General features: G+C 47.2%; 4 protein-coding genes and 1 non-coding gene across 6 annotated transcripts; 3 read left to right on the forward strand and 2 right to left on the reverse strand.

Moving 5' to 3' along the window:
* The first annotated feature begins 7,903 nt into the window (after nucleotides 1-7,903).
* Nucleotides 7,904-54,922, forward strand: LOC134983211 (oocyte zinc finger protein XlCOF6-like). The gene is made up of 6 exons (XM_063948949.1): nucleotides 7,904-8,048; nucleotides 33,930-34,121; nucleotides 43,454-43,551; nucleotides 43,698-44,097; nucleotides 50,868-51,617; nucleotides 51,700-54,922. Exons 4-6 carry the CDS (start codon nucleotides 43,749-43,751, stop codon nucleotides 52,686-52,688), a joined length of 2,088 nt encoding a protein of 695 aa, XP_063805019.1. The 5' UTR covers nucleotides 7,904-8,048; nucleotides 33,930-34,121; nucleotides 43,454-43,551; nucleotides 43,698-43,748; the 3' UTR covers nucleotides 52,689-54,922.
* Nucleotides 54,923-86,855: 31,933 nt separating this feature from the next.
* On the reverse strand, nucleotides 86,856-213,379 carry LOC134983214 (oocyte zinc finger protein XlCOF6-like). Of its 2 annotated transcripts, XM_063948953.1 has the most exons (7): nucleotides 213,280-213,379; nucleotides 203,960-204,024; nucleotides 195,704-195,852; nucleotides 193,793-193,984; nucleotides 191,367-191,721; nucleotides 182,117-183,163; nucleotides 86,856-88,682 (listed from the first exon to the last, which is right to left on the reverse strand). In XM_063948953.1, exons 3-7 carry the CDS (start codon nucleotides 195,809-195,811, stop codon nucleotides 87,811-87,813), a joined length of 2,574 nt encoding a protein of 857 aa, XP_063805023.1. In that variant the 5' UTR covers nucleotides 195,812-195,852; nucleotides 203,960-204,024; nucleotides 213,280-213,379; the 3' UTR covers nucleotides 86,856-87,810. The 2 variants fall into 2 exon arrangements, with proteins under 2 accessions (XP_063805023.1, XP_063805022.1); XM_063948952.1 differs by lacking the exons at nucleotides 182,117-183,163; nucleotides 191,367-191,721; nucleotides 193,793-193,984; ... (1 more) ...; nucleotides 203,960-204,024; nucleotides 213,280-213,379 and adding exons at nucleotides 104,906-105,449; nucleotides 105,579-105,676; nucleotides 105,800-105,878; nucleotides 106,783-106,966; nucleotides 123,235-123,276 and having other exon boundaries at nucleotides 86,856-89,057.
* Nucleotides 123,477-144,656, forward strand: LOC134983213 (zinc finger protein 568-like). The gene is made up of 7 exons (XM_063948951.1): nucleotides 123,477-123,621; nucleotides 132,212-132,360; nucleotides 134,124-134,315; nucleotides 135,100-135,178; nucleotides 135,297-135,394; nucleotides 135,535-136,561; nucleotides 143,062-144,656. Exons 2-7 carry the CDS (start codon nucleotides 132,283-132,285, stop codon nucleotides 144,363-144,365), a joined length of 2,778 nt encoding a protein of 925 aa, XP_063805021.1. The 5' UTR covers nucleotides 123,477-123,621; nucleotides 132,212-132,282; the 3' UTR covers nucleotides 144,366-144,656.
* LOC134983237 (5S ribosomal RNA) lies at nucleotides 174,831-174,949 on the reverse strand. The gene has a single exon (XR_010191614.1). It is a non-coding gene; the product is annotated as a 5S ribosomal RNA (ribosomal RNA).
* A 39,363-nt stretch (nucleotides 213,380-252,742) lies between the features above and the next one.
* On the forward strand, nucleotides 252,743-255,727 carry LOC134983216 (gastrula zinc finger protein XlCGF26.1-like). The gene has a single exon (XM_063948954.1). The coding sequence runs from the start codon at nucleotides 252,778-252,780 to the stop codon at nucleotides 254,386-254,388; it is 1,611 nt and encodes a 536-aa protein (XP_063805024.1). The 5' UTR covers nucleotides 252,743-252,777; the 3' UTR covers nucleotides 254,389-255,727.
* Nucleotides 255,728-288,358: the final 32,631 nt, after the last annotated feature.

The raw sequence follows: 288,358 nt of genomic DNA on the forward strand, positions 1-288,358 counted from the left end.
ATATGTTACACTGAAAAACGTATGTGTATGAATAGTGGCAGCATCATGTACATCTATGCAACGCATAATTGTTTAAAAAGAAACTTTTTTGTTTTTAAAAAAAAACTTTTTTAATACCTTTTTTATGTATTGACAACAATGTTGTCGGTTTTTGTTAGCACTATTTATTATGCACACTTCCATCTGCAACGCAGTTGATGCAGCAGTCTTCCAAATATACACGTGCTTCTATATTTTTTGTTTTGTTTTCAGCATCTCCATGGCCACACAGGAGGGAGCCGCGACGTCACTTCCGGTGCCGCTGAAGCGCGCAGTGACGCCGAACGGAAACCCGAGTGGCGTGGCCAGGGGAGGACGAGAGTGTGGGGAATCATGCAAGGGGGGTAAGTTTATCACTATATAAGTTTGAAATGTACACTGTTATTGTTATCCTGACGAAGGGGAGGTGGTCCCCGAAACGTTGACACACAAAATACACGTTTGATTTTTCTGCAAGACTCTGAGTGCCGCCTCGTTATTCTCCTTTATATATATATATATATATATATATATATATATATATACACATATATACATATATACATATACATACCAGTGTAAGTATATATGCAATAACTACTGACCAGTGTTGCCAACTATTAAATGAAAAACAAGCAACTGATGACTAAAAAATAAGCTCAATCCGTTACTAAAAAGCTGCCAAAAAAGCCCAACTTAAGTTTTTGGTTTCCTAATTAAAAATAAGAATTTACTCACCGATAATTCTATTTCTCGTAGTCCGTAGTGGATGCTGGGGACTCCGTAAGGATCATGGGGAATAGATGGCTCCGCAGGAGACTGGGCACATCTAAAGAAAGATTTAGGACTATCTGGTGTGCACTGGCTCCTCCCCCTATGACCCTCCTCCAAGCCTCAGTTAGGACACTGTGCCCGGAAGAGCTGACACAATAAGGAAGGATTTTGAATCCCGGGTAAGACTCATACCAGCCACACCAATCACACCGTATAACTCGTGATAGGAACCCCGGTTAACAGTATGATAACAACGGAGCCTCTGAACAGATGGCTCACAACAAAACCCGATTTGTGTAACAATAACTATTTACAAGTATTGCAGACAATCCACACTTGGGATGGGCGCCCAGCATCCACTACGGACAACGAGAAATAGAATTACCGGTGAGTAAATTCTTATTTTCTCCGACGTCCTAGTGGATGCTGGGGACTCCGTAAGGACCATGGGGATTATACCAAAGCTCCCAAACGGGCGGGAGAGTGCGGATGACTCTGCAGCACCGAATGAGAGAACTCCAGGTCCTCCTCAGCCAGGGTATCAAATTTGTAAAATTTTGCAAACGTGTTTGCCCCTGACCAAGTAGCAGCTTGGCAAAGTTGTAAAGCCAAAACCCCTCGGGCAGCCGCCCAAGATGAGCCCACCTTCCTTGTGGAATGGGCTTTTACAGATTTAGGCTGCGGTAGTCCCACCGCAGAATGCGCAAGCTGAATAGTGCTACAAATCCAGCGCGCGATAGTCTGCTTAGAAGCAGGAGCACCCAGCTTGTTGGGTGCATACAGGATAAACAGCGAGTCAGTTTTCCTGACTCCAGCCGTCCTGGAAACATACATTTTCAGGGCCCTGACTACGTCCAGTAACTTGGAATCCACCAAGTCCCTAGTAGCCGCAGGCACCACAATAGGTTGGTTCAAGTGAAAAGCTGATACCACCTTCGGGAGAAACTGAGGACGAGTCCTCAACTCTGCCCTATCCATATGGAAAATCAGATAAGGGCTTTTACAGGACAAAGCCGCCAATTCTGACACACGCCTGGCCGAAGCCAGGGCCAACAGCATGACCACTTTCCACGTGAGATATTTCAAATCCACAGTCTTAAGTGGCTCAAACCAATGTGATTTCAGGAACTCCAAAACCACATTGAGATCCCAAGGTGCCACTGGGGGCACAAAAGGAGGCTAAATATGCAGAACTCCTTTGACAAATGTCTGAACTTCAGGCAGTGAAGCCAGTTCTTTCTGGAAGAAAATCGACAGAGCTGAAATCTGGACCTTAATGGACCCCAATTTGAGGCCCAACGTCACCCCTGCTTGCAGGAAATGCAGGAATCGACCCAGTTGAAATTCCTCCGTTGGGGCCTTCCTGGCCTCACACCAAGCAACATATTTCCGCCAAATGCGGTGATAATGTTTTGCGGTGACATCCTTCCTGGCTTTGATCAGGTTAGGGATGACTTCCTCTGGAATTCGGTGTTCAACCGCCATGCCGTCAAATGCAGCCGCGGTAAGTCTTGGAACAGGCAGGGCCCCTGCTGCAGGCCAAGGGTCCTCTGAAAGCATCTCTTGAAGTTCCGGGTACCAAGCTCTTCTTGGCCAATCCGGAACCACGAGTATAGTTTTCACTCCTCGCCGTCGTATTATTCTCAGTACCTTGGGAATGAGAGGCAGAGGAGGAAACACATAAACCGACTGGTACACCCACGGTGTTACTAGAGCGTCCACAGCGATCGCCTGAGGGTCCCTTGACCTGGCGCAATATCTTTTTAGCTTTTTGTTGAGGCGGGACGCCATCATGTCCACCTGTGGTCTTTCCCAACGGTTTACCAGCATTTGAAAGACTTCTGGATGAAGTCTCCATTCTCCCGGGTGGAGGTCGTGCCTGCTGAGGAAGTCTGCTTCCCAGTTGTCCACTCCCGGAATGAACACTGCTGTCAGTGCTAACACGTGATTTTCCGCCCATCGGAGAATCCTTGTGGCTTCTGCCATTGCCCTCCTGCTTCTTGTGCCGCCCTGTCTGTTTACATGGGCGACCGCCGTGATGTTGTCTGATTGGATCAGTACCGGCTGGTTCTGAAGCAGGGGCCCTGCTTGGTTTAGGGCATTGTAAATGGCCCTTAGCTCCAGAATATTTATGTGCAGTGAAATCTCCCGATTTGACCACAGTCCTTGGAAATTTCTTCCCTGTGTGACTGCACCCCAGCCCCGAAGGCTGGCATCCGTGGTCACCAGGACCCAGTCCTGTATTCCGAATCTGCGGCCCTCTAGTAGATGAGCCCTCTGCAGCCACCACAGCAGCGACCCCCTGGTCCTTGCCGACAGGGTTATCCGCTGCTGCATCTGGAGATGGGACCCGGACCATTTGTCCAACAGGTCCCACTGGAAAATCCTTGCGTGGAACCTTCCGAATGGAATTGCTTCGTACGAAGCTACCATTTTTCCCAGGACTCGTGTGCATTGATGTACCGACACCTGTCCTGGTTTTAGGAGGTTTCTGACTAGAGATGACAACTCCTCAGCTTTTTCCACTGGAAGAAACACTTTTTTCTGGTCTGTGTCCAGAATCATTCCCAGGAACAGAAGACGTGTCGTCGGGACCAGCTGAGACTTTGGAATATTGAGAATCCAGCCGTGCTGTTGCAGCACTTCCTGAGAAAGTGCTACCCCCACTACCAACTGTTCCTTGGACCTCACCTTTATCAGGAGATCGTCCAAGTACGGGATAATTAAAACTCCCTTCTTGCGAAGGAGTATCATCATTTCGGCCATTACCTTGGTAAAGACCCTCGGTGCCGTGGATAACCCAAACGGCAGCGTCTGGAACTGATAGTGACAGTCCTGTACCACAAATCTGAGGTACTCCTGGTGAGGAGGGTGAATGGGGACATGCAGGTAAGCATCCTTGATGTCCAGGGAGACCATGTAATTCCCCTTGTCCAGCCTCGCAAATAACCGCCCTGAGCGATTCCATCTTGAACTTTAATCTTTTGATATATGTGTTCAAGGATTTTAAATTTAAGATGGGTCTCACCGAACCGTCCGGTTTCGGTACTACAAACATTGTGGAATAGTAACCCTTTCCTTGCTGAAGGAGGGGTACCGGTAAGGCATATTTTAGGAAACGGCCGGGGGGGAGACGTCTCGAATTCCAGCCTGTACCCCTGAGATACTACTTGAAGGACCCAGAGATCCACCTGTGAGAGAGCCCACTGTGCGCTGAAATTTCTGAGACGTGCCCCCACCGTACCCGGGTCCGCCTGAGCAGCCCCAGCGTCATGCTGTGGACTTACCGGACACAGGGGAGGACTTCTGCTCTTGGGAACTAGCTGTGTGCTGCAGCTTTTTCCCTCTACCTTTGCCTCTCAGCAGAAAGGATGAGCCTCTAGCCCTCTTGCTTTTCTGGGGCCGAAAGGACTGTACCTGATAATACGGTGCTTTCTTTTGCTGTGGGGTAGCCTGTGGCAAAAAAGTCGATTTCCCAGCAGCAGCTGTGGAAACGAGGTCTGAAAGACCATCCCCAAAAAGTTCCACCCCTTTATAGGGCAAAACTTCCATGTGCCGTTTCGAATCGGCATCACCTGACCATTGGCGGGTCCATAACCCCCGCCTGGCGGCAATGGACATAGCTCTAATTTTTGATGCCAGCCGGCAAATATCCCTCTGTGCATCACGCATGTATAAGACGGCGTCTTTTATATGCTCTATCGTCAGCAAAATATTGTCCCTATCCATAGTATCAATATTATCCGACAGGGAATCAGACCACGCAGCTGCAGCACTGCACATCCATGCCAATGCAATAGCTGGTTTCAATATAATGCCCGTGTGTGTGTATATAGCTTTTAGGGTAGTTTCCTGCTTTCTATCAGCAGGTTCCTTAAGGGCGGCCGTATCCGGAGACGGTAGTGCCACTTTCTTTGATAAACGTGTCAGCGCTTTATCTACCCTAGGGGGTGTTTCCCAACGTGACCTATCCTCTGGCGGGAAAGGGTACGCTGCCAATAACCGTTTAGAAATTATCAGTTTTTATCGGGGGAAGTCCACGCTTCCTCACACACCTCATTTAATTCCTCAGATGCAGGAAAAACTACTGGTAGTTTTTTCTCACCAAACATAATACCCTTTTTTGTGGTACCTGGGGTATTATCAGAAATGTGTAATACATTTTTCATTGCCTCAATCATGTAACGGGTGGACCTACTGGAAGGTACACTAGTCTCATCGTCGTCGACACTGGAGTCGGTATCCGTGTCAACATCTGTGTCTGTCATCTGAGGTAGCGGGCGTTTCAAAGCCCCTGATGACATTTCAGACGCTGGAACAGGCACAAGCTGAGTAGCCGGCTGTCCTATGTCGTCAAACCTTTTATGTAAGGAGTTGACACTGTCACGTAATTCCTTCCATTAGTCCATCCACACAGGTGTCGACCCCGCAGGGGGTGACATCACATTCACAGGCATTTGCTCCGCCTCCACATCATTTTCCTTATCATACATGTCGACACAGCAGTACCGACACACAGCAGACACACAGGGAATGCTCTGACAGAGGACAGGACCCCACAAAGCCCTTTGGGGAGACAGAGGGAGAGTATGCCAGCACACACCAGAGCGCTATATGTCACAGGGATATCACCTATAAAGAGTGTTTTCCCTTATAGCTGCCTTCTATTAATATACTGCGCCTAAATTTAGTGCCCCCCCTCTCTTTTTTACCCTTTCTGTAGTGCAGGACTGCAGGGGAGAGCCAGGGAGCGATCCTTCCAGCGGAGCTGTGAGGGAAAATGGCGCCAGTGTGCTGAGGGAGATGGCTCCGCCCCTTTCTCGGCGGGCTTTCTCCCATTTTTTTTGTAATTCTGGCAGGGGTATTTTTACACCTATATAGCCCCTGGGGCTATATATGGTGTCTGTTTTGCCAGCCAAGGTGTAAATATTGCTGCTCAGGGCGCCCCCCCCCCTGCGCCCTGCACCCATCAGTGACCGCAGTGTGTGGTGTGCATGAGGAGCAATGGCGCACAGCTGCAGTGCTGTGCGCTACCTTGGAGAAGACAGACGTCTTCAGCCGCCGATTTTCCGGACCTTCTTGCTTCTGGCTCTGTAAGGGGGACGGCGGCGCGGCTCCGGGAACGGATGACGAGGTCGGGTCCTGTGTTCGATCCCTCTGGATCTAATGGTGTCCAGTAGCCTAAGAAGCCCAAGCTACCACCAGTTAGGTAGGTTCGCTTCTTCTCCCCTTAGTCCCTCGTTGCAGTGAGCCTGTTGCCAGAAGGTCTCACTGTAAAATAAAAAACCTAAACTATACTTTCTTTCTAGGTGCTCAGGAGAGCCCCTAGTGTGCATCCAGCTCAGCCGGGCACAGAAATCTAACTGAGGCTTGGAGGAGGGTCATAGGGGGAGGAGCCAGTGCACACCAGCTAGTCCTAAATCTTTCTTTAGATGTGCCCAGTCTCCTGCAGAGCCCGTCTATTCCCCATGGTCCTTACGGAGTTCCCAGCATCCACTAGGACGTCAGAGAAATATATATAGTGTAATTATTAGTGCTATGTCTGGCTGCTGGATGGACTGAAGATAAGTTCTGGATCTTGAAGTCAAGTGGATAGTTTCAGTTTCTTGAACTTTTTCTTCTGGTATCTGGTTCTCCAGTCGGGATGGTAATGATATCCCGGCAGACGGGGTGCCAGGGGTCAATATACCAACAGCGGCATCCTGGCCGCAAGAATACTGGCAGCGGGGCAAGCGCAAAGAGTGCGGTCGCCACGGCGGCTCACTGCACTCACCACAGGTTTTATTGTCACTCTATGGGTGTTGTAGACACACGAGTGGGAAAACCCGTGGCGAGCGCTGACGGCATTCCCGTCTGTCAGGATTTCGGCTTCAGGATCTTTAATGCCGGGATCGCGACAGCTGGGTAACTACATCCCGTCCAGTCGGTGGTAAGGGGGATACTGACGGGGGCGATCTTAACACAGACCGGTCAGCACACATCTCTCCCCCTGCTCAGCACAGTGCGATGCGAGGGGGAATGACGACGGGGGGCCGCTCACTTCACACAGCGGCCCACTAGATTGAGTCTGCATGCAGGTGGTGCATCGCTTTCGCTGTGGGGGAACACACGGCAGATCCCTGCTTACACACTGATCTCTCCCTGTGTACCCCCTGTAGACATTATGGGCCTTATTCAGACCCTGACACAGACTGATTCTCAGCAATCTGCGCAGGCTATGATGATGCGATGGCGTGCTGGAAGGATGCATTCCTATCATAATGGACAGGCGACGGGTGTCAGTGGGCAGTGTTGTGACATTGGCGGGGAGTGTCACAGCAAGACGTGTCATGGCATTTCCTGCGATTGGAAACATGGCGGCGGCGGTGCTTATGCATAGGCCGGGGTCAGTCACTATGTGAATTGCGATGGCATGGCGGGGCAGCACCACACTGTTCTGGGTGCCCCTAGCGCGCCATTCTGGTGGTCGCAGATTTTGATAAAACTCTGAATAATCTCCATAGCGTGCAGAGAGGCGCCGGTCACTATCATTATGTCACGTGACAGCCATGTGACACAATGTAACCCCCCCATCTATTCATCCGCAGCGTCTCCCCTGTGTCTGTGTGAGGAGTGACTGTATGAAAGACACCTCTGATGGGCGGTGCCAGTAATAACATTCATAAAATAAAATATATAAAAAAAGCCCAAACACAAGCAACAAGCAACCACCAAAGAGAAATAATATTAATGTATATATATAGATATATAGATATATAGATATATATAAATATAAATACAGCAACTTGGGGGAAAAACTATGCTACTGACCTGTATATACTGGAGGGGAGCGCATGGGATTATGGGTAGGCACAGCCGCAGTCACTAAGCAACCAGTAGCTCTCCCGCTCATAGGCCGTAGTAACCCGTCACTCATCTAATGGCCCCGCCCACTCCTTATTTCATACACCAAGGAGTCCATCATACAGCCCCGCCCACTCTACTCGCCATTGGTCGGACTGTCCCGTCACTCGTCGTGACATGTGTAGGAGGGAGAGGGGGCGGGGCTGCGGCCTATGGGCGGGAGAAAGGTGACTGAGTGACTGGACCCTGCGACCAATAGCTAGAGACAGGGGCGGGGCTGGCTGAGTGACGGGTTGCTACAGCCTATGAGAGAGTGGGCGGGGCTGGTGGCTGATCCCATGCTCTATACGGTGACCCGGAAACAGTGCCCCTTCCCTTCCTGTACACAGAGCTCCGCCCCCGGTCTCCTCCAGGTAATGGCCGCCGCCCCCTCTGCTGCCGGGCAGGGTGTATGTGCTGCAGTGTGTGGTGCATGGAGAGTATATTACCCGTGTCATACACACACACACAGCACTGTACACACTGCTCATACAGGGTGTTACACATAGGGGGGTGCGGTATATACACATGGTAAATGTTAGATCCAAGGGGCATAAGGGACCTTTTCCGTTAGAAGGAGGAGCCACGACTCAAGGGGGAGGAGCTAGGCCAGCGGGATAGTTGCTCTACTGTCCACGCCACCAACTATTACCTTTAGTAATCAGGTTGTGAGCGAAGCGAGCCACCGAGCCCGAAGCGTGGCGAGGATTCTTTTCGGGCACCCTGTTCGGCCGTTGCTCCTCCCCCTGATGACGTAGCCCCTCCCCTTGAAACGTCAGAAGGTCCCTTCTCACACTCCGAAATAGAACCAACCATACACACATTGGGGCAGTATACACACATAAAGGCAGTATACACACATAGGGGGCGCTATATACACATGGGGGGGCGGTATACACACATAGGGGCAGTATACACATAGGGGGCGGTATACACACATAGGGGGCGGTATACACACATAGGGGGCAGTATACATACATAGGGGGCGCTATACACACATGGGGGGTGCTGTACACACATAGGGGTGGTATACACACAGGGGGCGCTATACACACATAGGGGGCGCTATACACACATAGGGGTTGGTATACACACATGGGGGGGCGGTATACACACATAGGGGGTGAATAGGGTTGCCCCTTGTCTCCTGTCCCTTCCCATTTGCCCCCTACCTGCCTCCCATACCCCCCTCTCCTCCTGCCTGCCTCCCATATCCCCCTCCCCTGCCTGTCCCCTTCTATCCCCATCACCTGATGTGACACCGCAACCCTGGCACTCCACATGCATTCCTACTGACCACTTTCCGTCAAGAACCTCATCTCCCAGTCCTCAAACCCCGGCACCCCTTTTCCACTGTCAACTCGCTCCTCTGCCCCCCCCCCCCCCCCCCCCACACCCCGCCTCCTCGTCTCCCCCCCCCCCTCCCCGCCCCCTCACTCTCTGCTCTTGACTTTGCCACCTACTTCCCATGCAAAATTGGCTCCCTATGGCAGGATATCACATCCCACCAGACCCTGAGCAACCCCCTCCTCCATCCCCCCCCCCCCCCCTTACCTCCTACCAACTCTGACATCTCTCTTCTTTGTATCTAGTGTGGAAGTCATGGCCCTCAGCCGTTCCTCACCCTCTCCACCTCCCCATTTGACCCTATCACCTCCTCCGCTACCTCTCTTCTTCTGCCTGTTCCCATCTTGCCCATCTCATCTCTCCCTCTCATCAGACACTGTCCCCTCTGCCTTCCATCATGCTCTTGTCTCCCCTATTCTTAACCAACCTACCCTTCATCCAACCAATCTCTCCAACTATCGACCATCTCTCTCCTCCTAACTCCTTGAGCGTATAGTCTACATCCGCCTGTCTTTCCTCAAACTCACTGCTTGACCCATTCCAGCCTGGCTTCCGTCCTCTCCACTCCACTGATACTGCCCTCGCTGAAGTCTACAAAGACCTCCATGCTGCCAGATCCAATGGTCACTACACTCTGCTTATTCTCCTTCACCTCTCTGCTGCATTGGACACTGTGGACCACCCTCTCCTGCAATTACTTTTCTCTAGCATCCATAAGGGATATTGTAGACAGAATTAGTACCATGGGGTATAGACGGGTCCAAAGGAGCACGTGCACTTTAAACATTCTACCACTGGGTGTGCTGGCTCCTCCCCTCTATGCCCCTCCTACAGCTCAGTTTAGATAAAGAGCCCTCGGGAGAGGATGCACACTCTGCAGCTCCAGAGTTTTCCTTCATTTTTATTTCTAACTTTTAATGATTTCGGTATGCTGTTTGGGCAACAGTATACCTGCACCGTGGGAGTTTTTTTTTTTGGGGGGGGGAAGGTCACCGGCCTCCTGAGGTGAGAGCCGCTTCCCGTTGCATGACCACCGTCCTGAAGGGCTGTTTGTTCAGCGGGACATGGCGCCTTGTCTGTCGCAGCCGCAGCATTGCGCACACCCCTGACACTGCCTGAAGGTGATCGTCGGTGGTGAGTACCAACCGGGGGGACCCGCTAGGGGAGGTCCCCCGGACAAATGTGCGGCTGATTCTCCTGGGGGGGACCCGCTATAGCCCCTGCGTGAGACTGGCTAAACACAGGTGAACCAAGCATTTATGTGAGGTTGTACATACATATGGAGACATGGCCAGTATAAATATACAGCAGTAGCTCCGGCACCATGGCGGGGGGCGGAGCTACATTAGAGCGGGCTCAGCGGCATATTGGCGTCTTCCTCTGCATGAGCTGCAGCAGCCTCCACAGCTCCTCCAGAACTGCCCCTGTATACACTGGTACCGGGTATAGGGGGGGAGAGCCGCTATCATTGTGCACAATAATCCCCTGTGGGGTTTTATAAAGAATCTCACTGTGGTTACACAGATGTAACAACCACTGACAGCCTCACTGGGGCCGGTCACCATTGTGTGCGCTGGAGTCCTCTCTTCTCTGTCTCCTCACATGCAATAGGGCAGGCTTGTCATATATCATATCAGGCTGTATTGTGTGTGTATATTGTACTGTTTTCTACTACACTATGGTAAAACAGAAGTCTTGCAGTGTGTGTAATGCCAGGTTCTCTCCTAGTACATCCAGCTCAGTATCATGTGAGCAGTGTAGTCAGTCATCTCATGCTGATACTAATGTGGGGGAGAATGCGGAGCCCCCTTGGTTGGGGGCTATAAAAACTATAATGTCTGATATGTCATCTCAGCTCACTGCAACTGCAAACAAGACACAAGAACTGCAACAAGCAGTGGCTAGCCTTACTGCTAAGCGTCGCTCCCTGCCTGCTTCACAGAAACCTGCTCTACCAGCACTCCTATCATATGATACTGATGATGATGATGTACAGGATGATGGGGATCCCACCCCAATCCAGGGTATTGAACCCCTCATATTGGCTATTAGGGAGATGTTAAAGCTCCCCCTGGGGGATGCAAGTACTCAGCAGTCATTTTTCCTCCCTCAACAGGAACCAAAAGTCACATTCCCTGATTCCACGGAATTGGATGACTTATTTAAACTAGCCTGGAAGAATCCAGATAAAAGATATCATGGTGACGAACAGGTTTCTGAATACCTTCCCCTTTGCCCCTGAAGGCAGAAAATTCTGGGAAGAATCCCCAGCCGTAGACGTCTCAGTGTCTCGCCTTTCTAAAAAGGCGGTGCTCCCTGCTCCGGGCTCCCTTACGGTGAAGGACCCGGCGGATAGGAAAATAGAGACCACTCTAAAATCTATTTTCTCCTACGTCCTAGAGGATGCTGGGGATGCTTCAAGAACCATGGGGTATAGACGGCATCCGCAAGAGACATGGGCACACTACAAGACTTTGAATGGTTGTGAACTGGCTCCTCCCTCTATGCCCCTGCTCCAGACTTCAGTTTAGATTCTGTGCCCAGTGAGACTGGATGCACACTGAGGAGCTCTCCTGAGTTTCTCTGAAAATACTTTTTGTTAGGTTAATTATTTTCAGGGAGACCTGCTGGCTACAGGCTCCCTGCATCGTGGGACTGAGGGGAGAGAAGCAGACCTACTTCTTAAGAGTTCAAGAGCTCTGCTTCTTAGGCTACTGGACACCATTAGCTCCAGAGGGTTCGATCACTACGGTACACCTAGCTGCTCGTTCCCGGAGCCGCGCCGTCACCCCCTCACAAAGCCAGAAGATAGAAGCCAGGTGAGTATGAGAAGATCAGAAGACTTCAGTGACGGCAGAAGAGGTTCCGCGCTGCGCGCCATGCTCCCACACATAACACAGCACTGCAGGGTGCAGGAGGGGCGCCCTGGGCAGCATGAACACCTCAAATCAGACTGCCTTGAGTTATAACAGTGCCCCAGGCACTAGATAAGGGTCCCCCGCCAGTATAAACATTTTTAAGCGGGACTGAAGCGCGATATGTAGTGGGCGGGGCTTAGCCCACATACCTCTGACCAGCGCCATTTTCTCTCCTCAGAAGCTGCAGAGACGCTGGCCCTGTCCTCCACACGGCTGTACAAGTAACAGGGTGCAAAATGGGGGGGGGGGCACAAATAAATTGGTGCAGATTTGTATATATATAAAGCGCTAACAGGTCTGGGCAGTCATGTCACTGGCCTCAGTACCGGGATAGGCGCTGGGTGTGAGCTGGCAGAACGCTCTCTGTGTCTCTCTTACAGGCTTTATTGTGGGTCTGTCTCCTATAGTCACAGTGTGGTTGTGGCTGTCGGTACGTGTGTGTCGACATGTCTGAGGCTGAATGCTTTTCCCAGGAGGAGGCTGGAGTGGGGACAGAAAATACTGTGAGAGTGACCGTGTCGGCACCGCCGACGGATGATTGGATGAATATATGGAGAGCGTTTTAAACACAAACGTGACTAAGTTGACTAAGAGATTTGATAAATCTGAGTCTAAGAACCAGACATTGAGGAAATCCATGGAAGATGCTTTGTCACAGGCCCAGTCCCCTTCGGGGTCACAGAAACGGGTGGCATTCTGTATGCCGGCGGTCGGGCTCCCGGCGCTCAGTATACCGGCGCCGGGAGCCCGACCGCCGGCATACCGACACTTATTTTCCCTCGTGGGGGTCCACGACCCCCATAGAGGGAGAATAAAATAGTGTGGCGCGGCGAGCGCAGCGAGCCCGCAAGGGGCTCATTTGCGCTCGCCACACTGTCGGTCAGCCGGCGGTCGGGCTCCCGGCGCCGGTATGCTGGGCGCCGGGAGCCCGACCGCCGGCCAGCCGTAGTGAACCCACAGAAACATGCAGTTACCCAGATAGCAGAGACAGATACCGACACGGACTCTGATTCCAGTGTCGACTATAGTGATGCCAGATTACATCCAAAGCTGGCTAAGAGCATTCAGTACATGATTGTGGCGATAAAAGACGTGTTACATATCACTGAGGACCCTGCTGTCCCTGATACTAGGGTCTGTATGTATAAAGGAAAGAAACCTGAGGTGACGTTTCCTCCCTCTCATGAACTGAACGCTCTTTTTGAAAAGGCTTGGGAAAATCCTGACAAAAAGATACAGGTTCCCAAAAGAATTCCAGTGACATATCCGTTCCCCTCTGGGGACAGGGAAAGGTGGATGTCAATCCCCACTGTAGACAAAGCTTTATCGCGTGTATCCAAAAAGGTGGCGCTTCCGTCCCCTGACACGGCAGCCCTAAAGGATCATGCGGATCGTAAGCAGGAAAATACCCTGAAATCCATTTATGTCACTACAGGGTCACTGCTCAGGTCTGCCGTTGCTGTGGCATGGGTGAGTAGCCCTATTGAAAGGTGGGCAGAGAACTTGTCATCTGAGGTAGATACCCAGGACAGGTATAGCGTGCTTTTGACTTTGGGTCACATCAGGGATGCTGCAGCGTATTTAAAGGAAGCTGTGAGGGATATTGGCTTTTTGGGATCAAGGGCCAATGCCATGGCAGTCTCAGCTAGGAGAGCGTTGTGGATTCATCAATGGAAAGCTGATGCTGACTCTAAGAAGGCGATAGAGTCTCTACCATTTAACGGTAGGGTCTTGTTTGGCGACGGCCTCACTGACCTGGTATCTACGGCTACCGCGGATAAGTCATGGTTCCTGCACAGCAAAAGAAAACGCCTCACTATCAAATGCAGTCCTTTCGGCCCAATAAATACAAGAAAGGACGAGGATCTTCTTTCCTTGCTACGAGAGGAAGGGGAAAAAGGTCACAAGCTGTGGTAAGTTCCCAAGAGCAGAAGTCCTCCCCTGCTTCTGCCAAATCCACCGCATGACGCTGGGGCTCCTCTGAGGGAGTCCGCACTGGTGGGGGCACGTCTCGAACTTTTCAGTCAGGTCTGGGTGCGCTCGGACCTGGACCCTTGGATAGTCGAAATAGTAACCCAAGGGTACAAATTGGAGTTTTAAGACGTGCCCCCTCACCGATTTTTCAAGTCGGCCTTACCAGCATCTCTTCTAGAAAGGGAAATAGTAAGCGCTGCAATACTAAAGTTGTGACACAGTCAAGTGATTGTCACGGCGGGGGGAAGGGTTTTATACGAGCCTTTTCGTGGTCCCGAAGCCGGATGGCTCAGTCAGACCGATTCTGAACCTAAAATCCCTCAATTTCTTTCTAAAGAAATTCAAATTCAAGATGGAATCTCTACGTGCAGTGATCTCCACGCTGGAAGAGGGGGATTTTATGGTATCGGTCGACTTAAAGGATGCATACTTGCATGTCCCCATATTTCCTCCGCATCAGGCTTACCTAAGATTTGCGGTACAGGATTGTCATTACCAATTTCAGACGTTGTCATTTTGTCTGTCCATGTTAGGGTCTCCTGCCCTGTGCTGCCACGTCGTCATGGCAACCGGGAGACAAGTGCTAGTGGAGTAACCTGAGCGCAGCTGATACTCCGGTTCGGGTCTTTTGCTGTGCAGTGGTTATAGGCTCTGTGCACGGCAGGGGATCCGGTGCTGGTTTTTGTGCTCACAGTCTGTGAGGTCTGAGTGGGGCGTGGACAGCACCTGCTTTATAAGGCCTCTTTTCAGGGTAAGCAGATGCTGCTGAATCTTTGTTGGTTAGTCAGTTCATGAAAGTTAGCCAGTACTGTGTAGCTTTGTATTTGTTTGTTGCTTACTGCAAATAGGCCTGGGGATTTGGTATTACACTCTGCCAATCCAGACCTAGCAGTAAGACTGGAGTCAGTCGTTTAGCTTGCGGGGGTTCTGTTACTACTCTGTGAACTTAGCAAGTTTGCGGCTGTATTCTAAGACTTGCCTGTCTAATCCTGTCTCACTGTGCTAGGTGTCAGGGGTCAGTTTAGTGGCAGTAAGCTAAAACCTGTGCACTGCAAGTGAGAATTAGGATTGTGGAGACTCTCCTTGTGTCTATCATTCCATCTCTGACCAAGGAGTTTACTGCCACACCCGTTGGTAACCCTTTAGGGTTTTGCTGTTGCCCTTAGCAACATCATTTCGGGTTCTCTACGTATTAAAACACAACATCTTGCTTTTTCCATCTGAGCAGTTCTAATACAAGGGATATACCCAGTTCCTTAGCCTCTGGGCTTCTCTGTTCACTTTGTGTGTATTTTGTTACCCTATCACCTTCTGTGTACGTTATGTCATATTCCCCAGTTTGTCTGTGAGTCCATTTGTTTTGCATAACAGTTCAAACACCAGTACATTCCTGCAGACACTGGAGTGTATAACAATTCTGACACCAGTACTTTCCTGCAGGCACTGGTGTGCATAACATATTCAGCAGCCTAATACTCCTGTTGAAATTTTGTGGGAATATGGAGCATACCCCTCAAAATACGTTGCAACAGGTGGTCGATCAGGTGCAGGTCCTGACTCGACAATGTAATGATTTGTCCATTAAAATGCACACCTCCCAGGCTGCTGGCGGAGCTCCCGCAGCAGCAGCACCTGCAGGGGTTAAGGAGCCGAAAGTAAATCTCCCGGATCGTTTTTCTGGAGATCGCTCGCAGTTCTTTTGTTTCAAGGAGAGCTGCAAGCTATACTTCCGGCTTAGGCCTCAGTCTTCTGGGTCGGAGATTCAGCGGGTGGGCATAGTGATTTCCTTGCTACAAGGAGACCCACAGGTCTGGGCATATGGGTTGCAGCCTGACTGTCCGTCGCTTAAAAGTGTTGATGTTTTTTTTACGGCACTGGGCATGTTGTATGATGACCCTGACAAGACGGCCTCAGCCGAGGCTCAGATTTCGATCCTTAAGCAAGGGCGAAGGCCAGTTGAGGTTTACTGTACGGAGTTTCGGAGGTTGGCCCATGATACCCAGTGGAATGACCCAGCCCTGAGACACCAGTACCGAAGAGGTCTTTCTAACCAGATAAAGGACCAACTAGTACAATATCCCTTGCCTGATAGCTTGGATCAGCTCATGCAGTTATCCATCCGGGTGGATAGACGGCTGAGAGAGCGTAGGCTTGAAAGGGAGACTGAGATTTCCTTCCTTCCCAAGGGAACCTCAGACTCTGAGGAATTTTCTGAGGAGCCTATGCAGATTGGGGCTACCCGCCTCTCCTCGCGTGAGAAGACGCGGAGGAGACAGCAGGGGTTGTGTTTGTACTGTGGGAATAAAGGTCATGTGGTAGTATCATGCCCAGAAAAGCTGGAAAACTTCAGGGCCTGAGGGTGATGGGAAATATCCTGTCAGGCCAGAAGTCAGAATTTCCCAAGAAGACTTTTATCATTCCTGTGACCTTGAAGATCCTCGGTCAAACTGTCAAGACTGAGGCCTTTGTGGACAGTGGGGCCGACGGGGTTTTTATGGACCGCCAATTCGCCCTAAAACACTCTGTTCCCTTAGTACCCTTGGCATCGGAAATTGAGATTTGTGGGTTAAACGGGGAACCATTATCCCAAGGTAAAATTACCTCTAGCACTAGCCAGATTTCTTTGTTTATTGGAGCCACACACTCTGAAAAATTGTCCTTTTATGTGACTGTCTGTACTTTTGCCCCATTGGTGTTGGGGTTACCCTGGTTAAGGGCCCACAATCCTCAATTTGACTGGGTCTCTGGGGAGATTCTTAGTTGGGGTACTGATTGTTTCAGGAGTTGCTTGAGCCTTCCAGTCAGGCTCTCGCAGCTAAGTTTGCCAGGATTGCCAGGGTGTTATGCAGATTTTGCGGACGTGTTCTCCAAAAAAGTTGCAGAGGTACTACCTCCCCATCGCCCCTATGACTGTGCCATTGATTTGTTGCCAAATGCTAAGCTTCCCAAGAGCAGGTTGTACTCCCTGTCACGTCCTGAGACTCAGGCTATGGCAGAGTACATTCAGGAAAACTTGGCTAAGGGATTTATCAGACCTTTACAGTCTCCAGTTGGGTCGGGGTTCTTCTTCGTGGGTAAAAAGGACGGTTCGTTGCGACCCTGCATCGACTTCAGGGAATTGAACCGTATCACGATTAAAAACTCATACCCACTGCCTCTCATTTCGGTCTTGTTTGACCAGCTTCGTACTGCCACCATTTTTTCTAAGATTGACCTACGCGGTGCGTACAATCTAATCCGAATAAAAGAGGGGGATTAATGGAAGACTGCCTTTAATACCCACTCAGGGCATTATGAATATTTGGTGATGCCTTTTGGGCTCTGTAATGCCCCGGCAGTCTTCTAGGATTTCATGAATGATGTGCTCAGGGAATATTTGGATAGATTCTTAGTTGTATACTTAGATGACATCCTAATCTTCTCCCATTCCCTGGAGGAACATCGGAAGCATGTACGCTTAGTCCTCCAGAAACTCAGAGACCACCGGCTTGGGGCGAAGCTGGAGAAGTGCGAATTTGAAGTTCAGCAAATCGCATTTCTAGGATATATTATCTCCCCAGAAGGTTTCCAAATGGAGGGTTCCAAGGTACAGGCAGTCCTGGATTGGGTGCAGCCCACTAGTTTGAAGGCGCTTCAGCGTTTCCTGGGCTTTGCAAATTTTTATAGACGATTTATCGCTGGATTTTCGTCTATAGTGGCGTCCTTGGTGGCACTCACTAAGAAAGGGGCGGATGTTGCTCACTGGTCTTGTGAGGCTAAAGCGGCTTTTGCCCGTCTCAAAAGGGCATTTGTTTCGGCCAAGGTGCTGCGACACCCAGATCCAGAGCGTCCTTTTGTGGTGGAGGTGGATGCCTCTGAGATGGGTATTGGGGCAGTGCTTTCTCAGATGGGAGTGTCTGATAATCGCCTTCATCCCTGTGCTTACTTTTCCCGTAAATTTTCGCCTGCCGAGATTAATTATGACGTGGGTAACCGGGAATTCTTGGCTATTAAGGATGCACTCGAGGAGTGGAGACACTGGCTTGAGGGGGCTAAGTTTGTGGTCTCAATTCTCACTGACCATAAGAATCTGGCATATTTAGAGTCAGCGAAGCGTCTCAATGCCAGGCAGGCACGATGGGCTTTGTTTTTTGCTCGCTTTAATTTTTTGATAACATATCGCCCTGGGTCAAAAAACATCAAGGCTGATGCGCTCTCGCAGAGTTTTGCTCCAATCCAGGAGACCACCGAGGAGCCGTTGCCCATTGTTTCCCCATCATGTATTAAAGTGGGCATTACCCAGGACCTCTTATCATTAGTCCTTAGAGCACAGGAGCAGGCTCCTCCAGACCTTCCGGTAGGTCTTTTGTTTGTGCCTCCTAGGTTAAGACAGCGAGTGTTCCTGGAATTCCATGCCAAGAAGTCGGCAGGTCACCCGGGTATTGCCAGAACTCGGGAGTTGCTATCTAGGGCGGTGTGGTGGCCCTCGGTGGCTAAGGATGTGGATCAGTGGGTTCGGGCATGTGACATCTGTGCCCGAAATAAGACTCCTAGAGGGGTTCCTGTTGGCCCATTACATCCACTCTCTATCCCATCTAAGCCATGGACCCACATTTCAATGGATTTTGTGGTGGACTTGCCCAAATCCTCGGGGATGACAGCCATCTGGGTTGTCGTTGACAGGTTTTCGAAGATGGCGCACTTCGTTCCACTGGTTGGGCTGCCATCAGCCAGACGCCTGTCTGAATTATTTATGCTGCATGTTGTGCGTCTCCACGGGTTGCCACTTGATGTGGTCTCTGACCGCGGATCCCAGTTTGTGGCCAAATTCTGGAGGGCATTTTGTTCCGATCTCCAGATTTCTGTCAGCTTGTCGTCAGGCTACCATCCGCAGTCTAATGGGCAGACTGAAAGGGTGAACCAGTCCTTGGAACAGTTCCTCAGGTGTTATGTCTCCAAGTGTCAGACTGACTGGGTTGCTCATCTGTCCATGGCGGAGTTTGCCTATAACAACGCGGCTCACTCTGCTACAGGGATCTCTCCCTTCCTTTGTGTGTATGGGCATCATCCTAAGGCCAATTCTTTTGACCCCCTGGACTCCACGCCTGGTGGTTCCTCTGTGGTTTCGGTCCTTAGAGGTATTTGGCGGAAAGTGAAGAAAGCCCTTGTGTCTGTGTCATTAGTGACCAAAAGGGTTTTTGATAAGCGGAAAAGACCCTGCAGCTTCAAATTAGGAGACTTCGTCTGGTTGTCTACCAAGAATTTGAAGTTGAGACAGCCGTCTCATAAGTTAGGCCCCCGGTTCATCGGCCCTTATAAGATCACCAGGGTTATCAATCCGGTGGCATTTCAGTTAGATCTGCCCCGTTCTTTGGGTATCAATAAAACATTTCATTGTTCCCTTTTAAAACGGGCGATTAGTAATCCTTCTTCCAGTGGAAGACCTTCCCCTCTTCTGATACGTGGCCAGAGGGAGTTTGTTGTTGAAAGGATTCTTGACTCCAAGGTGGTTTGGGGTCGGCTGTCATTTTTGGTGCACTGGAAGGGGTATGGCCCGGAGGAGCGGTCGTGGGTGCGCAGTTGTGATCTTCATGCCCCCAGACTGATACGCTCTTTCTTCTCGCAGTTCCCTGATAAACCCGGTGGTAGGGGTTCTTTGACCCCTCGTCAGAGGGGGGGTACTGTTAGGGTCTCCTGCCCTGTGCTGCCACGTCGTCATGGCAACCGGGAGACAAGTGCTAGTGGAGTAACCTGAGCGCAGCTGATACTCCGGTTCGGGTCTTTTGCTGTGCAGTGGTTATAGGCTCTGTGCACGGCAGGGGATCCGGTGCTGGTTTTTGTGCTCACAGTCTGTGAGGTCTGAGTGGGGCGTGGACAGCACCTGCTTTATAAGGCCTCTTTTCAGGGTAAGCAGATGCTGCTGAATCTTTGTTGGTTAGTCAGTTCATGAAAGTTAGCCAGTACTGTGTAGCTTTGTATTTGTTTGTTGCTTACTGCAAATAGGCCTGGGGATTTGGTATTACACTCTGCCAATCCAGACCTAGCAGTAAGACTGGAGTCAGTCGTTTAGCTTGCTGGGGTTCTGTTACTACTCTGTGAACTTAGCAAGTTTGCGGCTGTATTCTAAGACTTGCCTGTCTAATCCTGTCTCACTGTGCTAGGTGTCAGGGGTCAGTTTAGTGGCAGTAAGCTAAAACCTGTGCGCTGCAAGTGAGAATTAGGATTGTGGAGACTCTCCTTGTGTCTATCATTCCATCTCTGACCAAGGAGTTTACTGCCACACCCGTTGGTAACCCTTTAGGGTTTTGCTGTTGCCCTTAGCAACATCATTTCGGGTTCTCTACGTATTAAAACACAACATCTTGCTTTTTCCATCTGAGCAGTTCTAATACAAGGGAGATACCCAGTTCCTTAGCCTCTGGGCTTCTCTGTTCACTTTGTGTGTATTTTGTTACCCTATCACCTTCTGTGTACGTTATGTCATATTCCCCAGTTTGTCTGTGAGTCCATTTGTTTTGCATAACAGTTCAAACACCAGTACATTCCTGCAGACACTGGAGTGTATAACAATTCTGACACCAGTACTTTCCTGCAGGCACTGGTGTGCATAACAGTCCACAGCTCCGAGGATTTTCACCAAAGTAATGGCGGAAATTATGCTTCTCCTGCGCAAGCAGGCAATCACAATTATCCTGTACTTGGACGATCTCCTCATAAAGGCGAGGTCCAAGGAGCAACTGTTGAAGAATGTGTCTCTTTCACTGACGATTCTGCAACAACACGGGTGGCTCCTAAATTTGCCAAAATAACAGTTGGATCCAACGACACGACTTTCATTTCTGGGTATGATTCTGGACAGAATTGCAGACAGTTTTTCTTCCAATGGAAAAAGCTCTCGAATTACAGAACATGGTAAAACAGTTTCTGAAACTAACAAAAGTGTCAGTTCTTCAATGCACTTGGTTGCTGGGGAAGATGGTGGCGGCCTATGAGGCCATTCCGTATATGGCAGGTTCCATGCAAGGGTGTTTCAGTGGAACCTGTTGGACCGGGTGGTCTTCAGTATGCCGACTGACGGGATCCCGGCGCACAGTATACCGACGCCGGAATCCCGACAGCCTGTATACCAACACTTATTCTCCCTCGTGGGGTCCACGACCCCCCTGGACGGAGAATAAAAAAGCGTGGCGCTCATTTGCGCTCGCCACACTGTCGGTAAGCCGGCAGTCGGGCTCCCGGTGCTGGTATGCTGGTTGCCGGCATACCATACTGAACCCTGTTGGACCAATGGTCCTGGTCTCACCTGGACATGCTTCAGAAGATAATTCTATCTCCCAGGACCAGAATCTCCCTTCTGTGGTGGCTGCACAGTCCTCACCTTCTGGAGGGGCGCAGGTTCAGGATTGGATCCTAGTGACCACAGATGCAAGCCTCTGAGGCTGGGGAGCAGTCACACAGGGAAGAAACTTTCAGGGAATGTGGTCGAGCCAAGAAGTTTTGTCTACACATAAACATTCTGGAATTAAGAGCCATTTACAACGTCATACTGCAAGCAGAACATCTTCGAGGTCTGCCTGTCTTGATTCAGTCAGACAACATGACAGCAGTGGCGTACATAAACTGCCAAGGCGGTACAAGGAGCAGAGCAGCGATGGCCGAGGCCACGAAGATTCTTCGCTTGGCGGAAAGACATGCCAGCGCTCTGTCAGCAGTCTTCATTCCGGGTGTGCACAACTGGGAAGCAGACTTCCTCAGCAGACACGATCTCCAGCCAGGAGAGTGGGGTCTTCATCGAAAGGTCTTTGCAGAAGTGACAAGTCATTGGGGAGTTCCTCAAGTAGACATGATGGTGTCACGCCTCAACAAGAAACTTCAGAGATATTGTTCCAGGTCAAGGGACCCTTAAGCTATAGCGGTGGACGCCCTAGTGACACAGTGGGTGTTTCCGTCAGTATATGTGTTCCCTCCACTTCCTCTCATTCCAAAGGTGATAAAGATTATAAGAAGAACAAGGGTTCAGGCGATACTCATTGTTCCGGATTTGCCAAGAAGGGCCTGGTATCCAGAGCTTCAGGAGTTGCTCATAGAAGATCCCTGGCCTCTTCCTGTTCATGAGGACCTGTTGCAACAGGAGACGTGCGTGTATCAAGACTTACCACAGCTGCGTTTGACGGCGTGGTGGTTGAACGCCAAATCCTAGCCCGAAAGTGTATTCCCAGTGAAGTCATTCCCACACTTCTTCAGGCTAGAAAAGAAGTAACGGCAAAGCATTACCAGCGTATTTGAAGAAAATATGTGTCTTGGTGTGAATCCAATAAGGCTCCTACGGAGGAATTTCAGCTGGGGCGGTTGCTCCATTTTTTGCAAGCAGGTGTGGATGAGGGCATAAAGCTAGGCTCCATTAAAGTACAAATTTTGGCCTTATCTATTTTCTTTCAGAAGGAGTTGGCCTCCCTTCCAGAAGTTCAGACCTTTGTGAAAGGCGTACTGCACATACAACCTCCCTTTGTACCCCCAGTGGCACCATGGGATCTTAACATGGTGTTGCAATTCCTGCAATCTCATTGGTTTGAACCTTTGCGTAAGGTTGAGTTCAAATTCCTTACTTGGAAAGTAGCCATGCTGTTGGCCTTGGCATCTGCAAGGCGGGTATCTGAATTGGCTGCTTTGTCGCACAAAAGTCCCTATTTAATCTTCCATTCTGATAGGGCGGAGTTGAGAACTCGTCAGCAATTTTTGCCAAAGGTGGTTTCTTCGTTTCACGTGAACCAGCCTGTTGTGGTTCCAGTGGCTACTGATGCCTTGGTCAGAGCTTTGCAAATCTATGTCGCCAGAACAGCTCAAGTTAGGAAAACAGAGGCTCTGTTTGTCCTGTATGCTCCCAACAAGATTGGGGCTCCTGTTTCCAAGCAGACTATTGCACGCTGGATCTGTAATATGATTCAGCAGTCTCATTATACGGCAGGATTGCCGTTACCGAAGTCGGTGAAAGCCCATTCTACCAGGAAGGTGGGCTCATCCTGGGCGGCTGCCTGAGGGGTCTCGGCATTACAGCTGAAATGCTACTTGGTCAGGATCAAACACCTTTGTGAAGTTCTACAAGTTTGATACCCTGGCTGGGGGGGACCTGTTGTTTGGTCAATTGGTGCTGCAGAGTCATCCGCACTCTCCCGCCCATTCTAGAGCTTTGGTATAAACCCCATGGATCTTGAAGCATCCCCAGCATCCTCTAGGACGTATGAGAAAATAGGATTTTAATACCTACCGGTAAATCCTTGTCTCTTAGTCCGTAGAGGATGCTGGGCACCCGTCCCAGTGCAGAGGGTATCTGCAGTTATTGGTTGTAGTTACGCACATGTTGTGCCGAGTTCAGTCAGTCTGTGACTGTTGTTAATCATGCCGTTGCATGCGTTGATGTTGAATGCCATGTTGTACGGCGTGTTGGTGGTGTGAGCTGGTATGTATCTCACCTTAGTTTAAAACGTTAAATAAATCCTTTTCCTCGAAATGTCCGTCTCCCTGGGCACAGTTCCTATAACTGGAGTCTGGAGGAGGGGCATAGAGGGAGGAGACAGTTCACACCCAATCAAAGTGTTATAGTGTGTCCATGTCTCCTACCCCATGGTTCTTGAAGCATCCCCAGCATCCTCTATGGACTAAGAGAAAAGGATTCACCGGTAGGTATTAAAATCCTATTTACGTTGCTGCAGGCGTAGCACAATTGCCAGTCATTGCAGGTTGCTGGATGACACATGCAATCCATTCCTGGGTTAGTCAAATAAGGGAAGGTCTCTCGGGTAATATGACCTTAGTCAACACTGTTGCCTTACTGACTCTCATTCAGGAGACGGCAAGAGTCCTCTGTGACTCCTTAAAAGAGATTGGCACTGTTAGTGCTAGAACCACGGCTATGGCTGTGTCTGCGCGCAGAGCCATATGGTTACGTTAGTGGATCGCTGATGCTGACTCAAACCGTAATGTGTAATCTCTTTCCTTCACAGGTGAATGGCTCTTTGGAGGTGACCTGGACACCTGGATTTCGAAGGCTACGGCCGGAAAATCCACATTTCTCCCTTCGGGTGCCCCTCCTGCTAGACGTTCCTAAACGGGACCATCTACTCAGTCCTTTCGGTCCTCCAGATTTCGATCCAGAACCAGAGGAGCCTCCAATGCAGCGAGAGGCTCTAGGGCAAAACCTATAAAACCAGCAGTTGCTGGGTCTCAGAACCAGAATACCAGTTCTGCTCCCGCAAACACTTCAGCATGACGGTGCACACCCACCCCAGGGGGATCTCGTGGTGGGAGCTCGGTTACGTCACTTCAGCCACATCTGGGACGGTTCTTGCCAAGATGCTTGGGTAAGGGACCTTATCTCTCAGGGCTACAAGCTGGAGTTCGACGGTTCTCCTCCCCAACGATTTTTCAAATCAGGCTTACCAGTTTTGGAAAGTATGCGTGGTACTCTACTACTGGCCAAAGAGAAGTTGGTACAGTCCCAGGTCATTGTCCCAGTACCACTGTTGCAACAAGGACAGGGTTACTACAGTCTGTAGTACCGAAAACAGATGGGTCTGTGAGATCCATTCTGAATCTGAAGTCCTTGAATCCTTACCTGAAGGTTTTCAGATTCAAGACTGAATCTCTGAGGGCAGTGATCGCAGGCCTGGAACCACAGGAGTTCCTAGTATCCCTGGAAATCAAGGATGCTTATCTACATGTCCCAATTTGGTCATCTCATCAGGCCTTTCTGAGGTTTGCCCTGCTGAACGATCATTACCAATTTTAGGCATTACCCTTCGGCCTGTCTACAGCTCCAAGGGTGTTCACGAAGGTGATGGTGGAAATGATGTTTCAGCTCAGGGTCCATGGGGTCAATGTGATCCCATACCTGGACGATCTCCTGATAAAAGCAAGATCAAGGGAGCTTCTATTACTCCACATAGATCGCACTATCCAATGCCTGTCTCACCACGGGTGGATCCTTAATCTACAGAAGTCCCACCTGGAACCGTCTCCGCGGCTCCTGTTTCTGGGCATGCTACTGGATACTGTAGCATAGAAAGTATTCCTCCCAGTTGACAAGTCGAGAGCACTCCAAGAAATGGTATGCATGGTCTTCAGACCTGCTCGAGTGTCCGTTGATCTTTGCATAAAATTGTTGGTAAAGATGGTGGCCTCCTACGAGGCGATACAGTACGGAAGGTTCCATGCAAGACCCTTCCAATTGGACATCCTGAATAAATGGTCCGGTTCCCATCTTCAGGTGCACCGGATGATTCGGCTGTCACCCCAGGCCAGGATTTCACTCCTGTGGTGGACACAGTCTTCCAACCTCTTGGAAGGCTGGAACTTTGGGATTCAGGACTGGATCCTCCTCACAACAGATGCAAGTCTATGAGGATGGGGAGCTGTCACCCAAGGGGCACAGTTCCAGGGCAGGTGGTCTGCCCAGGAGGCCCTGCTTCCAATCAACATTCTGGAACTTCGGGCTATCCAGAACGTCTCTGCTTCAGGCGTCTCCTCTACTAAGGCAACAGGCAATCCAGGTGCAGTCGGACAACGCTTTGGCAGTGGCGTACATCAATCGACAAGGAGGGACAAAAAGCAGGGCAGGCATGCGAGAAGTGTCAAGAATACTCCTCTGGGCAGAAAACATGCAAGAGCGCTGTCCGCAATCTTCATTCCGGGAGTGGAGAACTGGGAGGCGGACCTCCTAAGCCGCCACGACCTCCACCTGAGGGAGTGGGGACTACACCCGCAGGTGTTCCAACTGAACATCCACAGGTGGGGTTGCCCACAGATCGACTTGATGGCCTCTCATCTCAACAAGAAGGTTTGCTGCTATTGCTCACGGACCATGGACCCTCAGGCGAATGCAGTGTATGCGCTGACTTCGCTTTGGCCTTACCAGCTGGTCTACCTGTTTCCTCAAGCGGATCAGACATCAAAGAGCTGAAGCAATCTTGATTGCCCTGGATTGGTCCTGAAGAGCATGGAACACGGCTCTTCTGGACATGTCTGTTCAGGACCCTTGTGTCACAACTGAGGGCCTGAGCTGACGGGAGGCAGCCTCAGTTGTAGGGGCTGAGATGTAACGGAACCTGGGAGGTTGTATCAGACCCCTAGACATGTAAGTAACATGTAGAATAACTGCCCGAAGGCGTGACCGCGACAACCAGGATAAAAGTCAATTATGTTTATTATGACAAACTCCGTAACACAGCAGCAGTAAAAGGAAACATAAAAGTCAACAGAGGATAAATACAATTCCTGGGTACTACAGGGTGGCAAGGGCCACAGGCACTGGTAGTGTGAGACAGTTCTTATAATCTTCAAGTTGGAAAGTCCTTACCAGGCCTGACTGTAGCAATGGAGAGAACCCAGGATCGTACCAGCCGGTGCTCCAGGAAAGGCTGGGCTGCTGAAGATAAAACGGCTGCTGTGGATACTGGCTGGAACCAGACTGTTGTTGATACGGAGTGGATACTGGCTGGGACCAGTTAAATAATAAACGAACTTGAGAGCGATGAAATAATAATGAAGTTTGGAGTTTGAGAGCGGTGAAATAATAATACCGGTGGAGAGTGGTAAACTGCAGAAAAGGACACCGGCCCTTTAAGAGAAGCTGTACACTGCTGGAAGCTGGGCTGGAAGCAGGTGATTGTTTGAGAGCGGTGAAATAATAATACAGGTGCAGAGTGGTAAACTGCAGAAAAGGACACCGGCCCTTTAAGAGAAGCTGTACACTGCTGGAAGCTGGGCTGGAAGCAGGTGATTGTTTTATCTGGAAACAGGTGAGTCCAGAATGGATCGGAGAGTCAGGCTACACCGCAGATGGAATGCTGGTGCGGGTCTCTATAGCAGAAGTCTGGAGACAGGAGCTGGAACCTGGAAGACAACCACAGGAGAGAGACAAACTGGAACTAGGTTAGACAAGCAAAGCACTGACGCCTTCCTTGCTCAGGCACAGCTTATTTATACCTGCAGCAAGGAAGGGGTTGGCTAGGCAATTATGCAAATCAACAATACAGACAGCAGATTGGTGGAAATGATCAGATGACAAAATCCAAGATGGCTGCGCCCATGCAGACACTTGGAGGGAAGTTTGGTTTGTAATCCATGTGAGAATTGAAACAGTAATGGCGACGCCGGCCACAGGAGACAGGAGACGCCAGACTGACAAGCGCACATTTAACCACGCGGGCACAGCGGAGGCCGCGGCTGATGAAATCACCACTCTGACATTCTGCATGTGGAAACTCAGGAACAGCGGAATCCGGTCCTGGAACGCTGAGCCAGCCTTAGGAGGCATCTGAAGGGTAAGTAATGGTGTCCAGATACCCGGATCGTGACAGCACCCCCCCCCCCCTTTAGGAGTGGCCCCAGGACACTTCCTAGGCTTTAAAGGAAACTTTGCGTGGAAATTTCGGACCAAGGCAGGAGCATGGACGTCTGAGGCATTGGTCCAAGAGCGTTCTTCAGGACCATAGCCCTTCCAGTCAATGAGGTATTGTAACTGACCGTAACGGAAACGTGAGTCCAAAATCTTGGCCACCTTGTACTCGACTCCCCGTTGAGTCTGAACTTTGGGAGCTGGAGGAAGTGCGGAATGAAACCGATTCAGGATCAGCGGTTTCAACAAAGAAACATGAAATGTCCTGGGTATTTTCAAGAAGGATGGTAACTGTAACCTGTAGGCAACAGGATTGATGACTTGTTCAATCTTGAAGGGTCCGATGTAGCGAGGTGCAAATTTCATGCTGGGAACTCTCAACCTCAAATTCTTCGTGGACAACCACACACGATCACCCACCTTGAGAGCAGGAACCGCTCTACGCTTCCTATCGGCAAACTTCTTATACCTGAATGAGGCTTTAAGCAGGGCTGCGCGGACGTTCCTCCAGTTATTTGAAAACTGACGCAAGGTGACATCCACTGCTGGAACAGAAGTTGCGGGAAGCGGTTGGAATTCTGGGACTTTAGGGTGGAATCCATAATTAATGAAGAATGGTGTAGAAGAAGATGAGGAATGGTATTGATTGTTGTGGCTGAATTCGGCCCAAGGAAGGAGTTGAACCCAGTCATCTTGAGAGGAAGACACATATATACGGAGGAAGGCCTCCAAGTCCTGATTCACCCTCTCGGTTTGACCATTGGTCTGAGGATGGTAAGCCGTGGAAAACTTTAACTTGACTTGGAGGGCTTGACACAAACTTCGCCAAAATTTGGCTACAAATTGTACTCCGCGATCCGAGATGATCTCTTCAGGAAGACCGTGAAGTCGGAAGATCTCTTGTATAAACACTTGAGCCAACTTGGAAGCTGACGGAAGACCAGTGAGAGGGATGAAATGTGCCATCTTGGTGAACCGGTCAACTACCACCCAGATGGTATTAAACTTGTTGCAGATAGGTAGATCGGAAACAAAGTCCATCGACAAATGGGTCCATGGTCGACGGGGAACAGATAATGGAACCAGTTGCCCCGCAGGCGACTGGCGGGAGACTTTGTGTTGGGCACACTTTGGGCAGGAGGCAATAAATTCCATAACGTCCTTCTTCAGAGTTGGCCACCAGTAGGACCTAGAAATAAATTCAAGGGTTTTCTGAATGCCTGTATGTCCAGCAAAACGGGAAGCATGGGCCCAATGCATGAGCTTCTTCCTTAGAACTGGCTTAACAAAACTTTTCCCTGGTGGAGGCGTAGAGTCCATCCCTACCGTGGAGAATGCCAACGGATTAATAATAGGATGCTTGTCTGCAGACTCGGACTCATTTTCTTGCTCCCATGAGCGGGAAAGGGCATCGGCCTTACGATTCTGAGAACCCGGACAGAACTGGAGTTTAAAGTCAAACCTAGAGAAGAAAAGTGCCCATCTGGCCTGACGAGGATTCAGACATTGTGCGCCTTTGAGATATAAAAGATTTTTGTGGTCGGTAAGTATGGTGATTGAGTGGGAAGCTCCCTCCAACAGGTATTTCCACTCCTCCAGAGAGAGCTTGATGGCTAGCAACTCCTGATCGCCAATGGCATAGTTGCGCTCAGCTGGGGAGAACTTCCGGGAGAAGAAACTGCAAGGATGTAGATGTCCATCTTTGGCCCTCTGGGATAACACTGCTCCTACTCCAACGGAGGAGGCATCTACCTCTAAGATAAAAGGAGAGTCGGTGTCGGGCTGTTTCAGAACTGGTGCAGAGATGAACCGTTGCTTCAGAAGGTGAAAGGCCTGTGTAGCTTCCTCGGACCACTTGGACGGATTAGCACCTTTCTTGGTTAATGCAGTGATAGGCGCCACAATGGTGGAAAAGTCTCGTATAAATTTTCTATAATAATTGGCGAACCCTAAGAACCTCTGGACCCCTTTTGAGGCTTAAGGGTATATGCCAATTCTGGATTGCTTGGAGTTTCTCAGGATCCATCTCTAGTCCGGAACTGGACACAATGTAACCTAGAAACGGAATGGTTTTAACTTCAAACACACACTTCTCCAATTTACAATAGAGGTGATTGACACGGAGACGGGAAAGAACCTCTTTTTTCGAGATTATTAGCAAAGATGAGGATGTCATCTAGATAAACCACGACATGGCGGTACAAGATGTCCCTGAAGATCTCATTCACGAAGTGCTGGAAGACTGCTGGAGCGTTGCTCAATCCGAAGGGCATGACGAGGTACTCATAATGTCCGTCACGGGTGTTAAAGGCGGTCTTCCACTCGTCACCCTCATGGATTCGGATGAGATTGTAGGCACCCCTCAAGTCCAGCTTTGTGAAAATGGTTGCACCACTAACTCTATCAAAGAGCTCGGTAATCAGGGGTAAAGGATATCGGTTCTTGACGGTAATGTCGTTCAGACCTCTGTAGTCGATGCACGGACGCAGACCACTGTCTTTCTTCTTAACGAAGAAGAAGCCTGCGCCGGCTGGAGAAGAAGATGGTCGGATGAAACCCTTCGCCAGGTTCTCTTTGATGTACTCTTCCATGGAGTGTGTCTCAGGCAGAGACAACGGATAAGTTCGGCCTCGCGGTGGAACCTTCCCTGGAATGAGGTCGATTGGGCAGTCCCATTCTCTATGAGGAGGAAGGATATCAGCAGAGGCTTTACTGAACACATCCGTGAAGTCTTGATATGGAGGAGGCGGAACATCAGATGACCTGGGGAAGGAAGAACAAACAGGAAGAACTTTGGCTAAACAAGTCTCAGCACAGGAGGGACCCCATGCCAGTATTTGCGTAGTCGTCCAGTCAATTGATGGGTTGTGGAGACGGAGCCATGGAAGGCCTAAAACCACTGGATGTGTGGCTCTTGGAATCACTAAAAAAGAAATATACTCAGAATGAAGAACTCCCACTCTCAGACGAACTGGAAGAGTCCTTAAGGAAATGACTGCGTCAAAAATCTTGCTGCCATCCACGGCAGTCAAAGAGATGGACGAGGACAGTCTCTCGGTGGGTAGGGACCACCGTTTAACATAAGCTTCGGTTATGAAATTCCCAGCTGCTCCGGAATCAAGGAGGGCAATGACGTTCCTGTAACGTTGAGCAATTTGGAGCGACACTGGGAGGTTACAGTCATGAGGAGATGGAGAGGAGATCATTACTCCTAGCCGGCCCTCTCCTTGGCGAGCTAGGATCTGGAGTTTCCCGGACGTTTGGGACAGGCATTGATAGTGTGCGACGGAGCTGCACAGTAGAGACAGAGAGACTCAGAGAGACGTCTTCGGCGCTCAGCGGGAGATAGACGGGAACGACTAATTTGCATAGGCTCATCCTTGGATGGAGATGGTTGACGAGGAGGAGGAGCAGAAGATTTAGGAGTAGATGATCTTCCTCGCTCGGTTGCTCTCTCTCTGAAACGTAGATCAACCTTCGTGCAAAGAGAAATTAGCTCATCCAACTTAGAGGGCAAGTCTCTGGTAGCTAACTCATCCTTGATGCGTTCAGATAAGCCATGCCAGAATGCAGCATACAGGGCCTCGTCGTTCCATGCCAGTTCGGATGCCAGGATTTTAAACTGTATAAGATACTGTCCCACAGTACGTGTTTCCTGGCGTAAACGGAGAATCTCAGATGAAGCAGATGTTACCCGGCCTGGCTCGTTGAAGATGCGCCTGAATGTAGCTACAAAGTCAGTATAGGAGGATAGCAGGGGATCAGACTTCTCCCATAAAGGTGATGCCCAGTCAAGGGCTGAGCCACTGAGAAGGGAGATGATATAGGCAATTTTGGTACGGTCACTGAAGAAATTGCCAGGTAGAAGCTCAAAGTGGATTTCACATTGATTGAGAAATCCCCTGCAGAACCTTGGAGATCCATCAAATTTTGCTGGCGTTGGAAGATGAAGATGTGGACTGGAAATGGGTAAGGTGGGTGGGGTTACAGCTGGTGTCACTGTAGTGGACGCACCGGACGTGCCAGGTCCACGGAGGGTCGTTTGAATCCCATCCAGCCGTGTAGAGAGATCCTGGAGACAGCGGATGATGTGGCCCTGTGCAGCCTCCTGATGTTCAAGTCGGGCTGCCAGTTCTTGCATCGGCCTGGCCGCTTGATCCTGGTCTCCGGCTGGATTCATTTGGTCAGTGCTTACTGTCACAACTGAGGGCCTGAGCTGACGGGAGGCAGCCTCAGTTGTAGGGGCTGAGATGTAACGGAAACTGGGAGGTTGTATCAGGCCCCTAGACATGTAAGTAACATGTAGAATAACTGCCCGAAGGCGTGACCACGACAACCAGGATAAAAGTCAATGATGTTTATTATGACAAACTCCGTAACACAGCAGCAGTAAAAGGAAACAAAAGTCAACAGAGGATAAATACAATTCCTGGGTACTACAGGGTGGCAAGGGCCACAGGCACTGGTAGTGTGAGACAGTTCTTATAATCTTCTAGTTGGAAAGTCCTTTCCAGGCCTGACTGTAGCAATGGAGAGAACCCAGGATCGTACCAGCCGGTGTTCCAGGAAAGGCTGGGCTGCTGAAGATAAAACGGCTGCTGTGGATACTGGCTGGAACCAGACTGTTGTTGATACGGAGTGGATACTGGCTGGGACCAGTTAAATAATAAACGAACTTGAGAGCGATGAAATAATAATGAAGTTTGGAGTTTGAGAGCGGTGAAATAATAATACCGGTGGAGAGTGGTAAACTGCAGAAAAGGACACCGGCCCTTTAAGAGAAGCTGTACACTGCTGGAAGCTGGGCTGGAAGCAGGTGATTGTTTGAGAGCTGTGAAATAATAATACCGGTGGAGAGTGGTAAACTGCAGAAAGGACACCGGCCCTTTAAGAGAAGCTGTACACTGCTGGTAGCTGGGCTGGAAGCAGGTGATTGATAATGAAGTTTGGAGTTTGAGAGCGGTGAAATAATAATACCGGTGGAGAGTGGTAAACTGCAGAAAGGACACCGGCCCTTTAAGAGAAGCTGTACACTGCTGGAAGCTGGGCTGGAAGCAGGTGATTGTTTTAGCTGGAAACAGGTGAGTCCAGAATGGATCGGAGAGTCAGGCTACACCGCAGATGGAATGCTGGTGCGGGTCTCTATAGCAGAAGTCTGGAGACAGGAGCTGGAACCTGGAAGACAACCACAGGAGAGAGACAAACTGGAACTAGGTTAGACAACCAAAGCACTGACGCCTTCCTTGCTCAGGCACAGCTTATTTATACCTGCAGCAAGGAAGGGGTTGGCTAGGCAATTATGCAAATCAACAATACAGACAGCAGATTGGTGGAAATGATCAGATGACAAAATCCAAGATGGCTGCGCCCATGCAGACACTTGGAGGGAAGTTTGGTTTGTAATCCATGTGAGAATTGAAACAGTAATGGCGACGCCGGCCACAGGAGACAGGAGACGCCAGACTGACAAGCGCACATTTAACCACGCGGGCACAGCGGAGGCCGCGGCTGATGAAATCACCACTCTGACATTCTGCATGTGGAAACTCAGGAACAGCGTAATCCGGTCCTGGAACGCTGAGCCAGCCTTAGGAGGCATCTGAAGGGTAAGTAATGGCGTCCAGATACCCGGATCGTGACACCTTGGCCTCTACCACTAAGAAGGGATCTTCTTCTTCAACACGGACCGTTCGTCTACCCGGCAGCTTAGTTTGATGGCATGGAAGTTGAGCGGAACATCCTAGCTCACAAAGGGCTTTCCAAAAAGGTAATTGCCACTATGGTACAAACCAGAAAACCTGTGATGTCAAAACACTATCATCATATCTTGCAGAGATATGTCTCTTGGTGCGAAGAACGCACATATCCCTCTTCGGAATTCCACTTAGGAAGGTTCCTGTGTTTCCTGCAGGCTGGAGTGGATAAGGGCTTATGTCTGGGATCCATTAAGGTCCATATTTCAGTTCTTTCCATCTTCTTCAAGAAGAAGTTGTCTCTCTTGCCAGAAATTCAGACCTTCTTGCAAGGGGTGCTTCATATACAACCTCCATTTGTGCCCCCTATGGCACCTTGGGATCTAGATGTTATGTTACGTTTTCTACAGTCCTCCTGGTTTGAACCTCTGGTGATGGTAGAAGACAAGTACCTCACGTGGAAGACGGTGATGTTACTGGCCCTGGCTTCTGCTAGGTGTGTCTCAGAATTGGGGGCCTTATCCTGTCAACTGATTACCTCCTCCCAGTCCTACCTATTTTTGCACGTGCTCTCCCCATCTCACTCTCCACCTCTCTACAAAACTTCAAATGGGCTCTCAAGGCCCACTTCTTCGCAAACCCCAGCCAATTGTCCTCCTAACCCTCTTATCCGCACTCAGTCTTCCGCTTCTATGTCACCCTGGTCTGTTAGCCCTATCTACAGTAATAATACAGGGACATGACTGGGGAGTTGAGGGGATCTGGGAGCATCACAGTGACATCACTTATATCTATAGTAATAATACAGGGACATGACTGGGGAGGTGAGGGGATCTGGGAGTGTCACAGTGACGTCACTTATATCTATAGTTATAATACAGGGACATGACCGGGTAGGTGAGGGGATCTGTCAGTATTTACAGTGATATTGATGTCTCCCCCATTTTGCAGGGTTGCACAGTAGTAAAGAAGACATCTGGTGAGTGTGAGACACCCAGCAGCCATAGCCGTGTGTCACGTGGACTGAGCAGAACTAAGAGCCCCATCACGGTGCCTCCACCTCACTCACTGATACATGAGAGGCACAGTGACCAGAAGATCCTGGAACTCACCAACAAGATCATTCAGCTGCTGACTGGAGAGGTGACTGCTGGGAATGGGACATTATACAGTAACACCGGGGGATGTGTCTGGGTGATGACTGGAGAGGTGACTGCTGGGAATGGGACATTATACAGTAACACCAGGGGATGTGTCTGGGTGATGACTGGAGAGGTGACTGCTGGGAATGGGACATTATACAGTAACACCAGGGGATGTGTCTGGGTGATGACTGGACAGGTGACTGCTGGAAATGGAACATTATACAGTAACACCAGGGGATGTGTCTGGGTGATGACTGGAGAGGTGACTGCTGGGAATGGGACATTATATAGTAACACCGGGGGTCGTGTCTGGGTGATGACTGGAGAGGTGACTGCTGGGAATGGGGCATTATACAGTAACACCAGGGGACGTGTCTGGGTGATGACTGGAGAGGTGACTGCTGGGAATGGGACATTGTACAGTAACACCAGGGGATGTGTCTGGGTGATGACTGGAGAGGTGACTGCTGGGAATGGGACATTATACAGTAACACCAGGGGATGTGTCTGTGTGATGACTGGAGAGGTGACTGCTGGGAATGGGACATTATACAGTAACACCAGGGGATGTGTCTGGGTGATGACTGGACAGGTGACTGCTGGGAATGGAACATTATACAGTAACACCAGGGGACGTGTCTGGGTGATTACTGGAGAGGTGACTGCTGGGAATGGGACATTGTACAGTAACACCAGGGGATGTGTCTGGGTGATGAATGTATCACTGTGTGTGTCCGGTTCCTATAATGTGTCAGGTAGTCACTGTCTATGGGGTATATGCAATTCACAGCGAATCGCTGCAATTTTTCGCCGTTTTTTAATTCGACTTAATTCGACAGGTGAATTCCGGAAGGTGGCTGCCGGAATTCACCATATTCAATGAAAAACGGATTCGCCAGAACCGCGGGCGAAAATCGGCCGATTTGGCGGATTTTGCAGCGATTTGAAAAACCCGGAAAAAAAATGGCGTGGGGTCCCCCCTCCAAAGCATAACCAGCCTCGGGCTCATCGAGCTGGTCCTGGTTCTAAAAATCCGGGGAAAAATTGGCCAGGGATCCCCCGTATTTTTAAAACCAGCACCGTGCTCTGCGCCTAGTGCTGGTGCCAAAAATACGGGGGACAAAACGAGCAGGGGTCCCCCGTATTTTTAACACCAGCATCGGGCTCCACTAGCTGGACAGATAATGCCACAGCCGGGGGTCACTTTTATGCCGTGCCCTGCGGCCGTGGCATTAAATATCCAACTAGTCACCCCTGGCCGGGGTACCCTGGGGGAGTGGGGACCCCTTCAATCAAGGGGTCCCCCCCCCCCCAGCCACCCAAGGGCCAGGGGTGAAGCCCGAGGCTGTCCCCCCCCATTCAATGGGCTGCGGATGGGGGGGCTGATAGCCTTTTGTGATAATGAAAAGAATATTGTTTTTTCCAGCAGTACTACAAGTCCCAGCAAGCCTCCCCCGCAAGCTGGTACTTGGAGAACCACAAGTACCAGCATGCGGGAGAAAAACGGGCCCGCTGGTACCTGTAGTACTACTGGAAAAAAAATACTCAAATAAAAACAGGACACACACACCGTCGACAGTAAAACTTTATTACACACTGCCGACAGACACATACTTACCTATGTTGACACGCCGACTGCCACGGTCTCCTACGATCCGAGGGTACCTGTGAAAAAATTATACTCACCTTCCAGCGTCCAGAGATAAATCCACGTCCAGAGATAATCCACGTACTTGGCAAAAAAACAAACCGCAAATACCCGATCCATACCGGACTGAAAGGGGTCCCATGCTTTCACATCAGACCCCTTTCTCCCGAATGCCGGGATATCACGTGACTCCTGTCACTGAAGTCCCTTCAGCCAATCAGGAAGCGCTACTTCCGTGGCGCTCACCTGATTGGCTGTGCGCTGTCTGTGCTGTGACAGCTCATCGCAAAGCCGCTACATTACTTTCAATGGTGGGAACTTTGCGGGTAGCGGTGGGGTTAACCCGCGGTCAGCAGCTGACCGGCGGGTGACCTCACCGCTAGCCGCTAAGTTCCCACCATTGAATATAATGGACGGGGCTGTGCGATGCGCTGTCTGCTCAGACGCGCAGAGCCAATCAGATGAGCGCAACGAAGTTGCGCTTCCTGATTGGCTTTAGAGACCTTTCTGTGACAGCTGTCACTGACAGGTCTCTCTGCATTCGGGGTAAGGGGTCTCATGTGTCAACATGGGACCCCTTTCAGTCCGTTTGGTCGGGTATTTGCGGTTTGTTTTTTTCTACAAGTACATGGATGTATCTCTGGACCATGGCTGAGGTGAGTATATTGATCTTTTATTTTCAGGTACCCCTGGATTCTACATGGAGAAGAGGACCGATGTCGGCGTGAGAACATAGGTAAGTATGTGTGTGTCGACGTATGAAATAAAGTTTTACTTTCACGGTGTGTGTGTCCTGTTTTTATTTGGGTATTTTTTTTTCAGTAGTACTACAGGTACCAGCGGGCCCGTTTTTCTCCCGCATGCTGGTACTTGTGGTTCTCCAAGTACCAGCTTGCGGGGGAGGCTTGCTGGGACTTGTAGTACTGCTGGAAAAAACAATATTCTTTTCATTATCACAAAAGGCTATCAGCCCCCCCATCCGCAGCCCATTGGATGGGGGGGGACAGCTTCAGGCTTCACCCCTGGCCGTTGGGTGGCTGGGGGGGGGGACCCCTTGATTGAAGGGGTCCCCACTCCCCCAGGGTACCCCGGCCAGGGGTGACTAGTTGGATATTTAATGCCACGGCCGCAGGGCACGGCATAAAACTGACCCCGGCTGTGGCATTATCTGTCCAGCTAGTGGAGCCCGATGCTGGTGTTAAAAATACGGGGGACCCCTGCTCGTTTTGTCCCCCGTATTTTTGGCACCAGCACCAGGCGCAGAGCCCGGTGCTGGTTTTAAAAATACGGGGGATCCCCTGTCAATTTTTTCCCCGCATTTTTAGAACCAGGACCAGCTCGAAGAGCCCGAGGCTGATTATGCTTTGGAGGGGGGACCCCACGCCATTTTTCTTTAGGATTTTACCGTTCCAGCAATAAAAAATAAAAAAATAAATAATATTTTAAAAAATATATAAATAATATTTGTGCCTCCAAAAAAAAAAAAAAGTAACTAATCCCTTCTAATATAAATAGATATGCTATTCCTAAAAAAAAAACACCCAAAAAAACATGTTTAAATTTTTTTTTATTGTTTTCACCCTCCAAAGTGTGGCGGATTGAAAATGACGAATTTGCTGTCTAAAAGCACTGCTGTCGAATTTCCAAACTTGAATTGAATATGCTTTGGTCGAATTGCAGCACTTGTATCATTGCAGAAAAGTCGAATTTGCAAAAATTCGAATTTCAAAAAGTCGAATTTTGAAAGTCCGTTTTTTGGTCGGAAAGCGCTGAATTGCATAGGCAAATTTTTTTATGGGGCGAAAATGACCCGAAATTCGACAATTTCGGGAATTCGACCGCAATTGCATATACCCCTATGTCTCCATGCAGGAAGGGGAGTATATAGAGGAACACAGGGGTCTGTACAAGGACGTGATGATGGAGAATCACCGACCCCTCACATCACTGGGTAAGAGGAGACTGTCATGTATTGTACAGGGGAGAGCAGGTATGGGGGCCCCTATATACACACATCCTCTGATAATCACATTTCTCTAACGTCCTAAGTGGATGCTGGGACTCCGTAAGGACCATGGGGAATAGCGGCTCCGCAGGAGACTGGGCACAACTAAAGAAAGCTTTAGGACTACCTGGTGTGCACTGGCTCCTCCCACTATGACCCTCCTCCAGACCTCAGTTAGAATTTTGTGCCCGGCTGAGCTGGATGCACACTAGGGGCTCTCCTGAGCTCCTAGAAAAGAAAGTATATTTTAGTTTTTTTTTTTTTTTTCAGTGAGATCTGCTGGCAACAGACTCACTGGTACGAGGGACTAAGGGGAGAGAAGCGAACCTACCTGCTGGCATCTAGCTTGGGCTTCTAGGCTACTGGACACCATTAGCTCCAGAGGGATCGAACACAGGCCCAGCCTCGGTCGTCCGGTCCCGGAGCCGCGCCGCCGTCCCCCTTACAGAGCCAGAAGCAAGAAGACGTTCCTGGAAATCGGCGGCAGAAGACTTCGGTCTTCATCAAGGTAGCGCACAGCACTGCAGCTGTGCGCCATTGCTCCCCATGCACACCTCACACTCCGGTCACTGATGGGTGCAGGGCACTGGGGGGGGGGGCGCCCTGGGCTGCAATATAGAGTACCTTGCTGGCAAATAACACATAATATAGTCATAGAGACTATATATGTGTAAAATACCCCTGCCAGATATACATATAAATAAGCGGGAGAAGTCTTCCAAAAAAGGGGCGGGGCTATCTCCCTCAGCACACTGGCGCCATTTTCCCTCACAGCTCCGCTGGAAGGATCGCTCCCAGGCTCTCCCCTGCAGTTTCAAGACTACATAGGGTAAAAAAGAGAGGGGGGGCACTAAATTTAGGCGCAATATATATATATATATATATATATATATATAAGCAGCTATTGGGAAAAATCACTCAGTTATAGTGTTAATCCCTGTGTTATATAGCGCTTTTGGTGTGTGCTGGCATACTCTCTCTCTGTCTCCCCAAAGGGCTCTTGTGGGGTCCTGTCCTCAGTCAGAGCATTCCCTGTGTGTGTGCGGTGTGTCGGTACGGCTGTGTCGACATGTTTGATGAGGAGGCTTATGTGGAGGCGGAGCAGGTACCGATAAATGTGATGTCACCCCCTGCGGGGCCGACACCTGAATGGATGGTAATGTGGAAGGATTTACGTGATAGTGTCGACTCTTTACATAAAAGGTTTGACGACATAACAGATGTGGGACAGCCGGCTTCTCAGCTCGTGCCTGCCCAGGCGTCTCAAAAGCCATCAGGGGCTCTAAAACGCCCGCTACATCAGATGGCAGATACAGATGCAGGCACGGATACCGACTCCAGTGTCGACGACGAGGAGACTACTGTACATTCCAATAGAGCCACCCGTTCAATGATTGCGGCAATGAAAAATGTCTTGCACATTGCTGATGTTACCCCAGGTACCACAAAAAAGGGTATAATGTTTGGGGAGAAAAAACTACCAGTGGTTTTTCCTCCATCTGATGAATTAAATGAAGTATGTGAAGAAGCGTGGGCTTCCCCCCGATAAGAAACTGGTAATTTCTAAAAAGTTACTAATGGCGTACCCTTTCCCGCCAGAGGACAGGTTACGTTGGGAGACATCCCCTAGGGTGGATAAAGCGCTCACACGTCTATCAAAGAAGGTAGCACTGCCGTCTCCGGACACGGCCGCCCTCAAGGAACCTGCTGATAGAAAGCAGGAGGCTATCCTGCAGTCTGTTTATACACACTCAGGCATTATACTGAGACCAGCTATTGCTTCGGCATGGATGTGCAGTGCTGCAGCTGCGTGGTCAGATTCCCTGTCAGAAAATATTGATACCTTAGACAGGGACACTATATTGCTAACCATAGAGCATATATAAGACGCTGTCTTATACATGAGAGATGCACAGAGGGATATTTGCCGGCTGGCATCTAGAATAAATGCAATGTCCATTTCTGCCAGGAGGGGGTTATGAACTTGGCAGTGGACAGGGGATGCAGATTCTAAAAGGCACATGGAAGTTTTGCCTTACAAGGATGAGGAGTTGTTTGGGGATGGTCTCTCGGACCTAGTTTCCACAGCGACAGCTGGGAAATCAGCATTTTTACCCCATGTTCCCTCACAGCAAAAGAAAGCACCGTATTATCAGGTACAGTCCTTTCGGCCCCAGAAAGGCAAGCGGGTTAAAGGCGCGGCAGAGTTAGAGGGAAAAAGCTGCAAAATACAGCCAGTTCCCGGGAACAAAAGTCCTCCCCCGCTTCCTCTAAGTCCACAGCATGACGCTGGGGCTCCACTAGCGGAGCCGGTGCGGTGGGGGCCCGTCTCAAGTACTTCAGCGATCAGTGGGCTTGCTCACGGGTGGATCCCTGGATTCTACAAGTGGTGTCTCAGGGATACAAGCTGGAATTGGAGACGTCTCCCCCTCGCCGTTTCCTAAAATCTGCCTTGCCAACGACTCCCTTGGACAGGGAGGCAGCGATAGAGGCAATTCACAAGCTGTATTCGCAGCAGGTGATAGTCAAGGTACCCCTCCTTCAACAAGGAAGGGGTTACTATTCCACAATGTTTGTGGTACCGAAACCGGACGGTTCGGTCAGACCCATTTTAAATTTGAAATCCTTGAACACGTATATAAAAAGATGCAAGTTCAAGATGGAATCGCTCAGGGCGGTTATTTCAAGCCTGGAGGAAGGGGATTACATGGTATCACTGGACATCAAGGATGCTTACCGGCATGTCCCCATTTACCCTCCTCACCAGGAGTACCTCATATTTGTGGTACAGGACTGTCATTACCAATTCCAGACGTTGCCGTTTGGTCTGTCCACGGCACCGAGGGTATTTACCAAGGTAATGGCCGAAATGATGATACTCCGAAAAAAAAAGGAGTTATAATTATCCCGTACTTGGACGATCTCCTTATAAAGGCGAGGTCCAGGGAACAGTTGCTGATTGGAGTAGCACTAGCTCGGGAAGTGCTACAACAGCACGGCCGGATCCTGAATATTTCAAAGTCGCAGCTGGTTCCTGCAACGCGTCTATTGTTCCTGGGGATGGTTCTGGACACAGAACAGAAAAGGGTGTTTCTCCCGGAGGAGAAGGCCAAGGAGTTGTCATCGCTAGTCAGAGACCTCCTCAAACCAAAACAGGTGTCGGTGCACCACTGCACGCGAGTCCTGGGAAAGATGGTAGCTTCTTACGAAGCAATTTCGTTCGGAAGGTTCCATGCACGGATCTTTCTGTGGGATCTGTTGGACAAGTGGTCCGGATCGCATCTTCAGATGCATCTTCAGATAACCCTGTCTGCAAGGACCAGGGTGTCTCTACTGTGGTGGCTGCAGAGTGCTCATCTTCTGGAGGGCCGCAGATTCGGCATACAGGACTGGGTCCTGGTAACCACGGACGCCAGCCTTCGAGGCTGGGGAGCAGTCACACAGGGAAGACATTTCCAAGGACTATGGTCAAGCCAGGAGATGTCCCTACACATAAATATTCTGGAACTAAGAGCCATTTACAATGCCGTAAGTTAGGCAAGACCCCTGCTTCAAAGTCAGCCGGTACTGATTCAGTCAGACAACATCACGGCGGTCGCCCATGTAAACCGACAGAAGCAGGATGGCAATGGCAGAAGCCACAAGGATTCTCCGATGGGCGGAAAATCACGTGTTTGCACTGTCAGCAGTGTTCATTCCGGGAGTGGACAACTGGGAAGCAGACTTCCTCAGCAGGCACGACCTCCACCCGGGAGAGTGGGGACTTCATCCAGAAGTCTTCCGGCTGATTACAAACCATTGGGAAAGGCCACAGGTGGACATGATGGCGTCCCGCCTCAACAAAAAGCTAGAAAAATATTGCGCCAGGTCAAGGGACCCTCAGGCGATAGCGGTGGACGCTCTAGTGACACCGTGGGTGTACCGGTCGGTTTATGTGTTCCCTCCTCTTCCTCTCATACCAAAGGTGCTGAGGATAATAAGAAGGAGAAGAGTAAGAACTATACTCATTGTTCCGGATTGGCCAAGAAGAGCTTGGTACCCAGAACTTCAAGAAATTATCTCAGAGGACCCATGGTCTCTGCCTCTCAGACAAGACCTGCTGCAGCAGGGGCCTTGTCTGTTCCAAGACTTACCGCGGCTGTGTTTGACGGCATGGCGGTTAAACACCGGATCCTGAAGGAAAAGGGCATTCCGGAGGAAGTCATTCCTACGCTGATCAAAGCCAGGAAGGATGTGACCGCAAAACATTATCACCGCATATGGCGAAAATATGTTGCTTGGTGTGAGGCCAGGAAGGCCCCAACGGAGGAATTTCAACTGGGTCGATTCCTGCACTTCCTACAGTCAGGGGTGACGTTGGGCCTCAAATTGGGGTCCATTAAGGTCCAGATTTCGGCTCTGTCGATTTTCTTCCAGAAAGAACTGGCTTCACTGCCTGAAGTTCAGACTTTTGTTAAAGGAGTGCTGCATATTCAGCCCCCTTTTGTGCCTCCAGTGGCACCTTGGGATCTCAACGTGGTGTTGGATTTCCTTAAGTCGCATTGGTTTGAGCCACTTAAAACCGTGGAGCTAAAATATCTCACGTGGAAAGTGGTCATGCTGTTGGCTCTGGCTTCGGCCAGGCGTGTGTCAGAATTGGCGGCTTTGTCATGTAAAAGCCCTTATCTGATTTTCCATATGGATAGGGCGGAATTGAGGACTCGTCCCCAATTTCTTCCTAAGGTGGTTTCAGCGTTTCATTTGAACTAACCTATTGTGGTGCCTGCGGCTACTCGGGACTTGGAGGATTCCAAGTTGCTGGATGTAGTCAGGGCCCTGAAAATCTATGTTTCCAGGACGGCTAGAGTCAGGAAAACTGACTCGCTATTTATCCTGTACGCACCCAACAAGCTGGGTGCTCCTGCTTCAAAGCAGACTATTGCTCGCTGGATCTGTAGCACAAAGCCCATTCCACAAGGAAGGTGGGCTGTTCTTGGGCGGCTGCCCGAGGGGTCTCGGCTTTGCAACTTTGCCGAGCAGCTACTTGGTCGGGGTCAAACACATTTGCAAGATTCTACAAGTTTGATACCCTGGCTGAAGAGGACCTAGAGTTCGCTCATTCGGTGCTACAGAGTCATCCGCACTCTCCCGCCCGTTTGGGAGCTTTGGTATAATCCCCATGGTCCTTACGGAGTCCCAGCATCCACTTAGGATGTTAGAGAAAATAAGATATTTCTCGTAGTCCGTAGTGGATGCTGGGCGCCCATCCCAAGTGCGGATTGTCTGCAATACTTGTATATAGTTATTGTTTAACTAAAGGGTTATTGTTGAGAGCCATCTGTTGAGAGGCTCCGTTGTATTTCATACTGTTAACTGGGTATAGTATTACGAGTTGTACGGTGTGATTGCTGTCGCTGGTATGAGTCTTACCCGGGATTCAGAATCCTTTCCTTATTGTGTCAGCTCTTCCGGGCACAGTATCCTAACTGAGGTCTGGAGGAGGGTCATAGAGGGAGGAGCCAGTGCACACCAGGTAGTCCTAAAGCTTTCTTTAGTTGTGCCCAGTCTCCTGTGGAGCCGCTATTCCCCATGGTCCTTACAGAGTCCCAGCATCCACTACGGACTACGAGAAATAGATTTACCGGTGAGTAAAATCTTATTATATACTCTGTACTCAGTCACTGTGTGTCTCCTACAGATGGGTTCAGTAACAGAGATACCCCAGAGAGATGTCCCCGTCCTCTGTATTCCCAGGATTGTACAGAGTAGTATCACAGGACCCCACAGGAGGATCAGGTAGGTGGGATTTAGGGTCTCACCCAATATATTACAGTGACTGTCACTATATGATCTGTAGAGAAGCTGTGTGTCTTATACACTGATATTATACTGTTTTCTCCAAATGTCATTATAGTGTTGTGTTTTGTTTTTGTTTTTTTTAGGTAGAACGTCTGTCTGATATTAAAACAGATGAAATAGAGGGAGAAGAGGAAATGTATGTGACTGATATAAAGGCAGAATATATAGAGGGAGAAGAAGAGACGTATGTGACTGATATAAAGGCAGAAGATATAGAGGGAGAAGAAGAGACGTATGTGACTGATATAAAGGCAGAAGATATAGAGGGAGAAGAAGAGACGCATGTGACTGATATAAAGGCAGACGATATAGAGGGAGAAGAAGAGACGTATGTGACTGATATAAAGGCAGAAGATATAGAGGGAGAAGAAGAGACGTATGTGACTGATATAAAGGCAGAAGATATAGAGGGAGAAGAAGAGACGTATGTGAGGGGTGATCAGCAGTGTAAGGAGGAGGAGATCCCTACAGATATCAGCACAGGTGAGTAATAAACAATTATTACAGAAAAGAGTCACATATTCTCCTTGCTCAGTCACTACAGCAATCTCTTATCCTACACCCTCCTTTGTCAGTACAAACTAATGAGGAATATTTATTTTCCCAGTGGGGAAGTCAGGAGCCATCAACCCCTATTATACTCCTGCTCTCCCCTCACATCATGTCACTTTCTGTTACCAGCCCAGAGATCTGACCAGTCTCCTCTCCACACTCTCTGGTGTATCTCATACATCAGGAGACATCAGCCCTTATTATACTCCTGCTCTCCCACTCACATCATGTCACTGTGTGTTACCAGCCCAGAGATCTGACCAGTCTCCTCCCCACACTCTCTGGTGTATCTCATACATCAGGAGCCATCATCCCCTATTATACTCCTGCTCTCCTCCTCACATCATGTTACCAGCCCAGAGATCTGACCAGTCTCCTCCCCACAGTCTCTGGTGTATCTCATACATCAGGAGCCATCAGCCCCTATTATACGCCTGCTCTCCTCTCACATCATGTCACTGTGTGTTACCAGCCCAGAGATCTGACCAGTCTCCTCCCCACACTGTCTGGTGTGTCTCATACATCAGGAGCCATCATCTCCTATTATACTCCTGCTCCCCCCTCACATCATGTCACTGTGTGTTACCAGCCCAGAGATCTGACCAGTCTCCTCCCCACACTCTCTGTTGTATCTAATACATCAGGAGCCTTCAGCCCCTATTATACTCCTGCTCTCCACCTCACATAATGTCACTGTGTGTTACCAGCCCAGAGATCTGACCAGTCTCTTCCCCACACTCTCTGGTGTATCTCATACATCAGGAGCCATCAGCCCCTATTATACTTCTGCTCTCCCCTCACATCATGTCACTGTGTGTTACCAGCCCAGAGATCTGACCAGTCTCCTCCCCACACTCTCTGGTGTATCTCATACATCAGTAGCCATCAGCCCCTATTATTCTAGGCTGGGGATACTGGGATGGTCTTAGTACTATGGGGTATAGATTGGGTCTATTGGAGCCTGGCACTTTAAGAAATCATTAGTGTGTGCTGGCTCCTCCCCTCTATGCCCCTCCTATCAGACTACATTTAGAAAAATGTGCCCAAGGAGCCGGGTGCATTCTCTGGAGCTCCAGAGAGTTTTTTTCAGAATGTATTTTAGTTTTTGTTTTCAGGAAGGACGGGTTGGCACCAGTCTGCCTGCGTCGTGAGACTTAGGGGGGGGACCGGTACCAACCTCTTGAACGGTTAATAGTCCAGATCCCCGCTGACAGGACATAGCTCCTGAAAGGGGTTGTTTCGCTCACCCACAGCGGTGTGCACTCTTCCCCACAGCATGCCGCCACCCCTAATTGAGTGGTGAGTGCTAAACCGGTTCAGATGGCTGCATTAGGGCAGCGGGCACAGTGCTGCTGTTGTCCCTCTATGCAAGCATGATGACACCCAGATGTGACTGAAATCTTTTAGTCTCGCTCCCACCTGCCTGATCTCCAGGCTGAGAGGTCCACCATCATGCTGAATATTTGGAGGAAGCAGAACCTGGATTCTGTCCCTGGGAACCTGTTGGTGCAGGTTTTTTTGATCTTCCCCGACCTCCTGTAAAGAAGGTGGGAGGGGGTTTGGATTTTTTAAATGTTGCGGTCCAAAAGGACTACAGTGTAGGTGTATGATTTCCTAGCTGGGGCTGCTGCGGTGGGAAGAAATGTCTTACCCGCAGTCGCCGTGGAAATCAACGAATCCAATGCGTCCCCAAATAGTGCCTGACCTGTGAATGGCAGGTTCTCCACACTTTTCTTTGATACTGCATCCACAGTCCATTGGCGTAGCCAGAGTCCTCTGCGTGCCGAGACAGCCATGGAAGAAGCAGGCCAATGTCCTTCATTGCCTCCACCATGAAACCTGCAGAATCCTGTATGTGACGTAAAAACAAGTCAATGTCACTCCTATCCATAGAATCTAAGTCCTCTAGTAAGGTGTCTGACCATTTTACTATGGCTTTAGAAATCCACGCACAAGCAATAGTGGGCCTTAAAGCTACGCTTGTAGCAGTGTATAGTGATTTGAGCATAGTCTTAATCTTCCGGTCAGCCGGCTCCTTTATGGCGGTTGAAACAGGGACGGGTAAAATCACCTTTTTAGACAGCCTAGATACAGAAGCATCTACTATAGGTGGATTTTCCCACTTCTTCCTATCCTCTTCAGGGAAAGGGAAAGCAATGAGAATTCTTTTAGGGATCTGGAATTTTTTCTCTGGGTTTTCCCAGGATTTCTCATACGTCCTAGAGGATGCTGGGGACTCCGTAAGGACCATGGGGTATAGACGGGATCCGCAGGAGACATGGGCACACTATAAGACTTTGAATGGGTGTGAACTGGCTCCTCCCCTTATGTCTGGCATGACATGTATACAGTGCACGGACACTGTATACGAACCCCCGCCAGCATGAACCGTTAAAATAACAGCGGGGCTGAAGCGCGCCGAAACGGGGGCGTGGCTTAGCCCTCACAGCACGATACAGCGCCATTCTCTCCAACAGTCCCCGCCAAAAGCTCTGTGTACATAGCAGTGTAAAGGAAGTGGGGCACAGTGATTAGTGCAATATAGAAGTATAGCACTATGTTAGATCATGGCCGTGTAGTCAGTGTGTTGTAGATAAGTGTCTGTGTTTTCCCTGTCAGATACCCACTATAGCTTTTAGTACACGTGTCGACATGTGTGAGGGCTCTGTCGCAGACAGTTATGGGAATATCTCTGTCGGCATTGCCGACTCCTGTGGTACTTGATTGAGTAAATGAAGTGTCAGCAGGTCGGTAGTGGTATTCTTTCACAGAGTAAACACGCTATGGGAGACACAGTAGTATGTGGGTGACCCTGTCGGCACCAACTGTCAATACTGGATGTAAATTAACATGCTGTAACTGCCTTATACCTGTATATATATTTATATGTATATGTATGGTACGGTTTCATGGGCCTGTAGCTCGAGCACAGACATGGTAGTATTGTGGGGGTGTGATATTAAAATTATATATGTATATTTCCCTTGGACCCCTTGGGGTCGCAAGAATGTTATTTTGCCTGGTACTACTCCCTGCTGTCGACGATTACTATGTTTTATGTCGACCATAAGGTTTCCTGGTTAGATCCACAACTGGGGCATTCAGTACATGGACATACACATTCAGAACACATTAATGTCACTAGGGACCCGATGGTTGCGGACAATCCGCTTATATGTATGGTGTATATATATATATATATATATATATATATATATATACAGAACACAGAGAGATATATATATATATGTAGGATATGTGTATTACAATATGTATATTCATATTATGATTTATAATGAATGCTGAAGTAATAGTAATCCTTCTCATGTGCTGGTCGCTCTGTTGATAAAGCTCTAGGTCGGCCGTGGCGAGTTGGTCTCAGATCCTCACAAGGTTTATTCTTTTCCTGCCGCGGATAGAATACTGTAAAAGTCAACTCCTGGTCTGCACGGGGCCCTGTCACAAAGGATCGTATACAGGAAGCTAAGTGATATTTTATTCTATGCTTTGGAGTTATTTGCATTTCATGCGCATGGAGGAGTGTTTGTATTCGGAAAGGCATCCAATAGAATTACCCTATAGAGAGAGAGGGTGTGTCTTATGTTGATTCTTCTCTATAACATGGCGGCAGGCTGCCGTGCGACTGCAGGAGGTGTGGCCGGGGGAATGCTGAGGCAGACTCCGAGAGATACTGGAGTGTTTCCCTGGGACGGTGTACCGCTGTTAGGGGAGGCCTCAGTCAATCTCGGCGGATACCACTGGTAAGTCTAACTTCGTGAGTTAGATTCCCTCACAACGGTTGGTGACGCATTCTGCTTTGGGATGCAGTCATTTTAACCGGTTCGATACCCTTCTTTTTTCCCTTTCTGTGCAGATTGTGGAAGGTGAAAAGGTAAGAGTTCTGCAGCCTTGTTAGGTTCGCAGAAGCGGATGTCGTTTTCTGTTTCTACCACATCCACCGCATGTCACTGGGTCTATCTGGCTGGAGCCCACTCTGGTGGGAACTCGTCTACTACTCTTCAGTCAGTCTGGGAATGGACTTGGACCTGTGAGTTAATAATGGAATCCAAAGGGGGACATCCTGGAGTTTACAGATGATTCCCCTCACTGATTTTTAAAGTAGATCTTACCGATTCCCCTCTGAAAGGGGAGGTAGTACGCGACGCCATACCAGAGTTGCGTCAGGTTCAGGGCATTGTCCTGCTGTCCCTGTTAAAAAAAAAGAAAGAAAACTAAGATTTCTACTTACGAAGTTGAACTACAGGATAGAATCTCTCAGGCCAGGGATCTCCAGCACGTAAAGGTAGAAAAGGGTTTAGATTAATTTTTCTCCGCATTCAGCTTACCTGGGTTGATGTCCAGGATTGTCTTTGCCATTTCACCGGAGTGATGGCAGTATGATGGGTTTCTTTCAGTAGTAGGAGCCATTGTTATTCTGTACTCAGACGCTCTCCGGATTAAGGCGAGGTCAAGAAACAAGTGGTGCAAATCGTTGTTTCTCTCTGACTGTTCTTCAACACAGGGGAAGGCTGTTGTTCCCAATGACGGAGATGTCGGAGGTGGGTATCAGAGTAGATACTGAACGGTTGAAGTTCTGTGTGTTCCTGTGGAAAGAGGTCTGAGGATCCGGAGTCGGATCAGATTTGCAGTGACAAACCATCAATATGTTCCATTGATGAAGAAGATGGGTGCGGCCTAAGAGGCCTTTTTCGGTGAGCAGGTCAAATGCCAGAGTGGTTTTCACGGGGCCAGTTGGAAATGTGGTCCGGATCTCACCTGCACAGGCGTCGGAATATAATCCTAATGGCCAGGATATCGCTCCTGTGGTGTCTGCTCAGTTCTCACCTCCTAGAGGGAGGAAGGTTCAGAATCCAGGATGAGATCCTGGTGTCCATGCATGCAGATCTCCGAGACTGGGGAGCAGCCCTTGCAAGGGAAGTATTTCCAGAGGAAAAGGTCAAGCTGGGAAGTTTGTCTGCAATAAGCTTTCTTGAATTAAGAGCTATTTTCAATGAACATATGCTTCGTGATCTGCCCGTGTTAATTCTGTCGGACGACTTGACAGCAGTGGTGTAAGTAAGCCGCTAGGGCGGAACAAGGAGCAAAGCGGCCCATTCCACTAGGAAGGTGGGCTCTTCTTGGGCGGCTGCCCGAGGCATCTCTGCATTACAGTTGTGCCGAGCTGCTACTTGGTCGGGTTCATACACTTTTGCAAAATTCTACAAGTTTGATACCCTGGCTGATGAGGACCTCGCGTTTGCTCAATCGGTGCTGCAGAGTCATCCGCACTCTCCAGCCCGTTTGGGAGCTTTGGTATAAACCCCATGATCCTTACGGAGTCCCCAGCATCCTTTAGAACGTAAGAGAAAATAAGATTTTAAACCTACCGGTAAATCTATTTCTCCTAGACCGTAGAGGATGCTGGGCGCCCGTCCCAGTGCGGACTATTTCTGCAAGGCTTGTATATAGTTGTTGCTTACATAAGGGTTATGTTACAGTTGGAATCGGTCTTTGACTGATACTGTTTTGTTCATACTGTTAACTGGTTGCGTACATTCCAGGTTATATGGTATGATTGGTGTGGGCTGGTATGAATCTTGCCCTTAGATTAACAAAATCCTTTCCTCATATTGTCCATCTCCCCTGGGCAGTTTCTCTAACTGAGGTCTGGAGGAGGGGCATAGAGGGAGGAGCCAGTGCACACCCATACTAAAACTTCTTTAGAGTGCCCATATCTCCTGCAGAGCCCGTCTATACCCCATGGTCCTTACGGAGTCCCCAGCATCCTCTACGGACTAGGAGAAAAAGATTTACCGGTAGGTTTAAAATCTTATTTTTATATAGTAACAGGGGTGACAGGTGTGGTACATCCCTGCAAAGGCAGATCCAATCTCTTTCTCATCAGACTCTGCTGTCTTCCCTGCACTCTCACTCAGATGTTCACTGCTGCCAGTAGCACACGTATGAGAAGCAGAAGTATGGCGGCAGCTGTATAGATCCTGATATGTAATTCTCTGTATCATACTTACTGTACACACACCATCCTTATTACTATTGAGAGAATAGAGGTAAGACACTGATGATGGGGGTGTAACAGTGGATTATAACCTAGCAGATGATGATGATGATTGCAGGGTATTATATGGTGTATTGCATGTAAAATACCTTGTACCACACCTACTCTACTGTAGCAATATACCTTATATAAAAGGTGAGTAACACTTGTACAGGCTTACCAGCGTATGAGCGCACACATAAAGGAATGCTACCTTACCAATGCTTCCAGGAGTAACGTTAGGAGACATTTCTCTGATCCATCAGCTCATATGACTGATATTATTGTTCATTTAGAATCTCCAATTCATACGATATGTTCCCTATCCATAGTTTTACATTGGTGCTGACATAGGACTTGGCGAGTGACTACATCTCCATTTATACTTCATGGTTAGTTACTAGTACAAGAGAGAGAGATATCTAAGTCTTGTTATCATATTGCATTTGTTATTGTGAGTGTTCTCAGGAGGGTGGACACAATGATACTCTGAGACACAATATTATAAAGCCTTCATTAAAAGTTATGTTTTATTATACACACACATTTACAATTAAGTGCCCCAGAGAGTCGTCTTCTCCTATTGTTTACAAGATTAATATTGTTACAGAAAATGTCACATTTCCATAATGTATTTTATTTCCAGCAGATGGACACACAAGCAGGAATATCTCAGAAGGACATCTAATGTTATCCCCGGATTGTGACATAAAAGATAATGACCGAAGACAGGATTCTCCAGGAGATAACCCCATTACCCCAATTATACATCCAGCTCTATCAGCTGATCCCTCTGATCCTGGGAAATGTTCTCCTGATCACTCTGATATTGGTGTATCTGTTACAGCACTGCCAGTAGATACAGTGTTTCCGTGTTCTATAGATGCCAAATGTTTTACACAGAACACAAAGCTTATTACCCAACAGCCAGCTAAGGCAGGGGAGAGGCCATTTCAATGTTCTGAGTGTGGGAAATGTTTTACATACAAATCAGCTTTTGTTACACATCAGAGAACACACACAGGTGAGAAGCCATTTCCATGTTCTGACTGTGGAAAATGTTTTGCATGGAAATCACAACTTGTTACACATCAGCAAAGTCACACAGGTGAGAAACCATTTCCATGTTCTGAGTGTGGGAAATGTTTTACATGGAAATCACAACTTGTTACACATCAGCAAAGTCACACAGGTGAGAAACCATTTCCATGTTCTGAGTGTGGGAAATGTTTTACATGGAAATCACAACTTGTTACACATCAGCAAAGTCACACAGGTGAGAAGCCATTTCCATGCTCTGAGTGTGGGAAGGGTTTTGTACAGAAATCAGATCTTGTTAAACATCAGAGAAGTCACACAGGTGAGAAGCCTTTTTCTTGCTCTGAGTGTGGGAAATGTTTTACACGGAAATCACAACTTGTTACACATCAGCAAAGTCACACAGGTGAGAATCCATTTCCATGCTCAGTGTGGGAAAGGTTTTGCACAGAAATCAGATCTTGTTAAACATCAGCGAAGTCACACAGGTGAGAATCCATTTCCATGCTCTGAGTGTGATAAAGGTTTTGCACACACATCAGCTCTGCTTATACATCACAGAAGTCACACTGGTGAGAAGCCATTTCCATGTTCTGAGTGTGGGAAATGCTTTGCACAAAAATCAGATCTTGTTAAACATCAGAGAAGTCACACAGGTGAGAAGCCTTTTTCTTGCTCTGAGTGTGGGAAATGTTTTACACGGAAATCACAACTTGTTATACATCAGAGAAGTCACACAGATGAGAATCCATTTACATTCCCTGAATGTGGGAAATGTTTTGTACACAAATCAGATCTTATTAGTCACAACAGAAGTCACACAGGTGAGAGTCCAATTACTTGCTCTGAGTGTGGGAAATGTTTTACATGGAAATCACAACTTGTTATACATCAGAGAAGTCACACAGGTGAGAAGCCATTTCCATGTTCTGAGTGTGGGAAATGTTTTGCATACAAATCAGATCTTGTTAAACATCAGAGAAGTCACACAGGTGCAAAGCCATTTTCTTGCTCTGAGTGTGGGAAATGTTTTACACAGAAATTACATCTTGTTAGACATCAGAGAAGTCACACAGGTGAGAATCCATTTCCATGCTCTGAGTGTGGGAAATGTTTTTCACACAAATCAGCTCTTGTTACACATCACAGAAGTCACACAGGTGAGAAGCCTTTTTCTTGCTCAGAGTGTGGGAAATGTTTTACACGGAAATCACAACTTGTTATACATCACAGAAGTCACACAGGTGAGAAGCCATTTCCATGTTCTGAGTGTGGGAAATGTTTTGCACAAAAATCAGATCTTGTTAAACATCAGAGAATTCACACAGGTGAGAAGCCATTTCCATGTTCTGAGTGTGGGAAATGTTTTACACGGAAATCACAACTTGTTACACATCAGAGAAGTCACACAGGTGAGGAACCATTTTAATCTTCTGGAGTATACTTATCACTGCCATGCGTTGTTCTTCAAGGTTCTTATCCTATCTCCTATGCTTTTTGCAATAATAGATGCTACCCTCATCTACCACTGCTATGCAGATCTGTCTTTTGCTCCGGGTACTGAGAACCTAGTACCAATCCTAAATGTCTAGCTGATCCCCAAGTGTGGGTGATGCTAGTTGGCTGTGACTCAGTCCTGGTGAAACAGGTCCTTATGATAGAAGCTCACCAACAAAGGGCAGGGCTACAGCTCAATTTGCGAACCAACCAGGCTTGCGCTTGGGGGTTCAGAGTTACAAAATACTGATATGGGAGTCATTCCGATTTCATTTGTTGCCAATTTTCGCTATGCTGCGATTAGTTGCAAATTGCGCATGCGGAAGGCACGCAGGGCGCATGCGCTTAGTTATTTAACACAGAACTTAGCAGTTTTGCTGTGGCTTCTGCAGCGCTTTTCAGTCGCACTGGTGTTCGGTAAATGATTGACAGGAAAGGGGCGTTTATGGGCGCAAGTCTGCGTTTTTCCGGCGCTTGCAAAAAAACGCAGACGTTTCAGGGAAAAACGCGGGCCGAACGCAGGGCGTGTTTGTGACATCAAACCAGGAACTAAACAGACTGAGCTGATCGCAATTCGTGAGTAGGTCCGCAGCTACTCAGAAACTGCAAAGAATTATTTAGTAGCAATTCTGCTACTCTTTTGTTTGCAATTCTGCTAAGCTAAGATACACTCCCAGAGGGCGGCGGCCTAGCGTGTGCAATGCTGCTAAAAGCAGCTAGCGAGCGAACAACTCGGAATGAGAGCCCATGTGCGGAATCTTGATGTCCTGGGTGGTGGAGTGACACTTAGACATCAGGTATCAGCTACAATCAGTTCCTCATGTGTGGACCATAGCCAAACTCCAGCACTTATTTCCCCTCAGAAGATCTACCTAGTCATACATGTACTTGTATTATCCCACTTTGGGGGTCATTCCGACCTGATCGCTCACTGCAGTTTGTCGCAGCGATCGGGTCGGAACTGCGCTGGCGCATGCCAGTCATCGTTGCCTAGCAATCGGCTCTGAGACAGGGAGGGGGCTGGACGGTGGCCAACGCAGGCGTGGCTGGACCGTTGGGGGTGCGGGCCATGGCGGCAGTGAAGAACAACTCCCGGCCAGCCGCAGGAGCTGCACTGGTTGGGAGTTACTCCAGAAATATAAAAGCATCGCCGCTGTGTAATGCTTTTGTATTTGGTGGGGGAGGCACTGACCTGCAGGGCGGACTAGCCCTGTGCTGGGTGTTTCCCCCGCATGTCAGGGAAGATGATTGTAGCTACGATCAACTCAGATAGCTCATATGTATCGCTCATCTTAAGAGAACTGTCAGATATTAGTGTGCACATATTTATAACACACATTATTCTGCTGAAGGGATCTGTATAGGCAAACGATCTACACTTGGTGATCATATGGTTACTTTATCAGACCCTAATTAAAGGACCACTGATAATTACGGCACCTCTATTAATGTGGAAAGTAATGTCACTCTGAGCTACATATTCGGGTGGAAAGTGAAGAACCTGTTCAGTTATAACAGACCACAGCAGCCAATCTAGCTGCAGAGTGCCGGTCATATACCTGACCCTGAGCGATACATATGGGTGAAAAGTGAACAAATTGATCAGTCATAAAAGATCACAGTAACCGGCTGAATATAACTTAGCCGCAGAGTACCTATTGTATGTCTGACCACAGCCCAACATTTATCTATACACACCCTATACACATATCTATGTGTGACTGATTTTTGGAAATCTAAGTGATTCATAACAAATCAAAGAACATAGAAACAATATATCAGATCCTTCAAGATTGCAACATATGTTCTAGTTATAGAATCCGGGCTCTGTGCCAGAAACACATTTTTTCAAACATTGAAGTGCTAGAAATATTCCTCTAAACATTGAGGCTATTATTTGAACACAATTGTATCCATGTGGAATACAAACGTGGAAGAATATTGATAGATAAAAACAGGGACTTAACAGAACAGACACCAAACAGACGCTCAGTTTTTTTAAATCTATGTTTATTGTCTTTCTCTATAATTCACAGTGTTGTTATACTTTCACATATTTGTTATTTGTGGTTTTAATATTTCGCATATTAGCTACTCAGTAGAATATGCTACAATATAGTGTCAAATCCAAATTTTAACGGAAACAATTAAAAGTTATATTTTAAACTTTGTGAACCCAAGACAGATCCTTTTTCCTTTCCCTTTACTGTGCATTTACAATATGATCTGTGGTAGCACCCCCTTGGAAATATGAGCAATTAATGAGATACGTGAAATAGGGGCCTTTCTCATAATTTCTTTTCCTGTGCAACTGACTTCCCCTCTCCCTCCCACCATTTCCTTCGCTTCCTTCCCCTTTTTTTGTGACAGTGATGTACCCTGCAGACAGTGATGTACCCAGCAGACAGTGATGTACCCTGCAGACAGTGATGTACCCTGCGGACAGTGATGTACCCTGCAGACAGTGATGTACCCTGCAGACAGCGATGTGCCCTGCGGACAGTGATGTACCCTGCGGACAGTGGTGTACCCTGCGGACAGTGATGTACCCTGCAGACAGTGATGTACCCTGCGGACAGTGATGGACCCTGCAGACAGTGATGTACCCTGCAGACAGCGATGTACCCTGCAGACAGCGATGTACCCTGCAGACAGTGATGCACCCTGCAGACAGTGATGTCAGGGTCACTGGCTTTAATCCCTGGCTTGACATCATAGTATTTGTTATTTTCCAGCTGATATTGGTAACAGTCTAAGACAGTGATGGCTAACCTTGACACTCCAGCTGTTGTTGAACTACACATCCCAGCATGCCCTGTATCAGTTTTAGCATGGCAAAATAACAAAACTGTAGCAGGGCATGCTGGGATGTGTAGTTCATCAACAGCTGGAGTGTCAAGGTTAGCCATCACTGGTCTAAAAACATTCTTGGCCATGTGGTGGCTCAGTGAGTTACTTGGAAATGCTTCTACATGGCTAAAGACCCTACACATTCGTCGCTATGCCGCCGAGCTGGCTGCCGAGGAGGAGGTGATTGAGGGAGTGAAGTTTCTTCCCTCCCCCCATCACCCAGCTCCATAGCAGTACATGCTAATATGGACAATCTCATCCATATTGTCCTGCATGCATAAGCAACGGGGCACCAACGATGGACGAGCGTGGGTCCAGGCACTGTTCATCGTTGGTGCCTACACACTAAAAGATATGAACGAGTTCTAGTTCTATTAGTGTGTAGGGCCCTTTAGAGTACCCTAGGCTTGTGGATGATGGTTGTATCCTCAGATGGATGTTGCACTGTGTTTATTATTATTACTGATTTTATTACATTTCAACATCAACATTAACTACACAGAATACACCTTGAGAAAAGTCTCTCTGCTGTGTTAATACATGTGCAGGCTACGTAGCCTAATGGTTAAGTGTCCTGCCTACAGTGATGTTCAAATCCTGGGTTCAACCTGGTAGTATTGGTCATTTTCCACCTTATATTGATATTGGTAACAGTCTCAGAACACACCTTGAGAAAAATCTCTCTGCTGTGTAAAAACATGGACAGGCTCCATAGCCTAATGGTTAAGTGTGCTGCCCACAGTGGCATACCCTCCAGACAGTAATGTCAGGATGACTTATTCCAATCCAGTGATTCGATTTGACAGTATTGGTCATTTTCCAAATGATATTGATATTGGTAATATTCTCAGAATACACCTTGAGAAAAGTCTCTCTGCTGTGCAAATTCTTGTGTAGGCTCCATAGCCTAATGGTTAAGTGGCCTTCCCTCAGTGATGTACACCACCATCAGTGATCTCAGAATCACTGGTTTGACCTGTTTATAGTTTTGGTAATTTTCCACCTGATAGTGGTAACAGTCTCAGAATACACCTTGAGAAAAGTCTCCCTGCTGTACAAACACATTGGCAGCCTAATGGTTAAGTGTCCTGTTTGTAGAGATATACCTTGCGGACAGTGATGTCAAGTTCACTGTGTTGAAGTGAAATCAAATATCCTGTATTGTCTCATTAATTGTGCTATGATTCTTGATATTCTAATGTTCCCTTAAACAGTGTCTACTTTTAGTATAGAGTTAATGTGCACAGAGTAATATCCTCCCTCAACCCTTGAGCATCATTTGATTAGGTGTTTTACGTGGCTAGTAGCAAGGCCTTTGTATAGATAATGAGTGCTCAATGACAGTGTATGAGTCTTTGTGGCAGTACAAGAAGGACATATCATGGAATATCTGATGGACCTACACTTTGGACAACAACACGTTATTATGAACAAGAATGACCTTTATGACAACGAAGCCTATTAGAGAACCTAATTGTTATGTATAGGAGATTCAAGATTTATGAACAAGTCTGCCATCTTCTGGATAAGACCACTCTCTTTAATTAGCTAATCTGACCATATTTGGCATTTCATCAACCAATGTATCTCCATGATTTAATCTATATGTACGCCTTGTTTGTAAATAAGCTATGAATAATTGTATAATGTTATGGTATAAATAATGTAAAGTCAGTGTTCTAAAGACACAGGCTCATGGTGAATTTTGTCTTGGTCCACGCTTCTCTGAACAGAATATTGGCCGTGGTTCCCTCTTTGATAATAAATTCTATATGCTGAATATCATCACAATGGAGAACTCTCAATTATTATTATTTATTATAATTCAGCTTTAACATATGGGGGCTCATCTCCGGTTACCTACGACCACCCATGGTTCAGAAAATGCTGCTTTTCAAGACGCAACAGAAAGTGGGGACATCAGCCAGCTGCACACAGAGGTAAATATACCTTTTATTTAAATATTCTGTGTACTCTTAATCTGCTCTGCACCTGCAAAAATCTTCTGTGGTTGCTGGGAAGCTAGCTATAGTGAACTCGGCTGGTTGGTGAGTTCTTGTGATCTATATTCATGCATAATTAAATATTAAATAACAAATTATTATACTTTTAAGTACCACAGTTACTTTCTATTCTCTGTCTAGCATGGCACTGTATGTATTTATATTATAAACAAAGAATTGAGAGAAAGAGAAACTAAGAAGTACCTCTATCCAAACTGATGCAAGTGTGTTATCTGAAAGTAGAAGTACATTGATAAGAAGTTGTGTAAACTTTGTGAATGCTTGAAGGACGGATTCAAGTAATATAGGAGTATACTATCCCCCGAAAGGTGGGGGCGGATAAAGGGGTCACTTGCTAAATATATAACTTATGGTCTTGTCATTCTAAATTATACAGAAGACACTCTAAGAAGTCTCATTGAGATTCTTTGTGGCCACAGAGAACAGTCCAGGCTATACATTGTAACCCTCGGCAACAGACATTGGGGGTCATTCCGAGTTGTTCGCTCGTTGCCGATTTTCGCTATGCTGCGATTTGTTGCTAATTGCACATGCGCAAGGCACGCAGGGCGCATGTGCTTAGTTATTTAACTAAAAACTTAGCAGATTTGCTGTGGATTCTGCGGCGCTTTTCAGTCGCTCTGCTGATCGGTACATGATTGACAGGAAAGGGGCGTTTCTGGTTGGTAACTGAGCGTTTTCCAGGAGTGTGTTAAAAATGCAGGCGTGTCAGGGAAAAACGCAGGAGTGTCTGGAGAAACGGGGGAGTGGCTGGCCGAACGCTGGGCGTGTTTGTGACGTCAAACCAGGAACTAAACGGACTGATCTACTCAGAAACTGCAAAGAATTATTTAGTAGCAGTTCTGCTAATCTTTCATTCGCTATTCTGCTAAGCTAAGATACACTCCTAGAGGACGGCGGCCTAGCGTGTGCAATGCTGCTAAAAGCAGCTAGCGAGCGAACAACTCGGAATGACCCCCATTGTTGTGTAAAGAGAATATATTGTTTTGTTATTGTTGAAAATGGGAAGTGACTCATCTAAGATTATTATGGGAACCACGATTAGTTGTATGATTGATTTTTATGGACAAGTGTGTGTGAAATATGTGACGAAGTTGAATGACATCACCAGGGAAGAGGAAATAAAGGCCCTCATTCCGAGTTGATCGCTCGCAAGGCGAATTTAGCAGAGTTGCTCACGCTAAGCCGCCGCCTACTGGGAGTGTATCTTAGCTTCTTAAAATTGCGAACGATGTATTCGCAATATTGCGATTACAAACTACTTAGCAGTTTCAGAGTAGCTTCTGACTTACTCGGCATCTGCGATCAGTTCAGTGCTTGTCGTTCCTGGTTTGACGTCACAAACACACCAAGCGTTCGCCCAGACACTCCCCCGTTTCTCCGGCCACACCTGCGTTTTTTCCGGAAACGGTAGCGTTTTTATCCACACGCCCCTAAAACGCCGTGTTTCCGCCCAGTAACACCCATTTCCTGTCAATCACACTACGATCGCCGGAGCGAAGAAAAAGCCGTGAGTAAAAATACTATCTTCATAGTAAATTACTTGGCGCAGTCGCAGTGCGAATATTGCGCATGCGTACTAAGCGGAATTTCACTGCGATGCAATGAAAATTACAGAGCAAACGACTCGGAATGACCTCCAAAGTTTCCTGAGATGGGTAGTTTTGAACCCATGATGCTGAAGTGCCTTGAGAGACAGATAAAGAAAATAAATAAAACCAAATGATAGAATAAAGCATTTACAGATTTTAGACTTGTGGAAAAGAAATGTATAACTGGAAAATAAAGACTCAATGATTATAGTAACACTGTAATGGAAATAATAAAACATGTGTTAATGTTACTAATACTCCAGGAAATATTGCTAGGTCAATAAGATCCCTACGAGAACGTCCCAGGTTTGATTATACGATCTTAAATAACACGGGAAAGCAAATAATGTAAATAATTGTGGTAATAATGTAATAAAAAATCCTCCACCATATAATTCCAATTGTGCAAATTCAATGTTAGATCCACCTAATGACATCTCCCATACTGAGGAGAATGTGCTATTCTGCCAGCACATAATCACCCATAACATGACCCCACATGCTATAGAGCGGGCAACCCCGCCGACACATATTAGAGATAATAATGCCATATACATACATTAATGCATCAGTAGTATACTGTAGTACTATGCTTATATTATGCGTCTAGAAATTCCTCAGATGTTACTCATTACTACTGTACTGTGTTATTATCTGAGATATTAGAAGTTTCTGTAACACCGTTACGCAGCAATGGAGAGGTATCTCTAAGACTAGTATTTTCTCTCTCTCACGCTGTAAGTCACGGATGACCTAGTGAAGCTCCTGAGGTGCTGTATGTAGAGGATACAAAGGTCATATTACTTACAGACATCTTGCCTTCAATCAGTGACTGGGAGTTATTTGACTCTTTGAACATATACTTAAAAATGTTTTATTTCAGAAACATATATGTCATAACTTTATATACAAGTTAAATGTTTTATTTTGTTTGTGCAGCATTTTACAGTACAGTATTAAATTACTTACTCTTTTTTAGATTATTTTTACTTTTTTTTTTTAAGATTATTTTTCCTACAAGCATTTGTATGGGTATGTATGTGTATTTATGTAGATGTATATATGTGAATGGAGTTTTCTTTGATTTTTTAAACGTGATCAAAAGCCGTTTCCTGTTATTATATATTTCAAGCATGATATTAACATTACGATTTATTTCCACAGTGTGTAAGACACAAGTAACAGGATGGAAATGTACCAAGATAGATTGTCATAACTGTAATGTTCCTTGGTCTGATAAATGCAGAACTAATAAGTCTGGGGAACCGTCCACAGCACGTAGTACCAGACGCTGTGATAAGGAAAGGTTAAGGGTTACTCCCTATACGCAAGGTTCCTGGAAATGTGAATGTTCTCAGACCAAGTAACGCATGACAATACGTCGTCTAGATTGTAATAGCAAAAAGAAAGAAAGCGACAGGCAAAGTAATCCTACAGAACCACAGCTACAGCCCGTTTATATTGTAAATCCCACAGGAAAGTCACAAAAGTTGGTTCCGTATGGACAAAGTACTAGTATGAAAATCCAGAATATTGCAAAATCAGAATAACAGATAATTGATATATCAAAGTTTATTGTGATAGAATAACAGATTATAATTGATAAAATTACTATGTACTTTGTAAATATACAGGTCGGGGATGCCAGGATATCGGATACTAAGTGATGGAGCCAGTGACTATATTTTCATGCACACATTGCACTGCATATGTTGTAATTCCACATACTAGTCACATATATGATATTGGAAATATCATTGTGGAAGGGAAAATGGATGTGTCTTTGTGATACCCCAGCCGCTGTGTAAATAGATTGTAGCGTAGTTTCTATTTTCCTATCCCCAGGGTCCTTGAGCAGAAAAGACCATGGCACCGATAACACTGCCTTCTTAGAGAGGCAGGAGACAGAAACATCAACAGCTGGGGGTTCTTCCCAATATTTTCTACCCTCTGGTGGGAATGGGAAAGAACGTAAAATCTTTCTAGTAACCTGATATCTTTTATCAGGATTTTTCCAGGCTTGTTTAAAAACCTCATCTAATTCTGGAGAATCGGGGAAGGTGATGCGTTGAAGCAGCCTCTTCTAAAGGGGCTTTTTATTACATCACAGATAGCAAGAATTAGGGGTTCAATACCCTCTGCAGGAGTGGAATCTTCTATATCAGGTTCCAATTCCTCCACCAGAATATCTTCATCATCTGCTAGAACAGCAGGCAGCCCACGCTTAAGTGGCCCTGAACTATGGAGGGAAGGATATCTGTCATCAGCCTTTGCTGCAAGGTCTGCAACAGCCTGTTGCAGTTGTAGTGTTGTTTGCTTATTAGCCTCAAGCTGGGATGACATATCAGCCATCATAGTCTTAATGGCACGAGCCAAGAAGGCTCCTGACCCTCCCCCCTAGTCTCCACACTGACCTGAGAAGACTGACTGCAATGATCACACAATAGGGACCCAGTGGTAGAAGGGGAGAATCTGGTATAACAAACTTTGCATACAGCGTGTTTAACCATACTGACAGAGAACAACACTCACACACAAAACTCACAGACAAGTATAACCAGCATGCCTCACTGCGTGTGTGATGGAGACTCAGATTGAGAGGAGAACAGCACCCCCCCCCCCCCCGCTTGTAGTAACAACTACAAGCTGAAATATATCTATATACCAGTAATCCGGATTGTGTGTCTTTTTAAAGACACTATATTGTGTGCAATAGCGGCTCTCCCCCTGCTAGTACACCCCTGTACCAGTTTCCAGTGTCTCCCGGATCTCTGGAGGAGCTGTGTGTCCTTGAAGCTGCTGCTTATGCAGAGGAAGGTGCCAAAATGCCTCTGGTACCGCTCTGAACATTCGCCCCCTATAATGGTGCTGAAGCCGCTGACAATGTTTATACTGGCCAAGTCTCCCACAGTGTGCAAACCTCACAAATTAGCTAGTTTGTACAATCGCTGCCAGTTCTGCACAGGGGGCTGAAGCGGGTAACCCCGTGGAGGGTCCTGTCCACCGCCGTTTTACTCACCACTTTTCTTACCTTCAGTCAGTGTTAGGGGTGTGTGGTGTGCTGCGGTTGTGTCCGCCATGAGCTGGATGCACACTAGGGACTCTCCTGAGCACCTAGAAAAAGAAAGTTTATTTTAGGTTTTTTTTTTCCAGTGAGATCTGCTGGCAACAGACTCACTGCTACGAGGGACTAAGGGGAGAAGAAGCGAACCTACTTGCTTGCAGCTAGCTTGGGCTTCTTAGGCTACTGGACACCATTAGCTCCAGAGGGATCGAACACAGGGCCCGACCTCGATCGTCCGGTCCCGGAGCCGCGCCGCCGTCCCCCTTACAGAGCCAGAAGCAAGAAGACGGTCCTGGAAATCGGCGGCAGAAGACTTCGGTCTTCACCAAGGTAGCGCACAGCATTGCAGCTGTGCGCCATTGCTCCTCATGCACACCTCACACTCCGGTCACTGATGGGTGCAGGGCGCTGGGGGGAGGGGGGGGGGCGCCCTGGGCTGCAATATTGAGACCTTGGCTGGCAAAACTACACATAATATAGTCATAGAGACTATATATGTGTAAAATCCCCTGCCAGATATACCTACAAAAAAGCGGGAGAAGTCAGCTGAAAAAGGGGTGGGGCTATCTTCCCTCAGCACACTGGCGCCATTTTCCCTCACAGCTCCGCTGGAAGGATCGCTCCCAGGCTCTCCCCTGCAGTTATCTCTCTCTGTCTCCCCAAAGGGCTGTGTGGGGTCCTGTCATCAGTCAGAGCATTTCCTGTGTGTGTGCGGTGTGTCGGTACGGCTGTGTCGACATGTTTGATGAGGAGGCTTATGTGGAGGCGGAGCAGATGCCGATAAATGTGATGTCACCCCCTGCGGGGCCGACACCTGAGTGGATGGACTTGTGGAAGGAATTACGTGAAAGTGTCAACTCCTTACATAAAAGGTTTGACGACATAGTAGATGTGGGACAGCCGGCTTCTCAGCTCGTGCCTGCCCAGCTGTCTCAAAAGCCATCAGGGGCTCTAAAACGCCCGCTACCTCAGATGGCACAGATGTCGACACGGATACTGAATCCAGTGTCGACGACGATGAGACTAATGTAACTTCCCACAGGGCCACACGTTACATGATTGAGGCAGTGAAAAATGTATTACACATTGCTGATGTTACCCCAGGTACCACAAAAAAGGGTATTATGTTTGGGGAGAAAAAACTACCAGTAGTTTTTCCCCCTTCTGAGGAATTAAATGAAGTGTGTGAAGAAGCGTGGGCTTCCCCGATAAGAAACTGGTAATTTCTAAAATGTTACTAATGGCGTACCCTTTCCCGCCAGAGGATAGGTCACGTTGGGAAACATCCCCTAGGGTGGATAAAGCGCTCACACGCCTGTCAAAGAAGGTGGCACTACTGTCTCCGGATACGGCCGCCCTAAAGGAGCCTGCTGATAGGAAGCAGGAGGCTATCCTGAAGTCTGTATATACACACTCAGGCATTATACTGAGACCAGCTATCGCTTCAGCATGGATGTGCAGTGCTGCAGCTGCGTGGTCAGATTCCCTGTCAGAAAATATAGATACCCTTGACAGGGACACTGTATTGCTAACCATGGAGCATATAAAAGACTCAGTCTTATACATGAGGGATGCACAGAGGGATATTTGCCAGCTGGCATCTAAAATAAGTGCAATGTTCATTTCTGCCAGGAGAGGATTATGGACTCGGCAGTGGACAGGTGGTGCAGATTCTAAAAGGCACATGGAAGTTTTTCCTTGTAAGGGTGAGGAGCTGTTTGATGATGGTCTCTTGGACCTCGTTTCCACAGCGACAGCTGGGAAGTCAGCATTTTTACCCCATGTTCCCTCACAGCCAAAGAAAGCACCGTATTATCCGGTACAGTCCTTTCGGCCCCAGAAAGGCAAGCGGGTTAAAGGCGCGTCCTTTCTGCCCAGAGGCAGAGGTAGAGGGAAAAAGCTGCAGCATACAGCCAGTTCCCAGGAACAAAAGTCCTCCCCCGCTTTCTCTAAGTCCACAGCATGACGCTGGGGCTCCACAGGCGGAGCCAGGTGCGGTGGGGGCCCGTCTCAAGAACTTCAGCGACCAGTGGGCTCGCTCACTGGTGGATCCCTGGATTCTTCAAGTGGTATCTCAGGGGTACAAGCTGGAATTCGAGATGTCTCCCCCTCGCCGTTTCCTCAAATCTGCCTTGCCAACAGCTCCCTCAGGCAGGGAGGCAGTGCTAGAGGCAATTCACAAGCTGTATTTCCAGCAGGTGATAGTCAAGGTGCCCCTCCTTCAACAAGGACGGGGTTACTATTCCACAATGTTTGTGGTACCGAAACCGGACGGTTCGGTGAGACCCATTTTAAATTTGAAATCCTTGAACACATATATAAAAAAATTAAAGTTCAAGATGGAATCGCTCAGGGCGGTTATTTCCAGCCTGAACGAGGGGGATTACATGGTATCACTGGACATCAAGGATGCTTACCTGCATGTCCCCATTTACCATCCTCACCAGGAGTACCTCAGATTTGTGGTACGGGATTGTCATTACCAGTTCCAGACGTTGCCGTTTGGTCTATCCACGGCACCAAGGGTATTTACCAAGGTAATGGCCGAAATTATGATACTCCTTCGAAAAAAGAGAGTTTTAATTATCCCGTACTTGGATGATCTCCTGATAAAGGCGAGGTCCAGGGAGCAGTTGTTGGTCGGGGTAGCACTATCTCGGGAGGTGCTTCAACAGCACGGTTGGATTCTAAATATTCCAAAGTCACAGCTGGTCCCTACGACACGTCTACTGTTCCTGGGAATGGTTCTGGACACAACAGAAAAAAGGGTTTCTCCCGGAGGAGAAAGTCAAGGAGCTGTCATCTCTAGTCAGAGGCCTCCTGAAACCAAAACAGGTGTAAGGACTTTTCAGTGGGACCTGTTGGACAAGTGGTCCGGATCGCATCTTCAGATGCATCGGCTGATAACCCTGTCTCCAAGGACCAGGGTGTCTCTGCTGTGGTGGCTGCAGAGTGCTCATCTTCAAGAGGGCCGCAGATTCGGCATACAGGACTGGGTCCTGGTGACCACGGATGCCAGCCTTCTAGGCTGGGGGGCAGTCACACAGGGAAGAAACTTCCAAGGGCTATGGTCAAGTCAGGAGGCTTCCCTACACATAAATATTCTGGAACTGAGGGCCATTTACAATGCCCTAAGTCAGGCAAGACCCCTGCTTCAAAACCAGCCGGTACTGATCCAGTCAGTCAACATCACGGCAGTCGCCCAGTCGCTTTACAACTTTGCCGAGCAGCTACTTGGTCAGGGGCAAACACGTTTGCAAAATTCTACAAATTTGATACCCTGGCTGAGGAGGACCTGGAGTTCTCTCATTCGGTGCTGCAGAGTCATCCGCACTCTCCCGCCCGTTTGGGAGCTTTGGTATAATCCCCATGGTCCTTACGGAGTCCCAGCATCCACTTAGGACGTCAGAGAAAATAAGAATTTACTTACCGATAATTCTATTTCTCGTAGTCCGTAGTGGATGCTGGGCGCCCATCCCAAGTGCGGATTGTCTGCAATACTTGTACATAGTTATTGTTACAAAAATCGGGTTTTTATTGTTGAGAGCCATCTTTGCAGAGGCTCCTCTGTTATCATGCTGTTAACTGGGTTCAGATCACAGGTTGTACAGTGTGATTGGTGTGGCTGGTATGAGTCTTACCCGGGATTCAAAATCCTTCCTTATTGTGTACGCTCGTCCGGGCACAGTATCCTAACTGAGGCTTGGAGGAGGGTCATAGGGGGAGGAGCCAGTGCACACCAGCTAGTCCTAAAGCTTTTACTTTTTGTGCCCTGTCTCCTGCGGAGCCGCTAATCCCCATGGTCCTTATGGAGTCCCAGCATCCACTACGGACTACGAGAAATAGAATTATCGGTAAGTAAATTCTTATTTTCTCTGACGTCCTAAGTGGATGCTGGGACTCCGTAAGGACCATGGGGATTATACCAAAGCTCCCAAACGGGCGGGAGAGTGCCGCATGAGCGAACTCTAGGTCCTCCTCAGCCAGGGTATCAAACTTGTAGAATTTTTGTTTGACCCCAACCAAGTAGCTGCTCGGCAAAGTTGTAAAGCCGAGACCCCTCGGGCAGCCGCCCAAGAAGAGCCCACCTTCCTCGTGGAATGGGCCTACACTGATTTTGAATGCGGCAGTCCAGCCGCAGAATGTGCAAGCTGAATCATGCTACAGATCCAGCGAGCAGTAGTCTGCTTTGAAGCAGGAGCACCCAGCTTGTTGGGTGCATACAGGATAAATAGCGAGTCAGTTTTCCTGACACTAGCTGTCCTGGAAATATAAATTTTCAGGGGCCTGACTACGTCCAACAACTTGGAATCCTCCAAGTCCTTAGTAGCCGCAGGCACTACAATAGGTTGGTTCAAATGAAAAGCTGATACCACCTTAGGGAGAAACTGGGGACAAGTCCTCAATTCTGCCCTATCCATATGGAAAATCAGATAAGGGCTTTTACATGACAAAGCCGCTAATTCTGACACACGCCTGGCCGAAGCCAAGGCCAACAGCATGACCACTTTCTACGTGAGATATTTCAAATCCACGGTTTTCAGTGGCTCAAACCAATGTGACTTTAGGAAATTCAACACCACGTTGAGATCCCAAGGTGCCACTGGAGGCACAAAAGGGGGCTGAATATGCAGCACTCCCTTAACAAATGTCTGAACTTCAGGCAGTGAAGCCAGTTCTTTTTGGAAGAAAATCGACAGAGCCGAAATCTGGACCTTAATGGAACCCAATTTAAGGCCCGTAGTCACCCCTGACTGTAGGAAGTGCAGAAAACGGCCCATCTGAGATTCCTCCGTTGGGGCCTTCCTGGCCTCACACCACGCAACATATTTTCGCCATATGCGGTGATAATGGTTTGCGGTCACTTTCCTAGCTTTAATCAGCGTAGGGATGACTTCCTCCGGAATGCCCTTTTCCTTCAGGATCCGGCATTCAACCGCCATGCCGTCAAACGCAGCCGCGGTAAGTCTTGGAACAGACAGGGCCCCTGCTGCAGCAGCTCCTGTCTGAGCGGCAGAGGCCATGGGTCCTCTGAGATCATTTCTTGAAGTTCCGGGTACCAAGCTCTTCTTGGCCAATCCGGAACAATGAGTATAGTTTTTACTCCTATTTTTCTTATTATCCTCAGTACCTTGGGTATGAGAGGAAGAGGAGGGAACACATAAACCGACTGGTACACCCACAGTGTCACTAGAGCGTCCACAGCTATTGCCTGAGGGTCTCTCGACCTGGCGCAATATCTTTCTAGCTTTTTGTTTAGGCGTGACGCTATCATGTCCACCTGTGGCCATTCGCAACGGTTTACAATCAGCTGGAAGACTTCTGCATGAAGTCCCCACTCTCCCGGGTGGAGGTCGTGCCTGCTGAGGAAGTCTGCTTCCCAGTTGTCCACTCCCGGAATGAACACTGCTGACAGTGCTATCACATGATTTTCCGCCCAGCGAAGAATCCTTGCAGCTTCCGCCATTGCCCTCCTGCTTCTTGTGTCGCCCTGCCTGTTTATGTGGGCGACTGCTGTGATGTTGTCCGACTGGATCAACACCGGCTGCCCTTGAAGCAGAGGTCTTGCTAGGCTTAGAGCATTGTAAATTGCACTTAGCTCCAGTATATTTATGTGAAGTGAAGTCTCCAGGCTTGACCACACTCCCTGGAAATTTCTTCCCTGTGTGACTGCTCCCCAGCCTCGAAGGCTGGCATCCGTGGTCACCAGGACCCAGTCCTGAATGCCGAATCTGCGGCCCTCTAGAAGATGAGCACTCTGCAACCACCACAGAAGAGACACCCTTGTCCTCGGAGACAGGGTTATCCGCTGATGCATCTGAAGATGCGATCCAGACCATTTGTCCAGCAGATCCCACTGAAAAGTTCTTGCGTGGAATCTGCCGAATGGAATCGCTTCGTAAGAAGCCACCATTTTCCCTAGGACCCTTGTGCATTGATGCACTGACACTTGGCCTGGTTTTAGGAGGTTCCTGACTAGCTCGGATAACTCCCTGGCTTTTCTCCTCCGGGAGAAACACTTTTTTCTGGACTGTGTCCAGAATCATCCCTAGGAACAGCAGACGTGTCGTCGGATTCAGCTGCGATTTTGGAATATTTAGAATCCATCCGTGCTGTTGTAGTACTACTTGAGATAGTGCTACTCCAAACTCTAACTGTTCTCTGGACCTTGCCCTTATCAGGAGATCGTCCAAGTAAGGGATAATTAAGACGCCTTTTCTTCGAAGAAGAATCATCATTTCGGCCATTACCTTGGTAAAGACCCGGGGTGCCGTGGACAATCCAAACGGCAGCGTTTGAAACTGATAGTGACAGTTCTGTACCACGAACCTGAGGTACCCTTGGTGAGAAGGGCAAATTGGGACATGGAGGTAAGCATCCTTGATGTCCAGAGACACCATATAGTCCCCTTCTTCCAGGTTCGCTATCACTGCTCTGAGTGACTCCATTTTGAATTTGAACCTTTGTATGTAAGTGTTCAAGGACTTCAGATTTAGAATAGGTCTCACCGAGCCATCCGGCTTCGGTACCACAAACAGTGTGGAATAATACCCCTTTCCCTGTTGTAGGAGGGGTACTTTTATTATCACCTGCTGGGAATACAGCTTGTGAATGGCTTCCAATACCGCCTCCCTGTCGGAGGGAGATGTTGGTAAAGCAGACTTCAGGAACCGGCGAGGAGGAGACGTCTCGAATTCCAATCTGTACCCCTGAGATACTACCTGCAGGATCCAGGGGTCCACTTGCGAGTGAGCCCACTGCGCGCTGAAACTCTTGAGACGACCCCCTACCGTACCTGAATCCGCTTGTAAGGCCCCAGCGTCATGCTGAGGACTTGGCAGAAGCGGGGGAAGGCTTCTGTTCCTGGGAAGGGGCTGCCTGCTGCAGTCTTTTCCCCCTTCCTCTACCCCGGGGCAGATATGAGTGGCCTTTTGCCCGCTTGCCCTTATGGGGACGAAAGGACTGAGGCTGAAAAGACGGTGTCTTTTTCTGCTGAGAGGTGACTTGGGGTAGAAAGGTGGATTTTCCAGCTGTTGCCGTGGCCACCAGGTCCGATAGACCGACCCCAAATAACTCCTCCCCTTTATACGGCAATACTTCCATGTGCCGTTTGGAATCCGCATCACCTGACCACTGTCGTGTCCATAAACTTCTTCTGGCAGAAATGGACAGCGCACTTACTCTTGATGCCAGAGTGCAAATATCCCTCTGTGCATCTCGCATATATAGAAATGCATCTTTTAAATGCTCTATAGTCAATAATATATTGTCCCTGTCCAGGGTATCAATATTTTCAGTCAGGGACTCCGACCAAGCCACCCCAGCACTGCACATCCAGGCTGAAGCGATTGCTGGTCGTAGTATAACACCAGTATGTGTGTATATACTTTTTAGGATATTTTCCAGCTTCCTATCAGCTGCCTCCTTGAGGGTGGCCGTATCAGGAGACGGTAACGCCACTTGTTTTGATAAGCCTGTGAGCGCCTTATCTACCCTAGGGGGTGTTTCCCAACGCGCCCTAACCTCTGGCGGGAAAGGGTACAATGCCAATAATTTTTTAGAAATTAGCCGTTTTTTATCGGGGGAAACCCACGCATCATCACACACTTCATTTAATTCATCTGATTCAGGAAAAACTACGGGTAGTTTTTTCACACCCCACCTAATACCCCTTTTTGTGGTACTTGTAGTATCAGAAATATGCAAAACCTCCTTCATTGCCGTGATCATGTAACGTGTGACCCTACTGGAAAATACGTTTGTTTCTTCACCGTCGACACTGGAGTCAGTGTCCGTGTCTGTGTCGACCGACTGAGGTAATGGGCGCTTTAGAGCCCCTGACGGTGTTTGAGACGCTTGGACAGGCACTAATTGATTTGCCGGCTGTCTCATGTCGTCAACAGTCTTTTGTAAAGTGCTGACGCTATCACGTAATTCCTTAAATAAGACCATCCAATCAGGTGTCGACTCCCTAGGGGGTGACATCACTAATACAGGCAATTGCTCCGCCTCCACACCATTTTCCTCCTCATACATGTCGACACACACGTACCGACACACAGCACACACACAGGGAATGCTCTGATAGAGGACAGGACCCCACTAGCCCTTTGGGGAGACAGAGGGAGAGTTTGCCAGCACACACCAAAGCGCTATAATATGTATAGGGACAACCTTATAATAAGTGTTTCTCCCTTATAGCTGCTATGTAGTTTTATCTAGCCAAATTAGTGCCCCCCCTCTCTTTTTTACCCTGTTTCTGTAGTGCAGGACTGCAGGGGAGAGTCAAGGAGACGTCCTTCCAGCGGAGCTGTGAGGGAAAATGGCGCTTGTGTGCTGAGGAGATAGGCTCCGCCCCCTTCTCGGCGGCCTTTTCTCCCGCTTTTTTAGGAAAAACTAGCAGGAGTTAAATACATCCATATAGCCCAGGAGCTATATGTGATGTATTTTTAGCCAAAAAATAAGAATTTACTTACCGATAATTCTATTTCTCGTAGTCCGTAGTGGATGCTGGGACTTCCGTAAGGACCATGGGGAATAGCGGCTCCGTAGGAGACTGGGCACATCTAAAGAAAGCTTTAGGACTAGCTGGTGTGCACTGGCTCCTCCCCCTATGACCCTCCTCCAAGCCTCAGTTAGGATACTGTGCCCGGACGAGCGTACATAATAAGAAAGGATTTTGAATCCCGGGTAAGACCCATACCAGCCACACCAATCACACCGTACAACCTGTGATCTGAACCCAGTTAACAATATGATAAACTTAGAAGCCTCTGAAAAGATGGCTCACAACAATAAACAACCCGATTTTTTTGTAACAATAACTATATACAGGTATTGCAGACAATCCGCACTTGGGATGGGCGCCCAGCATCCACTACGGACTACGAGAAATAGAATTATCGGTAAGTAAATTCTTATTTTCTCTGACGTCCTAGTGGATGCTGGGACTTCCGTAAGGACCATGGGGATTATACCAAAGCTCCCAAACGGGCGGGAGGGTGCGGATGACTCTGCAGCACCGAATGAGAGAATTCCAGGTCCTCCTCAGCCAGGGTATCGAATTTGTAAAATTTTGCAAACGTGTTTGCCCCTGACCAAGTAGCTGCTCGGCAAAGTTGTAAAGCCTAGACCCCTCGGGCAGCCGCCCAAGATGAGCCCACTTCCCTTGTGGAATGGGCTTTAACAGATTTTGGCTGTGGCAGTCCTGCCACAGAATGTGCAAGCTGAATTGTACTACAAATCCAACGAGCCATCGTCTGCTTAGAAGCAGGAGCACCCAGCTTGTTGGGTGCATACAGGATAAACAGCGAGTCAGATTTTCTGACTCCAGCCGTCCTGGAAACATATATTTTCAGGGCCCTGACTACGTCCAGTAACTTGGAGTCCTCCAAGTCCCTAGTAGCCGCAGGTACCACAATAGGTTGGTTCATGTGAAAACCTGAAACCACCTTAGGGAGAAATTGAGGACGAGTCCTCAATTCTGCCCTGTCTGAATTAAAAATTAGGTAAGGGCTTTTATATGATAAAGCCGCCCATTCTGAGACACGCCTGGCTGAAGCCAGGGCTAACAGCATTACCACTTTCCATGTGAGATATTTTAAGTCCACAGTGGTGAGTGGTTCAAACCAATGTGATTTTAGGAACCCTAAAACTACATTGAGATCCAAGGTGCCACTGGTGGCACAAAAGGAGGCTGCATATGCAGTACCCCCTTGACAAACATCTGAACTTCAGGCACTGAAGCCAGTTCTTTCTGGAAGAAGATCGACAGGGCCGAAATTTGAACCTTAATGGATCCTAATTTTAGGCCCATAGACAGTCCTGCTTGCAGGAAATGTAAGAAACGACCCAGTTGAAATACCTCTGTGGGGGCCTTCTTGGCCTCACACCACGCAACATTTTTTCGCCAAATGCAGTGATAATGTTTCGCGGTTACATCCTTCCTGGCTTTGATCAGGGTAAGGATGACTTCATCTGGAATGCCTTTTTCCATCAGGATCCGGCGTTCAACCGCCATGCCGTCAAACGCTGCCGCGGTAACTCTTGGAACAGACAAGGTCCCTGCTGGAGCAGGTCCTTTCTTAGAGGTAGAGGCCACGGATCCTCCGTGAGCATCTCTTGCAGTTCCGGGTACCAAGTTCTTCTTGGCCAATCCGGAGCCCCGAGTATAGTTCTTTACTCCTCTCTTTCTTATGATTCTCAGTACTTTTGGTATGAGAGGCAGAGGAGGGAACCCATACACCGACTGGTACACCCACGGTGTTACCAGAGCGTCCACCGCTATTGCCTGAGGGTCCCTTGACCTCGAGCAATATCTGTCCAGTTTCTTGTTGAGACGGGACGCCATCATGTCCACCTTTGGTTTTTCCCAACGGTTTACAATCAGTTGGAAGACTTCTGGGTGAAGTCCCCACTCCCCCGGGTGGAGGTCGTGTCTGCTGAGGAAGTCTGCTTCCCAGTTGTCCACTCCCGGAATGAACACTGCTGACAGTGCTATCACATGATTTTCCGCCCAGCGGAGAATCCTTGCAGCTTCTGCCATTGCCCTCCTGCTTCTTGTGCCGCCCTGTCTGTTTACGTGGGCGACATCCGTGATGTTGTCCGACTGGATCAATACCGGTTGACGCAGAGGCTTTGCTTGACTTAGGGCATTGTAAATGGCCCTTAGTTCCAGGATATTTATGTGAAGTGATGTCTCCAGGCTTGACCATAAGCCCTGGATATTCCTTCCCTGTGTGACTGCTCCCCAGCCTCGCAGGCTGGCATCCGTGGTCACCAGGACCCAGTCCTGAATGCCGAATCTGCGGCCCTCTAGAAGATGAGCACTCTGCAACCACCACAGGAGGGACACCCTTGTCCTTGGTGACAGGGTTATCCGCTGATGCATCTGAAGATGCGACCCAGACCATTTGTCCAGTAGGTTCCACTGGAAATTTCTTGCGTGGAATCTGCCGCATGGGATTGCTTCGTAGGAAGCCACCATTTTTACCCAGAACCCTTGTGCATTGATGCACTGAGACTTGGTTCGGTTTTAGGAGGTTCCTGACTAGCTCGGATAACTCCCTGGCTTTCTCCTCCGGGAGAAACACCTTCTTTCTGGACTGTGTCCAGGATCATCCCTAGGAACAGAAGACAAGTCGTCGGAACCAGCTGCGATTTTGGAATATTGAGAATCCAATCGTGCTGCCGCAACACTACCTGATATAGTGCTACACCGACCTCCAACTGTTCCCTGGATCTTACCCTATATCAGGGAATTGTCCAAGTAAAGGATAACTAATATTCCCTTCCTTTGAAGGAATATCATCATTTCGGTCATTACTTCAGTAAAGACCCGGGGTGCCGTGGACCATCCCTACGGCAGCGTCTGAACTGATAGTGACAGTTCTGTCCCATAACCTGATATACCCTAGGTGAGAAGGGTAAATTTTGACATGAAGGTAAGCATCCTTGATGTCCCGAGACATCATGTAATCCCCTTCTTCCAGGTTCGCAATCACCGCTCTGAGTGACTCAGTCTTGAATTTGAACCTCTGTATGTAAGTGTTCAAAGATTTTAGATTTTAGAATCGGTCTCACCGAGCCGTCTGGCTTCGGTACCACAATAGTGTGGAATAATACCCCGTTCCCTGTTGCAGGAGGGGTACCTTGATTTTCACCTGCTGGGAATACAGCTTGCGAATGGCTTCCAAAACTGCCTCCCTGTCAGCGGGAGACGTCGGTAAAACAGACTTTTGGAAACGGCGAGGGGAATACGTCTCGAATTCCAATTTGTACCCCTGAAATATTACCTGAAGGATCCAGGGGTCTACTTGCGAGTGAGCCCACTGCGCACTGAAATTCATTGAGAACGGACCCCCACCGTGCCTGAGCTTGTAAAGCCCTAGCGTTTGAGAGCTTGGCAGAGGCGGGAAAGGGTTTCTGTTCCTGGGAACTGGCTGATCTCCGCAGCCTTTTTCCTCTCCCTCTGTCACGAACAGAAAAGAGGAACCCTTTTGTCCGCTTGCCAACAAGGACTGCGCCTGATAATACGGCGTCTTATTTTGAGAGGCGACCTGGGGTACACACGTGGATATCCCAGCTGTTGCCGTGGCCACCCGGTCTGAAAGACCGACCCCAAATGTCCCCTTTTTTAAGGCAATACTTCCAAATGCCGTTTGGAATCCGCATCACCTGACCACCTTACTGGTAGAATTGGACAACACACTTATACTTGATGCCAGTCGGCAAATATTCCGCTGTGCATCATGCATATATAGAAATGCATCTTTTAATTGCTCTATAGGCAATAATATACTGTCCTTATCTAGGATATCAATATTTCCAGTCAGGGAATCCGACCACGCCAACCCAGCACTGCACATCCAGGCTGAGGCGATTGCTGGTCGCAGTATAACACCAGTATGTGTGTAAATACATTTTAGGATACCCTCCTGCTTTCTATCAGCAGGATCCTTAAGGGCGGCCATCTCAGGAGAGGGTAGAGCCCTTGTTCTTGCAAGCGTGTGAGCGCCTTATCCCCCCTAGGGGGTGTTTCCCAACGCACCCTAACCTCTGGCGGGAAAAGGTATACTGCCAATAACTTTTTAGAAATTATCAATTGTTATCGGGGGGAAACCCACGCATCATCACACACCTCATTTTATTTCTCAGATTCAGGAAAACTACAAGTAGTTTTTCCTCACCAACATAATACCCCTTTTTGGTGGTATTCATATTATCAGAAATGTGTAACCATTTTCCTTTGCCTCAATCATGTAACGTGTGGCCCTATTGGAAAACACGGTTGTCTCTTCACCGTCGACACAGGAGTCAGTATCCGTGTCGGCGTCTGTATCTGCCATCTGAGGTAACGGGCGCTTTAGAGCCCCTGACGGCCTATGAGACGTCTGGACATACACAAGCTGAGTAGCCGGCTGTCTCATGTCAACAACTGTCTTTTACACAGAGCTGACACGGTCACGTAATTTTCAACAGTACATCCACTCAGGTGTCGACCCCCTAGGGGGTGACATCACTATTACAGACACTCTGCTCCGTCTCCACATCATTTTTCTCCTCATACATGTCGACACAAATGTACCGACACACAGCACACACACAGGGAATGCTCTGATAGAGGACAGGACCCCACTAGCCCTTTGGGGAGACAGAGGGAGAGTTTGCCAGCACACACCAGAGCGCTATATATATACAGGGATAACCTTGTATAAGTGTTTTTCCCCTTATAGCTGCTGTATTGTTTTATACTGCGCCTAATTTGTGCCCCCCTCTCTTTTTTTTAACCCTTTCTGTAGTGTAGTGACTGCAGGGGAGAGACAGGGAGCTTCCCTCCAACGGAGCTGTGAGGGAAAATGGCGCCAGTGTGCTGAGGATATAGGCTCCGCCCCCTTATCGGCGGCCTTATCTCCCGTTTTTCTGTACATTTTTGGCATGGGTAAATGCATCCATATAGCCCAGGAGCTATATGTGATGCATCTTTTGCCATCTAAGGTGTTTTCATTGCGTCTCAGGGCGCCCCCCCCCCAGCGCCCTGCACCCTCAGTGACCAGAGTGTGAAGTGTGCTGAGAGCAATGGCGCACAGCTGCAGTGCTGTGCGCTACCTTATTGAAGACAGGACGTCTTCTGCCGCCGATTTTTCCGGATCTCTTCAGGCTTCTGGCTCTGTAAGGGGGCCGGCGGCGCGGCTCTGGGACCCATCCAGGCTGAACCTGTGATCGTCCCTCTGGAGCTAATGTCCAGTAGCCTAAGAAGCCCAATCCACTCTGCACGCAGGTGAGTTCGCTTCTTCTCCCCTTAGTCCCTCGATGCAGTGAGCCTGTTGCCAGAAGGACTCACTGAAAATAAAAAACCTAAAACTAACTTTTCACTAAGCAGCTCAGGAGAGCCACCTAGTTTGCACCCTTCTCGTTCGGGCACAAAAATCTAACTGAGGCTTGGAGGAGGGTCATAGGGGGAGGAGCCAGTGCACACCAGCTAGTCCTAAAGCTTTCTTTAGATGTGCCCAGTCTCCTGCGGAGCCGCTATTCCCCATGGTCCTTACGGAAGTCCCAGCATCCACTAGGACGTCAGAGAAATAGTGTTTATATTGCGTCTCAGGGCGCCCCCCCAGCGCCCTGCACCCTCAGTGACCGAAGTGTGAAGTGTGCTGAGAGCAATGGCGCACAGCTGCAGTGCTGTGCGCTACCTTTACTGAAGACAGCTGTCTTCTGCCGCCGATTTCCGGACCTCTTCTGTCTTCTGGCTCTGTAAGGGGGCCGGCGGCGCGGCTCCGGGACCCATCCATGGCTGGGCCTGTGATCGTCCCTCTGGAGCTAATGTCCAGTAGCCAAGAAGCCCAATCCACTCTGCACGCAGGTGAGTTTGCTTCTTCTCCCCTTAGTCCCTCGATGCAGTGAGCCTGTTGCCAGCAGGACTCACTGAAAATAAAAAAACCTAAGTCTAAACTTTTACTCTAAGCAGCTCAGGAGAGCCACCTAGATTGCACCCTTCTCGGCAGGGCACAAAAATCTAACTGAGGCTTGGAGGAGGGGCATAGGGGGAGGAGCCAGTGCACACCAGGTAGTCCTAAAGCTTTCTTTAGTTGTGCCCAGTCTCCTGCGGAGCCGCTATTCCCCATGGTCCTTACGGAATCCCAGCATCCATTACGGACTACGAGAAATAGATTTACCGGTGAGTAAAATCTTATTATATATATATATACACACACACACACACACACACACACACACACACACACACACACACACACACACACACACACACACACACACACCCCCCCCCTGATAAAAATGTCTGCCACTATTTAGTTACACAGATAGAGACCCCCCTGTAATGTCACCCACTATTCACATGATATGTCACAATCACACATAGCCACAATCACAGGTACATACAGTCACTATTGGTGGTTCTGGGCTCCGGCCAGTTCAAGGGAAATCGCACAGTCACAATGGCAGCGTGTGTACCCACCTTTATACACCAGACGGGATATTTATACACAGCAACAAGCAACACTGATATTATGTGGACACAAAAGTAACAACACAAGTGACACAGTAACAGGAAATTGTTTCTGTCACCATAGCGACAATTATCTGGAAATAAGATAATACACAGACACATAAAAAGACCCAACAGAAATCTTTTGTTTTTAAACAACTTTATTTCATATGTTTAATACACAGATTGTTCTACATATTTTAAATTTAAATACTTTACTCTGGACAACATGGATAAAAATAGCATTTTAATTACCTACCGGTAAATCCTTTTCTCATAGTCCGTAGAGGATACTGGGGTTCCATTTAGTACCATGAGGTATAGACGGGTCCACTAGGAGCCATGGCACTTTAAGAGTTTAATAGTGTGGGCTGGCTCCTCCCTCTATGCCCCTCCTACCAGACTCAGTCTAGAAACTGTGCCCAAGGAGACGGACATACTTCGAGAAGGATATACACGGACAGTGGTGAGATTTGAACCAGCACACACATAACCAAAGGAAAACCATGGCAACAAATCATGAAACATGAACAGCAACAGCTGAACCAATACTTACCCATGTAACTATGCAGGAATGCGAAGCACTGGGCGGGCACCCAGTATCCTCTATGGACTACGAGAAAAGGATTTACCGGTAGGTAATTAAAATCCTATTTTTTTTTATGTCCTAGAGGATACTGGGGTTCCATTTAGTACCATGGGGATGTACCAAAGCTCCCAGTATGAGGGGGAGAGTGCTGAGGATCCTGCAGAACTGATTGACCAAACTTTAGGTCCTCAGAGGCCAAAGTATCGAACTTGTAGAATTTAGCAAACGTGTTTGAACCTGACCAAGTAGCTGCTCGGCAAAGCTGTAGAGCCGAGACACCCCGGGCCGTCACCAAGGAAGAACCCACTGAACGAGTAGCGTGGGCCTGTACAGATCTTGGAACTGGCAATCCTGCCATGGAATAAGCATGCTGGATAGTAAGCCTGATCCAGCGAGCAATTGTCTGCTTAGAAGCAGGACACCCAATCTTATTGGGATCATAAAGGACAAACAGCGCGTCCGATTTCCTGTGACTAGCTGTCCGCTTCACATATATCTTCAAAGCTCTCACAACGTACAAGGACTTTGAAGAAGCCGAGGAGTCAGTAGCCACTGGCATCACAATAGATTGGTTGATATGAAATGCAGACACAACCTTAGGAAGAAACTGATGATGCGTTCTGAGCTCAGCTCTATCCTCATGAAAAACCAAGCAGGGGCTCTTGTGCGACAATGTCCCCAATTCTGATACGTCTTGCTGATGCCAAGACCAACAGTGTGACAGCCTTTCACGTAAAAAACTTTACGTCTACCTCCTGTAAGTCTCAAACCAATCCGATTGCAGGAACTGTAACACCACATTAAGATCCCAAGGTGCCGTAGGAGACACAAAGGAAGGTTGGATGTGCAGAACCCCTATCAAGAATGTCTGAACCTCAGGGAGAGCAGTCAGTTGTTTCTGGATGAAAATGGACAAGGCCGAAATCTGGACCTTTATGGAGCCTAGGCCCACATTCACACCAGCTTGCAGAAAGAGGAGGAAATGCCCCAGTTGAAACGCCAGCGCAGGAAACTTCTTGGATTCATATCAAGATACATGTTTTTTCCAAATCCGATGGTAATGCTTACATGTTACTCCGTTCCTAGCTTGGATCAGTGTAGGAATCACCCTGTTCGGAATCCCATTCCAAGCTAAAATCTGGCGCTCAACTTCCATGCCATCAAACGTAGATGTGGTAAGTCTTGATCAATGAACAGCCCCTGTTGCAGCAGGTCCTCGTGAAGAGGAAGAGGCCTCAGATCCTCTATGAGTAATTCCAAAAGATCTGCATACCAAGCCCTTCTTGGCTAGTCCGGAGCAATGAGGATCGCCTGAAGCCTTGTTCTTTTGAGAATCCTTGGGATGAGTGGAAGTGGAGGGAACACATATACTGACTGGAACACCCACGGCGTTACCAGTGCATCCATGGCCACTGCTAACGGGTCTCTCGACCTGGAACAGTACTGCCTGAGCTTCTTGTTGAGACGAGAGGCCAGCATGTCCATCTGAGTTACTCCCCACCGGCCTGTCACCTCCGGGTGGAGGCCCCACTCTCCTGGATGGAGATCGTGTCTGCTGAGGAAGTCTGCTTCCCAGTAGTCCACTCCCGGAATGAAGATTGCCGACAGTGCCAATGCATGTCTTTCTGCCGAGAGAATAATTCTTCTTACCTCTGACATTGCAGCTCTGCTCTTCGTTCCACCCTGTCGGTTTACGTAGGACACCGCCGTTACATTGTCCGACTGAACCTGAATGGCTTGATCTCGCAGAAGATGTGCCGCTTGTAGAAGGGCATTGTATACGGCCCTTAGTTCCAGAATGTTTATTGGAAGGATGGCTTCCTGACTTGACCACTTTCCTTAGAAGTTTTCCCCCTGGGTGACTGCTCCCCAACCTCTAAGACTTGCATCTGTGGTTAGAAGAATCCAATTCTGAATCCCGAAACTGCGGCCTTCGATCAGGTGAGAAGTCTGCAGCCACCAGATGAGTGAAATTCTGTCTTTCAGCGACAGGCGTATCCGCTGGTGTATGTGAAGATTTGATCTGGACCACTTGTCCAGGAGATCCAGCTGGAAGAATCTTGCATGGAATCTTCCGTACTGCAGTGCCTCGTAGGAGGCTATCATCTTCCCCAGAAGGCGAATGCACTGATGAACTGGCTTCAGGACATCCCGGACCACCGATTGGATCACCAACGCTTTTTCCAATGGAAGAAACACCCTCTGACCTTCCGTGTCGAGTATCATCCCCAAGAAGGGAAGTCTCCTTGTCGGCTCCAAATGTGATTGTGGAAGGTTCAGAATCCATCCATGATCGTGAAGTAGATGAGTTGAGAGAGCAATACTCTGCAACAACCTCTCCATGGAAGATGCCTCTATCAGTAAATCATCCAGATATGGAATTATGGCGCTCATTCCGAGTCGTTCGCTCTGTAAATTTCTTTGCATCGCAGTGAATTTCCAGCTTAGTGCGCATGCGCAATATCCGCACTGCGACTGCGCTAAGTAAATTTGCTATGAAGATAGTATTTTTACTTCGCTCCGGCGATCGTAGTGTGATTGACAGGAAATGGGTGTTACTGGGCGGAAACTGGCCGTTTTAAGGGCGTGTGGGAAAAAACGCTACCGTTTCCGGAAAAAACGCAGGAGTGGCTGGAGAAACGGGGGAGTGTCTGGGCGAACGCTGGGTGTGTTTATGACGTCAAACCAGGAACGACAAGCACTGAACTGATCGCAGATGCCGAGTAAGTCTGAAGCTACTCTGAAACTGCTAAGAAGTTTGTAATCGCAATATTGCTAATACATCGTTCGCAAGTTTAAGAAGCTAAGATTCACTCCCAGTAGGCGGCGGCTTAGTGTGTGTAACTCTGCAAAAATTGCCTTGCGTGCGAACAACTCGGAATGAGGGCCTATGTTCACTCCGCTTGCGGAGGAGCATCATCTCTGCCATGACCTTGGTAAACACCCTCGGCCCTGTGGAGAGGCCAAATGGCAGAGCCTGGAACGGATAGGGACAGCCCTGTAGTGCAAACCTTAGATAACAGAACTCAAAAAATCACAATTCAGGCGCTATATGGTTTTAAATTGTATAAATTCAATTAGTTTTTCTACTATGAGCTGCAGAAAACCAGTCCAGCTGTGTCTGTGTGCACACAGCTATTTTAATTAGTGATGATGAAGAGCCACAGATCTCCACCTCAGAAATTAAAGCAAACCAAAGAACCAAAAAATTACTGTTTTGCGCTAAAATACTAAATGGTGCATATATGAATGAAAACTCCTGTATAATATATAACCATCTGATTTATTTAATCAATAAAAATATATATATATATATAAAAAGATTGGGTAACGTTCTGCTTTTACTATATAGAATTCATGTGTACAAGTCATCAAATACTTTTCCTAATTGCTATAACAATATATAATACCTGATATATATTACCACATGTCGTATGAACACTTATGCACACTCTAGATAGTATCCAATCTTAAGTACACATCTTTCATAAAAAAAAGTGCAATTTAACTTTAAAATGTTATCCATATAGATATTGTAGAAACAACTGTGTTTAAAGATGCTGTCCCAAATTGTGGTTACCACTCATATGATGTATGCACACAGCTTATTGTTCCATGATATATACTGTATGCACACAGCTTATTGTTCCATGATATATACTGTATGCACACAGCTTATTGTTCCATGATATATACTGTATGCACACAGCTTATTGTTCCATGATATATACTGTATGCACACAGCTTATTGTTCCATGATATATACTCTATGCACACAGCTTATTGTTCTATGATATATACTGTATGCACACAGCTTATTGTTCCATGATATATATGTTTCTTAAAATGGCATGAAAACTTTTGCACACTCGTATGCTTTTCAGTTTTAAGGTGCAGTCTCTTGTATATACAAGCAGTGGCACTAAGTGTGGTATCCCACGTTATGTGCAAACGATCCTGAGAGCACTTGTCCCGTAATGTGATTGCTGCTTATGTGGCATGTATGGCAACTTACCACTGCAGCCCAATTGGCTGCTTTGCGGGATCTTGTTCTGCGCTCAGCGGTATGTGGTGCTTTCTCTCACCTGTCTACGTCCGCTCAACAGAGCACGGGAAGCTGGAGCCGCCTTTACACGGATGGCTGTGCAGGTCTGACTCTCCCTGTCAGATGGTTTGCCGCGCCCTTGTTGCAGAAGACCCAGCCGGAGGTTTCTGATTTAAGGAGTCACGTTTGGCCGTCCTTGGTTCCCAGCTTATGGACCAGATCACCATCAGTTGTAGAAATTTGTAGAATGATCAGCAAATTCTCCCTCTAACTAGTTTCGCACCTGGGTGCTTCCTCAAAGAGTATTTTTTATTGAATAAATGAATCAGATGGTTATATATTATACAGGAGTTTTCATTCATATATGCACCATTTAGTATTTTAGCGCAAACCTTAGATAAGTCTGGTGAGGAGGCCAGATCGGAATGTGAAGGTACGCATCCTTGATATCAAGGGATACTAGGAATTCCCTCTCCTCCAGACCTGAGATTACCGCTTTCAGAGACTCCATCTTGAATTTGAATACCCTCAAGTAAGGGTTCAAGGATTTTAAGTTCAATATCGGTCTTACTGAACCGTCCGGTTTCGGCATCACAAACAAATTGGAGTAATAACCACTGTTCTGTAGTTGAGGTGGAACTGGAACAATGACCTGTGTTTGTAACAATTTTTGAATAGCCTCCTGCAGGATTGTACTGTCTTCCTGAGAAGCTGGTAAGCCTGATTTGAAGAATCTGTGAGGTGGGAGTTCTTGAAACTCCAGTCTGTACCCCTGGTCAATAATATCTTTTACCCAGGGCTCTAGGCATGATGTCGCCCAGATTTGACTGAAATCTTTTAACCTTATTTCCACCTGCCTGGTCTCCAGGCAGTGAGGTCCACCGACATGCCAAAGGTTTTGAGGAAGCAGAACCTGAGGTCTGTTCCTGGGAACCTGTCGCTGAAGGTTTTCTGGATTTTCCTCAACCTCCACTAAAGGAAGTGGAGGAACACTTGGACTTCTTTTTAAACTTTGCAGCCCGAAAGGACTGCAGTGTAGGTGTAGGATATGATTTCCTAGCCGGTGTAGTTGCAGAAGGAAGATATGTTGACTTACCCACAGCTGCCTTGGATATCCACATATCCAGTGTGTCCCCAAACAGGGCCTTACCAGTGAAGGGCATGATCACACTTTTCTTGGATTCTGTGTCCGCAGTCCATTGGCGAAGCCACAGTCCCCTGCATGCCGAAACTGCCATAGTTGTGGCCCTTGCATTAAGCAGGCCAATTTCCTTCATGGCCTCCACCATGAAGCTTGCAGAATCCTGTATGTGATGTAAAAACATGTCAATGTCACTCCTATTCATGGAATCTAAATCATCTAGTAAGGTGCCTGACCACTTTACTATGGCCCTAGAAATCCACGCACAAGCAATAGTGAGTCTCTGAGCCATTCCTGTAGCAGTGCATAGTGATTTGAGCGTAGTCTCAAACATGCGGGCAGCCGGATCCTTTAAGGAGGCTGTACCAGGGACAGGTAAAACAACCTTTTTTGACAATCTAGACACAGAGGCATCCACAATAGATGGGTTTTCCCACTTCTTCCTATACTCCTGAGGGAAAGAAATGAGCAGCCTTTTAGGGATTTGGAATTTTTTCTCTGGGTTTTCCCAGGTTCCTTCAAATAGGGAGTTTAACTCCTTTTGATGCAGGGAAGGTAACCGAGGATTTCTTTTTTACATTAAAATAAGATTCCTCTTCCTGAACAGGAATCTTCTCAGTTATCTGCAAAATATCCCTAATGGCCGCAATCATAGCTTGAACCCCTTGGGTAGGAGCTGCATCATCCACCCAGATCCACCTCACCGTCCCCTGTATCTGAGGCGTCGGTATCAGTGTCAGCATGCATTATCTGGGCCAGTGTATACTTTTGTGGATACGTGGGTGGGGTGAGAGGCGCAGTTGTGGGGGCTGAATCCCTATTCTTCAGATCCTCCACAGACTCTCAAAAACTGCGTCTCTTTCTCAGTATGGGATAATTTGGAAGAGATAGTTGATAGCACACCCAAGGGGGTTCGGACCCAGAAGCCTGAGACTTTGTACAGTGTTGAGTACATGGTAGAGACTCCCCTGGAGAAGATAAACACTCTGCAGTACAAGACACACAGGGGGTCATTCCAAGTTGATTGCTCGCTGCCGATTTTCGCAGCGCAGCGATCAGGTGAAAAACTGCATTCCTGCGCATACGTATGCCCTGCATTGCGCACACACGACGTACGGGTACAAAGCCCTTTGTGGTTGTGCTCAGGTTTTTCAAAGTTTTGCAAAGTTTTTCTTCGCACAGGCGGCCGCTAGAAGATCGACAGAAAGGGGGCGTTACTGGGTGTCAACTGACCATTTTCAGGGAGTGTTTGCAAAAATGCAGGCGTGTCTGAAAAAACGCAGGCATGGCTGGGCGTGTGTATGACGTCAAATCGAGACACGAATAGGCTGAAGTGATCGCAAGCGCTGAGTAGGTTCAGAGCTACTCAGAAACTGCATAAACTGTTTTTGCAGAGCTCGGCTGCACGTGTTCACACTTCTGCTAAAATACACTCCCCAGTGGGCGGTATAGTGTTTGCACGGCTGCTAAAACTAGCTAGCGAGCGAGCGATCAACTCGGAATGACCCCCACAGTCCCTTGCCATGGTAATGTGAGATATATGCGCACACACACACACAGGAAAATGTTAGTTTCCCTCACAGCACCTTCAGAGAGCCACAGAGTATGAGGAACCATCCACACAGCACCCTATCTGCCTAATATTATGATAAAAGCCCGGCGCTGACCAGCTACCTTTAATAGGGCAGCCAGTACCATTTAATTACACTCCCCCCTCTATAACCCCCTGGTACCGCAGAGGTATGCTGGAGTTGTCTGGAGGGGAAGCGCTTCCCTGTCAGCATCCTGTAATGAGATCTGCTGGGAGAAAATGGCGCTGGTGAGCTGCTGGGTCTGCCCTGAGTGAAAGCCCCGTCCCCCTGTAATGGCGCGGCTTCCCGCCCTTTTGTTTATACTGGCCTTGTGGAATTATGTCTGAGAGTGGAATACAGCCCCAGTCAGACCAGTGTGACCAGTGTAGGGTAGTCTTATTGGCTCCGAACGCCCCTCATAGCGCTGAGTTAAAATATTTTGCTGAGCCTTGCAGGAGCGCAGCCTGCAACCAGAGCTACGCTCCAACCCTTGTGCCGCCATACCCGCCGGTGACCCGCTAACTGGGACGCCAGCGCTGTACTCACCACTCTTCATGTCTTTTGGCTGTTAAGGGTGGCGGCGTGCTGCGGGAGTGTGCGGTCGCCATAGTGGGGCTTGCGGACATTTCCCTCAGGAGCTCAGTGTCCTGTCAGCGGAGTAATGGAGCCATTAACTCTGTATTAAGTTGGTCCATTCTCCCCCCTAAGTCCCACGAAGCCGGCAGACTGTAGCCAAACAGCCTCCTGTAAAAAGACAAACTCTAGAAAACAATAAAACTAAGAAAACTCCTAGGAGCTCCCCTAGCTGTGACCGGCTCCTCCGGGCACATTAACTAAACGGAGTCTGGTAGGAGGGGCATAGAGGGAGGAACCAGCCCACACTATTAAACGCTTAAAGTGCCCATGGCTCCTAGTGGACCCATCTATACCCCATGGTACTAAATGGAACCCCAGCATCCTCTAGGACGTAAGAGAAATATCCTTTAAAGCACAGAAACAATTCAGGTTATGTTTCAGTTTTGTAGGTAACTAAAACAGATACATATCAGGAGCCAAAACCCTATGGGGGTTATTCAGACCCAGCCGCAATAGCGGCCCGCAGCAGTTTACTGGTGGTGGCAAAATGCACATGCGCAGCGGCCACGCACACACACACATTGCAGCCGCATCTCTGAGGGGTGAACGCGGGTGGGCCGGGACCATTTTCCAGGGGGTTGCGTGATGTCTCATCTGCGTTCATCTCTGATTAACCCCCTATAAGCTTCCAGAGTGCACCTCATATCTCATCTTTTCCAAGTTACTACAAATGATATGAGATCGGTAGCAGCACTACTTTCAGGATTATTACACAGAACACACATAAAGGCTGACACAGCAAATAACAGTAACACATACAAGGGATTAATTGGAAATAAGAAAGCATAATAATCATTAAGTCTAATTATCAACTGACTGTGCAGGACCCATACACCTCTTTACTGCCTCCAGTAGCCCCTGGTACTGTGGCCATCCGCCCTGTCTCCCCCCTACTGCCTCCCACCCCGTCTCCCCCCACTACTGCCACCCGCCCTGTCTCCCCCCACTACTGCCACCCGCCCTGTTTCTCCCCACTACTGCCACCCACCTTATCTCCCCCCACTACTGCCACCTGCCCTGTCTCCCCCACTACTGCCACCGATCCTGTCTCCCCCCACTACTGTCACCACCCTGTCTCCCCCCACTACTGCCAGTCCTGTCTCCCCCCACTACTGCCAGTCACGTCTCACCCCACTACTACCACCTCCGTCTCCCCCCACTACTGCCACCACCCTGTCTCCTCCCACTACTACCACCGCCCAGTCTACCCCCACTACTGTCACCCCTCCACTACTGCCACCCACCCAGTCTCCCTGACACCTTAGCGCTGCTTGGGGACAAGATTCTCAGACACTGCCTTCTGCAGTCCCTACTGCTACCACCCTATTTCCCCTCCACTACTGCCAGTCCTGTCTCCCCCCACTACTGTCACCCCTCCACTACTGCCACCCACCCAGTCTCCCTGACACCTTAGCGCTGCTTGGGGACAAGATTCTCAGACACTGCCTTCTGCAGTCCCTACTGCCACCCACCCTGTCTCCCCCCACTACTGCCACCCACCGTCTCCCACTATTGCCACCCACATTGTCTCCCCCCGACTACTGTCACCCGCACTATCTCCCCCCACTACTGCCAGCCACCCTGTGTCTCCCCCCCTGACACCTCAGCACTGCTTGGGGACAATATTACCCACTGACAGTGCCTTCGGCAGGCCCCACTACAGCACCAGTGCAACCACCCTGTCTTCCTCCTGACCTCTCAGCACTGCTTGGGGATTCTTGGTACTGCTGGTAACAGTCCTTCATCTGCAGATGCAAGTAAGAAAGCAGGGCAGTAAGGAGGCAGAAGCTGCTTCTGGTACCACGGACACTGGTCATGTAGTGCTGGGAGAGTCAGTAAGATTATGTAATAGTCACCATCTTACAGGCAGCCGGTGAAGGGAGCAGAGAATAGGTGTTATGTGGCAGGAACGGGATGGTTAGGTAACAGCCTGGCTGCTGCATTCTGGACAAGCTACAAACGGTGTAATTCTTTTGCTGGGAGACCCAGGTAGAGGACATTGCAGTAGTCTATGCGTGATGATACAAGTGTATGTATGGCTGTAGGTAGATCTTCTGAGGGAAATAAGTGCTGGAGTCTGGCTCTGTACTCAGAGGAGGATCTGATTGTGGCTGATACGTGATGTCTAAGTGTCACTCCACCATCCAGGACACCAAGATTCCGCACAGGATCAGCATTTTGTAACTCTAAACCTCCAAGCGCAAGTCTGGTTGGTTTGCAAAGCTGAGCTGTAGCCCTGCCCTTTGTCGGTGAGCTTCTATCTTATGACAGACCTGTTTCACCAGGACGGAGTCACAGCCAACTGCCATCACCCATACCTGGAGCTCAACTAGACAACCATTTTGGATTGGCATAACATCTGTATAACAGTAGATGAGGGCATGACATCTGATTACTTCACCCTGCGGTAGCATGTATATTGCAAAAAGCATAGGAGATAGGATAAGAACCTTGAAGAACAACGCATGGCAATGATAAGTATACCCCAGAAGATTAAAATGGTTTCTCACCTGAGTGATGTCTACAAGAGCTGATTTACTTCTCAGAACATGGAAATGGATTCTCACCTGTGTGACTTCTCTGATGTTTAACAAGATTTGATTTCTGTGTAAAACATTTCCCGCACTCAGAGCAAGAAAATGGCTTCTCACCTGTGTGAGTTCTCTGATGTTTAACAAGATCTGTTTTGTGTGCAAAACATTTCCCACACTCAGAACATGGAAATGGCTTCTCACCTGTGTGACTTCTCTGATGTTTAATAAGATCTGATTTCTGTGTAAAATATTTCCCACACTCAGAACATGGAAATGTATTCTCACCTGTGTGACTTCGCTGATGATTAACAAGATGTGATTTCTGTGTAAAACATTTCCCGCACTCGGAGCAAGAAAATGGTTTCTCACCTGTGTGACTTCGCTGATGATTAACAAGATGTGATTTCTGTGTAAAACATTTCCCACACTCGGAGCAAGAAAATGGTTTCTCACCTGTGTGACTTCTCTGATGTTTAACAAGATGTGATTTCCGTGCAAAACATTTCTCACACTCAGAACATGGAAATGGCTTCTCACCTGTGTGACTTCTCTGATGTATAACAAGATACGATTTGTATGTAAAACATTTCCCACACTCAGAACATGGAAATGGCCTCTCACCTGTGTGACTTCTCTGATGTATAACAAGATACGATTTGTGTGTAAAACATTTCCCACACTCAGAACATGAAAATGGATTCTCACCTGTGTGACTTCGCTGATGTTTAACAAGATGTGATTTGTGTGTAAAAGATTTCCCACACTCAGAACATGGGAATGGCCTCTCACCTGTGTGACTTCGCTGATGTGTAACAAGTTGTGATTTCCGTCTAACACATTTCCCACACTCAGAGCAAGAAAATGGCTTCTCACCTGTGTGACTTCTCTGATGTGTAACAAGATCTGATTTCCATGTAAAACATTTCTCACACTCAGAATATGAAAATGGCCTCTCACCTGCCTTAGCTGACTGATGGGTAATACGCTTTGTGTTCTGTATAAAACATTTGGCATCTATAGAACAGGGAAACTCTATATCTACTGTCAGAGCTGTAACAGATGCACCAATATCAGAGTGATCAGGAGAACATTTCCCAGGATCAGAGGGATCAGCTGATAGAGCTGGATGTATAATTGGGGTAATGGGGTTATCTCCTGGAGAATCCTGTCTACTGTCATTATCTTTTATGTCACAATCCGGGGATAACATTAGATGTCCTTCTGAGATATTCATGCTTGTGTGTCCATCTGTTGGAAATAAAATACATTATGGAAATGTGACATTTTCTGTAACAATATTAATCTTGTAAACAATAGGAGAAGACGACTCTCTGGGTCACTTAATTATAAATGTGTGTGTATAATAAAACATAACTTTTAATGAAGGCTTTATAATATTGTCTCAGATTATCATTGTGTCCACCCTCCTGAGAACACTCACAATAACAAATGTAATATTATAATAAGACTTAGATATATCTCTCTCTTGTACTGGTAACTAACCATGAAGTATAAATGGAGATGGAGTCACTCGCCAAGTCCTATGTCAGCACCAATGTAAAACAATGGATGGGGAACATATCGTATGAATTGGAGATTCTAGATGAACAATAGCATCAGTCGTATGAGCTGATGGATCAGAGAAATGTCTCATAACGTTACTCCCGGAAGCATTGGTAAGACAGTATTCCTTTATGTGTGTGCTCATACGATTGTAAGCCTGTACATGTGTTACTCACCCTTATATAAGGTATATTGCTACAGCAGAGTACGTGTAGAACAAGGTACTTTACATGCAATACACCATATAATACCCTGCAATCATCATCATTTGGTAGGTTATAATCCACTCTTACACCCCCATCATCAGTGTCTTACCTCTATACTCTCGCATGCAGCAATATAAACCTCTTAATAAGTCACTGGCAAGTATATATACTGCATAGGCAGTGTATACAGATCCCCACCAGTATAAAAAAAAGCAGGACCGAAGCGCGCCATGTAGGGGGCGGGGCTCCTTCCCTCAGCTCTAACCAGCACCATTTTCTCCACAGCTTGCTGCAAAGATGCTGCTCCTGGCCCTTCACTGCTGTACACAAGTCACAGGGTGCAAAACGAGGGGGGGGCACAGTAATTTGGTGCTGTTTATTAATATATAAAAGCGCTTACAGGTCTGGGGCATTGTTTAATCCTTCAGACCGGTGAGGCGCTGGGTGTGAGCTGGCAAACTCCCTTTCTGTCTCTAAAGGACCTCACTGTGGGTCTGTCCCCTATAACCCAGTGTGTTTGGGGGTGTCAGTACGTGTGTGTCGACATGTCTGAGGGGGAAGGCTCTATTCCCGGGAGGAAGTGGAGCAGAATGTGGGAATGACTCAGTTGGCACCGCCGACTGCTGATTGGGTAGATATGTGGAGTGTTTTGAATGCAAGTGTGGCTTTATTACATAAAAGGTTAGACAAATCTAAGTCTCAGAACCAAGCATGGAGACAATCCATGGATGATGCTTTGTCACAGACCCCCTCAGGGTCACAGAAATGTCCCTTTACCCAGATAATAGACACTGATACCGACACGGATTCCGACTCCAGTGTCGACTATGATGATGCAAGATTACATCCTAAGGTAGCCAAGAGTATTCAGTACATGATTGTGGCAATAAAAGATGTATTACATATCACAGAGGACCCCACTGTCCCTGACACAAGGGTCTGTATGTTTAAGGGAAAGAAACCTGAGGTAATGTTTCCTCCCTCTCATGAACTGAACGCTCTGTTTGAAAAAGCTTGGGATTCTCCAGACAAGAGACTGCAGATTCCCAGGAGAATTGCTATGGCGTATCCTTTCCCCTCACAGGACAGGTCACGGTGGGACCCACGGTGGACAAGGCTTTGGCACGGTTGTCCAAGAAAGTGGCCCTACCGTCCTCTGACACGGCGGCCCTCAAGAATCTACCTTAAAATCTATTTATGTGACTAAGGGTGCGCTGCTCAGGCCGGCCGTAGCTTCGTCATGGGTGAGTAGCGCAATTGAAAGATGGGCAGATAACTTGTCATCTGACATAGACACCCTTGATAGGGATAATGTGTTTTTGACGTTGGGTCACATCAAGGACGCAGCGATATACCTAAGGGAGGCTGCGAGAGATATTGGCCTCTTGGGATCAAGGCCAATGCCATGGCAATCTCAGCTAGGAGGGCGTTGTGGACTCATTAATGGAATGGTGATGCTGACTCCAAAAAGGCTATGGAGGCTTCTGCCCTAGAAAGGTGAAGTTTTGTTTGGGGAATGCCTCGCGGACCTGGTTTCCACAGCTACCGCGGTAAGTCTTCTTTTTTGCCTTTTGTCCCTCCACAGCAAAAGAAAACACCTCAATACCAGATGCAGTCCTTTCGGTCTCATAAATTCAGAAAGGGACGTGGATCCTCCTTCCTCGCAACCAGAGGTAAAGGAAGAGGGAAAATATCGCCGGCTGCAGCTAGCTCCCAGGAGCAAAAGTCCTCTCCGGCCTCTACCAGATCCGCTGCATGTTGCTGGGGCTCCGCTGTGGGAGTCCGCACCGGTGGGGGCACGTCTTCAACTCTTCGGTCAGGTCTGGGTTCGTTCGGGCCTGGATCCTTGGGTGCTAAGAATTGTGACCCAAGGATACAAACTGGAGTTCCAAGACGTGCCTCCGCACCGATTTTTCAAGTCGGCCTTACCAGCTTCTCTACCAAAGAGAGAGGTAGTTTGCGTTGCAATACAAAAGCTGTGTCAGCAGCAAGTCATTGCCACGGTTCCCCCATTGCAACAGGGAAAAGGTTTTTATTCAACCCTATTTGTGGTCCCGAAACTGGATGGCTCGGTCAGAACTTAAAATCCCTCAACCTGTATTTAAAAAGATTTAAATTCAAGATGGAATCTATCTGAGCTGTGATCTCCAGTCTGGAGGGGAGGGATTTTATGGTGTCTCTCGACATAAAGGATGCATACCTGCATGTCCCCATATATCCTCCTCATCAGGCGTTCCTGAGATTCGCTGTACAGGATTGTCACTACCAATTTCAGACGTTGCCGTTTGGTCTTTCCACGGCCCCGAGGATTTTCACCAAAGTAATGGCGGAAATGATGGTGCTCCTGCGCAAGCATGGAGTCACAATTATCCCGTACTTGGACGATCTCCTGATAAAAGCGAGATCAAGGGAGCAGTTACTAAAAAGCCTGGCGTTCTCCCTGAGGGTGCTACAACAACACGGCTGGCTCCTAAATTTTCCAAAGTCGCAGTTGGTTCCGACAACTCAGCTGACGTTTTTGGGCATGATTCTGGACACGGAACTGCAGAGGATTTTTCTCCCTATGGAAAAAGCTCAGGAACTCCAGAACATGGTCAAGGATCTGCTAAAACCACAACGAGTGTCTATTCATCACTGCACTTGGGTGCTGGGAAAGAGGGTGGCGGCCTACGAGGCTATTCCATTTGGCAGGTTCCATGCAAGAACGTTTCAGTGGGACCTACTGGACAAGTGGTCAGGGTCCCATCTCCAGATGCATCAAAAGATAAGCCTGTCCCCCAGGGCCAGGATTTCTCTTCTGTGGTGGCTCCAAAGTGCTCACCTTCTAGAGGGTCGCGGGTTCGGATACAAAATTGGGTTCTGGTGACCACGGACGCGAGTCTCTGAGGTTGGGGAGCAGTCACACAAAAATTCCAGGGAAAATGGTCAAGCCAGGAAGCTTGTCTGCACATAAACGTGCTGGAGTTAAGGGCCATATACAACGGCCTACGGCAGGCAGAACATCTGCTTCGCGACCTACCCGTCCTGATTCAGTCGGACAACATTACAGCCGTGGAGCACGTAAACCGCCAGGGCGGGACAAAGAGCAGAGTGGCCATGGCGGAGGCCACCAAGATTCTTCGCTGGGTGGAAAATCATGTGAGCGCTCTGTCAGCAGTCTTCATTCCAGGAGTGGACAACTGGGAAGAAGACTTCCTCAGCAGACATGATCTCCATCCAGGAGAGTGGGGCCTTCATCAAGAGGTCTTTGCAGAAGTGACAAGTCGCTGGGGACTTCCTCAAATAGACATGATGGCGTCTCGCCTCAACAAGAAGCTTCGGACATATTGTTCCAGGTCGGGGGACCCTCAAGCAATAGCAGTGGACGCACTAGTGAAACCGTGGGTGTTTCAGTCGGTCTATGTGTTCCCTCCACTTCCACTTATCTCAAAAATTTAGAGGATCATAAGAAGAACAAGGGTTCGGACGATACTCGTTGTTCCAGATTGGCCTCGAAGGGCCTGTTTATCCAGATCTTCAGGAATTGCTCATGGAAGATCCTTGGCCTCTTCTTCTCAGAGAGGATCTATTACAGCAGGGGCCGTGCGTGTTCCAGGACTTACCGCGGTTACGTTTGACGGCATGGCGGTTGAACACCACATCCTAGCTAGAAAATGTATTCCTGGGGAGGTCATCCCCACCCTACTCAAGGCTAGGAAAGAGGTAACGGCGAAGCACTATCACCGTATTTGGAGAAAGTATGTGTCTTGGTGTGAATCCAAGAAAGCTCCTACGGAAGATTTTCAGCTGGGTCGTTTTCTCCATTTTCTGCAGGCAGGTGTGGATGCGGGCCTAAAGTTAGGCTCCATTAAAGTGCAGATTTTGGCCTTATCAATATTCTTTCAAAGGGAATTGGCCTCAATTCCAGAAGTGCAGACTTTTGTGAAGGGTGTGCTGCACATCCAACCTCCTTTTGTGACCTCAGTTGCACCGTGGGACCTTAACGTGGTGTTACAGTTCCTTACGTCACATTGGTTTGAACATCTACAAAAGGTTGAGTTGAAATTTCTCACTTGGAAAGTGGTCATGTTATTGGCCTTGGCGTCGGCACGGCGGGTGTCCGAATTGGCAGCTTTGTCTCACAAAAGCCCCTATCTGATTTTCCATGTGGATAGAGTGGAATTGAGAACTCGTCAACAATTTCTGCCTAAGGTAGTTTCGTTGTTTCACATGAACCAACCTATTGTGGTGCCTGTGGCTACGGATGCCTTGGAGGATTCCAAGTCCCTTGATGTGGTCAGGGCTTTAAAAATGTATGTAGCCAGAACGGCTCGTGTTAGGAAAACAGAGGCACTGTTTGTCCTGTATGCGGCCAACAAGGTTGGCGCTCCTGCTTCTAAGCAGACTATTGCACGCTGAATCTGTAACACGATTCAGCAGGCTCATTCTACGGCTGGATTGCCGTTACCAAAATCGGTAAAGGCCCATTCCACTAGGAAGGTGGGCTCTTCTTGGGCGGCTGCCCGAGGCGTCTCGGCTTTACAGCTTTGCTGAGCAGCTACTTGGTCGGGTTCAAACACTTTTGCAAAATTCTACAAGTTTGTTACCCTGGCTGATGAGGACCTCATGTTTGCTCAATCGGTGCTGCAGAGTCATCCGCACTCTCCTGCCCGGTCTGGAGCTTTGGTATAATCCCCATGGTCCTTACGGAGTCCACAGCATCCTCTAGGACATATGAGAAAATAGGATTTTAATACCTACCGGTAAATCCTTTTCTCTTAGTCCGTAGAGGATGCTGGGCGGACTCTATCTGCAGTACTTTTACATAGTTATTGCTAAGGTTACACAATGGTTGTGTTTTCAGTTGAGTCTGTTGCTGATCTCTTTTGGTTCATGCTGTTAACTGGTTTAGTTATATACAATGTTATACGGTGTGTTGTGGTGTGAGCTGGTATGTATCTCACCCTTAATTAACAAAATCCTTTTCCTCAAAATGTTTGTCTCCTCTGGGCACAGTTCCTATAACTAAGGTCTGGAGGAGGAGCATAGAGGGAGGAGCCAGTTCATGCCCATTAAAGTCTTAGAGTGCCCATGTCTCCTGCGGAGCCTGTCTATACCCCATGGTCCTTATGGAGTCCCCAGCATCCTCTACGGACTAAGAGAAAAGGATTTACCGGTAGGTATTAAAATCCTATTTTAAGGACTAAAATAACCTCAGAATTTAACTCTAATATTCAAGCTTTGAGGTCCGATATCAGTGAGACTGGCACTCATACAGACTAAGATGAAAGAGATTGGGGTGTGGCTTGGCAGCGGATCCAGGCAGTTGGGCAGTGTTTGAGCTCCTGCCTGAGGCACACTTACCTCGCTCAAATTATGCTGCTACCTGCATGAGAGGACTCGTTTTGGACCCCCTCAATTGCTCCTGTGTCGGGAGAGGTGGTCTGCGGAGCCGGCGGGTGCCTCCTGCACCTGTGCGAGTTGCGGCCTGCTTCCCTGACTGGAGCAGGGGCCTCGATTTCTCCTCTGCCCCGGACTGGAAGTGAGGCGCTCGCGGTCTGCGACAGAACGCACTCCTTTCCTCTGCTATCCCTGCGTCCATCACCCGCCTGACTGACTGACCCGGCTGGGAAGCCCCCCTCAACTGCGGCACCTGGAGCGGGGACAGGCTGTTTGGCGCGGATGAGCCACCGGCGCGTCTGGGACCAGAGACGCTGCTCACCTGTTCTCACTCTCTCCCCTCCTGCCGCAGGCCGTCTCCACCAATGTGGAGACACTCACCGCTTCCACCAACGTATCAGCCCGTATCCTGTGGGCTCCAGGTGCTCAGGCTGCTGTAGCCTTGTGTTTTAGACTGACGGCGCCATCTTGACTAGGGGCAGCACGCCCATACTGTATGCTATTGAGACAGAAGGTGGTGCAACCCGGGGACCTGGGACACCGGCGGACGGAGCCTGGTGTTTTACTGCAGCCGCTGATTGACCCCTCCTCTATAGCCGCGTGCTCCAGCTGGCGTGACACCCGCTGCGGATTCCGGAGACGTGGCGCATAGTCTGGCTGCCTGTGCCGCGGCTGGCTGGGGTCACACTGCATCATCGCTCCCCTCCGCGGCCCGCTGACTCCACGCTTATCTCCCCTTCTCTCTTCATGCACCACAGAGCCTGCTCCACTGCTCCTGTGATGCCCCTGCTCCCGGTGGACACAGCACTAAAATCCCCAGCTGACGCCAGTGTTCTCCCTGTGGTTCCCCTCCCTGGATGCAGGTGGGCACCCCTGCCCCTTTTCTCGTCCTTTAGCCTAGCTCACAACGTGGCACAAAGGGCACCTGGAGATGTTCTCTACGTCTTCTCCCCCCTGCGCTGCCGTTCCCACTCGGCGGCGCGTTGGCGTGGCGCACCCAGGAATATTGGGGATGGCTATCTCTACCTCCTCTAGTGAGCTTTGAGAAGCGAACACCCAGGAGGGTTACAAATTATTATTGCTCGAGGCCCCCAGCGTTGCTACTGGCTACTGGCTGGTCCGTGCCTGTGTGCCCGTGGTTGTCTCTACCAGCAGATTTCTAAGGCCATTTTATTATCGTCAACTACCCTGACCCCGGGTCAGCTCGGCAACCCACTCCACTTTACCGTGGATTCCATTTCACTGTTGCCCAATCTCTAAGAGGCGCTCCATGGCGCACTTGATGCCTGTCCTAGGCTGGATCATCCTGCGGTCAACCAGCGTTAGAGGGCAGCTGCTCTCCTAGCCGAGGTCTCTCAGGATTATTTTCCATATTAATTTATGATCTCCTAAGCGGAGCTGATATTCTTGGTACTTATCACCTTGCCTTTCCCGTTCTACTATGTTGCAAAAAAATCCCCTGCTGTTAATTATCCCAGCATTCTTCGTGCATGGGAGAAAGCAGGTTCTACTTCTCGTAACTCTTCAACTACAGATCGAATGTCGGATTTGGAGGACGCTCCGTCGCCGAAAGCTCACCTCACCACCCAAGACATCATCTCTATTGTCACTAAAACTATTCAAACTGAGATGAGGTCGACGCTCACGGAATTTAGAAATGAACTGACTGACTTGGGCACACGTACTGATTCCCTGGAATGTAAGATGGATGAGGTTTTCCAGTACCAAGCCGTGATTGAGCAGGAGCTAACGGACCTCCGCGGAGATGTCGATCTTCATGGAGACCACTTGGAGGACTTGGACAATCGGAACCGCAGAAATAATATTAGGGTCCGCAAAATTCCAGCGAGTGTTACCATGGAGACCCTCCCAGGTTTTCTAGAAGGCCTATTCCTGAATCTGATCCCCGGTACTCCGAAAGACCTGCTCCTTCTAGACAGGGCGCATAGGGCGCTCCGCCCTCGGCCTCCCCCAACTCAACCACCGCGGGATGTCATCCTCCGGTTCCACTATTACAAGACAAAGGAAAAACTCATGTCTGCGGCACGGGAACACCAATCCGTTGATTATTCCGGCACTCAACTTCAAATATACCAAGACTTAGCGCCTTCTACACTTAGAAAGCGTTGGGACCTAGCTGCTGTTACCAGAGTCCTCCGCACTCATTCTATTAAGTATAAATGGGGGTTTCCATTTCAGCTTCAAGTTACCAAAACTCAGTTAAAACCCCTGCTCAAGACTATGACCTTCTCAAGACTCTTGGTATCCTTGACACTCTACCTGACGAGCTTAGGAATCAACTCACTTCTGCATCCCCAATGAGGCCTATGGCACCTACTCCTGATTGGTCTATTAAATGACATGGCTTTCTTATAACCAGGGACATGTAACTATGCTTTGTTTTATTATTGTAAAATGTATTCCCTCCCCCCCCCCCCCCTCTCCCCAACATTCCGAACATACTGCTCTAGTTGTTCTAAGGACTGTTAGGTCTCTGGGACTCATGTACGATAGCCCTGCCTGGTCCCATCCAGACAATGATTGTTGTGCCTTGAATTGGTAAGGCTAATACTTTGCTTACTATAGCGGGACAGCCTTAGGCTATGGGCACGATATCGCAATTACTGTTGTTCCATTTCTTGTTGTAATGTTCATCAGTCGTTGACTACATGTTTTCATATAAGCCTGTTTGTTCTTCAGTTTTCTTTTCTTTAATATAGTATAGTTACTGTCAACGTAATTGTTCTATTATATACTTGTCTGGTCATGTCACGATTTGGAATTTCTTTTCTCATGTCTTCACCTGTTACATCTCCACCCTTGCGCTTGACCGCAGGACGTCTTTGTTCTTGTTTTCCATGTTCTGGTTCTTACTTACTGTTTTCTTTTATTGTCGCTACCCCCCACAATGAAGGGACTGCCTTGTTGGCACTACCCCTTTCTCTTTTGGACCCTACCCGCATTTAGGAATGGGTTCATTCTTTGAGTCCACTCTCACACTTACTCTATTCTGTTTCTCTCTATTTTTCCTAGTCTTCTCTGTTTGGCCACGAGAATGGTTGTTCACTGCAGTGTACTCTGATGACTATTACCCCCCCCCCATGACCTTGAAACTGTTATCCATTAATGTCAATGGTCTTAATTCCCCATTTAAAAGATCCATGGCATTTAATTTCTTTGCTCGGCACAAGCCGGATGTAATCTTTCTACAAGAAACTAATTTTAAAGTACCTCACCCCTCTTGAAACTGTAAAAAGTACCCTCACACCTCTTACTCTACTATGTCAGCCAAGCGTAGAGGCACTGCTATAATGATCCACTGTGATCTCCCCATAGTCATTCAAGATCTGTCCTTGCTGATAGTGGTAGATTTGTAATTCTCTCCCGTACCCTCAATCAAATTCCTATCACCTTGGCGTCCGTGTATGCCCCAAACATGCAGCAGGGTTCATTCTTTGGGATATTCTCTGACCAGCTCTCTAAATTCTTGAATTCTAAAATCATAGTAGCTGGGGATTGAAACGTTACCCTTGACCCCCTTTTTGATAGATCTCACCCTAGCACGGAGACGTCTGCTCACACAAAACTTTTACAAACATGTATCTCCTCTCATAACCTGTATGATAGCTGGAGAACTCTGTATCCGTCCGCTAGAGGTTACACGCACTATTCACCTCCACACAACCTTTACACTCGCATTGACTATATTTTTGTAGATCGCGACTCCACTCAAACCCTCCTAGGAGCGCAAATAATTCCTACTACTTGGTCAGACCACTATGCGATCATACTGGATATTGCTATCCCTCATAAGCTCTCGACCCCACGTGCATGACGTTTAAATGAGTCTCTTCTTCTTTAACCCTCCAACATAGATGAAATTAACGACATGGGGGGTAATTCTGAGTTGATCGCAGCAGCAATTTTGTTAGCAATTGGGCAAAACCATTTGCACTGCAGGGGGGGGGGGCAGATATAACATTTGTAGAGAGAGTTAGATTTGGGTGGGTTATTTTGTTTCTGTGCAAGGTAAATACTGGCTGCTTTATTTTTACATTGCAATTTAGATTTCAGTTTGAATACACCCCACCCAAATCTAACTCTCTCTGCACATGTTATATCTGCTCCTCCTGCAGTGCACATGGTTTTGCCCAACTGCTAACAAATTTGCTGCTGCGATCAACTCAGAATTAGGCCCATGATTCACACTTACCTCACTGATAATATTTCTCCTGATATTTCCCCTGCAGTGTTATGGGAAGCTCATAAAGCCACGTTACGTGGCCTTCTCATTAACCTTGCCTCGACTCACAGAAAGATTGAAGCTAAACGTATTCTTGACTTGGAAACCGAATTTACTTCTTTAACCCTTCTCCACCAGCGCTTCCCGAAAAAACAGCTATACACTAAGATTCTCTCACTTAAAGGACAAAAAAACAATCAGCTCACTCTTATGGATCCGCCAGAGGTTTTATGAAAAATCGAATAGAGCGGACACTTTGTTGGCTCGTCGTCTTCGGGCAATACGTACGCAGAATCATATACTTGCCCTAAAATGCTCTGACGGATCCGTGACTTGTGACCCTAAGGTTATGGCCTCACAGTTTCATGATTATTATGAATCCCTCTACAATCTATCTTCACCTACTCCTACTGACCCACTTCATATCACCACCATCCAACATTACTTATTCTCCTGTCGCTTACCGAAACTCACTGCTTCGGATCTAGAAAGACTTAATGCCCCTGTTTCCAACGAGGAAATTCTCGCCACGATCGCTCAGCTACGCCGATCGTCCGCCCCGGGGCCTGATGGCTATACAGCTATCTATTATAAAAAAAATTCACAGTCCCTGCTTCCCTCATTATTTAACTCTTTATTGGAACAAGGCTCACTGGATGCAGCCACCACCAGGGCCAACATCATCGTCATACCCAAGCCTGATCGCGACCCACTGGAAATGAAAAATTATAGGCCCACCTCACTTTTAAATACAGACCTCAAGTTGTTCGCCAAAATCCTAGCGAACAGATTGGCCCCATTTCTACCGGTTTTAATACATCCGGACCAGGTCGGTTTTGTCCCTAACTGGCAGGCTGCGGATAATACTCGCCGACTTATTAATCTTATCCACCTCTCCCAACGGGAATCCCTTCCGACCCTGGTGGTGGCTCTGGATGCAGAAAAAGCCTTTGATAGAGTAGCATGGCCCTTTATTCAACAAGCACTGAGAAATATGGGTCTACATGGTGCTTTTTATAATTCTGTTACCTCACTTTATCATAATCCTTCTGCCTCCGTTCTCGTTAATGGTCTTTCCTCCCCATCTCTTTCTATCAGGAATGGCATCTGACAAGGCTGCCCGCTCTCCCCGTTGCTGTTCGCTTTGGTGATGGAGCCATTGGCGGCCAAAATCAGACTGAATGCCAACATCTTGGGCATTGTAATGGGAAACCACAAATACAAAATAGCGCTGTACGCTGACGATGTCATATTAACTTTAACTGACCCGAGCATATCCCTGCAACACTTATTTGAGGAGATTTAAACTTATAGTTACCTGTCTAATTACAATCTCAATGCTGACAAAACAGAGATTTTAGATATAAATATGTCTTCCCAAGATCTGCGCCTCCTACAATCTTATCCGTTTAAATGGCAACACACTAAGCTTAAATATCTAGGCATCTACCTAACTAAATCTCACTTGACGCTGTACACAGCTAATTTCCCACGGTTATTTTCGTCGATACGCACTGACCTAGTCGGTTGGAACAAACTCTATATCTCTTGGTTCGGGTGCATCGCTGATGTCAAAATGAACATATTGCCGCGATTACTGTATCTTTGGCAGACTCTCCCAATCCACATACCAACTAAAATATTGAAAAATCTTCAGCGGGACATATCTAGTTTTGTTTGGGCTGAGAAGAAACCCAGAGTTAAGATGCGACTGCTCCAACAACATCGTACTTCGGGGGGCCTCGGCATGCCAGACCTGATTAAGTACTACCGTGCTACGCACTTAGCCTCCTGTGTTCTCTGGCACTCGCCTCCCGAGCAGAGACTGTGGACGCTTTTAGAAGCAGTAAATATGTATTCACCCTCAACTCTGTTATGGTGCACACCTCGCTCCCGCCTGACTTTGTTTCTCTTATTACCAGCAATACATTTTTCGTCATCGATCTGGGATCACTGCACTCGCTTTTATTGCTCTTATAATCCTTCATTGACCCCCTTATGGAACAATGTAGAGTTTCCTACAGGAACTGACCACCTTGCATTTAAATATTGGACCTCACACAATGTCCTTTTCTTAGTGGATTTAGCCCCACTCTATTCCTTTCCCTCATTTGCGGACCTACAATCGCGCTTCTCACTTCCTCACTCGGTTTTCTATAAATTTTTGCAAATCCGTCACTTTTATACTACCCTCTGTAAAACTGCTCACCCTACAATCAAAACTCCCTTAGAATCTTTGTGTTGTGGTCAACACTCCACAAAGGGTTTGTTATCTGCTATTTACCAAATCTTACTTTCGCATGATACCCCCGCGAAAGAGGCTCACGAATTGGCTTGGGAACAAGATATAGGGGAAACTTTAACCATCGAGGAATGGGCTGACATCAGACAGGAAATTGCTAACAATTTCTTGTCCATTCGTATCAAGGAAAACTCTTATAAAATCTATTACAGATGGTATTTAGTGCCATCTAGACTACAAACTATTTATCCTTCCTGCTCTGATAAATGTTGGAGACTTTGTGGGCAACGGGGAACCATGCTGCATGTTTGGTGGTCCTGTACATTCATCCATCGCTACTGGCGTCAGATTCATAAACTCATTTTTGCTGTCACCGATGTAGTCGTCCCCGACTCGCCCTTCCATTCTTTACTTTTGCGTCCTATCCCTGACACCTTGAGCCATCAACTAAAACTAATTAAACACATTTTAAACACAGCCAAATGCCAAATTGTGGCAAATTGGAAGTCCGTCTCTCATCCTACTCTCTCCGCTACTGTTAATGCTATATGGTCCACATACAAATTAGAACGCATTACCGCTGCCGTTCATGATACGCCAAATAACTTTATTCGCACTTGGACGCCATGGACATTGCACTTTAATGCAGAACCACCATTGACGACCATCTGACCCATCGCCTATATATATGTCTGAACTCTGTAATGCGAACAACCTCATCTGGCCGACACTCACCCCCTCCCCTTCTTTCATTACACTTACCTCTTTTTCTTTCTTTTTTCTCTTCTTTACTTTCCTCTATTTTTCTTTTCGCTCTTTGTATAATTGTATTGCTGTTTTTGGTATTTAATTGATAGGATCACTATGGGCCTTGATATTATTGTGTCTTGTTAACGCCCCACTTCTGTGTAACTCCTATATTGATCCACATTCTTTTTACTGTTCTTGTTTTTGTTCTTATTATGACAAAAATCAATAAAACTTATTAAAAAAAAAAAAAAAAAAGATGAAAGAGATTGTTGCGTCTCAGAAAGATCTGATTTCAGCACATGACACCCTTCAGGAAGACCTGGTCTCTATTCGTGATAAAGTCATTGATTTAGAAGACAGGTCTCGGAGAAATAATATCAGAATAATGGGCGTTCTGGATTCTGTTACAAATGCTGAGCTTTATGATTATGCCACGGTCCTCTTTTCAGAAGCTTCCACCTTAGGCTCCTGCCAAGGACCTTCTTATTGATAGGATCCATAGACTCCCAAAGTCCAAACAGGCCCCTATCCAAGCACGAGGGACACTCTGCTCAGGGTCCACTTTTTCACATTAAAGAACGCATTCTACGAGCCGCTTTGTCTTCCTCCCCATAGCTTAGTGCCTGGATAATCTGCGCTATTTCCGGATATTTCTCCTGCGACGCTGACCAAAAGGCATCTATTCCACCCAAGGGAATGTGCAATACAAATGGGGCTTCCCTACTAACCTTATTGAAATGCGAAACGGTGCCTTCACAGTGATACCTTCACCCGAGGATGGCCCTGCTATTCTGAAAAAGTGGGACATTCCTGTTGACAGTCCTTCCTGACACTTTACCTAAACCAATCCCGGAGGAGTTGTCTTCCGTATCGAAGTAATATGCTAAAGGAGTAAGACTCTTAGAGACACTCAGAGTTTGTTTCCTACTGTAACATGTGCCAACTGGGACTAAGTTACTGGGCATGGATCTATTTTTGGAACAAATTTATTTGCTCTTGGTATAGGTATAAAACGTATATTTTTATCTTCATTTCCTGTGCTATATAATTGCTATATGGTATATGGTCTGACATTCTTTCCAGTGTTACGTTTCATAATACCTTTTTAGAATGTTTGGGTGTTCAGGCAAAGCATGGCTGATTTGTCTAACATCCTGTTGGCCTTATAATGGTGTTGGTAGTACCTACATTGGATATCAGGCCATGATCTTGGCCTTTACCTCCTTTGGATACATTGAGATTTGATATTTCTTTGTACAATTGTTACTATGATGACTAGATTTTGCCTCTCGTATGGCTACTTGGGGTAGTCTGTGAGTTTCCCTTTTAGGCCCGACCGCCACCTTTTTCCACCTTTCTGTTACGGTACCCTAGTGACGGAATCTCTAGCTCCTTTATGGACGCTATTTCTGTTAGTCTCCCATTTTTGTTCCCTATTTTATTTTTTCTGATATTTGATAGTTTGAAATATGCACACGCCCTACAGACTCTATTGGACTTTACACAGATGATCCTAGATGTTTCATACCATGATCTGATCTCTCTCTATCACGGTGAAGTTTTAAGTCTTAATGTAAAAGGTTCTCCCCGTAAGAGATGTCTTGCATTAACATATTTCGCTGACCAGAAGGTGGCAGTGGTAGCCATTCAGGAATCACATGTTCCATTGCACTCTCCCCCTGAGTTTACCAATAACTACCCAACATGCTATATCTCCTGTGGTGTAGCCATCCTTTCTAAAAGATCCTGCCCCTTTCACCTGGAAAGCAAGTGGGTGGAATGCAATGGTAGATATTGGATTCTAGTTGGGAAAATTCATTATAAATATGTCACCCTCACTTCTCTCTATGCCCCTAATGCCAGACAGCCCCGATTACTTAGAGAGAGAAGGCCATCATCCAAGTGCCAGGGGACAGGTAATCAGCAGGGAATGTGCAGGATTCTGAATATGAGGGGAGAGCAGGAGTATAATAGGGGTTGATGGCTCCTGATGTATGAGATACACCAGAGAGTGTGGGGAGGAGGCTGGCCAGATCTCTGGGCTGGTAACACACAGTGACATAATGTGAGGGGGAGAGCAGGAGTATAATATGGGCTGAAGGCTCCTGATGTATGAGATACACCAGAGAATATGGGGAGAAGACTGGTCAGATCTCTGGGCTGGTAACACACAGTGACATAATGAGACTGGAGAGCAGGAGTAAAATAGGGGCTTATGCCTCCTGATTTATGAGATACACCAGAGAGTGTGGGGAAGAGACTGGTCAGATCTCTGGGCTGGTAACACACAGTGACATGATGTGATGGGGAGAGCAGGAGTCTAATAGGGGCTGATTGCTCCTGATGTATGAGATACACCAGAGAGTGTGGGGAGGAGACTGGTCAGATCTCTGGGCTGGTAACACACAGTGACATGATGTGAGGGGGAGAGCAGGAGTATAATAGGGGCTGATGGCTCCTGATGTATGAGATACACCAGAGAGTGTGGGGAGGAGACTGGTCAGATCTCTGGGCTGGTAACACACAGTGACATGATGTGAGGTGGGAGCAGGAGTATAATAGGAGCTGATGGCTACTGACTCCCTCACTGGGAAAATATATATTCCTCTTTTTTTTTTGTACCGACAGAGGAGGGTGTAGTATAAGAGATTGCTGTAGTGACTGAGCAAGGAGTAAATGTGACTCTTTTCTGTAATTAGTGTTTATTACTTACCTGTGGTGATATCTGTAGGGATTTCCTCCTCCTTACACTGCTGATCTCCACTCATATACGTCTCTTCTTCTCCCTCTATATCTTCTGCCTTTATATCAGTCACATATGTCTCTTCTTCTCCCTCTATATCTTCTGCCTTTATATCAGTCACATACGTCTCTTCTTCTCCCTCTGTATCTTCTGTTTTTATATCAGTCACATACATCTCTTCTTCTCCCTCTATATCTTCTGCCTTTATATCAGTCACATATGTCTCTTCTTCTCCCTCTATATCTTCTGCCTTTATATCAGTCACATACGTCTCTTCTTCTCCCTCTATATCTTCTGCCTTCATATCAGTCACATACGTCTCTTCTTCTCCCTCTATATCTTCTGCCTTTATATCAGTCACATACGTCTCTTCTTCTCCCTCTATATCTTCTGCCTTTATATCAGTCACATACGTCTCTTCTTCTCCCTCTATATCTTCTGCCTTAATCTCAGTCACATACGTCTCTTCTTCTCCCTCTGTATCTTCTATCTTAATGTCAGCGAGATATTCATCCTAAATAGCCCATAAAACAATATACATTAAAAATAGTATATTAATAGTATAATAGTATACACAGCTCCTCTACAGATCATATAGTGATGGTCACTTTGGTATATTGGGGAGACCCTAAATCCCTCCTACCTGATCCTTCTGTGGGATCCTGTGATTCTCCTCTGCACAATCCTGGGAATACAGAGGACGGGGACATCTCTCTGGGGTATCTCTGTTACTGGGTCCATCTGTAGGAGACACACAGTGACTGTGTAAATACACTGTATTTATGTGATTATCAGATGATGTGTGTATATAGGGGCCCCCCATACCTGCTCTCCCCTGTACAATACATGACCATCTCCTCTTACCCAGTGCTGTGTGGGGCCGGTGATTCTCCATCATCATATCCTTGTACAGACCCCTGTGTTCCTCTATATTCTCCGTCTCCTGCATGGAGACATAGACAGTGACATCATGACACATTATAGGAACCAGACACAAACAGTGATACAGTCATCACCCAGACACATCCCCTGGTGTTACTGTATAATGTCCCATTCCCAGCAGTCACCTCTCCAGTCATCACACAGACACATCCCCTGGTGTTACTGTATAATGTCCCATTCCCAGCAGTCACCACCCAGACACGTTCCCTGGTGTTACTGTATAATGTCCCATTCCCGGCAGTCATCTCTCCAGTCAACACTCAGACACATCCCTTGGTGTTACTGTATAATGCCCCATTCCCGGCAGTCACCTCTCCAGTCATCACCCAGACACGTCCCCTGGTGTTACTGTATAATGTCCCATTCCCGGCAGTCACCTCTCCAGTTATAACCCGGACACATCCCCTGGTGTTACTGTATAATGTCCCATTCCCAGCAGTCAACCGTCCAGTCATCACCCAGACATGTCCACTGGTGTTACTGTGTAATGTCCCATTTCCAGCAGTCAGCTCTCTAGTAATCACCTAGACACATCCCCCGGTGTTACTGTATAATGCCCCATTCCCGGCATTCACCTCTCCAGTCATCACCCTGACACGTCCCCTGGTGTTACTGTATAATGCCCTATTCCCAACAGTCACCTCTCCAGTCATCACCCAAACACATCCCCCGGTGTTACTGTATAATGTCCCATTCCAAGCAGTCACCTCTCCAGTCATCACCCAGACATATCTCCTGGTGTTACTGTATAATGTCACATTCCCAGCAGTCACCTCTCCAGTCATCACCCAGACCCATCCCCTGGTGTTAATGTATAATGTCCCATTCCCATTAGTCACCTCTCCAGTCATTACCTAGACATGTCCCCTGGTGTTACTGTATAATGCCCCATTCCCAGCAGTCACCTCTCCAGTCAGCAGCTGAATGATCTTGTTGGTGAGTTCCTGGATCTTCTGGTCACGGTGTCTCTCATGTATCAGTGAGTGAGGTGGAGGCACCGTGATGGGCCTCTGGGACCTTCTCAGTCCTCCTGTCACACGACGATGGCTGCTGGGTGTCTCACGCTCACCAGATGTCTTCTTCACACCTCTGTGAAATGGGGGAGACATAAATATCTCTGTAAATGCGCCCAGATCCCCTCACCTCCACAGTCATGTCCCTGTATTATTACTATAGATAATAGGCTTTTGGTACTTACCAGATAAATCCTTTTCTTTGAATCCACAGGGGGCACTGGAGTACTCTTGGGATATGGACGGTGCCATAGCAGGGATAGGCACATTTAAACATTTAAATGTATAACCCTCCTTCTCCCTCCATACTCCCAAGATGCCTTAGTTTTTTTTGCTGAGCCAAATAGGAGCGACAGAGAGGATGAACAATGGAGAATTATATATAACATTATAACATAACAGACAACTAGAAAGGTGACACATAACATAATGATCAACTAGAAAGGTGACACAACAATAGATAACTATCACCTTACATTTGAACAAGTCAGTGAAATTGTGTTACCATAAGAACTATTGAACTTACCACCAGCCAGGTGAAACTGCTCTGGGTGGGCGTCCAGTGCCCCCTGTGGGTGCAAAGAAAAGGATTTATCTGGTAAGTATCAAAATCCTGTTTTCTTTCTAATCCACTAGGGGTCACTGGAGTACTCTTGGGACCTACCAAAGTTTCCCCCTTGGGCGGAAGAGCTGTTTGGCACCAGTAACACTAGACGGCCAAAGCTAGAAGCTGATGCCGCAGAATTATCAAACTTGTAAAAGCACACAAACGTGTGCACTGATGGCCATGTAATTGCATGGCAAGGTTGCGTCGTAGAAGCTCTAAAGCCTGCTGCCCATGACGTTCCCATCGACTAGCATGAAAGTGTACCTGACGAATGGTCAGGTTAATCTATCTGGCCAAGGTCTGTTTGGAAGCTGGCCAACCTATTTTGACTGCATCATAGAGAACAAACAAAGTATCCGTTTTACGTATTGTTGATGTTCGGGCTACATAAACGCGGAGTGTGCGTACCACGTCCAAAGTAGCTAGAGTATCTGAATCTTCTGAAAAACAGGAACTACGATTGATTGGTTGATTGACGTGAAAGAAGATACTACCTGTGGTAGAAAAGCGGGATTTGTCCAAAGATCCGCTCTGTCAGTATGAAATACCAGAGACGGTGGCTTGCATGACAAGGCACCCAATTGTGCAACATGCCTTGCCGAAGCTAAGGCTAGGAGAAAATAGGATTTTAATTATATACCGGTAAATCCTTTCCTCGCAGTCCATAGAGGATGCTGGGGTCCAAATTAGTACCATGGAGTATAGACGGGTCCACTAGGAGCCATTGGCACTTTAAGAGTTTAATAGTGTGGGCTGGCTCCTCCCTCTATGCCCCTCCTACCAGACTCAGTCTAGAAACTGTGCCCGAGGAGACGGACAACTTCGAGAGAAGGATTTTACACAGATAGTGGCGAGATTTATACCAGCTCACACAAACAAGGCAAACCAGGCTAACTAGCCTGAAAACTCAGCTGAAGCAGTACTGAAACAGCAAAGAAACGCAGAACTTACCTAGGAACCAGGTTGTACTGAACCAAAGAACCAATGCAGGAAAACGCAGCACTGGACGGGCGCCGAGCATCCTCTATGGACTACAAGAAAAGGATTTACTGGTAGGTAATTAAAATCCTATTTTCTCTTACGTCCTAGAGGATGCTGGGGTCCACATTAGTACCATGGGGATGTACCAAAGCTCCCAGAATGGGAGGGAGAGCGTGCAGGCTCTTGCAGAACTGCTTGAACAAACTTGAGGTCCTCAGAGGCCAAAGTATCGAACATGTAGAACTTAGCAAACGTGTTCGACCCAGACCAAGTAACCGCTCGGCAAAGCTGAGACACCCCAGGCAGCCGCACAAGAAGAACCCACCTTACGAGTAGAGTGGGCTTTAACAGATTTTGGACACGGCAATCCTGCAATAGAATAAGCATGCTGGATAGTGAACCTGATCCAGCGAGAAATCATCTACTTAGAAGCAGGACACCCAATTTTCTTGGGATCATACAGGACAAACAGAGTCCGATTTTCTGTGATGAGCAGTCCCCTTCACATAGATCTTCAAAGCCCTCACAACATCCAAGGACTTTGAAGCAATTGAGGAGTAAGTAGCCACTGGCAGCACAATAGGTTGGTTGATATGAAATGCCAACACAACTTTGGGAAGGAACTGTTGACACATCCTGAGTTCTGCCCTATCTTCATGGAAGACTAAATAGGGGCTTTTACAGGACAAAGCCCCCAGTTCTGACATACGTTGCACAGAAGCCAAGGCCAACAACGTGACAGCCTTCCACGTGAGAAACTTGACCTCAACCTCCTGTAAAGGCTCAAACTAATCCGATTGCAGGAAATGCAACACCATGTCAAGATCCCAGGGTGCCGTCAGCACCACAAAGGGAGGCTGGATGTGCAGAAACCCCTTTCAAAAAGGTCTGAACTTCAGGGAGGACAGACAATTGTTTCTGGAAGAAAATGGATAAAGCCGAAATCTGGACCTTTAGGGATCCCAACCTCAGGCCCTTATCCACACCTGCTTGCAGGAAAAGGAGAAACCGTCCAAGTTGAAACTCCACCGCAGGAAATTTCTTGGATTCACACCAAGACACAAACTTTTTCCAAATTTGATGGTAATGTTTAGACGTTACTCCCTTCCTAGCCTGTATCAAGGTAGGAATAACCACGCTCGGAATACCCTTCTGAGCTAAGATCTGGCGTTCAACCTCCATGCCGTCAAACGTAGCTGTGGTAAGTCTTGATAAGCGAACGGCCCCTGTTGCAGAAGATCCCCCCGAAGAGGAAGAGGCCTTGTATCTTCCAGTAGAAGATCCAGCAGATCCTCGTACCAAGCCCTCCCTGGCCAATCCGAAGCAATGAGGATCGCCTGAACCCTTGTTCTTTTTACAAGCTTTAGAATTCTTGGAATGAGTGGAAGTGGAGGGAACACATACACTGACTTGAACACCCACGGCGTTACCAAGGCATCTGCCACTGCTTGTTGGTCTCTCGACCTGGAACAGTACCTCCAAAGCTTCTTGTTGAGGCGGAAGGCCATCATGTCTATTTGAGGTACACCCCAACGACTTGTTATCTCCTCGAACACCTCCGGGTGGATGCCCCACTCTCCTGGATGGAGATCGTGTCTGCTGAGTTAGTCCGCTTCCCAGTTGTCCACTCCCGGAATGAAGATTGCTGACAGCGCCACTGCATGCCTTTCTGCCCAGAAGAGGATTTTTGTCACCTCTGACATTGCAGCTCTGCTCTTCGTTCCACCCTGTCGGTTTAAGTAGGCCACCGTCGTTACATTGTCCGACTGCACTTGAATGGCCTGATCTTGCAGAAGCTGTGCTGCTTGTAGAAGACCGTTATACACGGCTCTTAGCTCCAGGATGTTTATTGGTAGAAGGGATTCCTGACTTGACCACCTTCCTTGGAAGGTTTCCCCTTGGGTGACTGCTCCCCAACCTCTGAGACTTGCATCCGTGGTTAGAAGATCCAGTTCTGAACCCCAAACCTGCGGCCCTCCAGAAGGTGAGGCAGTTGCAGCCACCAGAGGAGTGAAATCCTTGCTTTCGACGACAGACGTATCCTCTGGTGCATGTGTAGGCGAGATCCCGATCACTGGTCTAGGAGATCAAGTTGGAATGACGGGCATGAAATCTTCCGTACTGTAGAGCCTCGTAAGAGGCAACCATCTTTCCCGGAAGGCGAATGCACTGATGGACCGATATCCGGGCAGGCTTCAAGACATCCCGGACCATGGATTGTATCACCAACGCCTTCTCCACCAAGAAACACCCTCTGCACCTCTGTGTCGAGGATCATGCCCAGGAAAGACAATCTCCTTGTCGGCTCCAAATGGGACTTTGGAAGGTTCAGGATCCAACCGTGCTCCCTGAGCAGATGAGTCGTAAGAGCAATGGACTGTAACAACTTCTCCCTGGACGATGCCTTTATCAGCAGATCATCCAGATATGGAATTATGTTCACTCTATGTCTCTCGGAGAACCATCATCTCTGCCATCACCTTGGCGAAGACCCTCGGTGCCGTGGACCGAATGGCAGTGCCTGGAACTGATAGTGATTGTCTAACAGTGCAAACCTCATGCGGCGGCCAAATGGGAATGTGGAGGTACGAATCCTTGATATCTAGGGACACCAGAAACTCCCCCTCCTCCAGACCTGAGGTGACTGCCCTCAGAGACTCCATTTTGAAGTTCAAGTTCAAAATTGGCCTGACCGAACCATCCGGTTTCGGTACCACGAAACGGTTTGAACAGTAACCCTTACTTTGCTGATGAGGTGGAACTGGAACAAAGAACTCTGACTTTTCCAAGTTTTGGATGGCTTCCTGCAGGTTAGCCCTGTCTGCCAATAAAGCTGGTAAGCCTGATTTGAAGAATCGGTGAGGTGGGAGATCTTGAAACTCCAGCCTGTACCCCTGGGACACAATATCCTGCACCCTGGGATCCAGGCCGGACGACACCCAGACGTGGCTGAAACGCCTGAGTCTCGCTCCCACCCATCCATCCTCCAGGCTCCGCAGTCCACCGTCATGCTGAAGATTTTAATGTACCAGAAGCCGGCTTCTGGTCCTGAAAACCTGCAGGTGCAGGTTTTTTTGATTTTGTACGACCTCCTCTAAAGAAGGTGGTAGGAGGCTTGGACTTTTTAGTCTTAGCGGCCCGAAATGACTGCAGTGCAGATGAAGAAAATAAGATTTTACTTACCGATAAATCTATTTCTCGTAGTCCGTAGTGGATGCTGGGACTCCGTAAGGACCATGGGGAATAGCGGCTCCGCAGGAGACAGGGCACAATAATAAAAGCTTTAGGATCAGGTGGTGTGCACTGGCTCCTCCCCCTATGACCCTCCTCCAAGCCTCAGTTAGGATACTGTGCCCGGACGAGCGTACATAATAAGGAAGGATATTGAATCCCGGGTAAGACTCATACCAGCCACACCAATCACACCGTATAACTCGTGATCTGAACCCAGTTAACAGTATGATAACAACGAAGGAGCCTCTGAAAAGATGGCTCACAACAAGAATAACCCGAATTTTGTAACAATAACTATATACAAGTATTGCAGACAATCCGCACTTGGGATGGGCGCCCAGCATCCACTACGGACTACGAGAAATAGATTTATCGGTAAGTAAAATCTTATTTTCTCTGACGTCCTAGTGGATGCTGGGACTCCGTAAGGACCATGGGGATTATACCAAAGCTCCCAAACGGGCGGGAGAGTGCGGATGACTCTGCAGCACCGAATGAGAGAACTCCAGGTCCTCCTCAGCCAGGGTATCAAATTTGTAGAATTTAGCAAACGTGTTTGCCCCTGACCAAGTAGCTGCTCGGCAAAGTTGTAAAGCCGAGACCCCTCGGGCAGCCGCCCAAGATGAGCCCACTTTCCTTGTGGAATGGGCTTTTACAGATTTTGGCTGTGGCAGTCCTGCCACAGAATGTGCAAGCTGAATTGTATTACAAATCCAACGAGCAATCGTCTGCTTAGAAGCAGGAGCACCCAGCTTGTTGGGTGCATACAGGATAACAGCGAGTCAGATTTTCTGACTCCAGCCGTCCTGGAAACATATATTTTCAGGGCCCTGACTACGTCCAGTAACTTGGAGTCCTCCAAGTCCCTAGTAGCCGCAGGTACCACAATAGGTTGGTTCATGTGAAAAGCAGAAACCACCTTAGGGAGAAATTGAGGACGAGTCCTCAATTCTGCCCTGTCAGAATGAAAAATTAAGTAAGGGCTTTTATATGATAAAGCCGCCAATTCTGACACACACCTGGCTGAAGCCAGGGCTAACAGCATCGTCACCTTCCATGTGAGATATTTTAAGTCCACAGTGGTGAGTGGTTCAAACCAATGTGACTTTAGGAAACTCAACACAACATTGAGATCCAAAGGTGCCACTGGAGGCACAAAAGGAGGCTGTATATGCAGTACCCCTTTTACAAATGTCTGAACTTCAGGCACTGAAGCCAGTTCTTTCTGGAAGAAAATCGACAGGGCCGAAATTTGAACCTTAATGGACCCTAATTTTAGGCCCATAGACAGTCCTGTTTGCAGGAAATGGAGGAAACGACCCAGTTGAAATTCCTCTGTAGGGGCCTTCTTGGCCTCACACCACGCAACATATTTTCTCCAAATGCGGTGATAATGTTTTGCGGTTACATCCTTCCTGGCTTTGACCAGGGTAGGGATGACTTCATCTGGAATGCCTTTTTCCCTCAGGATCCGGCGTTCAACCGCCATGCCGTCAAACGCAGCCGCGGTAAGTCTTGGAACAGACAAGGTCCCTGCTGGAGCAGGTCCTTTCTTAGAGGTAGAGGCCACGGGTCTTCCGTGAGCATCTCTTGAAGTTCCAGGTACCAAGTCCTTCTTGGCCAGTCCGGAACCACGAGTATCGTTCTTACTCCTCTCCTTCTTATGATTCTCAGTACTTTTGGTATGAGAGGCAGAGGAGGGAACACATACACTGACTGGTACACCCACGGTGTTACCAGAGCGTCCACCGCTATTGCCTGAGGGTCCCTTGACCTGGCGCAATATCTGTCTAGTTTTTTGTTTAGACGGGACGCCATCATGTCCACCTTTGGTTTTTCCCAACGGTTTACAATCAGGTGGAAGACTTCTGGGTGAAGTCCCCACTCTCCCGGGTGAAGGTCGTGTCTGCTGAGGAAGTCTGCTTCCCAGTTGTCCACTCCCGGAATGAACACTGCTGACAGTGCTATCACATGATTTTCCGCCCAGCGAAAAATCCTTGCAGCTTCTGCCATTGCCCTCCTGCTTCTCGTGCCGCCCTGTCTGTTTACGTGGGCGACTGACGTGATGTTGTCCGATTGGATCAATACCGCCTGACCCTGAAGCAGGGGTTTTGCTTGACTTAGGGCATTGTAAATGGCCCTTAGTTCCAGAATGTTTATATGAAGAGATGTTTCCATGCTTGACCACAAGCCCTGGAAATTTCTTCCCTGTGTGACTGCTCCCCAGCCTCTCAGGCTGGCATCCGTGGTCACCAGGATCCAATCCTGAATGCCAAATCTGCGGCCCTCTAGTAGATGAGCACTCTGCAGCCACCACAGAAGAGACACCCTTGTCCTTGGTGACAGGGTTATCCGCTGATGCATCTGAAGATGCGATCCGGACCATTTGTCCAGTAGATCCCACTGAAACGTTCTTGCATGGAATCTTCCGAATGGAATCGCTTCGTAAGAAGCCACCATTTTTCCCAGGACCCTCGTGCACTGATGCACTGACACCTGGGCTGGTTTTAGGAGGTTCCTGACTAGCTCGGATAACTCCCTGGCCTTCTCCTCCGGGAGAAACACCTTCTTCTGGACTGTGTCCAGAATCATTCCTAGGAACAGTAGACGTGTCGTTGGAATCAGCTGCGATTTTGGAATATTTAGGATCCACCCGTGCTGACGTAACACTACCTGAGATAGTGCTACTCCGACTTCTAACTGTTCCCTGGATCTTGCCCTTATCAGGAGATCGTCCAAGTAAGGGATAATTAAGATGCCTTTTCTTTGAAGAAGAATCATCATTTCGGCCATTACCTTGGTAAAGACCCGAGGAGCCGTGGATAACCCAAACGGCAGCGTCTGAAACTGATAATGACAGTTTTGTACTACAAACCTGAGGTACCCTTGGTGAGAAGGGTATATTGGGACGTGGAGATAAGCATCCTTAGACACCATATAGTCCCCTTCTTCCAGGCTCGCTATCACCGCTCTGAGTGACTCCATCTTGAATTTGAACCTTTTTATGTAAGTGTTCAAGGATTTCAGATTTAAAATTGGTCTCACCGAGCCGTCCGGCTTCGGTACCACAAACAGCGTGGAATAATACCCCTTTCCCTGTTGTAGGAGGGGTACCTTGATTATCACCTGCTGGAAATACAGCTTGTGAATGGCTTCCAAAACTGCCTCCCTGTCGGAGGGAGACTTTGGTAAAGCAGACTTCAGGAACCAGCGAGGGGGAAACGCCTCGAATTCCAGTTTGTACCCCTGCGATACTACCTGTAGAATCCAGGGGTCCACTTGCGAGTGAGCCCACTGCGCGTTGAAATTCTTGAGATGGGCCCCCGCCATGTCTGAGTCTGCTTGTAAAGCCCCAGCGTCATGCTGAAGACTTGGCAGAAGCAGGGGAGGGCTTCTGCTCCTGGGAAGCGGCTGCATGGTGCAGTCTTTTTCCTCTTCCTCTGCCCCGAGGCAGAAAGGAGTGGCCTTTCGCTCGCTTGTACTTATGGGAACGAAAGGACTGAGTTTGAAAAGACGGTGTCTTTTTCTGCTGATGTGAAGTGACCTGGGGTAAAAAGGTGGACTTTCCAGCCGTTGCCGTGGCCACCAGGTCCGATAGACCAGCCCCAAATAACTCCTCCCCTTTATACGGCAATACTTCCATATGTCATTTGGAATCCGCATCCCCTGACCACTGTCGCGTCCATAACGCTCTTCTGGCAGAGATGGACATAGCACTTACTCTTGATGCCAGGGTGCAAACATCCCTCTGTGCATCACGCATATATAGTAATGCATCCTTTAAATGTTCTATAGTTAACAAAATATTGTCCCTATCCAGGGTATCAATATTTTCAGTCAGGGAATCCGACCATGCGACTCCAGCACTGCACATCCAGGCTGAGGCGATTGCTGGTCCCAGTATAACACCAGTATGTGTGTATATACTTTTTAGGATATTTTCCAGCCTTCTATCAGCTGGTTCTTTTAGGGTGGCCGTATCAGGAGACGGTAACGCTACTTGTTTAGATAAACGTGTGAGCGCCTTATCTACCCTAGGGGGTGTTTCCCAACGCGCCCTAACCTCTGGCGGGAAAGGATACAGTGCTAATAATTTATTAGAAATTAGCAGTTTTTTGTCGGGAGAAACCCACGCTTTATCACACACCTCATTTAATTCATCTGACTCAGGAAAAACTATTGGTAATTTTTTCACACCCCACATAATACCCTTCTTTGTGGTACTTGTAGTGTCAGAAATGTTCAATGCCTCCTTCATTGCCGTGATCATGTAACGTGTGGCCCTACTGGACATTACGTTTGTCTCGTCACCGTCGACACTAGACTCAGTATCTGTGTCTGGGTCTGTGTCGACCCACTGAGGTAACGGGCGTTTTAGGGCCCCTGACGGTGTCTGAGACGCCTGGACAGGCACTAATTGATTTGCCGGCTGTCTCATGTCGTCAACAGTTTTTTGCAAAGTGCTGACATTATCACGTAATTCTTTAAATACGATCATCCAGTCAGGTGTCGACTCCCTAGGGGGTGACATCACTAACACAGGCAATTGCTCCGCCTCCACATCATTTTCCTCCTCATACATGTCGACACACACGTACCGACACACAGCACACACACCGGGAATGCTCTGATAGAGGACAGGACCCCACTAGCCCTTTGGAGAGACAGAGGGAGAGTCTGCCAGCACACACCCAGCGCTATATATATATACAGAGATAACCTTATATAAGTGTTATTGCCTTATAGCTGCTGTTTATATTGTTATTTGCTGCCAATAGTGCCCCCCCTTCTCTTTTTTACCCTGATTCGGTAGCAGGTCTGCAGGGGAGAGTCAGGGAGCCGTCCTTCCAGCGGAGCTGTGAGGGAAAATGGCGCTTGTGTGCTGAGGAGATAGGCTCCGCCCCTTCACGACGTCCTTATCTCCCGCTCTTTTGTGTAAAAATGGCAGGGGTTAAAATACATCCATATAGCCCAGGAGCTATATGTGATGTATTCTTTTGCCAACCTAAGGTTTATCTTTAATATTGCGTCTCACGGCGCTCCCCCCCCAGCGCCCTGCACCCTCAGTGACCGGAGTGTGAAGTGTGCTGAGAGCAATGGCGCACAGCTGCGGTGCTGTGCGCTACCTTAGTCTGAAGACAGGATCGTCTTCTGCCGCCGATTTCACTGGACCTCTTCGTCTCTTCTGGCTCTGTAAGGGGGACGGCGGCGCGGCTCCGGTGACCCATCCAGGCTGTACCTGTGATCGTCCCTCTGGAGCTAATGTCCAGTAGCCTAAGAAGCCCAATCCACTCTGCACGCAGGTGAGTTTGCTTCTTCTCCCCTTAGTCCCTCGATGCAGTGAGCCTGTTGCCAGCAGGACTTACTGAAAATAAAAAAAAACCTAAAACTAAACTTTTATTCTAAGCAGCTCAGGAGAGCCACCTAGATTGCACCCTTCTCGGCCGGGCACAAAAATCTAACTGAGGCTTGGAGGAGGGTCATAGGGGGAGGAGCCAGTGCACACCACCTGATCCTAAAGCTTTTATTATTGTGCCCTGTCTCCTGCGGAGCCGCTATTCCCCATGGTCCTTACTGAGTCCCAGCATCCACTAGGACGTCAGAGAAAAGGGTTTCTTTGTAGAAGGTGGAGCTGAGAGAAGAAAAGGTGACTTACCAACGCTTCCCCAAATAGAGCCTGACCTGTGTAGAGTAGGTTCTCCACACTTTTCCTGGAGTCCACGTCTGCAGACCATTGGCATAGCCAGAGTCCCCTGTGAGCTGAGATGTACATGGAATATATTCTTGCATTCAGCGTACCCAGATCCTTCATGGATTTGATAATGCTAAAATATCCTTAGGAAAGAAAGCTATACCGTAAACACACCTTAAATACACTTTACCATGGAGCTGCTGCGGCCGCTGTACTTATCACACACTCTACGCTCTTTGTACGCTATTAGCGTACAAAGTCCCGTACTGCGTACGGACTTCGCGTACAAACGCCACACTGACGGTACAAAGTACTCACAGCGCGTACACACCCTGAGTTACACCGCAAACCCTTAACAGTTATGCTATGCAATGATATTACGCTTTAAACCTTAGCAGGGCAATGAAGACACGACACCAATTGTGATTTTACCGCTGGGTAACGACACCACAGTGGATTATTGCTAAAAGGGGGTTACAATACAAACAATACAATATAATATAATATAACAGAGTAAATGGCTACATTCAATGGTACATACGTGAGTGGATTCGCTTGCGCTACCCGTTCCGGTCCTCCGTCATCAGATAGATGACCAGGCCTGCAGCAGGCTCTCTTTATACAATTCTTCCAAAAACCAATACAATAGATACTGTAATCTCTGTCCATTGGACACAGGGATGCACATTTACAGTACAGGAGAGGTCGGTTTGAATAGGTGGGCGATGTCTGTTCCAACTGCTCTTGTGGGTGGTCTCCTCTGGATTCCCGCCGCATACATAATGTACAGTAAATACAGTTTATGTCTATATTCTGCTTCTGCACATAACTATCCGCAGGAACATGCGATTTTCCTCAAACCAACACCGGAATGTTACCCTTAAAATACCCTACAGCTGGATACCAAACACCACCTTATAACCTTGGTCTGTCCCCTAGCCTTCCATGCATTCACAAACTCTACCGTAAATACTCATACCACGCACTAATGGACAGCGGGAGAGACCATAAGCAAATTGCGGATGTGCACACGCACGACAGAACAAGTGCACGCAGGGAGGCCATCTGTGTGTAGTTTACACGTGGTGTGTGTACTGCAATATTTTTCGACTTTGACTGATTCCACCATGAACCCTGCAGAATCCTGAATGTTGCGTAAAAACAATTCAATGTCACTCCTATCCATTGTATCTAAGCCCTCTAGTACCGAGCCTGACCACTTTACTATAGCTTTAGAGATCCACACACAGGCAATAGTAGGCCTTAACACCACCCTTGACGCAGTGTATATGGATTTGAGCGTTGTGTCAATCTTACGATCAGCCGGTTCTTTCAACGCGGCAGAACACGGGACAGGTAAAACCACTTTTTTTGATAGCCTGGAGACAGATGTGTCAACTATGGGCGGGTTTCCCAACTTTTCTTATCCTCTTCAGGGAAGGGAAAATCAACCAGAATCTTTCTGGAGATCTGGAATTTTTTCTCCGGGTCTTCCCAGGAATTAACAAATATAGCGTTTAATTCTCTGGATGTCGAGAAGGTTAGCGAGGCTTTCTTATTGTCTGTGAAGTAAGCCTCCTCAACCTGCACAGGTGGTGTCTCAGTAATGTGTAACACATCTCTAATGGCTTCAATCATCAGCTGCACACCCTTTGCAAGGGATGCCGCCCTGCTCAGCACATCCCCATCACCGTCCGCCGTGTCTGAGTCGGTATCCGTGTCATCCTGCGTAATCTGGGCAAGTGCACGTTTCTGAGGGTACACGCTAGGGGTTTTCTAAGGGATAGGAATGGAACCAGACCACCCTGCCATCTGCTTTAAAGCCTAAGTTTCAGTCTCAGTATGGGCTACCCTGGTAGAGATCTCAGAGAGCAGTACCTTAATAGAAGCTAGCCATTCTGGCTCAGTAACAGGAATCTGAGACAAAACATTATATTCCTGGGTACAGGAAATGGACTCTTCTGGAGAAGAAGCGTCCTCTGTAGCATAAGACACAGAATCCCTGGACATGGTTATGTGAGAAACATAAACCCACACTCACACAGGAAAATGCCAGACACCGTTTTCCCCCCCAAATAATTCAGAGAAGCACTGAGCTTGGAGTCAGCGCACACGCAGCGCTTCCCTAGGTAGAGACAATGGGGGTCATTCCGAGTTGATCACAGCCAGCAATTTTTTGCTGCTGGTGCGATCAACTAATCCACGCCTATGGGGGAGTGTATTTTAGCTTAGCAGGGCTGCGTTCACTTGTGCACTCCTGCTAAGCTAAAAAAGTTTCCAGCAACCTAGGAGTAAGACTGGATCTACTTATCCTGTGCTACGGATCCAGCGATGTTCCTCCCGGCTTTGACGTCAGACATTCGCCTTCCGTTTGCTGGAAACACCTGCGTTCGGACGACCACTCCCCGAAAACGGCATCCAACGGTGAGTATCCGCCCCGGAACCGCCTCTCCGCTGTCAATCTTCCTGCGTTAAGTGCTGCGTCTTTTTTCATTGTGAGCATTGTTGCCCGGCGACTGTAGTCGCCTGGCAATGACGCACGTGCGCTTTGCGAACGCCACGCATGCGCAATTCCGACCCGTTCGCACCACAGCAAAGAACTGCTGCGTGCGAATGGGTCGGAATGACCCCCATATCACTACCTAGCGCTGACTGTGTACCTTAATAGCTACACAGTAATTACACAGCCTCCCTCCCTTCTACAACCCCCTGGTACCACACAGGATAGCTGGAGTTGCGTGGAGGGACAGCTCTCCCTGTCAGCGTCACTGTAGTGGATCTGCAGGCAGGAAAATGGCGCTGGTGAGCTGCTGGGTCCGCTCTGAGGAGAAGCTCCGCCCCTTGATCATGGCGCTGCTTCCCGCTCTTCACTTCTTTATACTGGCCTGAGGAATGGTGCTGGCAGCGTTACCGAGGTCCCTGACAGTGTGAGTGACCAGTGTAGGGTATAGGCGCTGGCTCAGGGCGCCCCTCACAGCGCCGCACAATGTACCGCTGAGCCTTCGGAGCGCGGTCCATACCGCGCTCCGACCCTGTTGCGGCCATCTTCACACCTGCTCCCCGCTTGTCACGGGGGGCCAGTGACTCACTCGCCACCGGAATTCTTCTGGCTCTGTTAGGGGGTGGCGGCATGCTGCGGGAGTGAGCGGTCACCTGGGGCGGCTAACGATTATCACCCTCAGGAGCTCAGTGTCCTGTCAGCGGAGATAGTGGCTCAGACCCTGCAGGGCGGACACTACTCCTCCCCTAAGTCCCACGAAGCAGGGAGGCTGTTGCCAGCAGCCTCTCTGTGTCTAAATTATTCTCAGAAAACAGTAAAACTAAAGAAGCTCCCCTAGCTGTGACCAGCTCCTCCGGGCACATTTTCTAAACTGAGTCTGGTAGGAGGGGCATAGAGGGAGGAGCACACTATTAAACTCTTAAAGTGCCAATGGCTCCTAGTGGACTCGTCTATACCCCATGGTACTAATGTGGACCCCAGCATCGTCTATGACGTAAGAGAAATAATAATAACAATAACAACAACAACAACAACAGGACACCACAGGCCGTTCCGTTTTGTATAATAATAATAATAATAATAACAACAACAACAGGACACCACAGGCCGCTCCCTTTTGTATAATAATAATAATAATAGAATGTCCTATCATTATTATTATTATACAGGGAAAGCAGCCTGTGGTGTCCTGTTATTGTTAGTATACAGGGGTAGCAGTCTGTGATGTCCTGTTAATAATAATAATAATAATAATAACAGGACATCACATGCTGCCCTGTATACTAACAATAACAGGACACCACAGCCTGCTTCCCCTGTATAATAATAATGACAGGACATTATAATAATAATACTAATAATAAGTGGATACCACAGGCTACTCCCCCTGTATAATAATAATAATAATAATAATAATAATACTGCTTCCCTTGTATAATAATAACAGGACACCACAGGCTGCTCATCCTGAATAAAAAAAGGACACCACAGGCTGCTCCTACTGTACAATAATAATAACAGGACACCACAGGCTGCTCCCCCTGTATAATAATAATAATAATAATAATAATAATAATAATAATAATAAGACACCAATGGCTACTCCACCCTGTATAATAATAATAATAATAATAATAATAATTGTACACCACAGGCTGCTCCTTCTGTATAACAATAATAACAACAGGACACCACAGGCTGCTCCCCCTGTAGAGTAGGATACCACAGGCATTATGACAACACAGGATGCTACCACTGTATATTATGACAACACAGGCCACTCCCTCTGTATACTATGACAGCACAGGATGCTCCCCCTGTATATTATGACAACACAGGATACTACCCCTGTATATTATGACAACACAGGCCGCTTCTCCTGTATACTATGACAGCACAGGATGCTACCACCAGTGGCGGTTCTTGCCACGGGCAAGCAGGACTTTTGCCCGGGGCGCCGCCTTCCGGAGGGCGCTGGCGCCATCCGGAGGGCGCCGCACCGTGGCAAGATCCGCCACTGCCGCCCGCTGTGTCCCCCGTCCGCTGCCGTCCCCGTCGTCCCGTCGTCTCCTGTGAAGGGAACTAGACGCTATGCGTCTAGTTTCCCTTCGTGGAGAGTAACTGCTGAGCGGTGCGCGATGACGTCATCGCGCACCGCACAGCAAAGGTCCTCTCCACGAAGGGAACTAGACGCATAGCGTCTAGTTTCTCTTCGTGGAGAGGACCTTTTGCTGTGCGGTACGCGATGACGTCATCGCGCACCGCTCAGCAGTCAAGCGGCGCTTTCAATGTACAGGGGGCGTGACTCACCACGCCCCCTGTATTATTAGGCCACGCCCCTTTCTCGCCCGGGGCGCTCTGCGCCCTGGAACCGGCCCTGGCTACCACTGTATATTATGACAACACAGGCCACTCCCCCTGTATACTATTGACAGCACAGGATGCTACCCCTGTATATTATGACAGCACAGGATGCTACCCCTGTATATTATGACAACACAGGCTGCTTCTCCTGTATACTATGACAGCACAGGATGCTACCACTGTATATTATGACAACACAGGCCACTCCCCCTGTATACTATTGACAGCACAGGATGCTACCCCTGTATACTATGACAACACAGGCTGCTCCTCCTGTATACTATGACAACACAGGATGCTACCCCTGTATACTATGACAACACAGGCCACTCCCCCTGTATACTATTGACAGCACAGGATGCTACCCCTGTATACTATGACAACACAGGCTGCTCCTCCTGTATACTATGACAACACAGGATGTTACCCCTGTATACTATGACAACACAGGCTGCTCCTCCTGTATACTATGACAACACAGGATGCTACCCCTGTATACTATGACAACACAGGCTGCTCCTCCTGTATACTATGACATCACAGGCCGCTCCCCCTGTACAGCACAATGCCACAGGACACAACACCTGTAATGTCCCGTGTATAGAATTACGGTAACAGTGTGGTCTTGTGCCACCTGTATTACGGTAACGGCGGGGTCTGCGCCACCTGTATTACGGTAACGGCGAGGTCTGCGCCCCCTGTATTACGGTAACGGCGGGGTCTGCGACACCTGTATTACGGTAACGGCGGGGTCTGCGCCACCTGTATTACAGTAACGGCGGGGTCTGCTCCACTTGTATTACAGTAATAGGACACTAGAGTGTCAGCCACCTGTACAGGGATAATGCAGCACCAGAGGCTGCTCCAGCTGCACTATAACAAGGCACCAGAGGCTGCTCCCCCTGTAGTACAGAACCTGACACCAGAGCTGCTCAGCCTATAGAATAATAATAATAATATCATTACCTGCTGCCAGACACAGCAATGGCTGCTCTCTGCTCCTGCTGCCTTGTGGGAATGATAGAAGGAAGGCGGAGCTCAGACCAGGGGAAAATGGCCGCCGCTCCTGACGTCACTACACGGCCAGGGAACCTATTGCTGCTGCCGGACTAGTCTACAAGAAAATGGCCGCCGGCCTCCTGCACTGAGGACATATATGGTAATAGTATTTGCAGAGGGCGGGGCTGTGGCCGGGGTGTCGGAGAGGAGCGGCCAGTAACCAGGAAGCAGTCTTTGCCAATCATGCCCTTCTTCCTGCCTGTGCGTTCCACCTTACTTCCGTATTGTGCGTTCCAAATGCAGATAGTCTGTGTTCATCGACTGCTGCAGCCTCCCAGTGTCCGTGGAGATCAGGTAATGGCGTCTTACTATACAGGGGGAGCAGCCTGTGGTGTCCTGTTAGTATTATTATACAGGGGGAGCAGCCTGTGGTGTCCTGTTATTATTTTACAGGGGGAGCAGCCTCTGGTGCCATTTTATTATTATTATACAGGGGGAGCAGCCTGTGGTGTCCTGTTATTATTATTATACAGGGGGAGCAGCCTTTGGTGTCCTGTTATTATTATTATACAGGGGGAGCAGCCTGTAGTGTCATGTTGTTGTTATTATTATTATTATTATTATTATTATTATTACTATACAGGAGGAGCAGCCAGTGTCCTGTTATAATAATAATTATTATTATTTTTATTATTATTATTATTATTATTATTATTATTATACAGGGGAAGCAGCCTGTAGTGTCCTATTATTATTATTATTATTATTATTATTATTATACAGGAGGAGCAGCCTGTGGTGTCCTATTATTATTATTATTATTATTATTATAGAGAGGGAGCAGCCTGTGGTGTCTTGTTGTTGTTGTTTTTGTTGTTGTTATTATTATTATTATTATTATTATTATTATAATAATACAGGGGGAGCGGACTGTGGTGTCCTGTTATTATTATTAGTATTATTTTTTAGAGGGAGCAACCTGTGGTGTCGTGTTGTTGTTATTATTTTTATTATACAGGGGGAGCAGCCTGTAGTGTATTGTTGTTGTTTTTTGTTTTTTTATTATTATTATTATTATTATACAGGAGGAGCAGCCTGTGGTGTCCTGTTGTTATTATTATAATACAGGAGGAGCAACCAGTGGAATCCAGTCATTATTATTATTATACAGGAGGAGCAGCCTGTGGAATACAGTTGTTATTATTATACAGAGGGAGCAGCAGCCTGTGGTGTCCTGTAAGTATTATTATTATTATTTTCTCTGACGTCCTAGTGGATGCTGGGAACTCCGTAAGGACCATGGGGAATAGCGGCTCCGCAGGAGACTGGGCACAAAAGTAAAGCTTTAGGACTACCTGGTGTGCACTGGCTCCTCCCGCTATGACCCCCCTCCAAGCCTCAGTTAGATTTTTGTGCCCGCCAGAGAAGGGTGCACACTAGGGGCTCTACTGAGCTTCTTAGTGAAAGTTTAGTTTTAGGTTTTTTATTTTCAGTGAGACCTGCTGACAACAGGCTCACTGCATCGAGGGACTAAGGGGAGAAGAAGCGAACCTGCCTGCTTGCAGCCAGCTTGGGCTTCTTGGCTACTGGACACCATTAGCTCCAGAGGGACCGAACACAGGCCCAGCCTCGGAGTCCGGTCCCAGAGCCGCGCCGCCGCCCCCCTTACAGAGCCAGAAGCAAGAAGAGGTCCGGAAAACCGGCGGCAGAAGACATCAGTCTTCACCAAGGTAGCGCACAGCATTGCAACTGTGCGCCATTGCTCCTCATACACACCTCACACTGCGGTCACTGAGGGTGCAGGGCGCTGGGGGGGGGGGGCGCCCTGAGCAGCAATAAAAACACCTTGGCTGGCAAACATACATCACATATAACCCCCAGGGCTATATGGATATATTTTAACCCCTGCCAGAATCCATAAAAATGCGGGAGAAAAGTCTGCGAAAAGGGGCGGAGCCTATCTCCTCAGCACACTGGCGCCATTTTCTCTCACAGCTCCGTTGGAGGGAAGCTCCCTGGCTCTCCCCTGCAGTTACATACACTACAGAAAGGGGTTAAAAAAGAGAAGGGGGCACTAATTAGGCGCAGTATTAATAAAACAGCAGCTATAAGGGGAAAACACTTCTATAAGGTTATCCCTGTATATATATATAGCGCTCTGGTGTGTGCTGGCATACTCTCCCTCTGTCTCCCCAAAGGGCTAGTGGGGTCCTGTCCTCTATCACAGCATTCCCTGTGTGTGTGCTGTGTGTCGGTACGATTGTGTCGACATGTATGAGGAGGAAAATGGTGTGGAGGCGGAGCAATTGCCTGTAATGGAGATGTCACCCCCTAGGGAGTCGACACCCGAGTGGCTGAGCTTATGGAAGGAATTACGTGACAGTGTCAGCTCTTTACAAAAGATAGATGACATGAGACAGCCGGCTACTCAGCCTGTGCCTGTCCAGGCGTCTCAAAAGCCATCAGGGGCTCTAAAACGCCCGTTACCTCAGATGGCAGATACAGACGCCGACACGGATACTGACTCCAGTGTCGACGATGAAGAGAGGAATGTGACTTCTAGTAGGGCCACACGTTACATGATTGAGGCTATGAAAAATGTTTTACATATTTCTGATAATACAAGTACCACTAAAAAGGGTATTATGTTTGGTGAGAAAAAACTGCCTGTAGTTTTTCCTGCATCTGAGGAATTAAATGAAGTGTGTGATGAAGCGTGGGTTTCCCCGGATAAAAAACTGTTAATTCCTAAAAAGTTATTAGCATCATACCCCTTCGCGCCAGAGGATAGGGCACATTGGGAAACACCCCCTAGGGTGGATAAAGCGCTCACACGCTTGTCTAAACAGGTGGCACTACCGTCCCCGGATACGGCCGCCCTTAAGGAACCTGCTGACAGAAAGCAGGAAAATATCCTAAAATGTATATACACTCACACGGGTGTGATACTGCGACCAGCAATCGCCTCAGCCTGTATGTGCAGTGCTGGGGTGGCTTGGTCGGATTCCCTGACTGACAATATTGATACCCTAGATAGGGACAGTATATTACTGACTATAGAGCATTTAAAAGATGCATTTCTATATATGCGTGATGCACAGAGGGATATTTGCCGACTGGCATCAAGAGTAAGTGCGCTGTCCATTTCTGCCAGAAGAGTGTTATGGACAAGACAGCGGTCAGGTCATGCTGATTCCAAAAGGCATATGGAAGTATTGCCTTATAAAAGAGAGGAGTTATTTGGGGTAGGTCTAACAGACCTGGTGGCCACGGCAACGGCTGGGAAATCCACATTTTTACCCCAGGTAGCCTCTCAACATAAGAAGACGCCGTATTATCAGGCGCAGTCCTTTCGGCCCCATAAGGGCAAGCGGGCAAAAGGCTCCTCATTTATGCCCCGTGGCAGAGGGAGAGGAAAAAGGCTGCAGCAAACAGCCAGTTCCCAGGAACAGAAGCCCTCTCCCGTTTCTGCCAAGTCCTCAGCATGACGCTGGGGCTTTACAAGCGGACTCAGGCACGGTGGGGGCCCGTCTCAAAAATTTCAGCGTGCAGTGGGCTCACTCACAGGTGGACCCCTGGATCCTTCAGGTGGTATCTCAGGGTACAAATTGGAATTCGAGACGTCTCCCCCTCGCCGTTTCCTAAAGTCTGCTTTACCGACGTCTCCCTCCGACAGGGAGGCGGTATTGGAAGCCATTCACAAGCTGTATTCCCAGCAGGTGATAATCAAGGTACCCCTCCTACAACAGGGAAAGGGGTATTATTCCACGCTGTTTGTGGTACCGAAGCCGGACGGCTCGGTGAGACCTATTTTAAATCTGAAATCCTTGAACACTTACATACAAAGGTTCAAATTCAAGATGGAGTCACTCAGAGCGGTGATTGGCGAACCTGGAAGAAGGGGATTATATGCTGTCTCTGGACATCAAGAATGCTTATCTCCATGTCCCAATTTACCCTTCTCACCAAGGGTACCTCAGGTTTGTGGTAGAGAACTGTCACTATCAGTTTCAGACGCTGCCGTTTGGTTTGTCCACGGCACCCCGGGTCTTTACCAAAGTAATGGCCGAAATGATGATACTCCTTCGAAGGAAGGGAGTTTTAGTTATCCCTTACTTGGACGATCTCCTGATAAGGGCAAGATCCAGGGAACAGTTGGTAGTCGGGGTAGCACTATCTCAAGTAGTGTTGCGGCAGCACGGTTGGATTCTCAATATTCCAAAATCGCAGCTGATCCCGACGACACGTCTTCTATTCCTAGGGATGATCCTGGACACAGTCCAGAAAAAGGTGTTTCTCCCGGAGTAGAAAGCCAGGGAGTTATCCGAACTAGTCAGAAACCTCCTAAAACCAGGCCAAGTGTCAGTGCATCAGTGCACAAGGGTCCTGGGAAAAATGGTGGCTTCCTACGAAGCAATTCCATTCGGCAGATTCCACGCAAGAACTTTCCAGTGGGACCTGCTGGACAAATGGTCCGGATCGCATCTTCAGATGCATCAGCGGATAACCCTGTCACCAAAGACAAGGGTGTCTCTCCTGTGGTGGTTGCAGAGTGCTCATCTTCTAGAGGGCCGCAGATTCGGCATTCAGGACTGGGTCCTGGTGACCACGGATGCCAGCCTGCGAGGCTGGGGAGCAGTCACACAGGGAAGAAATTTCCAGGGCTTGTGGTCAAGCCTGGAGACATCACTTCGCATAAATATCTTGGAGCTAAGGGCCATTTACAATGCCCTAAGCCAAACAAGACCTCTGCTTCAAGGTCAGCCGGTGCTGATCCAGTCGGACAACATCACGGCAGTCGCCCACGTACACAGACAGGGCGGCACAAGAAGCAGGAGGGAAATGGCAGAAGCTGCAAGGATTTTTCGCTGGGCGGAAAATCATGTGATAGCATTGTCAGCAGTGTTCATTCCGGGAGTGGACAACTGGGAAGCAGACTTCCTCAGCAGGCACGACCTTCACCCGGGAGAGTGGGGACTTCACCCAGAAGTCTTCCACATGATTGTAAACCGTTGGGAAAAACCAAAGGTGGACATGATGGCGTCCCGCCTAAACAAAAAATTGGACAGGTATTGCGCCAGGTCAAGGGACCCTCAGGCAATAGCTGTGGACGCTCTGGTAACACCGTGGGTGTACCAGTCAGTATATGTGTTCCCTCCTCTTCCTCTCATACCAAAAGTACTGCGAATTATAAGACGGAGAGGAGTAAGAATTATACTCGTGGCTCCGGATTGGCCAAGAAGGACTTGGTACCCGGAACTTCAAGAGATGCTCACGGACGACCCGTGGCCTCTACCTCTAAGAAGGGACCTGCTCCAGCAAGGACCCTGTCTATTCCAAGACTTACCGCGGCTGCGTTTGACGGCATGGCGATTGAACGCCGGATCCTGAAGGAAAAAGGCATTCCGGATGAAGTCATCCCTACCCTGATCAAAGCCAGGAAGGATGTAACCGCAAAGCATTATCACCGCATTTGGCGAAAATATGTTGCGTGGTGCGAGGTCAGTAAGGCCCCGACCGAGGAATTTCAACTAGGTCGATTCCTGCATTTCCTGCAAACAGGAGTGTCTATGGGCCTAAAATTGGGGTCCATTAAGGTTCAAATTTCGGCCCTGTCGATTTTCTTCCAGAAAGAACTGGCTTCAGTTCCTGAAGTTCAGACGTTTGTCAAGGGGGTGCTGCATATACAGCCTCCTTTTGTGCCTCCAGTGGCACCTTGGGATCTCAATGTAGTTTGGGGTTCCTAAAGTTACATTGGTTTGAACCACTTAAATCTGTGGAGTTAAAATATCTCACATGGAAAGTGGTCATGCTGTTGGCCCTGGCCTCGGCCAGGCGCGTGTCAGAATTGGCGGCTTTATCCTGTAAAAGCCCTTATCTGATCTTCCATTCAGACAGGGCGGAATTGAGGACTCGTCCTCATTTTCTCCCTAAGGTGGTTTCAGCGTTTCATCTGAACCAACCTATTGTGGTACCTGCGGCTACTAGTGACTTGGAGGACTCCAAGTTGTTGGACGTAGTCAGGGCCCTGAAAATATATGTTTCCAGGACGGCTGGATTCAGAAAATCTGACTCGCTGTTTATCCTGTATGCACCCAACAAGCTGGGTGCTCCTGCTTCTAAGCAGACTATTGCTCGTTGGATTTGTAATACAATTCAGCTTGCACATTCTGTGGCAGGCCTGCCACAGCCAAAATCTGTAAAAGCCCATTCCACAAGGAAGGTGGGCTCATCTTGGGCGGCTACCCGAGGGGTCTCGGCTTTACAACTTTGCCGAGCAGCTACTTGGTCAGGGGCAAACACGTTTGCTAAATTCTACAAATTTGATACCCTGACTGAGGAGGACCTGGAGTTCTCTCATTCGGTGCTGCAGAGTCATCCGCACTCTCCCGCCTGTTTGGGAGCTTTGGTATAATCCCCATGGTCCTTACGGAGTACCCAGCATCCACTAGGACGTCAGAGAAAATAAGAATTTACTTACCGATAATTCTATTTCTCGTAGTCCGTAGTGGATGCTGGGCGCCCATCCCAAGTGCGGATTGTCTGCAATACTTGTACATAGTTATTGTTAACTAAATCGGGTTATTGTTGTTGTGAGCCATCTATCCAGAGGCTCCTCTGTTATCATGCTGTTAACTGGGTTCAGATCACAAGTTGTACGGTGTGATTGGTGTGGCTGGTATGAGTCTTACCCGGGATTCAAAAATCCTTCCTTATTGTGTACGTTCGTCCGGGCACAGTATCCTAACTGAGGCTTGGAGGGGGGTCATAGGGGGAGGAGCCAGTGCACACCAGGTAGTCCTAAAGCTTTACTTTTGTGCCCTGTCTCCTGCGGAGCCGCTATTCCCCATGGTCCTTACGGAGTTCCCAGCATCCACTACGGACTACGAGAAATAGAATTATTGGTAAGTAAATTCTTATTATTATATAGGAGGTGTAGCCTGTGGTGTCCTGTTATTATAATACAGGGGGAATAGCCTGTGGTGTCCTTTTATTATTATTCAGGAGGAGCAACCTGTGGTGTCATCTTAATAAAGACATATGTTAATATTTTTATACTGGGGTGCAGCCTTTCGTGTCGTTGTTGTTATTATTATTAATTTTATTATATGTAATTGTGGGAATTGAAAATATTGCTCAAATTCTAGGATATATTAAGGCAGAGACCATAATATCCCTGGCATGTGTAACAAATGATAATTGGAGCAGTATGAAGCAAATGAATATCACACTCCTGGGAGTGTCACTGTGACATCACTTATAATCTACAGTAATAATACAGGGACATGACTGGGGAGGTGAGGGGATCTGGGAGCATCACAGTGACATCACTTATATCTATAGTAATAATACAGGGACATGACTGGGGAGGTGAGGGGGTTTGGGATAGTCACTCTGTCACTTATATCTATATAAATAATACAGGGACATGACTGAGGAGGTGAGGGGATCTGGGAGTGTCACAGTGACATCACTTATATCTATAGAAATAATACAGGGACATGACTGGGGAGGTGAGGGGATCTGGGATAGTCACTCTGACGTCATATATATATATATATATATATATATATATATATAAAATACAGGGACATGACTGGGGGGTGAGGGGATCTGGGAGCGTCACTGTGACATCACTTATATCTATAGTAATAATACAGGGACATGACTGGGGAGGTGAGGGGATCTGGGAGAGTCACAGTGAAATCACTTATATCTATAGTAATAATACAGGGACATGACTGGGGTGATGAGGGGGATCTGGGAGTGTCACAGTGACATCACTAATATCTATAGTAATAATACAGGGACATGACTGGGGAGATGAGGGGGATCTGGGAATGTCACAGTGACATCACTTATATCTATAGTAATAATACAGGGACATGATTGGGGAGGTGAGGGGTCCTAGGAGTGTCACAGTGACAAGAGAAAGAAAGTAGACTTCTTTGTGGGCACACTCTTGTGAAGAAATAATGAGATATTCTCAAAGAATAAAACTTCAACTTTTATTACAAATCATTAAGAAATTATTAAATCTCCTGAGAACAACTAATGTCTCCTGCCGCCTTTCCCCTGCCTGTCTCCTGCCGCCTTTCCCCTGCCTGTCTCCTGTCGCCTTTCCCCAGCCTGTCTCCTGTCGTCTTTCCCCTGCCTGTCTCTTGCCGCCTTTCCCCTGCCTGTCTCCAGCCGCCTTTCTCCTGCCTGTCTCTTGCCGCCTTTCCCTTGCCTGTCTCCTGTCGCCTTTCCCCTGCCTGTCTCCTGTCGCCTTTCCCCTGCCTGTCTCCTGTCGCCTTTCCCCTGCCTGTCTCTTGCCGCCTTTTACTTGCCTGTCTCCAGCCGCCTTTCTCCTGCCTGTCTCTTGCCGCCTTTCCACTGCCTGTCTCCTGCCGCCTTTCCACTGCCTGTCTCCTGCCGCCTTTCCCTTGCCTGTCTCCTGCCACCCCATGCCTGTCTCCTGCCACCTTTCTCCTGCCTGTCTCCTGCCACCCCCTTGCCTGTCTCCTGCCACCTTTGCTACACCATCGGCTGGATGTGTGAAACCTGAGGTCACGGAGACTGTACGCCGCAGCTCCATGAATGAGTCCATGAAATTTCCCTCAGGATACCCTTTCACTTCACAACCAATTCTCACCCGTACACCACTTCATGGCTGCAGCCATACTCGTCTGACAACTCGGGACACATAGAGCACATGCTCCATACAGGTCGTGCACATGAGCGGTGTACCGTACATCGGCTCACTGTGACTCCACCTACAATAGGGCTACACTCTAGATCAGGCCCACTATGCAGAACAGCCTTATGGGGCTGGGTCACAGGAACCTCGGAGACAATGACCAGGACTCTATGGCTGTGGGGAAGTAGGAGACTTAATGACCACTCTATTCCACATTTACTATGTTACATGTGCAATATGTTTTATGTATTATATTTATTCCAGGAACTCCAGCTGTGGGGATCGGAGTCTTTACTACACATCACACGTTCTGTATTCTCTCTGATTCACTGAGGATGGACAAGGACAGGAGTCACAGGACTGAGAGGATAATAAATATTACCCTGGAGATCATCTACCTGCTGACTGGGGAGGTGAGTGGATCTGGGAGCGTCACAGTGACTTTATATCTAAAGTAACAATACAGGAACATGACTGGGAAGGTGAGGGGATCTGGGAGTGTCACAGTGACATCACTTATATCTACAGTAATAATACATGGACATGACTGGGGAGGTGAGGGAATCGGAGCGTCACCATGAGGTCACATATCTATAGTAATAATACAGGGGTGTCACTGGGGAGGTTAGGGGGTCTTAGAGCATCACAGTGACATCACTTATATCTATAGTAATAATACAGGGACTTGACTGTGGAGGTGGGGGGCTCTGGTAGCGTCACAGTCATGTCACATAGCTATATTAATAATACAGGGACATGGCTGGGGAGGTGAGGAGATCTGGAAGCGTCACAGGGACATCACTTATATCTGTAGTCATTATACAGGGACATAACTGGGGAGGTGAGGGGATCTGGGAGTGTCACAGTGACATCACTAATATCTATAGTAATAATACAGGGACATGACTGGGGAGGTAATGGGATCTGGGAGCATCACTTTGACGTCACATATATCTCTAGCAATAATACAGGGACATGACTGGGGAGGTGAGGGCATTTGGGAGCATCACAGTGATGTCACTTTTGTCTATAGTAATAACTGGAAACAAGGAAGAGAGAAGTTATTACATGATCTGTGGTAGCACCCCCTATCTATGTATTCACATATTATAGAACTGACATTAGGGTTTTTTCGACAAATAACCAACATTTGTAATTAATAGTAGAATCTACTTAAATTTAGTCTACTGTGCAACAATATCCCTTTTCCCCTTCCCCCTTCAAATGCAGTTTATAGTAATAATGCAGGGACATGACTGGGAATGTGAGTGAATTTGGGAGTGTCACAGTGACATCACTTATATCTATAGTAATAATTCAGGGACATGACTGGGGATGTGAGGTGATCTGGGAGTGTCACTATAACATCACATATCTATAGTAATAATAAAGGGCCGTGACTGGGGAGGTGAGGGGGTCTGGGAGCGTCACAGCGACGTCACTTATATCTAAAGTAATTATACAAGGACTTGACTGTGGAGGTGAGGTGATCTGGGAGTGCCACTATAACATCACATATATATAGTAATAATACAGGGCCATGACTGGGGAGGTGAGGGGGTCTGGGAGCGTCACAGTGACGTCACTTATATCTTAAGTAATTATACAAGGACATGACTGGGGAGGATCTGGGAGTGTCACAGTGACGTCACTTTTATCTATAGTAATAATGCAGGGACATGACTTTGGAGATGAGGCAATCGGAGCATCATAGTGAGGTCACTTATATCTACGGTAATAATACAGGGACATGACTGGGGAGTTTGGGGGATCTGGGAGCGTCACAGTAAAATCACATATCTATAGTAATAATACAGGGACATGACTGAGGAGGTAAGGGGATCTGGGAGTGACACAGTGATGTCACATATCTATAGTATTAATACAGCCACCTGATTGGGGAGGTGAGAGGATCTGGGAATGTCACAGTGATATCACTTACATCTATAGTAATAATATAGGGACATGACTGGTGAGGTGAGGGGATCTGGGAGTGTCACAGTGACATCACATATCAATAGTAATAATACAGGGACATAACTGTGGAGGTGAGGGAATCTGGGAGTGTCACAGTGACGTCACTTATTTCTATAGTAATAATATAGGGACATGACTTGGGAGGTGAGGGGATCTGGGAGTGTATATATTGATATATGATGTCTCCACCATTACACAGGATTACACAATAGTGAAGAAGACATCCAATGAGTTTGAGACACCGAGCAGCCATCCCCATGTATCAGGAGGACTGAGTAAAATCCAGAGCCCCATCACGGTGCCTCCACCTCACTCACTGACACATGAGAGACACAATGACCAGAAGATCCTGGAACTCACCAACAAGATCATTCAGTTGCTGACTGGAGAGGTGACTGCTGGGAATGGAGCATTATACAGTAACACCAGGGGATGTGTCTGGGTGATGACTGGAGAGGTGGCTGCTGGGAATGGGGCATTATACAGTAACACGAGGGATGTGTCTGGGTGATGACTGGAGAGGTGACTGCTGGAAAGGGGACATTATACAGTAACACCAGGGGATGTGTCTGGGTGATGACTGGAGAGGTAACTGCTGGGAATGGGACATTATGCAGTAACACCAGGGGATGTGTCTGGGTGATGATTGGAGAGGTGACTGCTGGGAATGGGACATTATACAGTAACACTGGGGGATGTGTCTGGACGATAACTGGAGATATGACTGCTGGGAATGGGGCATTATACAGTAACACCAGTGGACATGTCTGGCTGATGACTGGAGAGGTGACTGCTGGGAATGGGGAATTATACAGTAACACCAGGGGACGTGTATGAGTGATGACTGGAGAGGTGACTGCTGGGAATGGGACATTATACAGTAACACCGGGGGATGTGTCTGGGTGATGACTGGAGAGGTGACTGCTGGGAATGGGACATTATACAGTAACACCGGGGGATGTGTCTGGGTGATGACTGGAGAGGTGACTACTGGGAATGGGGCATTATACAGTAACACCAGGGGACGTGTCTGGGTGATGACTGGAGAGGTGACTGCTGGGAATGGGGCATTATACAGTAACACCAGGGGACGTGTCTGGTGGGATGACTTTATCACTCTTTGTGTCAGGTTCCTATAAGGTGTCAGGATGTCACTGTCTATGTCTCCATGCAGGAGGTTGAGTATATAGAGGAACACAGGGGTCTGTACAAGGACGTGATGATGGAGAATCACCGGCCCCTCACATCACTGGGTAAGAGGAGACTGTCATGTATTGTACAGGGGAGAGCAGGTATGGGGGCCCCTATATACACACATCATCTGATAATCACATATATACACTGTACTCAGTCACTGTGTGTCTCCTACAGATGGGCCCAGTAACAGAGATACCCCAGAGAGATGTCCCCGTCCTCTGTATTCCCAGGATTGTACAGAGGAGAATCACAGGATCCCACAGGAGGATCAGGTAGGTGGGATTTAGGGTCTCACCCAAAGTGACTGTCACTATATGATCTGTAAAGCAGCTGTGTGTGTCATTATATTTGTATTGTTTAATCTATTACTGAAATCAACAATTTTACAATCTTTTATTAATGGTTTACATAGGGTGAAGCCCAATTAAATAATATTAAAGTCAAAGGTACAGAGGGAGAAGAAGAGACGTATGTGACTGTTATAAAGGCAGAAGATATAGAGGGAGAAGAAGAGACGTATGTGACTGATATAAAGGCAGAAGATATAGAGGGAGAAGAAGAGACGTATGTGACTGATATGAAGGCAGAAGATATAGAGGAAGAAGAAGAGACGTATGTGACTGATATGAAGGCAGAAGATATAGAGGGTGAAGAAGAGACGTATGTGACTGATATGAAGGCAGAAGATATAGAGGGAGAAGAAGAGACGTATGTGACTGATATAAAGGCAGAAGATATAGGGGGAGAAGAAGAGACGTATGTGACTGATATAAAGGAAGAAGATATAGGGGGAGAAGAAGAGACGTATGTGACTGATATGAAGGCAGAAGATATAGAGGAAGAAGAAGAGACGTATGTGACTGATATGAAGGCAGAAGATATAGAGGGAGAAGAAGAGACGTATGTGACTGATATGAAGGCAGAAGATATAGAGGGAGAAGAAGAGACGTATGTGACTGATATAAAGGCAGAAGATATAGGGGGAGAAGAAGAGACGTATGTGACTGATATGAAGGCAGAAGATATAGAGGAAGAAGAAGAGACGTATGTGACTGATATAAAGACAGAAGATATAGAGGGAGAAGAAGAGACGTATGTGACTGATATAAAGGCAGAAGATCTAGAGGGAGAAGAAGAGACGTATGTGACTGATATAAAGGCAGAAGATATAGAGAGAGAAGAAGAGACGTATTTGACTGATATAAAGGCAGAAGATATAGAGGGAGAAGAAGAGACGTATGTGACTGATATAAAGGAAGAAGATATAGGGGGAGAAGAAGAGACGTATGTGACTGATATGAAGGCAGAAGATATAGAGGGAGAAGAAGAGACGTATGTGACTGATATAAAGGCAGAAGATCTAGAGGGAGAAGAAGAGACGTATGTGTGGGGTGATCAGAATTGTAAGGAGGAGGAAATCCCTACAGATATCGGCACAGGTGAGTAATAAACACTTATTACAGAAGTCACATATTCTCGTTGCTCAGTCACTACCGCAATCTCTTATCCTACACCCTCCTCTGTCAGTACAAACTAATGTGGAATATGTATTTTCCCAGTGGGAGAGTCAGGAGACATCAGCCCCTATTATACTCCTGCTCTCCCCTCACATCATGTCACTGTGTATTACCAGCCCAGAGATCTGACCAGTCTCCTCCCCACACTCTCTGGTGTATCTCATACATCAGGAGACATCAGCCCCTATTATACTCCTGCTCTCCCCCTCACATCATGTCACTGTGTGTTACCAGACCTGATATCTGACCAGTCTCCTCCCCACACTCTCTGTTGTATCTCATACATCAGGAGCCATCAGCCCCTATTATATTCCTGCTCTCCCCCTCACATCATGTCACTGTGTGTTACCAGCCCAGATATCTGACCAGTCTCCTCCCCACACTCTCTGGTGTATCTCATACATCAGGAGCCATCAGTCCCTATTATACTCCTGCTCTCCTCCTCACATCATGTCACTGTGTGTTACCAGCCCAGAGATCTGACCAGTCTCCTCCCCACACTCTCTGGTGTATCTCATACATCAGGAGTCATCAGCCTCTATTATACTCCTGCTCTTCCCTCACATCATGTCACTGTGTGTTACCAGCCCAGAGATCTGACCAGTCACCTCCCCACACTCTCTGGTGTATCTCATACATCAGGAGACATCAGCCCCTATTATACTCCTGCTCTCCCCTTCACATCATGTCACTGTGTGCTAGCAGCCCAGAGATCTGACCAGTCTCCTCCTCACACTCTCTGGTGTATCTCATACATCAGGAGACATCAGCCCCTATTATACTCCTGCTCTCCCCTTCACATCATGTCACTGTGTGCTAGCAGCCCAGAGATCTGACCAGTCTCCTCCTCACACTCTCTGGTGTATCTCATATATCAGGAGACATCAGCCCCTATTATACTCCTGCTCTCCCCTTCACATCATGTCACTGTGTGCTAGCAGCCCAGAGATCTGACCAGTCTCCTCCTCACACTCTCTGGTGTATCTCATACATCAGGAGACATCAGCCCCTATTATACTCCTGCTCTCCCCTTCACATCATGTCACTGTGTGCTAGCAGCCCAGAGATCTGACCAGTCTCCTCCTCACACTCTCTGGTGTATCTCATATATCAGGAGACATCAGCCCCTATTATACTCCTGCTCTCCCCTTCACATCATGTCACTGTGTGCTAGCAGCCCAGAGATCTGACCAGTCTCCTCCTCACACTCTCTGGTGTATCTCATACATCAGGAGACATCAGCCCCTATTATTCTCCTGCTTTCCCCTTCACATCATGTCACTGTGTGCTAGCAGTACCTCCACCTATGGTATTACATGCCCTGAGAGTATCCCTGTTAGCACACGCCAGTCTATATATAAACCACTTATTTCCTGTATGGTGCGGCTGCTTGTTGGGGCACAGGCTCGGGGTTCCTCATGCCACGTGACACAATGCTTAGGAAATATCTGGTTCAGCCCCTGTCATGTATCCACATGCTCCTGTAACAGCCAGCCTCAGGGAATTGGCTAATGAGCGGCTCCTGTTACTGAGTTGGCAGCATCCGGGTCTTGCTTCCGTCGCCTTAGGTATATAATACATTTATTGAGCTTGTGTATGGGAACCAGCATTGAGGATCCTGCACATTCCCTGCTGATTACCTGTCCCCTGGCACTAGGATGACGGCCTTCTCTGGCTTCTGATCCATGGCCTTAAGGGCACACCAGTGGTTCATAATGGAAGTATCTTCAGGAGTGTTCACGTCTAAGTAGGAGGACAGGGCCTCTTGCAAACTTCTGGTGCCTTCAGCATCCATTAATATATAATTCTGCAATCTCCAAGGTGGTAATTGAGGAGTAGTGGGAAAAGGCGACCAGGACCCTATCAGAGGGGTGTGATCAGACCATGAAATTGTTGTCTTATGAAAAACTCAAGTGACCAGGTTCTGGGATACAATGTGATAAATATGGAGACTGACACAGGACATTTCATAAAAGATAAACATTTATTTCTCTAAGTTACAACAATGAGAACCTGCAAATAACAAGTTATACTCAGTTACAGTAATAGCAAGAACAAATTATTATACTCCGCTCCTATCTCAGATATTTCATGATCTGTCCCAGATGATGGTCATCGATTACGTAGTTTAAACAATATAGTTCAGTCGCCCTCAGGGTCCCTCTTTAATAACTCTGTCTGAATTTAATAAACTGAGGTGGGTTAATAGAAGTCTATATCCGCTGCAGACAGAACCAGCTTCAATCAGAACTAACCTGCTATGTGTAAGTCTCTAGGCTTTCTCTCTGCAAGGATACACTGACATTGTCTTACCAGATATTACACTCAGGGTCTGTGATGCTGGGTGCAGTAGTCATTCAGTATAACATCATTTATCTTATCCTGGACGACTGTCCCCTTTCACCTACTTATGTATACAATACCCCAAACATCTTACTAGACAGTTTCCATCTGAGATACTGATAACAGGAACATATATCTATTATAATCAGCCAGCCTAAAAGCTATGTATATTCTTCCCACTCACTATGTCCTTCACACTCGGTCAAAGGTCAAATTCAGCTAATAAAGGGAGCATGAAGAAGCTGAGGTACGGGCGACATTACTGGTCTGTTCATCAGTAGTGGAGGATCTATCAAGATGAGGGTCTGGAGCAAGAGTAACATCTCCCATAAGGAGAAGTGCAATTTCTTGTAGCTTTTGAAAAACAATATATAAGAATTTGGGGCTGTCTTGCTATAGGGGTATAGAGAGAAGTAAGGGTGACATATTTATAGTGGATTTTCCCAACTAGAATCAAAGATCAACCATTGCAATCCACCTACTTGCTGTACAGGTGAAAGGGGCAGGATCTATTAGAAAGGATGGCTACACCACAGGAGATAGAGCATGTTGGGTAGTTATTGGTAAACTGAGGGGGAGAGTCCAATGGAACATGGCTACCACCGCCGCCTTCTGGTCAGCAAAATATTTTATTGCAAGACGTCTCTTATGAGGAGAATTAAGACCTTTTACATTAAGAATTAAAAACGTCACCATGATAGAGATCAGATCATGGTATGAACCATCTAGGCTCATCTGTGTAAAGTCCAATAGAGTCTGTAGGGTGTGTGCATACTTCAAACTATCAAATAACAGAAAAAAAAAAATAGGGAACAAAAATGGGAGACAAACAGAAATAGCGTCCATAAAGGAGCTAGAGATTCCGTCACTAGGGAACCGTGACAGAAAGGTAGAAAAAGGTGGCGGTCGGGCCTAAAAGGGAAACCCACCGACTACCCCAAGTAGCCATACGAGAGGGCAAAATCTAGTCATCATAGTAACAATTGTACAAAGAAATATCAAATCTCAATGTATCCAAAGGAGGTAAAGGCCAAGAACCTGGTCTGTTATCCAATGTACGTTCCACCAACACAGTTATAAGGGCAACAGGATGTTACATAAATCAGTCATGCTTTACCTGAACACCCAAACATTCTAGAAAGGTATTATGAAATGTAACAGTGGAAAGAATATCAGACCATATACCATGTAGCAATTATATAGCACAGGAAATAAAGATAAAAATATACGTTTTATATCCATAACAAGAGCAAATAAATCTGGTCCAAAAATAGATCCATTCCCAGTAACTTAGTCCCAGTTGTCACATGTTACAGTAGGAAACAAACTCTGAGTGTCTCTAACAGTCTTACTCCTTTAGCATATTACTTGAAGACGGAAAACAACGCCTCCGGGATTGGTTTAGGTAAAGTGTCATGAAGTACTGTCAACAGGAATGTCCCAATTTTTCAGAATAGCAGGGCCATCCTCAGGTGAAGGTATCTCTGTGAAGGCACCATTTCTCATTACAATAACCTTAGTAGGAAAGCCCCATTTGTATTTGCACATTTCCTTGGGTGGAACAGATGCCTTTTGCCCAGCGTCGCAGGAGAAGTTTCTGGAAATAGCGCAGATTATCCAGGCACTCAGCTGTGGATCAGGAAGACAGTGGCTCATAGAATGCTTTCTTTAAGGTGAAAAAGTGCACCCTGAGCAGAGTGTCCCTCGGTGCTTGGATAGGGGTCTGTTTGGACTTTGGGAGTCTATGGATCCTGTCAGTAATAAGAAAGTCCGAGGCAGAAGTCTTCGGTGGAAGTTTCTGAAAAGAGGACCATGGCATAAACTTAAAGCTCAGCATTTGTAAAAGAATCCAGAATGCCCATTATTGATATTATTTCTCTGAGACCTGTCTTCTAAATCAATGACTTTATCATGAATAGAGACCGGGTCTTCCTGAAGGGTGTCGTGCTGAAATCAGATCTTTGTGAGACGCAACAATCTCATCTTAGTCTGTACGAGTGCCAATCTCACTGATATCTGACCTCAAAGCTTGAATATTAGAGTTCAGTTTTGAGGTTATTTCAGTCCTTAAATGCAGATAACATAGAATGTATAGATCGTAGAGTAACAGGATCATCTAGAGAGTCTTAAGACGTCTTCAGCCGTTACAGCTGGGCTGTGCATCTGACAAGAAGAAGCAGATGATGTTGTAGCAGTCTGAGAAGTACCACCTGAATTCGAGGTACTAAAGAGATGGACAGGCGGGGCCGATTTGGTACCTTTTAACCTTTTTTGGAGGCATGGTAAGCCGGTTACAAAGAGACTGACCTCTCAGAGATAGGAAAATACAAATGATCTATAAATGGTACGCTGTCAGGAGGTTACATCAAGATGACTCTGTTCAAAATGACATTCTTAGTCGGGGTGACAGGGGTATCTGAGCCAAAATTTCAAGTAAACATGATGTAATGCAACTCAAATAACACAGTAATGACCGAGAAATTCCACTAGAGGTCAGCGTGATCACAGACGTGAAGTACTCAGCACAGAGAGACACAAATGGCAAAATATATTCAGTGAATAAATCCACAAAATAACATACTGTGAGGTTGTATTCAGAGTGTAATGAGCTGTACTCAGACGATACTTGATACTGGGCTCTGCATGTAGACTGAGAGGAAGTAGATTATACTGGTACCATATAAATAGAATGTGGTTTCACCTCAAGGCAAATGCTTCAATTTAGTGCAGTGACCCCAATCCAGCCATCAGGACACTTATTTAGCAGCTTATATCAATTTTACACCTTATTGAAGGCAGAAGGCAAAGCATGTGATGGCCGGGTACCAGGATCCAAAATGGCAGCTATCTTACTTCCCAATACCACCGCTGGGCTCCGGTAACTGTGGGCAGCCCGTTCTGTCCCCATCAGTAGCGGAAGCTGTGCACCCATGTGAATGGGAGAGCAAGTGATCCCGACTGAGCCAAAAGCGCCTCCAAGTCAGGTGTCCGGAGAATACAGCCCATGGCTTCCGCGGCGTCACTAGGCTGCAGCAGTGAACAGTGCCCGGAGTGAGCAGAGCGAGTAGCTATAGGGCAGGAGGAGTGGGGGACTTAATAGATTGCGTCTTGGTCCCAGTGGCAGCTGAGGGCTATCAGGTAGGGTAGATAAGAAGCCTCTTTTTGAGGAGAGCTCCAGAAAGCACGTCTGGATGGACCACGCTCCTCTTTTTTATTATTTTATATACTAACAGGGGTGACAGGTGTGGTACATCCCTGCAAAGGCAGATCCAATCTCTTTCTCATCAGACTCTGCTGTCTTCCCTGCACTCTCACTCAGATGTTCACTGCTGCCAGTAGCACACGTATGAGAAGCAGAAGTATGGCGGCAGCTGTATAGATTCTGATACGTAATTCTCTATATCATACTTTCCGTACACACATCATTCTTATTACTATTGAGAGAATAGAGGTAAGACACTGATGATGGGGATGTAAAAGTGGATTATAACCTAGAAGATGATGATGATGATTGCAGGGTATCATATGGTGTATTGCATGTAAAATACCTTGTTCCACACCTACTCTGCTGTAGCAATATACCTTATATAAGGGTGAGTAACACATGTACAGGCTTACCAGCGTATGAGCACTCAAATAAATTAATGCTACCTTACCAATGCTTCCAGTAGTAACGTTAGGAGACATTTCTCTGATCCATCAGCTCATATGACTGATGTTATTGTTCATCTAGAATCTCCAATTCATACGATATGTTCCCCATTCATTGTTTTACATTGGTGCTGACATAGGACTTGGCGAGTGACTACATCTCCATTTATACTTCATGGTTAGTTACCAGTACAAGAGAGAGATATATCTAAGTCTTATTATAATATTACATTTGTTATTGTGTGTTCTCAGGAGGGTGGACACAATGATAGTCTGAGACACAATATTATAAAGCATTCATTAAAAGTTATGTTTTAATATACACACAAATTTATAATTGTGTCCCAGAGAGTTGTCTTCTCCTATTGTTTGCAAGATTAATATTGTTACAGAAAATGTCACATTTCCGTAATGTATTTTATTTCCAGCAGATGGACACACAAGCAGGAATATCTCAGAAGGACATCTAATGTTATCCCCGGATTGTGACATAAAAGATAATGACAGTAGACAGGATTCTCCAGGAGCTAACCCCATTACCCCAATTATACATCCAGCTCTATCAGCTAGTCCCTCTGATCCTGGGAAATGTTCTCCTGATCACTCTGATATTGGTGCATCTGTTACAGCTCTGAGAGTAGATACAGTGTTTCCGTGTTCTATAGATGCCAAATGTTTTACACAGAACACAAAGCTTATTAACCCACACACAGGTAAAATAGGTGAACGGCCACTGATATGTTCTGAGTGTGGGAAATGTTTTACATACAAATCGCATCTTGTTAGACATCAGAAAAGTCACACAGGTGAGAGGCCATTTCCATGTTCTGAGTGTGGGAAATGTTTTGCACACACATCAGATCTTGTTAGACATAACAGAAGTCACACAGGTGAGAAGCCATTTTCTTGCTCTGAGTGTGGGAAATGTTTTATCCAGAAATCACATCTTGTTCTACATCACAGAAGTCACACAGGTGAGAAGCCATTTCTATGTTCTGAGTGTGGGAAATGTTTTGCGCACACATCAGATCTTGTTATACATCAGAGAAGTCACACAGGTGAGAAGCCATTTTCTTGCTCTGAGTGTGGGAAATGTTTTATCCAGAAATCACATCTTGTTATACATCAAAGAAGTCACACAGATAAGAAGGCATTTCCATGTTCTGAGTGTGGGAAATGTTTTACACACAAATCAGGTCTCGTTAGACATAACAGACATCACACAGGTGAGAAGCCATATCCATGTTCTGAGTGTGGGAAATGTTTTGCGCACGCATCAGATCTTGTTATACATAAGAGAAGTCACACAGGTGAGAGGCCGTTTTCTTGCTCTGAGTGTGGGAAATGTTTTATACAGAAATCACATCTTGTTATACATCAAAGAAGTCACACAGGTGAGAAGCCATTTCCATGTTATGAGTGTGGGAAATGTTTTATATACAAATCACATCTTGTTATACATCAGAAAATTCATACAGGTGAGAAACCATTTCCATGTTCTGAGTGTGGGAAAGGTTTTACAAACAAATCGCATCTTGTTAGACATCAGAGAAGTCATACAGGTGAGAAGCCATTTCCATGTTCTGAGTGTGGGAAATGTTTTGCATTGAAATCAAATCTTGTTACACATCAGCAAAGTCACACAGGTGAGAAGCCATTTCCATGTTCTGAGTGTGGGAAATGTTTTGCACAAAAATCAGATCTTGTTATACATAAGCGAAGTCACAGGTGAGAAGCCATTTCCATGTTTTGAGTGTGGGAAATGTATTGCACACAAATCAGATCTCATTAAACATGAGAGAAGTCACAGGTGAGAAGCCGTTTTCTTGCTCTGAGTGTGGAAAATATTTTACATGGAAATTAAAGCTTTTTACATATCGGAGAACTCACACAGGTGAGAGGTCATTTTATTGCTATGAGTGCAAAATGTTTTACACGGAAATCACAACGTGTTACACATCAGCGAAGTCACACAGGTGAGAAGCCATTTACACTCTGAGAAATAAATCAGCACAATAGACAACACTCGAACCATTTTAATGTTCTGGAGTATAATCATCATTGCCATGCGTTCTTCATGGTTCTTATCCTATCTCCTATGCTTTTTACATGCTACCGCAGGGTGAAATAATCAGGTGTCATGCCCTCATCTACTGCTAATCAGATGACCTGTCTGTTGCTCTGGGTACTGAGAACCCAGTACCAATCCTAAATGGTTGTCTAGCTGAGCTCCAGGTGTGGGTGATGCCAGTTGGCTGTTACTCAGTCCTGGTGAAACAGGTCCTTATGATAGCAGCTCACCAACAAATGGCAGGGCTACAGCTCAGCTTTAAACAACATACATCAAACGAGTTAGCAGCGCTTAACAATCAATAAATTGGATATGAGTAATTTAAACAATATAATTAATTGAAACACATGGAGATGAATGGACTGAAGGTGGAAAAAAAGGTTATTTAATAAAAAATACAAACAAGTATTAATTCAAGGAAATGGTTAAATTAGAATTAAATTATACAACAACCAGAATCACCAGGAGCGGCTACTGAGATATTGTGTCCGTTCCTTATTTCATGTGGATTACAGATGAGTATGGTGGAAATAGGAGATAGGGCTGATGGCACAGTCCTGATGGTGATAGTTACCACAATGGTTACCACTGGAGAATAGGTATCCTCAGGATAGCATCCCTTTAAATGGGTGAAATCTCTGGGATCCTAAGTCCTCACCAGGTTGTGGAATACTCAATGCTGAGTGGAAGTAAACAAATATCACATGCGGGCAGGTGCTGTGTGTCCCGTCATCTGCTGATTTTCTCCAAGGTCCACTAAAGGTCCATATGTAGCCCGTGCAACAATGCCTGATAAGCTGCAGCAGCAGCCCTCAGAGAAGCAGACAGCCCATGCAGAAATGGTGACATCCATTAAACAGGCTATCAGCCCCTTGTTTAAAGAACAAACGACTGACAATAATCAGCTAGCGCAGCTCACACAGAGTATTGGGCATAGAACAATGCTTAGGAGAGACTTTTGCAGATGTAGCAAACCTTAAAAAATCCACATCTAGGAATACTAAAGATATATTGCAATTACACAACAAAATTGAAGACTTAGAAAATAGATCCCGTAGAGGGAATCTCAGGATTAAAGGATTACCGGAAACTGAAAGGTAAAGATTTATTTGTTTTCATAAAAAAGTCACTGCCTGAAATGCTTCGTGTGCAAGACAGATGCTCCAACCTCATTATAGAGAGCACACACATTAGGCCCGGTCCGACCACAGGATGACGCCAGAACCCGGCCGGTGATATTTAAACCCCTGAATTTTCTTCGAAAGGAATTACTATGGTCAGCGTCTCGTAAAATAAAACAGCTTGTATGGGATGGTCATAAAATTTTATTTCAAGACTATTCAGCTGAACTGTCGAAGGCTAGGCGTGACTTTGCCCCGTTATGTTCCCGCCTAATCCAGGAAAATAGGAAGTTTGCCCTCCTTTACCCAGCGCGGCTGCACTTGTACAATGGTTCACAATTCGTTGACTTCCTTTCCCCCTTGGACGCTGAGGCATATCTCAAGGAAGCATCTGCTGCCAAAAATAATGATTCAAGACTGTCTGACTGTGGTTGATCATTGACGAGATTCCTTTTACAGATGTTCATTATTATCGTCCCTTTTTTGGACCTTGTTTGATGCTCGGTTCTGATACTACAGGCCAGCGATGCAATTCTTGGATCAGGAACTCACAGCTGGTTTCTTCCATCATACGAAAACTTTCTACCTCTCTTTTACATTATCACTTTTAGGAGATATCTGCAAAGTGCCCATACCCCTGATGTCAAGACTTTCTTTATTTCAGATTTCTCATATCAACCTTCACTGCAGCTGTTACATAATTATTCATATTTTCTATGTCTGGAAGATAAATTTCAGCTGAGCTGCAGATACTGGGGTTTCTAATGTCTGATAGCTGCAAGCATATAAGGATCATTACGATCCCCCTTAATATGCGGATCTGATTACATAACCCAAAGGAACACTTCAGATTGATGTCCAGAGACCCCTGTGTCAGCAAATGACAGAAAGGTTCTAGATTAAATTTCTGCTTGCTTAAATGGTCAGATAATCTTACGTGAAACTGTCTGAATTATGTAATAATAGGATTTTGATAACCTACCAGTAAATCCTTTTCTCCTAGTCCATAGAGGATGCTGGGGATGACATCAAAACCATGGGGTATAGATGGGATCCGCAGGAGACATAGGCACTCTAAAGACTTTTCATTGGGTGTGAACTGGCTCCTCCCTCTATGCTCCTCCAGACCTCAGTTGTAGGAACTGTGCCCAGGGAGATGGACATTTCGAGGAAAGGATTTACTTTCATACTAGTGGTGAGATACATACCAGCTCACACTTCAACCATGGTGCACAACGTGGCAATCAACATAACACACGCCAACAGGTATCAACCAATTGCAGCAACATGCTGAACTAATACAACACAACTTGTGTAACTCTAATAACTAAACTGCAGGTAAAGTACGCACTGGGACGGGCGCCCAGCATCCTCTATGGACTAGGAGAAAAGGATTTACCGGTAGGTTATCAAAATCCTATTTTCTCATACGTCCTAGAGGATGCTGGGGACGACATCAAGACCATGGGGTCTATACCAAAGCTCCAGTACGGGCGGGAGAGTGCGGATGACCCTGCAGCACCGATTGACCAAACTTTAGGTCCTCATCGGCCAAGGTATCAAACTTGTAGAACTTAGCAAATGTGTTTGACCCTGACCAAGTAGCTGCTCGGCAAAGTTGTAATGCCGAGACTCCCCGGGCAGCCACCCAGGATGAGCCCACCTTCCTAGTGGAGTGGGCCTTTACCGACATCGGTAACGGCAATACAGCCGTAGTATGAGCTTGCTGAATCGTATTTCTAATCCAACGTGCAATAGTCTGCTTGGAAGCAGGACACCCAATCTTGTTGGGAGCATACAGGACAAACAGAACCTCTGTTTCCCGTATACGAGCTGTTCTAGCAACATAGATTTTCAAAGCTCTAAACACATCTAGAGACTTTGAATCAGAGAAAGTGTCAGTAACTACTGGCACATAGGTTGGTTTATGTGAAAGCAAAAACCACCTTTGGAAGAAAATGTTAGCGAGTTCGTAACTGTGCCCTATCTTCATGGAAAATCAGGTAAGGGCTCTTGTGAGACAAGGCCCCCAATTCAGACACCCGCTTTGCGGATGCCAATGTCAAAAAATCACCACTTTCCAAGTGAGAAACTTCAACTCTACCTTTTGTAGAGGCTCAAACCAATCCGATTGAAAGAACTGCAATACCACATTAAGGTCCCATGGTGCCACTGGAGGCACGAATGGATGCTGGATGTGCAGAACCCCTTTCACGAAGGTCTGAACCTCTGGAATAGAGGCCAATTGTTTTTGGAAGAATACTGACAAGGTCGAAATCTGCACCTTGATTGATCCCAATCGTAGGCCCGTCTCCACACCATCCTTCAAAAAATGGAGAAAACGTCCTAAGTGAAACTCTTCCATAGGAGCTTTCTTGGATTCACACCAAGACACACATTTTCTCTAAATACGGTGGTAATGTTTTGACGTTACTCCCTTTCTGGCCTGAATAAGGGTGGGGATGACCTCCTTAAGAATACCCTTCCTGGCTAGGATCCAGCTCTCAACAGCCATGCCGTCAAACGTAGCCGCGGTAAGTCTTGGTACACACACGGCCCCTGCTGTAGCAGGTCCTTTCCGAAGAGGAAGAGGCAGAGGATCTCCTATGAGTAACTGCTGAAGATCTGGGTACCAAGCCCTTCTTGGCCAGTCTGGGGCAATGAAGATTGCTCGAACCCTTGTCTTTCTTATGATCCTGAGTACTTTTGGGATCAGCAGAAGTGGAGGGAAAACATACACTAACTGAAACACCCACTGGGTCATCAGTGCATCCACTGCTACTGCCTGAGGGTCTCTCGACCTGGAACAGTATCTCTGAAGCTTCTTGTAGAGGCGAGACGCCATCATGTCTATTTGAGGAACTCCCCAAAGTCTTGTTACCTCTGCGAAGACTTCTTGGTGGAGGCCCCACTCTCTTGGATGGAGATCGTGTCTGCTGAGGAAGTCTGCTTCCCAGTTGTCTACTCCCGGAATGAATATTGCCAACAGAGCTTGTAGATGTTTTTCTGCCCAGTGGAGGATTTTTGTTGCCTCTGCCATTGCTGCTCTGCTTTTTGTTCCGCCCTGCCTGTTTATGTATGCGACTGCTGTTACATTGTCTGCCTGGATCTGCATGGGACGGTCTTGAAGAAGATGTACCGCTTGTTGAAGGCCGTTGTAAATGGCTCTTAGCTCCCGAACGTTTATGTGAAGGCAGGCTTCCTGTCGTGACCAACGTCCCTGGAAGTTTTCTCCCTGAGAGACTGCTCCCCAGCCTCGGAGACTTGCATCCGTGGTTACTAGGACCCAGTCCTGAATCCCGTACCTGCGTCCCTCTAGCAGGTGAGCGCTGTGCAACCACCACAGGAGGGAAATCCTGGTTTTTGACGACAGGATTATCTTTCTGTGCATGTGTAGATGTGACCCCGACCACTTGTCCAACAGAACCCACTGGAATACTCTGGCATGGAACCTGCCAAACTGTATGGCCTCGTAGGCTGCCACCATCTTCCCCAACAACCGAAAGCACTGATGGATCGACACAGTTGATGGTTTCAATATCTGTTTTACCATTTTCTGGATTTCCAGAGCCTTTTCCAGCAGAAGAAATACTCTCTGAACTTCTGTGTCCAGAATCATCCCGAGGAAAGACAACCTTGTCGTCGGTTCCAACTGTGACTTTGGGTCATTTATGATCAACCCGTGTTGCTGGAGTATTGACAGGGAGAGGGATATGTTTTGTAATAACTGCTCCCTGGATCTCGCCTTTATCAGGAAGTCATCCAGATAAGGGATTATATTGACTCCTTTCTGACGAAGAAGCACCATCATCTCCGCCATCACCTTGGTGAATACCCTCGGCGCCGTGGAGAGACCGAAAGGTAACGTCTGGAATTGGTAATGGCAATCCTGAATCACGAATCTCAGATAAGCCTGGTGAGGAGGATAAATGGGAACATGCAGGTAAGCATCCTTTATGTCCACCGACACTAAGTAGTCCCCCTCCTCCAGACTGGCAATCGCCGCCCAAAGTGATTCCATCTTGAACTTTTTCAGGAAGAAATTCAGATCTTTTTGATTTAGGATCGGTCTGACCGAGCCGTCCGGCTTCGGAACTACAAAGAGGCTTGAATAAAAACCCCTCCCTTGTTGTGACAACGGTACCAGGACTATGACCTGGTCTTGACATAATTTTTGTATTGCCGCTGTTACTGCTTCTCTTTCTGACTTAGAAACTGCCAAGGTCAATTTGAAAAATCGGCATGGGGGAACGTCTTGAAACTCCAGTTTGTATCCCTGTGACACTATTTGCAACACCCAGGGATCCAGGCCAGATAGAATCCAATCCTGGCTGAAGAGACTGAGATGTGCCCCCACCCGAGCGGCCTCCCGCAAGGGTGCTCCAGCGTCATGCTAGGGATTTGGTAGAAGTAGGGGTAGACTTCTGCTCTTGGGAACCTGGAGCCGCTGTGGGCTTCTTTCCCCTTCCCTTACCAGCAAAGAAGGGGGAACCTCTCGCCTTTTTGTATTTATTGGGCCAAAAGGTCTGCATTTGCAGGTGATAGGTCTTTTTTGCTGGTGCAGGTGCAGATAGCAAAAATGTCGACTTACCTGCAGTATCCGCCGAGACTAACGCATCCAGTCCATCGCCAAATAAGGCCTCACCTTTATATGGGAGAGCCTCCATATTTCTTTTGGAATCTGCATCCGCGTTCCACTGGCGAATCCACAACGCCCGCCTAGCCGATACTGCCATGGTAGCGGCTTGTGAACTCAATAGTCCAATATCCTTCATTGCTTCCAGCATGTAGGCGGCAGCGTCCTTGATAATCCCTAATTTAAGGAGTATCTCATCTTTATCAATTGTGTCAATTTCTGATGACACGCTTTCTGACCATTTTTCAATAGCGCGATTCACCCACGCGCAGGCAATAGTGGGCCTAATCAGTGTACCATTGGTAACATAAATGGATTTCAATGTCGTTTCCATTTTGCGGTCTGCCGGCTCTTTAAGAGAAGCCGTGTCAGGAGCAGGGAGAATTACCCTCTTTGTCAACCTGGATAGTGCACTATCTAACATAGGGGGTGACTCCCATTTTTTCCTGTCTTCGACCGGGAAAGGATAAGCGATGTGAATCCTTTTGGGAATACGAAATTGTTTATCAGGATTCACCCACATCCCTTCAAACAGAGCATTTAGTTCGTGTGAAGGAGGGAACGTGACTTTGGATTTCTTTTCCTTACATAAATAAGCTTTTTCCTGAGGTACAGGAGTGCTTTCTGTAACCTCTAACACGTCCCTTATAGCCACAATCATATATTGTATTCTTTTTGCCAATTTATGATCTATCTCTCTGGATTCACTATCGTCGACACAAGCATCAGAATCTGTGTCGGTACCAGTGTTTATGACATTTGCAAATGGTCTCTTACGTGACCCAGAGGGAATAACAGCATCCTGAAAAATCACAACTTCCACAGATTTTCTCCAGCATGCAGCCTTAGATTCAGATTTATCCAATCTACGGTTAATCAGATGCATACTGTCACATAGCTCTTTCACCCATGCAGGCTCTTGGTGTGCCGGTAGCGCCACCACCTCAGAACTCTGTGTCCCTAAAGTGGCTTCCTCCGGGGAGGAACTCCCTGCCTCAGACATGCCTCACACGTGTACACCACACTCACAGACACACTGGGACTTATTTTGGGGACAGACCCACACTAAAATCTGTCAGAGGGACACAGGATAGGAGCAGCCAGTTCACAAACCCAGCGCCAGTATTGCCTGTGAACACAGTATGTCCACAGCCCAAAATTGCTTTTAAATAGTAATATACACTATCAAATGCACCTCAATCGCTTTTTGCCCACCTTTTTTAGCACCCTGTTCTTGTCAGAAGTGGAGGAGAGGACCAGCGTGTTCTCTGCAGCCTGAGGAAAGAGAGAAAATGGCACTGAGTAGTGTGCTGGCTGACTGGGGAAGAAGCTCCGCCCCCACAATGGCGCGTCCTTACATTCAGTATATGACTTATTATTTATACTGGAGGGGATAGGGCTGTGCCAACGGCATCTTATGCCCCCTTTTAGCCAGTTTGAGGTATTTTTCTTGCTGCCCAGGGCACCCCCCCCCCCGCGACCTGCAGTGCCTGTGTGTGTGGGCAGCAATGGCATGCTGCGCTCCCGCCAGCCGCACTACCTCAGTCGTCACTTACTTGATAGAAGATCATTCTTCTCATACTCACCTGACTTCTGGCTCTGCGAGGGGGTGACGGCGCGCTGTGGGAGTAAGCATCTAGACACGGTTAGCGTTCAGTTCCCTTCAAGAGCTAATGGTGTTGTTATGATTCCTGTACTCCAGACCGAAGGAGATCTTATGGCAGGGATCTGAGTACAGGAAAATAAGCTGGTTGTGGGAGCTGGATAGCCTAGTAACCCCTGGCGCCCTAACTCCGTTGTCTCGCCCGTGTTATCAGAAATCCCCTGCGAGACTATGGTTGCTTGAGCCCATGGCAGCCGCGTTCGAAGGGCGGATTATGTCTGCCCAACCCCGATGCCCCCGCAGGTCTTAATGGGAGACAAGGGGAAGTCCGAGACAGGGTGATAACAAGGGGCCCTCTGACTAAGCAACCAGGCCAGGGGTTACAAGCTAACTAACTAAATCAAAAGGTATGTGCGGACTAGCCGCCAGGGAAAAGGACAACCAAAGATCCACTGATCCGACACTCCTATCCGGCACCGCTGGACACCAGAGTGGATCTGTGGAAGCGGAATCCTCCGCAAAGCTCCAGAACACAATTTAACAAAATAATAAACAGAAGCGGACAAGCCGCAACACACGGCTGCGCCGCGACTCACGAACACCACCAGATGTTTAAAGGTGCTCGGTCAGACTCCAGGAACAGATGGTAACTTCAGAGTACAGGATCTCTGAGGACAGGAACAACCGAAAAGACCGGGACTGGGAACTCTCTGCAGCAGACACAGGCAAACAGGAAGCTTTGGAACTGGCAGGAACAAGCTAAGCTCTCAAGCAGACTGGAAAGCTAGAAATATCACCAGCATCTGCGAACTGCCCTCAGCCAGCATATAACAGGGAGACCTAATTAATAATCACATGCAGCTGCCTTGTTGCATGATTCCAACCTGACCAGATGCAATTAGCAGCCAGGTGAGGCTGAACACATGGAACAAGCTGCAATTACACAGACTAACCAGCGGCAGCAGACAAGAGCATACTAAAACAGAGCAACAGGAAATCCTGGCATGCAAGACAACTTAATAAACATAAAATAGGAATGAACCACTACCTGTGGTTCATAACAGTATCCCCTCCTTAAGGGTGAGCTCCGAGCACCCCATGACACCCACGGGGAACATAAACAGAAGTATAACATAAAATACAGAACCAAAATGCAAAACAGGAATGAGCCACAGCCGTGGCTCATAACATTACCCCCCTCTTGAGGAGGGGTCAAAAGACCCCAAAATTCAGACTATCCAGAACAAGGGATACAAAAAAAAACCTGACACATTGGTCAGACAGACACGAAAACAGAAACAAGCTGCAACCACAGCTTGTAACAGTGCCCTCCCCCTGACGGTGGCCACTGGACACAAGATAAGGAAAAAAAAAAAATCTTTTTTTTTTTTATCAAGGCAAGAGTCAAAAATTATTTCTTTTTCTTCTTCTTCTTTTTACAAAGCTCTTTAGGTCTGACCAAGGTAATTCCCCAAACATTGTCTGAACTGATGGTACCACCCAACAAGGCTGCGTTCAAATCAGAGACAGGTTTCTTACCCTTGGGAGCTGAACTTTCTGGCAAAGTACTATTATTAGAAGAAGAAGAAGTCAGAAAAGCACATCCTGCAGTCAAAACAACGGGCTGGGACTCTTGTGCCGAGTTTACAGTATTTGGTGGAATCTCAGCAGACAAGACGGGTGACTTAGAGGAACCTGAACCAATTTCTTTGGAACCATATCTTTTAATAATTGCATCACTGAATGCTGGGGGATCCTGAAGAATGGGATCTTCAGCTTTCATTAGGCTGGTCACCCACTCAAAAGGCTCTCCTTTAAAAGAATAAATAAGATAGAGAACAAGGTTCTCTGGAGTGATGCCCAGAAATGGTCTAGACAACATAATAATGTAATAGTGTTTGTAAAGCGCCAGAAATTGGGCTAAGTCCCCATCAAAGATTATGGATGTTGAGATATCAGAGTCAGGATCTGTTTCCTTCCCATCTGACTGACTGAAGTGCTTTGCTAGGACCTGGTCACTATTGCCCTTACTTGAGGCTGAGACTCTCTGAACCCCACCCGGGGCAGTGACTTTCTGAACCCCACCCGGGGCAGTGACTTTCTGAACCCCACACGGGGCAGTGACTTTCTGAACCCCACCCGGGGCAGTGACTTTCTGAACCCCACCCGGGGCAGTGACTTTCTGAACCCCACCCGGGGCAGTGACTTTCTGAACCCCACCCGGGGCAGTGACTTTCTGAACCCCACCCGGGGCAGTGACTTTCTGAACCCCACCCGGGGCAGTGACTTTCTGAACCCCACCCGGGGCAGTGACTTCCTGAACCCCACCTGGGGCAGTGGCCTCCGGGAACCCCGCTGGGGCAGTGGCCTCCGGGAACCCCGCTGGGGCAGTGGCTTCCGGGAACCCCGCTGGGGTCAGCACCTCGGATTCTTTTACTGGGACCGGGCCGTTGGCCTCCCTGACTGGGATCGGGCCATCGGCCTCCCTCTCTGAGTCGATAATTATCGAAAGTTCTCCCGGGACTATGACTTCCGGGACTTTTGCTGAAGCAATAACGTTCAGATCCTCCACTAATGCTATGCTTCTTAAGTTCTTTCCTGGGGAAGCGACTTCTAGACCCTTCTTTGGGGCTGCGTCTCTCGAGACCCCACTTGGGGATATTACTTCAAAGATCCCTTCTGGGGTTTTGCTTCTCGAGTTCCCTTCAAGAACTATGGTTTTAGATACCCTTTCTGGGATTGCGCTTTTCAAATCCCTACCTGGGGTAACAGCTTCTGAGACCCCTTCCGGTATGGACACCTGAACTATAATATTTGATGTCCCTCTATAAGCTAGGGCATCGGGTACTGCTCCAGCACTCTGGGCATCGGGCACCGCTCCAGCACTCTGGGCATCGGGCACCGCTCCAGCACTCTGGGCATCGGGTACTGCTCCAGCACTCTGGGCATCGGGCACCGCTCCAGCACTCTGGGCATCGGGCACCGCTCCAGCACTCTGGGCATCGGGCACCGCTCCAGGACCCTGGGCTACGGGCACCACTCCAGGACCCTGGGCTACGGGCACCACTCCAGGACCCTGGGCTACGGGCACCACTCCAGGACCCTGGGCTACGGGCACCACTCCAGGACCCTGCAACTCTGCTTCAACAGGAACCTCAAGAGAGGAAAGAAACATTCTCTTTTGATTCCGGAATCTATACTGGGGCTCCCTTGCCCAAGGACCCCAATTATAGGACAGAGAGTTTTTTAGTGTGGGTTGTGTGACAAGTACGTCTGCCACAGTAGGGACAGGAGTAGGTCTTGTATCCTGACTCAACTTGGCCAGAGGGCAAGACTCGTCACCACACTTTGGCTTGCGCAACTCACAGGTCTGCAGATAGTGGCCTAAACCCCCACAATATAGGCACAAGTTTAAGTTTCTGCGACGCAGACGCTCCTCTTCTGAGAGCCTGGGCCGCAGAAAACTTTTAAACCTTTTCTCTTCAATTAAACCAGAGGATTCTCTTGTCACCATACTGTGAACAAGAGTCTCTTTAGAGATAGATGTACTCTCAACGACTTCTGGCAAGAGGAGCAAGATTTTAGTCAGAAGGTTTTGTAGTTGCTTCAAAGATTGCTGCAAAACTGCTAGTCGCTCAGGTTTCAGAGCACTGACAGCAGAGTTCAGGGCTGAGAGAGATGCCTGCAGGGCTTGCATAGTTGACATAGGAGGACTTAAAACTAGACAAGGCAAGACTAGACAAGGCAAGACTAGACAAGGCAAGACTAGACAAGGCAAGACTAGACAAGGCTGGACATTTTTTTATTTTATTTATTTAAATTTTTAAAAAATTTTTTTTTTTTTATTATTATTTTTTTTAAAACACCGGACTGGATCTCTAAACACCGGACTGAATCTCTAAACACCGGACTGGATCTCAAAACACCGGACTGGATCTCAAAACACCGGACTGGATCTCAAAACACCGGACTGGATCTCAAAACACCGGACTGGGCCAAAAAAGAAAAAAAAAGTGTTTTATTTCTTTTTTGTGGTAGGGCTGGTGATAATGTTATGATTCCTGTACTCCAGACCGAAGGAGATCTTATGGCAGGGATCTGAGTACAGGAAAATAAGCTGGTTGTGGGAGCTGGATAGCCTAGTAACCCCTGGCGCCCTAACTCCGTTGTCTCGCCCGTGTTATCAGAAATCCCCTGCGAGACTATGGTTGCTTGAGCCCATGGCAGCCGCGTTCGAAGGGCGGATTATGTCTGCCCAACCCCGATGCCCCCGCAGGTCTTAATGGGAGACAAGGGGAAGTCCGAGACAGGGTGATAACAAGGGGCCCTCTGACTAAGCAACCAGGCCAGGGGTTACAAGCTAACTAACTAAATCAAAAGGTATGTGCGGACTAGCCGCCAGGGAAAAGGACAACCAAAGATCCACTGATCCGACACTCCTATCCGGCACCGCTGGACACCAGAGTGGATCTGTGGAAGCGGAATCCTCCGCAAAGCTCCAGAACACAATTTAACAAAATAATAAACAGAAGCGGACAAGCCGCAACACACGGCTGCGCCGCGACTCACGAACACCACCAGATGTTTAAAGGTGCTCGGTCAGACTCCAGGAACAGATGGTAACTTCAGAGTACAGGATCTCTGAGGACAGGAACAACCGAAAAGACCGGGACTGGGAACTCTCTGCAGCAGACACAGGCAAACAGGAAGCTTTGGAACTGGCAGGAACAAGCTAAGCTCTCAAGCAGACTGGAAAGCTAGAAATATCACCAGCATCTGCGAACTGCCCTCAGCCAGCATATAACAGGGAGACCTAATTAATAATCACATGCAGCTGCCTTGTTGCATGATTCCAACCTGACCAGATGCAATTAGCAGCCAGGTGAGGCTGAACACATGGAACAAGCTGCAATTACACAGACTAACCAGCGGCAGCAGACAAGAGCATACTAAAACAGAGCAACAGGAAATCCTGGCATGCAAGACAACTTAATAAACATAAAATAGGAATGAACCACTACCTGTGGTTCATAACAGTATCCCCTCCTTAAGGGTGAGCTCCGAGCACCCCATGACACCCACGGGGAACATAAACAGAAGTATAACATAAAATACAGAACCAAAATGCAAAACAGGAATGAGCCACAGCCGTGGCTCATAACAGGTGTCCTGTCAGCCAGAAGCAGAGCCATGAAACTCTGAGGAAGTTGGTTCTGCTTCTGCCCCCTCAGTCCCACGAAGCAGGGAGTCTGATGCCAGCAGATCTCCCTGAAAATAAAAAACCTAACATAAGTCTTTCCAGAGAAACTCAGGAGAGCTCCTCAGAGTGCATCCAGTCTGCCTGGGCACATTTCTAAAACTGAGGTCTGGAGGAGGGGCATAGAGGAAGGAGCCAGTTCACACCCAATGAAAAGTCTTTAGAGTGCCCATGTCTCCTGCGGATCCCGTCTATACCCCATGGTCTTGATGTCATCCCCAGTATCCTCACAGACGTATGAGAAACTTTATTTTACCCATTTTTTCTTCCCTGGCTCAGCCCAATGCTCTCCCCAACTAGTGAGATTCCTGATATGTTCAGGGACCTACCCCTCCCCACCCCATGGAATCCAAGACTGATTGGTTAAGTTTGAACAACTCAAATATGTTCCCCTGCTATATTGTATTCTGTGTCTTCACTGGTTACACAATGGTTTTATGCTGCCTTCATATAGCTATTATTAAGCAGATGGCAGGCCGGTGCGGTTTCCTCCCTAAGCGGCTAGTGCTGCTTTCTGTATATGGAAGTATCCCCGATGTTGTTACAATTGTTGTTTTTTCTTGTTCTCTCTGTTCGTATTTTGGAACACCACTGGGTTATCTCTCTCCTATCATCTCCTATGTATCTCTGTAACTCTGATGTTATCTCCAATGTAGAAGGTAATTATGCATTGAGTGAACTGTCCCCTGATATGAGGAAAGAAGTGCTGGTATGGCCTTACATGTAGGTAGCTGGAATGTAGGATTAAATTCCCCTAAAAAGCACAAATGTGTTCTCATGTATCTGAAAAAGTTATGTTTAGACATTGTATGTCTGCAAGAGTCCTGATGTCTGCCTCTTATAATTCAAAGGCGCGGGGTGTTGCACTTATAGCAAGATCCTCTTTATCGATTGAGACTTCAGATATCGGAATTGACCCTGTGGGTCGGTATGTAATAGGCAAATTGATGTATGAAAAGATGCTGTTTGTGTATATGCCCCGAATGTGTACTCTTTACAATTCCTGACGAAACTTGTCAATATTTCATTACCTCACTCACACTTACCCTTGTTATTTGGTGGGGACCTGAATCTAATCTCCCTTCCCCATCTTGACAGACAATCCCTCACCTCCTCTAATGTTAAAGTTACAAAATTTGGTGTGCCAGAATTTGCTCGGAAACTCCAGATGTTAGACTCTTGGTGCACATTACACCCGACAGACAGAGATTATTCATGCCTATCGGCTGCTACGGGCCGACTGTCTAGGATAGATTATATATTGACATCAATAGCTCTCATCCCAAAGATTTCTAAAGCAGTGATGGAACCAATAACGATTTCAGATCATGCGGTTATTTGGATTGAGTTACAAGTGGCTCCAGATAGAGGTAGCTCAATACGTTGGAGGTGTCCCTCATCCATTAATAGGTCACAATCCCTGAAAGAGGTAGTGTTCCGAACTTGGGATGATTTTGATATTGATAACGGACAAAATTAACAAATCCTACGCTGTATTGGCAGGCCGCCATAATATCACATACTGTTTCCCAGAAAAAAAAGCTCCATTTTACAGTTCACCCAAGCGCAAGATATGCTGAATTCCTCCTTTCAATTTTATAAATCCAACCCCTCAATTACTACTAAAGCCTCTTATAAAAAGCCAGACAACAATTTGAAAACTTGTTTATTAAAATGGAGGCGTCTTACACTTTTACAAAAGGCTGTAAAATTCATAGATTTGCCAATAAATCTAGTAAATTACTATCCAACCTGCTGAGTGGACAGCGTAAGCCGTCAACGATTTACCCTTTAAAAAAGGGAGATGGGTCTACTACCTCATCAAGTGCCCAGATAGCGGAGGTACTGAGGAATTATTATACTACCCTGTACTCAGATCCGCACATACACAAGGCTGGGGAGGCCTCATTTTGGGAGGGTTTGCCTATACCGCAACTGTCAGATTCTATGGGAGACTCTCTAATTTCTAAGATTTCTGACGAGGAGGTTGCCTCGGCAATCTCTCATATAATAATGGTCAAGGCACCGGGCCCAGACGGATTTACCCCTGAACTTTATAAAATCTTGAATCCCCGCATTATTCCTATTTTACTGCTGGTTTTTAATTCTATATTAGACTCAGGGGACCGTTACATTATAACACAGCGCACATCAGGGTTCTTCTTAAGCCTGGCAGGAATCCCTCTGAGCCTGGATCATATAGGCCAATTTCATTATTGAATATCGAATACAAAATGTTGACCAAAAAAAGCTCTGCGGTCAGTGTGCGGAGGGTGTTGTTAGTGGTGGGAGGCTCTCAGGGCACCGTGTCGATCGCTCCGCTGGCTATACTCTCTTTGGATGCGGAAAAGGCATTCGGACATGGTGCTCTGGGACCACCTGTATGATGTACTGCTGCGTTTCTCCATCCCTAAATTTGTGGGTTTTCTGCAGACTCTTTACACACAGCCCAAGTCACAACTTATATGTAACAGTTTACTCTCTGACCCCTTCCCGATAATGAGGGGCATCCATCAAGGATGCCCCCTCTCCCCTCTATTATTTATACTAGCACTGGAGCCTTTGGCTATTGCTATACGACAACTTCTGACATATTAAGGAATTAAGATAGGTAACAGGGACCTTAGAGTATCTCTATTTGCAGATGATATGCTCCTTTATATGTCTAACCCGGCCCATTCTATACCAGTTATTTTGGATTTAATTTCTCAGTTCGGTAGTATATCAGGTTATAAGATAAATGTGAGCAAATCAGAGCTACTGTTTATAAATAAGACGGACCAACATATGAGAGCGGACGATGGAGCGTGGAATATAAAAATGATGCCTTCTCACCTGAAGTATCTTGGTATCCTCATATCTAGAGAATAGGGTTGTATCTGCACACACTCAATTATTTGATACAAGATTTGGAGTATAAAGCTCCGAAATTGACCCCAATTTGTTTTTACAGGTATTTACCTTTAATAATGGGGGTGCTATCAACTACAGCTAAAGTGAATACATATGGAGAAAGAGAGAGAGGCTGTATTGTCGATGCACAAAGAAGGGAGTAATCTGGTTGTCACACCCGTCTGAAAAATTCCTAAAATATAACTTTTATTCATATAAGGTTTAAAATAGTGTGACAATAACTAACACACAAACTATGAGTGTAGACGAAACATAGAGGTTAAAATCAAGACATATACAACATATACCACAAGTGCAATAAAGATAATAAATGTAATTAAAGATTAAAAGTGTATCCGCATATTTGTTCCTATGTCCTATTATCTATTATTGCTCTTAATTGTACACCAGTCTGATAATTCTTGTCAACATTTAATCTATATATATATATATATATATATATATATATGACTAGTTATTAATACGTGCAGTGTCGGGATTATCTCGCTCTTATGATTACGTTATAGCTGCTGATCTAATCCCACTAGCATGTACATTATGTGATGCAGATATGTACCATATCAATCATACAGGAAGATCACTCTGTTTTTTCCAATCTCAATGGGGTTCTTTAATGTCGGATATGTAGATCTTATTCAATCACATTCGTTCTCATATCAGGTTATGTTCTTTGTTATATGTCATCAATGGTAAATAGTGTAAATAAAGCATGCAGGTATTATTCTTCTGCCTGGGAATTGGCACATTGTTAGGCGCCGGGGTCCGCTCGGCCGTGCGGCCCGGCGCCTAGCAACCAGGGACGCCGTGCGCGTTCAGCCGCCGGCTCCCTGGCAACGCTAAGACGCCGGGCGCACGGAGCCGCCTCTGGCCTTAGCAACGGGGACGCCACGTGCAGCCGCGTTCCCCGTTGCTGGGGCTATCCTCATTACCCTGATTATGTGCTGGCCGTGCAGCATGCAAGCTGCACGGCATTTCTATTTGATTGTCCTGTCTGGATCTTGATTGGAGGGTGCCTGAATAAAGGCACCCTCAGGACTTCTTACAGACGCCGGTGATAGCTTCCTGTTTGCCTGTGTCTGCTGCAGAGAGTTCCCAGTCCCGGTCTATTTGGTTGTTCCTGACCTCGGAGATCCTGTACTCAGAAGTTTACTATCTGTTCCTGGAGTCTGACCGAGCACCTTTAACATCTGGTGGTGTTCGTGAGTCGCGGCGCAGCCGTGTGTTGCGGCTTGTCCGCTTACTATTTATTATTTTGTTTAATTGTGTTCTGGAGCTTTTGCGGAGGATTCCGCTTCCACAGATCCACTCTGGTGTCCTGCGGTGCCGGATAGGAGTGTCGGATCAGTGGATCTTTGGTTGTCCTTTTCCCTGGCGGCTAGTCCGCACATACCTTTTGATTTAGTTAGTTAGCTTGTAACCCCTGGCCTGGTTGCTTAGTCAGAGGGCCCCTTGTTATCACCCTGTCTCGGACTTCCCCTTGTCTCCCATTAAGACCTGCGGGGGCATCGGGGTTGGGCAGACATAATCCGCCCTTCGAACGCGGCTGCCATGGGCTCAAGCAACCATAGTCTCGCAGGGGATTTCTGATAACACGGGCGAGACAACGGAGTTAGGGCGCCAGGGGTTACTAGGCTATCCAGCTCCCACAACCAGCTTATTTTCCTGTACTCAGATCCCTGCCATAAGATCTCCTTCGGTCTGGAGTACAGGAATCATAACATTATCACCGGCCACAAAAGAAAAGATTTAACTTACAGTAAATTTTTTCACTTTTTAGTTGGGAGATTTTTGTCGGCCTTATGAATCCCACCGGTGTTGGGCCAAACCCTGGCCAGCTTCTTGTTAGTCAGATTCAGGAACTTACTCAGATGGTTCAGGATTTGTCCCTCCGGGTGAGGTCACAGGAAGATCTGTTACGGACTTCCCCGAGGGTCATCCCTGAACCAAAAATGCATCTGCCTGACCGTTTTTCTGGGGATAGAAAACAGTTTTTTAATTTTAAAGAATCTTGCAAACTGTATTTTCGTTTAAGACCAGTTACCTCAGGTACAGAGGCTCAGCGGGTTGGGATTATTATTTCTCTACTTCAGGGGGATCCTCAGACCTGGGCTTTTGGTTTAAAGACAGACGATCCGGCCTTATCGTCTGTAGACGCCTTTTTAAAATCTTTAGGGCTATTGTATGACGACCCTGATAGAGAGGCGTCCGCAGAAAGTCAGTTGCGTGCTCTTAAACAGGGTAGGAATCCTGCAGAGAATTATTGTACGGAGTTTCGCCGTTGGTCGAACGACTGTGGCTGGAATGACCCAGCCCTGCGCAGTCAGTTTCGCCTCGACTTATCTGAAGCTATAAAAGACAGTCTCCTCCAGTATCCCGCTCCTGAGACCCTTGATAACCTCATGGAGCTATCTATTAAAATAGATTGTCAGCTCAGAGAGCGGAGGGCTGAAAAAGGGGCGTCTGTCGGGTCCTCTCCCTGGGTTCCTTCCATTCCTGTAGACATAGAGGAGCCTATGCAGATTGGTCTCTCCAAATTGTCTCCGGAAGAAAGAACCAGGAGGCAAAATTATGGTCTGTGTTTATACTGCGGAGGTAAGGGACATTTTGCCCGTAGTTGTCCAAACAAGTTGGGAAACTCCCTGACCAAGTGAGTTGTGAGGGAGTTCACTTTGGTCTGCAGCTCATCTCCTCAAATAATTCACTGTTGGTTCCTGCTAAAGTTTCCTATGGCAGCCTCTGTTCCTCGGTCTCTGCTTTTGTGGACAGTGGAGCTGCAGGAAACTTTATGGATTTAACATGGGCCAAGGCCTTAGGTATTCCTCAGCTAACCTTGGGTAGGTGTATCACCATGCATGGTTTAGATGGGAGTCCTTTATCCAATGGGGTTATTTCTCTATGTACACCTCCTGTTTTGCTCTCGGTGGGAGCTCTGCATTCTGAAAAAATTGAGTTTTTCCTTACCCATTGTCCAGCAGTTCCTGTGGTTCTGGGTCATCCTTGGCTGGCCTTTCATAATCCCATCATTGATTGGCAGTCTGGGGAGGTCCTACAATGGGGTACCATCTGTGATAAAGAATGTATTACGCTTCCTATCCGAGTAGCTGCCGCCAGTTCCGCACATATTCCTGGGGAATACCAGGATTTCGTTGACGTGTTTTCCAAGGGCAATGCGGATATTTTGCCTCCCCATAGGCCTTATGATTGTGCCATTGAGTTAATTCCTGGTGCCACGTTGCCTAAAGGAAGGTTATATGCATTGTCTGGTCCTGAGACTGTGGCCATGAATGAGTATGTGAAAGAAAGCCTTGGGAAAGGGTTTATCAGGCCATCTAAATCCCCTTTAAGTGCAGGTTTTTTCTTCGTAGAGAAGAAGGATGGTTCACTCAGACCCTGCATTGACTTTAGAGCTTTGAATAAAATCTCAGTAAAGAATACTTACCCTCTGCCGCTGATCTCTGTCCTCTTTGATCAGCTACGTTCGGCTGTTATTTTTTCTAAAATTGATCTTAGAGGAGCATATAACCTCATCAGAATCAGGTCAGGGGATGAGTGGAAAATGGCATTTAGTACTCAGTCGGGCCACTATGAGTATCTGGTCATGCCATTCGGCCTATCTAACGCTCCGGCAGTTTTCCAGGATCTCATTAATGATGTGCTCCGTGAGTTTCTGGGAAGATTCGTCGTGGTCTATTTAGACGATATTTTGATATATTCTGACTCCGTGGAACAACATGTTACCCAGGTGCGTCAGGTGCTAAAGAGATTACGTGAAAATCACTTATATGCTAAGCTGGAGAAGTGTGAATTTCATGTCACGGAAGTATCCTTTTTAGGGTACATTATTTCCCCTCGGGGATTCCGAATGGAACCAAAAAAGCTCCAAGCCATCCTTAGTTGGGCGCAACCCACCAATTTAAAAGCAATTCAGCGCTTTTTAGGGTTTGCAAACTACTATAGAAGATTTATTCACTCTTTCTCTGACCTAGTTGCTCCCATTGTGGCACTTACTAAGAAGGGAGCAGATCCTACCAATTGGTCATGTGAAGCGGAGTTATCTTTTCAGGCCTTAAAACAAGCCTTTGTCTCAGCCCCTGTCCTTAGACATCCCAACCCAGAATTACCTTTCATTGTTGAGGTGGATGCCTCGGAGGTTGGAGTAGGGGCTATCCTTTCTCAGAAGGATCCAGATTCCCTTGAGTTACATCCTTGTGCCTTTATGTCCAGGAAATTCTCATCTGCAGAATCCAACTACGATGTTGGTAACCGGGAATTGCTGGCTATTAAATGGGCTTTCGAGGAGTGGAGACATTGGCTTGAAGGAGCTACCCACACCATTTCAGTTTTGACTGATCACAAAAATCTTCAATACATTGAATCGGCTAAACGACTGAATGCCCGACAGGCTCGTTGGGCTTTATTTTTTACTCGTTTCAAATTCATTATCACCTTCAGACCAGGTTCCAAGAATACCAAGGCAGATGCCCTGTCACGCAGTTTCCTTCCGGTTCAAGACAACAGTCCTGTTACTCCCATACTTCCGCCTTCAGTCATTCAGGCAGGTCTCACACAGGATGTATTTTCCCAATTAAAGTTGCTTCAACATCAAGCTCCGGGAAATACTCCTGATGGTCGTCTTTTTGTTCCTGAGTTTTTGAGAGCAACTGTTTTGGCGGAATTTCATGATAGCAAAGTTGCAGGGCATCCGGGAATCGCTAAGACTTTGGAATTAGTATCCCGCTCAGTATGGTGGCCTGGTCTTTCCAAAGACATTAAAGAGTTTGTTTTTTCGTGTCAGGTCTGTGCACAGCATAAAGTTCCCCGTTCTTTGCCTATTGGTCAACTTATGCTCTTGAAAGTTCCTCTTAGGCCATGGTCGCATATCTCCATGGATTTTGTGGTGGATCTCCCTCTGTCAGCCGGATGTCGAGTCATATGGGTGGTAGTGGACCGTTTTAGCAAGATGGCCCATTTTATTGCTCTTCCCCGATTGCCATCTGCCCAGGGATTGGCAGTCTTGTTCCTCCGTCATGTTTTCAGACTCCATGGGTTACCCACTGATATTGTTTCTGACAGGGGTCCACAATTCATTGCGCAATTTTGGAAGTCTTTTTGTGCTTCGTTAAAGATGAAATTATCATTAACCTCCGGCTATCATCCACAATCCAATGGACAGACTGAGCGAGTTAACCAATCTCTAAAACAATATTTGCGTCTGTACTCGGCCAAACTCCAAAATGACTGGTCTGAGTTTCTTCCATTGGCGGAGTTTGCTTATAATAATGCCTGTCATTCCTCCACCAATGTGTCTCCATTTTTTGCAGTTTTTGGTTTCCACCCCAGAGCTAATTCATTTTTTCAACATTCCTCTGTCTCCTCTCTGGCCCTGACCTCTCATCTTAAACTTATTTGGAAAAAAGTGCACCTGGCTCTCAGAAAAGCAGCTTTCCGGGAAAAGAAATTTTCTGACAGGCTCCGGCGGCCGTGCACTTTTAAAGTAGGAGACAGGGTGTGGTTGTCGACTCGTAACATCAAACTTCGACAAACCTCAGCCAGATTGGGTCCTAGATTTATTGGACCATTTCTCATTATCAAAAAAGTCAATCCAGTTGCTTTCCGGTTACGTTTACCAAAAACTTTACGGATCGGAAATACCTTCCATTGCTCATTGCTTAAACCATATGTTTCGTCCAGCAGATTTCCTCGTAAAAAATCTCAGGGGAGATCACCAGTTAATGTACAGGGTCAGCAAGAGTTCTTGGTTGAGAAGGTTCTCGATTCCAAGTTGTCCCGGGGTCGGCTTTATTTTTTGGTGCATTGGAGAGGTTATGGGCCAGAGGAAAGGTCGTGGGTCCTGGATGAAGACCTTCATGCCCCAAAGCTCAAAAGGGCATTTTTTCGTGAATTTCCTCAGAAACCTGGCTTTAGGGGTTCCTTGACCCCTCCTCAAGGGGGGGGTACTGTTAGGCGCCGGGGTCCGCTCGGCCGTGCGGCCCGGCGCCTAGCAACCAGGGACGCCGTGCGCGTTCAGCCGCCGGCTCCCTGGCAACGCTAAGACGCCGGGCGCACGGAGCCGCCTCTGGCCTTAGCAACGGGGACGCCACGTGCAGCCGCGTTCCCCGTTGCTGGGGCTATCCTCATTACCCTGATTATGTGCTGGCCGTGCAGCATGCAAGCTGCACGGCATTTCTATTTGATTGTCCTGTCTGGATCTTGATTGGAGGGTGCCTGAATAAAGGCACCCTCAGGACTTCTTACAGACGCCGGTGATAGCTTCCTGTTTGCCTGTGTCTGCTGCAGAGAGTTCCCAGTCCCGGTCTATTTGGTTGTTCCTGACCTCGGAGATCCTGTACTCGGAAGTTTACTATCTGTTCCTGGAGTCTGACCGAGCACCTTTAACATCTGGTGGTGTTCGTGAGTCGCGGCGCAGCCGTGTGTTGCGGCTTGTCCGCTTACTATTTATTATTTTGTTTAATTGTGTTCTGGAGCTTTTGCGGAGGATTCCGCTTCCACAGATCCACTCTGGTGTCCTGCGGTGCCGGATAGGAGTGTCGGATCAGTGGATCTTTGGTTGTCCTTTTCCCTGGCGGCTAGTCCGCACATACCTTTTGATTTAGTTAGTTAGCTTGTAACCCCTGGCCTGGTTGCTTAGTCAGAGGGCCCCTTGTTATCACCCTGTCTCGGACTTCCCCTTGTCTCCCATTAAGACCTGCGGGGGCATCGGGGTTGGGCAGACATAATCCGCCCTTCGAACGCGGCTGCCATGGGCTCAAGCAACCATAGTCTCGCAGGGGATTTCTGATAACACGGGCGAGACAACGGAGTTAGGGCGCCAGGGGTTACTAGGCTATCCAGCTCCCACAACCAGCTTATTTTCCTGTACTCAGATCCCTGCCATAAGATCTCCTTCGGTCTGGAGTACAGGAATCATAACACACATTCAATATACTGGTTAGTACTTATAGGCTTGTTATACTTCATGTCAATGCTTAGTAGAATGTAGTACAGAGGTGTGCTTGTAGCTTTAATAAGACTTTAATGAGACTCCCTATAGTCACATGAGGCATCTGTATTCAGGATCATATCTTATTCAATCAGTGGGGATGAATATCTTCCTCATTATTATACTTATAGACAATACTTAGTAGAATGTAGTACAGAGGTGTGCTTGTAGCTTTAATAAGACTTTAATGAGACTCCCTATAGTCGCATGAGGCATCTGTATTCAGGATCATATCTTATTCAGTCAGTGAGGATGAATATCTTCCTCATTATTATACTTATAGACAATACTTAGTAGAATGCAGTACAGAGGTGTGCTTGTAGCTTTAATAAGACTTTAATGAGACTCCCTGTAGTCACATGAGGCATCTGTATTCAGGATCATATCTTATTCAATCAGTGGGGATGAATATCTTCCTCACTCATTAATGTCTATATATTGAGTATTCATCAACTATGCAGGATGCTAATACGCCACTTAGGGGTGGCACCTTTGGTAATGAGGGAATAAGTATATCTAAATCGGAAAGGAAGTGTTTTCATTTTATAAATGCATCTCTCTTTGAATTTTTGAATTACGAGACCTTGCATATTGATAGATTCCTTGCTGCCCTTAGAGATATAAGCATGCCCCTTTAATTGTGTCGACTATTCTTAAATGGCACAGCCTGTCAACTGCTCTCTATAATATTCCTATATCTGTTGCACTGGTTAATGCCAAGATACTCAGTCTATTTGCACTGGTTAACTTGTATCTTGTATGTCTCTAAATGACTGCCAGGCAGCCTCGGGAATTAGCTGTGAAACAATGTTGCATTCCTGTCTATTTGTTAAATTCCAACCCTCAGAATCACTGCTGGCTTACTGACTTGAGTACACAGCACTTGTCTGCTACGTTCAGGCAATCACTGTCTATCTGTTACACTGCAGCAGAACATTTGTTAGTTAATCTGATACTGTTTGAACTAAACATTGAAAGAAGTGTAGTTAGCTGTAGCTTAATCTCCTGTCTATCTGCTAGCTAGTACCATAAATGCTAGTGGAATTTACTAGTCACATTAAACAGAACTGGTTAAACATTTCATTAATATTAGAGCAAGGACATAGACAAATCGCGGACAAACGCTGCCCACACGCGTGTTCCGACGTTACTCTGACAGCTTCGTCAGCCCTTGATGAAGTCCTGTTGATGACGGACGAAACGCGTTGGGACTACCTGCTGACACTTCCTCTTATGGACAGATAAGCCATATATATTTCTGAATTCTGTACGCATGCATTACAGATATTTTATGGACAGATAAGCTTGATATAATCTTTTATTCTGTACGCATGATATACAGCTATTCTTGTACTTTTATGTATTTTTATGTTCTTTTACGTCATCTCGTGTATTAAATATTTATATCTTTTATATATACACTGCCCAGGCTATTTATTGATTGTACCTTGGGAATATGCTGGTTCCCTAATTGAGCCTAATGACTCTCGGCAGTGATATGATTTTGAAATTTTAAAACGGTACACACTATGTTTGCTCTTCTTTGTTTTTTCTACATGTATTAAGGGACAAAGAAGTACCCCTTAAACTAAGCTTCTCTGGTTTTAAGATAAGTTGTCTAAACTGGCTTTACCATAGCCTTTCTTGATACCTTCATTATTTTCACCTTGTTATACAAATTACACTCTTGGGCGCTTGTATTCACCAATTCTTTTAAATACTTATGTGTGTGCATACTGTCAAAGTCGAACAATATTATAATCCACCATGCCTAGCACTAACCCCATGCACATGCCCGCTGCGCGTACACATGCTCTCCCGTGCGTGCGCATATTCGCAGTTGCGTGACGGCGCTTCCACAGCCGTGCGCTTTGGCGCGTGGTATGCGCATTTATGGTAGAGTTTGTGTGCGTCTAGTGAGCGACTCGATCGCTACATAGTTAAACAAAATAGTGTGTTTTATAGGTAATATTCCCCTTAACAATATCAGCAAGTTTGTTCAGTGTAAGCGGTTCGTGGACAAGGGAATTCCTCTTTGCATCATACAAAGGGTCAGATAGAGTTTGAGCGGTGGTGTTTAGTATCCAGCTGTAGATTATTTTACTAGTAATATTTTGGTGTTGGTTAGGAAGAGATCGGTCGCTCCAGCGTATAGCTATGTATAAAAGTAGTTTATGGACTTTAAATGTATTTGCTGTTTTATTACACATGCGGTGGGAATCCTGAGGATACCTCCCACCTGAGCAGTTGGAGAGAGACACATCCCCCTTGTATGAACCCACCTATGACCTTTTGTAATAATGCAGAGAAACATTCCTGTGTCCAATGAACAATGAGATTGTAGGGACCATTGTATTGTTACTGTATGTTGTAAATATAAGGACCACCATTGCTGGGGCAGTCTCACACTCTCTGCAAAGTTTTCACACTGAAGGCTGGAGGCTGGTTTCCAGGACTGCGATTTATTCCCATGTATGTAAGTTCACTATAGCCATTCTTTCTCTTTGTGTATGCCATTCATTCTATATATGTGTGCTTGTATTTGCGATCGCATTGCTAATGTTTATATCTTATTTCTTGTTATTCTGTTTAGATATTGATGTTAGGTTTGTAGTGTATAAGCTGTAATTGTTTTTCCCTTATATATATATTTATATATATACTAAAGAATCTTCTAAGAAGGTGTTGGATCCTTACCAAGTGTTGTGTATTTCACCATTTATTACTAAGGGTTTCTGAGCATCTCAATCGCTCAAACAGCTTGCTTAACAACAAGGTTAACCAGTGTTACATCATTGCAGTATCTCAGTACTAAGGTTTACAGTATAAGCATATTCTGTGTTTAAGGTTTAAAAGGTTATTGACTGTGTGTACGCTCGCTGCGTGTATTCCGTACACCCAGCGCAGCGTGTACGTTACTTGCGTACCACGTGCAAAGTCTTTGTACGCAAATAGCGTACAAAGTGCGTAGCACGTGCACGTGGTTTAGCGGCCATAACGGCTTCACGGTATTTGTACATAGCTTACTGTTTTTAGGATATATTTGACTCTGGCAATACCAAGCACATGTGTATGTACTATAAGCTGCCGCTCATATAATATATTGAGAAGTGTTTTTTATTCTGTTACACAAGGTTACTCTCACTTAAGGTATAGATAACACAAAGCTGCACCTAAGCGCCGTAGTCTTCATTTATATCTATATATATATATATATATATATATTAAATGTTGACAAGAATTATCAGACTGGTGTACAATTAAGAGCAATAATAGATAATAGGACATAGGAACAAATACGCGGATACACTTTTAATCTTTAATTACATTTATTATCTTTATTGCACTTGTGGTATATGTTGTATATGTTTTGATTTAAACCTCTATGTTTCGTCTACACTCATAGTTTGTGTGTTAGTTATTGTCACACTATTTTAAACCTTATATGAATAAAAGTTATATTTTAGGAATTTTTCAGACGGGTGTGACAACCAGATTACTCCCTTCTTTGTGCATCGACAATACAGCCTCTCTCTCTTTCTCCATATGTATCCTCATATCTAACAATTTAGCTGTGATATCAGGATTTTGGTACTTACCGATAAATCCCTTTCTCCGATTCCACAGGGGCCACTGGAGTGTAGTTACAATGGGGAGATAGTAGGTGGTATTGGTAGCTGGCACTTTAAAAATTCTCACACTGTGGCTAGCTCCTCCCCTACTATCTCCCCTCCAAGCCAGTCTACGTTAAACTGTGCCCGAGGAGAGCTGTAATAAACAAACCGTAAGGTAGAGGAGGTTAACGACGCCCTGTAAACCAGGCGAACACAAACTAAACCTGGAACAGAACCTGACAAAAAACCAGGCTAGCCTGAACCCAACAAGCAGTCATATGGTGATCTGCAATCGTTAATCAAACAAAAATCAGGAGAAACAGCGCTGGGCGGGCGTCCAGTGGCCCCTGTGGAATCGGAGAAAGGGATTTATCGGTAAGTACCAAAATCCTGATTTCTCCTTCATCCACTAGGGGCCACTGGAGTGTAGTTACAATGGGGACGTCCCAGAGCTCCCAAAAAACGGGTGGGAAAGCGCTGAGAGTCCTGTAAAAACTGCTCGGCCAAACAGTGATGCAGAGGCCGTAAAAGTGTCAAACTTGTAGAATTTGACAAAACGAATGTCGGTTTGACCAAGTAGCCGCCCGACAAAATATTCATGGAGACCCCGCGGGCGGCTGCCCCCGAAGGTCTTACAATGCGCGTAAAGCGCGCTGAAATGGAAAACGGAGGTTCCCTAGTAACCGCCAAGAAGACTGTCTGATGATCAGATGTATCCAACTGTCCAGCATATGCTGGGGCCCCGGCTATTTAGTACGGGAGCATCGTCCAGAGCAAAGAAGAAAAAACACTTCATCGAATAGCCTGAGACCTCTGTAGAGAGAGTTGACGAGCCCTGACAACATTCAGAGAGGATTGAAAACCACTAGTGTCAGATTTATATGAAAAATGGACCTCCCCTCTGGAAGAAACGACCGCTGAGGCCGAAGCCGAGCCCGGGGAGTTGCCAATAGAGTACTCCCTGAACAAGAGGCCGAACTTACGGCCGCTAGGCTAATCTCATTTGGAAGAAAAGCGAAAAAGGCAGAGACCTAAAATTCCGGTCAGTGTGGTTTGAAGCGCAGCGGAGCAAAAAACCTCCCAGAGAAACCAAAGATGAATGGTAACTGGAAGAAGGGGGAAAAAACCCCTTTTATCTTCATTATGTTCCATAAAGTTTTCCCAAAGTGGCAAAAGCGAGAAGAGGTAATAGACTTCTGAAATCGGAGCCCAGTAGGCCTAACCGAACTAGGGAACTCCTCCCTTCTGAGGTCTCGTGAACAGTCACACGGGTAACCGAAACCAGTGTAAAATTGAACAAGGAGAAAAAAGGAGCCTGTTGAAGTAGACAGTCCAGTCGAGGTAGGAGCCAAGGCTCCTCTACTGACAACAGGCGTATCTGTATCTTCAAGTCATGCGTGGCCCAACCAGCGCCACCGAGAGGACTAGCACGCATAATCCCCTCCTGTGTTACTGAACATGAAGTAGAAATAGAAAAGGAGGCAGGATAGAATAACCAGAAAACTCCCCGGAGCCCTGAGGGCCTCCACGGCTACTGCCGTCCGAGAGTAATAAAGGGTTAAAGAGTCAGTCAGAACGCCCTGAGGTCGATCCGAAATCTCCGCCCACAGCGGACCAGCTGACAAAACTCCGGGGCATGTTCCCTCACCCAGGAGTCTGACCTGGTGGCTTGATCTGGAAACAAGATTGTTGTCCCCCGTTCCGAGAGGAATGGAGGCGACCACTCATTACGTCGTAACTTGACTGAAGAAATCGAGTCTCTGGTGCCGAGGAATGAAAAAACCTCTGACGGACCGTGTTGAGAAACGTCTATGCGGAGCATAAATTGGATCTGTGTCGAATCAGAAGCTCGTGGATCCTCCGGATATTCAGAAGCCACCTAATGTACAGAGTGGGATAGTAGCAGTAAATTGTCCCATTAGGGAACCAACGTCACCCACTGCCCTTGAAAAAGAGTTATTCTGTTATCTTCCTAAACTCTGTGGGAGCGGAAGAGAGAAGAGTAAAGGACTTACAGTGAAAATGAGAATCCTGTTAAGGGGGAATCTGAGAAAAGCCTGTCCAACGGAAATCAGTAAACAGGCATCTCTGAAGACAAGGGACACGTAAAACTCCCTTTCTTGTTTAAACTAGCAATCACAGACTAAAAGGATTGTAAGGCCAGAATAGGCCTGTCCGAGCCACTTGGCTTCGGAACGTGAAAAGAAAACAAAGGCCTGAGAACTGTCCTAATTCAAATGATATGTGAAAAACAGGGATCAACACCCTTTGCGGTTAGAAACCTATGGAGCGCAGCCTGCAGTATGACTCTCTTGTCATCGTAAATCAGCCGACCTATGCCGAGGGACTCCTGAGACGGTTGTAACCGCCCAAGCCTTCTCCCATCGACCTGCGCCTACCCTGGGACCCTGCAGGTGTAATGGGTGTATAGGATGACATAAAATCAGACTGGACTGAGGATGTTGAACCTCTGCTTCAGCCTTTTTACCCTGAGAACCCCTGGCGACGAAGATATCACCCGTGTGGAGTCAAAAACCTGAAAGGGCACGAAAAAATCTAAAGGGAAGACCAGTAAAGGTCTGTCTTGGAGCTGGGGCAGTAGTAGGAGAAATCAAAGTGGACCTACCTCCATTGGTTCAAGAAATCCTGCAGAAAGTTCCTTCCCCAGAACCATCTGCCCCGTAGGATTTCATGTTTACTTGTCACTGTCGCAGCCCCAGAGGTCGTCGGGTTAAGACAGCCCAAGCGAAGATGCAGGGTCCGAGTCTGTAGACATGGAGACCTCCAAGGAACATAAAGCAGAATCGTGATTCTGACCTGTATCAAAGTATCAATTGATCCTGATGCGAAGCATCCTGTAACCTAGAGGACAATTGTTCCCCAACCTACCTGCTCCGGATACGGTAGAACCATGCTGCCGCATATGTCGATGGATCCCTGAGCAAGGTTGCCTCAGGAAAACGGCGGCTTGATGGACCAGCGATACACCGAGGTGTATACCCTAGAGAGGTTCTGATACCATCTCCTGCCATCTGCGGGGAAAAGATAGGAAAACAAACCTTGTTTGATACCTGATATTGTGTATTCGGGTGTCTGTCGGCCGCCTACCGGAGCCTGCCCAGCTCATCCGAAACTGAACCAGTCGCTGTCATTTTCGTCAATGGCGTGGAACCCTGATGGACTTGACGTGTCCTCCTCCTTTACCTGCAGTATCAGATGAACTGCTGTATTATGTACCTGTATATTCTGAGACACTGGTTCAGATCCACAGAAAACAGACATCAGTAATGCATGGAATGTTAGCAAAGTTTCTTTTTGGAAAGGTGTGTTTGGTCCCGCTGTGATTTGATCCTGTGACCTTGGAAACCATGAGTTATTGTCTGGTTAATAGTGACATTACCTGCATCATTGATCAAACAGGGGTGTGCAGGTGCGTGGAGGGCGAAGCAGATGGCTCCGCCGCATACTTCACACCTAAGAGGGAATTCTTCGACTATCCCAGGAGAGACAAACGAAAGGAGAAAAGGTGGGTTAAATAAACAGAGCCCTACGTAAGGTGTGCACTATAATGTGTAGTGACCGATACGATTAAAATAAACTTTCTGGAGCAGCGGAGACCTGAACCAGCAACGCTGCGCTGTGGGACAGGAGTCTTAGCCCTAGGCTATAGGAGTTCTCCTTAAAGTTTTGTTTGGAGTCAAACCCCTATTCAGATACCCGCTACTAGCGTACTGAGCCGCAGCGCTATTTGTCTGATGCCTTACACGCATTCCACAATTACAAATAGCATTAGTAACTAGTGACAACAAGGAATAATAAAGGGAAGGCAACACCCCGCCCTGTATTTAGTGTACCGCTAATTAAGGTGCACCAGATGTTTCTCTGAGGTTCCGCTGGCTTTTCAAAATGGTGACCAGCCTGTGAGAAAGATGGGGGAAAATGTTATGTGCAAGATGTTGTTATTAGAAAACATTGCGGAAGTAGCCTACAGCACCTGGTATTCCCAGGCGGTCTCCCATCCAAGTACTAACCGGGCCTGACCCTGCTTAGTTTCCGAGATCAGACGAGATCGGGCGTGTTCAGGGTGGTGTGGCCGTAGGCTTTTATCCCCTATATCTGGTATTTTATGGATTTATCTATATACATACCTACACGCACTTAAATATATATATCTATATATATACATGCACAAACATAACTATATATGTATATATACACACACACCGTAGGTAAATAAATACTGCACAGTAGATCCTTTTAATTATTATTGAGCTGAGTCCCAGCTACTGTAATAGAGCAGGTTCCCTGATTTGCAAGTAGGAAAATGCTGGGTAGAGGACTCTACTGCAGGAGGAATGTATCTATATTTCAGCAGCCTGAAGTATCGAAAAGTTACAAATCCCAGAGCTGTTGCCTAGCGACGGGGAGACCTGGGAGCCCGCTGAGTAAAGCAGGTTAACTGTTAATATACCTGGGACTTTATTTGTATTTGTCTCTGAGTATGCAAGATTAGCCCACTGGGCTATAGGAGACACTGCAAATATGAAGCCAGGTCTGTGCAGGGAGGAAATGGCCGCCAGAGTGAAACTCCTCTGGGCTATGCGATAAAATCTATATAGTGGATAACTGGATTAGTGCTGAGCCACTCTGACTATATCACATTCTCCCCATTTAACTCACATAAATGCCTATTACACTATAACAGTGGCCGGGGAGCGGAGAATGCTGAGCCCGCTGTACAGAGCAGGAGTTAGCTCCGCCCCCCGGCTATGGCGCCTTATTGCAAAACTAAGCGGGAAGCGAGCTGTACCCTCCGCTGGGCCTGCGAGTCACCGCCGGGGAGCGCTGAGCGCTGAGCCCGCTATACAGCGCTAGTAGAGCCCTGTATCTGCTAGCCGCCGCCGGGGGGTGTTGCGCTGAACAGAGCGCGAGTCGCCGCCTGGGAGCAGGGAGCGCTGAGCTCGCTTTACAGAGCGGGACTTAGCTCCGCCCCCTCCGTACAAGGCGCCAAATTTAAACATTGCTTTGCGCTCGAGCGGGATCCCTGTGCCGGCTCTGTGAGTCGCGCTGAGTGGGGATCTGTGCGGGGGGTGCGGGGAGCTGGGGGAGCAGAGGGTTATCAGAATGACACACACCCGTTTTTCAGTCAGGGTTGTATAAACACATACTCAGCCTCCCCCAATCATCCTGTCTGTTTCTCCATGAGGAGGACAGGTAAGGATACAATAAAGTACATTACAGCCCCAGAGAGCCCTTCTGGAGTGGGTTGTACAACAATAAACAGTGCATTGCTCTAAAAACATACATAGCCACCACAAATAAAGTATACTTCACTCACCACTGTGTTCTTGGTGGATCGGCCCCGACACACGCCGCACGCAGCGGCGTCCAGCCGGAATCTTCTGTGGTGGGGTGGTCCCGACACAAGCCGCACGCAGCGGTGTCCGACCATTTTTTGATACTCACCGCTGCCATGCTGCCGGAATCTTCTGCTGGATGGAGTGGCCGCGACACGCGCCGCACGCAGCGGTGTCCGCCAACTCAGGAGAGCTCAGTGTCTCCCTCAGCCGGGGCCCATCCCTAGCCGCACGCAGCTGCGATGGGACCCCGCCGGCAGCTCCCACGGTGCAGACTGGCAGTGGCAGAGCTGCCAGTCTGTGAGTGTGTGTAAGAAAAATAAAATAATAAAGAAAAAAGAAGAAAATTCTTCAGCTAAACCCAAGTGAACCAGCTACCTCGGGCACTTAACTAAGACTGGCTTGGAGGGGAGATAGTAGGGGAGGAGCTAGCCACAGTGTGAGAATTTTTAAAGTGCCAGCTACCAATACCACCTACTATCTCCCCATTGTAACTACACTCCAGTGGCCCCTAGTGGATGAAGGAGAAATATACTTTGACTTTTAGCTCCGTCATTTCAAAAATGGAAAAATCTTTGGAACAGTGGCACGATTTACCTTTTCATTGTTAGGCAGGTTGGAGGTGTCCAAGTCTATTCTCCTACCCAAACTGATGTACCCAATGCAAATGCTGCCACTTAAATTGACTAAGAAAGACATTAAACATATTGATAAGATTTGCTCCAAATGTATTTGGAAATCTATGAAACCTAGAATTGCCTCATGGAAAATGAGATGCCCAAAATCAAATGGAGGATTGGGCTTACTGGATCTTCCGCATTACTCCAGAGCACTTTTAGTTAGATTCGCACTAGATTGGCTGACAGAGGGTAGCTTGTTCACGGATTATGAACTAGAACGAGGTTACTTTTATCCATACTCTCCGGGAGCTCTTCTACTTACCCAGAGACGTCTTCTTCCTAAACATATTAGTACTAACCTGCTATAGATGAAGCATGGGGCGCAGTGAACGTCACATTGCATAGAAATACGACCAGAAGGGAGTGGATACCCATTTGGGGTAACCCCTCCTTTACACCAGGAATGGAGAACTTGGCCTGTTTGAGACTGATCTCGAAGGAGCTTCGAGACGTATCGCAAGTGTTTGACCCTGGAGGTAATATAAAATCTTATAGGGTTTTACAATGTGAATTTAATCTTCCTAGTAGTAGCCTATTTTCCCTGATGCAAGTCACACAATTCACCATGTCTATACCCTCTAGCTCTGTGACAGAATTGACTTTAGACCCTTTAAACCATGTCCTCTCTAGGTTTTCAGAAAAAAAGTATAAAACCAGAATACTGTATGGGATACTAATGAAAACCAACACACCCAAATGAATTGATCATTTTCGGAAGCCCTGGTTTAAGGATATACCATCTTTATTAAAGGACAATACCTTATTTAAATATTATGACAGAACCCTTAGGACACTAAGAGCCTCCGTCTTACAGGAGGTTCATGTCAAAATGCTTTTTAGAGCATATGTGGCCCAAGGTCAGAGAAAGCACTACATGGAGGACGTATCTGGACGATGTCCAAAGTGTGGTGCTCCCTCAGCGACAATATTTCATAATATATGGAACTGCAGAAAAATTAAAAAGTTTTGGTATAAAGTAGTTTCTTATATAAACTCCACTCTAGCACTACATGTAAATTTGGACCCTAGTCCCCTACTTTTCGATCATTTGACAATTGGAAATTGGGGGTGTCTAACTCTCGATTCCTTTTCTGATGAACCTTGTGACAGTGGCAAAAAAAGTGATTATGAATTCTTGGATCTCTAGTCACACTCCATCACTGAGAGAGGTAGATGATCTCCTTATGAGGTATATGTATTATGATCGATATGAGACGACTCAAGACAACCCGGAGAAAGATTTGAACTTTCTCTGGAAGTGGGGAGTTTTCATTTCATCAAAATCAATGGAGATGCAAGCCCACATCTATGTCTCCCTAGATACGTCTAGATAACCTTAGCTATAGGTAAGGGGCGGTCACAAGTATTTCTGGAAATCTGCTTCCCCTTTAAGTATTTACTGAATCAATGCAATTGCTGAATAGTTTGAAGTTAAGTCAGTTACGATATATCGATGGATCCTGACAGATTTAGGAGACAAACCCCAAACTACCCCCCATCCAACCCCCTCAAATCCCCCCTCTCTATTCTTTCCTTCTTATGTTCTTTGTTAGTTTGTCTATATATTTTTACCGTTATACAGAATCTATACGATAAATACGTCAAAGGCGTACTGCCGACTGAAAAATATAGTACCACTATGCCTATTTTGTTTAACCCCTAGTGAGAGCCTATTGCTATATACAACACACATCTGGAAAAGATGTTTTCCCTTTATTTTGGAAATTTCTATGCTAGATGTAAATCATTTGTCGGTCATGCTAAATTTTTCTGATATGACTTTGTTTGTCTTTTATGTCTTATTTTGTTCATGTAAAATTGAAAAAAAACAATACATTTTTAAAAAAAAAATGACATCTGCTGTTATCCTGCTGAATGAGGTAGACCTATTACAAGTAGCACAATATTAATAATAATAATAAAAACAATAAAAATAATGTATAATGGGCATAAGTGTTTAATAATGTGTAATGGGCATAACTGTGTGTAATAATGTGTAATGGGCATAACTGTGTAATGTGTATTGGGCATAACGGTTTGCAGCATAATATGTGAATGGTATTACGGATGTGTAATAATGTGCAATGGGCATAATGCTGTGTAATAATGTGTAATGGGCATGACGGTTTGCAGCATAATGTGTAAAGTGCATTACGGATGTGTAATAATGTGCATAACGCTGTGTAATAATGTGTAATGGGCATAACAGTTTGCAGCATAATGTGTAAAGGGTATTACGGATGTGTAATAATGTGTAATGGGCATTACGCTGTGTAATAATGTGTAACGGATGTATAATAATGTGTAATGGGCAAAAACGGTGTGTAGCATTAGCTGTAATGGGCATTACGGTGTGTAATAATGTGTAATGGGCATAACGGTGTGTAGCATTAGGTGTAATGGGCATTACGGTGTGTAATAATGTGTAATGAGCATTACGGTGTGTAGCATTAGGTGTAATGGGCATTACGGTGTGTAATAATGTGAAACGGTGCTGAAGATGGGTTTCTATTTTCAGCTGGGTGCTCATAAATGACGTTGCTGTTTGTGCATTACTATACAGGTTGTATGCAGTAGCGGATCTTGCCACGGGCAAGCAGTACTTTTGTACTTTGCCCTCCGGAGGGCGCCGCACCAGGGCAAGATCCGCTACTGGTGTGCCCCCTGCTGCCCGCTACCCGCTGCCCCCAGCCGCTACCGCTGGGAAGGGAAACTAGACGCGTACGCGTCTAGTTTCCCTTCCTGGAGAGGTCCCTTACTGTGCGGTGCGCGATGACGTCATCGCGCACCGCACAGCAAAGGTCCTCTCCACGAAGGGATGGAGAGGACCTTTGCTGTGCGGTGCGCGATGACGTCATCGCGCACCGCACATCAATTCAACTGTACAGGGGGCGTAAATGACCACGCCCCCTGTACAAAGCCACGCCCCCTAAAGCCGCCCGGGGCGCCACAAGCCCCGGAGCCGGCCCTGGTTGTATGACACAGGTGTGTACATTACACTTGTACTTTGTAGATAAATTGTGTATACTATTTTTCCCACAGATATATCAGCAGAGGAAAATCACAAATTCTGGTCTGAATTCATTGAATTGTATCACGAGAACGAGTTCCTGTGTCGTGTGATAAGCGTGGACTATACTAACAGGACACAGAGGAATCAGGCATATGACCAGCTGATCAGATACAGTAGAGCCAGGAACAGCTAACAGTGTTTTTATAGGAGCACAAGAAGTACATGGAATCGCAACGTTCAGGAGCCGGGACGGATGAGGTTTACAAGCCAACGCTGTGGTATTATGACCTCATGAAAATCACTTTGGAGCAAGAGCCAAGGATAAGGTCACAGTGTAATCTGGATCCGGATTCTCCCACTCTTGTGGAAGAGGAGGTATCGGAGAGTCTGGATCTGGTAAATACAAACATTTGTATTGTATTGTACACACACATTTTTACATGGAGTTCATTTTTGTTTTATATTGCAGGATATTACACCGGAGCTGGAAGTGGAGCCTACCATGAGTGAGGCAACTGAAGTGGACAACCCAACCCCACAGCCACGACCCCTGAAAAAGCAGAGTTCGTCTGGAAACCAACTTCTGCCCGCCCAGATCACAACAGTTGTTTACTCACGTCGAGGAGGTTCTTAATAGGGCCCTGGACTGGAGCAAACTTGGCAATTACATCGCGGCGGAGATGCGACTGATGAATGAGGGTCAAAAGAAGATCTACAAGCATCTGGTTCTTGATGCTATCTGACATGCAAATGATGAGTGTCTTGTCAAGGCATGTGAGATAACACCACCTGCCAGATGCTGTCCCCCAAATGTGACCCCACCCACCTACCCACATCACCAACCCATGCAGTATGCACCAGGAAACCCTCAACAATCGAGCTGTTTTCAGCCAGGACCCACACAGCCCACCCCCTCCTCCCACTCCAGCGCGTCGTCCAGTGGTACGTACTTAGACATGCTGAGTACACAGTCCTCTGTACTGGACGATCCTCATTTTTTAAATTATTAGATTTTTTTCAAACTGGTTTTTTAGTTGTTTCAAAAATTGTTGTTGATCTTATCCTAGTCTCTTGCTCCAAGTGACCTGTATTGAGGTCATTAGTACCACAGCGTTGGTTTCTTGACCTCATTGTCCCGGACTTCTGATCATTGTGATCTATGCACTTCTTCAGTTCTTTCTAAAAGCAATGGCCCTCATTCCGAGTTGTTCGCTCGGAGTTTTTCATCGCATCGCAGTGAGAATTCTCTTAGTGCGCATGCGCAATGTTTGCACTGCGACTGCGCCAAGTAACTTTACTATGAAGTTAGTATTTTTACTCACGGCTTTTTCATCGCTCCGGCGATCGCATTGTGATTGACAGGAAATGGGTGTTACTGGGCGGAAGCACGGCGTTTTAGGGGCGTGTGGCTGAAAACGCTACCGTTTCCGGCAAAAACGCAGGAGTGGCCGGAGAAACGGTGGGAGTGCCTGGGCGAACGCTGGGTGTGTTTGTGACGTCAGCCAGGAACGAAAAGCACTGAACTGATCGCACAGGCAGAGTAAGTCTGAAGCTACTCAAAAACTGCTAACTCGTTTGTAATCGCAATATTGCGCATACATCGGTCGCACATTTAAGAAGCTAAGATTCACTCCCAGTAGGCGGCGGCTTAGCGTGTGTAACTCTGCTACATTCGCCTTGCGAGCGATCAACTCGGAATGAGGGCCAATGTTCAGAAATCTGCACTTTATCTTCTCTCCACAATGTATGGTGGTAGCAATGATATTCTGTGGGATACGCCTGATTCCTCTACTGGTTACTGTTGGCATAGTCCTTGCTAAAAAGGCTCTTGTTCTCCTGATAGAGTCAATGAATGAAGACCAGAATTGGCAATTTTTTTATATATTTTTTTTATAGATAAAATTTTTTTGGGGGAAATTGCGTTGTGTTTTTGTTTAATTAATGGTTGTTAATGCAAATGTCATTTTGTGTAATGTTTTTGTAAAAATCAGAGGTTCAGCGAGACGTTATGGAGCCAATGTATCATTTACTATTTGCTGTAATTCCCACAAAACAACCGTACCTCCCAAATGTAAGTAGAAGGGACTGCAGCAGGTATCTCCCATACCTTCATACATGGACATTTCCAGGCAAGGGTCAGGTAAGTTTATTATGAGTGATGTCTATTGTGTGCAACATGAGATGATTTATTTCTCAGAGCAAGAAAATGGCTTCTCACCTGTGTGACTTCTCTCATGATGAATAAGATGTGATTTCTGTGCAAAACATTTCCCACACTCAGAGCAAGAAAATGGCTTCTCACCTGTGTGAGTTTGCTGATGTCTTAAAAGAACTGATTTCCGTGCAAAACATTTCCCACACTCAGTGCAAGAAAATGGCCTCTCACCTGTGTGACTTCTCTCATGATTAATAAGATTTGATTTCTGTGCAAAATATTTCCCACACTCAGAGCAAGAAAATGGCTTCTCACCTGTGTGACTTCTCTGATGTCTAACAAGATCTGATTTGAGTGCAAAACATTTACCACACTCAGAACATGGAAATGGATTCTCACCTGTGTGACTTCTCTGATGAATAACAAGATCTGATTTCCGTGCAAAACATTTCCCACACTCAGAGCAAGAAAATGGCTTCTCACCTGTATGACTTCTCTGATGTCTAACAAGATCTGATTTGAGTGCAAAACCTTTCCCACACTCAGAGCAAGAAAATGGATTCTCACCTGTGTGACTTCTGTGATGTCTAACAAGATCTGATTTCCGTGCAAAACATTTCCCACACTCAGAGCAAGAAAATGGCTTCTCACCTGTGTGACTTCTCTGATGTATAACAAGATGTGATTTCTGCGCAAAACATTTCCCACACTCAGAACAAGAAATTGGCTTCTCGCCTGTGTGACTTTTCTGATGTATAACAAGATGTGATTTGTGCGTAAAACATTTCCCACACTCAGAGCATATCAGTGGCCTCTCACCTACCTTACCTGTCTGTTGGTTAATAAGCTTTGTGTTCTGTGTAAAACATTTGGCATCTATAGAACAGGGAATCACTGTATCTACTTTCAGAGGTGTAACAGATGCACCAATATCAGAGTGATCAGGAGAACATTTTCCAGGATCAGAGGGATCAGCTGATAGAGCTGGATGTATAATTGGGGTAATGGGGTTATCTCCTGGAGAATCCTGTCTGCTGTCATTATCTTTTATGTCACAATCCGGGGATAACATTAGATGTCCTTCTGAGATATTCCTGCTTGTGTGTCCATCTGCTGGAAATAAAATACATTATGGAAATGTGACATTTTCTGTAACAATATTAATCCTGTAAACAATAGGAGAAGACGACTCTCTGGGACACTTAATTGTAAATGTGTGTGTATAATAAAACATAACTTTTAATGAAGGCTTCATAATATTGTTTCTCAGACTATCATTGTATCTACCCTCCTGAGAACACTCACAATAACAAATGTAATATTATAATAAGACTTAGCTATATCTCGCTCTTGTACTGGTAACTAACCATGAAGTATAAATGGAGATATAGTCACTCGCCAAGTCCTATGTCACCACCAATGTAAAACAATGGATGGGAAACATATCGTATGAATTGGAGATTCTAGATGAACAATAACATCAGTCATATGAGCTGATGGATCAGAGAAATGTCTCCTAACGTTACTCCTGAAAGCATTGGTAAGGTAGCATTCCTTTATGTGTGTGCTCATACGCTGGTAAGCTTGTACATGTGTTACTCACCCTTATATAAGGTATATTGCTACAGCAGAGTAGGTGTGGAACAAGGTACTTTACATGCAATACACCATATAATACCCTGTAATCATCATCTGCTAGGTTATAATACACTGTTACACCCCCATCATCAGTGTCTTACTTCTATACACTCAATAGTAATAAGGATGATGTGTGTACGGTAAGTATGATAGAGCATTACATATCAGAATCTATACCGCTGCCGCCATACTTCTGCTTCTCATATGTGTGCTACTGGCAGCAGTGAACATCTGAGTGAGAGTGCAGGGAAGACAGCTGAGTCTGATGAGAAAGAGATTGGATCTGCCTTTGCAGGGATGTACCACACCTGTCACCCCTGTTAGTATATAAAAGAATAAATAAGAGGGGCGTGGCCTGAGTTCATCTACATGTGATTTCTGGAGCTCTCCTCACTAAGTGGCTTCTTATCTACCCTACATGATAGCCCTCAGCCGCCGCTGGGACCAAGACCCAATCTATTAAGTCCCCCACTCCTGCTACCCTAAAGCTGATTGCTCTGCACACTCCAGTCACTGTTCACTGCCACAGACTAGCAACGCCGCTGAAGCCATGGGCTGAATTCTGGGGCTAAGTGTGCCCAGTGTTTCCTGTATTCTCTGTCCACCTGACTTGGAGTCGCTTTTGCCTTAGGTGGGAGCAAATGCTCTCCCGCTACTGCTAGGGACAGAACAGGCTGCCCACAGTCACCAGAACCCGGCAGAGATATTGGGAAGTGACGTGGCTGCCATTTTGGATCCTGGTGCCCGGCCATCGCATACTTTGCCTTCAATAAGGTTTAAAATTGATATAAGCTGCTACCTAACGGCTGGACCGGGGTCACTACACTAAATTGAAGCATTTGCCTGGAGGTGAAACTACCTTCTATTTATATGCTATCACTATAATTTACTTCCTCTCAGTCTAAATGCAGAGCCCAGTATCACGTATCGGCTGAGTACAGCTCATTACACTCTGATTACAACCTCACAGTATATTATTTTGTGGATTTATCCACTGAATATATTTTGGGGTATATGCAATTGCGGTCGAATTCCCGAAATTGTCGAATTTCGGTTCATTTTCGACCAAAAAAAAAAATCGCCTATGCAATTCAGTGCTTTCCGACCAAAAAATGGACTTTCAAAATTCGACTTTTTGAAATTCGAATTTTTGCAAATTCGACTTTTCTGCAATGATACAAGTGCTGCAATTCGACCAAAGCATATTCAATTCAAGTTTGGAAATTCGACAGCAGTGCTTTTAGACAGCAAATTCGTCATTTTCAATCCGCCACACTTTGGAGGTTGAAAACAAATAAAAAAAAATTAAACATGTTTTTTTTTGTGTTTTTTTTTTTGGGAATAGCAGATCTATTTATATTAGAAGGGATTAGGTACTTTTTTTTTTTTTTTTTGGAGGCACAAATATTATTTATATATTTTTTAAAATATTATTTTTTTTTATTATTTTTTTTTTTATGCTGGAACGGTAAAATCATAAAAAAAAATGGCGTGGGGTCCCCCCTCCAATGCATAACCAGCCTCGGGCTCTTCGAGCTGGTCCTGGTTCTAAAAATGCGGGGAAAAAATTGACAGGGGATCCCCCGTATTTTTAAAACCAGCACCGGGCTCTGCGCCTGGTGCTGGTGCCAAAAATACGGGGGACAAAAAGAGTAGGGGTCCCCCGTATTTTTAACACCAGCATCGGGCTCCACTAGCTGGACAGATAATGCCACAGCCGGGGGTCACTTTTATGCCGTGCCCTGCGGCCGTGGCATTAACTACCCAACTAGTCACCCCTGGCCGGGGTACCCTGGGGGAGTGGGGACCCCTTCAATCAAGGGGTCCCCCCCCCAGCCACCCAAGGGCCAGGGGTGAAGCCCGAGGCTGTCCCCCCCCATCCAATGGGCTGCGGATGGGAGGGCTGATAGCCTTTTGTGATAATAAAAAGATATTGTTTTTTTCCAGTAGTACTACAAGTCCCAGCAAGCCTCCCCCGCAAGCTGGTACTTGGAGAACCACAAGTACCAGCATGCGGGAGAAAAACGGGCCCGCTGGTACCTGTAGTACTACTGGGAAAAAAATACCCAAATAAAAACAGGACACACACACCGTCGACAGTAAAACTTTATTACACACTACCGACACACACATACTTACCTATGTTCACACGCCGACATCGGTCCTCTTCTCCATGTAGAATCTACGGATACCTGAAAAAAAAGATCACTATACTCACCTCAGCCATGGTCCAGAGATAAATCCACGTACTTGTTAAAAATAAAAAACGCAAATACCCGCTCCATAACGCACTGAAAGGGGTCCCATGCTGACACATGGGACACCTTTCCACGAATGAGACCTGTCAGTGACAGCTGTCACAGAAAGGTCTCTAAGCCAATCAGGAAGCGCAACTTCGTTGCGCTCACCTGATTGGCTGTGCGCTGTCTGTACTGTGACAGCACATCGCAAAGCCGCTCCATTACTTTCAATGGTGGGAACTTAGCGGCTAGCGGTAAGGTCACCCGCCGGTCAGCGGCTGACCGGCGGGTGACCCCACCGCTACCCGCAAAGTTCCCACCATTGAAAGTAATGGAGCGGCTTTGCGAAGTGCTGTCACAGTACAGACAGCGCACAGCCAATCAGGTGAGCGCCACGGAAGTAGCGCTTCCTGATTGGCTGAAGGGACGTCAGTGACAGGAGTCACGTGATGTCCCGGCATTTGGGAGAAAGGGGTCTGATGTGAAAACATTGGACCCCTTTCTAGTCCGGTATGGCTCGGGTTTTTGCGTTTTCTTTTTTTTTTACAAGTACGTGGATTTATCTCTGGACGCTGGAAGGTGAGTATCATTTTTTCACAGGTACCCTCGGATCGTCAGAGACCGTGGCAGTCGGCGTGTCAACATAGGTAAGTATGTGTGTGTCGGTAGTGTGTAATAAAGTTTTACTGTCAAGGTGTCTGTGTACTGTTTTTATTTGGGTATTTTTTTCCCAGTAGTACTACAGGTACCAGCGGGCCCGTTTTTCTCCCGCATGCTGGTACTTGTGGTTCTCCAAGTACCAGCTTGCGGGGGAGGCTTGCTGGGACTTGTAGTACTAATGGAAAAAACAATATCTTTTTATTATCACAAAAGGCTATCAGCCCTCCCATCCGCAGCCCATTGGATGGGGGGGGACAGCCTCGGGCTTCACCCCTGGCCCTTGGGTGGCTGGGGGGGGGGGGACCCCTTGATTGAAGGGGTCCCCACTCCCCCAGGGTACCCCGGCCAGGGGTGACTAGTTGGATATTTGATGCCACGGCCGCAGGGCACGGCATAAAAGTGACCCCCGGCTGTGGCATTATCTGTCCAGCTAGTGGAGCCCGATGCTGGTGTTAAAAATACGGGGGACCCCTACTCTTTTTGTCCCCCGTATTTTTGGCACCAGCACCAGGCGCAGAGCCCGGTGCTGGTTTTAAAAATACGGGGGATCCCTGGCCAATTTTCCCCCGGATTTTTAGAACCAGGACCAGCTCGATGAGCCCGAGGCTGGTTATGCTTTGGAGGGGGGACCCCACGCCATTTTTTTTTCCGGGTTTTTCCCGTTTTTTAAAATCGCGGTAAAATCCGCCAAATCGGCCGATTTTCGCCCGCGATTCTGGCGAATCCGTTTTTCATTGAATATGGTGAATTCCGGCAGGCACCTGCCGGGATTCACCTGTCGAATTGAGTTGAATTAAAAAACGGCGAAAATTGCCGCGAATTCGACCGTAATTGCATATACCCCTTTGCCTTTTGTGTCTCTCTGTGCTGAGTACTTCACGTCTGTGATTATGCTGACCTCTAGTGGAAGTTCTCGGTCATTACTGTGTTATTTGAGTTGCATTACATCATGTTTACTTGAAATTTTGGCTCAGATACCCCTGTCACCCTGACTAAGAACTCATTTTGAACGGAGTCATCTTGCTGTAACCTCCTGACAGCGTACTACTGCTCCTTTTATATATAGATCGTTTGTATTTTCCTATCTCTGAAATGTTTGTCTCTTTGGAGTTGGCATACCATGCCTTCAAAAAAGGTTAAAAAGGTACCAAATCAGCCCCACCTGTCCATCTCTTTGGTACCTCGAATTCAGTTAGTCCTTCTGAGACTGCTATATCATCATCTGCTTCTTCTTGCACAGCCCAGCAGTAATGGCTCAAGGTGTCTTAAGACACTCTAGATAGTTCTGTTACTTTATGCTCTATACATTCTATGTTATCTACATTTAGGGACTGAAATAACCTCAAAACTGAACTCTAATATTCAAGCTTTGAGGTCAGATATCAGTGAGATTGGCACACGTACAGACTGAGATGAAAGAGATTGTTGTGTCTCACAAAGATCTGATTTCAGCACATGACACCCTTCAGGAAGACTCGGTCTCTATTTGTGATAAAGTCATTGATTTAGAAGACAGGTCTCGGAGAAATAATATCAGAATAATGGGCGTTCCGGATTCTGTTACAAATGCTGAGATTTATGATTATGCCACGGTCCTCTTTTCAGAAACTTTCACCAAAGGCTTCTGCTGCGGACCTTCTTATTGATAAGATCCATAGACTCCCAAAGTCCAAACAGGCCCCTATCCAAGCACAGAGGGACACTCTGCTCAGGGTCCACTTTTTCATATTAAGGAATGCATTCTACAGGCTGCTTTGTCTTCCTCATCCACAGCTGAGTGCCTGGATAATCTGCAGATATTTCCAGATATTTCTCCTGTGACGCTGGCCCAAAGGCTTCTATTCCACACAAGGAACTGTACAATACAAATGGGGTTTTCCTACTAAGCTTATTGTAATGCGAAATAGCGCCTTCGCAGTGATACTTTCACCCGAGGATGGCCCTGCTATTCTGAAAAAGTGGGACATTCCTGTTGACAGTCCTTCATGACACTTTACCTAAACCAATCCCGGAGGAGTTGTCTTCCATCTCGAAGTAATATGCTAAAGAAGTAAGACTGTTACAGACACTCAGAGTTTGTTTCCTACTGTAACATGTGCCAACTGGGACTAAGTTACTGGGAATGGATCTATTTTTGGCCCAGATTTATTTACTCGTTATAGGTTTAAAAACGTATCTTTTTATCTTTATTTCCTGACCTACTTAATTGCTATATGGTCTGATAATCTTTCCACTGTTACGTTTCATAATACCTAGAATGTTTGGGTGTTCAGGTAAAGCATGACTGATTTGTCTTTAACATCCTGTTGCCCTTATAACTGTGTTGGTAGAACCTACATTGGATATCAGATGTTCTTGGCCTTTACCTCCTTTGGATACATTGAGATTTGATATTTCATTGTACAATTGTTACTATGATGACTAGATTTTGCACTCTCGTATGGCTACTTGGGGTAGTCGGTGGGTTTCCCTTTTAGGCCCGACCGCCACCTTTTTCTACCTTTCTGTGACAGTACCCTAGTGACGGAATCTCTAGATTCTTTATGGACGATATTTCTGTTTGTCTCCCATATTTGTTCCCTATTTAATTTTTTTGGTTATTTGATAGTTTGAAGTATCCACACTCTCTACAGACTCTATTGGACTTTACACAGATGATCCTAGATGTTTCATACCATGATCTGATCTCTCTATCACGGTGAAGTTTTTAAGTCTTAATGTAAAAGGTCTTAATTCTCCCCGTAAGAGACGTCTTGTAATAACATATTTCACTGACCAGAAGGCGGCGGTGGTAGCCATTCAGGAATCACATGTTCCATTGCACTCTTACCCTCAGTTTACCAATAACTACCCAGCATGCTCTATCTCCTGTGGTGTAGCCATCCTTTCTCATAGATCCTGCCCCTTTCACATGGAAAGCAAGTGGGTGGATTGCAATGGTAGATATTGGATTCTAGTTGGGAAGATTCATAATAAATATGTCCCCCTCACTTCTCTCTATGCCCCTCATGCCAGACAGCCCCGATTTCTTAAATATTTCTTTGCAAAAGCTACAAGAAATTGCACTTCTCCTTATGGGAAATTTTATTCTTGCTCCAGACCCTCATCTTGATAGATCCTCCACTACTGATGAACAGACCAGTAATGTCGCCCGTTCCGTAGCTTCCTCATGCTCCCTTTATTAGCTGAATCTGACCATTGACCGAGTGTGAAGGACATAGTGAGTGGGAAGAATATACACAGCTTTTAGGCTGGCTGATCATAATAGATATATCTTCCTATTATCAGCATCTCAGATGGAAACTGTCTGGTAAGATGTTTGGGGTATTGTATACATAAGTAGGTGAAAGGGGCAGTTGTCCAGGATAAGATAAATTATGTTATTAAAGGGGGACCCTGGGGGCGACTGAACTATATTGTTTAAACTACGTAATCGATGACCATCATCTGGGACAGATCATGAAACATCTGAGATAAGAGCTGAGTACTCTAATTTGTTCTTGCTATTACTGTAACTGAGTATAACTTGTTATTTGCAGGTTCTCATTGTTGTAACTTAGAGAAATAAATGCTTCTCCTTTATAATATGTCCTGTGTCAGTCTCCATATTTATCACATTGTATCCCAGAACCTGGTCGCTTGAGTTTTTCATAAGACAACAATTTCATGGTCTGATCACACCCCTCTGATAGGGTCCTGGTCGCCTTTTCCCGCTATTCCTCCTTTACCACCTTGGAGATTGCAGGATTATATATTAATGGATGCTGAAGGCACCAAAATTTTGCAAGAGGCACTGTCCTCCTCCTTAGACGTGAACGCTCCTGAAGATACTTCCATTAGGAACCATTGGTGTGCCCTTAAGGCCATGGATCAGAAGCCAGAGAATGCCGCCATCCAAGTGCCAGGGGACAGGTAATCAGCAGGGAATGTGCAGGATCCTCAATGCTGGTTCCCATACACAAGCTCAATAAATGTATTATATACCTAAGGCGGCGGTAGCAAGACTCAGATGCTGCCAACTCAGTAACAGGAGCCGTTCATTAGCCAATTCCCTGAGGCCGGCTGTTGCAGGAGCATGTGGATACATGACAGGGGCTGCACCAGATATTTCCTAAGCTTTGTGTCACGTGGCATGAGGAACCCCGAGCCTGTGCCCCAGCAAGCAGCCGCACCATGCCAGAAATAAGTGGTTTATATATAGACTGGTGTGTGCTAACAGGGACACTCTCAGGGCATGTAATACCATAGGTGGAGGTACTGCTAGCACACAGTATGGCTTCTGGTGACACACAGTAACAAGATATGAGGAGGAGAGCAGGCGTATAACAGGGGCTGATGTCTCCTGATTGTATGAGATACACCAGAGAGTGTGGGGAGGAGACTGGTCAGATCTCTGGGCTGGTAACACACAGTGACATGATGTGAGGGGAGAGCAGGAGTATAATAGGGTCTGATGGCTCCTGATGTATGAGATACACCAGAGAGTGCGGGGAGGAGGCTGGTCAGATCTCTGGGCTGGTAACACACAGTGACATGATGTGAGGGGGGAGAGCAGGAGTATAATAGGGTCTGATGGCTCCTGATGTATGAGATACACCAGAGAGTGTGGTGAGGAGACTGGTCAGATCTCTGGGCTGGTAACACACAGTGACATGATGTGAGGGGGAGAGCAGGAGTATAATAGGGGCTGATAGAGGAGGGTGTAGGATAAGAGATTGCTGTAGTGACTGGGCAATGAGAATATGTGACTTCTGTAATAAGTGTATATTACTCACCTGTGCTGATATCTGTAGGGATCTCCTCCTCCTTACACTGCTGATCACCCTTCACATACGTCTCTTCTTCTCCCTCTATATCTTCTGCCTTTATATCAGTCACATACGTCTCTTCTTCTCCCTCTGTATCTTCTGCCTTCATATCAGTCATATACGTCTCTTCTTCTCCCTCTGTATCTTCTGCCTTCATATCAGTCACATACGTCTCTTCTTCTCCCTCTATATCTTCTGCCTTTATATCAGTCACGTACGTCTCTTCTTCTCCCTCTATATCTTCTGCCTTTATATCAGTCACATACGTCTCTTCTTCTCCCTCTGTATCTTTGACTTTAATATTATTTAATTGTGCTTCACCCTATGTAAACCATTAATAAAATATTGTAAAATTGTTGATTTCAGTAATAGATTAAACAATACAAATATAATGTCCCATTCTCAGCAGTCACTTCTCCAGTCATCACCCAGACACTTCCCCCGGTGATACTATATAATGTCCCATTCCCAGCAGTCACCTCTCCAGTCTTCACCCAGACACATCCCCTGGTGTTACTGTATAATGTCCCATTCCCAGCAGTCACCTCTCCAGTCATCACTCAGACACATCCCCCGGTGTTACTGTATAATGTTCCATTCCCAGCAGTCACCTCTCCAGTCATCACCCAGACACATCCCCTGGTGTTACTGTATAATGTTCCATTCCCAGCAGTCACCTCTCCAGTCATCATCCATACATATCCCCCGGTGTTACTATAGAATGCCCCATTCCCAGCAGTCACGTCTCTAGTCATCACCCAGACACGTCCCCTGGTGTTACTATATAATGCCCCATTCCCAGCAGTCACCTCTCCAGTCATCACCCAGATACGCCCCCCGATGTTACTGTATAATGTCCCATTCCCAGCAGTCACCTCTCCAGTCTTCACCCAGACACATCCCCTGTTACTGTATAATGCCCCATTCCCAGCAGTCACCTCTCCAGTCATCACCCAGATACGCCCCCCGATGTTACTGTATAATGTCCCATTCCCAGCAGTCACCTCTCCAGTCTTCACCCAGACACATCCCCTGTTGTTACTGTATAATGTCCCATTCTCAGCAGTCACCTCTCCAGTCTTCACCCAGACATGTCCCCTGGTGTTACTGTATAATGTCCCATTCCCAGCAGTCACCTCTCCAGTCATCACCCAGACACGTCCCCTGGTGTTACTGTATAATGTCCCATTCCCAGCAGTCACCTCTCCAGTCATCATCCAGACACAGCCCCCGGTGCACCTGTATATACCCCATTCCCAGCAGTCACCTCTCCAGTCATCACCCAGACACGTGCCCCGGTGTTACTGTATAATGCCCCATTCCCAGCAGTCACCTCTCCAGTCATCACCCAGACACGCCCCCCCCCCGGTGTAACTGTACAATGCCCCATTCCCAGCAGTCACCTCTCCAGTCTTCACCCAGACATGTCCCCCGGTGTTACTGTATAATGCCCCATTCCCTGCAGTCACCTCTCCAGTCATCACCCAGACATATTCCCTGGTGTTACTGTGTAATGCTCCATTCCCGGCAGTCACCTCTTCAGTCATCACCCAGACACGTCCCCCGGTGTTACTGTATACTGTCCCAATCCCAGCAGTCACCTCTCCAGTCATCACCCAGACACGCCCCCTGGTGTTACTGTATAATGTCCCATTCCCAGCAGTCACCTCTCCAGTCATCACCCAGACACGTCCCCTGGTGTTACTGTATAATGCCCCATTCCCAGCAGTCACCTCTTCAGTTAACACCCAAACACGTTCCCTGGTGTTACTGTATAATGTACCATTCCCAGCAGTCACCTCTCCAGTCATCACCCAGACACGTCCCCTGGTGTTACTGTATAATGCCCCATTCCCAGCAGTCACCTCTCCAGTCATCACCCAGACACGTCCCCTGGTGTTACTGTATAATGCTCCATTCCCAGCAGTCACCTCTCCAGTTATCACCCAGACACGTCCCCTGGTGTTACTGTATAATGTCCCATTCCCAGCAGTCACCTCTCCAGTCATCACCCAGACACGTCCCCTGGTGTTATTGTATAATGCCCCATTCCCAGCAGTCACCACTTCAGTTATCACCCAAACACGTTCCCTGGTGTTACTGTATAATGTCCCATTCCCAGCAGTCACCTCTCCAGTCATCACCCAGACACGTCCCCTGGTGTTACTGTATAATGCCCCATTCCCAGCAGTCACTTCTCCAGTCATCACCCAGACACATTCCCTGGTGTTACTGTATAATGCCCCATTCCCAGCAGTCACCTCTCCAGTCATCACCCAGACACATTCCCTGGTGTTACTGTATAATGCTCCATTCCCAGCAGTCACCTCTCCAGTCATCGTCCAGACACGTCCCCTGGTGATACTGTATAATGCCCCATTCCCAGCAGTCACCTCTCCAGTCAGCAGCTGAATGATCTTGTTGGTGAGTTCCAGGATCTTCTTGTCATTGTGTCTCTCATGTGTCAGTGAGTGAGGTGGAGGCACCGTGATTGGACTCTGGGTTCTACTCAGTCCTCCTGATACACGGGGATGGCTGCTGGGTGTCTTATACTCATTGGATGTCTTCTTCACTATTGTGTAATCCTGTGTAATGGAGGAGACATCATATATCAATATATACACTCCCAGATCCCCTCACTTCCCCAGTCATGTCCCTGTATTATTATATAGATATGTGATGATATAGTGACACTCACAGATCACCTCACCTCCCCAATCATATCCCTGTATTATTACTATAGATTTAAGTAATGTCACTGTGACACTCCCAGATCCCCTCACCTCCCCAGTCATGTCCCGGAATTATTACTATAGATATAAGAGATATAAGTGATGTCACTGTGACGCACCCAGATCGCCTCACCTCCCCAGTCATGTCCCTGAATTATTACTATAGATATATGTGATGTCACTGTGACACTCCCAGATTCCCTCACATCCCCAGTCATGTCCCTGTATTATTACTATAGACAAAAGTGACATCACTGTGACGCTCCCAAATCCCCTCACCTGCCCAGTCATGTCCCTGTATTATTGCTATAGATATATGTGACGTCAAAGTGATGCTCCCAGATCCCTTCACCTCCCCAGTCATAACCTTGTATTGTTTCTATAGATATAAGCAATGCCACTGTGACACTCCCAGATTCCTTCACCTCCCCAGTTATGTCCCTGTATTATTACTACAGATATAAGTGACATCACTGTTCCGCTCCCAGATCCCCATACCTCCCCAGTCACGTCCCTGTATTATTACTATAGAAATAAGTGATCTCACTGTGACGCTCCCAGACCTCCTCACCTCTCCAGTCATGTCCCTGTGTTATTACTATAGATATGTGACATCACTGCGCCGCTCCCAGATCCCCTTACCTTTCCAGTCATGTCCCTGTATTATTACTATAGATATAAGTGACATCACTCTGACGCTCCCAGATCCCCTCACCTTCCCAGTCATGTCCCTGTATTATTACTATTGATATAAGTGATGTCACTGTGACGCTCCCAGATCCCCTCACTTCCACAGTCAAGTCCCTGTATTATAACTATAGATATAAGTGATGTCACTGTGATGCTCTAAGACCTCTCACCTCCCCAGTGACATCCCTGTATTATTACTATAGATATGTGACCTCACGGTGACGCTCTGATTCCCTCACCACCCTAGTCATATCCCTGTATTATGACTATAGATATTAGTGATGTCACAGTGACGCACCCAGATCCCCTCACCTCCCCAGTCACGTCCCTGTATCATTACTATAGATAAAAGTAATTTCACTGTATAGCCTCAAGAGCCGCACACCTCCCTAGTCATGTCCCTGTATTATTACTATAGATACAAGTGACATCACTGTGACACTCGCAGATCCGCCACACCTCCCCAGTCATGTCCTTGTATTATTAATTTAGATATAAGTGATGCCACAGTGATGCTCACAGATTCCCTCGCCTCCCCAGTCATGTCCCTGTGTTATTACTATAGCTATAAGATCACAGTGATGCTCACAGATCATATCACCTCCCCAGTCATGTCCCTGTATTACTATAGATATAAATGATGTCACTGTGACACTCCCAGATCTTCTCACCTCCCCAGTTATGTTCCTATATTATTACTATAGATATAAGGTCACAGTGATGCTCCCAGATCCTTTCACCTCCCCAGTCATGTCCTTGTTTTATTACTATAGATAAAAGTGATGACACAATGATGCTCCCAGATCCCCTCACCTCCCCAGTCCTGTACCTGTATTATTACTATAGATATAAGGTCACTGTGACGCTCCCAACTCCACTCACCTGCCCAGTCAGTAGGTAGATGATCTCCAGAGTGATTTTTATTATACTCTCAGTCCTGTGACTCCTGTCCTTGTCCATCCTCGGTGAATCAGAGAGAATACAGAACATGTGATGTGTAATAAAGACTCCGTTCCTCACAGCTGGAGTTCCTGGAATAAATATAATACATAAAACATATTGCACATGTAACATAGTAAATGTGGAATAGAGTGGTCATTAAGTCTCCTATTTCCCCACAGCCATAGAGTCCTGGTTAGTGTCTCCGAGGCTCCTGTGATCCAGCCCCATAAGGCTGTACTGCATAGTGGGCCTGATCTAGAGTGTAGCGCTATTGTGGGTGGAGTCACAATGAACTGATGTTCGGTACACCGCTCTTGTGCAGGACCCATACGGAGCATGTGCTCTAGGTGTCCTGAGTTGTCAGACAAGTATGGCTGCAGCCATGAAGTGGTGTAAGGGTGAGAATTGGTTGTGAAGGGACAGGGTCTCCTGATGGAAATTTCATGGCCTCATTCATGGAGCTGCGGCGTACAGCCTCCGTGACCTCAGGTTTCACACATCCAGCCGATGGTGTAGCAAAGGTGGCAGGAGACAGGCAAGGGGGTGGCAGGAGACAGGCAGTGGAAAGGCGGCAGGAGACAGGCAGGGGAAAGGTTGCAGGAGACAGGCAGGGGAAAGGCTGCAGGAGACAGGCAGGGGAAAGGCTGCAGGAGACAGGCAGGGGAAAGGCTGCAGGAGACAGGCAGGGGAAAGGCTGCAGGAGACAGGCAGGGGAAAGGCTGCAGGTGACAGGCAGGGGAAAGGCTGCAGGAGACAGGCAGGGGAAAGGCTGCAGGCGACAGGCAGGGGAAAGGTTGCAGGCGACAGGCAGGGGAAAGGTTGCAGGCGACAGGCAGGGGAAAGGTTGGGCAGGGGAAAGGCTGCAGGAGACAGGCAAGGGAAAGGTTGCTGGAGACACGCAAGGGAAAAGGTGGCAGGTGACAGGCAGGTGAAAGGTGGCAGGTGACAGGCAGGTGGGCAGCAGGGTGCCGGTGGCAGGAGATAGGCAGGGGAAAGGCGGCAGGAGACAGGCGGCAAGAGACATTATTTGTTCTCAGGAGATTAAAAAATGTCTTAATCATTTGTAATAAAAGTTACGTTTTATTCTTTGAGAATATCTCATTATTTCTTCACAAGAGTGCGCTCACAAAGAAGTCTACTTTCTTTCTCTTGTCACTGTGGTAGTCCCAGGTCCCCCTCACCTCCCCAGTCATGTCCCTGTATTATAACTATAGAAATTAGTGATGTCACTGTGACATTCCCATATCCCCTTACCTTCCCAGTCATGTCCCTGTATTACTATAGATATAAGTGATGCCACACTGACGCTCCCAGATTCCCTCACCTTCCCAGTCAAGTCCCTGTATTATTACTATAGATATAAGTGATGTCAAAGTGACACTCCCAGACCCCCTCACCTCCCCAGTCATGTCCTTGTAATATTACTATATATATAAGTGTCAGGCCCGGGTGTTTTGTGAATCCGTTAACCCGGGACCAACCACAGGTGTAGGTGCTGGGCTATGAAGAAAGCAGGGAGGACAAAGAAAGTTCCGATTCATATATTTATTCAAAATAACAATTCAGTAAAGAGTTAACTGACAAGTTGTTAATCATCATATTATACTGAAGTATTGCAGGAATAATATGCAAGAGAAAACTCAAAAATAAATAAAAGAAATGTTCATGGAAACATATGCAAAACAAGCTGATGAATAAATGTTGGATTGTCCAAATATAAACAAGCTTTGATGCTGAACTGCAGATTGTGTTTAACTGGTTAATGCAGACATGGTGAATTAACTGTAAGAATTTGCAATGGAGTTTTGAGGGTTAACTGAGAGACTGTGATGAATTATCCTTGTAATGACAACATAGCAAATAAAAAGTACTGAATTGGGTTACTTGCGGGTTCCGGAGATCACTGTGAAACTGTAGTAGAAGACAAGGTGATGAATGGGTTAAATGCAGAGTTGAACAAACGAACAGCTGAGAGAAACGGAATCCTCCAGACTTTGAATGATAGGCAGACTGACAAGGTAACCTCATGCAGGACACTGGGAATCCAACTATTTCCAATAGGAGTGCAATTAACTGACAGCACAGCGGAGAGCCGGTGGATCTTTCAGCAGTAAAGGCTGCAGACGGACCTCTGGGAACGGAGGCGATATCTGGACCACTGGAATCACACAGGAATGCACGGAGAGAGCTCAGAGCTAGAGCACAGCGTTGATACAACAAAGCACTGGCCCAGAGTAACATAATCCCAGCCTACTTAAAGGCAGCACAAGCACGGGATTGGCTTACACCTGCCCACAGGTGTTTTCACAAGTGCTCTGTATTACCTATTTGGTCTCCAACATGGCCACCTCCTATACAGCAGACACACCTCAGTGCCTTAGGCCATTTGGTCCCCGCACTCACAGTTCCCAGACTCTGCATTACCTGTGCCATTGATCACGCCGCATCCCCACACGGGCACACAGCACCGCGAGCAACCGCACTGGCAACGGATGAACCCCAGAACCCGCAAAGGTGAGAGACCGGTTCGTGACAGTACCCCCTCTTCTACGGGTGGTCTCCGAACACCTTTGAACCTTGTTAGGATTTTTGGAGAAGTATTTCTGTACCAGTCTTGGAGCATGAACATCTTCAGAGAAAACCCAGGATCTCTCTTCCGGACCGTAACCCTTCCAGTCGACCAGAAACTGTAAACGTCCATATCGGGAACGTGAGTCCACAATCTCTTTAACTTCAAATTCCTCATTCTGCAAAGAGTGAACTTTAGGAGATTTGGACTGGGTAGTACGGAATTTTTTGAGAATCAAAGGCTTCAGTAAAGATGTATGAAAGGCGTTAGGAATTCTCAAAGACGGGGGCAACTTGACTTTGTATGACACAGGGTTGAGTACCTTTACAATGGGAAATGGACCAATAAACCTGGGAGCAAATTTCTTATAAGGAACTTTGAACTTGAGATTGCGCGTAGAAATCCAAACTTGGTCTCCCACTTTGTAATTCGGTACAGCTTTACGTTTTCTATCAGCAAAAGATTTATAACGAGCGGAAGTTTTGACCAAGGACTTACGTACACAACTCCAGATGCTAGATAGACGTTGAAGCTCTTGATCTGCTGCTGGAACCTCTAGGGCTGGCAATGGATGAAACTCTGGTGGAGAACTTCTTGGACTCTTATGTTGGGCACATTTAGGACATGCTGCTATAAACTCTTGGACATCGGCTTTGAGACGTGGCCACCAATAAGACTGTTGAATAAATTTGAGAGTCTTTAGAACCCCAGGATGACCCATGAAGGAAGAGGAGTGAGCCCAGGTAAGCAGCCGTTTTCGGAGACTTGTGGCGACAAAGGTCTTGCCAGGCGGAGGAACTGGAGAGGTTCGAGTCATTAAAAAGGACGTAGGATTCACAATGGCTTAATTCGTGGTAGCATCATTTAATTCAGAAGAAGCAAAGGACCGGGAAAGGGCATCTGCCTTTTTGTTCTGAGACCCTGGACGATAGGTGAGTTTGAAATCAAATCGTGAGAAGAAAAGCGCCCATCGAGCTTGTCGTGGATTCAAACACTGAGCTGACTGCAGATACAGAAGATTCTTATGATCAGTATAAACTGTAATGCGATGTTGAGCTCCTTCTAGAAGGTATCTCCACTCCTCAAATGCCAACTTGATGGCAAGTAACTCTTGCTCACCGATTGCATAATTACGTTCTGCCGGGAGGAACTTACGGGAGAAATATCCGCAGGGATGGACCTTTTTATCTTCAAAGACTTGTGACAACACAGCTCCTACTGCTTCTGTAGATGCATGCACCTCTAGTAGAAAGGGACGATTCAAATCAGGCTGTCGAAGAATGGGGGCTGACACAAAGGCTTGCTTTAAATCAGAGAAGGCTTTGATTGCTTCAGAAGACCAGTTCCTAGGATTTGCTCCCTTGCGAGTTAGGGCTGTGATAGGAGCAGCTAACGTAGAATAATTCTTTATGAATCTCCTATAGAAATTAGCAAAGCCAAGAAATCGCTGAATCCCCTTGAGAGTTGTAGGAGTGGACCAATCCCGGATAGCTCGCGTCTCTGGGATGGATAGCGGATGAATTTGTCCCCTAGGAGGGGTCTTGCCCGGAACCAGGACGACTGGGCAGTCCCATTCACGATGAGGAGGTAGAGAGTCTGCTGCTTGCTTACTGGAAACATCCGCAAGGGATTGATACACCGGAGGTAGATCGGAAAGGCTAATTGACCGAAGAGGTACAATTGTAGCTACACAGTCCTTAGTACAAGATTTACCCCATGAAAGGACTTCCATGGTTTGCCAATTAAGTTGAGGATTATGTTTCTGCAGCCAAGGTAAACCAAGTATCACATCTTGAGAGGCTTTGGGAATCACGTAGAAGGAGAGGTATTCGGAATGGAGCTCACCAACTTTCATCTTGAGACATACGGTTCGATGAGTAATTATACCATCTGGAATTCGACTTCCATCCACTGCTGTAACAGCAACTGCTGCTTCCAGGGGCATGGTTTGAACTTTAGACCGTATGACAAAGGCTGAGGAGATGAAGTTCTTGGCTGCCCCGGAATCTAGGAGGGCTGAAACTTTCACTGTAGAACTTGGAACTTCTAATTGAATAGACAAGGTTGGCTCTTTCCCAGAACGTGATTCTAAAGTAACTCCTAGCTTAACCTCTCTTGAATAAGCTAGGAGGCGAGAGTTTCCCGGTCGGAGTTTGCAGAATTTAACTAAATGTTCGGAGGACCCACAGTACATGCAGAGGTTACCCTGTCGACGACGAAGTCGTTCCTCCTCTGTGAGGCGAGAGCGCCCAATCTGCATAGGTTCTTCAGTCATTACTGGAGACTGTGATGGAGAATCTTGTCGAGGTCTAGGATGATCACGTGGACTGGATCGCTCTGCCCTGGATTTCTCTAAACATCGCTCCCTGTAACGTAGATCAAGTTTGTTACAGAGAGAAATCAATTCATCCAGTTTAGTTGGCACATCCCGGATAATTAAATCATCCTTGATTCTCTCTGAAAGTCCATTCCAAAACGCGGCGATCAGGGCCTCCTCATTCCAGTTTAACTCTGAAGACAACGTGCGAAACTGAATAATATATTGACTGACAGGACGTAAACCTTGACGTAGACGGAGAATCTCCAAGGATGCTGAGGTGGTCCTGCCTGGTTCGTCAAAGATTCTCCGGAAGGAAGATACGAACTCTTTGTAATTAGAGAGGATAGGATCACCTCTCTCCCATAATGGTGATGCCCACTCCAGAGCCTGACCGGAGAGGAGGGCAATAATATATGCGACCTTAGAACGAGCTGATGGGAAACTGTCGGACATCAGTTCGAACTGGATCTCGCATTGATTCAGGAATCCTCTGCAAAGTTTTGGAGTTCCGTCAAACTTACTCGGAGAGGGTAACTGCAAGTGGGACCTAGGCAGCATCACAGGAGAAGCTGTAGTGGTAACTGGGACATCCGGGGTTGGAATCTGGACTTGGGACGTTTTAATAGCCGTATGGAGAGTCTCTAAACGGTCTGCCATAGTTTGCATAAACTGCACTATTTGTGTCTGTATAGACTCCTGGTTTTCCAGACGGGAAAGGATATCTGACGTAGCACCGCCTCCTGCAAATTGGTCACTTGACGGATCCATGTGGCCAGTGCTTACTGTCAGGCCCGGGTGTTTTGTGAATCCGTTAACCCGGAACCAACCACAGGTGTAGGTGCTGGGGTATGAAGAAAGCAGGGAGGACGAAGAAAGTTCTGATTCATATATTTATTCAAAATAACAATTCAGTAAAGAGTTAACTGACAAGTTGTTAATCATCATATTATACTGAAGTATTGCAGGAATAATATGCAAGAGAAAACTCAAAAATAAATAAAAGAAATGTTCATGGAAACATATGCAAAACAAGCTGATGAATAAATGTTGGATTGTCCAAATATAAACAAGCTTTGATGCAGAACTGCAGATTGTGTTTAACTGGTTAATGCAGACATGGTGAATTAACTGTAAGAATTTGCAATGGAGTTTTGAGGGTTAACTGAGAGACTGTGATGAATTATCCTTGTAATGACAACATAGCAAATAAAAAGTACTGAATTGGGTTACTTGCGGGTTCCGGAGATCACTGTGAAACTGTAGTAGAAGACAAGGTGATGAATGGGTTAAATGCAGAGTTGAACAAACGAACAGCTGAGAGAAACGAAATCCTCCAGACTTTGAATGATAGGCAGACTGACAAGGTAACCTCATGCAGGACACTGGGAATCCAACTATTTCCAATAGGAGTGCAATTAACTGACAGCACAGCGGAGAGCCGGTGGATCTTTCAGCAGTGAAGGCTGCAGACGGACCTCTGGGAACGGAGGCGATATCTGGACCACTGGAATCACACAGGAATGCACGGAGAGAGCTCAGAGCTAGAGCACAGCGTTGATACAACAAAGCACTGGCCCAGAGTAACATAATCCCAGCCTACTTAAAGGCAGCACAAGCACGGGATTGGCTTACACCTGCCCACAGGTGTTTTCACAAGTGCTCTGTATTACCTATTTGGTCTCCAACATGGCCACCTCCTATACAGCAGACACACCGCAGTGCCTTAGGCCATTTGGTCCCCGCACTCACAGTTCCCAGACTCTGCATTACCTGTGCCATTGATCACGCCGCGTCCCCACACGGGCACACAGCACCACGAGCAACCGCACTGGCAACGGATGAACCCCAGAACCCGCAAAGGTGAGAGACCGGTTCGTGACAATAAGTGACATCAGAGTGACTATCCCGGACCCCCTAACCTCCCCAGTCATGTTCTTGTATTATTTCTATATATATATATATATTTATATATATATATGTGACGTCAGAGCGACTATCCCAGACCTTCTCACCTCCCCAGTCATGTCCCTGTATTATTACTATAGGTATAAGTGATGTCACAGTGACACTACAAGGAGTGTGATATACATTTGCTTCATACTGCTCCAATTATCACCTGTTACACATGCCAGGGATATTATGGGCCTTGCTTTAATATATCCTAGAATTTGAGCAATATTTTCAATCCCCACAATTACATATAATAAAATTAATAACAATAATAATAACAACGACACTAAAGGCTGCACCCCAGTATAAAAATAACACTAGCTACTCGTTCTTTATAATATTAATAATAGGACAACAAAGGTTGCTCCTCCTGTATAATAATAATAATAATAGGACACCACAGGTTGCTCCTCCTGTATAATAATAATAATAATAATAATAATAATAGGACACCACAGGCTACTCCCCCTGTATTATAATATAGTGTTCACTCTAGGATATTTTTAGGGCAGGGTGCTGAGCAGTGAAGAGGGCACATTTTTATCTTGAAGGGCACATTTTTATCTTGAAGGGCACATTTTTGATGTGACACTTTGCACACAAAGCATAGCGTATATGGGCCCTCATTCCGAGTTGTTCGCTCGGTATTTTTCATCGCATCGCAGTGAGAATTCTCTTAGTGCGCATGCGTAATGTTCGCACAGCGCATGCGCCAAGTAACTTTACTACGAAGAAAGTATTTTTACTCACGGCTTTTTCATCGCTCCGGCGATCGCATTGTGATTGACAGGAAATGGGTGTTACTGGGCGGATGTACGGCGTTTTAGGGGCGTGTGGCTGGAAACGCTACCGTTTCCGGAAAAAACGCAGGCGTGTCCGGAGAAACGGTGGGAGTGCTTGGGCGAACGCTGGGTGTGTTTATGACGTCAGCCGGGACCGAAAAGCACTGAATTGATCGCACAGGCAGAGTAAGTCTGGAGTTACTCTAAAACTGCTAACTCGGTTTTGATCGCAATATTGCGCATACATCGGTCGCACATTTAAGAAGTTTAGATTCACTCCCAGTAGGCGGCGGCTTAGCGTGTGTAACTCTGCTGAAATCGCCTTGCGAGCGAACAACTCGGAATGAGGGCCTTGTTTATAGTTTTTGTACATACATTTTGCCTTTAGTAAATCATATACCCATACATACATACATATAAGACACCTAACATCTATACTGAGAAACATACTGTATATGTCTAGTCTTCTATGTGTTATAAATCAGAAAAGTTATACAATGGGTTAAAATATATAGGAATAAAATAAGTCTGTTCTACTGGGGAAATACTGTAAGCAGTACATGCTCACTGCTTACCCTGTTCTTTTCCTCTTTATCAGAGTGCTGTGTTAGTTACAGTGACTCCTCTGCCATCCAGTTCTCTAAGGATAGAAATTGTGTTCCAATATCAGAGGTGGGCAAGGAGTAGACGACAACATTGTAACCTGCACTCTGCCTGCTGCATTCTGTATACAAGGGGGCGATTTATGGTCCTGCAGGGTGCACCGAGACAGGGCAGGGGGCAGCACCCTGCTGAGACAGCCTAGAAGGAACACTATAATAACAGGACACCACAGGCTGCTCCCCCTGTATAATAATAACAGGACACCACAGGCTGCTCACCCTGTATAATAATAATAATAATAATAATAATAATTACAGGACACCACAGGCTGCTCACCCTGTATAATAATAACAGGACACCACAGGCTGCTCCCCCTGTATAATAATAACAGGACACCACAGGCTGCTCACCCTGTATAATAATAACAGGACACCACAGGCTGCTCACCCTGTATAATAATAACAGGACACCACAGGCTGCTCACCCTGTATAATAATAACAGGACACCACAGGCTGCTCACCCTGTGTAATAATAACAGGACACCACAGGCTGCTCACCCTGTATAATAATAATAACAGGACACCACAGGCTGCTCACCCTGTATAATAATAACAGGACACCACAGGCTGCTCCCCCTGTATAATAATAATAATAACAGGACACCACAGGCTGCTCACCCTGTATAATAATAATAATAATAATACTAATAACAGGACACCACAGGCTGCTCACCCTGTATAATAATAATAATAATAATAATAACAGGACACCACAGGCTGCTCACCCTGTATAATAATAATAATAACAACAACAACAACAACAACAGGACACCACAGGCTGCTCACCCTGTATAGTAATAATAATAATAATAATAATAATAACAACAACAGGACACCACAGGCTGCTCCATCTGTATAATAATAACAGGACACCACAGGCTGCTCACCCTGTATAATAATAATAATAATAATAATAATAATAACAACAACAGGACACCACAGGCTGCTCCATCTGTATAATAAATAACAACAACTAAAACAGGACACTACAGACTGCTCATCCTGTATAATAATAATAATAATAACAGGACACCACAGTCTGCTCCCCCTGTATTATAATAATAATAATAATAGTAATAGGATTTTAATACCTACCGGTAAATGCTTTTCTCTTAGTCCGTAGAGGATGTTGGGGACTCCGTAAGGACCATGGGGTATAGACGGGAGCCACAGGAGACATGGGCACACTATAAGACTTTGAATGTGTGTGAACTGGCTCCTCCCTCTATGCCCCTCCTCCAGACTCCAGTTAGAGAACTGTGACCAGGGAGACGGACATTTCGAGGAAAGAATTTATTGTTTAAACACGGTGAGTGTCATACCAGCTCACACCATGAACATACCGCAGAACGTGGCATTCAATAGAACACCAGCCAACGGCATGAAAAATACACAGCCACATGCTGCGAGAATATGTAACACAACCAGTGTGTCAACACAACCAATAATAAGACACCGCATGCCATGGCATGCACAACGTCAGCAACAGCCTGACAGAAAAGAAACACCACAAGAGTGTAACCATAACCAATAACTGCAGAGACAGTACGCACTGGGACGGGCGCCCAGCATCCTCTACAGACTAAGAGAAAAGGATTTACCGGTAGGTATAAAAATCCTATTTTCTCATACGTCCTAGAGGATGCTGGGGACTCCGTAAGGACCATGGGGTTTATACCAAAGCTCCAGACCGAGCGGGAGAGTGCGGACGACTCTGCAGCACCGATTGAGCAAACATGAGGTCCCCATCAGCCAGGGTATCAAACTTGTAGAGCTTAGCAAAAGTGTTTGAACCCGACCAAGTATCCGCTCGGCAAAGTTGAACCGCCAAGACTCCTCGGGCATCCGCCCAAGAAGAGCCCACCTTCCTAGTAGAATGGGTCACCACCGAATTCGGTAATGGCAATCCAGCCGTAGAACGAGCACGCCGAATCGGATCACAGATCTAGTGTGTAACCGACTGCAGAGACGCAGGCGCCCCAATCACGCTAGGAGCATACCGGACAAACAGATCCTCTGTTTCCCCAATCTGAGCCAAATTGGCGACATAAATATTCAAAGCCCTGGCTACATCGAGAGACCTTGAATCAGCCAATGCTTAAGTAACCACAGTCATCAAATAGGCTGGTTTCTGCGAAACACCGAAACCACTTTTGGCAGAACTATTATCCGAGTTCTCAATTCCGCTCTATCCACCTGGAAGATCAAACAGGGGCTCTTGTGAGACCCAGCCGCTACTTCTGACACCCGCCTTGCGGACGCCAAAGCCAAAAGCATGACCACTCTCCAAGAGAGAAATTTTAACACAACCTTTCATAATGGTTCCAATCATTGTGACACAAGAAAATGCAACACCACGTCAAGGTCCCACGGTGCCAATGGGGGCACAAATGGAGGTTGGATGTGCAGTACTCCTTCCACGAAGGTCCAAACTTCCGGAAAGGTCGCCAATTCTTTCTTGAAAGAAAATTTATAAGGCCAAAACCGCACTTGAATGAAGCCTAACTTTAGGCCTGCACCCACACCTGCTTGCAAAGAATGGAGAAGAATGACCCAGCTGAAGCTTCCGTAGTAGCCTTCTTGGATTCATACCAAGACACATATTTTCTCCAAACACGGTGGTAAGACTTTCCCGTTACTTCTTTTCTAGCCTGAAGAAGAGTGGAATCGACTTCACTGGGAATACCCTTTCTGGCTAAGGATATGGCGTTCAACCGCCACTCCGTCAAACGCAGCCGCGGTAAGTCTTGATACATGCCCGGATCTTGCTGTAACAGTTCCTCACGTAGAGGAAGAGGCCAGGGATCTTCTATGAGTAAATCTTGAAGAACTGGATACCAAGCCCTCCTTGTTTAGACCGGAACAATGAGGATCGCCTGAACCTTTGTTCTTCTTACATTTATCACCTTCAGAAGAGTGAAAACGGAGGGGACACACAGACTGACTGAAAACATCCAAGGTGTCCCGAGGACGTCCACTGCTATAGCTTGAGTGTCCCATGACTTGAAACAATATCCCTGAGATCTCTCGTTGAGGCGAGACGCCAACATGTCCAATTGAGGCACTCCTCAAGGACTTGTCGCTTCAGCGAAACTTCTCGATGACGACAGTATTTCTCCCAGATGGAGATCGCGTCTGCAGAGGAAACTATTTCTCAGTCGTTCACATCCGGAACGAAGACTGCTAATATAGGCCCTCATTCCGAGTTGATCGGTCGCAATGCGAATGTAGCAGAGTTACACACGCTAAGCCTACGCCTACTGGGAGTGTATCTTAGCATCTTAAAAGTGCGACCGATGTATTCGAAATATTGCGATCACAAACTACTTAGCAGTTTTAGAGTAGCTTCAGACTTACTCTGCCTGTGCGATCAGTTCAGTGCTTGTCGTTCCTGGTTTGACGTCATAAACACTCCCAGCGTTCGCTCAGACACTCCCCCGTTTCTCCGGCCACTCCTGCGTTTTTTCCGGAAACGGTAGCGTTTTCATCCACACGCCCCTAAAACGCTGTGTTTCCGCCCAGTAACACCCATTTCCTGTCAATCACACTACGATCGCCGGAGCGATGAAAAAGGCGTGAGTAAAAATACTATCTTCATTGTTAAATTACTTGGCGCAGTCGCAGTGCGAATATTGCGCATGCGTACTAAGCGGATTTTCACTGCGATTCGATGAAAAAGAACGAGCGAACAACTCGGAATGAGGGCCATAGTGTTTACCAGTCTTTCCACCCAGCAGAAAACTTTTACGGCATCTGCCATTGCCGCTTTGCTCCTTGTTCCGCCCTAGCGGCTTACTTACACCACTGCTGTCAAGTCGTCCGACAGAATTAACACGTGCAGATCACGAAGCATATGTTCATTGAAAATAGCTCTTAATTCAAGAAAGCTTATTGCAGACAAACTTCCCAGCTTGACCTTTTCCTCTGGAAATACTTCCCTTGCAAGGACTGCTCCCCAGTCTCGGAGATCTGCATGCATGAACACCAGGATCTTATCCTGGATTCCGAACCTTCGTCTCTCTAGGAGGTGAGAACTGAGCAGACACCCCAGGAGCGATATCCTGGCCATTAGGCTTATATTCTGGCGCATGTGCAGGTGAGATTCGGACCACATTTCCAACTGGCCCCGTAAATTCCACTCTGGCATTTGACCTGCTCACCGAAAAGGCCTCTTAGGCCGCACCCATCTTCTTCATCAACGAAACATATTGATGTATTGTCACTGCAAATCTGATCTGACTCCGGATCCTCAGACCTCTTTCCACAGGAACACACAGAACCTCAACCGTTCAGTATCTACTCTGATACCCACCTCCGACGTCTACGTCGTTGGGAACAACAGCCTTCCGCTGTGTTGAAAAACAGTCAGAGAGGAACAACGATTTGCACTTGTGTCTTGACCTCGCCTTAATCAGGAGAGTGTCCCAGTACAGAATAACAATGGCTCTGACTAGTGAAAGAATACCATCCTACTGCCACCACTCCGGTGAAATGGCAAAGACAGTCCTGGATATCAACCCAGGTAAGCTGAATGCGGAGAACAATGCATTTAACCCCTTTCTACCTTTACGTGCTGGAGCTCCCTGGCCTGAGAGATTCCATCCTGTAGTTCAACTTCGTAAGGAGAAATCTCTGTTTTCCCCTTTTTTTTTTTACCAGGGATTGCAGGACAATGCCCTGACCTTGAAGCAACTCTGGTATGGTGTCGCGTACTACCTCCCCTTCCAGAGGGGAAACGTCAAGATCTATTTGAAAAATCAGTGAGGGAAACCATCTGTAAACGCCAGTATGTCCGAGTCCATTCCCGGACTGACTGAAGAGTAGTAGACGAGTTCCCACCGGAGTGGCCTCCAGCCAGATAGACCCAGCAACCTGCGGTGGATGTGGTAGAAACAGAAAACGACATCCGCTTCTGCGAACCTAACACGGCTGCAGAACTCTTACTTTTCACCTTCCACAATCTGCACAGAAAGGGAAAAAAGAACGGTATCGAACCGGTTGAAATGACTGCATCCCACAGCAGAATGCGTCACCAACCGTTGTGAGAGAATCTAACTCACGAAGTTAGACTTACCAGTGGTATCCGCCGAGATTGACTGAGGCCTCCCCAAACAGCGGTACACCGTCCCAGGGAAACACTGCAGTATCTCTCGGAGTCAGCCTCAGCATTCCCCCGGCCACACCTCCTGCAGTCGCACGGCAGCCTGCCGCCATGTTATAGAGAAGAATCAACATAAGACACATCCCCTCTCTCTATAGGGTAATTCTATGGGATGTCTTTCCGAATATAAACACTCCTCCATGCGCATGTAATGCAAATAACTCCAAAGCATAGAATAAAATATCACTTAGCTTCCTGCGTACGATCCTTTGTGACAGGGCCCCGTGCAGACCAGGAGTTGACCTTTACAGTATTCTATCCGTGGCGGGAAAAAGAATAAACATTCGGACTCCTTGTGAGGATCTGAGACCAACTCGTCACGGCCGACCTAGAGCTTTATCAACAGAGCGACCAGCACATGAGAAGGAATACTATTACTTCAGCATTCATTAGAAATCATAATATGAATATACATATTGTAATACACATATCCTACATATATATATATATATATATATATATATATATACATACATACATACATACATACACACACGCCATACATATAAGCGGATTGTCCGGGTCCCTAGTGACGTGTTCTGAATGTGTATGACCATGTACTGAATGCCCCAGTTGTGGATCTAACAGGAAACCTTATGGTCGACAGAAAACCTAGCAATCGTTGACAGCAGGGAGTAGGAACCAGGCAAAATAACATTCTTGTGACCCCGAGGGGTACGAGGGAAGTATACATAAATAATTTTAAGCACACTCCCCCACAAATATATTCATGTCTGTGCTCGAGCTACAGGCCCATGGAACAGTACCATATACATATAAATATATATATATATACAGGTTAGTTACAGCATGTTAATTTTCACCCGGTAATACCAGTTGGTGCCGACAGGGTCACCCACATACTACTGTGTCTCCCCTACACCCACCTACTACTGTGTCTCCCCTACACCCACATACTACTGTGTCTCCCCTACACCCACATACTACTGTGTCTCCCCTACACCCACATACTACTGTGTCTCCCCTACACCCACATACTACTGTTTCTCCCCTACACCCACATACTACTGTATCTCCCCTACACCCACATACTACTGTGTCTCCCCTACACCCACATACTACTGTGTCTCCCCTACACCCACATACTACTGTGTCTCCCCTACACCCACATACTACTGTGTCTCCCCTACACCCACATACTACTGTGTCTCCCTACACCCACATACTACTGTTTCTCCCCTACACCCACATACTACTGTATCTCCCCTACACCCACATACTACTGTGTCTCCCCTACACCCACATACTACTGTGTCTCCCCTACACCCACATACTACTGTGTCTCCCCTACACCCACATACTACTGTGTCTCCCCTACAGTGTTTACTTTGAAAAGTATACAATTACTAACCTGTTGACACTTCATCTACTGAATCAAGTATCAACAGGAGTCGGCGATGCCGACAGAGAGAATCCCATAGCTGTTTGCGACCTAGCACTCATACATGTTGACACATGTGGACTAAAAAGCTATAGTGGGTATATCTGACAGGGAAAACACAGACATATATGCAAAACACAATGATTCTCGGCGCGCTTCAGCCCCGCTAATATTTTAGCTTTTTATGCTGGCAGGGGTACGTATGCAGTGCCTATGCACTGTATACGTGTTTAACCAGGCTTAATGGAGAGGATATTGCTGCCCAGGACGCCCCCCCTGCGCCCTGCACCCTTGTAAAGCCGTTGGTGTGTGGGAGCTTTATACTGGTGGGGGTATCGTACACGGTGCCCGGGCACCGACTCTTGCCAGTGAAAAGACCCTCAGTAACTGCTGCCCAGGGCGCTCCCCCCCAGCGCCCTGCACCCTGTGAGTGCCGTTGGTGTGTGGGAGCAATGGAGCGCAGCGCTATCGCTGTACTTACTTCCGTTACTGAAGTCTTCTGCCGTCTGATGTCTTCTGTTCTTCTCATACTCACCCGACTTCTGTCTTCTGTCTTCTGAGGGGGGTGACGGCGCGGCTCCGGGAACAAGCAGCTAGGCCAGGGGTGGGCAATTATTTAAGCTGGGGGGACACCGAACAGTTTCTAATGAATATCGGAGGGCGCTCCCCCCCCTTTCCCCGCAGGCACAAATAAACATACAATGTATAAACACCACTATAAGCCAGTATTAAAAAAGTCCCCAAAGAAAACAAAACAGTGCTGAAAACAAAGACATCACCCAGTATTATGCTGTTATTGATAATATTAGCAGCATGATAGGGGCAGTATGTGCCACACCCAGCCATCTTAATTTATTATAAATTACCTCCCCTCTCCCCTACCCGTTGACCGAGTCTCCCCGATTTGTGAGGCACAGAACTGACTAATACTGCAGTCAGTGAGAGCACCGGAGACAGCCAGTCACTGGTTCAGCCTGTTCTCCTTTGGCACTACCCTTGCACCTCGTCCGGCTCCATTAAAACCCCATGCGGGAACTACCTGAGGAGCTGCAGGAGCTACAGGCAGCCAGCCCAGCAGCCAGTCTCCCACTCTCACGTTAGGACTACGCAGCAGCCTCAACCGCGGCAGACACAACCTGGCTGAGCTCCCGTCCTCTGTAAAAAAATTAAATACATCTGTCAGCAGACCGGCTGACGTGAGACATCACGTGACACGACCGCGAGACCCGCGCCCAGGATTTCCTCAGCGGCGCCGGCAGCAGCTTTGGAGGTGCTGCAGCGCAATCATAAACAGCTCAGCCTGTCAAGCCACTTGTGATTGCGCGCTGGTAGGAGGTAGCGGGCCGGGCAGGATCGGTTTGCGGGCCGCATCCAGCCCGCGGGCCGTATGTTGCCCAACCCTAAGCTAGGCGCACCAAGTGATCGAACCCTCTGGAGCTAATGGTGTCCAGTAGCCTAAGAAGCAGAGCCCTTGAACTAAGAATAAGTAGGTCTGACTTCTCTCCCCTCACTCCCACGATGCAGGGATCCTGTAGCCAGCAGGTCTCCCTGAAAATAAAAAAGCCTAACATAAAGTCTTTCCAAAGAAACTCAGTAGAGCTCCCCTAGTGTGTGTCCAGTCTCTCCTGGGCACAGAATCTAACTGAGGTCTGGAGGAGGGGCATAGAGGGAGGAGCCAGTTCACACCCATTCAAAGTCTTAATAGTGTACCCATGTCTCCTGCGGATCCCGTCTATACCTCATGGTCCTTACGGAGTCTCCAGCATCCTCTAGGACATATGTGAAAATAATAATAATAACAGGACACCACAGGCTGCTTCTCCTGTATAAAAATAACAACAAGACACCACAGGCTGCACCCCTGTATAATAATAATAATAAAATTACACCACAGGCTACTCCCCCTGTATAATAATAACAGGACACCACAGGCTGCTTCCCCTGTATAATAATAATAATAATAATAATAATAATAATAATAATAATAAGAGGACACCACAGGCTACCCCCCTGAATAATAATAACAGGACACCACAGGTTGCTCCCCCTGTATAATAATAATAATAACAGGACACCACTGGCTGCTCCTCCTGTATAATAATAATAACAGGAAACTACAGGCTGCTCCCCCTGTATAATAATAATAATAATAATAATAATAATAATAATAATTACAGGACACCACAAGCTGCTCCCCTTGTATTATAATAATAATAATAATAATAATAACAACAACAGGACACCACAGGCTGCTAAACCTGTATTATTATTATAATATTAATAATAATAATAATAATAATAACAACAACAACTACAGGACACCACAGGTTGCTCCCCCTGTATAATAATAATAACAGGACACTAGAGGCTGCTCCCCCTGTATAATAATAACAACAGGACACCACAGGCTGCTCCCCCTGTATAGTAATAATAGGACACCACAGGCTGCTCCCCCTGTATAGTAATAATAACTGGACACCACAGGCTGCTCCCCCTGTATAAAAATAACTGGACACCACAGGCTGCTCCTCCTGTGTAATAATAACAGGACACCACAGGCTGCTCCTCCTTGTAATAATAATAACAGGACACCACAGTCCGCTCCCCCTGTATAATAATAATATCAGGACACCACATGCTGCTCCCCCTGTATAGTAAGACGTCATTACCTGATCTCCACGGACACTGGGAGGCTGCAGCAGTCGATGAAAACTCACTTCCTGCATGTGGACCGCACAGTCCGGAAGTAAGGTGGAACGCACAGGCAGGAAGTAGGGCATGATTGGCAAAGGCTGCTTACTGGTTACTGGGTCCTCCACTACTACACCCCGCCCACAGCCCAGCACTCTGTAAGGAATGTTAACACACATGTCCTCAGTTCAGGAGGCCGGCGGCCATCTTCTTGTAGACCAGTCCGGCAGCAGCAATAGGTTTCCAGGCCGTGTAGTGACGTCAGGAGCGGCGGCCATTTTCCCCTGGTCTGAGCTCCGCCTTCCTTCTATCATTCCCACAAGGCAGCAGGAGCAGAGAGCAGCCATTGCTGTGTCTGGCAGCAGGTAATGATATTATTATTATTATTCTATAGGCTGAGCAGCTTTGGTGTCAGGTTCTGTACTACAGGGGGAGCAGCCTCTGGTGCCTTGTTATAGTGCAGCTGGAGCAGCCTCTGGTGCTGCATTATCCCTGTACAGGTGGCTGACACTCTAGTGTCCTATTACCGTAATACAGGTGGCGCAGACCCCGCCGTTACCGTAATACAGGTGGCGCAGACCCCGCCGTTACAGTAATACAGGAGGCGCAGACCCCGCCGTTACCGTAATACAGGTGGCGCAGACCCTGCCGTTACCGTAATACAGGTGGCGCAGACCCCGCCGTTACAGTAATACAGGAGGCGCAGACCCCGCCGTTACCGTAATACAGGTGGCGCAGACCCTGCCGTTACCGTAATACAGGTGGCGCAGACCCCGCCGTTACAGTAATACAGGAGGCGCAGACCCCGCCGTTACCGTAATACAGGTGGCGCAGACCCTGCCGTTACCGTAATACAGGTGGCGCAGACCCCGCCGTTACCGTAATACAGGAGGTGCAGACCCCACCGTTACCATAATACAGTTGGCGCTGGCCCAGCCGTTACCGTAATACAGGTGGCGCAGACCCCGCCGTTACCGTAATACAAGTGGCGCGGACCCCGCCGTTACCGTAATACAGGGGGCACGGACCCCGCCATTACCGTAATACTGTGACGTGGACCCCGCCGTTACCATAATACAGGTGGCACGACTCCGCCGTTACCGTAATACAGGTGGTGCGGACCCCGCCGTTACCGTAATACAGGTGGCGCGGACCCCGCCGTTACCATAATACATGTGGCGCGGACCCCGCCGTTACCGTCATACATGTGGCGCGGACCCCGCCGTTACCGTACTACAGGTGGCGCGTATCCTTCCGTTACCGTAATACAGGTGGCACAGACCCCACCGTTACCATAATTGTATACACGGGACATTACAGGTGTTGTGTCCTGTGGCATTGTGCTGTACAAGGGGAGCGGCCTGTGTTGTCATAGTATACAGGAGGAGCAGCCTGTGTTGTCATAATATACAGGGGTAGCATCCTGTGCTGTCATAGTATACAGGGGGAGTGGCCTGTGTTGTCATATTGTACAGGGGGAGTGGCATGTGTTGTCTAATATACAGGGGTAGCATCCTGTGCTGTCATAGTACTCAGGGGGAGTGGCCTGTGTTGTCATAGTATACAAGGGGAGTGGTCTGTGTTGTCATAATATACAGGGGTAGCATCCTGTCCTGTCATAGTATACAGGGGGGTGGCCTGTGTTGTCATAGTATACAGGGGGAGTGGCCTGTGTTGTCATAATATACAGAGGTAGCATCCTATCCTGTCATAGTATACAGGTGGAGCGGCCTGTGTTGTCATAGTATACAGGGGGAGTGGCCTGTGTTGTCATAATATACAGGGGTAGCATCCTGTGCTGTCATAGTGTCAGGTCCGGGTGTTTTTGTGAATCCGTTAACCTGGAACCAACCACAGGTGTAGGTGCTGGGGTATGAAGAAAACAGGGAGGACGAAGGAAGTTCCGTTTCATATATTTATTAAAGTAACAATTCAGTAAGGAGTTAAATGACTAGTTGTTAATCATCATTATACTGAAGTATTGCAGGAATGGCAGAAATAATATGCAAGAGAAAACTCAGAAATAAATAAAAGAAATGTTCATGGAAACATATGCAAAAACAAGCTGAAGAATAAATGTTGAATTGTCCAAATATAAACAAGCTTTGATGCTGAGCTGCAGATTGAGTTTAACTGGTTAATGCAGACATGGAGAATCAACTGTAAGAATTTGCAATGGAGCTTTAAGAGTTAACTGAGAGACTGTGAAGAATTATCCTTGTAATGACAACATAGAAAATAAAAGTACTGAATTGGGTTACTTGCGGGTTCCGGAGATCACTGTGAAACTGTAGTAGATGGCTAGGTGATGAATGGGTTAAATGCAGAGTTGAACAAACGAACAGCTGAGGGAATTGGAATCCTCCAGACTTTGTATGAAAGGCAGACAGACAAGGTAACCTCATGCAGGACACTGGGAATCCAAGTATTTCCAATAGGTGTGCAATTGACTGATAGCACAATGGAGAGCCGGTGAATCTTTGGCAGTGAAGGCTGCAAACGGACCTCTGGGAACGGAGGCGATATCTGGACCACGGAAATCACACAGGAATGCACGGAGAGAGTTCAGAGCTAGAGCACAGCTTTGATACAACAAAGCACTGGCCCAGAGTGACATAATCCCAGCCTACTTAAAGGCAGCACACGCACGGGATTGGCTTACACCTGCCCACAGGTGTTTCACAAGTGCTCTTTATTACCTATTTGGTCTCCAACATGGCCACCTCCTATACAGCAGACACACTGCAGTGCCTTAGGCCATTTGGTCCCCGCACTCACAGTTCCCAGACTCTGCATTACCTGTGCCATTGATCACGCCGTGTCCCCACACGGGCGCACAGCACCGCGAGCAACCGCACTGGCAACGGATGAACCCCAGAACCCGCAAAGGTGAGAGACCGGTTCGTGACAGTACCCCCTCTTCTACGGGTGGTCTCCGAACACCTTTGAACCTTGTCAGGATTTTTGGAGAAGTATTTCTGTACCAGTCTTGGAGCATGAACATCTTCAGAGAAGACCCAGGATCTCTCCTCCGGACCGTAACCCTTCCAGTCGACCAGAAACTGTAAACGTCCATATCGGGAACGTGAGTCCACAATCTCTTTAACTTCAAATTCCTCATTCTGCAAAGAGTGAACTTTAGGAGATTTGGACTGGGTAGTACGGAACTTATTGAGAATCAAAGGCTTCAGTAAAGATGTATGAAAGGCGTTAGGAATTCTCAAAGACGGTGGCAGCTTGACTTTGTATGACACAGGGTTGAGTACCTTTACAATGGGAAATGGACCAATAAACCTGGGAGCAAATTTCTTAGAAGGAACTTTGAACTTGAGATTGCGCGTAGAAATCCAAACTTGGTCTCCCACTTTGTAATTCGGTACAGCTTTACGTTTTCTATCTGCAAAAGATTTATAACGAGCGGAAGTTTTGACCAAGGACTTACGTACACAACTCCAAATGCTAGATAGACGTTGAAGCTCTTGATCTGCCGCTGGGACCTCTAGGGCTGGCAATGGATGAAACTCTGGCACACGAGGATGAAAGCCGAAGTTAATATAAAAGGGCGTAGATTCTGAAGATGAATGGAAGAGATTATTATGAGCAAATTCTGCCAATGGAAGGTAGTCAACCCAGTCATCCTGTGAGGACGATATATATAGCCGGAGAAATGTTTCAAGGTCTTGGTTGACTCTCTCAGTTTGTCCATCTGTCTGAGGATGATATGCAGAAGAAAAGTTCAACTTGACATTTAAAGATGAACAAAGCGACCTCCAAAACTTGGCCACAAACTGTGTTCCCCGATCAGAGATAATTTCTCGAGGAAGGCCATGCAACTTGAAGATTTCAGAGATGAACAATCTGGCTAGTAAAGGGGCTGATGGTAACCCAGTTAATGAAATGAAATGTGCCATTTTCGAAAATCGATCCACTATAACCCAAATGGTATTTCGCCCTTTTGATGGAGGTAGATCGGTCACGAAATCCATTGAGATATGAGTCCATGGTTGTTTGGGTATGGATAGTGGATGTAGTAGACCTGGTGGAGAACTTCTTGGACTCTTATGTTGGGCACATTTAGGACATGCTGCTATAAACTCTTGGACATCGGCTTTGAGACGTGGCCACCAATAAGACTGTTGAATAAATTTGAGAGTCTTTAGAACCCCAGGATGACCCATGAAGGAAGAGGCGTGAGCCCAGGTAAGCAGCCGTTTTCGAAGACTTGTGGCGACAAAGGTCTTGCCAAGCGGAGGAACTGGAGAGGTTCGAGTCATTAAAAAGGACGTAGGATTCACAATGGCTTGATTCGTGGTAGCATCATTTAATTCAGAAGAAGCAAAGGACCGGGAAAGGGCATCTGCCTTTTTGTTCTGAGACCCTGGACGATAGGTGAGTTTGAAATCAAATCGTGAGAAGAAAAGCGCCCATCGAGCTTGTCGTGGATTCAGACACTGAGCTGACTGCAGATACAGAAGATTCTTATGATCAGTATAAACTGTAATGCGATGTTGAGCTCCTTCTAGAAGGTATCTCCACTCCTCAAATGCCAACTTGATGGCAAGTAACTCTTGCTCACCGATTGCATAATTACGTTCTGCCGGGAGGAACTTACGGGAGAAATATCCACAGGGATGGACCTTTTTATCTTCAAAGACTTGTGACAACACAGCTCCTACTGCTTCTGTAGATGCATCCACCTCTAGTAGAAAGGGACGATTCAAATCAGGCTGTCGAAGAATGGGGGCTGACACAAAGGCTTGCTTTAAATCAGAGAAGGCTTTGATTGCTTCAGAAGACCAGTTCGTAGGATTTGCTCCCTTGCGAGTTAGGGCTGTGATGGGAGCAGCTAACGTAGAATAATTCTTGATGAATCTCCTATAGAAATTCGCAAAGCCAAGAAATCGCTGAATCCCCTTGAGAGTTGAAGGAGTGGACCAATCTCGGATAGCTTGTACCTTACCTGGATCCATACATAGCGCTGATCCAGAAATGATGTAACCAAGGAACGGTATGGAAGATACTTCAAAAGTGCACTTCTCTAACTTACAATAAAGTTGATTTTTCCTCAGACGTGTCAGTACCTCTTTAACTTGGTGACGGTGAGACTTTAGATCCTTAGAGAATATTAGGATATCATCCAGGTACACTACTAGACACTTGTAGAGAAGATCACGAAAAAGTTCATTCACATAGCTTTGAAAAACTGCAGGTGCATTACAAAGGCCAAAGGGCATTACGAGGTATTCGTAATGCACATCCCGGGTATTAAAAACAGTCTTCCACTCGTCCCCTGCACGGATGCGGATTAAATTGTAGGCCCCTCGGAGATCCAGTTTTGTAAACACAGTAGCTCCCTTTACCCGGTCAAATAATTCTGGAATTAAGGGTAATGGATACTTGTTTTTCACAGTGATCTCATTGAGTCCACGGTAATCTATGCATGGTCGTAACCCACCGTCCTTCTTCTTAACGAAAAAGAATCCGGCTCCTGCAGGTGAAGAAGATGGTCTGATAAATCCTTTGATTAGATTTTCCTGTATATAGTCAGACATAGCTTGCGTCTCTGGGATGGATAGCGGATAAATTGGTCCCCTAGGAGGGGTTTTGCCTGGAACCAGGACGATTGGGCAGTCCCATTCGCGGTGAGGAGGTAGAGAGTCTGCTGCTTGTTTACTGAAAACATCTGCAAAAGATTGATACACCGGAGGTAGGTCGGGAAGGCTAATTGACCGGAGAGGTACAATTGAGGCTAAACAGTCCTTGGTACAAGATTTACCCCACGAAAGGACTTCCATGGTTTGCCAATTGAGTTGAGGGTTATGTTTCTGCAGCCAAGGTAAACCAAGTATCACATCTTGAGAGGCTTTGGGAATCACGTAGAAGGAGAGGTATTCGGAATGGAGCACACCAACTTTCACCTTGAGACATACGGTTCGATGAGTAATTATACCATCTGGAATTCGACTTCCATCCACTGCTGTAACAGCAACTGCTGCTTCCAGAGGTATGGTTTGAACTTTGGACCGTAAGACAAAGGCTGAGGAGATGAAGTTCTCGGCTGCCCCGGAATCTAGGAGGGCTGAAACTTTCACTGTAGAACTTGGAACTTCTAATTGAATAGACAAGGTCGGCTCTTTCCCAGAACGTGGTTCTAAAGTAACTCCTAGCTTAAGCTTTCTTGAATAAGCTAGGAGCGAGAGTTTTCCAGGCCGGAGTTTGCAGAATTTAACTAAATGTTCGGAGGACCCACAGTACATGCAGAGGTTACCCTGTCGACGATGAAGTCGTTCCTCCTCTGTGAGGCGAGAGCGCCTAATCTGCATAGGTTCTTCTGTTGTTACCGGCGACTGTGATGAAGAATCTTGTCGAGGCCTAGGATGATAACGTGAACTACATCGCTCTGTCCTGGATTTCTCTAAACATCGCTCTCTGTAGCGTAGATCAAGTTTGTTACAGAGAGAAATCAATTCATCCAGTGTAGTAGGCACATCCCGGATGGTTAAATCATCCTTGATTTTCTCTGAAAGTCCATTCCAAAACGCGGCGATCAGGGCCTCCTCATTCCAATTTAACTCTGAAGACAACGTACGAAACTGAATAATATATTGACTGACAGGACGTAAACCTTGACGCAGACGGAGAATCTCTAAAGATGCTGAGGTGGTTCTGCCTGGTTCGTCAAAGATTCTCCGGAAGGATGATACGAACTCCTTGTAATTAGAGAGGATAGGATCACCTCTTTCCCATAATGGAGATGCCCACTCCAGAGCCTGACCGGAGAGGAGGGCAATAATATATGCAACCTTAGAACGAGCTGATGGGAAACTGGCGGACAACAGTTCAAACTGGATCTCGCATTGATTCAGGAATCCTCTGCAAAGTTTTGGGGTTCCGTCAAACTTACTTGGAGAGGGTAACTGCAAACAGGACGTAGGTAGCGTCTCAGGAGAAACTGTAGTGGTAACTGGGACAACTGGAGTTGGAATCTGGACTAGAGACGTTTTAATAGCTGTTTGAAGAATCTCTAAACGGTCTGCCATAGTTTGCATAAACTGCACTATTTGTGTCTGTATAGACTCCTGGTTTTCCAGACGGGAAAGGATATCTGATGTAGCACCGCCTCCTGCGAATTGGTCACTTGACGGATCCATGTGGCCAGTGCTTACTGTCAGGTCCGGGTGTTTTTGTGAATCCGTTAACCTGGAACCAACCACAGGTGTAGGTGCTGGGGTATGAAGAAAACAGGGAGGACGAAGGAAGTTCCGTTTCATATATTTATTAAAGTAACAATTCAGTAAGGAGTTAAATGACTAGTTGTTAATCATCATTATACTGAAGTATTGCAGGAATGGCAGAAATAATATGCAAGAGAAAACTCAGAAATAAATAAAAGAAATGTTCATGGAAACATATGCAAAAACAAGCTGAAGAATAAATGTTGAATTGTCCAAATATAAACAAGCTTTGATGCTGAGCTGCAGATTGAGTTTAACTGGTTAATGCAGACATGGAGAATCAACTGTAAGAATTTGCAATGGAGCTTTAAGAGTTAACTGAGAGACTGTGAAGAATTATCCTTGTAATGACAACATAGAAAATAAAAGTACTGAATTGGGTTACTTGCGGGTTCCGGAGATCACTGTGAAACTGTAGTAGATGGCTAGGTGATGAATGGGTTAAATGCAGAGTTGAACAAACGAACAGCTGAGGGAATTGGAATCCTCCAGACTTTGTATGAAAGGCAGACAGACAAGGTAACCTCATGCAGGACACTGGGAATCCAAGTATTTCCAATAGGTGTGCAATTGACTGATAGCACAATGGAGAGCCGGTGAATCTTTGGCAGTGAAGGCTGCAAACGAACCTCTGGGAACGGAGGCGATATCTGGACCACGGGAATCACACAGGAATGCACGGAGAGAGTTCAGAGCTAGAGCACAGCTTTGATACAACAAAGCACTGGCCCAGAGTGACATAATCCCAGCCTACTTAAAGGCAGCACACGCACGGGATTGGCTTACACCTGCCCACAGGTGTTTCACAAGTGCTCTTTATTACCTATTTGGTCTCCAACATGGCCACCTCCTATACAGCAGACACACTGCAGTGCCTTAGGCCATTTGGTCCCCGCACTCACAGTTCCCAGACTCTGCATTACCTGTGCCATTGATCACGCCGTGTCCCCACACGGGCGCACAGCACCGCGAGCAACCGCACTGGCAACGGATGAACCCCAGAACCCGCAAAGGTGAGAGACCGGTTCGTGACACATAGTATACAAGGGGAGCGGCCTGTGTTGTCATAGTATACAGGAGGAGCAGCCTGTGGCATCCTACTCTACAGGGGGAGCAGCCTGTGGTGTCCTGTTATTATTATACAGAGGGAGCAGTCTGTGGTGTACAGTTGTTATTATTATTATATTTATTATACAGGGGGAGCAGCCTGTGGTGTCCTATTATTATTATACAGGGGAAGCAGCCAGTGTTGTCCTATTATTATTATACAGGGGAAGCATTATTATTATTATTATTATTATTATTATTATTATTATACAGGAGGAGCAGCCTGTGGTGTCCTTTTGTTGTTGTTGTTGTTATTATTATTATTACTATTATGCAGGGGGAGTAGCCTGTGGTGTGCATTGTTGTTGTTGTTGTTATAATTTTACAGGGGAGTAGCCTGTGGTGTCCTGTTATTATTATTATTATTATTATTATACAGGAGAAGCAGCCTTTGTTGTCCTATTATTAATATTATAAAGACGGAGTAGCTAGTGGTGTTCACTTATTATTATTATACAGGGGCAGCAGCCTGTGGTGTCCTGTCATTATTATTATTATTATACAGGGGAAGCATGCTGTGGTGTTCAGTTATTATTAATATTATTATTATTATTATTATTATTATTATTATTATTATTATTATACAGGAGGAGCAGCCTGTGGTGACTTGTTATTATTATTATTATTATTATTATTATTATTATTATACAGGAGAAGCAGCCTATTGTGTCCTATTGTTAATATTATAAAGAAGGAGTAGCTAGTGGTGTTCACTTATTATACAGGGTCAGCAGCCTGTGGTGTCCTGTCATTATTAGCAGGCTATGGTGTCCTGTTGTTGTTGTTGTTGTTGTTGTTATTATTATTATTATTATAATACAGAAGGGAGCAGCCTGTAGTGTCCTATTATTATTATTATTATTATTATTATTATTATTTTGCAGAGGGAGCAGCCTGTGGTGTCATTTTATTATTACTATAAAGGGAGAGCAGAATGGGGTGTCCTGTTGTTATTAGTATAATACAGGGGGAGCAGGTTTTTGTGTATGGTTATTATTATACAGGGACAGCAGCTTGTGGTGTCCTGGTATTATTATTATTATTATTATTATACATTGGGAGTGGTGGTGATGTCACAGTGATTTCACTTATATTAGTAGTAATAATACAAGGACATGACTGGGGAGATAAGGAGGTCTGGGAGAGTCACAGTGACATCACTTATATTAGTAGTAATAATACAAGGACATGACTGGGGAGATAAGGAGGTCTGGGAGAGTCACATTGACATCACTTATATCTATAGTAATAATACAGGAACATGACTGGGGAGGTGAGGGGATCTGGGAGCGTCACAGTGATATCATTTATATCTATAGTAATAATACAGGAACATGACTGGGGAGGTGAGGGGATCTGGGAATGTCACAGTGACATCAGTTATGGCTATAGTAATAATACAGGGACATGACTGGGAAGGTGAGAGCATCTGGGAATGTCACAGTGACATCACATATATAGTAATAATACAGGGACATGACTGGGGAGGTGAGGGTATCTTGGAATGTCACCATGACATTACTAATTTCTCATACGTCCTAGAGGATGCTGAGGACGCTTCAAGAATCATGGGGTATAGACAGGATGCGCTGGAGACATGTGCACTTTAAGACTTTGAATGGGTGTGAACTGGCTCCTCCCTCTATGCCCCTCCTCCAGACTCCAGCTTAGATTCTGTGCCCAGTGAGACTGTATACAGGGGAGCTCTACTGAGTTTCTCTAAAAATACTTTTTGTTAGGTTTATTATTTTCAGGGAGCACTGCTGGCAACAGTCTCCCTGCATCGTGGGACTTAGGGGAGAGAAGCAGACCTACTTCTGTGAGTTTCAAGGCTCTGCTTCTTTGGCTACTGGACACCATTAGCTCCAGAGGGTCTGATCGCTAGGTACGCCTAGATGTTCGTTCCCAGAGCCCACCGTCACCCCCCTTGCAGAGCCAGAAGTCCGATACTTTGCCCAGTTACTACTCCCGGAGATCGACACGAATACTGTTTCTTATGTCGACCATAATGTTTCCTGACTAGATCCACAAAATCGGCATTCAGTACATGTTTCATACACATTAAGAACGTATTAACGTCACTAGGAACCCTGCTGTTCCTGTCAAAGGGGATATTTATATATGAGTTTTATATATATATATATATATATATATATATTTGTGTGTATAGCTGTATTTAAAGGTGTGTATATATATATATAATTTTTTTTATAATGAATGCTGAGGTAAAGTTATTCCTTCTCATGTGCTAAGAGGCCGTGACCAGATATTTTCAAATCCTCAAGAGTATTCCAAGTGTTTATTCTTTTCCCGCCGTGGATAGAATAAAGTGAGAGTCACCCCCTGTTCTGTACGGGGCCCTGTCACAAAGGATCGTATGCAGCAACATATGTGATACTCTAATTATGTGTCCGCATGTACGTTGATTGTACTTGCATTACGTGCGCATGGGGGAGTAGTTGTATGCAGGGTACTCCTGAAGTTGGGTAATATCTATAACATTGCTGCAGACTGCCGTGCGACCACAATGGATATAGGACTCTTGTGTTAGCGGGCCAATTCCATGGCGGTCTCGACTAGGAGGGCGTTGTGGATTCACCAATGGAATGCTGAGGCTGACTCCGAGAAGAACTGGAGTCCCTTCCCTATGAAGGTAAAACCTGGTTTGGGGATGGTCTTGTAAAGTTGATCGCGGCAGATACCACTGGTAAGTCTACCTTCTTGCCCTATGTTCCCTCACAATGGTTGGTGACGCATTATTGTAGGATGCAGTCATTTCGACTGAATAGATACAGATTTCCCTTTCCTTGCAGGTAGAGGAAGGTGAAAAGGTCAGAGGTCAGCAGAAATCCTCCTCTGTTTCTGCCACATCCACCGCATGACGCTGGGTCTATCTTGCGGGAGCCCACACTGGTGGGACCACGTATAATACTCTTCAGTCAGTCCTGGAATGGACATGGACCAGTGAATTTAAGAATAGAGTCCCAAGGGGGACACACTGCAGTTTCCAGACGTTTTCCCTCACCGATATTTCAAATAGACCTTACCGATTCTCCTGTGGACGGGGAGGTAGTATGCGACGCCATACAAGAGTTGTGTCAGGATCAGGTCATTGTCCTGCTGTCCCGGTCACAAAAACAAAAAAGCTGTTATTCAAGCTTTTTCGTGCTCCCGAGTCCGGACGGCTCGGTCAGAACAATCCTATATCTAAAATCCCAAAAATTTCTACTTCAGAAGTTGAACTACAAGCTGGAATCTCTCAGGGCAGGGATCTCCAACCTGGAAAAGGAGAAAGGGGGTCTAATTACGGTTTCTTCCGCATTAGGCTTACCTGGGTTTGCTATTCAGGATTGTCATTACCAATTCACTGGAGTGATGGCGGTATGATGGTTTTCCTTCGATAGTAAAAGAGTCATTATTATTCTGTACTGAGACGCTCTCCTGATTACAGCGAGGTCAAGTAACCAAGTGGTGCAAAACGTTGCATTCTCCAAAGTGGTTGGCTCCTGAACTTGCCAGAATCACTGTTGATCCCAACGACGCGGTTGTCGGCGTTGGAAATACTGTTAGATACAGAACTGTTGAAAGTTTTTCTTCCAGTTGAAAAAGCTCTGAGGATCCAGTCGGGTCAGATCTGCAACAGGGTCAATCCATCATTACATTCCGTTGATGAAAAAGATGGTTCCGGCCTACAAGGCCATTCAGTGAGCAGGTTAAATGCCAGAGTGTTTATAGCGGGACCAGTTGGACAAGTGGTCCGGTTCCCACCTGGGATTATCCTGTTTTTTCAAGACCAGAATTTCACTCCTGTGGCAGCGGCGCAGTTCTCATAAGCGCAGGTTCGGGTTCCAGGACTGGATCCTATGGACCACGGATGCATGCCTTCGAGGCGGGGGAGCTGTCACACAGGAGGAAAACTTCCAAGGAAGAGGGTCAAGTTAGGATACTTGCCACCAGATTAACGGTCTAGAGGTAAGGGCCATTTATAACGGTTTTCTACATACAAAAACCGAAGGAGCAATGGCAGAAGCCAGAAAGATTTTCCGCTGGGCGACGAAATCATATGTGCTCTCTGTCAGCGATGTTCGTTCCAGGAGTGGACAACTGGGAAGCAGGCTTCCTCGGCAGACACATTCTTCATCCAGGAGAGTGGTGTCTTCATCCAGAGGTTTTCACAGAAGTGACAAGTCGTTGAGGGATTCCTAAAATTGACAAGATGACGTCTTGCCTCAATAAGAAGTTTCACAGATATTGTTACAGGTCAAGGGACCCTCAAGCAATAGCAGTGGACGCCCTGATGACTCAGTGGGTGTTTCAGTCGGTCTATGCGTCCCGTCCGCTTCCATTTTTCCCCAAAAAATGCTAAAGATCATAAGAAGAACAAAGGTTCAAGTGATCCTCATTGTTCCAGACTGGCCTAAGAGGACCTGGTATCTGGATCTTCAGGTAAACGCCGGATCCTAGCCGAGAGGATATTTCCAGTGAAGTCATCCCTACTTTCGTCAGACCAGTAGAGGAGTAACGTAAAAACATTATCACCATATTTGGAGAAAGTGTCTTGGTGCGAATCCAAAAAGGCTTCTACGGAAGATTCCAGTGGAATCATTTTCTCCTTTTTTCACAAGGTGGTGTGGATGCGGGTCTTAAGTTGGGCTCGATTAAGGTTCAGTCTTATCGGTTTTATTCCCAAAACAATTGGCCTCCTTTACAAAAGTTTGAACTTTCGTAAAAGGAGTTTCACATCCAACCTCCCTTTGTGCCCCCCTGGAGCTCCATGGGGTCTTAACGTGGTGTTGTAGTTCCGGTAGTCTCATTGTTTTGAACCTTTACGTAAGGTAGAGTTGTAATTCGTCACTTGGAAAGTGGTCAGGCTGTTGGCCTTGGCATCCGCAAGGCGGGTGTCTGAATCAGTGGCTTTGTCCCACAAGTGCCCCTATTTAATCTTCAATACGGATAGAGCGGAGTTGAGAACTCATCAGCAATTTTCTGCCAAAAGTGGTTTCATCGTTTCACATGAACCAACCTATTGTGCCAGTGGCTACTGAAGTCTTGACGGAATAGAAGTCTCTCGATGTGGTCAGAGCTTTGAAAATTTATGTCGCCAGAACGGCTCAAGGACAACGGAGGCTCTGTTTGCCCTGTAGGATCCCAACAAGATTGGGGCTCCTGCTTCCAAGCAGACTATTGCACGCTGGATCTGTGATACGATTCAGCAGGCTCCTTCTACGGCTGGATTGGCGTTACCGAAATCGGTGAAGACCCATTCTACCAGAAAGGTGGGTGCATCCTGGGCGGCTGCCCGAGGGGTCTCGGCATTACGACTTTGGTGAGCAGCTACTTGGTCGGGTTCAAACACCTTTGCAAAGTTTTACAAGTTTGATACCCTGGCCGATGAGGACCTCTTGTTGGGCCAATCGGAGAGTCATCCGCACTCTACCGTCCGTTCTAGAGCTTTGGTATAAACCCCATAGTGCTTGAAGCGTCCCCAGCATCCTCTAGGACGTATGAGAAAATAGGATTTTAATACCCACCGGTAAATCGTTTTCTCTTAGTCTCTAGAGGATGCTGGGCGCCCGTCCCAGTGCGTACTGTATCTGCAGTTATTGGGTATGGTTACACACATGGTGTGTTGCGTTTAAGTCAGCCTGTTGCTGACGATATTCATGCTGTGGCATGCGTTATGCTGTTATTGGTTGTGTTTACCCACAGGTTGTGTTATGCTTTATGTCAGCATATTGCCGCATATTCTTCATGCCGTCGGCTGGTGTTCTATTGAATGGCACGTTCTGCGGCATACTGGAGGTGTGAGCTGGTAAGATGCTCACCATGGTTTAACAATAAATTCTTTCCTCGTAATGGCTGTCTTCCTGGGCACAGTTACTTAAACTGGAGTCTGGAGGAGGGGCATAGAGGGAGGAGCCAGTTCACACCCATTCAAAGTCTTAAAGTGCCCATGTCTCCTGCGGATCCCGTCTATACCCCATGGTTCTTGAAGCGTCCCCAGCATCCTCTACGGACTAAGAGAAAAGGAATTACCGGTAGGTATTAAAATCTTATTATCTATAATAATAATACAGGGACATGACTGGGGAGGTGAGGAGATCTGGGAGTATTTACAGTGATATTGATGTCTCCCCCATTTAGCAGGACTACACCATAGTGAAGAAGACATCTGGTGAGCATGAGACCCCCAGCAACCATCCTCGTGTTGCAGGTGGACTAAGCAGGACCAAGAGCCCCATCACGGTGCCTCCACCTCACTCACTGACACACTGATACATAAGAGACACAATGACCAGAAGATCCTGGAACTCACCAACAAGATCATTCAGCTGCTGATTGGAGAGGTGACTGCTGGGAATGGGGCATTATACAGTAACACCGGGGAACGTGTCTGGGTGATGACTGGAGAGGTGGCTGTTGGGAATGGGACATTGTACAGTAACACCGGGGGACGTGTCTGGGTTATGACTGGAGAGCTGACTGCTGGGAATGGGGTGTTATACAGTAACGCCGGGGGATGTGTCTGGGTGATGACTGGAGAGGTGACTGCTGGGAATTGGACATTATACAGTAACACCATGGTACGTCTCTGGGTGATGACTGGAGAGGTGACTGCTGGGAATTGGACATTATACAGTAACACCATGGTACGTCTCTGGATGATGACTGGAGAGGTGACTGCTGGGAAATGGGGCATTATACAGTAACACCAGGGGATGTGTCTGGTGATGACTGGAGAGTGACTGCTGGGAATTGGACATTATACAGTAACACCAGGGGATGTGTCTGGGTGATGACTGGAGAGGTGAATGTTGGGAAGGGGACATTATACAGTAACACCAGGGGATGTGTCTGGGTGATGACTGGAGAGGTGTCTTCTGGGAATGGGGCATTATACAGTAACACCAGAGGATGTGTCTGGGTGATGACTGGAGAGGTGACTGCTGGGAATGGGGCATTATACAGTAACACCAGGGAATGTGTCTGGGTGATGACTGGAGAGGTGACTGCTGGGAATGGGACATTATACAGTAACACCAGGGGATGTGTCTGGGTGATGACTGGAGAGGTGACTGCTGGGAATGGGGCATTATACAGTAACACCAGGGGATGTGTCTGGGTGATGACTGTATCACTGTGTGTGTCAGGTTCCTATAAGGTGTCAGGATGTCACTGTCTATGTCTCCATGCAGGAGGAAGAGTATGTAGAGGAACACAGGGGTCTGTACAAGGACGTGATGATGGAGAATCACTGGCCCCTCACATCACTGGGTAAGAAGAGACTGTCATGTATTATACTGGGGAGAGCAGGTATGGGGTCCCCTATATACACACATCATCTGATCATCACATATATACACTGTACTCAGTCACTGTGTGTCTCCTACAGATGGGCCCAGTAACAGAGATACCCCAGAGAGATGTCCCCATCCTCTGTATTCCCAGGATTGTACAGAGGAGAATCACAGGATCCCACAGGAGGATCGGGTAGGTGGGATTTAGGGTCTCCCCAATATACCAAAGTGTCTGTCACTATATGATCTGTAGAGCAGCTATGTGTCTTATACACTGATATTATACTGTTTCACCTCAGTTTCATTTGTATGCAAATGTTATTATAGTTTTTTTTTTGTTTTTTTTAGGTAGAACGTCTGTCTGATATTAAAACAGAAGATACAGAGGGAGAAGAAGAGACATATATGACTGATATAATGGCAGAAAATATAGAGGGAGAAGAAGAGACGTATGTGACTGATATAAAGGCAGAAGATACAGAGGGAGAAGAAGAGACGTATGTGACTGATATAAAGGCAGAAGATATAGAGGGAGAAGAAGAGACGTATATGACTGATATAATGGCAGAAGATATAGAGGGAGAAGAAGAGACGTATGTGACTGATATAAATGCAGAAGATATAGAGGGAGAAGAAGAGACGTATGTGACTGATATAAAGGCAGAAGATATAGAGGGAGAAGAAGAGATGTATGTGACTGATATAAAGGCAGAAGATACAGAGGGAGAAGAAGAGACGTATGTGACTGATATAAAGGCAGAAGATACAGAGGGAGAAGAAGAGACGTATGTGACTGATATAAAGGCAGAAGATACAGAGGGAGAAGAAGAGACGTATGTGACTGATATAAAGGCAGAAGATATAGAGGGAGAAGAAGAGACGTATATGACTGATATAATGGCAGAAGATATAGAGGGAGAAGAAGAGACGTATGTGACTGATATAAATGCAGAAGATATAGAGGGAGAAGAAGAGACGTATGTGACTGATATAAATGCAGAAGATATAGAGGGAGAAGAAGAGACGTATGTGACTGATATAAAGGCAGAAGATACAGAGGGAGAAGAAGAGACGTATGTGACTGATATAAAGGCAGAAGATACAGAGGGAGAAGAAGAGACGTATGTGACTGATATGAAGGCAGAAGATACAGAGGGAGAAGAAGAGACGTATGTGACTGATATAAAGGCAGAAGATATAGAGGGAGAAGAAGAGACGTATGTGACTGATATAAAGGCAGAAGATATAGAGGGAGAAGAAGAGACGTATGTGACTGATATAAATGCAGAAGATATAGAGGGAGAAGAAGAGACGTATGTGACTGATATAAAGGCAGAAGATACAGAGGGAGAAGAAGAGACGTATGTGAGGGGTGATCAGCAGTGTAAGGAGGAGGAGATCCCTACAGATATCAGCACAGGTGAGTAACACTTATTACAGAAAAGAGTCACATATTCTCCTTGCTCAGTCCCTACAGCAATCTCTTATCTTACACCCTCCTCTGTCAGTACACACTAATGTGGAATATGTATTTCTGCTGCGGGGTACACTGGGCTCCACAGGGAATGACATTGGGGTGTAGAGTAGGCTCTTGATCCGAGGCACCAACAGGCTCAAATCTTTGACCTTCTTCCCAGAATGCATAGCGCCGCCTCCTCTATAACCCCACCTTTGTGCACAGAAGCTCAGTTTTGTAGTTGGTGCCATGCAGTAAGCAGGCATACAACAGGGGGGCTGCAGCCCTAGGAAAAAGCTTTTTAAAGAAATTCACGCCTCACAAGAAGATGCTGGCTCGCTACCCCCTCGCTGCGGAGCTAAGTAAAAATTGGGAATCACACCCGCCAGTGGATTCGCAGGTGGCGCAGCTGGTGGTATCCTCAGCTCTGCCCGTAACTATTGTCACGTCCCTGAGAGAGCCGACGGATAAGCGCGTGGAGGGTTGTTTAAATGCAATTTACACTCTAAGTGGTGCTGCACATAGGCCCACCATTGCAGCGACATGGGCTGCAGAAGCTGTGGAAGCGTGGGCTCAGGAGCTGGAGGCGGAGTTGCCGTCCAACGCTTCTGATCATGCAAGACAATGCTTGTCGGATATTGTCACAGCGTGTCATTACATTAAGGAGGCGGCTTTGGATACAGGTATTCTGGCGGCCAAGGTTTCTACTACGTCCATACTGGCTCGCCGGATTCTATGGTTGCGGTCCTGGTCCATGGATCTGGATTCTAAGAAAACCCTGGAGGTACTCCCGTTTAAGGGAGACATTGTTTTCAGAGAAGACCTCCACAAGATAGTGGCTGACTTAGCTTCTGCTAAAACAATGTGTCTACCTAGTACTGCCCCTTCGGTGCCGAAGGCTAAGAGTACTCCCTTTCGCTCCTTTCAACCTTCTGGGAAAGCAAAGGGTCAGGCGTACTCGAAACAGGTTCGCACTTCCAAACCAAATAAGCCCAAACGGGCCTGGGCTACCCGTCAGCCTGCTTCCAAAACGGACAAGCCTGCCGCATGGGGGATCCCAGGGTGGGGGGCCGACTTCTAGGGTATACCCAGGAATGGTTGAAGACCACTTCCGATGCCTGGGTACGGTAAGTCGTCACTTGAGGTTACGCCGTATCCTTCAAAAATCACCCCCCTCAGATTTTGCCTGACAGACATCCCTTTGTATCAGGTGAAGGCAAAAACTCTTAATTCGGTGGTACAGTCCCTCCTGGACACAGGAGTGGTAGTACAGGTGCCTCTGGCTCAGAGAGGCAAGGGGTACTATTCACCGCTGATCCTAGTCCCAAAACCGAATGGGTCATCCCGGCCCACTCTCAACCTCAAGTCCTTGAACAAATTTGTGAAGGTCTCCAAGTTTCGTATGGAAACTCTTCGCTCTATTGTTCTGGCATTGGAACCTGGGGATTATATGGTCTCCCTGGACATACAGGATGCTTACCTGCATATTTCCATTGCAATGTCGCATCAGCAATACCTGAGGTTTGCAGTTGGCAACCTCCATTACCAATTTCGGGCGTTACCCTTTGGTTTGACCATGGCTCCGGTCTTCACCAAGGTCATGGTGGTCATGACGGCTGTGCTCCGCCGTCAAGGGGTCAGGATCCTACCGTACCTGGACGACTTGTTGATCCTGGCAAATTTCCCAGAAACTCTCTTACGCCATCTGGATCTGACTATCCAGTTTCTGCAAGTCCACGGGTGGCTCATCAACTGGAAGAAATCTTCCCTGGTCCCTGCTTGGAGCATGGTGCACCTGTTGTCATTGTTCGACACTCACAACCAGCAGTTGTTCTTGTCTCAGGAGAAAGTCATGAAGCATCAGGACAGGATTCGATGCTTCCTATCTCGTCCGCAAGTGTCGATACATTCGGCAATGCAAGTGCTAGGTCTCATGGTGTCTGCTTTAAACATGGTGGAGTATGCTCAATTCCATTCCCGCCCTCTGCAGATGCTGATTCTTGCCAAGTGGGACGGCCTGCCTCACCGGATCAGGTCTCAAATGATCTCCTTGTCTCCGGAGGTCCGTCTGTCACTGAACTGGTGGCTTCAGGACCAACGATTGAGCAGGGGTCGTCCTTTCTGAATCTCCAACTGGTTCCTTCTGACGACGGATGCCAGTCTGAGAGGTTGGGGTGCAGTGTTGGAGCAACACTCCCTTCAGGGTCGGTGGACCAAGGAGGAGTCTCTCCTCCCGATAAACATTCTGGAATTGCGGGCGGTGTTCAACTCATTGAACTTGGCCCCAGCATTTAATACAGAACAGACCTGTTCAAGTACAGTCGGACAACGCCACCATGGTGGCGTACATCAGTCATCAGGGCGGCACTCAAAGCCGCATGGCATTGAGGGAAGTATCACGGATTCTTCAGTGAGCGGAACGTCATCTGCCAGCCATATCGGCAGTGCTCATTCCGGGTGTCCTAAACTGGGAAGCGGACTCTCTCATTCGTCAGGACGTACATGCCGGAGAGTGGAGCCTCCATCCAGAAGTGTTTCAACTCCTCGTGTACAAGTGGGGCCGTCCAGATGGGGACATGATGGCATCTCGACACAATCACAAGGTTCTGGTCTTCGGAGCAAGGACAAGGGATCCTCAAGCAGCGTTCGTGGACGCACTGGCAATTCCATGGAACTTTCGGCTGCTATACGTGTTCCCTCCGGAAGTTCAAGCAAGAAGAAGAAATACTACTTCTGATCGCTCCAGCGTGGCCCAGATGGCACTGGTTCTCAGACCTTCAGGGTCTATTGATAGAGCGTCCCCTTCTACTTCCGCAGTGCCCAGATTTCCTCGCTCAGGGCCCGATTGGCTTTGCCGGCGTGGTTCTTGAAGCTTCCGTCTTCAAGGCCAAAGGATTTTCTGAGGCGGTCATTCAAACCATGTTGAAGGCCCGGAAACCGACCTCTGTTTGGATTTACCATAGGGTCTGGAATTCTTACTTTGCTTGGTGTGCATCTAACAATTATGATGCTTACAAGTTTAGTACGGCCAAAATTTTGGCCCCTCTACAACAGGGCCTGGACTTGGGCCTTCGTCTGGCCTCCATCAATGTTCATATTTCTGCCTTGTCGGTTTAGTTCCAGAAAAAAAGTGCGACCTTGCCTGATGTGCATACGTTCACTCAGGGTGTGTTGCGGATTCAACCTCCTTATGTCCTGCCTGTGGCTCCATGGGACCTGTCGGTGGTTCTGGAGGCGTTGCGTCTCTGTTTGAGCCTCTTGAATCTGCAGACCTTAAGTGGCTTTTCCTTAAGGTATTGTTTCTGCTGGCTATTGCCTCTGCTAGACGGGTGTCGGATTTGGGTGCCTTGTCTTGTAGGTTACCTTATCTGATTTTTCACTGTGATCGGGCGGTTCTTAGAACACGTCCCGGGTATTTATCGAATCAGGAGATCGTGGTTCCTGCCTTTGCCTCTCCTGACTTGTCTACCAAAGAGAGGTCTTTCGATGTGGTATGGGCTCTCCGTATCTATGTGAAGAGGACAGTTCCCGTCAGGAAGTTGGATTCTCTCTTTGTTCTGTTTGGTTTTCACAAACTTGGCTGGCCTGCTCACAAGCAGACCCTGGCCAGATGGATTAGAATGGTGATTGCACATGCTTATGTACAGGCTGGCCTTCCAGCTCCTGCTACCATAAAGGCCCATTCTACTCGGTCGGTTGGACCTTCTTGGGCGGCCCGCCGTGGTGCGATCCTTGAACAATTGTGCAAGGCGGCTATGTGGTCCTCAGTGAACACGTTCATAAGGTTCTATGCCTTCGATACTGCCGCTTCCCAGGATGCTTCCTTTTGACGCCGGGTTCTTGTGCCCGCTACAGTGCATCCCCTCCCATGAGGAACTGCTTTAGGACATCCCCAATGTCATTCCCTGTGGAGCCCAGTGTACCCCGCAGCAGAAAACGAGATTTATGGTAAGAACTTACCGTTGTTAAATCTCTTTCTGCGAGGTACACTGGGCTCCACAAGGCGCCCACCCTGACGCACTTAGCTTCTTTGGGTTGGTATGGCATTAGCCGCTGACACTTCTCCTGTCGTGAGAGTGTGGTGTATGTGGCTACTAACCGTTGTCGTCTCTTTTCCTGCTACTGCATTGGACTGGTTAACAAAAACTGAGCTCCTGTGTACGGAGGCGGGGTTATAGAGGAGGCGGCGCTATGCTTTCTGGGAAGAAGGTCAAAGTTTTTAGCCTGTTGGTGCCTCGGATCAAGATCCTATTGTACACCCCAATGTAATTCCCTGTGGAGCCCAGGGTACCTCGCAGAAAGAGATTTAACAACGGTAAGTTCTTACCATAAATCTCATTTTTCCCAGCGTGGAGTCAGGAGCCATCAGCCCCTATTATACTCCTGCTCTCCCTCTCACATCATGTCACTGTGTGTTACCAGCCCAGAGATCTGACCAGTCTCCTCCCCACACTCTCTGGTATATCTCATACATCAGAAGACATCAGTCCCTATTATACTCCTGCTCTTCCCCTCACATCATGTCACTGTGTGTTACCAGTCCAGAGATCTGACCAGTCTCCTCCCCACACTCTCTGGTGTATCTCATACATCAGGAGCCATCAGCCCCTATTATACTCCTCCTCTCCCCTCACATCATGCCACTGACCAGCCCAGAGATCTGACCAGTCTCCTCCCCACACTCTCTGGTGTATCTCATACGTCAGGATCCACCAGTCCCTATTATACTCCTGCTCTCCCCCTCACATCATGTCACTGTGTGTTACCAGCCCAGAGATCTGACCAGTCTCCTCCCCACACTCTCTGGTGTATCTCATACATCAGAAGACATCAGTCCCTATTATACTCCTGCTCTTCCCCTCACATCATGTCACTGTGTGTTACCAGCCCAGAGATCTGACCAGTCTCCTCCCCACACTCTCTGGTGTATCTCATACATCAGGAGGCATCAGCCCCTATTATACTCCTGCTCTCCCCCTCACATCATGTCACTGTGTGTTACCAGCCCAGAGATCTGACCAGTCTCCTCCCCACACTCTCTGGTGTATCTCATACATCAGGAGCCATCAGCCCCTATTATACTCCTGCTCTCCCCCTCACATCATGTCACTGTGTGTTACCAGCCCAGAGATCTGACCAGTCTCCTCCCCACACTCTCTGGTGTATCTCATACATCAGAAGACATCAGTCCCTATTATACTCCTGCTCTTCCCCTCACATCATGTCACTGTGTGTTACCAGTCCAGATATCTGACCAGTCTCCTCCCCACACTCTCTGGTGTATCTCATACATCAGGAGCCATCAGCCCCTATTATACTCCTCCTCTCCCCTCACATCATGCCACTGACCAGCCCAGAGATCTGACCAGTCTCCTCCCCACACTCTCTGGTGTATCTCATACGTCAGGATCCACCAGCCCCTATTATACTCCTGCTCTCCCCCTCACATCATGTCACTGTGTGTTACCAGCCCAGAGATCTGACCAGTCTCCTCCCCACACTCTCTGGTGTATCTCATACATCAGAAGACATCAGTCCCTATTATACTCCTGCTCTCCCCTCACATCATGTCACTGTGTGTTACCAGCCCAGAGATCTGACCAGTCTCCTCCCCACACTCTCTGGTGTATCTCATACATCAGGAGGCATCAGCCCCTATTATACTCCTGCTCTCCCCCTCACATCATGTCACTGTGTGTTACCAGCCCAGAGATCTGACCAGTCTCCTCCCCACACTCTCTGGTGTATCTCATACATCAGGAGCCATCAGCCCCTATTATACTCCTCCTCTCCCCTCACATCATGTCACTGTGTGTTACCAGCCCAGAGATCTGACCAGTCTCCTCCCCACACTCTCTGGTGTATCTCATACATCAGGAGGCATCAGCCCCTATTATACTCCTGCTCTCCCCCTCACATCATGTCACTGTGTGTTACCAGCCCAGAGATCTGACCAGTCTCCTCCCCACACTCTCTGGTGTATCTCATACATCAGGAGCCATCAGCCCCTATTATACTCCTGCTCTCCCCCTCACATCATGTCACTGTGTGTTACCAGCCCAGAGATCTGACCAGTCTCCTCCCCACACTCTCTGGTGTATCTCATACATCAGAAGACATCAGTCCCTATTATACTCCTGCTCTTCCCCTCACATTATGTCACTGTGTGTTACCAGTCCAGAGATCTGACCAGTCTCCTCCCCACACTCTCTGGTGTATCTCATACATCAGGAGCCATCAGCCCCTATTATACTCCTCCTCTCCCCTCACATCATGCCACTGACCAGCCCAGAGATCTGACCAGTCTCCTCCCCACACTCTCTGGTGTATCTCATACGTCAGGATCCACCAGCCCCTATTATACTCCTGCTCTCCCCCTCACATCATGTCACTGTGTGTTACCAGCCCAGAGATCTGACCAGTCTCCTCCCCACACTCTCTGGTGTATCTCATACATCAGAAGACATCAGTCCCTATTATACTCCTGCACTTCCCCTCACATCATGTCACTGTGTGTTACCAGCCCAGAGATCTGACCAGTCTCCTCCCCACACTCTCTGATGTATCTCATAGATCAGGAGGCATCAGCCCCTATTATACTCCTGCTCTCCCCCTCACATCATGTCACTGTGTGTTACCAGCCCAGAGATCTGACCAGTCTCCTCCCCGCACTCTCTGGTGTATCTCATACATCAGGAGCCATCAGCCCCTATTATACTCCTGCTCTCCCCCTCACATCATGTCACTGTGTGTTACCAGCCCAGAGATCTGACCAGTCTCCTCCCCACACTCTCTGGTGTATCTCATACATCAGGAGCCATCAGCCCCTATTATACTCCTGCTCTCCCCCTCACATCATGTCACTGTGTGTTGCCAGCCCAGAGATCTGACCAGTCTCCTCCCCACACTCTCTGGTGTATCTCATACATCAGGAGACATCAGCCCCTATTATACTCCTGCTCTCCCCCTCACATCATGTCACTGTGTGTTACCAGCCCAGAGATCTGACCAGTCTCCTCCCCACACTCTCTGGTGTATCTCATACATCAGGAAACATCAGCCCCTATTATACTCCTGCTCTCCCCCTCACATCATGTCACTGTGTGTTACCAGCCCAGAGATCTGACCAGTCTCCTCCCCACACTCTCTGGTGTATCTCATACATCAGGAGCCATCAGCCCCTATTATACTCCTGCTCTCCCCCTCACATCATGTCACTGTGTGTTACCAGCCCAGAGATCTGACCAGTCTCCTCCCCACACTCTCTGGTGTATCTCATACATCAGGAGACATCAGCCCCTATTATACTCCTGCTCTCCCCCTCACATCATGTCACTGTGTGTTACCAGCCCAGAGATCTGACCAGTCTCCTCCCCACACTCTCTGGTGTATCTCATACATCAGGAAACATCAGCCCCTATTATACTCCTGCTCTCCCCCTCACATCATGTCACTGTGTGTTACCAGCCCAGAGATCTGACCAGTCTCCTCCCCACACTCTCTGGTATATCTCATACATCAGGAGCCATCAGCCCCTATTATACTCCTGCTCTCCCCCTCACATCATGTCACTGTGTGTTACCAGCCCAGAGATCTGACCAGTCTCCTCCCCACACTCTATGGTGTATCTCATACATCAGGAGACATCAGCCCCTATTATACTCCTGCTCTCCCCCTCACATCATGTCACTGTGTGTCACCAGCAGCCATACTGTGTGCTAGCAGTACATCTGTCTATAGAATTACATGCCAGGTATTCAATGAGAGTGTCTCTATTAGCACACGCCGGTCTATATATAAACCACTCCTTTTTCTCTAATATCCATAAGGGATACTGGGGACTTTGTATGATGGGGTATAGATGGGGTCCAAAGGAGCCGGTGCACTTTAAAGTTCTTCCACTGGGTGTGCTGGCTTCTCCCCTCTATGCCCCCCTCCTTCATCCAGTTTAGTAAAATGTGCCCTCGGAAGAGGATGCCACTCTGGAGCTCCAGAGGATTTTTCTTCAGTTTATTTTAAACGTTGTTGTTGTCGGTATACCTGCACTGAGGGAGTTAGGGGGAGACGGTTACTGGTCTCTTCAGACGTCAGAGCCGCTTCCCCGCTGCAGGACCACAGTCCTAAGAGGTTGTTGGTACCGCAGGGCATTGCGCATTAGCAAATGCAATCGCAGCACACCCCTAACAATGCCGGGAGGTGAGAAGAGTGGTGAGTAAAAACCGGGGGACCCGCAAGGGGGCGATCGCAGGGGCGGCATACGGACGCTCTATGGAGGGATCCGCTATAGCCCCCCTGTGTACACTGGCAGCGGTGGTGGAAACAGGCATTTATGTTACGTTCTGCACCTGTTATGAGACATTTGCCAGTATAAATAAATATATAGCTCCGGCGCTATAACAGGGGGCGGAGCTTCCTTAGAACGGGACCAGCGGCGTTTTGGCGCCTTCCTCTGCTTACAGCTGCAGCAGCAAGTAGACACAGCTCCTCCAGACACTTGTGATACACAGGAAACTGGTACAGGGGTGTAAATAAGGAGAAGGACCGCTATTATACACACTATAGTGTCCTAAAAAGGACAAGACTCCGGTGTTATACAGTGATACAGACATCCTGCAGTCTCACTGAGTCTGCTTGGCCTGGGTGTGCTGTTCCTCTCTCTCTGTGTCTCCTTCTCACATACAGTCTGGGCAGGCTTGCTATTCAATATACTTGTCTGTGTGTGGGTGTGAATGCTTGTCTACTGTAAACATGGTAAAACACCAGTTATGCAGTGTATGTCACACCAGATTCTCTCCCTCTACGGATGGTTCCCTCTCATGTGAACAATGCAGCCAGTCCTCCCAAGTTAGTGAGGAGACTGGGGGGAGGGTCAGGAGCCATCCTGGCCCAGTGCCATAAAAACCATGATGGCAGACATGTCATCCCAGCTCATCAGCTAATCAAAAGACACAACAACTGCAGCAGGCTGTAGCAGACCTAGCTGCAAGGGCAGATAATAACAGCCCCTTCTCCCTAGTTCAGGGCCACATAAGCGTAGGCTGCCTGAGTTATTCTCAGAATCTGAGGACGAGGTGCAGGAGGACGGGGAGGAATGGGATCCTATTACAGAGGACTCACCTTCTGCCATACAGCAGTCGTTTTTCTTAGCACAGAAAAATAAATTAGTGTCACTTTCCCTGATTCTAAGGAACTAGATGACATGTTTAAGTTAACCTGGAAAAATCCTGATAAAAAATACCAGGTGACAAATCGGTTTCTGCACACTTTCCCATTTACTCCAGAAGGCAGGAAACACTAGGAGAGCCCCCGGCAGTAGACGTATCAGTCTCTCGCCTATCAAAGAAAGTGCTATTACCAGTCCCTGGCTCCTCTGCATTAAAGGAAAATAGAGACTACACTAAAGTCTATTTCTCTTACGTCCTAGAGGATGCTGGGGACTCCGTAAGGACCATGGGGTATAGACGGGTCCACTGGGAGCCAAGGGCACTTTAAGAATTTTATAGTGTGGGCTGGCTCCTCCCTCTATGCCCCACCTACCAGACTCAGTTTAGAAAATGTGCCCGGAGGAGCCGATCACAGCTAGGGGAGCTCCTGAGGAGTTTTTCTGTTTGTTATCTTACAGGTAGGCTGGGTGGCACCAGCATGTCTGCTTCGTGGGACTTAGGGGGGAGAACGGCCCAACTTCCTGAAGAGTTAATGGTCCCGTTACTCCGCTGACAGGACACTGAGTCCTTGAGAGTCCTATCCGCAATCCCCACCACGACGAGCGTACAGACACGCAGCATGCCGCCACCCCTAACGAGCCATAAGTAAGAAGAGTGGTGAGTATATCACTGGCGTCCCAGCTAGTGGGTCGCCAGCGCAGATGGCGGCACATGGGTAGGAGCGCAGCGCTGCAAGGCTGCGGCTCCAGGCTTTCAGTACACACTGAGGTGTGATCACGCTGAGGGGCGAGCTGATAGTCACAATACCCAGGACACTGGCAGATACAGCCTTACAGGGGTCTTACCCATCGTGTAAGCATAAAAAGTACCTCAGGCCAGTATAAAATGCGGGAAGACCGTGCGCCATTAAGGGGGCGGGGCCTTCACTATGAGCAGATCCAGCAGCTCACCAGCGCCATTTTCTCTCTGCAGCTCACACAGAAAACGCTGCCCCTCCATATCAACTCCAGACTACCTCGGCGGTACCAGGGGGTTATAGAGGGGAGGGGGGGGGCAGCAGTTATATCCTTACTAATACCCTACTAAGGGTATTTAGTCTGCACCTGCAGAGCCGGCCCTAACCAATATGATGCCCTAGGCAACATTTTGGCTGGTGCCCCCCTAGCACCACCGCTGGTTCCGCCTCTGACCTTGCACCTCTTTCCCAGCACCATCACCCCTCACCCATAGCAGTCCTTATTTTGGGGTTTGTACCCCCTATATTTTAAATAGGAACAGTTCGCACATTTGGCGCACAGCCCAAAAAGGGGTGTGATTTTGATGGTAAGGGGCATGGCCACACAATAGTAACCCCAATTCCAATTACGCCACACAGTACTGCAACTTTATTCACATTTTATCATGCAATAGTGTCCATAATTCATATTACATCCCACAGTAGTATCACTTTACCTTATAAACGTTACTCCTCACAGTAGAGCCCCTTATTCACATTACATCACACTGAATTGCTCCTTATTCACATTAAACCACACCCTATTGCTCTTTATTCACATTAGATGACACAGTAGTGTCCTTTCTGTATGCAACACCACATAGTAGAGCACCTTATACACATAATGCCACACATTAGTAATGCATTTATATACATAATTCCACACAGTAATGCCCCTTACACATATGAGACACATTATTAATGTCCTTATAATCATAATGCGCCTTAAACATTATGACAACCTTTATTAATGTCCTTTTACACATAATGTCCCTTACACATATGCCGCACATTATTAATGCCCTTATACACATAATGACATGTATAGTGCCCCCTACACATTTGCTGCACATTATTAGTGCCCCAATACACATAATGACACACATACAGTAGTACCCTGTTACACATATGCTGCACATTATTAATGCCCTTATACACGTAATGACATGTATAGTGCCCCCTACACATTTGCTGCACATTATCAGTGCCCCTATACACATAATGACACATATACAGTAGTACCCTGTTACACATATGCTGCACATTATTAATGCCCTTATACACGTAATGACACACAGTGCCCCTTACACATATGTTGCACATTATTAATGCATTTTTACATGACACACATAATGCTCCTTACACATATTCCGAACACTACTGCACAACCAACCCACTCACCTGCACACAGCACTCACACTGCCACTAACACTGTGACCTCTGCCTCTGCTTGGATACAGATGTGTCCTCACAAATCTTGCATCAATGCTAACGTCGGGCACCTTTTTTTTATGAAAATGCATCTTATTTGCAATGCATTGGTATGTGGCTAGGATGCACAAGCAGCTTCTGCTGATTAAAATGATATGCTGCATGCCTATAGACTGTGTGAAACTGTGGCTGTATCTGCATATGAAATGCTACACACAGAATATAGGCATGCCGCATATCATTTTAATCAGCAGAAGCTGCTGATGCCCCTAGGCATATCAAATGCCCTAGGCAATTGCCTAGTTTGCCTATAGCTATGGCCGGCTCTGTGCACCTGGCTAAGTTATTTGTTAGCTGAAGGGGCGCTGTGTGGCTGGTGTCCTCATTCCTCTGTGACTCTCTAAAGGGCTCTGTGTGGAATTGTGCTTACTGCATATTCTGTGTGTGTGTGTGTGTGTGTGTGTACCTCACATCACAATGCCCAAGGAGTGTGTTTCCTGCACAGCAGAATGTTTTTCCTCCCCAGGGGGATCACTACAGTGTACTCAGGACAGTACACATTCTCAGGCTACTGGGTCTGAACCGCCTTGGTTGGACTCCATAAGGGGGATGATTACTAATATTTCTAATAAACTCTCCCATACTGAGAAGGAGACGTAGTATATGAGAGAGTCTGTGGATGACCTGATGAATAAAGATTCAGCTCCCCACACCTGCGCCTCTAACCCCTCACATTTATCCACAGAAGCGTACACTGGCCCAGATATTGCAGGCTGACACTGATGACGATGCCTCAGATACAGGGGACGGTGAGGTGTATCTGGGGGGGAGGGGTGCAGCTCTTGCTCAAGGGGTGCACGCTCTGACAGAGGCCATCAGGGATGTATTGAAGATTTCAGAAAAAGTAACAGTAGAAGAGGAAGAATCTTATTTTAATGTAAAAAAGATCCTGTTACTTTCCCTGCGTCAAAAGAGTTAAGTTCTCTTTTTGCAGAAACTTGGGTAAATCCAGAGAAAAAGTTTAAAATCCCTAAGAGATTGCTCGCCTCATTTCCTTTCTCTCAAGATGATAGGAAGAAATGGGAAAAGCCACCGATAGTGGACGCCTCTGTACCTAGATTGTCACGTAAAATTATTTTACCTGTCCCAGGCGCAGCCTCCTTAAAGGATACGCGGAATTGAGACCACACTCAAATCTCTGTACACAGCTGCTGGGGTGGCCCAAAGACCCACTATTGCTTGTGCGTGGATATCTAGGGCCATTGCAAAATGGTCAGGTAACCTAATTGATGATTTAGGTTCTCTACATAGGAGTGAAATTGAATTACTCTTGCATCACATTCAGGACTCTGCAAACGTTATGGTGAAGGCCATGAAGGAAATTGGCCTGCTCAACGCACATGTCAGTGTCAGCACGCAGAGGCTTATGGCTACGCCAATAGACTACGGATGCGGATTCCAGGAGAAGCGTGGGGAGCCTGCCCTTCACAGGTGAGGCCTTGTTCGGAGATGAACTGGATACCTGGATATTCAAGGCGACTGCGGGTAAGTCGACATATCTTCCTTCCGCAGCAACCCCAGCTAGAAAATCATATTCTGCCCCTACGTTACAGTCCTTTCGGGCAGCAAAATTTAAAAACAGATCCAAAGGTTCCTCCACTGCCTTTAGAGGTGGTCGAGGAAAATCCAGAAAACCTGCAACTACAGGTTCTCAAGAACAGAGCTCAGGTTCTGCTTCCTGAAAGTCTTCAGCATGACGGTGGACCACGCTGCCTGAAGAACAGGCAGGTGGGAGCACGTTTAAAGGATTTCAGTCCTATCTGGGCAACATCATGCTTAAATCCCTGGGTCAAAGATCTTATTGCCCATGGATACAGACTGGATTTTCAAGAACTCCCACCTCGCAGAGTCTTCAAATCAGGCTTACCAGCTTTTCAGGAAGCAAGTACAATCCTGCAGCAGGCAATTCAAAAGTTGGTTCAGACACAGGTCATTGTCCCAGTTCCACCTCGGCTACAGAACAAGGGTTATTTTTCCAACCTGTTCGTAGTACCAAAGCCGGATTGTTTGGAAGGCCCATCTTGAACCTAAAATCCTGAACCCATACTTATGGATATTCAAATTCAAGATGGAGTCTCTAAAAGCGGTGCTCTCCGGTCTGGAGGAAGGGAAATTCCTGGTGTCTCTGGATATCAAGGATGCATACCTTCATATTCCGATCTGGCCACCTCATCAGGCTTATCTAAGGTTTGCAATACAGGACTGTCACTACCAGTTCCAGGCCCTGCCATTTGGCCTCTCCACAGCACCGAGGGTGTTCACCAAGGTCATGGTAGAGATGATGATGCTTCTCCTCTGCAAACAGGGAGTGAACATAATTTCATACCTGGATGATCTACTGATAAAGGCATCCCCCAGGAAGAGGTTGTTACAAGGCATTGCCCTCTCAACTCAACTACTCCAGGATAACATGTGGATTCTGAACCTTCCAAATTCACACTTGGAACCGACAAATAGGCTTCCCTTCTTGGGAATGATACTCGATACAAAAGTACAGATGGTGTTCCTTCCATTGGAAAAGGCATTGGTGATCTAGTCAATGGTCCAGGATGTCCTGAAGCCAACTTGGATATCGGTACATCAGTGCATTTGCCTACTATGGAAGATGGTAGCCTCCTACGAGGCACTGCAGTACGGAAGGTTTCACACAAGGCCCTTCCAGCTGGATCTCTTGGACAAGTGGTCCGGATCGCATCTTCACATGCACCAGAAGATACGCCTCTCGACGAAAGCCAGAATTTCACTCCTCTGGTGGCTACAAACTTCTCACCTGATTGAAGGCCGCGGGTTCGGGATTCAAAATTGTATTCTACTAACCACATATGCAAGCCTCAGAGGTTGGGGAGCAGTCACCTAGAGGGAAAACTTCCAGGGAAAATGGAAAAATCAAGAATCCATTCTTCCAATAAACATTCTGGAACTTAGGGCCATATACAATGCCCTTCAATAAGCGGCACATCTTCTTCAAGATCAAGCCATTCAGGTACAGTCGGACAATTTGACGGCGGTGTCGTACATAAACCGACAGGGTGGAAAAAAGAGCAGAGCTGCAATGTTAGAGGTAACAAGAATTCTCCTCTGGGCAGAAAAACACGCTGTGGCATTGTCGGCAATCTTCATTCTGGGAGTAGACAACTGGAAAGCAGACTTCCTCAGCAGAAGTGACCTCCACCAAGGAAAGTGGGGCCTCCACCCAGAGGTGTTCGGTGACGTGACAAGTCGGTGGGGAATTCCTCAGATCGACATGATGGCCTCTCATCTCAGCAAGAAGCTCAGATGATATTGTTTCAGGTTGAGAGACCCACAAGCAGTGTCGGTGGACGCGCTGGTGACTCCGTGGGTTTACCAGACAGTGTATGTGTTCCCTCCACTTCTGCTCTTCCCAAAAATTCTCAAAATAATCAAAAAGACAAGGATTCAGGAGTTGCTCCTAGAGGATCCGTGGCCTCTTTGCGAGGACCTTCTGCAACAGGGGCCGTTCATCTACCAAGACTTACCACAGCTACGTTTGACGGCATGGAAGTTGAGAGTTAGATTGTAGCCCGGAAAAAGGATCCCGGACAAGGTAATTCCAACCCTGATCCAACCCAGGAAGGGAGTAATGTCTAAGCATTACCATCATATTTGGAAAAAATGTGTCTTGTGGTGAATCCAAGCAGTTTCCTGCGGTGGAGTTTCAACTGAGATGTTTACTTCTCTTTCTGGAAGCAGGTGTGGATGTGGTCTTTCACCTGGGCTCTATAAAAGTCCAGATTTCGGCCTTGTCCATTTTCTTCCATTAACAATTGGCTGACGTTCAGACGCTCTTAAAAGGGGTTCTGCACATCCAACCGCTCTTTGTGCCTCCTACAACACCTTGGGATCTCAATGTGGTGTTGCAGTTCCTGCAATCAGATTGGTTTGAGCCTTTACAGGCGGTGTTGGCCTTCGTGTCAGCAAGACGTGTGTCGGAATTAGGGGCGTTGTCTCATAAGAGCCCCTACTTAATATTCCATGAGGATAGAGCTAAACTCAGAACGCGTCAGCAATTTCTTCCTAAGGTTGTTTCGGCTATTCATATCAACCAACCTGTTGTCAGTGGCTACTGACACCTCGGCTACTTCAAGGGCCTTGGATGTTGTGAGGGCCTTGAAGGTGTATGTAAAGCAGACAGCTCATCACAGGAAATCGGATGCGCTATTTGTGCTTTATGATCCCAATAAGATTGGGTGTCTAACCAGACAATTGCTCGCTGGATCAGGCTTACTATTCAGCATGCTTATTCCATGGCAGGATTGCCAGTTCCAAGATCTGTACAGGCCCACTCTACTCGTTCAGTGGGTTCTTCCTGGGCGGCTGCCCAGGGTGTCTTGACTTTACAACTTTGCAGAGCGGCTACCTGGTCAGGTTCGAACACGTTTGCCAAGTTCTACAAGTTCGATACTTTGGCCTCTAAGGACCTTCAGTTTGGTCACTGTCTTCTACAGGAACCTCAGTACTCTCTCACCCGGTTTGGGAGCTTTGGTACATCCCCATGGTACTAAATGGAACCCCAGTATCCTCTAGGATGTAAGAGAAAATAGGATTTTAATTACCTACCGGTAAATCCTTTTCTCGTAGTCCGTAGAGGATACTGGGCGCCCGCCCAGTGCTTTGTGTTTTCCTGCATATTTACTAGGTTAAGTATTGTTGGTTCAGCTGTTGCTGTTCCTGTTCAAGTTTGCTTAGCATGGCTTTCCTCTTGTTATGTGTGTGCTGGTTCGAATCCCCCCACTGTCCTTGTATATCCTTCTTTCGAAGTATGTCCATCTCCTCCGGGCACAGTTTCTAGACTGAGTCTGGTAGGAGGGGCATAGAGGGAGGAGCCAGCCCACACTGTTAAATTCTTAAAGTGCCCTTGGCTCCTAGTGGACCTGTCTATATCCCATGGTATGAAATGGACCCCAGCATCCTCTACGGACTACGAGAAAAGGATTTATCGGTAGGTAATTAAAATCCTATAGCTGGTGCATCACAAAGACCTGTGAAAGAGGGTTGCTGGATGACACATGCCATTCACACATGGATGGGTCAAATTCAAGAGGTCCTTGCAGGAGATATTTCCCTGGTAACTACAGCGACTCTCATAAAGCACAATCAGGACAGTGCACGCATGTTGTGTGACTCTCTCAAGGAGATAGGTGCTATTAACGCTAGGACTACTGCCATGGCAGTGTCTACGCGCAGAGCTTTGTGGCTGCGTCAGTGGATAGCGGATGCAGATTCCAAGCGCAGTGTGGAGTCTCTTCCTTTTTCAGGGGAGTGGCCATTCAGGGTTGAGTTGGATACATGAATTTCAAAGGTTACTGCGGGGAAATCCACGTTTCTCCTCTCTGGGGCCCTGCCGGCTAGGCGTTCCTACCCAGGGCTGTCTACCCAGTCCTTTCGGACTGCCAGGTTCAGATCAAGAGCCAGATGCACCTGAAACGCGGCGAGAGGCACTGGAGGCAAGACAAAAAAAACAGCTGCCGCAGGTTCTTGGGAACAAAGCATCAGTTCAGTTTCCACTAGGGCCTCAGCATGATGGTGACCCCCCCATCCTGATGGGATCTCGAGGTGGGAGCTCGTTTGCATTACTTCAGCCGCATCCGGGAAAGCTCCTGCCAGGATGCCTGGGTAAAGGATCTCATTTCTCAGGGCTACAAGCTGGAGTTCAGCAGCGCTCCTCCCCAACGATTTTTCAAATCAAGCTTACCAGTTTTGGAGGATACATGAGTTACGCTGCAACAGGCCATACTAAAGTAGGCCCAGTCCCAAGTCATTGTTCCAATGCCACTACAACAACAGGGAAAGGGTTACTACTCCAACCTGTTTGTGGTACCAAAACCAGATGGTTCGGTAAAGCCCATTTTGAATCTAAAATCCTTGAACCCTTACCTAAAGGTTTTCAAGTTCAAGATGGAATCCTTATGAGCAGTGCTTGCGGGTTTGGAAGAACAGGAGTTCATGGATATAGAGGACGCTTATCTCCATATCCCGATTTGGCCGCCTCACTAGGCTTACCTACGGTTTGCCCTGCTGAACGATCACTACCAGTTCCAGGCACTACCCTTCGGTCTGTCCACAGCTCTGAGGGTCTTCACAAAGGTGATGGCAGAGATAATGTTCTAGCTCCGAGTCTAGGAGATCAGTATTGTCCCTTACCTAGACGATCTCTTGATAAAGGCTAGATCCAGGGATCTTCTGTTGCGCAATATAGGCCGCACTATTCAGCTTCTGTCACAACATGGGTGGATCCCACCTGGAGCCTACTCAGCAGCTCCTATTACTGGGAATGTTTCTCAATGCAGTGGCTCAGAAAGTATTCCTCCTAGAGGTCAAGGCAAGGACGCTCCAGGATGTGGTCCGAGCGGTTCTACGACCGAATCGGATCTCCATCCATCTTTGCATAAGATTGTTGGTAAAAATCTAAGCCTCATACGAGGTGATCCAGTATGGAAGGTTCCATGCCAGAACATTTTAATTGGATCTCCTGAGCTAATGGTCCGGTTCACATCTTCAGATACCCCGGATCATATACTACCGTTCAAAAGTTTGGGGTCACTTAGAAATGTCCTTTTTTTTTTTTTTAAGGAAAAGCACTGTTTTTTTCAATGAAGATAACATTAAATGAATCAGAAATACACTCTATACATTGTTGATGTGGTAAATGACTGTACTAGCTGCAAACGTCTGTTTTTTAATGGAATATTTACAGAGTTGTATAGAGGCCCATTTCCAGCAACCATCACTTTAGTGTTCTAATGGAGGATAGGGTTAGGCTGTGGGTAAGGGGGGTTAGGTTTAGGCACTGCTGGGGGAAGGTTAGGGTTAGGCTGTGGGTAAGGGGGGTTAGGTTTAGGCACTGCTGGGGAGAGGTTCGGTTAGGCTGTGGGTAAGGGGGGTTAGGTTTAGGCACTCTTGGGGGGAGGTTAGGGTTAGGCTGTGGGTAAGGGGGGCTTAGGTTTAGGCACTGCTGGGGGGAGTTTAGGTTTAGGCTGTGGGTAAGGGGTTAGGTTTAGGCACTGCTGGGGGAGGTTAGATTTAGGCTGTGGGTAAGGGGGGGCTAGGTTTAGGCACTGCTGGGGGAGGTTAGGTTTAGGCTGTGGGTAAGGGGGGATAGTGTTAGGCATTGCTGGGGGGAGGTTAGGGTTAGGCTGTGGGTAAGGGGGGTTAGGTTTAGGCACTGCTGGGGGAGGATATGTTTAGGCTGTGGGTAAGGTTTAGGCACTGTTGGTGGGAGGTTAAGTTTAGGCTATGGGTAAGGGGGGTTAGGTTTAGGCACTGCTGGGGGGAGGTTAGGGTTAGGCTGTGGGTAAGGGGGGTTAGGTTTAGGCACTGCTGGGGGGAGGTTAGGGTTAGGCTGTGGGTAAGGGGGGTTAGGTTTTAGGCACTGCTGGGGGGAGGTTAGGGTTAGGCTGTTGGGTAAGGTGCGGTTAGGTTTAGGCACTACTGGGGGGTGGTTAGGTTTAGGCTGTGAGTAAGGGGGGTAGGTTTAGGCACTGCTGGGGGAGGTTAGGTTTACGCTGTGGATAAGGGGGGTTAGGTTTAGGCACTGCTGGGGGGAGGTTAGGTTTAGGCTGTGAGTAAGGGGGGTTAGGTTTAGGCACTGCTGGGGGGAGGTTAGGTTTAGGCTGTGGGTAAGGGGGTTAGGTTTAAGCACTGCTGGGGTAGGTTAGGTTTAGGCTGTGGGTAAGGAGGGTTATGTTTATGTACTGCTGGGGGGAGGTTAGGTTTAGGCTGTGGGTAAGGGGGTAGGTTTAGGCTCTGCTGGGGGGAGGTTAGGGTTAGGCACTGCTGGGGGGAGGTTAGGGTTAGGCTGTGGGTAAGGGGGGTTAGGTTTAGGCACTGCTGGGGGGAGGTTAGGGTTAGGCTGTGGGTAAGGGGTTAGGTTTAGGCACTGCTGGGGGGAGGTTAGGGTTAGGCTGTGGGTAAGGGGGTTAGGTTTAGGCACTGCTGGGGGGAGGTTAGGGTTAGGCTGTGGGTAAGGGGGTTAGGTTTAGGCACTGCTGGGGGGAGGTTAGGGTTAGGCTGTGGGTAAGGGGGTTAGGTTTAGGCACTGCTGGGGGGAGGTTAGGTTTAGGCTGTGGGTAAGGGGGGTTAGGTTTAGGCACTGCTGGGGGGAGGTTAGGGTTAGGCTGTGAGTGGGAGGGTTAGGTGTCGGCAGTGCTGCGATTGGGGTGCCGGTGTGGTTTCTCATTTCTAGCCTTATATGATGTAGCCCTGGCTCAGATCACTTGTATAAATACTTTTGACGGAAGCAGACGTTTTAGGCAGCTTGACAGGATGATCCCAGAAGTAACGGGTGCACCACAGGTATCAGCAGTGCCTGCACATTACATTCATGTTATATTCTCATAGATCCTTAGCTTGGTCTAGATGTGAATGGCGCTGGGAATATCAGGGAAGCTTACTGTAGTGGATGCCTGAAACAACCACTGAGGTCGGGCTACAAGCCCATGAACCTCCCAGAAGACACACAAGGCATGCAAGGAAAGCAGCCACTTAAGTTCAGCCACCCGCTCCTAGGCTACTTACCCTACCCCACAGCACTTACGCTTTCTCCGGCGCTCACCTTCCGCCCACAGCACAGCGTAGAGTAGCCGTGAAGCCGTCTTCACTTTCTGTCCGGCCCCCGTGTGAAGCTGCGGCTGCATGTGACCAGGAGGGGGAGGCACCACCAGAGGACTGGTAGTGGTAATGCTCCACCTCCTCTTTTACAGGCAGGAAGTGCAGTCAATTGAGAGCCAGGAATTGGCTGCAGCGGAGCGCGTCCTCGGGGACCCACACGTTTTTGAAAAGTGAGTCCCCGTCCTCTGATCTGTGTAAAATATGCGCTATAGCGCGTATTTGCGTACACTGTGTGTGTGTGTGTATGTGTGTGTGTGTGTGTGTGTGTGTGTGTGTATGTGTGCATATATATATTAAGCAACAATGTGGGTCATTCCGAGTTGTTCGCAAGCAGCTTTTGTTCGTCGCGCAGCGATCAGGCAAAAAATCGGCACTTCTGCGCATGCGTATGCGGTGCAATGCGCACGCACGGCGTTCTTTAACAACGATTGATGTAGTTTCACACAAGGTATAGCGACACTTTTCAGTCGCACTGCTGGCCGCAGAGTGATTGGCAGGAAGAGGGCATTACTGGGTGTCAACTGACCGTTTTCAGGGAGTGTTCAAAAAAACGCAGGCGTGCCAGGAAAAATGCAGGTGTAGCTGGCCGAACGCAGGGCGTGTTTGTGACATCAAAACCGGAACTGAACAGTCTGAAGTGATCGCAAGCTAGGAGTAGTGTCTGAAGCTGCACAAAAAATATTGTAGCCGCGATGCGATCCTTTCGATCGCACTTCTAAGCTAACATAAACTCCCAGAGAGCGGCGGTACAGAACCATCCAGTCACAGAAATTGCTGGCATAGCGGTGGGATAATCCTAGGTGGCTTTTTGGTCACCTGATTGGAGAAGCCGAGTTTGGAGAGGAGTAACTGCAGTGCAGGAGAACGCACAAGATGGCGGTCTTCAGTGTATCAGGAGAAGGGTGTGGATATCCCTTTCAACGCGTCGAGAAGTGTCATGAGGGCGGCAGTCGTGAGCTTGGAGGAGTCCAGCCAGGCGGAGGTAGAGAGTGCTAAGGGCGTTGGCATCGAAGAGGGCAGTCTACCAGTGGACCTTTGTACAGAACCGGTGAGACCCACAAGCCCCACCCTCTCTACTAGCTGCAGCCATGTTTCATACCTAGAAGGGCCAGAGGTCCAACGTCCCAGGTGGGGCGACACGGATACCGTAGCAGATCGGCTAGTGGAATTCGGAGAAAGGGCAACAGAGCAAGAGTGCTTGATCATCACCTCATTTTCCAATATCACTGCCTGGCTCCGGTGACTTTGCGCAGCCCGTTATACCCCCAGCAGTAGCGGAAGAGCCAGTGCTCCCACCTGAGGCAAAAGTGCCTCCAAGTCAGGTATTCTGAGCGTGCAGGAAAGACTGGGCACACTTAGCTCCAGAGTACAGCCCGTGGCTTCAGCTGCGTCACTAAGCTGCAGCAGTGAACGGTGCCCGGAGTGAGCGGCTTTAGGGCAGGAGAAGTGGGGGACTTAATAGATTGGGTCTTGGTTCCAGTGGTGGCTGACAGCTATCAGGTAGGGTAGATAAGAAGCCACGTAGTAATGAAAGCTCCAGAAAGCATGTCTGGATGGACTCAGGCCCCTCTTATTTATTATTTTATATACTAACAGGGGTGACAGGTGTGGTGCATCCCTGCAAAGGCAGTTCCAGTCTCTTTCTCATCAGACTCTGCTGTCTTCCCTGCACTCTCACTCAGATGTTCACTGCTGCCAGTAGCAGACGTATGAGAAGCAGAAGTATGGTGGCAGCTGTATAGATCCTGATATGTAGTTCTCTATATCGTACTTACCGTACACACATCATCCTTATTACTAGTGAGAGAATAGAGGTAAGACACTGATGATGGGGGGTGTAACAGTGGAGTATAACCTAGCAGGTGATGATGATTACAGGATATCATATGGTGTATTGCATGTAAAATACCTTGTTCCACACCTACTCTGCTGTAGCAATATACCTTATATAAGGGCGAGTAACACATGTACAGGCTTACCAGCGTATGAGCACACACATAAAGGAATGCTACCTTACCAATGCTTCCAGGAGTAATGTTAGGAGACATTTCTCTGATCCATCAGCTCATTTGACTGATGTTATTGTTCATCTAGAATCTCCAATTCATACGATTGTTTTATATTGGTGCTGACATAGGACTTGGCGAGTGACTACATCTCCATTTATACTTCATGGTTAGTTACCAGTACAAGAGAGAGATATATCTAAGTCTTATTATAATATTACATTTGTTATTGTGTGTTCTCATTTTTGTATTTCCATAATGTATTTTATTTCCAGCAGGTGGACACACAAGCAGGAATATCTCAGAAGGACATCTAATGTTATCCCCGGATTGTGACATAAAAGATAATGACAGTAGACAGGATTCTCCAGGAGATAATCCCATTACCCCAATTATACATCCAGCTCTATCAGCTGATCCCTCTGATCCTGGGGAATGTTCTCCTGATCACTCTGATATTGGAGCATCTGTTACAGCTCTGAGAGTAGATACAGTGTTTCCCTGTTCTATAGATGCCAAATGTTTTACACAGAACACAAAGCCTATTACCCATCAGCCAGCTAAGGCAGCTAAGATGCCATTTCCATGTTCTGAGTGTGGAAAATGTTTTACATACAATTCAGCTCTTGTTATACATCAGAGAAGACACACAGGTGAGAGGCCATTTTCTTGCTCTGCGTGCGGGAAATGTTTTACCCGGAACTCACAACTTGTTACACATCAGCGAAGTCACACAGGTGAGAATCCATTTCCATGTTCTGAGTGCGGGAACTGTTTTACATACAAATCACTTCTAATACATAAGAGAATACATACAAGTGAGAAACCATATTCCAGTTCTGAGTGTGGGAATTGTTTTACATACAAATCAACTCTTGATGCACATAAGAGAAGTCACACAGGTACATCACCATTTCCATGTTCTGAGTGTGGGAAACATTTTGCACAGAAATCACAACTTGCTAGACATCAGAGAAGTCACACAGGTGAGAGGCCATTTCCATGTTCTGACTGTGGAAAATGTTTTATCTGGAAATCACAACTTGTTAGACATCAGCTAAGTCACACAGGTGAGAAGCCATTTCCATGTTCTGAGTGTGGAAAATGTTTTGCCCGGAAATCACAACTTGTTAGACATCAGCTAAGTCACACAGGTGAGAGGCCATTTTCTTGCTCTGAGTGTGGGAAATTTTTTACACAGAAATCATATCTTGTTATACATCACAGAAGTCACACAGGTGAGAAGCCATTTCCATGTTCTGAGTGTGGGAAATGTTTTGCAGACAAAATAGAGCTTGTTAGACATCAGAGAAGTCACACAGGTGAGAAGCCATTTTCTTGCTCTGAGTGTGAGAAATGTTTTTCACGGAAATCACAACTTGTTAGACATCAGCTAAGTCACACAGGTGAGAGGCCATTTCCATGTTCTGAGTGTGGGAAATGTTTTGACCGGAAATCAGATCTTGTTAAACATCAGAGAAGTCACACAGGTGAGAAGCCATTTTCTTGCTCTGAGTGTGGAAAATGTTTTACACAGAAATCACATCTTGTTATACATCACAGAAGTCACACAGGTGAGAAGCCATTTCCATGTTCTGAGTGTGGGAAATGTTTTGCAGACAAACCAGATCTTGTTAGACATCAGAGAAGTCACACAGGTGAGAAGCTATTTTCTTGCTCTGAGTGTGGGAAATGTTTTGCCCGGAAATCACAACTTGTTAGACATCAGCTAAGTCACACAGGTGAGAAACCATTTCCATGTTCTGAGTGTGGGAAATGTTTTGCACACAAATCAGATCTTGTTATACATCACAGAAGTCACACAGGTGAGAAGCCATTTCCATGTTCTGAGTGTGGGAAATGTTTTAGACAGAAATCACATCTTGTTACACACCAGAGAAGTCACACAGGTGAGAAGCAATTTTAAACTTCTGGAGTATACTTATTATTGCCATGCATTGTTCTTCAAGGTTCTTATCCTATGTCCTGTGCTTTTTGCAATATACATGCTACCACTGGGTGAAATAATCAGATGTCATGTCCTCATCTACCACTGCTATACAGATGATCTGTCTTTTGTTCTGGGTACTGAGAACCCAGTACCAATCCTAAATGCCTCGCTGAGCTCCAGGTGTGGGTCATGCCAGTTGGCTGTGACTCAATCCTGGTGAAACATGTCCTTATGTCCCAGCACACTAGAAAAAGGATTGCTAATTAGCAGCATCTGCTATCCTTACTGTAGGCCCCTATTACATAATCTTACTGACTCTCCCAGCCCTACATGACCAGGGTCCATGTACCAGAAGCAGCTTCTGCCTCCTTACTGACTTACTGTAGACCCCTATTACATAATCTTACTGACTCCCAGCCCTACATGACCAGGGTCCATGTACCAAAAGCAGCTTCTGCCTCCTTACTGACTTACTGTAGGCCACTATTACATAATCTTACTGACTCTTCCAGCCCTACATGACCTGGGTCCATGTACTGGAAGCAGCTTCTGCCTCCTTACTGACTTACTGTAGGCCCCTATTACACAATCTTACTGACTCCCAGCCCTACATGACCAGGGTCCATGTTCCAGAAGCAGCTTCTGCCTCCTTACTGACTTACTGTAGGGTCCTATTACAGAATCTTACTGACTCCCAGCCCTACATGTCCAGGATCCATGTACCAGAAGCAGCTTCTGCCTCCTTACTGACTTACTGTAGGCCCCTATTACAGAATCTTACTGACTCTCCCAGCCCTACATGACCAGGGTCCATGTACCAGAAGCAGCTTCTGCCTCCTTACTGACTTACTGTAGGGTCCTATTACAGAATCTTACTGAATCTCCCAGCCCTACATGACCAGGGTCCATGTACCAGAAGCAGCTTCTCCCTTCTTACTGACTTACTGTAGGCCCCTATTACATAATCTTACTGACTCTCCCAGCCCTACATGACCAGGGTCCATGTACCAGAAGCAGCTTCTGCTTCCTTACTGCCCTGGTTACTTCCGTCTGTTGATGAAGAACTGCTAGTACCATAAATCCCCAACTAGTGCTTGGATGTCAGGGAGACAGGTGGGTGGTAGTGGGGAGAGTCAGGGCGGTGGCACTAGTAGGGGAGAGATGGTGGGTGGCAGTAGTGGAATGAGAGGGTGGTGGCAGTAGTGGAAGGAGATGGTGGGTGGCAGTTGTGGAAGGAGAAAGGATGGGTGGCAGTAGTGGGGGGGTGACAGGGCGGTGGCAGTAGTGGGAGGAGACAGGGTGCGTGACAGTAGTGGGGGGAGACAGGCCGAGTGGCAGTAGTGGAAGGAGACAGGGTGGGTGTCAGCACTGGGGGGGAGATAAGGCAGGTGACAGTAGTGGGGGAGACAGGGTGGGTGGCAACAATGGAGGGAGATGGGGCAGGTGGCAGTAGTGGAGGGAGACCGGGCAGGTGGCAGTAGTGGAGGGAGACAGGGTGGGTGGCCGCAGTGAAGTACCAGGGGCTGCTGGAGGCAGTAAAGAGGTGTATGGGTCCCGCACAGAATCAGTTGATAATTAGACTTAATGATGATTATGTTTCCTTATTTCTAATTAATCCCTTGTATGTGTTACTGTTATTTGCTGTGTCAGCCTTTATGTGTGTTCTGTGTAATAATCCTGAAAGTAGTGCTGCTACCGATCTCATATCATTTGTAGTAACTTGGAAAAGATGAGATATGAGGTGCACTCTGGAAGCTTATAGGGGGTTACTCAGAGATGACCGCAGGTGTGATATCACGCAGCCCCCCGGAAAATGGTCCCGGCCCGCCCGCGTTCGCGCCGCAGGGATGCCGCCACAATGTGTGTCTGCGCGGCCGCTGCGCATGTGCATTTTGCCACCACCAGAAAACGCTGAGTAAAGTATTTTTTACGTTTAAAATATAGATAGACAAAAAGATGTGTATTAAAGTTATGAAATAAAGTAGTTTAAAATCAAAAGATTTCCGGTGTGATTTTGGCTGTGTCCAATTTTGACAAATCATTTGAATAGTGGGATGATATTACGGGAGGGAAGGGTAAAGAAATAGTTTTATTTGTTGGTTTTAAATAAATTATGTCTTTTCAATGTGGATGCTGGGGACTCCGTAAGGACTATGGGGAATAGACGGGCTCCGCAGGAGACTGGGCACTCTAAGAAAGTTTTAGGACTACCTGGTGTGCACTGGCTCCTCCCCCTATGACCCTCCTCCAAGCCCCAGTTAAATTTATGTGCCCGGCTTAGCTGGATGCACACTAGGGGCTCTCCTGAGCTCCTAGGAAGAAAGCGTTTGTTAGGTTTTTTATTTTCAGTGAGACCTGCTGGCAACAGGCTCACTGCATCGAGGGACTAAGAGGAGAAGAAGTGAACCTACCTAAGTGGTGGTAGCTTGGGCTTCTTAGGCTACTGGACACCATTAGCTCCAGACGGATCGAACACAGGACCCGACCTCATCGTCCGTTCCCGGAGCCGCGCCGCCACCCCCCTTACAGAGCCAGAAGCAAGAAGGTGGTCCGGAAAATCGGCGGCTGAAGACTTCTGTCTTCTCCAAGGTAGCGCACAGCACTGCAGCTGTGCGCCATTGCTCCTCATGCACACCACACATGCGGTCACTGATGGGTGCAGTGCGCTGGGGGGGGCGCCCTGAGCTGCAATACTAACACCTTGGCTGGCAAATTAGCACCATATATAGCACCAGGGGCTATATAGGTGCTTATTAACCCCTGCCAGAACTTTTACAATAGCGGGAGAAAGCCAGCCGAAAAAGGGGCGGAGCCATCTCCCTCAGCACACTGGCGCCATTTTTCCCTCACAGCTCCGCTGGATGGAAGCTCCCTGGCTCTCCCCTGCAGTCCTGCACTACAGAAAAGGGTAAAAAAGAGAGGGGGGGTACAAATTATTGCAGTATAACTATTTTATGCAGCTATAAGGGGAAAACACGCTTTTATAGGTGATATCCCTGTGATATATAGCGCTCTGGTGTGTGCTGGCATACTCTCCCTCTGTCTCCCCAAAGGGCTTTGTGGGGTCCTGTCCTCTGTAAGAGCATTCCCTGTGTGTCTGCTGGGTGTCGGTACTGCTGTGTCGACCTGTATGAGGAGGAAAATTATGTGGAGGCGGAGCAAATGACTGTGAATGTGATGTCACCCCCTGCGGGGTCGACACCTGTGTGGTTGGACTTATGGAAGGAATTGCGTGAAAGTGTCAACTCCTTACATAAAAGGTTTGACGACATAGGACAGCCCGCTACACAGCTTGTGCCTGTTCCAGCGTCTCAAATGTCATCAGGGGCTTTGAAACGCCCGATACCTCAGGTGACATATACAGACGTCGACACGGATACCGACTCCAGTGTCGACGATGATGAGACTAGTGTACCCTCCAATAGGTCCACCCGTTACATGATTGAGGCAATGAAAAATGTTTTACACATTTCTGATAATACCCCAGGTACCACAAAAAAGGGTATTATGTTTGGTGAGAAAAAACTACCTGTAGTTTTTCCTGCATCTGAAGAACTAAATGAGGTGTGTGAGGAAGCGTGGACTTCCCCCGATAAGAAATTGATAATTTCAAAATGGTTATTGGCAGCGTACCCTTTCCCGATAGAGGATAGGTCACGTTGGGAAACACCCCCTAGGGTAGATAAGGCGCTGACACGCTTATCAAAGAAGGTGGCACTACCGTCTCCGGATACGGCCACCCTGAAGGAACCTGCTGATAGAAAGCAGGAAGCTACCCTAAAAGCTATTTACACACACACGGGCATTATATTGCGACCAGCGATTGCATCAGCTTGGATGTGCAGTGCTGCTGCTGCGTGGTCAGATTCCCTGTCGGATAATATTGATACCATGGATAGGGACAATATTTTGCTGACGATTGAGCATATAAAAGATGCAGTCTTATACATGCGTGATGCACACAGGGATATTTGCCGGCTGGCATCAAGAATAAGCGCTATGTCCATTGCCGCCAGAAGGGGGTTATGGACTCGGCAATGGTGTGGCAATGCCGACTCTAAGCGGCACATGGAGGTTTTACCCTATAAGGGGATGGAACTGTTTGGGGATGGTCTTTCGGACCTCGTGTCCACAGCTACTGCTGGGAAATCAACCTTTTTGCCACAGGCTGTCCCACAGCAAAAGAAAGCACCGTATTATCAGGTACAGTCCTTTCATCCCCAGAAAAGCAAGAGGGCTAGAGGCTCATCCTTTCTGCCGAGAGCAAAGGTAGAGGAAAAAAGCTGCAACACACAGCTAGTTCCCAAGAGCAGAAGTCCTCCCCTGCGTCCGGTAAGTCCACAGCATGACGCTGGAGCTGCTCAGGCGGACCCGGGTACGGTGGGGGCCCGTCTCAGAAAATTCAGCGCACAGTGGGCTCTCTCACAGGTGGATCCCTGGGTCCTTCAGGTAGTACTTCAGGGGTACAGGCTGGAATTCGAGACGTCTCCCCCCCGCCGTTTCCTAAAATCTGCCTTACCGGCAACTCCCTCTGCCAGGGAGGCAGTGTTGGTGGCTATTCAAAAATTGTATTCACATCAAGTGATTGTCAAGGTACCCCTCCTTAAGCAAGGAAAGTTTTACTATTCCACAATGTTTGTGGTACCGAAACCGGACGGTTCGGCGAGACCCATCTTAAATTTAAAATCCTTGAACACTTATATCAAAAGGTTCAAGTTCAAGATGGAATCGCTCAGGGCGGTTATTGCGAGCCTGGACGAGGGGGATTACATTGTCTCCCTGGACATCAAGGATGCGTACCTACATGTCCCTATTTACCCTCCTCACCAGGAGTACCTCAGATTTGTGGTACAGGACTGTCACTATCAGTTCCAGACGCTGCCGTTTGGGTTGTCCACGGCACTGAGGGTCTTTACCAAGGTAATGGCCAAAATGATGATCCTCCTTCGCAAGAAAGGAGTTTCAATTATCCCGTACTTGGACGATCTCCTGATAAAGGCGAGGTCCAAGGAACAGTTGGTAGTGGGGGTAGCACTTTCTCGGGAAGTGCTACAACAGCACGGCTGGATTCTCAATATTCCAAAGTCACAGCTGGTCCCGACGACACGTCTTCTGTTCCTGGGAATGATTCTGGACACAGACCAGAAAAGTGTTCTTCCAGTGCAAAAAGCCGAGGAGTTGTCATCTCTAGTCAGAGACATCCTAAAACCGGGACAGGTGTCGGTACATCAATGCACACGAGTCCTGGGAAAAATGGTAGCTTCGTACGAGGCAATTCCATTCGGAAGGTTCCACGCAAGGACTTCGCAGTGGGACCTGTTGGACAAATGGTCCGGGTCCTATCTCCAGATGCAACAGCGGATAACCCTGTCGGCAAGAACCAGGGTGTCGCTGCTGTGGTGGCTGCAGAGGGCTCATCTGCTAGAGGGCCGCAGATTCGGAATACGGGACTGGGTCCTGGTGACCACGGATGCCAGCCTTCGGGGCTGGGGGGCAGTCACACAGGGAAGAAATTTCCAAGGACTGTGGTCAAATCAGGAGATTTCGCTTCACATAAATATTCTGGAGCTAAGGGCCATTTACAATGCCCTAAGTCAAGCAAGACCCGGCTTCAAAACCGGCCGGTGCTGATCCAGTCAGACAACATCACGGCGGTCGCCCATGTAAACAGACAGGGCGGCACAAGAAGCAGGAGGGCAATGGCAGAAGCCACAAGGATTCTCCGATGGTCAGAGAATCATGTGTTAGCACTGACAGCAGTATTCATTCCGGGAGTGGACAACTGGGAAGCAGACTTCCTCAGCAGGCACGACCTCCACCCGGGAGAATGGGGACTTCATCCAGAAGTTTTCCGAATGCTGGTCAACCGTTGGGAAAAACCACAGGTGGACATGATGGCGTCCCGCCTCAACAAAAAGCTAAAAAGGTATTGCGCCAGGTCAAGGGACCCTCAGGCGATCGCTGTGGACGCTCTAGTGACACCGTGGGTGTACCAGTCGGTTTATGTGTTTCCTCCTCTGCCTCTCATACCCAAGGTACTGAGAATAATAAGAAGGCGAGGAGTGAGAACTATTCTCGTGACTCCGGATTGGCCAAGAAGAGCTTGGTACCCGGAACTTCAAGAGATGCTTGCAGAGGACCCTTGGCCTCTGCCGCTCAGACAAGACTTTCTGCAGCAGGGACCCTGTCTGTTCCAAGACTTACCGCGGCAGCGTTTGACGGCATGGCGGTTGAATGCCGGATCCTAAAGGAAAAAGGCATTCAGGAGGAAGTCATCCCTACCCTGATCAAAGCCAGGAAGGATGTCAACGCAAGACATTATCACCGCATTTGGCGGAAATATGTTGCTTGGTGTGAGGCCATGAAGGCCCCAACGGAGGAATTTCAACTGGGTCGATTCCTACATTTCCTGCAAGCAGGTGTGACTTTGGGCCTCAAATTGGGGTCCATTAAAGTCCAGATCTCGGCCCTGTCGATTTTCTACCAGAAAGAACTGGCTTCACTGCCTGAAGTTCAGACTTTTGTCAAAGGAGTTCTGCATATTCAGCCTCCTTTTGTGCCCAGTGGCACCTTGGGATCTCAATGTGGTCTTGGAGTTTCTAAAATCACATTGGTTTGAGCCGCTTAAGACTGTGGATTTAACATATCTCACGTGGAAAGTGGTCATGCTGTTGGCCTTGGCTTCGGCCAGGCGTGTGTCAGAATTGGCGGCTTTGTCCTGTAAAAGCCCTTATCTGATTTTCCATATGGATAGGGCAGAGTTGAGGACTCGTCCTCAGTTTCTCCCGAAGGTGGTATCAGCTTTTCACTTGAACCAACCTATTGTGGTGCCTGCGGCTACTAGGGACTTGGAGGATTCCAAGTTTCTGGACGTAGTCAGGGCCCTGAAAATGTATGTTTCCAGGACGGCTGGAGTCAGGAAGACTGACTCGCTATTTATCCTGTATGCACCCAACAAGCTGGGTGCTCCTGCTTCTAAGCAGACCATCGTGCGCTGGATTTGTAGCACTATTCAGCTGGCGCATTCTGCGGTGGGACTGCCGCAGCCTAATTCTGTAAAAGCCCATTCCATAAGGAAGGTGGGCTCATCTTGGGCGGTTGCCCGAGGGGTCTCGGCTTTACAACTTTGCCGAGCTGCTACTTGGTCAGGGGCAAACACTTTTGCAAAATTCTATAAATTTGATACCCTGGCTGAGGAGGACCTGGAGTTCTCTCATTCGGTGCTGCAGAGTCATCCGCACTCTCCCGCCCCTTTGGGAGCTTTGGTATAATCCCCATGGTCCTTACGGAGTCCCCAGCATCCACTAGGACGTCCAGAGAAAATAAGAATTTACTTACCGATAATTCTATTTCTCGTAGTCCGTAGTGGATGCTGGGGACTCCGTCAGGACCATGGGGATTAGCGGCTCCGCAGGAGACAGGGCACAAAAGTAAAAGCTTTAGGATCAGGTGGTGTGCACTGGCTCCTCCCCCTATGACCCTCCTCCAAGCCTCAGTTAGGATACTGTGCCCGGACGAGCGTACACAATAAGGAAGGATTTTGAATCCCGGGTAAGACTCATACCAGCCACACCAATCACACTGTACAACCTGTGATCTGAACCCAGTTAACAGCATGATAACAGCGGAGCCTCTGAAAAGATGGCTCACAACAATAATAACCCGATTTTTGTAACAATAACTATGTACAAGTATTGCAGACAATCCGCACTTGGGATGGGCGCCCAGCATCCACTACGGACTACGAGAAATAGAATTATCGGTAAGTAAATTCTTATTTTCTCTGACGTCCTAAGTGGATGCTGGGGACTCCGTCAGGACCATGGGGATTATACCAAAGCTCCCAAACGGGCGGGAGAGTGCGGATGACTCTGCAGCACCAAATGAGAGAACTCCAGGTCCTCCTCAGCCAGGGTGTGCCCCTGACCAAGTAGCTGCTCGGCAAAGTTGTAAAGCCGAGACCCCTCGGGCAGCCGCCCAAGATGAGCCCACCTTCCTTGTGGAATGGGCATTTACATATTTTGGCTGTGGCAGGCCTGCCACAGAATGTGCAAGCTGAATTGTACTACACATCCAACTAGCAATCGTCTGCTTAGAAGCAAGAGCACCCAGTTTTTTGGGTGCCTACAGGATAACAGCAAGTCAGTTTTCCTGACTCCAGCCGTCCTGGAAACCTATATTTTCAGGGCCCTGACAACATCTAGCAACTTGGAGTCCTCCAAGTCCCTAGTAGCCGCAGGTACCAAATAAGCTGGTGCAGGTGAAACGCTGACACCACCTTAGGGAGAAACTGGGGACGAGTCCGCAGCTCTGCCCTGTCCGAATGGACAATCAGATATGGGCTTTGTGAGACAAAACCGCCAATTCTGACACTCGCCTGGCCGAGGCCAGGGCCAACAGCATGGTCACTTTTCATGTGAGATATTTCAAATCCACAGATTTGAGCGGTTTAAACCAATGTGATTTGAGGAATCCCAGAACTACGTTCAGATCCCACAGTGCCACTGGAGGCACAAAAGTGGGTTGTATATGCAGTACTCCCTTGACAAACTTCTGGACTTCAGGAACTGAAGCCAATTCTTTCTGGAAGAAAATTGACAGGGCCGAAATTTGAACCTTAATGGACCCCAATTTGAGGCCCATAGACACTCCTGTTTGCAGGAAATGCAGGAATCGACCGAGTTGAAATTTCTTCGTGGGGCCTTCCTGGCCTCACACCACGCAACATATTTTCGCCACATGTGGTGATAATGTTGTGCGGTCACCTCCTTCCTGACTTTGACCAGGGTAGGAATGACCTCTTCCGGAATGCCTTTTTCCCTTAGGATCCGGCGTTCCACCGCCATGCCATCAAACGCAGCCGCTGTAAGTCTTGGAACAGACATGGGCCCTCATTCCGAGTTGATCGGTCGCAATGCGAATGTAGCAGAGTTACACACGCTAAGCCGCCGCCTACTGGGAGTGTATCTTAGCTTCTTAAAAGTGCGACCGAAGTAATCGCAATATTGCGATCACAAACCTCGTAGCAGTTTTAGAGTTGCTTCAGACTTACTCTGCCTGTGCGATCAGTTCAGTGCTTGTCGTTCCTGGTTGACGTCACAAACACACCCAGCGTTCGCCCAGGCACTCCCACCGTTTCTCCGGCCACTCCTGCGTTTTTTCCGGCAACGGTAGCGTTTTCAGCCACACGCCCCTAAAACGCCGTGCTTCCGCCCAGTAACACCCATTTCCTGTCAATCACATTACGATCGCCGGAGCGATGAAAAAGCCGTGAGTAAAATTACTTTCTTCATAGCAAAGTTACTTGGCGCAGTCGCAGTGCGAACATTGCGCATGCGTACTAAGCGGATTTTCATTGCGATGCGATGAAAAATACAGAGCGAACAACTCGGAATGAGGGCCATGGTACTTGCTGAAGCAAGTCCCTTCTTAGCGGCAGAGGCCATGAGTCCTCTGTGAGCATTTCTTGAAGTTCCGGGTACCAAGTCCTTCTTGGCCAATCCGGAGCCACGAGTATAGTTCTTACTCCTCTACGTCTTATAATTCTCAGTACCTTGGGTATGAGAAGCAGAGGAGGGAACACATACACCGACTGGTACACCCACGGTGTTACCAGAACGTCCACAGCTATTGCCTGAGGGTCTCTTGACCTGGCGCAATACCTGTCCAGTTTTTTGTTCAGGCGGGACGCCATCATGTCCACCTTTGGTCTTTCCCAACGGTTCACAATCATGTGGAAGACTTCCCGATGAAGTCCCCACTCTCCCGGGTGGAGGTCGTGCCTGCTGAGGAAGTCTGCTTCCCAGTTGTCCACTCCCGGAATGAACACTGCTGACAGCGAAGAATCCTTGCAGTTTCTGCCATTGCCCTCCTGCTTCTTGTGCCGCCCTGTCTGTTTACGTGGGCGACTGCCGTGATGTTGTCCCACTGGATCAATACCGGCTGACCTTGAAGCAGAGGTCTTGCTAAGCTTAGAGCATTGTAAATTGCCCTTCTCTCCACATAAATATACTGGAGTTAAGTCTCCAGACTTGATCACACTCCCTGGAAATTTTTTCCCTGTGTGACTGCTCCCCAGCCTCTCAGGCTGGCATCCGTGGTCACCAGGACCCAGTCCTGAATGCCGAATCTGCGGCCCTTTAGTAGATGAGCACTCTGCAGCCACCGCAGAAGAAACACCCTTGTCCTTGGAGACAGGGTTATCCGTTGATGCATCTGAAGATGCGATCCGGACCATTTTTCCAGCAGATCCCACTGAAAAGTTCTTGCGTGAAATCTGCCGAATGGAATCGCTTCGTAAGAAGCCACCATTTTTCCCAGGACCCTTGTGCAATGATGCACTGACACTTTTCCTGGTTTTAGGAGGTTCCTGACTAGCTCGGATAACTCCCTGGCTTTCTTCTCCGGGAGAAACACCCTTTTCTGGACTGTGTCCAGAATCATCCCTAGGAACAGCAGACGTGTCGTCGGAAACAGCTGCGATTTTGGAATATTTAGAATCCACCCGTGCTGTCGTAGAACTACTTGAGATAGTGCTACTCCGACCTCCAACTGTTCTCTGGACCTTGCCCTTATCAGGAGATCGTCCATTTTCTTTGAAGAAGAATCATCATTTCGGCCATTACCTTGGTAAAGACCCGGGGTGCCGTGGACAATCCAAACGGCAGCGTCTGAAACTGATAGTGACAGTTCTGTACCACGAACCTGAGGTACCCTTGGTGAGAAGGGCAAATTGGGACATGGAGGTAAGCATCCCTGATGTCCAGGGACACCATATAGTCCCCTTCTTCCTGGTTCGCTATCACTGCTCTGAGTGACTCCATCTTGATTTGAACCTTTGTATGTAAGTGTTCAAATATTTCAGATTTAGAATAGGTCTCACCGAGCCGTCTGGCTTCAGTACCACAATATAGTGTGGAATAATACCCCTTTCCTTGTTGTAGGAGGGGTACTTTGATTATCACCTGCTGGGAATACAGCTTGTGAATTGTTTCCAATACTGCCTCCCTGTTGGAGGGAGACGTTGGTAAAGCAGACTTCAGGAACCTGCGAGGGGGAGACGTCTCGAATTTCCAACTGTACCCCCTGGGATACTACTTGTAGGATCCAGGGGTCCACTTGCGAGTGAGCCCACTGCGTGCTGAAACTCTTGAGACGACCCCCCACCGCACCTGAGTCCGCTTGTACGGCCCCAGCGTCATGCTGAGGACTTGGCAGAAGCGGTGGAGGGCTTCTGTTCCTGGGAATGGGCTGCCTGCTGCAGTCTTCTTCCCTTTCCTCTATCCCTGGGCAGATATGACTGGCCTTTTGCCCGCTTGCCCTTATGGGGACGAAAGGACTGAGGCTGAAAAGACGGTGTCTTTTTCTGCTGAGATGTGACTTAGGGTAAAAAAAAAAAAAGTGGATTTTCCAGCTGTTGCCGTGGCCACCAGGTCCGATGGACCGACCCCAAATAACTCCTCCCCTTTATACGGCAATACTTCCATGTGCCGTTTGGAATCTGCATCACCTGACCACTGTCGTGTCCATAAACATCTTCTGGCAGATATGGACATCGCACTTACTCTTGATGCCAGAGTGCAAATATCCCTCTGTGCATCTCGCATATATAGAAATGCATCCTTTAAATGCTCTATAGTCAATAAAATACTGTCCCTGTCAAGGGTATCAATATTTTCAGTCAGGGAATCCGACCAAGCCACCCCAGCGCTGCACATCCAGGCTGAGGCGATCGCTGGTCGCAGTATAACACCAGTATGTGTGTATATACTTTTTAGGATATTTTCCAGCCTCCTATCAGCTGGCTCCTTGAGGGCGGCCCTATCTGGAGACGGTACCGCCACTTGCTTTGATAAGCGTGTGAGCGCCTTATCCACCCTAAGGGGTGTTTCCCAACGCGCCCTAACTTCTGGCGGGAAAGGGTATACCGCCAATAATTTTCTATCGGGGGAAACCCACGCATCATCACACACTTCATTTAATTTATCTGATTCAGGAAAAACTACAGGTAGTTTTTTCACACCCCACATAATACCCTTTTTTGTGGTACTTGTAGTATCAGAAATATATAACACCTCCTTCATTGCCCTTAACATGTAACGTGTGGCCCTAAAGGAAAATACGTTTGTTTCTTCACCGTCGTGTCCGTGTCTGTGTCGACCCACTGAGGTAAATGGGCGTTTTAAAGCCCCTGACGGTGTTTGAGACGCCTGGACAGGTACTAATTTGTTTGCCGGCCGTCTCATGTCGTCAACCGACCTTGCAGCGTGTTGACATTATCACGTAATTCCTTAAATAAGCCATCCATTCCGGTGTCGACTCCCTAGAGAGTGACATCACCATTACAGGCAATTGCTCCGCCTCCTCACCAACATCGTCCTCATACATGTCGACACACACGTACCGACACACAGCACACACACAGGGAATGCTCTGATAGAGGACAGGACCCCACTAGCCCTTTGGGGAGACAGAGGGAGAGTTTGCCAGCACACACCAAAATGCTATAATTATACAGGGACAACCTTTATATAAGTGTTTTCCCTTATAGCATCTTAATATATAATCATATCGCCAAATAAGTGCCCCCCCTCTCTGTTTTAACCCTGTTTCTGTAGTGCAGTGCAGGGGAGAGCCTGGGAGCCTTCCCACCAGCAGTTCTGTGAGGGAAAATGGCGCTGTGTGCTGAGGAGAATAGGCCCCGCCCCCTTTTCGGCGGGCTTCTTCTCCCGTTTTTCTGACAACCTGGCAGGGGTTAAATACATCCATATAGCCCCAGAGGCTATATGTGATGTATTTTTAGCCAGTATAGGTACTTTCATTGCTGCCCAGGGCGCCCCCCCCCAGCGCCCTGCACCCTCAGTAACCGTTGGTGTGAAGTGTGCTGAGAGTAATGGCGCACAGCTGCAGTGCTGTGCGCTACCTCATGAAGACTGAGAAGTCTTCAGCCGCCGATTTCTGGACCTCTTCTCTCTTCAGCATCTGCAAGGGGGTCGGCGGCGCGGCTCCGGTGACCCATCCAGGCTGTACCTGTGATCGTCCCTCTGGAGCTAGTGTCCAGTAGCCTAAGAAGCCAATCCATCCTGCACGCAGGTGAGTTCACTTCTTCTCCCCTAAGTCCCTCGTTGCAGTGAGCCTGTTGCCAGCAGGACTCACTGAAAATAAAAAACCTAATAAAACTTTTACTCTAAGCAGCTCTTTAGGAGAGCCACCTAGATTGCACCCTTCTCGGCCGGGCACAAAAACCTAACTGAGGCTTGGAGGAGGGTCATAGGGGGAGGAGCCAGTGCACACCACCTGATCCTAAAGCTTTTACTTTTGTGCCCTGTCTCCTGCGGAGCCACTAATCCCCATGGTCCTGACGGAGTCCCCAGCATCCACTTAGGACGTCAGAGAAAATAAGAATTTACTCACCGGTAATTCTATTTCTCGTAATCCGTAGTGGATGCTGGGCGCCCATCCCAAGTGCGGATTATCTGCAATACTTGTAAATAGTTATTGTTACACAAATCGGGTTGTTATTGTGAGCCATCTGTTCAGAGGCTCCATTGTTATACTGTTAACCGGGGTTCCTATCACGAGTTATATAGTGTGATTGGTGTGGCTGGTATGAGTCTTACCTGGGATTTAAAATCCTTCCTTATTGTGTCTGCTCTTCCGGGCACAGTGTCCTAACTGAGGCTTGGAGGAGGGTCATAGGGGGAGGAGCCAGTGCACACCAGGTAGTCCTAAATCTTTCTTAGAGTGCCCAGTCTCCTGCGGAGCCCCTCTATTCCCCATGGTCCTTACGGAGTCCCCAGCATCCACTACGGACTACGAGAAATAGAATTACCGGTGAGTAAATTCTTATTTTTTTACTTGTAGGTGTATTAGGGTTGTTGTATTTGGAAAAATAAACTTACCTGACCCTTGCCTGGAAATGTCCATGTATGAAGGTATGGGAGATACCTGCTGCCGTCTCTTTTACTTACATTTGGGAGGTCCGGTTGTTTCGAGGGAATTAGTAGCAAATAGTAAATGATACATTTGCTCCATAACATCTCTCTGACCCTCTGATTCTTACAAAAATATGTTACACAAAATGACATGTGCATTAACAACCATTAATTAAACAAGAAAAACACTTTTTAAAAAAAACTTTATATATATAAAAAATAGAAGAAAATCGCCAATTCTGGTCTGGATTCAATGCTAGTCCTATCAGGAGAACAAGAGCCTTTTTAGCAAGGACTATGCCAACAGTAACCAGTAGAGGAATCAGGCGTATCCCACAGAATATCAGCGCTACCACCATGCATTGGGGAGAGAAGATAAAGTGCAGATTTCTGAACAGTGCTTTTATAAGGAACATAAGAAGTGCATAGATCACAATGATCAGAAGTCCGGGACAATGAGGTCAAGAAACCAACGCTGTGGTACTAATGACATATTTACATATTCATCACAGATAACGAAATACATACTAACACGTTCAACAAACCAGTGGACGTCGATAGCTTCATACTAACCTCCAGCTGCCACCACCCAAACTGGTTGAACAGTGTCCCAGTAGGATTCAAAAGACTCAGGAGGAACTGCTCCCGAATCAGCAATTATGAGACACAAGGACAAGAACTAAGTTTAAAATTTAGAGAGAAACAGTACGATACAGAAAAGGTACAGACGGCATATACCATGGTTAAAGGAAATGATAGGCCTCCCCTCCTGCAATACAAAAGAGATCAGACAGAAAACAGACAAAGAAGAGATCCCTTTCATAACACAATACACAAAACAAGCAAATCAGATTAAAAAGATAAACATTGTCCGATACTTCAAGGTGACACACTAGCAGATATCATACCTCCAAAGCCAAAAGTAGTGCTCCTGAAAGCACCAGATATTAAGAAGCTGGTACACAGGCACATACCACCAAAAAACAACACAAACTACTATATATGGAACACATAAAAAGGGGTCTTCTACCACTATGGGAACTGCATGGGCTGCAAGACATCTAAAGCTAGAAGCACCACACCTACCCAAACAGTAATGTCTGTTTCACATTCCACAACATGTAACACACAGGACAACTTACCATGCCACAGCAAGGGCATCATATATATGTTAGAATGTCCCCGCCCGCAACAATACATAGGAAGGACTATACAGCCACTCAAAATGAGAATAAATGAACACATGCGGAATATAAATAAAGGTTCAGAAGAACATCCACTCTCCTTACATTACAAAGAACATCATGAATCAGATCCCACACTACTCAAGGTCACAGGGCTGAAGGAGGGTAAGAAAACCTGGAGAGAGGGTGACTATATACACACCATCAACAGTGAGGAACTGCTTATGATAATCCACATGGAGACCCGAACACCCAAAGGCCTCAACCAGGACAATGAAGTATGATCCATAATTTGTATATGAAGATAATATCTTTACATCCTGGGATCAAACTCTCTCTCTAAGCCCACTAGTATGCAAGTAACTATATATATAACACCCAGGTAACATCTTTCTGATAGGAATAATACATTTATACAGAATACAGGCACAAGATGAGACTATTTTATTCCATTCACACTTATTGGAGGAACATAATATAGTCTTCTGTTACGTAGTCAATGCAATATTCAACCCAGACTGCAAGAACAACGGGAATTTATGTATAAAATGTGACATCTAGTAGTTTAAGTCATTTACTTATATCAAGAAATGTTACTTTTATCAATAAATCTACAACATTATACACCGAGGGGCGATAGCGCAGGGAGGATAATAAACCAACCTTATCCCAAGTGTTATCTCACGCACCTCAACAAGAGATTTGTCATTTGTGAATGAGGAAGCATCAAGAACCAGACGCTTGTAGATCTTCTTTTGATCCTCCTTCATCTGTCACATTTCCACCACGATGTAATTGCCAAACGATTGCTCCAAGTCCGGGGGCCTATTAAGAACCTCCTCGGCGAGAGTAAAAAACTGTTGTGAGCTGGGCGGGGCAGAAGTGGGTTTCCGGATGACCTCCGCTGTTTCAGGGGTCATGGCTGTGGGGTTGGGTCATCCACTTCACTTGCCTCACTCATGGAAGGTTCCACTTCCAGCTCCGGTGTAATATCCTGCAATATAAAACAAAAATGAACTCCATGTATAAATGTGTGGGTACAATACAATACAAATGTGTGTGTACTTACCAGATCCAGATTCTCCGATGCCTCCTCAACAAGAGTGGGAGAATCCGGATTCAGATTACACTGTGACCTTATCCATATATTGGCTCTTGCTCCAAAGTGAATTTCATGAGGTCATAATACCACAGCGTTGGTTTGTAACCCTCATCCGTCTCGGCTCCTGAACGTTGTGAATCCATGTACTTCTTGTGCTCCTACAAAAACACTGTTAGCTGTTCCTGGCTCTACTGTATCTGATCAGCTGGTCATAGTGTTTGCCCCGAATTTACATCAGACACCCACCCTGCAAATGCATGGACACGCCTGTGTTTTTCCAAACACTCCCAGAAAATGGTCAGTTGACATCCATCTCCTTGCAATTGTCTGTGTGAATGGATTCTTCATTAAATCCATTGCTCAGCAACGATCCACTTTGTACCCGTGCGACGCGCCTGCGTATTGCGGGGCACACACATGCGTAGTTATGTCCTGATCGCAGCTCAGCAAAACAACCTATTTGCAGGGCTACGATCAGGAACAGAGACATGCGGGGGATGCCCAGCACAGGGCCAGTCCGCCCCGCAGGTCAGTTACGCCCCCCCCCCCTGCAGAAGTGCAAAAGCATTGCACAGCGGCGATGCTTTTGTACTTCAGGAGTAGCTCCCGGCCAGCGCAGCTTTAGCGTGCTGGCCGGGAGCTAATCATCGCTACACGCCCCGCAGCGGCTGGTCAGCAGCAGCGATCGGGTCAGAATGACCCCCATGAGCCGTATGTGCAGGCCAATTTATCCATCATGCACACGGGAATATCAGCTGCAGCAGCTAATTGTGAAGTATTCATGTATCTCCAATACGTCTCTCATACTAACTTCCAACATGTACCTGGCTCAATGTTGCCTATATGTTTATAAAAATCTTTTTCCTTGTGATTGATAATGTGCTGATGAAGAGTTCATACAAACTCCACACAGAGATTCGATATGGAAATTATGATACTAACTAAAAGGCACTATTGATACTTGTAATTTTTTGCAATTGTTTGGTGGTTAAGGTGTGAGTAGAGAGAATTTTTGGTATTTCAATACCGCATATATTTCACTGGGATCCGGTCTGAAGATCGACAGTGTCTGCCATACAAGTGGGTGCTGCGTCTGCCACAAATCGGTCCAGTGCTGAGGCTGTGTTGCCATAATAAGTAACCGGGTGCTCTGTCTGCCATACAAGTGGGTGCTGTGCCTGTCTGCCACAAATCAGTCCAGTGCTTGGGCTGTGCTCCATAATAAGTCACTGGGTGCTCTGCCTGCCATACAAGTAGGTGAAGAAACATGAGACCCAGGGCCTGATCAGCCATAAGGCTGCAGCCTGGATGGCTGAGTCCTGGGGCTGGGGGGGGGCGCAGCAGCGGCACAATAGATGCTTAGGATCTACCTACTACTGGAAGCTGCAGATTCCATGCAGACAGCATGGAAGACGGCCCTTCTAGGAGACAGATGCCAGGGGTATTACTAGACCAGAGGTTCTCAAACTCGGTCCTCAGGACCCCACACAGTGCATGTTTTGCAGGTAACCCAGCAGGTGCACAGGTGTATTAATTACTCACCGACACATTTTACAAAGTCCACAGGTGGAGCTAATTATTTCACTTGTGATTCTGTGAGGAGACCTGCAAAACATGCACCGTGTGGGGTACTGAGGACCGAGTTTGAGAACCTGTGTACTAGACCATTACCCAGCGCTACCCAGAATGAGCATGTAACCTCCTGGTACTAAGCATGTAACCCCTATGGCAACAAGCATATGTAACCCCTGGCAACGAGCATGTAACCCCTGGCAACGAGCAAGTGACCGGGTCCGACTTCCGGTCAGCAGAATCACAGATGCCGGTGGCTTCTCCTCCCACCTCTAGCCACCAACAGCACCGTGGGCAGCAACATGGACATCCATATGTGCAGGGCAATTTATCCATCAGGCACACGGGAGTATCAGCAGCGGCAGCTAATTGTGAAGTATTAATATATCTCCAATACATGTGGGAGTGCCAGTAGTGTCTTCGGTGCAGAGGTGCAGGTGGTGTAATCAGTGCAGGAGTGCTGGCAGTATCCCCAGCGCAGGGGTGCCAGCAGTGTCAGCAGTCAGGGGTGCCGGCAGTGTGGGAGTGCCGGAAGTGTCCTAGGTGCAAAAGTGCCGGCAGTGTCGGCAGTGCAGGAGGTGTCCTCAGCGCAGGAGTGCTGGCAGCATCCCCAGTGCAGGGGTGCCGGCAGTGTGGGCAGTGCCGGCAGTGTCCTCAGCGCAGGGGTGCCGGTGACTTACTTACCTGCTGCAACGTTTTCAGCCTGTTCGGTCCTGGCTCTAACGTCAAACACCCGTCCTGGACACGCCTGCGTTTCTCTCACCACGCCTGCGTTTTTCTTACCACTCTCCAAAAACGGCTGCAAATGGTGAGTTGATGCCCAGGTACCCCCTCCGCCTGTCAATCTTCGTGCAATCGTTGCAGCGATTGCTTTTTTCGGTTCCAGCGTCGTTTCCCGGCGACGCCCGGGCGTGCGCATAGCGGCCGTCGCGCATGTGCAGTAGGGACCCGATTGCAGCTGTGCGAACGACGACACGCTGCGATTGGGTCATAATGACCCCCTAAGTCCAGAACTACTTAGAAACTGCACAACATTTTTTACCATAATAGGCCTGCACAAGTGATCAAAGCCTTGCTATGGGAAAAAAAAACAACCCCCATAGGCGGAGGTTAGTTGGTCGCACGGGCTGCAAAAAGCAGCTTCGTCTGATCAACTCATAATGAGGCCCTTTATTTGGACATATTTTATCATTGCAAAATCTTATAATATGTTCTTTTACTCTATAACACTAAGGTTTTTATTAACTTATTATTTAATTTCACTTTAGACTTCATTCACCTCTGTGCTTTTAGCAACATACTGTATAGTAAGCAGGGACATGCCCACCGCACTACACTGATAGTAACATCCCCCAGCCAGGATAAAATCTGTACCCCCCAAGGAGTCTACTTCAAAGGCCTCTCACACTGAGATTTTCACACCTACACAATTAGCAATTAAACTTTAAAGCTGGCCATACTGATTACAGTGTCTATTTAACAGCAATGTTAGTGCAAAGCTATGTTACGTGATGCACTGGCCACCCAGTGGTGAAACTATGAATTGTCACGGCACAATATGACGGCACCAAAACACAAGGAATATATGTCATGCCAAATTTACGAGCATGGCACTGTTTTCAGAAAGGTAATAGTGGACACATCTGTATTCCTGCTTGTGTGTCCATCTGCTGGAAATAAAATACATTATGGAAATGTGACATTTTCCTGTAACATTAATCTTGTAAAGATTATAATGAAAAATGTCTGTTTACTATAAAATGAGTAGACGAGACCCAGGGTGTCCCATGGTACACTATATAATTATATAAATGACATTATTACATGTAAGCATTGCGGTTATATTTATTTTATTTTATTTTTAAACTAGGATGATTGGACTGGAGTGTAACTAACACTGAGAGATCATGTGGGATTACTACAGGTGACATGAGCTGCTGCCATAATGTCTACTTGAAGAAGCCCAAATCTTTCTATCAGTAGCTGGAAGACTTCCTGATGTAGGGACCAGTCCCTTGGAATATCCTGCCTCAGTCTCAGCTATTCGGCCACTGTATACTCCTAGCCTGATACATGGAACGCTTGAGGTGACTCTCTCTACACAATATATCAGCTTTCCCACCTCTGCCATAATCCCATTGCTTTCCTGGCAAACCCGCTGTCTGAGAATACTCGGAGATGCTTCTCCAGTAACTACTGATGGAAACATTGATCTACTGTCCATACTGCTCTGACTTACAGGACATTTATGTGATGCTTCTCTTCCCGTAACTATATACCTTATACTATCGTCCTGTAACACACAGTGATATGATGTGAGGGGGAGAGCAGGAGTATAATAGGGGCTGCTGGCTTCTGATGTATGAGATACACCAGAGAGTGTGGGGAGGAGACTGGTCAGATCTCTGGGCTGGTAACACACACAGTGACATGATGTGAGGAGAGCAGGAGTATAATAGGGGCTGATGGCTCCTGATGTATGAGATACACCAGAGAGTGTGGGGAGGAGACTGGTCAGATCTCAAGGCTGGATACACACAGTGACATGATGTGAGGGGGAGTGCAGGAGTATAATAGGGGCTGATGGCTCCTGATGTATGAGATACACCAGAGAGTGTGGGGAGGAGACTGGTCAGATCTCTGGGCTGGTAACACACACAGTGACATGATGTGAGGAGAGCAGGAGTATAATAGGGGCTGATGGCTCCTGATGTATGAGATACACCAGAGAGTGTGGGGAGGAGACTGGTCAGATCTCAAGGCTGGATACACACAGTGACATGATGTGAGGGGGAGAGCAGGAGTATAATAGGGGCTGATGGCTCCTGATGTATGAGATACACCAGAGAGTGTGGGGAGGAGACTGGTCAGTTCTCTGGGCTGGTAACACACAGTGACATGATGTGAGGGGGAGAGCAGGAGTATAATAGGGGCTGATGGCTCCTGATGTATGAGATACACCAGAGAGTGTGGGGAGGAGACTGGTCAGATCTCTGGGCTGGTAACACACAGTGACATGATGTGAGGGGGAGAGCAGGAGTATAATAGGGGCTGATGGCTCCTGATGTATGAGATACACCAGAGAGTGTGGGGAGGAGACTGGTCAGATCTCTGGGCTGGTAACACATAGTGACATGATGTGAGGGGGAGAGGAGGAGTATAATAGAGGCTGCTGGTTCCTGATGTATGAGACACACCAGAGAGTGTGGGGAGGAGACTGGTCAGATCTCTGGGCTGGTAACACAAAGTGACATGATGTGAGGGGGAGAGCAGGTGCATAATAAGGGCTTATGGCTCCTGATGTATGAGATACACCAGAGAGTGTGGGGAGGAGACTGGTCAAATCTCTGTGCGGGTAACACACAGTGACATGATGTGAGGGGGAGAGCAGGAGAATAATAGGGGCTGATGGCTCCTGATGTATGAGATACACCAGAGAGTGTGGGGAGGAGACTGGTCAGATCTCTGGGCTGGTAACACACGGTGACATGATGTGAGGGGGAGAGCAGGAGTATAATAGGGGCTGATGGCTCCTGATGTATGAGATACACCAGAGAGTGTTGGGAGGAGACTGGTCAGATCTCTGGGCTGGTGACACACAGTGACATGATGTGAGGGGGAGAGCATGAGTATAACAGGGGCTGATGGCTCCTGATGTATGAGATACACCAGAGAGTGTGGGGAGGAGACTGGTCAGATCTCTGGGCTGGTAACACATAGTGACATGATGTGAGGGGGAGAGCAGGAGTATAATAGGGGCTGCTGGCCCCTGATGTATGAGATACACCAGAGAGTGTGGGGAGGAGACTGGTCAGATCTCTGGGCTGGTAACACACAGTGACATGATGTGAGGGGGAGAGCAGGTGCATAATAAGGGCTTCTGGCTCCTGATGTATGAGATACACCAGAGAGTGTGGGGAGGAGACTGGTCAGATCTCTGTGCGGGTAACACACAGTGACATGATGTGAGGGGGAGAGCAGGAGTATAATAGGGGCTGATGGCTACTGATGTATGAGATACACCAGAGAGTGTGGGGAGGAGACTGGTCACATCTCTGGGCTGGTAACACACAGTGACATGATGTGAGGGGGAGAGCAGGAGTATAATAGGGGCTGATGGGTCCTGATGTATGAGATACACCAGAAAGTGTGGGGAGGAGACTGGTCAGATCTCTGGGCTGGTAACACACAGTGACATGATGTGAGGGGGAGAGCAGGAGTATAATAGGAGCTGATGGCTCCTGATGTATGAGATACACCAGAGTGTGTGGGGAGGAGACTGGTCAGATCTCTGGGCTGGTAACACACAGTGACATGATGTGAGGGGGAGAGCAGGAGTATAATAAGGGCTGATGCCTCCTGACTCCCTCACAGGGCAGATACAGTTCCCTCATTAGTTTGTACTGACAGAGGAGGGTGTAGGATAAGAGATTGTTGTAGTGACTGAGGAAGGAGAATATGTAACTCTGTTCTGTAATAAGTGTTTATTACTCACCTGTGCTGATATCTGTAGGGATCTCCTCCTCCTTACACTGCTGATCACCCCTCACATACGTCTCTTCTTCTCCCTCTGTATCTTCTGCCTTTATATCTGTCACATACGTCTCTTCTTCTCCCTCTATATCTTCTGCCTTTATACCAGTCACATACGTCTCTTCTTCTCCCTCTATATCTTCTGCCTTTATATCAGTCACATACGTCTCTTCTTCTCCCTCTATATCTTCTGTCTTTATATCAGTCACATACGTCTCTTTTTCTTCCTCTGTATCTTCTGCCTTTATATCAGTCACATATGTCTCTTCTTCTCCCTCTATATCTTCTGTCTTTATATCAGTCACATACGTCGCTTTTTCTTCCTCTGTATCTTCTGCCTTCATATCAGTCACATATGTCTCTTCTTCTCCCTCTATATCTTCTGTCTTTATATCAGTCACATACGTCTCTTCTTCTCCCACCATATCTTCTGCCTTTATATCAGTCACATACGTCTCTTCTTCTCCCTCTATATCTTCTGTTTTAATATCAGACAGACGTTGTACCTAAAAAGAAAAAAAAACACTATAATGATATTTGCATACAGTCAGATTAAACTGAGGTGAAACATTATAATATCAGTGTATGAGACACACAGCTCCTCTACAGATCATATAGTGATAGTCACTTTGGTATATTGAGGAGACCCTAAATCCCACCTACCTGATCCTCCTGTGGGATCCTGTGATTCTCCTCTGTACAATCCTGGGAATACAGAGGACGGGGACATCTCTCTGGGGTATCTCTGTTACTGGGCCCATGTGTAGGAGACACACAGTGACTGAGTACAGTGTATTTTTGTGATTATCAGATGATGTGTGTATATAGGGGCACCCATACCTGCTCTCCCCTGTACAATACATGACAGTCTCCTCTTACCCAGTGATGTGAGGGGCCGGTGATTCTCCATCATCACGTCCTTGTACAGACCCCTGTGTTCCTCTATATACTCCTTCTCCTGCATGGAGACATAGACAGTGACATCCTGACACCTTATAGACACTGGACACACACAGTGATACAGTCATCACCCAGACACATCCCCTGGTGTTACTGTACAATGCCCCTTTTCCAGCAGTCACCTCTCCAGTCATCACCCAGACACGTCCTCTGGTGTTACTGTATAATGTACCATTCCCAGCAGTCACCTCTCCAGTCATCACCCATACACATCCCCTGGTGTTACTGTATAATGTCCCATTCCCGGCAGTCACCTCTCCAGTCATCACCCAGACACGTCCCCCAGTGTTATTGTATAATGCCCCATTCCCAGCAGTCACCACTCCAGTCATCACCCGGACACATCCCCTGGTGTTACTGTATAATGCCACATTCCCAGCAGTCACCTCTCCAGTCATCACCCAGACACGTCCCCTGGTGTTATTGTATAATGTACCATTCCCAGCAGTCACCTCTCCAGTCATCACCCATACACATCCCCTGGTGTTACTGTATAATGTCCCATTCCCAGCAGTAACCTCTCCAGTCATCACCCGGACACATCCCCTGGTGTTACTGTATAATGCCACATTCCCAGAAGTCACCTCTCCAGTCATCACCCGGATACATCCCCTTGTGTTACTGTATAATGCCCCATCAATATCATTGTAAATACTACCAGATCCCCTCACTTCCCCAGTCATGTCCCTATATTATTACTATAGATATAAGTGATGTTATTGTGACACTCCCAGACCCCCTCTTCTCCCCAGTTATGTCCCTGTATTATTACTATAGAGATATGTGATGTCACTGTGACACTACCAGACTCCCCCGCCTCCCCAGTCATGTCCTTGTATTATTACTATAAATATAAGTGACATCATTGTGACGCTCCCAGATCCCTTCACCTACTCAGTCATGTACCTGTTTTATTACTACAGATATAAGTGATGTCACTGTGGCACTCCCAGATACCCTCACCACCCCAGTCATGTCCCTGTATTATTACTACAGTAGTAAGTGATGTCACTGCGACTCACCTCCCCAGTCAAGTCCCTGTAGTATTATTATTATTATAAAAATGTGATGTCACTATGATGCTCCCAGACCCATTCACCTCCCCAGTCATATCCTTGTATTATTACTAGAGATATAAGTGATGTCACTGTGACACTCACAGATCCCCTTACCTCCCCAGTCATGTCCCTGTATTATTACTATAGATATAAGTGCTGTCACTGTGACACGTCCAGATCCCCTCACCTCCCCAGTCATGTCCCCAAATTATTACTATAGATATAAGTGGTCACTGTGACACTCCCAGATCCCCTCACCTCCCCAGTCATGTCCCCAAATTATTACTATAGATATAAGTGATGTCACTGTGACGTTCCCAGACCCTTTCACCAACCCAGTCACGTCCCAGTATTATTATTATTACATATATAAGTGATGTCACTGTGATGCTGCCAGATCCACTGACCACCCCAATCATGTCCCTGTATTATTATAGATATGAGTGATGTCACTGTGACGCTCCCAGACCCCCTCACCTCCCCAGTCATGTCCCTGTATTATTATAGATATTAGTGATGTCACTGTGACACTCCCAGATCCCCTCACCTCTCCAGTCATGTCCCTATGTTATTACTATAGATATGAGTGACATCACTGTGACACTCCTAGACCCCCTCACCTCCCCAGTCATGTCTCTGTATTATTATTATAGATATAAGTGATGTAACTGTGACACTACCAGACTCCCCCGCCTCTCTAGTCATGATCTTGTATTATTACTATAAATATAAGTGACATCATTGTGACGCTCTCAGATCCCTTCACCTCCCCAGTCATGACCCTGTATTACTATAGATATAAGTGATGTCACTGTGGCACTCCCAGATCCCCTCACCTACCCAGTCATGTCCTTGTATTATTATTATAAATATAAGTGACATCACTGTGATGGTCCCAAATCCCCTCACCTCCCCAGTCATGTGTCAGGGCCGGGTGTTTTAGTGAATCCGTTAACCCTGGACAACCACAGGTGTAGGTGCTGGGGTATAATGGAAGCAGGGAGGACGAAGAAAGTTCCGTTTCATATATTTATTGAAAGCAACAATTTCAGTAAGAAGTTGAACGACAAATTATAAATCACCATATACAGGTTGAGTATCCCATATCCATATATTCCGAAATACGGAATATTCCGAAATACGGACTTTTTTGAGTGAGAGTGAGATAGTGAAACCTTTGTTTTTTGATGTCTCAATGTACACAAACTTTGTTTAATACACAAAGTTATTAAAAATATTGTATTAAATGTCCTTCAGGCTGTGTGAATAGGGTGTATATGAAACATAAATGAATTGTGTGAATGTAGGCACACTTTGTTTAATGCACAAAGTTCTAAAAAATATTGGCTAAAATGACCTTCAGGCTGTGTGTATAAGGTGTATATGAAACATAAATGCATTCTGTGCTTAGATTTAGGTCCCATCACCATGATATCTCATTATGGTATGCAATTATTCCAAAATACGGAAGAATCCGATATCCAAAATACCTCTGGTCCCAAGCATTTTGGATAAGGGAGACTCAACCTGTATAAACTGACGTAATGCTTGAAGTGGTAAAATGATAAACAGGAACAGTCTTAAAGATACATTGAGGAAATGTTCATAGAACTGAGTTTAAAACAGGCTTGTGAATGAATGATGAATTGTCCAAAAGCAACAAGATTTGATGCAGAACTGTATATTGTGTTAACTGGATAATGCAGACATGAATAAGTAACTGTAGATATTTGTAATGAACTTTAAAGATTTAACTGAGAGGCTGTGAAGAATTGTCCTTGATTGTAGAACACAGAAAACAAAGTACTGAAATGGGTTACTTGCGAGTTCTGAAGATCACTGAGAAACTGCAGGAGACGACAAAGGTGATGAATGGGTTAAGTTTAGAGCAGAGCAAACGAACAGCTGATGTTAGTAGAATCCTCCAAAGTCTGTGTGGTTGAAACAGGCAGACAGGGTAACCTCATACAAGACTCTGGGAATCCAATTGTTTGCCACTGGGTGAGTGATTGACTGACAGCACAGCAGGGAGCTGGAGGATCTTTAACAGTGATGGCTGCATGGTGATGGGACCTCTGGGAGCGGAGGCGATATCTGGACCACGGGAATCACACAGGAATGCACGGAGAGAGCACAGAGCTAAGGCATAGCGTAGATACAACGAAGCACTGGCTCAGAGTAGCATAATCCCAGCCTACTTAAAGGCAGCACAAGCACGGGATTGGCTTACACTTACCCACAGGTGTTTTCACTAGTGCTCTGTATTGCTTATTTGGTCTCCAACATGGCCGCCTCCTATACTGCAGACACACAGCGGTGCCTTTGGCCATTCGGTCCCCGCACTCCCAGATCCTGCATCACCTGTGCCACCGATCACGCCACGTCCCCACATGGCCGCACAGCACCGCAAGCAACCGCAGCGGCAATGGATGAACCCCAGAACCCGCAGAGGTGAGAGATCAGTTCGTGACAGTACCCCCTCCTTTAAGGGTGGTCTCCGGACACCTTTGAGCTTTATTAGGATTCTTGGAATAGAATTTCTGTACCAGTCTTGGAGCATGAACATCTTCGGCAAAAACCCAGGACCTCTCCTCTGGACCATGACCCTTCCAGTCGACCAAAAACTGCAGACGTCCATATCGGCGACGTAAGTCCACAATCTCCTTAACTTCAAATTTCTCATCCTGCAAAGAGTGAACTTTAGGAGGTTTGGACAGGGTAGTACGGAACTTATTGAGAATCAAAGGTTTCAATAACGATGTATGAAAAGCGTTAGGAATTCTCAAAGACGGTGGCAACTTGACTTTATATGACACAGGATTGAGTACCTTTACAATGGGAAATGGGCCAATAAACTTGGGAGCAAATTAGAAGGAACTTTGAACTTAAGATTGCGAGTAGAAATCCAAACTTGGTCTCCCACCTTGTAATTTGGTACAGCCTTACGTTTTCTATCTGTGAAAGTTTTACAACGAGCAGAAGTTTTGATCAATGACTTGCGCACACAACTCCAGATTCTAGATAAACGTTGAAGCTCTTGATCTGCTGCTATAAACTCTTGAACATCGGCTTTAAGACGTGGCCACCAGTAAGACTGTTGAATAAATTTGAGAGTCTTTAGAACTCCAGGATGACCCATGAAGGATGAAGAGTGAGCCCAAGTAAGCAGTCGTTTTTGAAGATTTGTGGAGACAAAGGTTTTGCCAGGCGGAGGAACTGGAGAGGTTCGAGTCATTAGAAAGGACGTAGAACTCACAATGGCTTGATTCGTGGTAGCATCGTTTAATTCAGAAGAAGTGAAGGACCGATAAAGGGCATCTGCCTTTTTGTTCTGAGACCCTGGATGATAGGTGAGCTTGAAATTAAATTGTGTGAAGAAAAGCACCCATCGAGCTTGTCGTGGATTCAAACACTGAGCTGACTGCAGATATAGGAGATTCTTATGATCGGTATATACTGTAATGCGATGTTGCGCTCCCTCTAGAAGGTATCTCCACTCCTCAAATGCCAGCTTGATGGCAAGTAATTCTTGCTCCCCAATTGCATAGTTACGTTCATCCGTTAGGAACTTACGGGAGAAATAACCGCAGGGATGGACTTTTTTATCTTCAAAGACTTGTGACAACACAGCTCCTACTGCCTCCGTAGATGCGTCCACCTCCAGTAGAAAGGGACGGTTCAAATCTGGCTGTTGAAGAATGGGGGCTGACACAAAGGCTTGTTTTAAATCAGAGAAGGCTTTGATTGCTTCAGAAGACCAGTTCATAGGATTTGCTCCCTTGCGAGTCAAGGCTGTGATGGGAGCGGCCAACGTAGAGTAATTCTTAATGAATCTCCTATAGAAATTAGCAAAGCCAAGGAATCGCTGAATCCCCTTGAGAGTCGTAGGAGTAGACCAATCTCGGATAGCTTGTACCTTTACAGGATCCATACATAGCTTTGATCCGGAAATTATGTAACCAAGGAACGGTATGGAGGATACTTCAAAAGTACACTTCTCCAATTTACAATATAGTCGATTTTTTCTCAGACGTGTTAGTACCTCTTTAACTTGGTGACGGTGAGACTTCAGATCCTTGGAGAATATTAAGATATCATCCAAGTACACTACTAGACACTTGTAGAAAAGATCACGAAAAAGTTCATTCACATAGCTTTAGAAAACTGCAGGCGCATTACAAAGACCAAAAGGCATTACAAGGTATTCGTAATGCCCATCCCGGGTATTAAAGGCAGTCTTCCATTCGTCCCCTGCACGGATGCGGATTAAATTGTAGGCCCCTCGAAGATCTAATTTTGTAAATACAGTAGCTCCCTTTACCCGGTCAAATCATTCTGGAATTAATGGTAATGGGTACTTGTTTTTCACAGTGATCTCATTAAGTCCACGGTAATCTATGCATGGTCGTAACCCACCATCCTTCTTCTTAACGAAGAAAAATCTGGCTCCTGCAGGTGAAGAAGTTGGTCTGATGAATCCTTTGGTTAAATTTTCTTGTATATAATCAGACATAGCTTGAGTCTCTGGGATGGATAACGGATAGATTCGCCCCCTAGGAGGTGTTTTGCCTGGTACCAAAACGATTGGGCAGTCCCATTCGCGATGAGGGGGTAAGGAGTCTGCCGCTTGTTTACTGAAAACATCCTCAAAGGATTGATAGACTGAGGGTAAGTCGGGAAGACTAACTGACCGGAGCTGTATAATTGAAGCTAAACAGTCCTTGGTACAGGATTTACCCCACGAAAGAACTTCCATGGTTTGCCAATTAAATTGTGGATTATGTTTCTGTAGCCAAGGTAATCCAAGTATCACATCATGAGAGGCTTTAGGAATCACGAAGAAGGAAATATATTTGGAATGGAGCACACTTACTTTCATCTTGAGATATACGGTTCGATGAGTAATTATACCATCTGGAATCCGACTTCCATCCATTGCTGTAACAGCAACTGCCACTCCCAGAGGCATAGTTTGAACTTTAGACCGTATGACGAAGGCTGAAGAGATGAAGTTCTCGGCTGCCCCGGAATCTAGGAGAGCTGAAACTTTAACTGTAGAACTTGGAACTTCTAAATGAATAGGCAAAGTCGTCTCTTTCCCAGAACGTAATTCCAAAGTAACTCCTAGCTTAACGTCTCTTGAATAAGCTAGGAGTTTCCCTGGCCGGAGTTTGCAGGACTTAACTAAATGTTCGGAGGACCCGCAGTATATGCAGAGGTTACCCTGTCGACGACGAATTCGTTCCTCCTCTGTGAGGCGAGAGCGCCCAATCTGCATAGGATCTTCTGTCGTTACAGGAGACTGAGATGAAGAATCTTGTCAAGGCCTAGGATGATAGCGTGGACTGGATCTCTCTGCCCTGGATTTCTATAAACATTGCTCTCTGTAGCGTAGGTCAAGTTTAATACAGATAGAACTCAATTCATCCAGCTTAGTTGGCACATCCCGAATGGTTTAATCATCCTTGATTTTCTCTGAAAGTCCATTCCAAAACGCCCCGATCAGGGCCTCCTCATTCCAGTTTAACTCTGAAGACAACGTGCGAAATTGAATAATATATTGACTGACAGGACGTAAACCTTGACATAGATGGAGAATCTCCAAAGATGCTGAGGTGGTTCTGCCTGGTTCATCGAAGATTTTCCGGAAGGATGATACGAACTCTTTGTAATTAGAGAGAATGGAATCTCCCCTCTCCCATAGTGGCGACGCCCACTCCAAAGCCTGACCGGAGAGGAGGGCAATAATATATGCAACCTTAGAACGGGCTGATGGAAAGCTAGCAGACAACACTTCGAACTGGATCTCGCATTGGTTCAGAAATCCTCTGCAAAGCTTTGGAGTCCCGTCAAACTTACTCGGAGAGGGTAACTGCAAACGGGACACAGGCAGCGTCACAGGAGAAACCGTTGTGGTAGCCGGAACAACCAGAGTTGGGACTTGGACTTGAGATGTCTTTATAGCCGTATGAAGAACCTCCAAACGATCTGCCATAGTTTGCATAAACTGAACTATTTGTGTCTGTGTAGACTCCTGATTTTCCAAACGGGAAAGGATGTCTGTCGTAGCACCGCCTCCTGCGAATTGGTCACCTGACGGATCCATGTGGCCAGTGCTTACTGTCAGGGCCAGGTGTTTTTGTGACTCCGTTAACCCTGGACCAACCACAGGTGTAGGTGCTGGGGTATAATGGAAGCAGGGAGGACGAAGAAAGTTCAGTTTCAGATATTTATTGAAAGCAACAATTTCAGTAAGAAGTTGAATGACAAATTATAAATCACCATATATAAACTGACGTAATGCATGAAGTGGTAAAATGATAAACAGGAACAGTCTTAAAGATACATTGAGGAAATGTTCATAGAACTGAGTTTAAAACAGGCTTGTGAATGAATGATGAATTGTCTAAAAGCAACAAGATTTGATGCAGAACTGTATATTGTGTTAACTGGATAATGCAGACATGAATAAGTAACTGTAGATATTTGTAATGAAGTTTAAAGATTTAACTGAGAGGCTGTGAAGAATTGTCCTTGATTGTAGCACACAGAAAACAAAGTACTGAAATGGGTTACTTGCGAGTTCTGAAGATCACTGAGAAACTGCAGCAGACGACAAAGGTGATGAATGGGTTAAGTTTAGAGCAGAGCAAACGAACAGCTGATGTTAGTAGAATCCTCCAAAGTCTGTGTGGTTGAAGCAGGCAGACAGGGTAACCTCATACAAGACTCTGGGAATCCAATTGTTTGCCACTGGGTGAGTGATTGACTGACAGCACAGCAGGGCGCTGGAGGATCTTAAACAGTGAAGGCTGCAGACAGACCTCTGGGAGCGGAGGCGATATCTGGACCACGGGAATCACACAGAAATGCACGGAGAGAGCACAGAGCTAAGGTATAGCTTAGATACAACGAAGCACTGGCTCAGAGTAGCATAATCCCAGCCTACTTAAAGGCAGCACAAGCACGGGATTGGCTTACAGTTACCCACAGGTGTTTTCACTAGTGCTCTGTATTGCTTATTTGGTCTCCAACATGGCCGCCTCCTATACTGCAGACACACAGCGGTGCCTTTGGCTATTCGGTCCCCGCACTCCTAGCTCCTGCATCACCTGTGCCACCGATCACGCCGCGTCCCCACACGGCCGCAGAGCACCGCGAGCAACCGCACCGGCAATGGATGAACCCCAGAACCCGCAGAGGTGAGAGATCGGTTCGTGACATCATGTCCCTTTATTATTACTATAGATATAGGTGATGTCACTTTGACACTCACAGATCCCTTGACCTCCCCAGTCATGTCCCTGTATTATTATATATATAAGCAACGTCACAGTGATACACCCAGATCCCCTCACCTCCCCAGTTATGTCACTTGGATACTAATGTTTCAACAACAAATGGATACAAAGTATTTAAAAGAAACAATAATGGCGAATTGTATCAGTTAAAGAAAACTATTTAGTATTATCCTGTATTTATATGGTGCCATAAGGGATCCACAGCACCCATTACACAGTACATAAACAAATGAGCAAAAATAAAATAAACTTACAGTTTGAGACAATATAGGAAAAATACAAGATATATACAGAAAACCGGGGGTTAGGTGCCATCAAAGGGAGTATGGAATATAAGATAGTGTAAGTAAGAGAAGGCAAGGCACATGATGGAGAAGGCCCTGCTCTTGCGAGCTTACAATCTAAAAGGTGAAGGGCTAAGACACCAGGGTGACATAGTAGAAGTAGACTGTGAGCGTGGACAAGACGGTTAGGAGGATAGTTGGCTGGGGTTGGTGAAGAAGTGGGTCTTGAGAGCCCAATTGAAGTTTTGTAGGAAGGTGGAGAGTCGGATGGGGAGAAGTAGAGAATTCCAGAGAAAGAGAGCAGCACTTGAGAAATCTTGTAGGTAGGAGTGGGAGGAGGTAATCAGTTGGCAGGAGAGGCGGCGTGCATTAGCAGAGCAAAGAGGACAGGTGGTGGTGTAAAGGGAGATAAGATCAGAGATGTAAATGGGAGAGGAGTGGGTGAGGGCTTTGTAAGTGAGTGTGAGAAGTTTAAATTGGATTCTGAAGGGGAAGGGGAGCCAGTGAAGGGCTTGTAGGAGAGGGGAGGTGGACGTAGTACATTTGGTGAGGAAGATGAGCCAGGCAGCAGCATTGAGGGTAGATTGGAGTGGAGTTATGTATGTGTTAGGGGTGCCAGTCAGGAGGAGATTACAATAGTCCAGTCTGGAGATGACCGGTGAGTGGCTCAGGGTCTTGGTGGAATTCTGGGTGTGAAAGGGTCTAATCTTGGAAATATTTTTTAGATGAAAACGGCAGCACCGTGAGAGATGCTGAATGTGTGGTGTGAAGGAGAGGGAGGATGGAAGGATTACTCCAAGACAGCGCACTTGGGGGCTAGAGGAGATAGTAGTGCCATCAATAGATAATAAGATTGTAGGAGGTGAGGTTATGCGGGAGGGAGGGAAGATGATCAGCTCGGTCTTAGACATGTTAGGTGTAATAAAGCGCTGGAACATCCAGAGACAGTTGGAGATACGAGTAAGGAGAGCAGGAGAGAGGAAAGTTAGATTTGAGTGTCATCAGCATAGAGATGATATTGGAAATCAAAAGAACTAATGAGCTTACCTAGTGAGGATGTATAGAGAGAGAAAAGAAGAGGACCAAGGACAGAACCTTGGGGGACACCTACTGTTAGTGGAAGAGGGAGGAGCTGGAGTCATGAGAGGAGACAGAGAAAGAATGGTCAGAGAGGCAGGAAGATAGCCAGGAGAGGGTGAAGGGTTAAAGGGTCCGTGTTCTCTACTCGCTGTTATTGCTACAGAGACAAAGACGTCTCTGTGTTCCCATATAAAGTTATAACCATATGAAGCTACTCCCATGTCACACACTGAAACTATGTACTGACTGCTCTTTAGTTTCAACACGTACCCCTGTCCGTGTCCGGAAGCCCCTATAAGGACATAGAGCTCGTGGTGCCCTCGTGTTATTCATGCTTCCGCTGTATGATATCCTGCATGTAGTGTTGTATGTTACCTTCATTGTCCAATTAAGTTCTTGCACATATTGTATACACCCATGTGTCTTATCTATATAGTAAGCCGTAATCCCTATAATAAACAGAGTGATTCTTAACCAACAGCTGCGTGTTTATTCTTTGTGTTAAGAGTTGCTCTCACGGGTACCTAAGAGGTCATCACATCGAGGGGGTTAAAACCAAGATCCTAACAATCTGGGGGCTCGGAGCCGGGATCCAGACGATCGTCCCCTGACCGGTAAGATAGAGAATTTTGTTGTCTGTCTTTCCCACTAAGGGATTGCGACCATCTACTGGATCTGAACCTGTAGCGTGTTCTGGGGACACGTATGGTAACATCTGAGTCAGGGACTCAGCAATACTAAATTTTAGGCGCCAAGAACTGGTATCAAGGATACCTATAGAGGACCGGGGGTCCGTGATATTGCTTCCTCGATATGATCACCTACTATTTCTTGTCATGACAAACTGATATTGTGTACAGTTATAGGGACATTAATTGTATGGGTGGTAAGTGTACGTACATTTGGTGTCACATATTGTTGTACTGTTGTTGTTTTCT

This window comes from Pseudophryne corroboree, assembly GCF_028390025.1.
Source record: "Pseudophryne corroboree isolate aPseCor3 chromosome 3 unlocalized genomic scaffold, aPseCor3.hap2 SUPER_3_unloc_10, whole genome shotgun sequence".
In the NCBI taxonomy this organism is placed as follows: domain Eukaryota; kingdom Metazoa; phylum Chordata; class Amphibia; order Anura; family Myobatrachidae; genus Pseudophryne; species Pseudophryne corroboree.

Excerpts from the sequence above, each read along its gene's own strand:
- LOC134983211 (XM_063948949.1), top strand. The coding sequence starts at position 43,749 with ATGTATGTGACTGATATAAAGGCAGAATATATAGAGGGAGAAGAAGAG. Across the intron at positions 44,098-50,867 it reads CCCTACAGATATCAGCACAG|CAGATGGACACACAAGCAGG; the intron begins GTGAGTAATAAA and ends TTTTATTTCCAG. Across the intron at positions 51,618-51,699 it reads TTGCTCTGAGTGTGGGAAAT|GTTTTGCACAGAAATCAGAT; the intron begins GTTTTACACGGA and ends AGTGTGGGAAAG.
- LOC134983213 (XM_063948951.1), top strand. The coding sequence starts at position 132,283 with ATGGACAAGGACAGGAGTCACAGGACTGAGAGGATAATAAATATTACC. Across the intron at positions 134,316-135,099 it reads TTCAGTTGCTGACTGGAGAG|GAGGTTGAGTATATAGAGGA; the intron begins GTGACTGCTGGG and ends GTCTCCATGCAG. Across the intron at positions 135,179-135,296 it reads CCGGCCCCTCACATCACTGG|ATGGGCCCAGTAACAGAGAT; the intron begins GTAAGAGGAGAC and ends TGTCTCCTACAG.
- LOC134983214 (XM_063948953.1), bottom strand. The coding sequence starts at position 195,811 with ATGTTCTGTATTCTCTCTGATTCACCGAGGATGGACAAGGACAGGAGT. Across the intron at positions 193,985-195,703 it reads TCTACCTACTGACTGGGCAG|GATTACACAATAGTGAAGAA; the intron begins GTGAGTGGAGTT and ends TCCATTACACAG. Across the intron at positions 183,164-191,366 it reads CCCTACAGATATCAGCACAG|ATGGACACACAAGCAGGAAT; the intron begins GTGAGTAATATA and ends TATTTCCAGCAG.
- LOC134983216 (XM_063948954.1), top strand. The coding sequence starts at position 252,778 with ATGTTATCCCCGGATTGTGACATAAAAGATAATGACAGTAGACAGGAT.